The sequence below is a fragment of the Macaca mulatta genome, chromosome 11 (genome assembly GCF_049350105.2).
Source record: "Macaca mulatta isolate MMU2019108-1 chromosome 11, T2T-MMU8v2.0, whole genome shotgun sequence".
NCBI classification, from domain to species: Eukaryota; Metazoa; Chordata; class Mammalia; order Primates; family Cercopithecidae; genus Macaca; species Macaca mulatta.
In genome coordinates, this window is record NC_133416.1 from 96,846,162 (window position 1) to 97,134,519 (window position 288,358).

Here is a 288,358-nt window from a genome sequence, read left to right on the forward strand (position 1 = left end):
TGAAGGCTGCCCAGGCAGAGTTTAGAACTGTAGCATAAGGTTGACCTTAAAAGGTCAAGAATTTAGAAGTCAACAGAGATGAAATCTGTCAATGAAACAACTAAGTGTTTTTGTGGGGATATGTGGGAGGTGGGAACTGCTTTTTTTAAAGATGCTATCAGTGGTGATGCAAAAGAATATGAGCTAATGAGCCCAAGGCTGTTCCTTCTTAAACCTGCTTATTCACCAACCAAGCAAGTCCTGCCCAGAAGTAGGGAGAGAGAGAGGTGATGTTAAGTGAGCCCAGTGCTTACTGTGTGCCATGCCAGTTTTATGTTTGGCCTCCAAAGACAAAGTGAAGGGAAAGAGAAAGGAGAGAAGCTACTCTTCTCATTATTTGTAGAACTACAAACCCAATATTTATCATGTGCTTACCATGTGCCTCTATGCTTTGCACACATTACCTTGTTTAATCCTTCTCACAAACCGTTCCAGGTATTTTTATCCTCATCGTTGAACTCCTCATTGATTTCCTCGTGTTTTCTTATTAAGTACTCACAACTTTGTGAAAGAACCCTGGTGTCAAGAAGAATTCAATAATTTGTAAGCAGACAGGAGAAATGTGACATGGTGTTTGACTGAGTATGGCAGCAAAGAAGAGTATAGAGAATCAACCATAGAAGTTTAAAGGGCAACAGGATGGAAAGATGGCAGGTCGAACAAGGAAAAGGGCTCACCACCTCAATTTTAATGATGTGGGTCTCAATAGTAATCACACATCCATGGGAGGGCCTCTAAATATAAAGACAAAAGTCTTGACAGTGATCTTGTGATTATGAGACTGGAAAAGTTGGATCATTTTCTGTTTCTAATGTTACATTTGGAAAATTGAGCAGTTTTCTAGATCCCCAGAGAATCCTTAGAATAAGGTCAAAAGTTGTAAAATGAAATACCATATGTATACTATTAGTCACCTTCAATTTTATTTTATGTGATTTGATTTTTAAGTTAACACAGTCTCAAGATGCCATCCATATGAGTTTTAATAATTTTCATTTAGTCTTATCTCTTTATAAGAGATGCAAGAGTGATTCATTTTTATACTAGTTAATATCAACCCTTTCTCAGAAGTAGTCAAAATATAAATAAAAGTTCTTCAAAAGTAACCCAGGAGCAACGGCTGAGCAGTGCCAGAGTTGTGAGGTAAACATCAATCATTTCACAAATGTTCTGACTTGTTGAATAGTGTTCATTTCCAGGTTTCAAACTTAAAGTATCTATTAAGCAATCTTAAAAGAAAGAACACTGCCTTAGGAAAAAAGAGATTTGCCAAACTCTTCATACTTCCTTCAACAACTGCTTAGCAAACATTCTTGAGCGTCTTCTATGGGCAATGGTCTGCGTAAGTCTCCATAGGGATGCAGAGATGAGTGAACATGAACTTGGACAAAAATTGTTATACAACACAATTTTTATACAGCACATGGAAAATGGTGCTGCAAGGTGCACGGAGCATAAAGAAATTAGCGGAGGGAGAGTTTGTTTGATGAAAGGTCTTAGGGAGTAGGTAGGATCTGAATTTGGTCTTGGATGGGTAAGTAAGGTAGGGCAGCGGGGTGGGGGGCAAAAAGTGGGAGATTAGAGTAAGTAGAACGGTCAGTAGCCTATTTTGACTGAAGTGGGGATTAAGGTTATTGGAGCCTGACCATAGATGTGATGCTGTAAACTCACCATATGTTTTCAAAACAGAGCCATTTAAACCTGCCTAGAGGAGTTATTTCCTTCGCTGTTACGGAATAATGTGAAAAGATCCACCCCGAATGATGCACTCTGCACCTTTCTCCCTCCGTCTCCTCCCTGGCAGGCAGGCCTGTAGAGGCTACCTCATCAAGGGTCTTTCTCACTTCCTGGTTTGGCCAATGGGTGACTTTCTTGTAGGCGATCCTAGAGCAGGAGGCGGGTGACGTGAGGGAATTTATTTTCTAGGCTCCCTTCCTGGAGAGTTATCTTGGGCAGCTGCAGTTCACATAGGAATTTCACAACTTCTCTGAGCCTTTGGGTTCTGATGACTGTTCCTTCTCCTTTTCTGGTTGGGCCGATGGGTGGTAAAAGCCTGGCTTAGACCCCGCCCTATTTCTGTTCCCTACACTCTTGCACTTCTGTCGTCCTTTTATTAAACCTTCCTATAACTGTCCTAAGGGGAGTGTGCTCTCTCTTTTCCCTGCTGAGACCTCGATCAGACCTGAGAGAGAGAAACATTGGCATCTGCTCACTTCAATCACCAAGGGCAATGTTTATGCTAGGGGACTCCACATTCCAGGCTAAAATTTATAGGAAGAATGTTTGTACACCTGACCCGGATTAGCTAATCAGATATTGTTTTTGGGAGTCTGCATTAAGAAATTCTCCACATGGACTGGAGAGTAGGTGAACTCAGGAATTTCGATGTGCTGTTTGTCCACTGAGTAAACCGAGAAACAGAGGAAGTTGGTCCATAGAGAAATTCACTTACTGAAGTTGTCTGAATTCTGAATGGCTTTTCAGTCTTTGGTTCCATTCCCTCCTGAGGTCCAGGTAAATTCTTTTACTCAAGTGCCATGAGATAACTTTGTTTTCTTACAATAAACACTACGCACACACACACACACGCACACACACACAATTTTTTATTGGCTTAAGCACGTTTCAGTTATTTTCTGTTACTTGCAGCAAATGAGTCTTGACTAATAGAATATCCAACACATATAATCCCAGTTACTACTTATGGAGTACTTACTGTGTGCCAGACTTTACATGACTTATCTTCTTTAATCCTCTCAACTGCACTGAAAAGTAGTTTTTTTTTTATGACTCAGATATTTCTTGACTTGAGAATTTCTTCCAATAAATCTAAGTGTCCCTCAATTTTTTCTGGGTGTCCCCAAAGGGATGTCTCATAGTTTCTCATAAACCAGTGTCAGCCTCAATCACCACACAATCTGTTCTGTTCTTTTTCTTCGTTGATGACTTCACTCACAGATGTCATTGCACACCATGAAAATGATAATATCTACATTCAAGGTACCACCTGGAGATGGTCCAAAATGTTATGGTCCTCAGTGTGGTCAAACATCTCTCACTTTAGTGAAGAGAGAAGGAGCATGACTCCTCCCCCATTCCATGTCAACTCAGTTCTTCAGAAGCTTGTAATGTGGCTAGGGGCTTGCAAAGCCTTTTGATGAGGTCTATGAGCAGAGCTTCCCAACTATGCATCATGGCCTGCTAGTGTACTACAAAGGTTCAGGGGTGCCAGGATATTGATCGCCCTAGTCCTTGGGGCAGCCTGGGAGGGGCTGGGTGACTAGAGCCCTAGCACTGTCATTTGGCTTGAGCAGTTTTATTTTATCAACCCCAGTGTGGACTATAGATACTATCTTTTAAAAAAATTTTTTAATTTTTAAGTTCCGGATACATGTGCGGAACGTGCAGGTTTGTTACATAGGTAAATGTGTGCCATGGTGGTTTGCTGCACCTATTAACCAATCACCTAGATATTACGTCCTGCATGCATTAGCTATTTATCCTGATGTTCTCCCTCCCCCTGCCCTGCTGACAGGCTCTAGTGTGTGTTGTTTCCCTCTCTGTGTCCATGTATTCTCATTGTTCAGGTGCCACTTATAAGTGAGAACATGTGATGTTCGGTTTTCTGTTCCTGTGTTAGTTTGCTGGGGATGATGGCTTTCAGTTTTATCCATGTCCCTGCAAAGGACATGATCTTGTTCCTTTTTATGGCTGCATGATACTATCATTTTCTATAAATACCATGTGATGAAAAAGAGCCCAGGGATCTAACAATCCACACAAGCCTCCAACCTTGGGCCAACCATGGAGGATACAAATCCAATCTGGACCAGATCAACAAGAGACATCATGCTATTATTTACATGCTTGCCTTTCTCTACTTTCTGGTCTTCTTTGTCATTTACTTGTATGTAAATGAATGAAGACAGATTATGATGTGTGTGTATGTGTCTGTGTGTGCACGTATTATTAGGGAATAAGAATGATGTTGTCTAGGTATTGTCTCACTAGCCAGCCAAAAATATCTTATTAAATATGTATTATCCTACTCATTCCTATCAGGATTGAGTCTGAGTTAAGTCAACTACCTGAAGTCACATACCAAACGACAGAGGTGTGATTCCAACAGAGGTTCATCTGGTTTTAGAGCCATGTGCCTGATTCTTCACTGTTGCCACATCCCTTCTTTCCAATGTTTCATTGATTAGATAGGGTAAGACCATCAAATCTGCATTTAGGGTATGTCTGGGCAGTCACAAAGTGCACCTGTCAGAACTTCCTTCAAGAGGAAGCTGCTACAAGGAATGCCGCCGGGTGACAACCTCCCACTGGAGCAACTTTGGGGTCTGGTGCAATGTTTGAGGCAAGGACATGCTCATGTTGGGTAGCTCTAGCCAAAGACTGAGCATGGCAGGAGTACCAGGGTCTGGTCACCCTGGGACTCCTCTGTAGGAAATCTGTGAGCTAGAGCTCTCCATTTGGCTTGCCATGGTCTCAGAACTGCACAGCAGTCTGAGGACTTTTCTACCCAATCTTCCATCCTTCCGCCTCTCACAGGTGTCAGACTTGCACTGTGTCTAAAGGCTCACCCAGCCTACTCCTTCTCTTACCTCTATCATTCATAGGCATTACCTCTAACAGGGCTCTTGCATTCCTAACTCATTGTTTTGGTGTCTGTTTCCTGACATAAGCCCTCTGAGAGAAAGTGCTATGCCACCTCATTGTTTACCCTTCACAGCACCTAGGACAATATTTTGCACGTAAGTCTCTTGATTTTATTCCTATGAACATGCAGTTTTACATGTAGCAAATGGGCCATTGCTGTCTTCCTCTACCAGTTCTGGGGAAGCACTGGGCCCAAAGGCCAAGAATGATACAGGCCAAGGATGGCTTTAGAGCACCAGGCTCACCCACAGATTTTGTTTAAATGAAGATAATTGCATTTCACTCTCACAGATTCTGACTCAGAGGCAGGGGGAGGGCCAGGACACTCCATTTCCAGTGAGCACACCCAGTAGATTCTGAGCCGGGTGGTCTTTAGGTCATACTGGAGAATATACAGAACATACAGCTTTTGAGGATATGTACACAGGTACAAAGTTCTCCCATTTCTCCCACTGCGATCACATTCAGTGGCCTTGGTATTCCTATGAATTTGGGAGAATCTTGGCACATTTCAGAATCAAGATTTTTCTATTTCCTGGCTATGGTCCAGTCTGCATTTTGAAATGAATAGAGCCCCAGGGTAGAGTGTGAAGTCTGCCTTGAAGCTGGAAGAGACATAAGTTGGCAGCATTGCCAGCTGACATCTGGATGTGGTGTGGACTGGGATTATGAAAGTTAAGCATTTAGCCTCATTTTACAATATGGACCACTGACATGTGAGTCATTATGGAATGTAGTCATTCAGTTTAGTCCAACCCTGTCCCTTTGTTATTCTTGCAGAATGTCTTCTGTTCATCTTTTATCTATATTTCTTTTTCTTTCTTTCTTTCTTTCTTTTTTTTTTTTTTTTTTTTTGAGACAGGATCTTGTTCTGTCACCCAGGCCAGAGTGCAGTGTTACGATCTTGGCTCACTGCAGCCTCCGCCTCCCAGGTCCCAGTGATTCTCATGCCTCATCCTCCCAAGTAGCTGGGACTATAGGCACATGCCACCATGCCTGGCTCATTGTTTGTATTTTTAGTAGAGATGTGGTTTCACCATTTTTACCAGGATGGTCTTGATCTCATGACCTCGTGATCCACCCGGCTCAGCCTCCCAAAATGCTGGGATTACAGGTGCGAGCCACATACCTGGTACATCTCTTATCCATCTTTCAAGGGTAATCTTAAAGATCACCTCTGGCTCTTCCCAGTTCACACCTTCTTGCAAGGTCCTGTTGCCTCTTGAACTTCCTTCCATGAGCATTCACTATATTTAAATTGTTTTTAAATTGTTTATATTATGTATCTGTTTTAAATAAATTGAAAATGCATTATGTATATGTTTTAAATAAATTGAAAATGTTTATGAGAACATTTGTAAGAACTAGAGTGTAAAGCTTTTTCTAGCCAAGTGCAAAAAATTTAAACCGTGGGAAGTAGTATAATGCAGTGGGTTTTGGAATCAGTCTGTGGTTCAACTCCTATTTTGTTATTCACTGGTTGTGTAGCATGTTTCTTCATCTGTAAAATGGGATCAATAATATTTACATCATAACATTTATAAAAAGCCTAACCAAGTGCTTGGCACATAGTAAGGCCTCAACAAATATTAATTATCTTCTTCCTCTCTGGCCAAAACTTAATTGAGTCCTATATTTGGAGATCAAACCCATGTTGTCACTTAAAAAATTTCTAAATGCATAGACATAGATTAGATGCTTAGTAAGTACATGTTAGATGAATGAGAAAATTGTTTCATTGCTTCTGGCTTATTCCAAATTCTAATTTTAGTTCCCTTCAGTGTTAGGAAGTGAATTTAAAAGCATGGCAACATGACTCAAAAGATTAAGATCTTCTATCCAGAAATCTTGATTTAAATCTTCAGTGTTTGACTTTTGAGAAGAGTGCAAATGTTGGCATTATCTTTTTTATTAGCAATTTGTAAAGAACTGAGATCTCACACAGCTGTGTGTGGCTCAAAGATGTACCAAGCAAAGAATAAATTTCCTGCCCACGCAAACTCAAGGCAAAAAATCTCAAGCTGTCTTATATTATTCTGACAGCCCAAGCAAAGTTTTATTTTTCTCATAAGGAAACTTGACAAAAATCACAAGAATTATCTACTATGTAAAATGTCTACCTTATCAGATTCTTAAAGCTGATGATATATTTGTTTAAGCAGAGACTAAAGACTTAGAGTTACAAAATATTGCAGATTTAACTCTAGCAATTCAGCAAATAAGAATTCCTCTTTTAAGCGTCAAGCTGACTAGTGGTATGATCTGGGTGAGGTTTGCTCACACCCCTCTCCAAGATGCATTCTGACAGATACAAGTAGCTCATGCTCAACAAATGTGGCATACTCACAATTGAGGCTCCGGTCAAAGTGGACCAAGCCTTCTTGAAACCCTGCTGGAGCTCACCACTTATTTCAAATAAACAGCAATGGGGAAAGGGAAGTCAACAGTAGTTTTGCTCATAGCTCCATGTATTGGAGCCCATCAGTACAGAACACTGAGAGAGGGCTGCAGAAATCTAGCATTCCCTGTAAAACTAAGTACTAGGCAAAGATCAAGGGAATTTCTCTACTGGGCATTAATTTTGTGAGAGGCACTTAAACATTATTATGTATTTGTGTTTTTATTTATACTCTGACTCTTCCCCAAGGAAATATAAAGTTGCTTATAAGAAAACACATGGGCTAAGTGGGGACACTGTGCAGTAGGAAATAAAGGTGAAGTCAGAGGAAGGTGGTATATATTGTACACAAATCCTAGTCTCCTTGCTAGCTGAGGGTTGTAAACCTAGTTTGGAAATTCTGACCAGCCAAGGAGTGATTCCTTTAGATGGTTCACAGTGTTGAAGCGATGAAGCAAACATGCCATTCTGAGACACATAGTAATTCCTAGAACCGAAACCCAAGGGAGATATTTTCCCCCCATGAGTTTGTAGAGGGTAAGAAATTTTAGTGTATTGTAGGTGTGATACACAATAACTCAGATATGCTTGAAAATGCAAGACTGTCTCTGAGCTCATTCTTCAGGACCCTGTATACAAAAAGAAATATAGCAGAATGGGAATCAAATTACTACTTACTTAATGGAATCTCAACCACTTAATATCTCCCCAGTTCAAAGCCACCTGGAAAAAGCCAACTTTGACATGAAGCTAAGGCCTGAAGCAGAAGTGAATTCTTCCATATCTTTTTGGGAATGCACATGTAGGCATGCCTATTAAAGGGGATTGGGTCCCTCAGATTTTCTAAGTCTGCCTGCCTGCCCTATTATGTGGAGTAGGAGAAAGGAACAGGGCATAACTGACCTGGAAAGTAGGGTGATGTTAGCTGTAGAAACCACCCCAAACTTAGCAGCAAAAAACAAAATGAGTTTCTTATCATTATTACCTCTCATGGTTCTGAGAGTTGATGGGGCTCAGCTGGTTGGTTCTCAGTAAGAGGTGCTCATGCAGTTGCAGTCAGACAGTGGCTGAGGCTGGCATCATCTTCAAGGTTTCCTCACACATATACCTGGTGCTTGGCACTGGTCAGCATTTGGGACTGCAACTGAACTATTGATTGGAATACCTGCAGGCCCCTCCATCTACACTGGACTTTCTTACAGCATGACATCTGGGTTCCAAAAGCAAATGTCCCAAGAGATTGCGAGACAGAGAAGGAGAGATGGAGAGAAGGAGGAGGAGAGGAAGGAAGAGGATCAGGAGGAGGAGGGAGAGAAAGATCAAGTAGAAGCTGTATTGCCTTTAAAAAAATTTTTTTTTGAGAGAGGTTTTGTTTCTGAACTTTTTTATTTTTAGATCAACTTTATTTTGGAATAATTTTAGATCTACAGAAAAGTTACAAAGAAAGTAAGGAGTTTCTGTATATCCTTCATCCAATTTCCCCTAATGTTACCATCTTTCCTTACTGTGGTCAAAACTATGAAACCAACAGTGGTTCATAAATACTAAACTACAGACTTCATTAGGATTTCACTAACTTTTCCATTAATGTCCTTTTTTTTTTTTCATGATCCAATCAGCACTCACATTGCATTTATTCTCATGTCTCTGTAATTTCCTCTGGTCTATGACAGCTTCTCAGTCTTGAGGAATACTAGTCACTTATTTTATAGAATGTCTCTCAAATTGGATTTGTATGATGTTTTTCTCATGATTAGATGGAGGGAATAGGTTTTTGGAAAGAAGACTACTGTGGTGAAGTGCCCTTCTCAACACATCGCACCTGGGGGTACATGATATCCATGTGGGTGATGTTAACTTTGATCACCTGGTTAAGGGGTAATGTTTGCCACATTTCTCCCCAGTAAAATTCCTAGTTTTCCCTTTCTGTATTCTATTCATTGGAAGCAAGTCACTAACTCTAACCCACTATCAAGGGAGGAGGTGGCTAAATTCCACCACCTGGAGTGGTTAGTATTTGGAATTTTCCTGTCTGGAAGATTTGACTCTCCTCCCTCATACACACACACACACACACACATACACACACACACACACACATACACACACACACACACACACAAACATATATGTATCACATATATACACACACATTTATATATCACTGTGGACTTGTGTATATTTATTGTATACTTTGGGTTATAATCCAATACTATGTTATTTTATTGCTCCAACTTTTCCAGCTTTGGGAATTGGGGGTTCCTTTAGTTCAGGACTAGTGTCCCTTTGAGAAGACCCCATTCTTTAAGTTTTTGATCATTTCCTTACATTTTGTGTACATTCCTTGCAAGATGCTCCAGGTTCACTTGTATTTTTCCCACCCTAGCCCTGGAATAAGGAGCCCTGGTTTCTTTTAATAGAGAATGGTACTGAATTGTCTTTTATGACCTGGCCTCATCACATAGTGTCACTTCTGGTTGAGAGAGTCACAAAGGTTCACCCAGGTTCAAGAGGGAAGGGACACAGACTCCATCTCTTAATAGGGGAATGGGAAGATGACCTTTTAAGAATAGACACAGAGGCCGGGCGCGGTGGCTCAAGTCTGTAATCCCAGCACTTTGGGAGGCCGAGACGGGCGGATCACGAGGTCAGGAGATCGAGACCATCCTGGCTAACACGGTGAAACCCCGTCTCTATTAAGAAATACAAAAAAAACTAGCCGGGCGAGGTGGCGGGCGCCTGTAGTCCCAGCTACTTGGGAGGCTGAGGCCGGAGAATGGCGTGAACCCGGGAGGCGGAGCTTGCAGTGAGCTGAGATCCGGCCACTGCACTCCAGCCTGGGTGACAGAGCGAGACTCCGTCTCAAAAAAAAAAAAAAAAAAAAAAAGAATAGACACAGATAGGAGATACTGGTGTGGGTATTTTGAAAACACAAGCTGTCACAGGTGGTCTGAGTATCTTAGTGAGAAGGTGGAATTTGAGCAAAGGCTTAGAGGAAGTGAGGAAGCCAGCCATGTGGCTATCTGTAGGAGTGTTTCAGACAGAGGTAACAGTTAACGCTAAGATCTTACAGTGGGACCATACCTGATGTTTTTAGGGAACAGCAAAGGGGCCACTGTAGCTAATGAAGAAGGCCTGAGGTGAAGAGTCATAGATGATGAGGATGGAGAGGTAAAGAGGGCAGATTATATGGATTCCAAAGGACACGGTGAAATTTAACTGGTCATTGCAGGGTATGGAGAGAAAGATTTGTGATCTGATTTATATTTTAATTATATTGCATATTCTGAAATGGTCACTGTGATGGTTAACACTGAGTGTTAACTTGATTGGATTGAAGGACACAAAGCATTGCTCTTGGGTGTGTCTGTGTGGGTGCTGCCAAAGGAGATTTAACGTTTGAGTCAGTGGGCTGGGGAAGGCAGATCTCCCCTCAATCTGGGTGGGCACAACCTAATCAGCTAATCAGCGAGGCTAGAATAAAAGCAGGCAGAAAAATGTGAAAAAAGTGACTGGCCTAGCCCCCGCCTACGTCTTTCTCCCGTGCTGGATGCTTCCTGCTGCCAAACATCAGACTCTAAGTTTTTCAGTTTTGGAACTCGACTGGCTTTCCTTGCCCCTCAGCCTGCAGATGGCCTATTGTGGGACTTTGTGATTGTGTGAGTTAATACTTAATAAACTCACATATATATACTCAATCAGTTCTGTCCCTCTAGAGGGACCTAACACAGTCACTGTTGCTACTCTGCTCAGAATTGACTTCAGGGACAAGGGCAGAAGGAGGGAAACCAGTTAGGATGCCACTGCAGCAATCTACACAGAGGTGATGGCAGCTTAGGACAGGGTGATAGCAGGGGAGGTGGTATGAAAGTAGTTGGATTCTGAACATCTTCTGAAGCTAGAGCTAATTTCCTGCTGGATTAGAGATGGGGTACTAAGAGAAAGAGGGAAATCAAAGATGACTTCAAAGTTTGGCCTAGGAAATAAAAAAATGAAGTTGCCATCAATTGAGTTGAAGGAGTATGGATAGGGGAAAGATCAGGAGCTTATTTGTGGAAATGTTGCTTTCCAGACATCTACTAGACATCCAAGTAGAGATGTCAGTCAAGCCACAGGTACACCTATCTAGAATTCAGGAAAGGTGGCTCGAAATAGATGTGATTGCGTAAAGATTTAAGGTCATGATGAGATCACCAAGGAAGGAAGTAAAGATAGAGACCAGAATCAAGGACTTATCCTTCAAGATTAAGAAAAAGGAACCTTCAAAAGAGACTGAGAGAAAGTAACCAAGAAAATATGATGAGAATCAAGAGGGTGTGGTGTATGGGGAGCAAGTGAAGAAAGAATCTTAGGGAGGAGTCATCCACTGTCTGATGATGTTGCTTGATTTACTAAGAGGAGGACTGGGAATACGAGCATTGGATTAGATAGTGTGGAGGTCACTGATATTCTTAACAAGAGCAATTTAAGAGGAATCATAGGGGCAAAAGGCTGAGTGTAGTGGTTTTAAAGAGAGAATGTGAGGAGAGGAATTGGTGATAGAAATCTCTGAGGAATTCTGCTGCAAAGAGGAGTAAAACAATCGTGTGGTGACTTGCGGGATGGGGGTGAAATGAGTTCAGGAGGTTTACATGCCCATGGGAATAAGCCAGCAAAAAGGAAAAGGCTGATGATTTAGGAGGGAGGTGGCAGATCGTCCTTGCATAGGTGAGGGGTCCTGGGATCTGGTGCTTAAGGGATGGTTGGTTAGGAGCACATGGAAAGTCCTGTGATGCCAGTTGGAAGGCAGAGTGTGTGGGTGCAGATGCTGGTGAGTCGGTGTGGTGGTGGGATTCGCTGAAATTCTCTTCTGATTGACTCAATTTTTCAGTGAAGTAGGAAACAAGGTCAGTAGCTGAGAATGAAAATGTGGGGTGTATTGGAGGTTTGAGGAATGAGAAAAGGCTGTCAAATAGGCACCTTATAGGGTGCGAGAGTGAATGCATGAGGGACACACAGTATGAACTCCTGGCAGCATCATGGGGCTACCTGAGGGTCAAAGTGAGGTTAGTCAGCGTGGCTGTGCTTTTCTCTAACCACCTTCAAGGGCTGGTGCTGGGTAGGCAGAGAGGTAGATTTAACCAGGGTAGATGAAACAAGATGTAGGTGATGGATGTAAGCAAGGGAGAGATTATAATGACTAAGCTGAGTAGGAAGGATACTGAGGATACATTAAGGGAGTGAAAGAATGGTCCAATGAAGTTTGTAGGAACTTTGAATAGAATGTTTTGGTGGCCAAAAAGAAGAGTGTCATACATGAGGGCTAATTTTTACCCCGAGTGACCCGGCCTACTAGTAAAATTCAGCTTATTGAATATACCAATCAGATAACTAGTTCCTACTCCCTTGAGCTGAAAAACTTCATAGGAAAAAGGAGATAAGCTTGGAGTGGGAAGAAAGAAATACCCACCTCACCAACAATATTCACAAAATTTAGACAAGGTAATAAATGTTCTTTGTGCAGTAAATGCAAATCACTTCAAGTCTCTTCTATGCCTTAGTTACCTCTTCTAGAGAAGGGCAAAAAAAAAAAAAAAAAAAAAAGGTGGGGGGGGCGGTTAACTCCTAGGTTGTTATGAGGCTTAATAATGTTGGCAAACTGCTTAGCACAGTTTTGCAATTTAGCAAGCCACATGCTAATTTTTGACAATTCTGGATTGATGTTTTCATTTCAGATATGTGTGATCTTCATGGCTGAACCATGTTGTGTTACCAATGACTCTGAATATTATTTTTCAAATAATTTATTTCCTTTAATTTTGAAAGTATTACATATTCACTGCATAAAATCTAGCTTTTAACTTTATGTTCTGTTCTGTTTAAGCTCTTCTAGTAGTTTATAATTAGAAAACAAAACTTACCCCTAGAAAAATCAGCGATGGAATCTTGAGTGAATCAATTTGTGAGTAAAGGGTACTTTTAATTTAGGTATTATTCATCTATCTTTGAAGTTAAAATTTTCGTAGGCAGAATCTTTTTAATCATAGAATATGCTTAGTTTGTTTTGAGAAAGTAAAAGTGTCACTTTTCAATATTCCTCAAGTGTTTATTGGCATGTCCTATATGCTCAACACCCATTCATTCATTCATTCAGCAAATAATTATTGAGCAATAACTATGTTTGAAGCCATGGAACAGGTCCCGGGGGCTTATGCAATGTGAGCAAGTGGATATAAACTCCACTTTCATGCGGTCTGGTAGTCTAGTGGGGTAGGTGGACAATCAAAGAACCCCACTCTAACAGTACAGGTTTTTAATTGCACAAGACAGAAATCAACTCTGGTTACCTCTGGAGGAAGTAGTTTCGGAATATTGCTGTGTACTCACAGATACTGTGGAAACCACAGAGCAATTGAACCTAGTAAATGGAGCATTACTAAGAGGGTGTGGGCCCCTGAGCCCAGACCTGGTCAGGGCATTCCTGTTGCCCTTGCTGGAATCCTGCCACTGAAATCACTGCCACCATAGGACATTAATGCAGCCACTGTGCTGTCTCCACCACGGCCATATGAACTTTAAGCTGCCCTTGCCCCTTTAAGGCACTTGCTCTATATTCATCAACCAGCAGCAGTGTCCAATTGTCTGGGCTTATGTCTTAAGCCCATAGCCTTACTGCTGTGTTGAGATTAGGGATCTGACTTTTTGGTTTTCTGTGCTGGGATGTAGAAAATGCTGGGCAACTAACTGTGTTAGTACGTTCTCACGCTGCTGTGAAGAAATACCTGAGACTTGGTAATTTATAACAGAAAAAGGTTTAATTGACTCACAGTTCTGCACTGCTGGGGAGGCCTCAGGTAATTTATAATTATGGCTGAAGGGGAAGCAAACATACCCTCTTCACATGGTGGCAGGAGACAGAAGTGCTGAGGCAAAGGGAGAAAAGCCCCTGACAAAACCATCAGATCTCGTGAGAATCCACTCACTATCACAAGAACAGCAACGAGGATAACCACCCCCATGATTCAATTACTTCCCACCAGGTCTCTCCCACGACACGTGGGGATTATGGGAACTACAATTCAAGAAGAGATTTGGGTCAGGACACAGGCAAACCGTATCAGCAACCAGACAAGCAAACAAATACAATTAGCATCCACCACACACACATACACACACACACAATTATAATGATTGTCAATTGCTTTGAAGGGGCACTGTGATGGGGCACTGGCGTTGGGAAAGAAGTTCAGCTGACTCACAACAAAAGTTCACAATACTCTGGGTGCTTCAGTCTTCTCTAGGGCTTGAGTGGCTGGTGACTCTGTCTCTGGGATGAGGCAGCTTCCTTCAGGGCATTGTTTCCCACACCTCAGTCATTCCCAGGCCTCCTTTCATGTGGCCATATCTGTGTGCCATCTGTAGGCACATTTACAACTACTCTTTCTTAAATACATCTACTTTATGTATCAGCCTATAAATGAAAAGCCAGTATCATTTGCCATAAATAGCAGGTAAAAGTAAGAATAATTTCAATGAAAGGAACTAAAGCTAGGAAGACTTAGCCAGATGCTTTGCCAAAGGTTCTGAGGCTGGAGCGCACTTTCAGCAAGTGTTAGGTATTGAAAACATAATGGTGGTATGCAGCGATGTTATCCTTGACTTTACTTTCTAGTTTTCTAAACTAAAAAAGGATGGAAAAGGGACACATTTTTAAACTTTGTATTTTAGTGCTTTAAAAAATGTGCTCTGGGCACAATTTAAAATGAACTTTCATACCATCAGTAGTATCGTGTTCCATGCCGCAGGAGACAACTATTAGAAAGAATGTGGTAAATATTAGAAAGAGTGTAGGCTTAAAAATGGGCAAGGCTTTTGTTTGAATTTCAGCTCCCTTACTTATTAGCTCTGTGATTTTCAGCACATTATGCAACTTTGCTGAGCCTCAATCTACTCATCTGTAAAAAGGATGCGATAATACTAATTTTCCTGATGTGTTAAATAGATCTGTGTTGCCCAACTCCATTTTGCATACAAATCACTTGGTGGTCTTCTTAAAATGTAGATTCCGATTCCGTAGATCTGGAGTGAGGCCCGAGATTCTGCCTTTTTAGTAACATCCTGGGTGATGCTGATGCTGCCATTTTGTGGATCACACGTTAACTCGCAAGTTTATGATTCTCTGCTGTCGATATGGTAGCCACCAGCTACATGTGGCAATTGAGCCCTTTAAATGTGCTATGGACCTAAGAATTTTTTTTTTTTTACTTTTACTTAATTTCAATTTATTTAAAAAAACTGACACTTGGTCAGTTATTAAAAAGCAATTTTTAGTATACTTGGAACAACTTGTGAATCTATCCTTTCAGCTGTTAATTTTATGAAAATTAAATAACCAAACATGTCTTTCCAATGAAAATTTAATGTCTGAATAGAGATGCTGTAAGTGTAAAATAAACACCTTGAGTTTGAAGACTCTGTTAAAAAAAAGAATGCAAAAGTATCTTGTTAAATTTCCTATTGATTGCATGTTGAAATTGCAATGTTTTGGATATGATGGGTTAAAATATATTATTAATTTCATCTGTGTCTTTTTACTTTTTTAATGCAGTTACTACAAAATCAAAAATTACTCATGTGGCTCACATTAGATTCCAACTGGACAGTTCAGGCACGGAACAGTAAGTGCAGAGCCTGGCTCTCCTCTCAGGGCCTTCCTCCTGTCTAAATTTGTGGGTGTCCTCTGGCTGGAAAGAGGAAGTGAGGTGGTGGAAAGAGACAAGGTTTCTTCCTTCCCTGCAGGAGGCTGTGGCAAAAAGCCAACATTCACAGCAAGTTCTTCGGTTTACAGACTATTTCTTCTGTGGTGGGTTATTTCCACTGCATTCCAAAGCAGGCTCTGCTTTTTGGAGAGGTAAAAAAGAAACATGTCAGCAGTCCGAAGTGAACTGCTCAAAGCTGGCTCTCATAAGAAGATGCTCACTTTTCAAGAGTTAAGGGTCACAGCAAAAGGCCCTCTCAGCCCCACCTCCTTGGTGACATTAAGGGGAGATAATTAAAACAGAATGGGCTCCTGCAAATGTGTTGCATTATCTCCTGGTTGACTCAGCAATTCCACAGCAGGCTGAAAGTTTAATGAAGAGCAGTAAGAAAGACATCTGCAAATTTGACAATAACCAAGAAGTTTGCAAAAAGAAGTATGCAGAAATGAAAGTTCATTTTCTCATGTCATAAATTATGGTATCCTTGCTTCACCACTCTTTTTTTTTTTTTTTTACTAACTCACTTAAATATTTACATGTAGAATCAGACCTGGCAGCAAATTCAAAGAAATCTGTTAAGGACAGCAAAAGTTGCTTCTGTATCAGAGGCTTTGAGACTCCAGGTCTCAATTAACCTTTCTAAATAGGAACTGACAGCCTCGAATGGAAAATCAGAGTGGGTGAGGGGAGGGAAGACTAAAATGTTTTTGAAGAATGTTTGACTACAAAGTAAACAGTCTGAATAGAAAATAGTAAATCAGATGCTGCCTCCACATTCCATAAAACTGTATATACAGTAAAATGTACTGTACAGTTAAAAGACACGGATAAAAGAAATCATAAAACAATTTGAGTTTTGTGATGATCCAAACTTCATGGAATTAGTTGTGTTGGCATAAGACAGTTTTTTTTTTTCTGTTAGATCCTGACATGAAGTTTGTACAGATGGCATTGAAGGCGTAACTTTAGAGATATTTATCTTTAAGCTTTCTTTTCCTTTCTGTCATCAAATCGACCCATGAGTACAGATTTACTAGGCATATTATTTATTTCAGGTATATTATTTCATTTTGCTAACCAAAATGTTATCACTATTATTTTGCACAAAATAGCACACTACTTTATTCATTTTCAGGATTTATTTTGCTTTAGATGAAAGCAAAAGGAAAGTTAACTTAGCAAATTTACAGCATAATCAAGATTGTAAGGGGAAAGGTTTAAATGCTAGAAAACAACATGTCAAAAGCACCCATTTATAAGAGAATGTTTCATTGTCAGTTTCCAAAACTCTTAGTATCAAACACAGCTACTCTCTGCATTTAAATGACATTTACATATCTAAAAGCAATACAATCCCTTATCTCCAAGAATCTGGTTAATCAGATAAGGCTTTCTCATTATCTTGTGTTAGAGAGATTTTTACTATATTTTAAACAGCTGTAATTCAATAAATCTGAAAGAGTAGGGAATTCAGCTCTACTGCTTACCTTATGAGTTTGTAGACGATGAAGAAATATCATTCTCTCTCCTGCTTCATCGTACCAGCTGTTTTCGGTCTGAACTGTCACCATTTCTCCCATATGGCAAAACCTCATCCATCTCTGTTCTTGCCCATGGACTTTGTTAGATATTCTTTATCCCTGGGTCCCCATGCTTGTTGAAGTTAACCCTCCATCATACCCTGTTTGGCATCATGATTGCACTTAGTGTGGTATTATAATTGTTCCTGTATCAGTCTCAGATATCGGGGATTCTTTTTCATCTTGGCTTCCCTTCTGCCTAGCATAGTCCCTGCATAGGGGAGACGTGCAATGGTTTCTGAAACAGAATCCAAAGCATCACTTTGAGTTATTAGTGTAACAAGGCTGCTTGTTACTACAACACTGCCTTGCCATTGTCACTCAGCTTGGGTCTTCCGCACTTGCCCCTTGGGTCTATTGTCATTTGATGCGCTTCCTATTTAGCCTACATCATCTCCCTCTCTGATGAAATGGCTTCTCCATTTATGTCCTTCTCTCCACTTATGGGGGTCTCACAGAAGAATGGCTTGGGCCACTGCTTATTATGTTTCATTTTATAGCCCTTTTGGAAAGGAGGCGGACTTTCCACACAGTTGCTGAGGACGTTAATCACACAGCATTTTCACTCTCACTTCTTTCTTTCTCGGGGACAGCCTCATTGTGAACCAAGATCCTTTGCTCTCGTCCTCTCAGCCAGCCTGGTCAGAGATTGATGGCCCATGCCTCATACCTTCATATATGCAAACTTTTTTAAACAAGTGTTTCTTGTCCCACCTTGCAATTTAAATTGCAGTGGGCCATTCCTAAATCCATCAGCTGAATGGTATGTATCTGAAAGCCCAGCTGTCTACAGTTCCAATGGTTTGGCTACACATAAATGATGGTATTCACACACAGAACGCAAGCTTCCAAATATATACAACAAAATTTTAAGTCTGTGTGGTATGCTTAATGGTAATTTTCTTTGTCATTATATACTTGCCAACTTAATAGTGAGCATAGATTATTATTATAATCGGAAATAAAAACTAGATATTTATATTTGGGAATGTTTCATAACAAATATAACACAAAATCTTCCATATAAAGTGGTTTACAATTGAATGCTGAAAGCAGTGTTACAAAAGAGAATGTGTAAAAAGCTAAGATGTTTTTAAAGTAAAGCTATTAGCTATAATTCCTTTTGGGTCTATTTTAAAATGAATTCAATTAGTCTCATGGTAATTCTCAAAAGAGCTTTATCTTATTTTATTTTATTTTTGAGACAGAGTCTCACTCTTTTGCCCAGGCTGGAGTACAGTGGCGTGGTCTCGACTCACTGCAACCTTTGCCTCTCGGATTCAAGCGCTTCTCCTGCCTCAGCCTCCCGAGTAGCTGGGATTACAGGCACATACCACCATACCCAACTAATTTTTGTATTTTTAGTAGAGGCGGGGTTTCTCCATGTTGATCAGGCTGATTTTGAACTCCTGACCTCAGGTGATCTGCCTGCTTCGGCCTCCCAAAGTGTTGGGATTACAGGTCTGAGCCACTGCACCTGGCCTCAAAAGAGCTTTACATTTTTATACATACTAATAATGACTTAATTAGTATAGATCCAATTGTGAATTACCCATGTTATCTGCTTTTCAACTTATTTGGACTGTTTCCCTTTCCAGAAACCAGAGAGGGGAAGAAAAAAAGCACAAAAACAAAATAATTTGTTCATTTGTTATTTGCATTAAGTAATTTTGGAGAAGACTGAAATTATCTATAAAGGTGAATCTATTATTTGTGGGTTTTCCAGTTCCACAGGCAATTGAGAGCCACTGCGAAGTCCTTTCCTGATAGACCAAACCAAATTTATGACTTCCAGAAATCTCCAGATCCAAGGGTCCAGGGTTGTGTGGCTTTCAATAGACAAGATCTGCCCAGGTTCTTCAGTTTTGAGAAAAGGAAAACCAGTAACACAAAATTCAATACTTTTCACATGGTCTCTTTAAATAAATTTGCTACAAACACTGTGGCAAAACTAAAGCTTATTAAGCTAAAAAGTTTCTTGAAATTGTCAGAAAGTGCTAAAAATCTACTTCTGGAAAGCCATGAGTTACATATGTATTTTGTGGAGGGGAGAGTTGTTGGAAGGTTTGTTTACTCTAAAGAGAATTTATACTAATTTTCATTATTTAAAAATAAAGGTAAAAAATAAAAGTTCTAAATACCTAATATAAAGACAACATTCTACATCTAGATTCAGCCCTAACTTTATTTTTAACTAGGATCTTGGGCAAGTCATAATTTCTCAGAAATCTTAACTCACTCATCTATACCAGGAAAGGCATGATAAGTCTTAACTCATTCATCTATACCAGGAAAAGTATGACTCTCTGGTCCAAAGTGCTGGTTCCTTATGGCTCTAAAATTTTACAAGAGGTTACAGTTTCCACATAAATGCCTATGGGGTCAGGCAGGTAAAATATGAGTGAAGATGACCAGAGTGACGAGAATTTCTCTTTAAAGTAAATCCTTATAAATGTTTCCTTATTTCACACTTGATAGCAAAAAAAAAATTCACTTTCCTCTTAGTTCTACCATTACAGAAACAATAATAAATGGCCACCAATACTGATAAATGACAGTGGCACAGAGACCAGGGGGAGTGCTGGGGACAGTGGCAAACTGGAGGGTAGGAAAAGCACTAGGTTATTGTTATCATATGGGAATGAAGGCCTAATGCTGCCAGATGCCAAAAAATGTGGACGTTTTTGGTGAAATCCAATTTTCAATGTAGGCAAACAATGAAAAACATAAAAGAAAACAAACAAACAAAAAAACAACCTTGTGAGTCATTATCATTTCTGGTCAAGCCAAGCACATCTATGGATTAGATAGAGCTCACATGCTACCAGTTTATAATACCTGATTTACTTCACCCCCCTCATTGTACTAGGGCCAGCACATATTAAATAATTTGCTGGTAATACTTCATCAAAGTTCTTTTTTTTCTTTGAGACATTCTCTCACTCTGCTGCCCAGGCTGGAGCGCAGTGGCATGATCTTGGTTGACTGCAACCTCTGCCTCGCAGGTTCAAGCGATTCTCCTGCCTCAGCCTCCCGAGTGGCTGGCATTATAGGCGTGTAACATCATGCCTGGCTAATTTTTGTATTTTTAGTAGAGATGGGGTTTCACCATGTTATCCAGGCTGGTCTTGAACTCCTGACTTCAGGTGATCTGCCCGCCTGTGACCAAAGCCATCTAGCCTATATTTATAGATACAGCTTCAAAATCAGGCAATATGCCTTTTTAAAGTTTATTTCTAATATATTGTACTTTTTGGCACAGTTGAAAGTAAACAGCATGTATCACTTGGCAGGAAAATGTCAGATTTTATGATGAATATTTAAAGTATTTATATTTAAGAGTACACATCTTTAAAATTAGATGTTTATATAAAATCACCTTGTGCCTGGGAAAAATTACTAGTTGATTTTTTTGTTGTTGTCTCTAAGAACAATTTCTAAGTCAAATTGGTCAAAAAATATTGGCTCCAGCCATCCAGTTAACCCCTAAAAGATCCCATAGCATACCCAACTGGCCTGTACCATATCCAATTATAGTTACAGTGCACAAACTGACTTATTAAGCCCCTATTCTGAGTCACTTGCTTTTGTATTTTACCTCAGTAAGTCATTATAATTCTACCCCTCTCTTGTAATAAAGAAGTTAAAGTTGCCTGTGACCACACAGCTAGTTAGTATCATCTGGGATTTGAATCCAAAATTGTTCAACAACCAAACTCATGACCATTTCGCTGAATCTGAAATGGTATACCAGAAATGACTTGGTCCAGTCACTCTTAAGTTTTAAAATCCTGGCCACGTGCAGTTTCTCACGCCTGTAATCCTAGCACTTGGTGAGGCCAAGGCGGATGGATCACCTGAGGTCAGGAGTTTGAGACTATCCTGGCCAACATGGTGAAACCCCGTCTCTACTAAAACTACAAAAATTAGCTGGGCGTGGTGGCAGGCGCCTGTAATCCCAGCTACTTGGGAGGCTGAGGGAGGAGAATCGCTTGAACCCGAGAGGCGGAGGTTGCAGTGACCTGAGATCGTGCCATTGTACTCTGCCTCAGGGACAAGAGCAAGACTTCGTCTCAAAAAAAAAAAAAAAAAAAAAAAAACACTTTAAAATCTTATCAAACCAGTTCTTCGCAGAGATTTTCAGATATATAAAAGCAGCTTGCAAGTCCCTCAGCCCCCAAACTCCATTCCCATCTTCTCTATCTTGCTCAACATCTCCAGTTTCTACAACTATCCTTCAAGAACAGAACATCCTAGTGGGGTGCCCATATGTCCCAGTTTACCAGGGATAGACTTGGTATGCAAGCCTGCCACCCCACTGTAATTAAGAGCTACCTGGGCCGGGTGTAGTGGCTCACACCTGTAATCCTAGCACTTTGGGAGGCTGAGGTGGGCAGATTGTGTGAGCTCAGGAATTCAAGACCAGCCTGGACAACATGGTGGAACATTTTGAAAAATGAGATAAAGACGTTTTCAACCTGGTATAAGTAAACTTCCACCAAGAATTCAGGTTTTTAATAACAGTAAACAAAAACAAAAACAAAAACCAAAAAAATTAAGCTTGGCTGGGCATAGCAACACACTTGTAATCCCAGACTTCAGGAGGCTGAGATGAGAGGATTGTTTGAGGCCAGGAGTTTGACAACAGCCTAGGCAACCTAGTGAGACTCCCTCTCCACAAAAAGTAAAAAAAAAAAAAGTTGGCTGGGTGTGGTGGCATGCCCCTATAGTCCTAGCTACTCAGGAGGCTGAGGCAGGAGGAACACCTGAGCTCAGTTCGAGGCTGCAGTGAGCTAGGACTGTAACCTGTCTAAAAAGAAGAACAAAAACCTAAGTTTAATATACTCACCTATATACTTTCTCTTTTATGCTCATTAACTTCTTGCATTTCATTATTGTGGTTCTCAGTGCTTCCCTCTGTTTTACTCAGTAGTTCCCAAAGTGTGGCTGCATATTAGAATCATTTGGGAATTTTTTAAGTGTCAGTGCTCACTCAGGCCATACCCTAGACTACAATGCTTGAGCTGGGAGCCTGGCACCAGTATGTTTTAAAGTTCTCCCAAGTGACGCCAATGTACAGCAAAGTTTGGGCAGTACTGATCTATCCTATGGTTTATTATGGGAATAAAGATATGACTGGGAACAAAAAGAGCAATTAAACTTGGTAATGGTCTCAAACCATCAGAGCAGCTCTAGTGTTCAGCTAAATGATAAATAATAAAAAACTGTATGACTGGATCACTAGCACCCTCATTTATTTACCACTCAGAGGAAAGCAAGCTGCTTCTTTTTACAAGGGAAAACTGACTAAAAACAGAAAAAAATGGGAATGGATGCAAACACTATTATTCTAATGAGATGAATCTCCAGGGTAACCTTTATAATGCCTGGGTATTTATGACCCAGTCGGGACTTAAGGGTCTTTTTCAACTCTGAAATTTTTTATTTAAGCCAAATTTCTTAGAGGAGGCAGGAACAGTTCTTCACAGGTTTCAGTTGCTCAGTCAATAGGCTTACCTTGTACTGTGCTTTATAATTGTTAAAAGTGCTTTCACATTTTCAAGTTCATCTCAACTTCTAAAGCTGGGCAGAAATTGCAATACTCATACTCCTGTTGAGGAAACTGAGGGCTCAAGATATTAAAAGTTGGTTTAAGAGTTGGAACCATTTAGAACTCAGTTCTGGTGAACTGCTAGGACAAAATACTGCCTCTTCCCACACCTCAGAGATTCACTCTTTGAGCCTTAACACCCTCTCCCAGAGAAGTTATTTTCCTCGGAAAAAAAAAACGCACTTTCTTTTACACGTCTGTTGTGTTGAGGAAGGAGAGGCAGGGTGGTGCAAGCACTGTGAAGAGATACAAGTACAAAAGGGGCCTCGAGGAATTTACAGGGCCAGGGAGAACACATGAGCACATAATGTACTCATAGCAATGGAAAAAGAGAGGCAAGTGACAACTATGTGAGGTTAGAGTTGTTAAGGAGCAAATGAAGAGCCATTCATAGCTTCTTGGAGGTATTTGCTCGAGCTGGCCATCTCGCTCCTGCTGTGACTGACCTAGATGGCTTTGCTATCTTTAGGTTATGTTACCTTGGTACCTAAACCTGAGCCACCTTCAACTTCATACCTGTTCTCAGCTTTAGTGTATCTGTCTTGTTGGCGACCAAAATGTATACTCATGTCCTGGTTTTCCTCACTGATGCTCAAACTAGCCTTTGTCTCTTATTCTTTTCAGGAACATTCCTCATTGCATTTATTCCAAACCTTCATATGTCCCTCAAGGCCAGGATTCTGGACTCTAGAACGAACCTTTTCCTTTCTGTCAACCAAACCTATCGTTTTCCCACGTATGAGGAGGCATCTGCCTTGTCATTTTGTTTCTGACTAGGTCCCAAAGAGCAGGATTTTACATCTATCTATATTAAACTATTGTTTTAGTCATCTCATCACTTATCAGTTTGACTCCTGATTGTGTCATCTAGTTTATTCTCAACCCTTCCCAGCTTAATGCTGCCCAAGACAGTGACGAGCTTTCCTTCTACTTCCTTATTGAAACAACTGTTTCTGAAAGACATGAACAAGACAGATCTGCAAACAATGCTTTGAAACTACCACCAGACTTATAGTTAATCTAATCATTCTGCCAATTAAGGGGTCACCTAATTAAATGTTCTTTCATTCTACACATAAGTAGCTAACAAATCCAAAAGTAGATGATGCCTTGAAATGCCATCAACTAGGTTTCCTGTTTTGCTACAAATATTTCCTCTATGCTTTCAAGTACTTTCTTTTCTGTTCTCTTTAATTTTGCTGTTACTATCCTAGTCTATTCCCTCTGTACCCCAGGCCTGTACAACTCAATGTTTTAACTGTTCTATTTACATCCCTACCCTCAGTCTCATCAATCACCAATCTATCCGACACACCCAAAACCTTCCCAAATCACCACTTTGCCCACCTCCGCTCCAGGAAAATGTTTTAAGATACCTTTTCTTAACAAAGATATCTTTTAAGATTATAAACATCAGCACCTAATTTTTACAGACCAAAGGGAACCATTTATAAAGCAAACAATATTAATATAAAATGGTATCAAGACAGTAGTTTAAAAATGGCTACAACTTTCTTATTTTAAAAACGGATCATTTAAAATCGCATGTGCAACAGGGCTCAATATTACAGCATTAAGAATTTTCATTGGCCGGGTGTGATGGCTCATGCCTGTAATCCCAGCATTTTGGGAGGCCGAGGTGGGCGGAGAGGTCAGGAGATAGAGACCATCCTGGCCAACATGGTGAAACCCTGTTTCTACTAAAATACAAAAAATTAGCCGGGCATGGTAGTGCACACCTGTAGTCCCAGCTACTTGGGAAACTGAGGTAGGGGAATTGCTTGAACCCAGGAGGAGGAGATTGCAGTGAGCTATTATGCCACTGCACTCTAGCCTGGCGGCGGAGTGAGACTCCATCTCAAAAAAAAAAAAAAGACAAAATAATTCTTCACAAAATAAAAAGTTAAATGAAAGTAAAACACCCTATTCTTTAGTCTCACAAGTTCCAAAACCAAAAATGCAGAGATGCAGAGTGTCTCACTAATGTTATATTTATTTTCATTCCAAACTAGGAAACAAAGCAACAGGTTAAATTATTGGGATATCCTGGGCTATCTCTAAGACTTTGTATAAACATACCCATCTTAAAAGCACTAAATAATGAAATTCTCTATTCAAAATGTGCTATTAAAAGCACCATTCTACCGAGTTATCTTTGGCTCTTTGGCTAGAGGAGGTCTGATCATGAGGAAAGCTTGGATTATATATCTTAATAGATGATTTTGCCTCAATCTTTTGAGCTATTCTCCAGGAAGGCTGTGAAGATTCTTAAGATCCTCTCAGAAGCATTTGATACCAGAAAAGTGCAATAATGGAAACGCTTAAGAGTTAAGCAGAAAATTTTAACTGTTCAAAAATTTGGGCCCTGATTCAGGTTAACAAGATGCTAGTCCTGCAGTAAAGACCAGTGGCTACTGGTTTGGCCTCTTGAAATGGTCTGCCTCAAGTGTGAATCCCAGGTCTACTACCTAGCCATGTGACCTACAGCAAGTTACCTGAACTCTTTAAGCCTATTTCCCTGCTGCAAAATGGCAGAATGTTTACCAGGTTGCTTACATAATCCATGTAAAGTGCTTAGTATATACCAAGTGCTCCATAAATACTAATTTACGTTGTGACATGTCCCTTTCAATAATAGCTAACAAAAGTATCAGTGCTTATAACTAATGATCTGAAAATGTATTTGGAAAAAATGAATCCTTAATCCTAGGGATTCCCTGCACTGAACCCAAACCCAGACTATGTTTTACTGATCTGGGAACTTGTTTTCCTAGGATGCAGTGTGGTTAAGCAAGTTGTGCCAGAGACTGATTCTGCGTAAGCACACACGCACATTTTCTTAACTTTGATTCCCTACTTTGGAACAATTATTATGCTGTTCAACAAGGATACCTTAAACTAGCAGAATACAGATTTAACATGCTATTGAAATACTTTAGTAGGAAAAATGTTATCAACAGTTCTTAGATGTAAAGCATAAAAGCAAACTCAATGGCGAGTTTAAGGAGTAAAGCTATCAATTGGTTGAAAAAGAAACTATTTGCATAAAGCTAATTTCCTTTTTTTCTTTGAGACAGGGTCTCACTCTTGTCCAGGCTAGAGTGCAGTGGTGTGATCACAGCTCACTGCAGCCTCAAACTCTTGGGTTCCAGAGATCCTCTCACCTCAGCCACTCTGGTAGCTACGACTACCTGCAGGTACCACCACTAGATAATTTTTTATTTTTATTTTTGTTGGGAGGGGGATCTAGCTTTGTTGCTCAGGATGGTCTCAAATGATTGTCCAGCCTTGGCCTCCCCAAGTGCTAGGATTACAGGCATGAGCCACAGTGCCTGGTCTGGTTATTTCCTTTGTGACACATACTGATGAGAAAAGTACAGAAACACAACTACCAATTTTCTGACCACATGAAACAGTCTTTATGGTATAAAAACACTTATTCTAAAAGAAAGATTATTTTTCAGATTTTTAGTGAGGTGGTATAATTATGCTATTAAGAGTATCTTTTATTTTGGTCTACAAATGAATGTTAACAGACTAATTAAAAAAGATAAAAGTTGATGGGGGTTTGAGTATAAGAGTCTTAAAGTACCACAGGTTAAAGAAAGAAGGCAGCTGCAATAAGACACAATCTTGAAGGCATGGGGAAGGAACAATGTCAACATGCAAAGGCTTAAACTCCCCTTTCTTTCTCAGCTAAATTTTACAAAGAGAACCTAATTCAAAATTCAAGTCTAATACATTATATAAACCCAATTTGACAAAATGGAAAGTATCTTTCGTGTCACAAATATGGTACTTAAGTATACTCGATAATTTACTAATGATTTATACTAACTGAAAAATATGGTATTCATCATCATTTAAAGTTTACTCAGTATTTCAACAACGTTGCTAGTTTATATTAATAATTTATTATAAAAAACAACTCATGGTAATTTTATTAATTTCTCCCATAGAGTTCAGATAACTGGTATTGACAAGTATGGAAAATGAGATAAAAATAAGCTCTTAATAGCTAATGTGAAAAACTAATCTGTACTAAAACCAGCAGATGACATTCCCACAGACTGCAGAAATGATCTATTGTGCTATAAGGGTTGAAGACAGTGGGTAGGAGAGTAGGGACAATGCACCCACTCTCATATTAGAAGAGTGATTCACTGTAACACAACCATAACATTTCAAGTACATTATAGAATTTTCAATTAGATTTCTAAAATTTAAAGTAGAAAAAAATTCCAAAATATTTTCCAATCAATATCCAAAAAGTTCAGTCCCCATTCAGAAACAGATAAACAGTATATTTATTAAATGAGTTAAGACAAATAAACTTTACAAATAGACAAATAATAAAAGGCTCAGTGGCTAAAATAGATGGTAAGCATCATTGAAAGAAATCAACACCATCACGGTATCTCAGTTGGCTTACACGTGTAAAAAGAAATTTTCAAAGAGCAATTTCACAGAAATGAAGCCAGTTTTTTTCTTATAAACAAATCACTAATTCTTGGTTCAAAACTGACATCTGTTATGAAAATTACCATATCACATATTTGTAAGATGACAAGGAGTAACTCATCTTCAAAGTGCAAGTAAGTCTATTTACAACCACAAAAAAGGCAATGATGAGGAGAAAAGGATTTTTAAAAAATATACAAAGATTAAAAACATTTGGGATGCAAAATTAAACAATTTTTTGGTTAGAGGATAAAAGAGAAAAAGTGATTGAATTACAGATTTCAACTATACATACTTTATAATGGGATCCAAGATCTTTAACAGCTTGCTTGCATTTTTTTCTACTTACATAATGCTCTGGAAATTTCTGGTAGAAATTACAGTGTCTCAAAGAGAGAAATACACACTAAGCATGTCTTGCTACTACTTCATGGATGTCATAAGACCCGTTTATGGATTAGAGTTGGTGTAGAAAGCCATTGCCTTGAGTTGAAAAATGAATACTGTAAAAGCTCAATACAAATCCTCCAAAGCACATGCACTTCTAAATCTTTTGGTAATTACATTCATATTTAAGCATAACCAAAATAAAAAAGAAAACTGAAAACATTTCCCTTTTCTCTATTCCCTATGCCTTGTAGGCTCTCCAGTTGATAGGGTCAATTTTTAGAGTTGAAAGGGTTCTTCGAGATAGTCCACCACCCTTATTTAGGGTAAATGATTTTCCCAAGATCATGCAGCACATTAATGGCAAAACCAAGACTAGAAACCAGGTCTTGACTCCTAGTCTAATATGCTTTCCAGCATATCATGCTACCTCTTTTTTACAGTATGATTCATTATAAATATCTGATGAATAAATGTACAATTACAAATGCTGACAGAGCCAATGTGTTTCTAAGACTTGCAGAGGATTACTGCAAAGATTTGATGGTGAGAAAAAGATTTCCCCCACCCACCAAAAATATCAAGCACCATCAACTAAATGTTTCTTTGCTGGGTCAGCACTCTCAGTTATAGTAGTAGTCCTCGTAAACTTTATGTCAGCCTGAGGATTGTGTATCTGGTGAAATCTGGGCCCTAACACATGCCAGTTTCTAAAGGGTAAAGACAGAGGCAAAAAAGGGAAGAAGGTAGACAAAGGAAAGAAAAAGAGAGCTAAAGAATCCAATTGGCTTAGAGGTGGGCATTCTAGCATATGGTTAATTATTGCATCTAAATATATCATTTTAGAACCTTTTCATGTAATCTCATTTTATCTAATCTGTTATTTGGCCACTTAAGAATTAAAATACATGTATCAAAGACAATGGTGGTCATTATTATGTTTTTTACCTGTGAGACTATTTTAGACAAACCAAATTCAATGAAGAGTATGTCAAATGGCAAAATTGTGTTAATTTTCTTAATCTGATTCTATTAGATTACCAGCAAGGAATTAAAGCGGTACTTCATGGGGCTGTTACCATCTTGAAATTTATTCCAATTGTGGTCAAAGAGAATAGAATGATGCACTGTATATGTAGAATTGAGAAAAGAAGCTGAAATGTCTTTTAAAAAAACATTGCCATGAATTTATTTAATAAAAGGGCATATTTATTTATGTTTACAAACAAGTTTCAAAAACAAAAGGAAAACATGTATGCTTCTACTTATTAACCTTTTTCAAAATGCCAACAGCCCTCATGCTGTGTGAAGGTCTCTAAAGATTAGAAAAATCAATACAGTTCACTCACAGTTCACCAAGACATCACTGAACTAACATGTTTAGACAAAAACAAAAAGGACTAAGGTTCTCTTGTAGTTTGATAGTTTGATTTAATTTGATTTGCCTGAAATAACAAAAGCATTTCAAGCATCTTTCATTATGTAGTTGATGTCCTGCATTAAACAATCTACTAAATTCTGAACAAAAGGTTATTAGCAAGTTTTCAAAAATTTTAAAAATTAAACAGTTGCTTCAAAACCATTAAGTAGTAAATGTATTTAAGAAACTAATTAGGACAGATGTCATAACTTCATTTAGAACACCACTGCTCATGTTTTTTTGTTTTGTTTTGTTTTTTCATTTTTTTTAAACAAAGCATTAGTGTTATCTATTTGGCTATTAGTATTAGCAATTTATCTACAATATTTAACAAGGTAAATTGTAGGCAAAAATTTAGTACAGTTTCAATAGAAACACCCCTTTTTTTTTTCCTGAAAATACAGCAGTATTTGAAGGACTAATTTTTCTCTGCATCAGTTATAAGGAAGCTTCCCATCTATGAACAGGAACAAAAAAAGTATCTACAAACCTTGTAAACAGATCTGTATCATTTATAAACATAAATAATCCAAATTATTAACAGCCAACAGCAGAAATTAAAGTATCAATTCAACGATCCAGGGCTCTTTGTCTTGCCCAGTTTTACTCCTCCCTCTCTCCCATCCAGGACTGAGATAAACTAAAGCTCTGCTAATACACTGTTCAGGACCATGCTTGGGTTCTACTGATGATCCACGGGTCACTTACGCTGAGTTACTGTTTATCTGTCAGTTCATTTCTCCCACCCCCCAAAAAGCACCCTCAGTCTGGCAGAAAGCTTTGCTTTTTTTTTTTTAAAAAAATAAATCTACATTCGTACAAGTGTGTCTTCTGTTGAAGTCCAAAGACAAGAATACTAGCTTGTCCATCACAATATGTGAAAAGACCCAGTTTCGATTTGTTTCTTTACAATGCAGCTAGTGTGTTAACATTCAGCTTACAATCAGAGTGATGTTTCCAAACTATGTAGTGGGCTTCCTGGGGATGAAGAGGTAGCAGACTTGTTCATTTCTATTGTAAGGTGAATTCCACTGTCAACAGCATTGTTATTTTTGTTGGGAGAGGGTGGAGGACTGGAGTTACGTTTTGTAGGAGCATCATCTTCAGCATCAGTGTCATCAATAAGGGGGATATGAGGCTCTGAATCTTCTATCCTAAACTCAGGATGTGTCATAAAGTTGTGAATCGAACTTCTTGATTCCGGTTTTTCTAACCCTTCATATAAAGAACTACGAAATGCATTCACCACTCGAATCTGTAAATATCAGAAAACACAGAAAGATGTCAGTACACTATTAACAACTTGAAAATGGTTCATTTATGAGTTTGAATCCACAAACAGCTAGGTATGAGTGAATCATATTTGCATGTAATGCAGTGGAACTTGCAATACACTGTAAAAAAATGAATATTTTAGTAAGACACTACAGAACAACAAAACCACATACTCTTAAGAATTAAGAGGTAAATAATTCAAGTAATATTAAGAAAATCTCATTGTCATTGGCTAAAAATTTAATAGCCATTTTATAGGATTTTTTCCCTAAAAGAACAAAAATCAAACAGAAAACAAAACAAAAACTTAACCATACACAAGCTTAGCTGATTTTTTTAAAATTAAAAATAATGCATTTTGAAAACAACTCAAATAAGTTAAACAAATCAAGCACAAAGGGTTACTATTTATCATGCTAGGAATTAGGGTGTCACCGACCATGAAAAAGCCAAGCAAATATAAGCTGAATGCCACAATGAACTCACATCTACCCCACTACTCCCTTAATTAAAAAGAAAAATAAGAACAAAACCCAAATAAATGTCTATAAAATGCCATTAAACAGCTATAAATATTTGAGTATATGCCATTTGTCTATCATTTGTCTATAAAGTGTTAGTGTTTTTCTCTGTAACAGATTAAAACAAATCAATTACTACAGTTATCTGGAAAGAATAGATCAAAAACAAAAACAAATCCTCTGGGATTCTTCTGTGAAAAATTTCCCAAGAAGACACAAAGTGTTAAAAGGTTTCTAGTATTTTCACCCCTAAATAGATAGCTCAACAATTCATCTTCCTTCTCAGTCTGCTGTATAAATGAAAAAGGTTAATGGGCAATGAAACTTAAAAACATCAGTGCACACACTGACATTCAGTGCTATTAATTCAAGCGTCATTCAGATTTAGAAAAAAAAAAAAGGACAAAATCCAAGTAGTTGAGCATTTACCACATATCAATTCAAATACAGTGTTTGCTTTTGCTTTGATTCTAATAAATCCTGTTTCGTAATAAAGACATCATTTACTCATTGTTAAGAGAAGTAACACTGACATTCTAGAAAAAAGATGCAGTCACCAAATTCATCTCATAGCAATAATGAATAAATCAATACATTTCTTCAAATGAACATGTGAATGCATTTAAAAAATGTGATGTAGAGTTTAGGGCCATGAACCCACATCTCACCTTCAAGTTGTCTTTCCTTATTTACCAAGCCCTATTTGTAAGCTGCGTTAGTCCATATTCACTTAGCCCTTTATATAGAGAGTACAGCATAGTCAACTGAGAAATACAAAAGCAAAATGTCTGGGTGTAAATTCCAGCTCTGCCACTTACTACCTGAGGAACCTCGGTCAAACAGGTTTCTTCAACTATAAAATGGGAAATAGCAATGGTACTTGCCTTACGGGGTTGTTGTGGGAGATTAAATTCGTTAGCACACTACAAACTAAAAACAGTGTTAGGTCACAAGTATTGAGGCCAGGGCTTCTCGAACTTTAATGTGCATATAAATTAGTTGGGAATCTTGTTAAAATGCAGATTCTGATTCAGCAGGGGCCTGAGGTCCTGCATTTCTAACAACCTCCAAGGTGATGCTGAAGCTGCTGGCCCATGATCCACACTTGGAGCAGCAAGCCATCTACTCTATAAAGTCTTGCAACTTTACCATCTTTCATAATTCTATTCTATTCGATTGCTTGTACTTTAGTTCCTTAATTTGATAGATGAATAGCAGCAAATATTTTTCAATTTCTTTTATTGCTCTTGTTCCCCTTCCCCTTCCCCTTTACTAAGATGTAAAGTGTTCTACATATGGAATGTAAACAATGCTTGCTAAATATAACATTATAGTAATTCATTCACTGTTTTATTGTGAAGTCTTAAAATTCACATTTTATACATGTCAACATTCAGCAAGTATCCTGACTGTCCTAATAACAAACTGTAGAGCTTAAAATGCAAAAAGATAACTTCTTAAAAAAAATCTGTTGGTATCAGCAGCCTGTAGGCACGGAGAAGAATACAAACCAGAGAATCAGCTAGCAAACTTGACGGGTGATGAGAACTGTTCAAGACAACCCTGAAGATGTTGCTTGTTTGATAAAGTTGCTGGTGCTACAGATACTGAAGATAGAACAACAGTTAAGCTTTCTGTGTATGTGTGTGTTTTCTGTCTTTCTTTGTAATCAGTCTGGGTATAAAAGTGAGCAGTGAAGAATTGGGGGAAATAAATCTACTTTTTAAACATGTTAAATTTGGAAAATATGTAGAGCTCAGAAGAAAGGTATAAACTTAAGTTAGAGATTTGAGTTAGTGAAGCTCTAAGAGGGGCAGAGTGTAAAGGTGAGGGCAACAAGTGTATGTGCACACAAAATTACACACATACACCAGTGGCAGGCAAAATCAGATTAAATTCCTTCTTAGCAAAACTTCCAATTCTGCGAAGATTTTTCCTATCTGAAAGAATTTACTGAAACAATATTAGAGATTTTTTTTTCTAACCACTTCATAAATAATAAAACTGAGCAACAGAGAGGATGGGTGGCTGACTTGTTAAGGAACTCCTAATTAGTGCTAAAGAGTCTTAAAACCTAGGTTTCTGGGCTCCCAATTCCAGGTTCCTTGGAAGTCAAGAGAAGACAAAAACATGCAAACATTTACTTTATCACCAACTTCACTTGAATAAAACATTCCATAAGATTAAGATTAATGCTTCCTTTGTCTGACACATCTATTTAAGCCACATGACTAGTTAGTTTCAGCACGTTACTAGGCCAGCTCAGCAATGCTCAAAAGCAATTCAATTTTCAAAGAACAGTTCTTGAGATACATACAATAAAGCTCAGATTAACCAGGAATCATCAAACCAGACTTGTTTTACTTTCTACTTATAAAGAACATAAGAAAGCACTCTTGATCCAAGGCATGGCACTGAGCTGGATTACACCTGCTCTGATCTTTATTACTTTCTGTATGTAAAATTCTCACAGTACAATAACTGAGGAAAATAATTTTGTGCACAATACTTTACGTAGGAAGGAAACTATATTAATACCATAAATAATTTGATTTAAGCAGAAATATAAGTAAACTTAAATACAGGCTTTTGTAAATCCAAGCCTATTTATTTTATCCAGTTTTAAAATTCAATTCCTATTTATTATCTATTTAAACCTACTCTGTGGAGCATACTTACACCCCTCGAAATTATCAGAATTAAGAAAAATTCAGTAATTATTATGTCAAAAATATTCTGTAAAAGTAAATTATTCAACGGAGAAAAAAACTCCCAAAAATACTGCATAAGCATATATGGTAAACAAAAAAACTGAAGTGATTATCATAATCATGAAGTAATTTTAAGAAACTGAAAATGATTATCAAAGTAAACAATATATGAAATAATAACAAATCAAGATCATGTACCTACAAAACCAATTTTTGTAAATACCATCCTAACTTTTGATAGCAGAAAATAACATTGTTTACTGCCCAAAATATTGTACAGAAGAGAGAGCTCTAAAATACTAATCATAAGCCAATAAACCTTACCTTCTACAACAAATTGCCCACTTCTGAAATTTGTTTTCAGTAGTACTTTTCTATGTGCACTAACTGCAATGGCACAGTAAAAGATACTCTGCAACTAGAAACAAAATTCTAGATTTTGTTTTCCAAAGTTGGATACTTGCATATTAAACTATCTCAAAAGGAGACCCACCTGTGTAATGTCTTTATCTATCTGGAACAGGGGTTGGTAAACTTTTTCTGTGAAGTGCCAGACAGTAAAATATTTTAGGTTTTGTGAGTCATACAGTCTGTCACAATTATACAACTCTGCCCTTATAGTGAAAAATCTGCCACAGGTAATACTTAAATGAATGGGCAATGTTGCATTCCAATAACAACTTATTTCCAAAAGTAGGCACCAGGCTAGATTTGGCCCATAAGCTGTAGTTTCCTCCTCCTTCATCTAGAAAACCAGATTTTCTCTCAATTTCTTATTTCCAGAAATGTGTAGTTATTTATTCAGGAAAAAAAAAAGTCTACTAATGGTAAAAACTGGTGTTAGAATGATATACTTTATAAATAGAAAAAAACTACAGAATGTTTTCTCTAGAGACCTGTAAGAGTGAAGATCTGACTAATAATGAAGGGGAAAAAGTCTCTTCAGAGATGTTTGAGTCTAGCATTTGACAAAGTTGAAATCGATTCTTTCTTCTATTTTAGCTAAGCGAGGTCACCCAATAAAGGTTAAAGAAATGTGACACCCACAGGTAGTTTTAAAACTATTCCATATTAGGGCAGAAACACAGTGATAAAATGAAACCTTTCATTAAATATATTAACATAATTCTATATATTGGCTGATGTTCTGTACCACCTAACACAATGCTCCACCAACAAGGTTGAAAGACGTTTATGGTAATAGCAACATAATTACTGCAACTCTTGGTGTATAATGACAACTGTATTAACAAGATCTGATTTAGTCCCTGGATAACTCCAAGAACATAGGACATAGAATGAAGAAGTAACCATCTCAAACCTTGATAAAGCAACAACTACAAACCTTCCTTTGCTACTCTCTTAAGTACACCTTTACTTCCCTGAAGTATCTGCTCCCCTAGCCACATGGGCTCAGAAACTCAAGAGGTTTCATATGAACAATGCATCAGAAAAAAAGAGCCTGGGGTGGATGTGCAGAGGTGTGTGTGTATATGTGTCTGCCTGTCTTAAGACAGTTTATGATTGCTTTGATATTTAATATAAAGCTTGGAACACATTCAGACTAAGAAATATAAGTATAGTATACCTAAAGTCATCTGATATCCCTCCAAATGAAAAAAACAATTACTTAAAATATTGGTAAATAAAAATGAATAGGATACGCATCACCCATGAGATAAACTTGCCAAAAAAGTGTAATATGAAGCTAACCAGTAAGACTCAATCAGACAAATCTGGAATGTAGAACCCTTCATAAGACAATTCACCTGGATTTTTCAAAAGTCAAAGTCATAAAAAATAAAGGTAAGGAATGAATCCAAGTTGGGGACCAGACTCATAACACACATACTGTCAATAATTATTTTGGATTAAAAAAGTTATAAAGGAAATTTTGGAGGCAACCAGAGAAATCTGAATACTGTTAGATAATATGGTATCAATGTTAAATTTCTTGCATAATAAAGTATGATTATATATGGGAATTCTTAGGTACATGCTGAAGTATTTAGGGATAAAATGCCGTGGTATCTGCCATTTTCAAATGGCTCAGAAAAAGAGTTATATTAATATACAGATAAAATAGTGTGATAAAATATTAAGTGGTAAATCCAGGTGAAAGATTTTCATGTATTAATTTTTCAACATGTCTGTAGGTTTGAATTTTTCAAATTTAAAATTTTGAGGGAAGGGGGTCTATCAGGATAAAGTCTGAGTTTGGCTCCTTCTTGTGGGGTATAAACAGATGCTTACTTCCATTTCAGCTTTCCTTAGTTTATTACTCTTTCAGTACCAGACTATTATCAATCCCTTAGTTTATTCCTCTTTTAGTACGAGATTATAATCACTGAGGCCTCATTTGGTAAATTCTATCAAGGGTCATCTTGGGAGTCACTTCCTTCAGGTAATTTTTCTTGACTTTCCAGGGTAGACTAAGGACCCTGTTATGACAGTTTGTGTTTTACTACCATGTAGAAATTTCTAACTATTTGTTTTTGTCCTCTACTAGACTGCAGGTTCTAGAGGTTCCAGCATAGTTCTGACATATGGTAGGCCTTCCATAAAGGCTTGTAGAACATTTACCATCTAGGGCTAGGTGGTAAGGAGCTCTAGAGAGAGAGGCATAGTTTGAAATCCATAGATACAGGGAGGAAGAGGCATTTTTACTGTACCAGGTGTAAGGCCAGGCAATTTATGGTTACCATTTTATTCAGGTAGGTAATTTTTAAAAGAAAGAGTTTTAGCTGTCCCTGTATGTAAATTTAATATCTTAATGTTAGAGGGTCACTTGAAACACTTGTGTGCACTTTGCTTTACATCATGTGGCCTCTGCTTATTAGCCATAGACAAGTTATTTAAACTCTAAGGCAGTTTTCATACCTGTAAAACAGGGACAGTTCTTACTGTGCCTGTTTCACCACATTTTTAAAAATATCAAATAAAAATATTCTTAAGTAAATAGGGAACAAACAGGCATTAAGTAGAAAGTCTGCACTGTTTTCTCCCTTATTTCATCCTCTCTGCAGCTTCTCAAGGTTCCTCTAGTCCTTTGCTGGCTGGAGACCAAAGGGAGAAGATAGGTCTCTGTCTACTTCAAGGCTAACCTTAGGTATCGCTGTAAATTTTTGGGATGAGGTTGGGTTTACATCTTTAATGCCTCCATATTCGAGAATGCACCATGAATTCTCAGTAATATTTATAGCTTATAAGGCCTTTACAAAGTTTGCTATTTACTAAAAACCTAAAAGAAAATGTTAGTCAATTATTGAAAATTACAACATTTGTTGGTTCAACAATTAATCAATAGTATACTTTCCTACTTCTACTGAAACTTAACAGAACATTTCTTATCTATGATGCAATTTTTAACTAAATTGACTATACAAATGGAAAAAAAACACCCTAAACCATAAATACCACAGGAAGTTTTAAAATTTACAGTGATTTCCCCCGAAACCACCCCACAGCCAAACAACAACAACAACAAATCAAAGACAAAGTTCAGGTTAAGAAGGCAAGCAACTGGCTATACAGACTGAAAACTTGTCTTCAGGCTACTAACTTACTTTCCAAATTGGACAAAAGTCAAAATGCTAAGTTTATTCTTAGCTTTGAAAATGCAATTTCCTGGTTCTGTTAGATGAGTTTCAAATCACATGCTTTTAGGAACCATGCAGTATAAACATGTTTAAAGGCATATACTCAAAAATTTATAGTAGTTTCACAAGTTCTAAGCTACAATTTTATTCCCCATATTAACTATCAGTTAGCACAGAGACAAGCTCACAGATTGCATCTAATCTTTGGTTGCAATTGTTCCACCTGTTGTCTAGCCCTCTAAGAAATAAAACAACAATGACAACACTTTGAGGTCTCAATCCACTTTACGAAAAGAAAGCTTTATGAAAAAGCCTGAACAATGAATTCAAACATTAAGGAGAAAATGAGAAACGTTAGGTGTGTGAAGTAGGAAATGTTAATTTCATGCACTTAGGAACACACACTCACACCCCACAGTAGTAGAAGCAGTAGAAGAGGAAAACACTACATGTGTAGGGGTAGAAATATTTGTTACATCATGATGCTGGCTGGCGATGGAGGGTTGCCGCCTTAGAGCCCCCTGAATGGAACTTCCACTCTGGAAAGCATTCACTACATCCATCTGCAAGGAATCAGAGATTGTGACAGCTTGCTCAGCAAGAGAGAGAGAGAACAAGAGAAAGGACCATTCCATCTATCAACATATAAAAAGAAAAAGGCACTTTTAACAAAGCTTATAGGCAAGAATAGCATTTTGAGATGAAGTGGGGGGTGGGGGAGCTAGGAAAAAAGGAGCTTAGGGGCATATAGACACATTCTTTCATAATCAGTTAAAAGTCTCACTCATTCCAGGCACCAGGATTACTTTTCAAGAGAATACAATTTGTGGGTTGGGAAGGCTAGAGAGGAAGTTTAAGAAGTACACTCGAATCTCCTCCCCAGGTCAAAAAGCCCTGGCTCCCATCATCTCTCCTACCTCTCTACCAGGCCCATACCTGTGTTTGGATTCTGTTCAGACCTCTAAACCACAAGATTTGGCCACGCCGCAACTCCCTTTCAGCGTGATCAATCTCTTCAACATCCTCCGCTAATTCCTCCTCAGGTATTTCTTCCTTTTGTGTTCCATGACCAGCTTCTTTGAGGAATTTTAAACGGCTAGTTGGAATTGTTGAAATAAGCTACAACACAGGGGAATGAACTTAGAAATAAATCATATCAAGTAAAGGTAAGCTGATCAACTGTAATACTAAAGGTACTAAAAATAGTCAGAGTATTCGACTATCTTTACCAACGAAGTAATGGGATCCTGTTGATTAGTCTTTCTCTCCCAGAGCAAAACACATTCTTCTCTTAGCTACACAAAAGATTTGAGTTTGAAGGGTAAAAAGTTTTCCTAAATGGAAATTAACCTGATTACATTTTTCACATTTTCATCAGGACATTCAAGACAGTACATTTTAAAACCATGGTCTGATATATGTATTTACTTAAAGTTCTATTTATTTTGAATACAATGAAAATGGCAGCTGGTCTTACTAGATGCAAAACATGTTTACATTTCATTAATGCTGTCAGAGTTCAATGAGAAAAAATGTACAAAAATTTTAAAAAATCATCAAGGTTACACTGAAAATAGTTTTGTTGATTAAGTATTTTTTAAAAACGCAACAGTTTAAAATTAGATTAGTATTGATTGATGATACCAAACAAAAACAGATGCCCCAGAAAACACAAAGGATACAAGAAACACCAATACACATGTATTAGCTTATGTGTTAACATCCATTCTTTAAGGCAGCAGTTGAGTTTGTCAGGGAGAAACAAGCATGTAGTCAGCTATAGAATTCTGCTTGGAGAACTTCTAGTACACCCACTTCATTTCACCAAGGTGAAATAGGCTTCAAGGCACATAAAGTGACTTGTTCATGGAGTGACTAGGAACCTAGGTCTCCTGACCACCAAAGGCAGTGCTTGTTCTACCATGGTACACTTAGTATGGGTCCTACTTAAAAGATGATCTCTATTAATGAGGTATTCAAAATGGATAAGAAACCTCCGAACCTAGAAACATAATTAAGAAAAAGAAGAGATAAAAAGATGTAAAGATTGAGCTAAATTTATGGAAACCCTGAAAGTCTGGCTTCACTGATTTGCAGAATGACAATAAATTAGCTTATGCAAATTATATGCCATAAAATATATTAACCTTCATTTATGAAAATGTTAGTATAGATTTTCTATAACTTAGTTTTATAGTAATGGGCTTAAAATGCATAAATCATTATCACTTACATTTAAAAAATAATGACATGCATTTGCAAGTAAGCTGCCTATAGTAAATATGAGGTATATCTCTTATTTCAGGCACTTTATTTTATACATACACTGTTAAAGCTATTCAATTCAAATCTAAAACATCATTTTGTGACCCCTTTTTCCAGGTAACATTATTTTTATAAAAACACTCTCTAAGGTCAGTTTTTCTTATGCTGCATATTAAATTACAGAACAAAATGACGAAGTACGTATACGTATTCCTTACTTTTTTTTTGAGACGAAGTCTCGCTCTTCTCCCCTAGGCTGGAGTGCAATGGCGCGATCTCAGCTCACTGCAACCTCCGCCTCCTGGGTTCAAGCGATTCTCCTGCCTCAGCCTCCCGAGTAGCTGGGATTACAGGCACCTGCCACCATGCCCGGCTAATTTTTGTATTTTTAGTAGAGATGGGGTTTCACCATGCTGGCCAGGCTGTTACTGAACTCCTTACCTCAGGTGATCCGCCCACCTCGGCCTCCCAAAGTGCTGGGATTACAGGCGTGAGCCACCGCGCCCGGCCATGTATTTTCTACATTTTTGTTAAAAATTTTTTTCTGAAATTGTAAAAATAGGTTATAGAGTAAAAGATACAGATATTAGCATCCTAACCAGTTATAAATACATCATTTTTAACAACTGCTACAAAACTTTTCTAAAAAACAAGTAAAAAAAACCACATAAAAAGTTAGGACAGTATTTTATAGTACAGGCATAGTCATAATGAACAAGTGACATACTGGAACTATATACAACATTAAAAAAAATTATCTTTGAATTCCCTCTCTTTACTCACCATGTTAACGATTTAGAATCAAGTAATGAAACTGTTAAAGAAAATACACACTAAAAATTAAAAAAAAAAAAAAAATCACTTTAGGTTTAAGCAAAAACTAATGAGACTTTTACCTGGCCCCAGAGTAACGTTCCCATTCCTAGGAATATTGACCATAGCCACTGTTCTATCGAAAGTTCTGAACAACTGAAAGGTTTTCCACCAAACTGCACAATTATTATCTGGAGGAATAATCAAGAGTAAATTTACTTAAATCTTAAATTTAAAAATTCATATACTTTAAAAAATATCAAATTTATGTCCTCTAAAATAAGGTGAACAACCACTATTCTGATGAAGTGTATTATATTAGTCACAACTGAAAATAAGACAACTGAAACAGACCTTTCCTCTTTCCTCTCCAGGGAAAGGGTTCCCTCTTACAAAAAAAGACAACTGAAATAAAGTAAAATCTTGCCCAATGTTTTTAATGCTTGCGTATTTCATGTTTAAATTATGCTTACTAAAAAGTAAAATTCTTATGACGAAGAAGAATAACTTTATGTTTCCAGTATAACCCTAAGCAACTACTTTCCCCTGTATTTAGTACAATTCTTCAAATAATTTATGTCTTTCTCAAAATATAGTACTCTTTTGTAGAAAAGACTGTATGTTACTGGAAAAATATACAATATTTAAAAAGTTCCACATAGCTGTTTATTTCTAGTTAACATTAACATTTAGACCTATTAAGATAAATACAAACAGACTGTAAGAGAAGAAAGGCAACTTGCAAAGTTCTATGAAATATGGGCTAATTCAGGTGAGGTGATCTCAGATTTGCTCTCCTTTATGAAAAGAGTGAGGCCTGATGATGAACATAAATTCATAATACAGTGCTTATGCTTTGCTTGTTATCTAAAAAGCCTAAAATAGTGTGCATGGAAATATTAAGAATTAACTGGGGTTGGGTGTGACAACTCATACCTGTAATTCTAACACTTTTGGAGGCTGAGGTGAGAGGATCGCTTGAGCCCAGGAGTTCAAGACCAGCCTAGGCAACACAGCAAGACCCCATCTTAATCAAAAAATAAATACTTTTTAAAAACGAATCAAATAACAATATTCATCCTCCTGTGAATCTGAAAGGGCTCTCTCTGATATGGCAGTTAAGTAGTTCTCAAATATTAAAATCAAAAATAATTTTGGAAGTTAATATTTTAAAACTTCAAAGTTACAATTCCTTTCTTTTTAGCTCTACTTCATTCAAATTCAAGTGATTTTTACTTCTCGGTTCCACTATTTTTTAAGTTAATCTGTACAGTTCTACAGATAGATTTCTAACTGCTTTGTTAGTAGCCCAATTAGATAATAACTGATTTGACAATCAGGTCTGGATTTTAGTAGAGATATAAAACTGAAGTAATTTTCTTTTATAAATCAAGAAAATAATGAGCATGAAAAGAGTTCAATATTTATTTGCACAAGTGATCTTAATTATTTTTAAATTTAAACTTGATCTTTTTTTGGTATAATGTGGGATGTAAAAAGAATACTAAAATGCTGGGGAAACAATTAATGTGATTGGCTGACTTTGTTTCCTAAGAAATAGTATCTTTCACTTTATAGTTGGAAGAAATAAAACCGTTTGCCTAGTTGGTTGTGGCATTTACTTCTAAGAACAAGAGATTCAGTTCTCATATTCTTTAACAAAAACCTTAAATCACCAGATCCTATAGATGTCACCAAGGCAATAGTTCCACACATGTTCCACACAAGTGATTGCTAGAACAAGCTGTTTACCTAATGTCTCCCATATAACAGGCAAATTTGAAACTATCTTTTCCAATTACCCACCTGTACCACAAAAGTTCCTAAAACAATTGTGCAGAAGATGGCATTGTTAAAGATTCCTTCAAATACATTTCTTTCACCATGAATTTTCCGGGCATTTATTTCGTTGAAAAGTTGCATCAGCACAAAGGTATTAAAAACAATAGTATAATGTTCTGAAGGAGGTGCATGCAAAGGAGCATTTCTTCCACTATCAATGTCAAAAAACTTTTCTCCTGAAAGAACGAAAAATGACTATTTTGTAATTATCATACTAAGTAAGATTTCAAGGAAGAATACGAAGTAAAACTTAGCTAGACTTTTTATTTTATCTGAAATGGCAGCATGGAAGGAGCTGGAAGAAACCTGGGATTATCTAGTACAACTCTCTTATTTTATAGACAAGGAAACAGAAGCTCCCACAACTATGGTGACGATCTCAGGATCACATATCTAAATCAGTGGAGAGCCAGGATAAGACATCAGGACCTTTATTCTCCCCCTACTATCTATCTTATTGTCTCCCCAAATTTACTCAGCACTCACTGATACAGAAGAAGAAATTAAAGATAAACGGGAAGTCAGGAATAGAACTTAGGCTCTTGAAAATTTATAACATTATAACATCTTGGATGATTAGCTTGGAAAAGAAACAATTAACTGAAGCTTTATTTATTAGACACTGAATTCTTACCAGCAAATAAGAGTGTAAAGACTACTACAAGTTGATAGAATGCATGACCCAAAATATTCTTCATCATTGTACGTGAGATGAGAGGCTTATTTCTACCATAAGGTTTCCGAAGCAAGAGAGACTCAGTGGGTGGTTCCGTTGCCAGAGCCAGGGAAGCGAGCGTATCCATTATGAGGTTTACCCACAGCATCTGCACAGCCTTAAGCGGTGAGTCCTAGAAAAGATATGTTTCCTAATAGACATTCACAACTACTCAGGGACTCAGCAACTCTCAGGAAGCCTTTAGGGTTTAAAAACTTGAGAAACAGAACAGGATTATATTTTTATATTAACTAACCTAAAACATTAAGCTTCAGCTTAATGTATTTTTTAAAAGGCATTTTATGTACTTTTATTTAAAGGAAACAAGTTTTAATAGACAAATCACCTACTTGAGTAATACAGGCGCCCGTAAAAGCAACAATCACTGCTACTACATTAACAGTAAGTTGGAACTGAAGGAATTTTGAGATGCTGTCATACACATTTCGTCCCCACATAACTGCTTTAACAATGCTTGTAAAGTTGTCATCTGTGAGAATAATATCGGACGCTTCTTTAGCTACATCAGTTCCAGCAATACCCTGTTAAAAAAATTTTGTGAATTAGACTAAATGTTTTAACTTTCAAATAGTCAAAAAATACACAATTAATAAACAAAAGTTGACAACTATACCTAATAAATATTGACTTAAATTTACATTAAAAGAAGGTAACAGAGTTATTCTAAGATATTACTAGGAAAGACATTCTGGTTTAGCAGAAATCAAACAAAGAATGAAGTATTAAAAATAAGGTTCAAGTTGGGCTAAAAATGGAGGAATGAACAAAGACATTACCCAAGTTCCTTCCAAAAGCCACACAAAAAGGTATATATTAATAAAAAGCAAACAAACTGTATGAAGACAAAGTTAGAGGAAAAGGAGATTCTACCAAAAAAAAAAAAAAAAAACCCAAAAAACACTGAAAGCAGACAGCCAAATTCTAAGTAACTCAGCAGACACAAGAAAGCTGAATCGTAATCCACGGGTAGAGAAAGTAGAAGTAGCCCCCTTTCCCCCCGATCACAGAACCCTCCTGCACAGCTTCGGACATGGTAGATTTACATGGCACTGGAAGTAGGGGTGAAGGTAGCAATAAAAAAAGGAAGATCTTTTGAAAGTCTACTGAAGACGCATTTAGAACCTTCAAACTAGTAACAATGTTATCAACAAGAGAATGGGGCAATTAATAAATTGTAGATTAATAAAATGAGTGAACAACTATATTAACATAAATGATCTCACAAACATAATGCTGAATAAAGAAGATGAACTCAACACATAATGTATGATTCTTCTGTACGAAGTTCAAAAACAGGCAAAAGGAATAATCTTCAGGATACTGGTTATCTTTGCAGAGAGATAAGGCAGTAATTAGAAGGGAGTAGGATTTGCTAAAAAACTATCAAAAAGCTAAACCTCATGAACCCTGCTACGGGCTGAAAGTATTCCCCAAATTCATGTGTTGGAAATGTAATCTTCAATCAGCAAAGTGCAGACATGGAAACTCAGAGGTGATATCATGATGAAGGCTCTGACTTCATGTATGGATTAATGCCATTATCTTGGGAGTGGTTTCATTATCAAGAGTGAATTCATTATAAAGGTGAGTTTGACCCCCTCTTGCTTTAGTGCTCACCTGCAATGTTCTCTTGCCCTTCTCCCATGACATGATGCAGCATGAAGGCCCTCACCAGATGCTGGCACCCTGGTTCTTGGATTTACTCACCTCCAGAACCTCAAGTCAAAGACACTTTTATTGTTCATGAAATACTAAGTCTTAGATACTCTGTTATCACAATACAAAATGGACTAAGACAAACCTTTTCTCAAGAAGCAGCTGGAGGAGATGACTCCACCAGATAAGGGAGTAAACCAAAGATGATGATGCAACTGAATTCGTGAAGTACATGATCCAACACAAATGAGAGATAAAGAAAATCCTCAGGTATGGAGACCAAGAAGACAGCTGTGCAGCAAGGCCAGCAAACAGCAAGTGTAGATTAAAGCACGTTGAAAGATGTTAAGAGACGTTATCCCTTAGAAACTAAAACTGGTAAGAATGCTAAAGGTCTCCGATATATGGAACAGATAATTTGGGGATGAATTAGAGTTAAGTACATAGAAAAACTAAGCCAAAACAATTCAAACAAACCAAATAAAAATTAAAAGAAAGTAAAAAAGACAACAAATTATAGGGAACATAAAAAGCTGTGTAAGGAAGGAAAAGTAATTACAGTAGACCACATAGATCAGGTTGAAACAGCATTTACAGTCACAGTAAGGACTGAATGTTGATCGAACCTAAATTATGATATAACTCTGCTGGCAGACGATGGGATAGGTAGTAAGCATGAAGGTATACGGGGTGAATGTGGTCTATGTGCCTGTAAAAGCACAAAGTCCTCATCTTCATTAATGAAAGTCAGTAGTTAAAGCCTTATATTAAAACAATCAAAAAGCACCAGAATCATGTGATTTAGAGATATAAAGGTACATAACTAAGGAACAGAAGCAGCTAAAACTGTTTTCCTTCAGGAGCCAAAAATTTGGTATGTGGTAGGGGACTTGGTATTAAGTCTTACAGAACTACCTGACCTTTTAAATGCTATGCATACATTGTTTTGATAAACAAGAAGTTCAGATGAAACCTTTCTCAAAATACTCAATGAAGAAACAATCTTATTTTAGAATCTTAGTCTCCAGCTCCCATTGTGAGTATTTTACTTTTAATGTCCCACTTATTTTTTTTTTTTTGAGACAGAGTCTCACTCTGTTGTCCAGGCTGGAGTGCAGTGGCACCATCTCGGCTCACTGCAAGCTCCGCCTTCCGGGTTCATGCCACTCTCTCGCCTCAGTCTCCCAAGTAGCTGAGATTACAGGCGCACACCACCACACCCACTATTTTGTATTTTTAGTAGAGACAGGGTTTTACCATGTTGGCCAGACTGGTCTCAAACTTCCGACCTCAAGAGATCCACCCGCCTTGGCCTCCCAAAGTGCTGGGATTACAGGCATGAGCCACCACACCTGGCCAATGTCCCACATATTTAACACACTTAAACTCAATGGGATTTCTTGATTCTCATCATACCTATATTATACAAATGCAAATCTCACCATTCCCGTGCTCAAAATCCTTAAAATTTCTAAAAGTAACTCTATGGTGTTAATTAGCATTCAGATAAAATCTAGTTCTATGATGAAACAAGTCTGGAAAACTTTCAATCACAAAAGGTTAAAGTGCTTTTAAAAAATGAGCTTCTAGGAGTTATATGATATCGCATAGTATGTCTCTAAACTTACTTCATCAGAAGTAGGCTTGTCAAATGTTCATCTACAGGATAAGAGAAAAAAATCCTTATCTTGGCATTCAAGGCCTTTTTAATGTGGCACCCTGTGAATTCTTCTAGCTTCGTATCTCATTACAGTACCACAACCTCTTCTAGTTAGACTGAACAACTTGTACATAATTCGCTGATGAATGAGGGCCTCTTGGTTCCTCTCCTTCCCTCAGCTAAACTGGCATCTCTTCCAGAAAACCTTTTCCAGTCTTAACAGGCAGAGTCAAGGACTTCTTCCTGAAAAACTTGTCACTATCCTGTGATTATTTCCATGTGCTGTGAATTTTTAGGAAACAGCAACTCTTTACTTCTAATGTTTCTGGACTGGAATACTGAACAGTCTCTTAATATTTGGAGTCCCGCATTAATCCAAATAAAGTTTAAAATAAAAGTATTTTAATTACTTTAGGTTTTACTACCATAGATGTATTTGATTATCGGTTTACACCATGACATTCAGTCCTTGATGATAGCAATACACGGTTAACTAATTTTTGGCAAGAATAATATGTGACAAGGATTCTCTCCTTTGACCAAAACTTGCTATGCAGGTAATTGTTATACTGTATTATTTAGGGAATATAAGAAAAAGTCTGTACATGTTCACTACAGACGCAACCATCCATATTTTTGTTCTGAATATTTTCTATCTACAGTTGGTTGATTCTGCAGATGCATAATCCATGGATAAAAAGGGCCAAATGGACAAGCAGAACATACACTTTATCTACAGATCAACAAATCAAGAACGTATGCCCCAAAATGCTATACCTGCCTGAAAAATAAGAGATACATTTAGAAAGAAATTATCAACAGCGATTTCTTGTAACTAAAAAAAACTCTAAGACAAGACGTTTATCTTTAAGTTTTAACTGAACAAATGCAAAACCAAAGTAAATTCAAGCTTAAACAAGAGTAGTTTCAAGTCCAAGCTACCAAGCACTTATAGTTTCTCTATGTTTTTGAACTAAATTTATTTATTTGAGACAGAGCTTTGCTCTGTCACCTAGGCTGGAGTGCAGTGGTGTCATCTTGGCTCACAGCAGCCTGTGCCTCCTGGGTTCAAGCGATTCTCATGCCTCAGCCTTTTAAGCATCTGGGATTACAGGCATGACCACCACACCCAGTGAATTTTTTTTTTTTTTTTTTTTAGTAGAGATGGAGTTTTGCCATGTTGGCCAGGCTGTTCTTGAACTCCTGACCGCCTCAGCCTCCCAAAGTGTTGGGATTACAGGCATGAGCCATCATGGCCAGTCTGTTTTTGAACTAAATTCAGACTTTTCACGTTATCATTAAAAAAAAAAAAAAAAAAAAAAGTGGTAAAACTGGGCCTAAAACCGTAAAGAGCTTAAAAAACACTAACCAACCAGCCAGTGTATTGTGTTTTTGTTTGATTACATTTACCTGTATTTACTTAAAGCCCATTGTCCTTACATTCAAGTTTTGGGAAGAAAGCTTTTTTTTATTTTAAAATTCATTTTACATAAATGCCTTTCTGGTCAGCTGTCAGAATGTAAATAGCAATAAAAATCCTGCTAAATGCTCAAGAGCAGCAGTGAGTGATCCTATGTTCCTAAAGGGAACGAGCCTGTTTGCCTAGAGCAAAAGTAAGAGCACTTAATTATTCCATAGACCTCTTCAGCTATGCTTCACATGTCTTCAGAAGCTCCTACCAATGCAGCTGCCAACTATTTAAATTTGGGATGGGGTAGGGTGGGGGATCTTTGGATTCACTGCTTTTGATTGAGGAAAATTTACCCATAATTTCCTTTCCCCATCTCTCTCACTCCTGTTGAAAGGATGCCACCATGATAGATCTTCTAAATTTCTATTTTAGCAGCAAAATATCAGGGGGACAAATTATGCAAATAAACATTTGTACACAAAAACAATCTCTCATCTGAAAACCTTAGGGCCAGATTGTGATTCAGAATTCAGTCTCTCATAGTTTGGAAAGATAATGAGACACATAACCTTGTATCTCAATTTTCCCAAAAGAGCTTAGCACCCCATAAAAACCACATTAAAATCTCTACAATGGCTATGAATATTCACACTAAGTAGGACAAATAACAGCCTCACATCAGTTCAGAACAAATTTTGCAATCAAATGAGTCTGCTGCAAAATTTAGGTTAAAAATTTCAGTTTCCTGATAGTTCTGGATTTGAGAATTGTGATTATGAACCAGTATTTTCCAAAAATAAAATGAAACTCAAAGAAAATAAAATACTTAAATTGAGGACTCTGGGGAAAACAAGTAGGTAGGCTTTTTTCAGTCAAAAAAGATTATATATAAAATGATGGTATTCAATTACTTTTTAAATAACTGAAGAGTAATTGAGTAGATGAATGGAAAAGTCTCAATTATATTTTTAATTTAAATACAACTGTTCTAAACCTGTGTCCTGCGTAAAAGGGTTGTTAAAGGTTCAGGTAAGATGACAGACATTAAAAAATTAACAGAATACAAAGTCAACATATGATATTATTAAATTGTTCAAAAGAAACAATCTAGTCAGATTTCATGACATCAAATAAAGCTAATGCATAAACTAATTAGACTTATAAACCAATTTAGGCTTATTAATTATCCCTCAAACTAATCTTGAGGGACAGTGTTTAAAATCCATAGTAATTCAGTCAACAAACAAACAAACAAACCAGTCCGTAAATTACGTTTGGATATTTAAATGAGTAAATTCTTACCATTGCAAATCCAACATCTGCTTTCTTTAGTGCTGGGCCATCATTTGTACCATCACCAGTTACGGCTACAACCTGGCGTTGGTCTGAGACAGTGCTGTCAATTATACCTTAAATACAAGTAAATATTTGTGTTATAAAAACATTACTCTTTAATAAGATGATTCTGAAGAATATCCTGACTATTCGGTTTTATAGACTCAAGGTTAAAAATAAATAATTAAACAAACATAGAAATGGAAATCGCTTAGATGTTGGGTGAGAACCTACTTCAGAAACTAAGGGCATATTCAGAGCAATATCCTGTCTTAAACACTTCAGATAATCACTTAGGAACACAATTTACCTAAGATATCAAAGGAAATGTATTTAGATTTTATTAAAACATGATATCCATTACTCAATCGAATATTTAGTACCTATTACTATTTTAGGAAGCAGAACACATTTCTGTATTAACAAATTCTGAAATAATTGAAAAATCTACTTACCTTTAACCAGTGTATGCTTATCAGTAGGAGATGATCTTGCAAGTACTCGAAGCTTTGGCCAAATCTTGTCTATCCTCTCTTGCTCAATCTATAAATGTTTTATCAAAGTTAAAATATGCCCAAACATAGTTTCTTAAATCCTAATGAGCTATCTGGCATATTTATCAGTAGCTCTCAAAGTGTGTGGTCCACAGAACAACACCATCAGAAACTCCTGGGAACTTGTTAGAAACATGAATTCTTGGGCATGGACCCAGATCTACCTTAGCGAATACTGTGGGGCAGGCCCAGCAGTCTGTGTTTTAATAATTTTGCTAGGTGACTCTGATGCATACTCAGGTTTAAAAGCCATTGTTTTTTATCATTATAAGACCAAATTTAAACCCCCCCCCGCCTATGAAAATAGAACTTCCTTAATTGAGCATAAGAAGTTCAGAGAGTTTGGGGTCCCCTAAAATATGCTCCATATCAGCCTTTCCAACCCATCTCCCATTACTCCCTTATACATACTGTACTTCTGAAATTGGCCTAGATTCATCGCCACTACTTTCATATAGCATTCATAGCAAGAAACGTTTACTTCCTTTAGGACCAATTTATTACTTCTCTCTTTTATCCCTTAGAACACTAGTATTTTGCTTCCTAAGGTATAGACTGCATTTATTTCATGCATGGTGCCTAACATAGTGCGTATTCAATATGTGTTTGTTGAATTAAATTCCTAATATATTAAACATCTGTCAACCAAAAAAATAAATAAATAAATCTTTACCTCTCCTTTTTCATTTCGTATTCTTCTGTTAAAATCTTTACCTTCTAGGCACAGAAAATCTTCCCCAGGATGTAAAATACCACATTTGGTAGCAATGGCCCGAGCAGTATTAATATTATCACCAGTGACCATTCGCACAGTAATTCCAGCCCTCTGACACTTTTTAATTGCATCTGGCACCTGGTTTACATAAAAAAAAATTACAAAGTTAAATTGGTATTTTTAGAGGGAAAAACATTTCACTGCACACAACTGCATTATTTTATAGTCCCCCAAATGATGACAATGATACAATGACTTCATGATTGATTTCATTTCCAATACTCAATATTTCTTGCACTATTTTCAATAACCTCTTTCCAATTCCACTGCCAGACTTAGCTCAGGCTTCGTTTTCAGTTGTCATCTACTAATTTGTTTGCAGGATTTATTTACAGAAGGCTTTTTAAAGCACGCTTTCCCCCTGGCAACCATTAGGCAATTCTTTTCTGGTTGGTTTTCTACCTTTCTGGTTTTACTACCCAGATTACACCCGAGTAAAATGTTGGTATTCTTTTGTTTAGGGCTAAGGGTGGCTCACAATCTGTATCTTTTAAGTATTACCTTACCTACTCCCATACCTTCAATTTCCATCTAATTCCATCATATTCTAATGACTTTAGAATCCACATCCTGCTCCTACCTCGCTGTAAGAGGAGTCATAGTTCCACCTGAAAAGTGGGTATCGATTCAGGTGTCTAAAAGCAAAACCATGTTTCCTTTACCTATCTAGCAGAAACCTAAGAGTCACCTGTACTTCTTCTTTCAGTTCTCTTATCCTACATCCTTAGAAGCCAGTAAGTCCCGTGGATTCTACCTCAAATTTGCCCTGCATCATGTCTCTGTTGCTTGCTGCCCAACCTACTTCAATGGCTTTTTAATTGGTACCCTGCCAATTAAAGTTTGTTCCCCCTTTAAAACATATGATATACTTGATGGTAGAGTTTATTTTTTTTAAACAGAAATACTCCCTTTCTTAAAACACACGATGATTCCTCAGCTGTTATCACAAATCACAAAGTTCTCAGTGTAACAGAATCACTGTTTGTGCCTGTACTACTACAGTTCCTTTCACCTAGAAAATCTTTTCCTGCTTTTCTATAAGCAGAAAATCCACACGGATCCTACTGGAGCAGGGGTTGCAAATTAAAATGCCTACAGGATCATGGAGGTAACATACATGAAGAAAATATGTTGAAAATGACAAACCCCCAAGACAAATGCCTAATGAAAGAGCTATTTAGCTCCAGCCTATTTCTGCCACGATGGAATGAGAGCCCAATGTTAACAGAACCTGTAATTGCAAAAGGAAGAAACACAGATTTGTGCATCATCTCTTCATACTTAATGTTTCTAACCTCCCCTCCCCCAACAAAGATAACCTGACTGAAGGCTAACTTTGGACTGCAGTCTACCTGTTTGTGAAGTCTATCCTAAATCCAGTGTAAATCTAACTTATCTGGAGCTTTCTTGGTCTACATAGACAAAACTGCACCTTCATCTTATACATACCTCTATTACAGGTCATCAAGTCATACTATAGTTATTGTTTACCTGAATCTTCAATGAGCTTCTTGAAGGCAGGACCTTTACCTTATCTTTGCATCATCAATACCTAGTATGCCTTTTGTTTATTTAACAAATAAGCACCAGGCATGTGACTGGAGTTTAGGATTTACTGAACTGCTGAATTAAATATCTTTGGGATAATAGCAAGGGGACATTTTCTAAGGGGTGCACATTCCAGACAAGGTACCTTTTTTTTTCCCCCCAAGATGGGTCTCACTCCGTCACCCAGGATAAAGTGCAGTGGTACAATGCTGATTCACTGCAACCTCTACCTCCCAGGCTCAAGTGATCCTCCCACCTCAGCCTCCTGAGTAGTTGGGACCACAGGTGCATGCCACCATGCACAGCTAATTTTTTGTATTTTTAGTAGAGATGGGGTTTCACCATGTTGCCCAGGTGAACTCCTGAGCTCAGGCGATCCGTCTGCATCAGTCTCCCAAAGTAATGGGATTATAGGTGTGAGTCACCATGCCTGGCCCAGGGTACCATGTTTTAAAACATGTATGCAATGTAATTAATTGCAATTTAAATACATATTTATCTATAAGTTTTAAGATTTACATCATAAAAGTTATTTTCCTCTACCCAGTCAACTCTTAGTGATTCAAATAATTGGAGGGCGACATCACATGCATTTACTCAAACTAATATTTACTGAATGCCAGGCACTGTGCTTAGGTCCTAGTGCCAGAGTGATGAGCAAAAGGACAGGGCCTGCTGAAATTATTTTTAAAAAAAAAAAAAAATATATATATATATATATATTTGACACTAAAAACACTTGTTTTATACATGTATGTATCTCCTGTTATCTCATTTGAGATAAAATCTATCTTAAATTTTTATATCTAAGCAGTCCTTGATTAGGTAGTATCCCAGGATCATCTGGACAGGGAAACAATGAGTAAAAGGGAGAAATTGGTCTCAGGTTAAAACTATGTGGCAAATAATACATAAGAAAGGCACACTAACATTTATTAACTGCCTACTAATCATCAGATGCTTCCAGCTTAAAACTCACAAACTATCTCTACTTTTACATTTAAGAAACTAAAGCAAGGCCAAGTACTTATACATATGCAATAAAAACTGGATTTGTTCTAGACATCTAATTATTCAAGAATCCCTCCACCAGAACTGCACTGTACAAAATAGAGAAACTCAGAGAAAGCTGTTTCATATGACATCGTCTCAATTTAGTATATAAATACCCATCTCATTTTGTGATACTGAGAAACAAGTGCCATTTACATGCTTTAAAAAGATAAAACTCTCCATCAACTGCAATGCCAAGAGCATGATAATAGACTGATTTGTCTTCCAAAGAATGAAAGTTGCAGATATTCTGATTTAATGTTAAAGTTTAAACCATAAGTCAATGTATAGAACTTTGAAAAGCCAGGCACAGTGGTGCGTGCCTATAATTACAGCTATCCAGGAGGCTGAGGTGGGAGGCTGCTTGAGGCCAGGAGTTTGAGACTGCAGTGCACCATGATCTCCTGCCTGTGAAAAGCCACTGTACTACAGCCTGGGCAACATAGGAAGACCTCTTCCTTAAAAAAAACAAAAACAAGACAAAACAAAAAAACAACCTCTGAATGATTCTCCTGTGACCAAATGGCAAATATTACCCACCTGGCTATTTTATAAGCATTTGAAATTACAAAACCCCAAACCAAATTTATCTTGATCTTTCAACAGGCTGCTGTTTCTGATTCTCTTATTACATTGGTAACCCTCTACCAGCCACCAAGTTATACAAGTTAGAGACTGGTTCCATCTCCTTTATAAGACTTCTAATTGTGGCAACCTCTTAGTCGTAAAAGCCTTCTTCCCTAGCTACACACTTTCTCTAAAAGATCTTTAGTTTCATCAGTGATTTCTTCAGACTAGCCCACTTTCAGACTCTGAGGTCCAAATGCTTGACATACATTTGGATGTCTCAGACACCTCAACAATGTCAAAAATGGAATATCCAAACCCAATATATTACTTCCTACTGGTTCTATCTCCACTCACTTTGAAGTCGTTCCTTTCTTTCCATCTCCTATGCCACAACTGTAGGCCAAGCCATAATCATCTCTTGCCTGGGATCACTGCAATACTCTCATTAACTTCCCTGCTTCTACTCTTCTTCATCTCTAATCCCTGTCTTACACAGTAACCAAAATAGTATTTTAACAACATAAATCATATCACTTCCCAGCCTGAATTTCAGAAAATTCAGAGCCCTCACAGCCCAGTAAGGCCAGAGATCATCTCGTCTCCCCTTTCTTCTTTACACTTACAGCCACACTGGCCTCCTTTCCACCTTTAAAATAGCTAAATACTTTTCTCACTTTCACTTGCATTTCTCATTTTGCTTGGAATGCTCTTCTTGCAGCTATTTACATGGCAGACCCACTGTGAACCATCAGATTGCATCTCAAATGCTATATCCTCAGAAATTCCTAATGCAGTCTCCCTCCATTACTTTATTTCATTACACTGTGCATATCTTATATATATAGCCCTTTTGCACTAGTAATTGTCTTATTTAATATCATCCCCCCGATATGCCATCCTGCCACCCAGAATATAAGGCCTATGAGAACAGGCACCAAGTCTTATTCCTCCCAAAATTCATTTTCACTTCACACGGTGTCCATGTATCTATCATTCTACCTACTTAGCTGTCTTCTTCCTCTAGAATATACATCTCAAGACTATTCTGGTCACTGCAGTATTTCCAGTTCCTAGAAGAGTGCTACATATTAGGTTTTGAATCAATTAGCTGATAAAGTCACTGAACAACAGTGGTTTTCTGCTAGTGCTGTTATTTATGTTGCTTCTTTGCTCAAGACATACTTAACTGCTCACTCTCTTTCTTGGTTTAGATAATACTTCCTCCTTAAGAATCAGATCAGGTAATTAACCTCTAGGAAGTCTTACCTGACCCCTCCAGTGGTTAATACAGCACAGTAGTCTTTTAAGCACCTGTGTTTTAGACAAAGCTGGTATTTTAACACACTAGGTGTACTAACACTCTATACATTCTCGATTTTTAAAAATCTGCCAAATAAGAGTAATAGTATGCATACCTCACAAAGTTAGACATTTAAAAAAATTACATGTAAAGCATGTGGCTTAAGTATATGGCACACAGTGAGAACTCAATAAAAAGATGCTATTAGGGTAAGTTGGGAACTCGTGTTCCCTGCTCATATAACATGCTCTGTATATACCCAGCAAGGTACTAATATACTGGGTTGCAATAATCATGTGTTTGGTTCGTTCCACATAAGACAGTAACTTCTTTGAGGCCAGGGATCAGATCTCAAAACTCTTAAGTCTCAAGTACCTTAGGATAGTGCCTGGCACACAGTAGTTGTTCAACAAACTTAAAAAACATGAAAAACCAAATAGCAAAAAAAAAAAAAAAAAATTAAAGAGTGAAATCAGTCTAGAGCTGCACGCCATCCAATATGACAACTACTAGCAAGATATTTTAATTTGAATTAAATAAAATTTTAAAATCCTGTCTTTCAGTTGCACTACCCACTGAAAACTAGACGTCAGTAGTCACACATGGCGAGTGGCTACTGTATTGAACAATATAAAGAACATTTCTATTATCACAGAAAGCTCTACTAGACAATGCTAGTCTAGAGACTGAAAACAAATAACTTAATGGCACCTATTATTTAAGATAAATAATAACTGAAAATTCTACCCACTTTAAGGCACTGTGCTAGGTTATGGTGCTATGAACACATAGGATCCCAAAGACAGGCTGTCTTTAAAAACCACAAAAGCTAGCATATGGCACCGTAGGTAATATTATTTCACTTAAAAAGCTAGCATATGGCACCGTAGGTACTATTATTTCACTTATCTTGGGTTCACACAGGAAAAAAAAAAATCACAAACACCAAGAATTTTACTAGAAAACTGGTTACAGTTAAGGCCTAGGTCCTCTATAGTTAGGAGATTCTGCACATGCAGAACACAGAATGTTTCACCACCTCAGGTCTCACAGGATCTTCAATCCCCACAACAGCAATGCATGTAAGGCCGGTGACAATATCATTTTCATTATCCCACTCTGGTTCTGGTTCTCCTGCTGGAAAATCTCTGAATGCAAGACATATGGTTCTCAAGCCTTCTGATGCCATCGGTTCAATCACAGTTTTTACAATATCATCACGGTCCCTTGGTCTGAACACTTTTGCCTCACCATTAGCACTCAAGATTTTGAAACACCTAAAAGGAAATGTTGAATCCAAACATCAATAATTTAAAAAAAATAATGGTTAATGCCATTTAAGTGAACTGGCAGGCCTAGAAATCATGGGATCTGATATCTGGAATTTAGAGAATTACATATAATTCATTTTTATAGACTTAAATTCACTTTTCACCCTCCCCTTTACAAAACAGAACTAATATGTATGGTTCTCATTTGATAGTTCTCCATTTAGCAGTTACTCTAGAACTTCTCTAAACCTTCTCTTTTGGAAATGCAGTGCTTTCAAAGAATCCCTGGGTGGCAAAGGAGAATAAACTATATATACTTCACCATTTTGGTACAGAATCAGACATTAGTTTTAAATAACACCAAAATCACAAATGTGTTCTTCTTTTAAGGTAAAAAGCCAAGTGTAGTCAACCCCTTACCTGAGATGTTGTTTCATCACCTATATTGTTTTAACCATGAAAGAAAAAAAATAACTTATTGTTAAAATAAGCATTCTATCAGAATGAGAGTTAATGCTAAAATAATTATTATTTTCAGTGACACTACTACCTTTTCTTTCATTATATAATGAATAAAAATCACACTATATACCTAAAGTCTGTTTTTCATAACGCCTCTCTATACTCCTCTCCCTTGATGATGCCATCTCCTCCTGCTTCTAGGGAGGTAATTCCCAAATCCGCATCTTCCATTTTGTTTTTCAAAGCTTTCCATCACTGCTGAAAAATTCTACCCAAATGTTTTATCACTACCTAAACCTTAAGGGATGAAAGCCTGGAAGCTGCCTCTTCACTGCCCATGTAATGTGCATCAACATTACCCTAATCATTTTGATGTAAGTCTAAAATTTCACTTTAATATTTATTTTTCCTGATCATCTCTCTACTATTAGCTCCTAAGTCCTATACATTTCCCCTCTGAACAGCCTCCTCAATGTGTCCACTCCTTTTTATTTCTCCTGCTACTACTTCCTTCTGGTTCTTACTTCAAGCTACAAAGCTACAGCTACTGTAATAGCAATAGCCTTTAAACTGATATCTGTCTGTAGCTGATTTTTTTTTTCCTCTAACCCACCTTGTTCCCTAATGCAAGAATTATCTTTAATCACAGCTTTGATGATTCTACTACTTAAAGAAAAAAATACTTCATTTGTATTATCTGGCTTATTTAATTTTAATTGCTCAGCCCAATATTTAAAAAGTCTCCACATCAAAATGCAAATATTACTGTGGGAACACTTGCTGTATGTTTACTGTCCATCAGGCTTCATGCTAGACAGCTGGTATGCATTATTTCATTTAAGTGCCACAGAGTTGGTGGTCATCAACCCCTCTCTCAGACGAGGAAAACGGAAGTAAGGGAAGAATGTGCCCCATATCCCAAAGCTAGTTAGTTGCAGAGGAAGAGTCAATGCATGATCAGTTTTGATGAAAAAAAATTCTCTTCTAAACCATCTATCTACTACCCACAAGCCAGGGATGAAACAAATTTCTAACCTTTTACAATGAAATCAGGTAACTGAGTGTACTGGGGCAAGAAGAAAGCTCTATATGGCCTGTGTGCCACAAAAGCCCATCACTATTCACCTGAACTATACAACCAGATATTCCCCTCCCAGATACGACCTGCTGTGGTTTCCCTAACCTCAAAGTTCTCATTTCATACCAAAACCTATCTTAAATGCCCCATCCCTACAGTATGATCTCTCACCCAAAAGCTTTGTACCAATTTATTATATGCTGCCTTCAGTTATTTATTTATATATTTGTCTCTTAAACTAATTGTAAAGTGTTCATTAAGATAATACTGGCTTATAATCCACATGTAAGCAAATTAAAAGTATATTTTAAATATTTACTTTAATATTTTAAATACTGTAATTTCAAATGAGTTCCAATTTTCCCAAATTGCTCTACACCAGTATTTTTTTTTTAAACCAGTTCTCTACTTCTTTAATGGAATTAAAGAAACCAAAATAATTTTACCACCTTTAATATCAAATAAACATCAGGAGAAATATATGTGAGCATGTTACAGCAAAATTAAAGCTACTGGTCTGTAAAAGGACAGCAAGAAAGAAAAATTAGTATTCAAAATGACAGGAGTATTTAAATATGACACTGCAGCCGCATAAATATGATAAATCTCATTTTGATATAAATGGGGAATTTTCAAGATCCAGCTTTTATGCTTTGCTATTCTAAAAATTACTCCATAATTCTTGTATCACATTCAGAATCCAGTAACCACAATGAGCGCTGAAGATCTAAACTTGAGGCCAGGTGCAGTGACTCACGTCTGTAATCCCAGCACTTTGGGAGGCCAACACAAGCAGATTACTTGAGGTCAGGAGTTCAAGACCAGCCTGGCCAACATGGTGAAACCCTGACTCTACTAAAAATACAAAACTTAGCCAGGTGTGGTGGGAGGTGCCTGTAATCCCAGTTACTTGGGAGGCTGAAGCAGGAGAATCCCTTGAACCCAGGGGCAGAGGATGAAGTGAGCTGAAATGGCACCACTGCATTCCAGCCTGGGTGATACAGGGAACCTCCATCTTAAACAAACAAACAAAAAAGAGACATAAACTTAATTTTCTTCCCAGGAGGTTTTTTCAAGATTCTACATATTAAATAACAAGTAAATCAACTTCTAAAAATAAACATCAAACTATACATCATTAAACATACCAGACTGAATGTAATGGGTTTATTTTCCCTATAGTAAAATACTAAGAAATAAGAGAAGCTAGAGTGTGAAAATGGCAGAATAGCAGGGGCAAATATCTGGATACCATAAAATATGCTAAAAAGCTCTGAAGTCCTATCAAATGCCTGATGTTCACAAAAAGAAGACAATAACAACAACAACACAGTAGATATTCCATAAAGCAACTATAGTCAGCAATTTATTCATCTAAGCATTTTACTCTTACTTTTTCAGAATTATCTCAGATGCGCCCTTGCTGAATATTCGGTAACTTCCATCTGAATTTTTCAGAACAGTACTCATGGATTTCCTAACAGAATTGAAGGTGTAGACTTTGTACAGTGCTTCTTCTGGTATTTCATTTCTAACATCCTGATAATCCCGTTTTAAATCCAAAAGAAGTCCCAACAAGGCACATTCAGTTTTATTACCAACGTGACGAGGTAATCCACCCTCTTTCTCTGGGGGCTGTAAGAGAAAAAGGTTTAGTAGCTAGTATCATCTTGTTTCTCTATGAACATTTAATTTATAATGTAAAACAGAATGCGACATTCTAAAATAAAATTACAGAACAATTGTCTAATATCAACATTTTAAAGGAGGACACAGAAAAGTAAGGTAGAAAGGAGCCTGGGGTGAGAATGACATGGATTCTAATCTCAGTCCTGCCAGTTACTAGCTACATGAAATTTGACAATTGCCCAACTGCTGTGGTCCTTGGCTTCAGCGTCTGTAAAACAGGAGCACTTATGACCCCAAAATTAAATGATATAAGATGTATAAAGTTTATAGTTGGTTCCTAATACAGAGTGGAACTTAATTTTAATTCCCTTTTCCTGTTTTCACTTAACTTTAGTACTAAATCATTCAAAATTAAATCTACTTTACCAATTTTTATGGATTAAAAGTACATGCATTAAAATATTGTTCTCTTAAATGCAGTGAGAAGCTTTATTTCCTTCACAGTGCCTTCAGAAATACCACCTTACATAATCATCACAATGGGATTAAGGGCCGACGTGATCATCTTTACTCAGTAATTAAAGAAGGTAGCTCAGACTTTCAGCTAGTAAAAGGCAAAGTCAGATCTAGAACCAAGATCCCATAACTTTCCAATGCAATCATCCAATTCATGTATGTTTTCCCTAATGAACAGCATGCAATATTGTTTTTGTTAATGATTTTCATCCATAAATCACTAGAAGAGATTAAGTCAAACATAACATTGTATGCTTTCTGTTACAAATAAGATTTCTAAAACTTGTAAAGTTGAAAATTTTTTTATATGGTGGCACATGTCTAGAATTACTTTACTGCATTAGTTCTACAAAGGTCTAAGCACCACCTTTTAGGTAGGAACTACTGAGAAACCAAACAGAGCACATGGCAAGCATATATAAAACATGTTATTTTAAGTTGAAATCAGGCTTCAAAATTTTCTCTAAGTTGAGAGCTGACCTACTATGGTAAGATAGCTTGATCTTTCTCAAAAATGAGTTTAACAAGAATTTAAAATTAAATACATGTTCTGCTTATAAGGGTGGAGAGTTTCTGAACACAGGAAATTCAAAATATAGGAGGAGAAAAACGTAAGTAAACAATGTTTATGTTGATCAGCAGACCTCACTCATAACACAAATTTAAAAACCATTATATAAATAAATATATGCCTTTTAAAAACTTAACACAGTTCAGTTTACTTTACATACAGTAATGGTGGGTCTGAAGACTTACATATAGTCCCATCATTATAGATTTAAAAATTAATTTTTATATACATAAATTATTTCAAAAACCTTACCAATATTTTTGATGTATAAGCACAATTCACAGAAATTCCTGTTACAAGATAGGACAAAATATTTGGTGGAATAGCTTCTGGCTCAGGAACCTTTTTATAATGTTTTTCATTTATGTAAGCTTGAACAACTGTCATTCTGTTCATTGTCAAAGTTCCTGTTTTATCTGAACAAATAGCTGTAGCATTTCCCATGGTTTCACAAGCATCCAGATGCCTTACTAAGTTATTATCTTTCATCATTTTCTACATTAAAAAAAAAAAAAAGTTAAGCTGCATATAAAACCAATCACCTCATTACATTAAAATGATTACAAATTGTTTTAAAATTAGAACTAAAACTCCCAGCTTTCTATAAATACAATGTATAAAGTACCAATGTAATACAAAAATTTTTTTTTTTTTAAGCATATTTGACCTATTAAAATAAGCTAAACACAATGCTAGAGCTTTCTGGGGTTTCAATCATTTTATTGCTGCATAACATAACCTAGTAAGTCAGTTCAGGCACCTGCATCCATAAACAAATAACACTGAATATATGTCTCCAACGGTTTTTGCAAAATGTCCTCACATTACAAGAGCAATGACAATCTGTACAGTGGTACTTATAGTAGTGTAAGAGTATATTAAAGGATTAAGCCTCCCTATTAAGTGGAAAACAAAAGATTCTTACATCAGTTCCAAGGAAAAAATGGCTTTTATCAGCTAAAATAAAGAGCTTGTGGGTATGTAATTGCTTGATATTTTTATTATTAATTCTAAAAGAGTTAACATATCAAAACTAGAATGAGTCATTTTTTAGCTATTCTATATGCTGGCAGACTTGGCATTTTCATCCTTAGCAGCAAACTGTGTCTCACTTCTTTCTCTCATTTACAACAGAAAAAATCATTTCTAAAAAACCAACAGTTTTCACAGGGTTTCACAGGGCATTTAAGCCAAAATACCTTATAATTAGTTCTCAGCACTTAATGTGGAATGGGTTAAAAACTATATGAAGTTATTTTACAAAGTGTTTTCTGTGATGACTAATATGCAAGATACTGCAAAAAAATTGGTTCCTTGAAAAAATATGTGAAAAACAGATGCGCACTTCCTAAATTACTTGTGATTTACATATTAAAGATGAGAAGAATGAAGTTTTGCAGTAAAGAAACCATGTTCAGTTTTGTGAAACACTAACAGAGAATCCATAAAGACTATACCTCTGTGAAAAGAACAGTAATTGGTAACATTAGAGCTAGATAAACATCTAATAAAGGCTTAAAAAAGTAGTTAACTTGTTCTTACTAATTTTATATTCAAAAAACATAAATCAATCCTACCAGTATCGTTCTAATCAATTAAAAAATTAGTATCATTAATGACTACTCAAAATGAACTAATGACAGTTTGGTAAAATGACTGTTCTGTGTCCAAAACTTGTATTTACCCCAAATTTTTCAAATTACTTTAAAATATCAAAAAAGGACAAATAGATGACTGATTATACTATATCTTATCACTTTGATACATTTACCAATTTATTTTTTAAATGAAAGTTGTTAAATGCCTGAAAAGAAAATAAACTCAAACAGTAAGCAAAAAACATTCTTATCAAGACAGGTCTAATAATGAAGAGTGGAAAGGCAGAAACGATGACTAATTAATATTGCTCACTGTCAGCAATGTTTCTTAAGGAGAACTAGTAATTAACATTTGAAAATTTACAAAAGCAGCATTCTTCGTTTGGTTATAATTTTTTACCTGCAAGATCATTTTGAAAAAAAAAAGTTCAAAATTGTCCAAGCTACGTTTAAAAAAAAAAAAATGCAATCCACCTTTTCCGTAAGATAGAAAATTGATAAAAATAAATTAATAATCTTCCAAAAGATTATTACTTTAAGGTAAACAGCAGTAAGCAAAGCCATCAAAGCTCATCTCTTAGTATTCTACTTGGAGAACAAGAAGGACTGAGCTACTGTAAATCAAGTGGTCAGAGGAAGGTGACACTTGAAGGGACCTTATGAATAAAGAAAGAGAGCAGGTTACTCAAAGGAAGGAACAAGTGGGCCCTGAAGTAAGAATACAGTTGAGATGTTTGAAAATCATCAGGAAGACTGGTGAGGTTGGGCCAGAGGAGCAGAGAATGAGCAGAGAGGTAAACAAAGGCCAGATTGGCAGGGCCTTGCAGGCCACGGTAAAGAGTTTGCATTTTACTCTAATTGTCATGAGAACTAACTGAAAGGTTTTACACATGGAAATCATAATTTTTAAATTTGTTTTTATTTTTAGAAACATGAGCCTAACTTGCTCACCTTAATTTTACAGATGGAAAAGAGGAGGTGACGTGACTTGACAATATAACTATCACGTAGCGAAAATCACGCTAGAACTGTGCCTAGCAGAGTCGTGCTTAGTATTGTGTCAAGGCTGCCCTTATGTGGAATGCACAGGTCTCTTACAGAGATACTCAACTGGTGGGAGGTACAGGGCATCAATGACAACATTTCTAGAGAAAATAGTGTACGTTTATGAAAGTCCTCACTTTCAGAAGCAGAAAAGGAGTAACTAGATGGGCATTTTCTATACCAGCTAAGGGTTTAAACATAACAACGTCTACTGAACAATTTTCTACTTACTTTGACTGAATAAGCCAGTGAGATCGTGACTGCAAGTGGAAGACCTTCTGGCACTGCGACCACTAAAACCGTAACTCCAATAATGAAGAACTTCACAAAGTACTGTATATAAATTGGTGTGCATTCAGCAAGCCATGGTCTTTTCTGAACCCAGAAGGTGTCAATAACAAAATATAATACTAGAATGATAACTGTGATGGCAGACATCAACAGACCTTTCAGAATAGAAATGAAAGAAAAATGTGATTATTTAAAGTTCCAGACACTAACCACTGCCAGATACATATTAACCACTGTAAAGAGTTATAACTTGCTCGATAGTAATGAATTTCTCTGAGAAATTGTTACTTCTTTCTTGCACCTAACTTGTAACTTGACATTGTCCGATTCAATTTTTTGCTTCCAAGTACAGTCTTGTCCCCAGGAGAACTGGGAGAAAAACACTTAGGATTCTTTCCTTAGACTTAATTATATCTTTGGCCTTGTACTGAAACTGAGACAAAAATAATACGCAATGATAAGGAAGTACCCAAAGCTTAGAATAAACTGGTGCTTTACATGTTCAAGAAGCAAGCTCCCTAATGCTTAAAGAGAAACTGGTAAAAATCTGATCAATGGGGAGACCTGGAATTAAATACTCAACCCATGTTTTTAAAAAATAACATTATAATAAATAAAATTATATAGTACGAATTATTATTTCTTCAATTTTTTTTGCTCTATCCTTACTGTTTCATTAACTTAGTAAACCAAGAGTTAACCATGTATCTTGTGGGATACTCTGCTTTTTGACGTGTATGAAAAAACAGGGCAGCTGGCTGGGTGCAGTGGCTCATGCCTGTAATCCCAGCACTTTGGAAGGTCGAGGTGGGTGGATCACCTGAGATCAGGAATTTGAGACCAGCCAGCCAAACACGGTGAAATCTCATCTCACAAAGATACAAAAATTAGCTGGGCATGGTGGCGCGTGCCTGTAATACCAGCTACTCCAGCTGAGGCAGGAGGATCGCCTGAACCCGGGAGGCAGAGGTTGCAGTGAGCTGAGATCGTGCCACTGCACTCCAGCCTGGGTGACAGAGCGAGACTCCGTCTCCCACCCCCAACCCCCCCCCAAAAGGAGGCAGCTGGGCACAGTAGCTCACGCCTGTAATCCCAAGACTTTGGGAAGCTGAGGTGGCAGGATCACTTGAGCCCAGGCATTTGAGACCAGCCTGGCCAACACGGTGAAACCCCGTCTCTATTAAATATACAAAAATTAGCCAGGTGTAGTGGCGTGCATCTGTAGTCCCAGCTACTTAGGGGGCGAAGGCAGGAGGATAACCTGAGCCTTGGGATGTCGAGGGTTCAGTGAGCTGTGATCATACCACTGTACTCCAGCCTGGGTGACAGAGTGAGACCCTGTCTCCAAAAAAAAAAAAAGAAAAAAGAAAAGAAAAAAGAGAAAAGGTAAGTCCACATATCTGGTTCTAACATTCCAATCTAATGTCTACTAAGTGGATTTACCACCTCAAATTCACTCTTTTCCCCCAACATTACATGAGTCAGTATTACCACTTGGCTACATATTACAAAGAGCAAATATTTGCTATTAGATAATAAGCATACTGAGGACAGAAGCAAAAACATCACTTTTTCCATCACACTCCTAGAGAGTAGTAAAATGATACAATTTAAGCAATTTTAATAATATATGCTTATTTATCCACACAGTGTTCTTCCAAAAACATACTACTGCTGGAGGTCATGCTGTTTTTAACCTTAGAGCTCTGCTTTTTCCCTTAAAGAACAGCTGTATTAACAGGTATTTTCTAGGGATGGCAGTAATGTAGTAACTTCAGCCTCACTACAATAACTCCAGTGCAGAACTTTAACATTAGAGACATAACTAAAAATTCTCATAGATAACCAGTAAAAAGATGAGCAAAATGTGTGATGAAATTTTATTAAAATATAATTAGTTCATCTTAACTGAATAATCTCACAGGTTGCCTTTTCTCCACTTAATGCAGAAATTCAGAGATGAGTGCATAGACTTGTAACTGGACAGACTTAGGCATTAATCCTAACCCGACCGCTTATTAGCAAATTTTAAGTACCTATAGTAACTCAAAGGGCCTGGTGCACTGTAGCTAGAAGTGAAAATATTTCAAACTCCCCTTCTATTCACAAAGTAACAATTTCCAGGCTTAAGTGTGTCAAAAGACAATTTGTAAGCAGAAAGCATATTTAAAAATAAAACACTTAATTTTCTTCTCCATATCATACCTGCTTTGCCAATCTGAACAGCCAGTTTTGTAAGTTTTCCTTGTAAAACAGATTTTTCCTTTTTTGGCAAATTTGCTTTCTTTTTATCTTTTTCATCACCATCTCCACCTTCTTCACTCTTCAGTGGCTGCATTTCCATGGCTGCACCATCCTGGGCTTTTGCTACATTTAAGAGCAAACACAACTTCACTATACTTTAAAGGCACATATCATTATTAATATTTTAAAGAAATTTTAAAAATCAGTTTCTTACAGAAACCAGTAAAGGTATAAGCATTCAGCTTTGTGAGTGTGTGTGTGTGTGTGTGTGTGCACGCGTATGTGTCTACACAGAGAAAATAAGACAATAGTGACATTAGGTTGTGAAACTTTGTACCAGATTTGAAAATGTTGTGCTAGGTAATGAGGATGAGGCATGTACGGTCCTTAAACTAAGAACTAAAGAGTATTAAATTTCTTTTCCTGTGCGTTTTGTTAGGTAACATCTAAACAACATAAATCCCTCCCCTATAATTTATGACCATGATGTAGAGATTATGTATAACCGTATGTATATAGAAATATGCATATATTTATGGACTCTTAAATAAATGCAACATTTATGCTATATATTTTGTGTCTTATGCATTTTTGCTACTAACTATATAATAACCAGTGTTCAAATACTTGAAATACTTGAAAGTTACTCTACATAAACTACTGACCTCGTGTGATGGGGCATAGTTAAAACTCTGTTTCATGCACAAAATTATTAAAAATATTGTACAAAATTACAATCAGACAATGTGTAGAAGGTGTATATGGCAATGTATAGATAAATTTCATGTTTGGAGTTGGGTCTCATCCCCAATATATCTCATTAGGTACATACAAATATTCCAAAATCTGAAAAAAAAAAAATCTGAAATCTGAAACACTTCTGTTCCCAAGCATTTCAGATAAGAGATACTCAACTTGTACCACAAATCATACTTAAAATCTTATTACCATTAACACTGTAGTGATAACATGACTAAGACAACGGCAGGAAGAAAGGTTAATCCAAGCTAACATATATTGTTGATTTTCCCTGCCACATGTATCTTACTTTTGAATAAATATGGTACACAGTAGATCTTTGGATATACTGAAAACAAGCTCACAGTACTTTTGTCTTCCTAAATTTACCTTTGTTGCGATTCTCAATAGCTCCATCTTGTTTCTTATCTGTAGGAACAAAATGGGAATTAAAGCTTTCCAAAAGAAATGAATACAGCCATGCTAAATTATGCAGAAGTAGTTCACATTTCTATAACAGTTGTTACACAATGGTGTGTGTGTCTACAGATTAGAAAACATTTGACTTGTGATGACCTGCTGGGTCAATCACTCCCTAAGTCTCACCTATGGGAGAATACTGCAAAATAATTTAGGGTGTCTATATTTGTTTTATTTTTCCATAAGACTTCACTATTTTATAAGCTATAACAAACCTAAATATGATACAGAAGGTTTTAAAACCAAATACAACCCTAAGAAAGCAGAAAAAGGCAGGGGTGGAGAGGGAGGAGGAAGGGATGTTATAAAAAGACAATGGGCAGCCGGGTGTGGTGGCTCACGCCTGTAATCCCAGCACTTTGGGAGGCCGAGGCAGGTGGATCATCTGAGGTCTGGAGTTTAAGACCAGCCTGGCCAACATGGTGAAACCCTGTCTCTAGTAAAAACAAAAAATTAGCCGGGCATGGTGGCAAGCACCTGTAGTCTCAGCTACTCGGGAGGTTGAGGCGGGAGAGTTGCTTGAACCCAGGAGGCGGAGGTTGCAGTGAGCCAGGATCACGCCATTGCACTCCAGCCTGGGGGACAGAGTGAGACTCCGACTCGAAAAACAAAAAAGACAACTGGCACACAGGAGACTGTTGATGAGACTGAGGACAAAAATTTTATGTACAAAAGATAGGAAAGGCAACTTAGTAAAACTAGAATACGAATGTACAGAATAAACCAGTAAGACTACCAGGTAAGGTAGCTCTCCAAATCAGCTTATATTTGGAAAAAACAGAAAGATGAGCGTTATCTGAAGCCACAAAGTAACAAAGGAAGGGACAGGCCTATTGTCTGGAGTAGGCACTACAATATTAAAAATGACAAAGAGCAGCAGAACCATTCAGTCTATATTCTTCTAGCTTCCTTATCGAGGAGAACTATCTTCAAACGGAAAACATGGAACAAACATGGTCAAGAAGGAATAGAAGCTCAAGATTGATGAGGAGATACTAAGATAATACCTAGCTACTTTTAATGAGCTCAAGTTTGGAGAGACCAGAGGGCCACAGTCCAGGCCACTGAGGGAACTGAGACAGATTACCCTGGACTGCTTCTGAGTAATCGCCAAGGTAGTCAAGGGAATGGGAGAAGGGCTGGAGGTCCACAGATGAAAAAATGTTGCCCTGCTCTTTTAAAAACAAAACAAAACAAAACAAGGGAATCAACAAATTAGATGTTAATTTCTGGGGAATGTTCTGGACTGGATTAATAAAACCAGTGTATAAGACTTAGGGGGAAAAGGAGCTTACTGGAAAAGACACTGTGGAATAAAGTGAGGATGCAAACTTCCCTTCAGCGTCCAGTGACTTTCAACTCCTGTGTATTAGGATGGAGCACAGCATAAAAGAGTAGACTCTTGAGCCACAGAAGAGGGTGCGACCTGCCACTTACTAGCACTTTGATCTAGAGCAAATGACATAATCTCCATAAACCTCAGTTTACTCATCAGTAAAATAAAAAAAAAAAACAGTCTTTATACAGTTGTGAGGATTAATGAGATAGTGCATGTAAAACACTTAGTAAATGGAACCATTATTGTGCTGGTTTTCAAATCGCATTCTACTCAGCCTTAAGAAACCTATGGAAGCACACTGAGAGCTGCTTCAAGGAGGACACAGGAAAAAAACCTAGAATGGGGGGCTTGCTACCTGGATCTGAGTCTAGAACTTTTCACATACATTTTTGTTTCAAATAGAGATTTTATAGCTAATGGCAAAACTCAAAGAACAAAACAAACCACTCAAATATTAAAACCACTGCTGTAGTTATAGCAAACCAGGATTTTAGCCAGGCAGTTATTTTAGAATGTTTCAAAATATTCATGTGAGAAACAACAATATGGGTTTACTATCCTAAATAACATTAAATAAATCTAAGTAGCTAAACCCCAGTAAAATGTCAACCTAAAGGGAAAAGACTCCAGAGGGGTGATCCTGAGTGGGAAGGAAGGGTGGTACAGCAGACACTTCGAAGCAGGGTAGGGAGGGCTTTTGAAAAGTGGCATGCCCCTAACTATGAGATTCTGAGATGTCTCTTGCATGTAACAGTTTCTTGTAAGATCCTTGTGGATAAATGGTATGATTATCAAGTTTGCTGATAACAGAACACTTGGAGGGACAGGAGATACAATAGATCAAAATTTTAAAAAGATTGTGTTATCTAACGATGGGCTGAATATAACAAGAGAAATGTAAGGTGTCAAAGTGAAGTCCTAGTCTTGTGTTAAAAAACCAAGCACATTAAGTATAGAGTAGAAATGTGAATAGCTGAAGAAGATTAGAAGCTCAGTGAAACCAAAATATAACATGGCTGATAAAGAAAGCTACTGCTAAAGTAGCAAAAAAAAAAAAAAATCCGCAAATAGGAAGTGAGAGTTCAATTCATTTTGCTGATCAGATAACAGGAGAGATTCTACACCTAGAGAATAAACGGAAGAATGCCAATGCAAGTATTCAAGTAGATACTGAATTTCTCTGGCCATGTTAAAGAGGACTGATGTATTCTCTAAAGGCCCACGCTATTAAGTCTAAAAGAAAAATCTTCTTTTAACTTTTTGTAGAATTTTTCATACCAGAATCTCTTGAAAGAAGGTATTAGTTCTTAGAAATTATTTGCCATATTTCCAAATACCAATTATAGAAAATTGTTATTCTTACTTTTCTTTTCCTTTTTCTTCTCATCTTTCTTCTCTTCCTCTTCACCTCCAGCTCCAAGTAAGGTAAAGATAATTCCAGTCTGAGAATTTACACCTACAGCTGTAACTACCATTCTTCCAGAGCCTTCCATTACATGAGTACCTATAACCAAAAACATGTTTGTTTTTAAAAATTCTAATAGATTTCCTTGATACACCAAATTTCAAACTTTGGTAATACTGTTTTTAATATCCACAACATTTAGGGAAAAAAAATATACACACATATATAATTTTTTTTTTTTTTTTTGAGATAGGGTCTTGGTCTGTCACCCAGGCTGGAGTGCAACAGTGTGAACATGGCTTACTACAGCCTGGATCTCCTGGGCTGAAGTAACCCTCCCCAGTAGCTGTGACCACAGGTACGTGCCACTACACTCTGCTAATTTTTTAAAAAAAATTTTTGTAGAGACGGGGTCTCACTATGTTGCTCAGGCTGGTCTCAAACTCCTGGGCTCAAGCAATGCTCCCGTCTTGGCCACCCAAAATGTTGGGATTACAGATGTGAGCCACCATGTCTGGATCAATAAAATAAACTTAGTAAGGCTTTAAATAAAACTTATTTCTTATGCTTAAGGTTTTAACTCTAATCAGTCATATCCAAGTTCAAAGCTCAATCTACTACTCACTTACCGTATAATATTAGGTAAATTGTAACAACTCAGTTCCCTGTCTGTACAATTCATAGAAATATAATGAGATTTACATTTCTCATATAAACTTATAAATGTAAAGTGTTTAGCATACTGCCTAGAATTTGTAGGGGTTCAATGAATGCTCATTATTAATTGTAACCTAAGGTATGAGGGACATTTCTCTAAGAAAAACACTGCTTATATGTATCAATGACAACCAATTTCACATTTCCCACACCCAACTTCACAACCTCTACCTAACACAAGCTTTCATTTCTGCCCACCTTCATAATTGCAATAGCCCCCTACTTAGTCTCTGTGTCTTCCCAGTTCATCCTGAAATCCGTTTTAATCTTCCTAAAATGTGATTTCATCATATACTTCTCATGGCTCAAAAATTTCTGATTCTTCACTGCCTACTGGATTGAGTCCAAAGTCCTCACCCTTGAGACCAACCCAGTCTTACAAACTTACTCATCTGCTACTCTAACATAAAATTTCATTACAGAAAACTAGGAATCAGAGATGAGAACATGGACTAAATTTTGACTATGTCCATCAAAACAATTTTGCATGTTGGCAGCCATTACAATTCTAATTTTCTAGAAACTTGCCCAAGGTTATACAACTACTTTTTTTTTTTTGGTAGAGACAGGGTCTGTGTCACCCAGGCTGGTCTCAATAATTGTCTCCTGTCTCAGTCCCCAAAGTGCTGGAATTACAGGTGCGAGTCACCGTGCTCAGCCTGAAGGTTATACAACTATTAAATGTCAAGGCAAATATTCAGTCCAGTTCTGTCAGAGGATAAAGAGTATATTCTTCTTTAGTTATAATGCTGAGAAGTTTGCTTACAGTTCTCCAACTTGTACATCCACATCTCTATATTTTTCCTGATTCACTAAAAGGCTTCTAATCCCTCTAGTCTAATCTTTTTGTTAGTTTTAAGGAGGCTTTAAAGCAACTTTTTTTTTTTTACACTAAAGTCTACTTTACAGTTATCACTGATTTGTATTTTATTTCGTCATTTACAACCTTCTGGAGCATAGTGAACGTAGCATCTACCACAATCTTATGTACCAAGTTGATGCTCAAGGAATATTTGCTAAGTACATTCATAATATATATGTACTTACTCAAGCATTTAAGAATCTATATTTGGCTATTAATTACTGAGTAACTCACCCAAAATTGTTTTTTAGGCTTCTGCTTTCTTGCTTTTAAAAATCTATATTGATTATTTCACTAGTTACTAGCTTCTTTGCCAGTGAAAGTGCAGGGAAAACAAGAAATACAATTCAAGATAGTGAAACAGTAAGTATTATGCATAACAGACAACTTATTTCTTTTAACAATTCTGGTTTTTTCCAGACTCCAATGTTTTAGGTTCTATTTTGCCTTACCACAGGTAATCAGATGTTGGCAATGAATGTGCTCAGGCAAAGTAAACAGTTTTAAGTCTTGGTCATATCCCCACCACTAACTGAATACTGCTTTTAAAAATCTAAACTTAAGAAGCCAAGAACAGCAGTCAGAGATGGCATCATGAGAGTAAATTTAAAAATAAATGCATGTCATGCTTTTTAGTACATTTTTGGAATAGGGAAATAAATGCAGAAAAACTTTCCCACCCATACTGTGATAAGGGACTCTACAAAGTTATTTCAGTCTTTTCTTAAATGTGGGAAATTTATAGAGTTCTCCTGGTATACTTGGTGTGTCAGGAACCTGAGTCTACACAAAGCTTACCAGTCATCTCCGTTAAAACAGAAAGGATCAAAGTTCAGTTAAAGGAAATCAACCTGAAGAGCTAAGCACTATGTAAATAAGTGAGATGTACATAAAAGTCCATGCACTATACATAGCAAACAGGAGACTATCTTAATTTGTTACACATTGTGGTCTGGTTAATCTGTGATGGTAAGGTATGATTAGATAGCTTCCCTCTCCTTTGGAAAGGTTATAGATTTTATTTGGTTAACATTAACTACAATTTCTTAGAAGCACAGCAAGGTAAGTAGAATGAGTTAATACATTATACTTATATATCCAAGTTCTTTCTGGCTATTTGGTATAAATTACAAGCACACGAATACAAAGAAAAATCCAAACAGGGTGTGAATGTTCTAAGTGGCACAGGATACTGAAAGTATACACATCTCAAGATTTTTTTTTTTTTTTTGATGAAACGTAAGTCTGTATTAGAATTGGAACTTTTATCCTATTTATAATGGTGTTTATAAGTGTAATTACTCTGATTTTTTTGCAATAAGACTTTCCAGCCAATATAAATGTGTCTGGTTCTTCGCAATAGGCTTCTTTTGGTATGCATTTATAAATCTTAAAAAGTTATGGTTAAACTTAGGTTTTGCTTCAAAGTTGTGATTCTAACTTAATTGACCCTTGAGGATATCACAGGTTTGACTCTGGTTTCAGCAGCAATCATCTGACAATGTATAAAATGTTGACAATCTATCAACATCTGATAATGACAGAAGACTTCATGTAGAAGGCTACATTTGGCTTTCCCAAAACTGTAGTATAAATTCAATCTAACAAGTACAGTTCTGATCGACAATTTCATAAATTCCATATAGAATACTGAGAAATTAAGAACAGGAACCTTAGAACCTAAAAGTTAAAAGAATTAATATGATTTGGGGGTCAATTTGTGATATTATAGCTTTCTCTCATTCAGTGTTTTGCAAGCGAACTTGTAATTTTTCCCACCACCCTTCCACTTCATATTTACTTAGTTCAACTTAGTTCAAGCTGTAACAATGAGGTTATTACAAGAGCCTGCCATGCTATCACCCTCCATTTCAAACAGTATCCTCACCTACCCTTCCCTTTTCCAATCCTAGAACATATCTCAACCATTTGCAAATTCAATTCTGACTAGATGGAGGTGTGACTGCTAGACCTACTGTTGGTTAGTCATATAATACTAAATAGTTTATATCTCAAACTCATTCTTCAGCAGTTAGATGAAGGAGTTGGATTAGGTAAACTTTAAGGATTTTACTAGTTCTTAAGAAAAAAAATCTGTCCTTTGTAGAGCATCACAGAGAATTCATTAATTTGCTTTAAACATATAATCATTCTTTAATTTTATACTTCAATAGGCATTAAAAATAGTCATGATACAGAATAACACACCAATTCAATAGATATCAATAGGCCTATATTGCAGTTTTATCATTGCACTAGCATGAATACTGAATCTCAAATCTCTTGATTTTTTGGACTCTAGTCCCTCATTTGCAAAATATACCTCTGCATTCAAAGATTTCTAATGTTTTTGTCAGCTTACCAAAAAAAGTCTAAAGGATTACAACAGTAGAAGGTAGCATAAAATACAGATTCCTCTTTATATTATTGACTCTTAGGGAAATGGTGTTTGCTGACAATGGTACATAGTTGCGAAAGAGGAAAGTGTTCAAAGATATAAAAGAAATTTTTACCTGATAGAAGTAAGGGATCCTTATCTAAAGACTTTTTAACATGATCTGATTCACCAGTCAATGAGCTTTCATCAATTTTAAGATCGTTGCCTTGAATAAGTATGCCATCAGCTGGAAGAAGATCACCTAAAATAAAAAGTAATGATATACTAAACTATAAACAAGATTACAGTAATTTTATGTTTAGTGTCAGATGTATTGCTCTTTTTACTTACCATATTTCACTTGAGCAATATCTCCAACAGTAATGTCAGCTACAGGTATTTGAATGACCTGACCACCCCTGATGACAGTGAACTTCTGTTCTTGTTCAATTCGGCTCTGCAAACCTCTAAACTGTTTTTCCTTACTCCAGTCATTGAAAGCTGTTACTAACACCACACACACTACAGACAAGAGGATTGCCGCTCCTTCAATCCAACCAGTTTCACCTTCACCTTCTTCCTCCCCAACAGAAACTTCTCCACAAACTATTTGGAAAGAAAGAAAATGCTTATCAAAAAGATTCTGAATTGATGACAACATACATATAATAACTCTAAATCATATTTTTGTGTTAATTATGTTTACTTTATCAATTTTACTTATAGCAATAAATACTTTATTAAATTCAAAGCATTCCGTAAGAACTCTATGTCACTTTCAAGTTCCCTGCTTCTGAGATTCTCAATCTCAGGAGAGGGAGGCAGTCTAGGTAGGTTACTAGTTAAGAGTAAGGACACTGAAGGAGATGAAATATCAGTCCTAAGGCAAGTTACTTATTTTTGAGACTTGGTTTCTTCATCGTCAAATTATGATACCACCAGCTATTCCAGAGTTATTGTGAGGATTAAATGTGAGGATACCGGTAAAGTAGGTACAGCAGTGGCTAAGGCTTTCTTCACACTCAACCAAGGGCTAGCCATATTAATTATTACATATGACAGACAAGATATACATGAAAAGTTAGTATTATGTGAAACCCAAGAATCATGCTTATTTACTATGTCATTTTTACTGAACTGTGATCAAAGCTTGGCTTTTATAACATGAAAAGTTAAACAAAGTGCTACTTGTTATTCCAACCATTTGAGTACATGCTAGGTGCCAGACACTATTTTAGGAGACAGAAATACAGTAATGAATAAGACACACAAGCTCTCTCTCCTCATGGAATCCATACTCAGACTGGGGACGGTGTATGAAGAATTCAGGTAACAATACACAAATAAATAATTTACACAAATAATTTTACGTATCGACAAGTGCCATGAAGAAAAACATAGTGATGTGCTATTAAATAAGAAAGAGGGATAACTGAGGTTCAGTGAACAGAGAAGACCCCTTTGAGGTATCCATGACATGTGAACTACAAACCAAATGCTCGTAGAGAACCAGCCATATAAATCTAAGAAAGAAAGAAAAAAAAATTCAGAGAGAGATTAAAGTCAGTACAAATGGCAGAAAAGAGATCAGAAAAGGATTGGGGAGGTGGCGGGGGGAGGGGGAGAATGAGCCAAAACTCTATAGTCAATAATGGTGAAGAATAACAGAACAGTGCTTTTTGACTTCAGGCTGTAATCTAGTTGTGAGTCCAAAATCAATTCAGTGGCTCATGACCAGCATTCTGAAAAATGAAACAAATCAAAATAGAAAGGACATGTATGTACTAAGGATAAGTGTTACTTCCTGAAACGCTGATTACTTATAAATTCACATGAAGGAATACAGGCTTCTGGGTTGCTATGTGAAGTTATTTCTTTATGAATTGAACTGAAATGTCTGAAAGCCACTGGTTCTCTTGAAACAGAAAGCAGGAGGATTATTCAGAAGAAAAGAAGGAGTAAATAAACGACACTAGAAATTATTAAAGCGTGTTCTAGCATGGTGAGCACCGATTGAAGAAAACATCTGAGGTGTGAGGGCGCTGACTAAAAAGCAATCTGGGAGGGAAGACAGGGAATGAAGTAAGATCAATTGGGGATGAAATGGAAGACTTGATGTGAACAGTTACAAAAAATATCCTGAGAACCACAAGCAGGATTCAATTGTCGATGTGAGGTACAAGCAGGATAATCCAACAGAACCCCCTCCAACCCAAATACCAGAATTTCTATTTTAATTATTTTCAAGCTCAAGAAATCACCATGTGTCATTATGTAAAATAACCAGTTAAGTGATTTTAAGATTTACATTTGGTTTAACAGTCAAGGCTGTAAGAATGACTCTCCCCGCTCCATTCTTCCCTCTAGCCAGAAGACAGGAGATTAACTCCGAATTAGAGCAACTCTGGACTCAGGATCACATGATAGAACACCATATGCTGACCACTTTCACCAACTTGGAAACAGCTAACATATTATCCAAGTGAAGCATTTTACTGGGTTTTGATGTCATTTATTACACAAAAAATGCAATACTTTACATACAAAAACAACAGATTGACATCAGACAATGCAATTTACCAGTCATATTTTAACAAATACCTTTGCATAACTGGTGGGTATCATGAAAATGAGTATGATTTAGTAACTACACTTTTCCCACTTGGATTTATATAATGTTGTGTTTCTTTTTAGCTATGAGACATTAAAGCCAATTTCTGAAAGTAATCAAACTTAGACCTAAATCAGGTTAACAATAATGTTTTATGGCTACAAGAAAAAACCAAACGTTAAATTTTATTTTATTTTTTTATTTTTTTGGAGACAAAGTCTCACTTTGTTGCTCAGGCTGGAGTGCAGTGGTGTCAATGTGGCTCACTGCAGCCTCAACCGCCTGGGCTCAAGCAATCCTCCTACCTCAGCCTCCCAAGTAGCTTAGACCACAAGGCGCATGCCACCATGCCCAGCTCATTTAAAAAATTTTCTGTAGAGATGGGATCTCGCCACATTGCCCAGGTTGGCCTTGAACTCCTGGCCTCAAGCAATCCTCCCGCCTCAGCCTCCCAAAGTGCTGAGATTACAGGTATGAGTCACTGTGCCCAGCTTTATCTTTTACTTTCAATTTCTATTTTTTCTATATGCTGAAAATATACAAATTATATATAGTTATAAATATAATTAATAAATGCATCATTTGGAGGTATGTGCTCATTTTTTCCCTGATAGAGTAAATAACCAAAAAAGTTTAAAGACCAACGCAACAGAGGTTAAGGAGGGGAAAGAATTACGGACAATTATACAATTTTCAGCTCTAAATGTGACATGGATATCCACCATTAAACTACTGAATATTTCAAAAGAGAAATGGAAACAAATTAATGACATATTTCATTTCATGTATAGTTCTCTATACCACATGGATAAGACCAAAACAATCTTGAAATAGATAGTACAAAATATAAATCCTTTCCTACTGACAATGATTACAAATTTTTAGAGGAGTTATAGGGGAAAAAGGATCAAAGTTACAAACTGACAATAGCTTACAGTTATATATATGTATAAATATATAAAGAATTTTAACAATGTTTTCAGTAAAGTCCAAGCTCAAATATAATAATAAAAATCTGTATTATCAAAGGTGTTCTGTTGTAAATATATTCAACTGAGAGACATGCACAATCTAAATTCAGTCAATACTCTCTACCACAAGGCAAATATTCCATGTTAAAACCTCCTAGTTGAGCTATTCCTTGGGTGATGTATCAAGTTTGTACATTAATAGTATAGAGAAATAGTTCTCAAAGTGCTGTCGTGAAACCTGAAGGGGATTCCTATTTTCATAATTTGAAGACATAATTATTGGCCTCATATTTCATTAATGTATAATTTTCTAAAGATTATGTTGCATGTGATAATGTGACATAATCAATACAGAAACAGATAGGAGAACCGAGCTATCTTCAATTAAGCTGGGCATTAAAGAGATATGACACCACTCTTTACATTATTTCATTTAAAAATTCATTACTGGGGGAACACTTTTCATCAAAATGCTATCTATGTGACTATACAATAGATTATTATCTAAAAATGCATTGATAAATATTTTGTCCAGCTTTACTGCAGTATGATTGATAAAACTGCATATATTTAGGGTATATGACAAAATATTTTGATAGGGGTATATACTGTGAAAAGATTACCACAATCGTTAACATATCCATCACCTCATATAGTTACCTTTTTTTGTGGTGAGAAGACATTGATAAATATTCAAAAATTTTTCCATTTTAATTTAGAATATACGAAATATTTACAGGAATAATTCACATAATCAAAAGCTCTTTGGAGTCCTAAATACTTCAAGAGTTTGAAGAGGTCTTGAGACCAAAAAGTTTGAGAACCCCTGTTAAGTGCAGATACCAGTAACTATAGATTTATTTATGGTTTGGGCTACAGCATATATTTTTACATTAAATAATATTAGTAAGACATTTTGATCATTTAGATTTCTATGACTGCAGATTTACAAATAGATTTCTTTTAAGCAAGTTACTACACCTCAGTGTTGACATGTAACATGACAAAAAGATACACGTAGTGTACTAATAAATGATTTTTTAAAATGCAAGGCTGGGAGCGCTGGCTCACGCGTGTAATCTGAGCACTTTGGGAGGCCGAGGCGGGCAGATCACCTGAGGTCAGGGGTTTGAGACCAGCCTGGCCAACACGGTGAAACCCCGTGTCTACTAAAAATACAAAAATTAGCCAGGCATGGTGGCGCATGCCTATTGTCCCAGCTACTCAGGAGGCTGAGGCAGCAGAATCACTTGAACCTTGGAGGTGGAGGCTGCAGTGAGCCAAGATAGTGCCACCGCACTCCAGTCTGGGCGACAGAGTGAGACTCTGTCTTAATATATATACTGTCTCTCTCTATATATTATATATATATGTCTCAATATACGTATTTTATGTATATGTCTCTATATACATATTTTATTTTATATATATAATAAAAATAAAAAATGCAAATACCAAATAACTTTTCACCATGGAACAAAAAATCTTTATATGCTTCATTAAGAACTTCTAGTGAACTCTGACTCTTCTAAAAGGGCCTTACAACACCGACAGCTCTAGATTATCTTCTCGTTGGATTTTAATACCTGTATCTCCTTTAACAAATTTAGGAAAGGACCTGTCACTACATCTTACAAAGGAAGCAGTCTGAATTCCAAAAAGATTTGTCCTGGACCTTGCTGGTAATAAACTCCACTTCTTGAAAGTATTTTTCTTTTGTTTTCTAAGAAAACTAAATTGTTCAAAGTAAAAAGCTTTTATTAATCTGCTAACTCAATTCTAGAAAACCAATACCCAATATTCGATAGTGAGAGCCAGATAGGAGGAAAACTGAAAAAAATCAGCTGTATGTTGCTTAAGATGATATGACCCCCCTTTTCAGATACACACATATACCTATGAACCATCATACATTTACATATATGAGTGCTCATAGACACATGGACACATATTTAAAATCTTAAAGGATTTGGGTATAGCAAGAATCTCTAAGAAGTGGGATTTCTACTTTGGGAGGCCGAGGCGGGCAGATCACAAGGTTAGGAGTTCGAGACCATCCTGGCTAACACGGTGAAACCCCATCTCTGCTAAAAATAAAAAAAATTAGCCGGGCGTGGTGGCGGGCGCCTGTAGTCCCAGCTACTTGGGAGGCTGAGGCAGGAGAACGGCGTGAACCCGGGAGGCGGAGCTGGCAGCGAGCCACTGCACTCCAACCTAGACGACAGAGCCAGACTCCATCTCAAAAAAAAAAAAAAAAAAAGAAGTGGGATTTCCAGTGAATATTATTTTTATTTGGACTGTCTTCGCCCACCCCCATTATTATTTTTAAACAGTAAAATAGGTACTACTTATTTAGTAAAAACAAATAAAAGTTTAAAAATAATTTAGCTCAACACTGACAAGAATATTGTCTAAATCCCTTCTTATCTATAGTGATTTTCAACCAGAGGCAACTTTGCTCCCTATGGGACACACAGCAAAATCTGGAGATGTTTTTGGTTGCCTCACTTGGGGTGGAGTGCAGGATGAATACGGCGGCAAAGAATTTTGTCGCTCAAAATGTCAGTCGTGCTGCTGCTAAGAAACTTTGAACTATACTAATCTCAGATAAACTGGTTTATGCTGTGTCCAAATTTCTTTAAAGAGAAAGAATACAATTTTACATGAGCCTCGGTACATCTTTTAAATAATTACATAATTATTGATAGAGTTTGGATGTTTGTCCCCTCCAAATCTCATGCTGAAATGATCCCTAGTGTTGAAAGCAGAACTTAGGGGGAGCTGTTTGGATCATGGGGGTGGATCCCTCATGAATGGCTTGGTGCCCTCCCCATGGTGATGAGTTCACACAAGAGTTGATCCTTTAAAAAGCCTGGCCCCTCCAGGACACCTCTTGCTCCCTCTCTCTCCATGTGTTCTGCCTGCTCCTGCTTCGCCTTCTGCCATGACTGTAAGCTTTCTGAGGCCCTCACCAGAAGCAGATGCTGGCACCACGTTTCCTGTACAGCCTGCAGAACCTTTTCTTGTAAGTTAGTCAGTCTCAGGTATTCTTATACAGCAATGCAAACAGATTAACATAATTACCCTACCGAACTTTTAGAGTTAGCAAGTATCTCTTCACAACTTGAAAGGGTATAGGAATGAAGCTTTCACAAACAAAAATATTTTGGTGAATCAGCCTTTTGATACATAAAATACTATCGGTTTATTTTATATTATAGCTACTTAAATATAGTAACCAAAATGCATGCTAGATTTCCTACCAGTTACATAATCTACCAGCAGAACTATTAATTTGAAATAAATTTTTTAAAAGGCAGAAAAAAATTTAAAAGAGAAAGGGACAGAAAGATAGGAGGAAAAAACATTTGTAGGTACACGTTAAAGCAAATCTACCACGCCATAATGGATTTCTCTGTTGGTTACGATACCCTGCACAGGTTGAGTATCCCTTTTCTGAAATGCTTGGGATCAAAAATGTTTTAATTTTTTCAGATTTGGGAATATCTGCATATATATAATCAGATATCTTGGGGATGGAACCCAAGTCTAAACAAGAATTTGTGTTTCATACACAGCTTATACACATAGCCTAAAAGTAATTTTATACAATAATTTAAAAATAATCTTGTATATGAGACAAAATTTGTGGTAAGTACTTATGTGTGGAATTTTTCCACTTGTGGCATCATGTCGGCACTCAAAAATTTTGAATTTCAAAGCAGCTCAGATTTTCATACTAGCAATGTTCAACCTATAGTATAATGGCAAGGAAATTTTCTATAACAGCAAGGAAATTATTCAAATAGTGTATATAGCAAAATACTTTAAGAACTTGACTAGTAATGCATTTGGGAAGAGAATAGAATTTTGCTTTCATAATGACATTTTCCAAAAGAAACCAAAAATTAAAAACTAAAATTGTTTCATAGTATAGTGTTCTAAAAAACTTAAAAACTGTGATAGCAAGGACCATGTCATATACGTGGCACAGGTCTGTGCCAGACACATAGTAAGCATATATGGATAGGTTATTTCACCTCTGTGCCTCACTGTAAAAGGGAGGTAACACAATCTAATTCATAGGTTTACTGTGAAAATTATCTGAGACAATATACTTAAAGTACTTAGAACAGTGCCTAGCACATAGCAAACATCAATAAATGCTGGCCAGCTATTATTATGCATTAACTAAATGAATTAGCTGAGCTAGTATCAGACATGTCCTTTTTTTCCCCCCATTTACTTACGTGCATTATCCCCTTCTGGAGGCTGATAAAAAGAAAGGCCCAATGATACTATGGCTGCAATTTCTAATATAATTAAAGTGACATCTTGTAATGCTTCCCATACTAATTGAAGAAAGGTTTTTGGCTTTTTAGGAGGTATAAAATTCTTTCCAAACACTGCTTCTCTTCTTTCTAAATCTGCAGGGTTTCCACTTAAACCTAATAAAAAGAAACAAATTTCAGTGAATAGTTTTACTTCTTACAAATGAAAATATATATTTTTATTCAAAATACCTTAACTCATCACTCTAGATTGTAATTTCTAAGACCCTACCAAAATGTTTACTTTCATGCTTTAAGTGTACAGAATTTAAATCACTGAAAAACATGTGCAGGTCTTTAAAAGAACACTTTAAGTAGATAAGTCAGGACTGGACTAAGAATTTTCACTTTCCCAACTGCTTATTTTTGTTTGTTATTTTGCTTGTTGGTTTTCTGGGGACAGAGTCTTGCTCTGTCACCCAGGTTGGTGTGCAGTGGCACAATCTCGGCTCACTGCAACCTCTGCCTCCCAGGTTCAAGCAATTCTCCCACCTCAGCTTCTCGAGTAGCTGGGACTATAGGTGCATGCCACCATGCCTGGCTAATTTTTGTATTTTTAGTAGTGACAGGGCTTCCCCATGTTGGCCAGGCTAGTCTCGAACTCTTGACCTAAGGTGATGCACCTGCCTCAGCCTCCCAAAGTGCTGCGATTACAGATGTGAGCCACCATGCCCAGTCAACATTGCTTATTTCTGATCATACTATCTTACACCATCTTGTATATGTTAGCAATCAAAACTGTTATGACAGTTCGATGGTTTTCATATTGGAGTTAAACATTTCCCCGACCTTAGGATATTGCCCTCACAAAACTGGGAAGTTTATATATAAAAATATATATATATACACACACACACACACATATATATAAACACACACATATATATATGTATGTATATTTGGCTTAGTTATATAGATATAGACATAGATTTGGTTTAGTTATTGCACCCTGGACAACAGTGAAAGGCTGATTTTTTTACTCTCATTTGCTGAATAACAGTGAAAAGTTAATCTATCACAAGCTCTAAAGGCTTCTCTAAAATGTCTCTGTTAGATTGATAAAAGATTCGCAAAGTCACATTAACAGGATACTTAGGATGATCTTTCTTAGAAGTGATAGGTGGTGCTATTGAATGTACCTATTGTCACTTAAGGTAAAAGGTATATTGTAGGACATATACTGTATGATGTAACATTTATTGTCTAGACTATGGAATTAGAAAGATATGAGGAGGTTAAGACAGAGCTAGTGGGATGAACATCCATTTTGCCATTCCTACACCCTACCGAGTAAGTCTTTAACCTTGTTGATCCTGTCAAACCCAGATATATCCCGATTAGTTAATGCAAAGTGTGTACATATGTACATTATTGTGGGAGTGTAACAGTACAGGCAGCAGTGACAAATGGTATTTTTCCTTAGTCTGTGTAAGAATGCTAGAGAAGCCAGGCACAGTGGCTCACGCCTATAATCCCAACACTTTGGGAGGCCGAGGCGGGCAGATCACCTGAGGTCGGGAGTTCGAGACCAGCCTGCCCAACATGGCGAAATCCCATCTCTACTAAAAACACAAAAATTAACCAGGTATGGTGGTGGGTGCCTATAATTCCAGCTGCTCAGGAGGCTGAGGCATGAGAATCGCTTGCGCACAGGAGGCCGAGGTTGCAGTGAGCCAAGATCACGCCACTGCACTCCAGCCTGGGGAAAAGAGCAAGACTCTGCTTCCGAAAAAGAAAGAAAGAAAGAAAAAGAATGCTAGAGAAGAAGGCAGAGATAAACAGGTTAATATCATTTTAACTTCTCATATTAAATCTAACTTCAATTTGTGTTTTTGGCAAGAGCCTATTCCAAGAGAATATCAAAGGAGGAAGACAGGAAAACAGCAGATTACTGTAAGACTCTCAGCTTTAAGTGCTTTAACTATTAATCTCACTGCTCAGGCAGGCAAAGAGTAGAAGAGGGAATATAAATACATTATTAGAATAAATAATGAGAAACGAACATATAGCTTTAAAGTAATTATCTACTTCATTGAAAGATTCAACAAGATTCAAAGATTTCAGAAAACTATCTCACTAGCAACTATAACAGGGTCCATACTGGGCAGTACCGAAAGTATTTTAGATTTCTCAGTTGGAAAAAAAAAAAAAAAATAGACTTATCAGTTGAAAGCTTCCAAAGAGCTCTAATCTTTCAGAGTCAATGGAAAGCAAGGCAGCAAAGGACTGCAGTAATAAGGATGAGATTAGTCTATGGGTAGGTTTGTCTTATCTTGTGTTTGAATGCTCTTACTAGCAAAAAGAAAAAAAAATGGAGATAGTGGTTGTATCAGCCTAACTCACAGTGTATAAAGACTACCATTTACTGAATACATATGACATACCTGTAACACCTGATAATTATCACCACTAAAAAATAATTGGCCAAATCTTAACTTATATTGGTTTTAACAGGGACCAATATTTTGTTACCACTGAAAAGAACAGTCACAGAGCTAAAGATAGCTTTAAAACATATCTTGAAGAGAGTATGGGAAGTAAAGGTCTTAAATGCTATTGTAATTCCTCTAAACTACCAACACACACAAAAGCACACACCTAGGACACTACACCAATAAAACTATCTGGTACAGGAAGTAGAAGACCTAGGTTCCAGTTCACCTACTGAAATCTTGTGCAAGTCACTTAACTCTTTGGGGGTCAAGGGAGGGCACTAATATCAGCTGGCCAAACTTACAAGGTTGTTTTGAAGAACCAAAAGAGAAGGTATACACAGTTCATAAGTCATAAACAGGCCAACTCTTAAATAAGTGGAACACCAATTATAAACTGACTGAACACTAAAGTAATGTATTAATTCAATTTGAGGGACAATTAATTTCTATTAATAATAAACTTACACAATCTAAATATAATAAAACGAACAGTTTTGTAACAATAGTCTGTTTCCCAATAGATATTTACTGAATGTTTACTACTTCTAGGGATTGTTCTACATGCTGAGGAATCAGTGTGAACAAGAACATTCAATAAGTTTATACTATCCTGGAGGTAGACAATTAAAATAACTACAGACAAGTACAATGAAGACAATAAAAAAGGGCCACTAGAACTCTCTTACTGGGCTACTTTAGCCTTTCTAAGGAGCTAACATTTGGCTTCAGTCTGAACCTCCAGGGGTCAAGGGTGAGAAGACTTTCGAGCAGAACATTCCCAGCAGCGCAAAAGAAAATACAAAGGCCCAGAGATCAAAACAAGATTAGAAGATTTACTAGCCAGAAGCAAAGCCACTGTAGCTAAAACCCAGTGACCCAGGAGGAAAGAAGAGAGGGTCAAAATGGAAAAAGTGACCAAAGGTAAGAACATAGGGGCTAGGGAGAGGAGACTGGCATTCTCACCTTAAAGTGCAGTGAAAACCATTAAAGCAGAGTGGTGGTAACTACTCTGGATTTTAGAAAAATCACATAAATTGCTATCTGAAGGAAACTGAAGAGAGCAAGAGTGAAGGAAAAAGGCCAGTTGGGAGGCTGCTGCTTATAAAGTATAGATGATGGTGCCTGAATTTCGGTTTTAGAAGTGGAGGCAGAAGGGGATAAGTGGATTTGTCAGGTATTTTGGAAGGAGATCAGACAACGTACTTAAGGATTGGATGTAGGATGAAAGGGAAAGGGTTTTTTTTTTTTTTTTTTTTTTTTTTTTTTTTTTTGCGAGAGGGCGGGGTCTCCAAGCACTTAAGTGAGTGGATGGTAGTCATATTCCAAGACAGGCGATTTTGAGAACTGAAGAATTAGGAGGAAAGGGGAGGGAGGAGTTAATGGTTCTGTTTCACAGATTTAAACAAAACAAGTGGAGGTGTCTAGTAGACAGCTGGCTCTCCATATTCAGAACTCAAGGAGAAGTCTGAGCCAGAGTCATCAATTATATTGATTCTGGAGCCACAAGCCCAATGAGAGCTCTCAGAAAGTTAAAGCAGATAAGAAGGGAACTAGGCTGAGGCTACAGCGCTGGAGCACCCAACACTGATGTTCAAATAGGGCAAGAGGAGTGCAAGGCACCTAAGAAGAAACAGCCAATGAGGGAGGCAAGGAAGGCAGGGGAAGGGGGAACAGAACAAAACAAAACATGTTCAGGTACTACTACAGAAGCCCAGAGACGAAAAGAGGTTTTAAAAAGATGATTTGGCTGACTATGGCAAATGATGTTAAAAGGCTGAGTAACAGACCAGAGAATGGAACACTTTCTTTCACTAGATAGAAGCTGATGACCTTGTAAGGAATATTCCAGTGCACTGGTGTGGAAGAAAGTCTGATTAGAAAAGAGCTGAACAGAGAGTGGGAATGAGCAAGTGGAGACAGTAAGTATAGATAACTTTTTCCAAGAGTGTGATTCAGTGGGCAGAAATAAATCAGTAAAGATGAGTTCAAGTGGGTTTTATTTGCATTTTGTTTTTTAAAAGTAAGTGACAGACATTAAGACAAGTGACTTAATGACAATGATCAAGTGGAGAAGACAACACTGATGATATAGGAGACGAAGGGTAATACCACAGGTATTCCTTCGAAGAGGCCAGAGGCCTTGGAATTCAGGGCTGTAATGTTTGTCTAATACAGATCCAAGAAGAGGCTTCTACTGTAAGGAGGGAGAAAGTAAAGTATGCGATACAGCTGAGCTGGTGGAAATGGCAAAGAAATTACTGGTCCTAGTTTTAAAAAATATAAATGATACCAAACTATTAGGAATAACTTATAAAACATATAATGAGAAATCTTCTGCCTAATTGGCTCAGTTAATTGTAGAGTAGTGGCAATGAGGCCAAGGTCATGCATGGAATTGATCTTCTTATGGCCCAGTTAGCTTCACAAAGAGAAAATACAACCAAAACACATCAAAAGTAGCCTCAGAATTATATGCTTTTAGGGTCTGACTCCATCACTGTTTGGAGTAATAAAAGTCTGTATTTGATCTATGACTAGATAATAGCTCAGAAGTACTGTCTTTATATTTGAAAAGAACATACTATAAAATAAAATATCATTTATATTAAGATCTTAATGTTTTACAAGAAAATGTAGCATCCCAATTGCAGGGACTAATAAAATGATGTCCCAAATTAGGAAATAAAGTGGGGGGAATTTACTGGAATGTTGGATGAAGGTAGATATAACTGACAATCTCAGTTAACACACAGCACATACTACAGTCTTATCAAATTCTGTACTAGAAATTTTGTCAGTATTTGTGCATATATCATATGTATATGTGTGTCTGTATGTGTTTATATTACATGTACATGTATGTATGTCTGTGATATGGTAAGGATGTTTATCCCTTCCAAATCTCATGTTGAAATGTGATTCCAAATGTTAGAGGTGGGGCCTAGTGGCGGTCATTGGATCATGAGGGTGAATCCTTCATGAACGGTTTAGCATCATCCCCTTGGTAATAAGTGAGTTCTTGCCCAGTAGGTTCATGCAAGATCTGGTTAAGAGTCTGGGAACTCCTCCTTCTCTCACTCCTGCTCTCATGTAATGTGTCTGCTCCTGCTTCACCTTCTTCCATGAGTAAAAGCACTCTGAGACGTCCCCAGAAGCCAGGGAGATGCCAGTGCCATGCTTCCTGTATAGCCTGCAGAACTGTGAGCCAATTAAATCTCTTTTCTTTATAAGTTACCTAGTCTCAAGTATTTCTTTATAGCAATACGAAAATGAACACACACAGAAAATTGGCACTGAGGTGTGGGGCACTGCTATAAAGATACCTTAAAAAGTGGAAGCGGCTTTGTAGCTGGGTAACAGGCAGAGGCTGGAAGACTTTGGAGGGCTCAAAAGAAGACAGGGAGATGAGGGAAAGTCTGGAAACTTCTTAAAGACTGGTTAAATGGTTGTGACTAAAATGCTGACAGAGATATAAACACTGAAGTCCAGGCTGACAAGTTCTCAGATGGAAATCAGAAACTTATTGGGAACTGGAACGAGAGTCACCCTTGTTATACCTTCGCAAAGAACTTGGCTGTATTGTGTCCATGCCTGAGGGATCTGTGGAAGTTTGAACTTAAGAGTAATGACCTAGGGTATCTAACAGAAGACTTTTCTCAACAGCAAAACATTCAGGAACTGGCTTGTCTGATTCTAACAGCCTACTATTAGACACAGGAGCAAAGGAATGACCCGAAGTTGGAACTTATAATTAAAAGCGAAGCAGAGGGTAAAAGTTTGGAAAATCTGCAGCCTGGCCCTGTGGTAGAGAAGGAAAACAAGTGGGCTGTGGTACAGTCACTTTCTAGAGAGATTAGCATGACTAAAAGAGAGCTGAGTGTTAATAGATAAGGCAATGAGAAAAAGGCCTCAAAGGCACTTCAGAGATCTTTGGGACAGCCCCTCCTATCACAGGCGCAGCAGTCTAGGTGGAAAGAATGCTTTCAAGGGCTAGGCCCAGGGTACAGCTGTCCTGCTTAGCTTCAGGACACTGCTCCCTGCATCCTGGCTGCTCTGGCTCCAGCCTTCGCTCAAAGGGTCCCAGGAACAGCTTGGGCCACAGCTCTGGAGGGCTCAAGCCATAAGCCTTGGCAATTCCTATGTGGTATTAAGTTTGCAGATACTCAGAATGCAAGTGTGGCGGAGGCTTGGCAGTTTTCCCCTAGATTTCAAAGGAAATATCAGAAAGCCTTGGTGCCACAAGAGGGGCTCTGCCCCTAGGCACAGAGAAACTCCCCCACAGTGAAACTCCACTAGGGCAGTGCCAAGCGGAATTGTAGGGTTGGAGCCCCTAGAATGAGTCCCCACCAGGGCACTGCCTAGTAGAGCTGTGGGAAGGGGACCATTGTTTTCTAGATCCTAGAATGGTAGAGCCACTGGCAGTTTGCATCTTAACCCTAGAAAAGCCTCAATCACTCAACTACAACCTAAGAGAGAGCCACAGGGGCTGCACCTACCTTATAAAGCCAGAGGCTGAGCTGCCCAAGGCCTTGGGACTGCACCCTTTGTATCAGTGTGCCCTAGATGCAGAATATGCAGTCAAAGAAGATTGTTTTGGAACTTTATTGACTGTCCTTCTGGGGTTCAGACTTGTGGAGTCTACTGCTCCTTTCTTTTGGCTGATTTTTCCCTTTTCAAATGGGAAGGTATACCCAATGCCTATCCCATGACTGCATCTTGGAGTAAATAGCTTGTTTCTGATCTCACAGGCTCATAAATGGAAGGAACTCATCTCCAGATGAGATTCTGGACTTTGAACTTTTTAATTAATACTGGAATTAGTTAAAACTCTGGGACACTATTGAGAAAGCATGATTGTATTTTGAAATGTGAGAAAGACATGAGATTTGGGGGGGTGGGAGGCCAGGGGTGGAATAATATGGTTTGGATGTCTGTTCCCTCCAAATGTCATGCTGAAATGTGATTCCAAATGTTGGAGGTGGGGTCTAGTGGGAGGTGATTAGATCATGGGGGCAGATTTCTCATGGACAGTTTAGCACCATCCCCTTGGTGATAACTGAGTTCTTGCTCAGTTAGGTCACATGAGATCTGGTTGTTTAAAAGCGTCTGGGACCTCCCCCTTTTTTCTCTTGATCCCTCTCTCACCATATGATGTGCCTGCTTCCACTTTACCTTCTGCCATGAGTAAAAGCTCCCTGAGGCCTCACCAGAAGCCAAGGAAATGCTGATGCCATGCTTCCTGTACAGCCTTGCAGAACCATGAGGCCAATTAAACCTCTTTTCTTTATAAATTACACTGACTCAGGTATTTCTTTATAGCAGTGCACAAATGGACTAACACAGTCTGCATCATGGTGGACCTACAGCAGCAGCCAACCTGACTTTTCTAAGTGAGGGACACAGGAAAACGTGCAGACCAAGAAAGTACATAAAAATTTATGTTTATGTTTATTCTTCTTGGGAAACAATCTAATATTCTCATGATTTTCTCAATTTCAAAAGAGGAGGCGATCCCTTCCCTAACTGCAAATTTAAGAGACACTATTCTCAAGTCAAACTCACACATTCTTTCCCAAATGCCTACTATGTCACTGTGCACTAGGAATACAAAGGGAAATAACTCAGGATGCCTTTCCCTACCACTTGCCCTCAAAGAGCTCGTAGTTTAGTGGGGGAGACTGACAAGCAACCAGTTCAGCACTCTGGGTTGTGTGTGTTTTGGGCTTTCAAAACTAAAGCTCGGGAGAAAATCCTGGACCTAATTTCAGCAACCACCACTTAAAAGCTTAGTGTCTCATTTGCTTTCTTGCCCTTTACAAGTCCATGAAGCCATGCCTCTTACTGAATACCACTTGGCACCTGCCTTTAATTTTTATGAATTCATTTAAAAACATGAATTCCTTTTTTAATGTAGAACTCTCAATAACAAACATGATAGTAGGGCTGGAGGCCTATATACCAGAAACCCTATTATCAAAAAGTCTACCATCCAACATAAAATATAACATAGATAACACAGGACCACGAAGAGATGAAAGATATACCAAAAGCTAGTGTAAAAATATAAGGATCAAGGAATGTGATTTAGAATATGACTAAGAAAGTCAATGCAAGAAAACAACAAAGATACAGAAGAAAAAAAAAACTGTGAAGGTAATTTTATGTAGTTAGGATGTTAGAAGCAGGTTATTTTGGTATAAAAGTGCATTCTTGGATTTTGAGGACTAGAAGACAGATGCTTTCTCTAAGAGAGCCAAAAATATGAAGTTACAAGCCTCCATTCCAGTTCACCTTGCAATTTATATTTCCAATTTCTTTAGGAGTTAGGATGGTTAATCAGAACCACTGGGAAGTTTTTAATATGAAAATTACATCTGGTCAAAACACTTCCTAATGACCAGTATCACATGCATATGATATTCTTCAAAACATATTGTTAGAAAACAAGTGATAAATGGGCAAGACAAAAAGGAATCACATAAATACAATTTATTGAATAGGGCATTCTTTTTGTTCTTGAGACAGGGTCTCACTCTTTTGTGGGATCACACATGGCTCACTGCAGCCTTGACTCAGGCGATCCTCCCACACTCAAGCGATCCTCCCATCTCAGCCTCCTGAGTAGCTGGAACCACAGGCATGTGTCACCACTCTTGGCTCATTTTTTTTTTTCACCTTATCCTTATTTTTTAAATGTTGCCCAGGCTGGTCTCAAATTCCTGGGTTCAAATGATCCTCCCACCTCAGCCTCCCAAAATGCTAGGATTACAGGTGTGAGCCACCATACTTGGTCAGGGTATGTTTTTTGAATGAAGAACAAATTGATAAGCAGAACCTTAAACCAAATTTTTTTTCACCATGTAATTCCAAAATGTTTTTTCCCTATCAAAAATTACTATTGAGAAGACTGCGCTACCTCTTTCTTCATATTGCAACTCTTTTACAAGCTAAGTGAACTGAACTTTTGTAACAGGCAACACACAACACGGTGGTTAAAGCATGGTCTCTGAAGCCAGAATAAGACTGGAGCCAGAGTAAGACTCTGGGTAAACTGTTTAACTTTTTTGTGCTGAGGGTTCTTTGGCTGTAAAATAAACTTGTTAAAATATTAACTTATTTTAATATTTTCAAGTGCTAATAGCCAATCTAGCACAAAAAAGTGTTATCTATCATAAGGATAAGCTATCATTTTTGTGGTTCTTGCCTAAGAAATGTCTTGGGTTGTTCCTCCATAATTTACAGAAATCCAATATTGACACTCCCAATATTTCTGATTTCCCTTCTCCACTCATTTTTTTAAAAAACGTATCGCCAACACACTACACATTTCATTTAGTTGTCTTGTGAACTGTCTCCCCATGTGAACATGTGAAAATTAGGCAGAGATGTTTGTTTTATTCATGGATGTATACCCAGGGCCTAGAAAAATGCCTACTGCATGGCAGATACTAAAAAATACTACAAAATTTCAGCAATTCTAAGATGCACATATTCTTACATAAAGTCTCTAAAATTGTGATGATTTAATTATACACCGACAACTGCCTTCCAGTAACTGCCAGGCCCCACCACCTTTTTTAGCGGAAGTATATAAAACACAGGACAATCAATATCCTAAGTCTGAAGAAAGTATACATCATCAATAAATGAATGAACTAAAGGGACAGGTAAGACAACTTCGGTTTTACCTAATTGAAATTCACGTACTTTGAAGAATCATTGTAATTCTCACTTTCCCTGATTATAAACAGGTTATTCTAACAAAAGAGTACTTGCTGTCTAGTTCATTTCCTTGGACATACAAACTCCTAATTGCTTATTCCTGGTCATGTTTTATTTATTACCATATGTATGCTTGATCAGTGACAAAATGTTTCTGAGTGAATTATTTCTACTAAGTTAAACTAAAACTATGAAGATTCTTTGGAAATAACATTCTAGTGAAGGCTGCTGCTGTTTTTTTGAGACAGGGTCTCCCTCTGTTACCCAGGCTGGAGTGCAGTGGTGCAATCATAGCTCACTGCAGCCTCAAACTCCTAGGCTCAAGTGATCCTCCTGGCTCAGTCTCCTGAATAGCAGAGATGCATGTGCCACCACAGTGGTTAATCTTTTTATATGCAGAGATGGGGTTTTGCTATATTGCCTAGGCCGGTCCTGAACTTCTAGGTTCAAGCAATCCTCCTGCCTTGGCCTTTCAAAGTGTTGGGATTACAGGTGTGAGCCACCGCACTGCTGTTTTCATTTGTATTTTCAACTGTAAATGTAAGTATAACGCTTAAAATGGCTTCCTTCACATTATTTTTAAAAGATCATTTCAAAAAAACAAATTGTGTATATATAAACAGTGAGGACAATAGTTTATACAAATTTTAGCAAATATTAAATTCACAATACTAGGAAGAACATGAGCAAACACTTTCTACGAATTAAAGAGGGGATAATAATGCATGAATTTATCTAATAGCCCAAAGCAGCAACAATTCACATAGAATTCTGAGTGGTAAGTGGGTATTTCTAGAGATTATCCATAGCTTCTAACATACTGTCAAAAGGGTATATAACTATCCCCTTATCAAATTTTAAAAACCACTGTACTAGATGCAAAATTTTCAGTTAACTTAACTTCACTAATTAAACCAATTTAAAAGGCACCGCTCCAAATAACAGCATGAAAGAAACTGTAGTGCAAACTTATGAGAAATCATGTCTATAAAAATGAGAAGGCATTCTCATTTTCAAGTGGTGGGGTATTCAGTTATCGGAAGACAAGAACTTTGATTAATAGAGAAATGCAAGTTAGGGTTAGGGGAAGTACAGGTTAGGGGAAGTACAGTTCAGTGAAGATTTGAAACTAAAGCTCAATATTGCTTTTATGAAGAAACTATGTTGTTCTATTGAGGGCTCCTTACTGTTAGTGTTGCCTATCAACTTGATGATAAAACCATGAGATTTTAATGGTTAAGCTGAATTAACAGATCTACCAGCTGAGAACAACATACTAATGTACAAATCTCTAAGATGTTATAATAACTCAAAGTCAGTTTGCATAATGAATAAGCTTCAAATTTTGTCAAATTACTGTCTATTAAAGTCCATGGGAACTGTTTCTGATACTCTTAGTTATACCTTAGGTATGCAATCAATTTTGTCAAATTACTGTCTATTCAAGGCCATGGGAACTGTTTCTGATACTCTTAGTTATACTTTAGGTATGCAATCAATTTTGTCAAATTACTATCTATTCAAGTCCATGGGAACTGTTCCTGATACTCTTAGTTATACCTTAGATATGCAATACCATCTTAATGTATTAATAGTTGGGATTGATCTTGTAGTAATCAAACCCAACTACATTAAAATGGTATAACATATCTAAGGTATAACTAAGAAGCTGATGCTTCTAGTGGTTCCAATTTGAAAAGATCCAGAAAACCTTGAAGAGTTAACAGGTCTTGCAGGAAAAGAACATATTCCAAATAGTCTAAAGAAGCCCTGTTGGGACACGTGTGAATACTGACTCTGGCTTCCTCAAGATCATGCTACTTCAGAGAAATCAAAGTTGAATGAATTACATAGGTTACAAAGGTTTTAAATAATTTTAAAATATAATTTAAAGTTACTTAATTTTGTAAAAGCCTTTTTGCTATTACATTAAATATCATCTAAGCAATAGCATGGCATTAAATGTTTCAGGAAATGAAGAAAAATACTTTTGCTTAATTTCTCTAGAACTGGCTTTGGAATATATACTAATATACTTTAAAATTTTACATTAATAATTTCTCATCTTTAATAAAATAAATTGTAATCACCATTCATCCTCATAAGTGTCCCTTCCCAATTCTGCCTTTACAATTTGGAAATGCTTTCCAGAAATGTCCTAACCTTAATTTTATGTTCAATCTGATTAATTTATAAAAGGCAACCTTCTGAAATCATTTCAAAGACCATAATGCCAGAAAGTTATAATGAATTTTCCTTTTTGATTCTCAAAAAGAAAAACCTGCCACAAATACAAATTTATGAAACCAAAGGCTTCTGTGAAAACAGGGATATTCAACATAATTCAAAGACTGAAAACTAGTTTTATTAAAAGAAATGTCTGTTAGGTGAAAAACTAACTTCCGTCTAATCTAGTTCATTTGCTTTAGGAACTCCTGAGCTAATTATTAAAGGTTAGGTTAAGCCTCATAAGCTAAAACCAACTCAATCAGCTACTGACAGTGACAACTATTTTAAGCCACCCAGCAAAATGAAGGATAGTGATCTGAGAGTTTATTTCCACCAAATCCCTGGGAGGCATCCAAGCCTGGTTCCATCCTTTATAGCTCAAAGGGAAGACAATCTTTTTATCATAAACAGGCAGCAGTAGTATGTATAATGGATCAAAATATTTCATCCCGCCAATCTAAAACATATAAATTAATTTGCAACATTTATGTGTTATTATAAAAATACTTTACCTGTACTAATCTGATAACCCATTTTTAATGTCACTATAATTATCTCATAATCATACAATCACCAACATAATATAAGCATGCTTATTTTTAAGCCCAATATATAGAACTCCTTGCACAAAGAACCAAAAACAAGCATAATAAAACTCACCTTCATTGGGAGATGTTTTCAATTTGGTGCAAATTCCATAGACATCTCCATAGCTTTCCTGTATTTTTCGTAATGCATCTGTGGACCTGAGCTCCATGAGAGCCCGCAGCTCTGCGAGCGTAATTCCAAAGTCTCCATCATGATTAGCTTCCTTCAAAGAGTTTTTCACACCACTGTAAGCAACTGAGTTGTTTGCCATGTCGCCCATTACAAGTATAATATATCAGAAGGAAAATGTTTCCCAAAAGAATTTAATTTTCACTTGATGTATTTCCAAGATGAAAATCTTTTAAATATGAAAATCTTTCTTAAACCAAACACTCATTGTATGACTTTGTAAAGCAGCATCAGCAGCAACATTTCCCAGAGAAGTATCTTGACCTTTGGCCCATGACTAGTTTCTCCGTATCAATCATGAGATGTACACATCTGTAAGAAGAAAATATTTAAAAGTTAATAAAATCTATCTTAAGAGTATTATGCACATAAGCATATTTTCTAAATGTCATCAGGTAGCTAAAGTACATTATTTAATAACATAAATAGTTTTGAACTTCAGTCTTGTGCTTTTAAAGTGTTTTGCATAACAGATCAAAGTACAACTTTTAAATAAATTGTGTATCAAAAGACATTAGATTACATCAACATTAAATGAAACTGCACTTCACATGACTGAATTTTATGATCCACTCAGCATTAGTGTTATTGTTCCAGGCATTATGCTAGTTGTTTTAAATTCATTCTCTCACTTAATCATTACAATTTAATCCCATGAAGTATGACTCCTTCTTCTACTGAGAAGAGCAGACTTCAAGAAAGTGAGTTTTCTGCCCAGCTAACAAATGGTTGAAATGTCTGAGGTGGACTGTATCCAAGCCCAAGTTCTTTTTAATATTATACTTGGATTTCTCTCTGCAAATCTTTCATATGGAATAGCGCCTGAAAGGACAAAAAGCATAACAGATCCTTTAATATTATTATTTCCTGTAATTCTCATTGGCCACTCTGTGACTCTACCATCTTCTGGCTGTCAAAAACTATACTCTATATGACTTATCACATGTCACCACCTCAGGTCTTCCTTTGACCCCCTATCTAAAGAAATTCTCTACTCTTTTGTTTTCCTTGCCCAGTCTTATTATTACCTAAATTTACCTTGTTCATTTGTTTATATGTTATTTTTTTCCCTCCATCAACAGTACTAGTTCTGAGGGTACAGTTTGTCCATTTCTACATCTTGAGAACCTAAAACTGTACCAGACACATGGTAGACACTCAGTAAAAGTCTAAGGAATGCATACATGCATTACATTTATTTCTTCATCATACTTTCAACTCCTCCTATTATTCTAATCTGACTAAAGATAAGCTTTCTTCTCCATACAATCACCTCAAAGTTAACATGCCCAATGATGGACTCATCTCATTCACTCATTTAACAGCTCTGCCACCACCATTATACTTATCAGCTCAGCTAGGAATCTTAAATCATCTTTGATTCCATCCTTTCCAGCTTCAGTCTGTTACTAAGTTAATTCTACCTTTGAAAAGTCTCTTCTGTATATAACCCCCTTTCTTCCTGATCTTCAAGTTCTTCTACGCAAATTAGAATCACTAATCCCTTGGTTCTTCCTCATTCTAATATCTCACACATACAATGTCCTGAGCATTCTGCTGCTACATTTAGTTTTTGAAATAGGCATCATGCCACTAAATCTAAACCTACAAGATGAAAATGCAGCCCCACTGCTCATGACTCTCTTGCTCCATTTTACAGACTCAACTTCTTTCCACCTCAAGCAATCTACCTGCACTCAAAAATATTTTTTAAATGTTCGATGATTAGAACTAGAAAAGATTAGAATGGCCAATGCAATAAATCTTCAGCTATGAAATTGTTATGAAGATGTCTGTAATCATGGTATATGGTCCTCATACTTCAGCATACATCAGAATCACCCGGAGAATTGGTTAGATTGCTGGGCCCCACACCTCAACCATTTTTAGATTCAGGTAGATTAAGGTGGGGCTCAATAATCTGCATTTCTAACAATTTTTGGGGTGAAGTTGATGCTATCAGTCTAGGGAGCACACTTGTGAGAACAACTGAACTGGAGAATGGGCTAAAAACTTAGAATCTGTACCAGTGAGTTCAGGATGGCTAGGTGAGAAAAGTTTGCTTGCCTTAGGTTAAATTTGCAAAGACGTGATAGTTATAGATTCTGCAAGACATTTTCTTGCATTGCCTGCTTCCTCCCACTTCACAAATCCTTATGCTTGTCTAATTATTACCAATTTTACTCATCTCCTAGGCAAAGTGGGTTCCCTCCTACGCACACATCAATTATTATAATAATCCAACTTGAAAAACTGGAGAGGGTGGTTATTTGATAATCTCCTTAGGTTTCTATATCCAGAGTCTGTTGGCCTGAACATCACACTAACCTTAAAACAGATTATTATTTAACAAATAAAATAATTTAGATAAGTCTGTGTGTTGAGGGCATGTTTGTTCATCTGTCCTCTGGTTTCCACAAAGAGGAATTTTCCTCAACAACTCCTGGCCTGCTACCTCATCAATCATCATGGATGTGAAATGACCTGCCTGGTAAGAGATTTTGCTAGAGAAACTAGACATATGTAGCTTCTTCACCTCTGCCTTCTGTGGGGAGCCAGATATCTGTAGGACTCACGTATTCTGGTTTGAATTCTTAGGGGCAGACCCCAAGATTTAAAAGCCCACTGGAGTGGAGGTAAATAATTGCTTAGTTCTGGGTTCAATATTAGAGCCTTGTTGTCACACAAAAACCAAGTTATCCATTCCAGCTTTCAGAAGTAATAAAACTGATTTTTTTTATTCCTATGTGCCAATTTGTCTTCTCTTCACAGAATTCAAGCAGGAGAAAAGACTGTTATTCATTGAATGCCTTTGAATTCCTCAACAACAGGGATACGTAACCCAGCTAAGACTGGAACCTATATCTACTATACAGACTCCACTTTACGTCTTCACATTTAATAGGTCAAAATGGAAGTTTTCGTAGGTCACAAAATCATGAAATAACACCAAATGTACCCATTTATACAATAAATCAGAACTGAAGGACCACTGTTGTATTTGCTATTTGCCACCTCAGCATCCCTTTCCCTATCTTTCAGCAATAGCCTCACTTTTCATTTAGGAATCTGTGCTTCCCCAATGCTCAACAGAGTCTGAGCAGAGTTCCATGCCCATTCCCAGATATCCCCAGCAGTCATGCTGATCATCAGTTCTGGAATGTGCATGTGACCTAACAAGAGCCAACGGGTGGTAACAAGACTTCTGCTGTGACTCTGGGGCAGACACTTGTTTATTCTAATTGAACTTAAATCTGAGAGACACATGAAGAGCTACTGTGGTCATCTGATACCACAAGGGGAAAGTCTCTGAAAATGGATCCAATAGACAGCACGTGGAGCAGAGAGAGAGAGAGAGAGTGAGCGAGTGAGCATGTGCTTGTCAATCCTGGACATCAGTTGAGCCCCTGGGTCAATCAGTGACTAAAGTTTGTCCTATCACCGATCTTTTCCATAATTTGTCAATAAATGCCCTTCCAGGGTTGAGTCTTCTACTACTTTGCAAGACACAGAGCTTTGATAAGCACATGATTATTAATCATGCTCAATTCCCTCACTGTTTAAAGAAAAGGAAGTCCAGACAACAGCACCAAATGCAAATGAGCCACTTTCCCAAAGTGGACCTATTTGAATTACCAGTATCCTGCAAATTATACAGCAGGTTGTTGTCTATTTCTAGATCATCTATAGCTCCTTTTACTATTTTCTTTACCTACTCTTCCATTCATCTACTTGGCTGATTGACAAAAATACTAAGGACAATAAAAAAGTTTTGCTTTTCACTTGTTAGCTACAACATGACAATCAAGTGAGACAAACGCTCTTTGGGACTGATATACAACAGCAAGCAGAACATCTATTTTGCTTCTCTTTGTTCTCTAAAAGAATTTTATCTACTATTTGAAAAGTGTAAGAAAAAATGTTAAGTGGAAGCTGAGGCCCAAGAAGAGGGAGATTTTAAAGAAAGCACATGTAGGCCACCTGGCTTACAAAATTTAGCTCAGAATAAATGTTGTCTCTGAACAAACTACTGTTGGTAGTCTTTGAGGTATTACAAAACACACACACACACACACACACACAAAGGTAGCTGAAGACTGGAGTTGGGCAAAAATGGTTACAATATTCAAAAAGAACAACAAGGTGGATTTTTACTGACATATAATCTTTACTGTGAATGGGTCGGGCCTTAGAAAAAGACAAAAGGATGATTATATCCTAGTAGTTAGTAGAGCTCATAAAGAGACAGGTTGGTTAATAATATAATTTCAATCAATTCCTTCCTTCATGAGGTCACTTTACAGATCAAGCAAAAGTTGTGTGAAAGTTATCCAGACTCAGCCGGGCGCGGTGGCTCACGCCTATACTCCCAGCACTTTGGGAGGCCGAGGCGGGCGGATCATGATGTCAGGAGATCGAGACCATCCTGGCTAACATGGTGAAACCCCGTCTCTACTAAAAAACACAAAAAATCAGCCAGGCTTGGTGGCGGGCGCCTGTAGTCGCAGCTACTCGGGGGAGGCTGAGGCAGGAGAATGGCATGAACCTGGGAGGCAGAGCTTGCAGTGAGCTGAGATCGCGCCACTGCACTCCAGCCTGGGTGACAGAGCGAAACTCCGTCTCAAAAAAAAAAAAAAGATTTTTAAACCTAGAGGAAAAGAGAATCAGTATACGATTTGATATACTGGAATAATTTAAATGTTAAGTCAAATTTTGATTAGTTTTACTACATGTCTCAGTAAAGTATTTAAATCCAAAACTAGTATTTACAAAGGGTCTTAATCCATGACTGGTTCTATATGAACACAAATTATTGATTTAGGGTTTTTAAAAAATCTTCTAAAGATAAAGACACTTTATTTTCATTCATTTAATGAGAATATGAAGTTTTAAGTTTCAAATTTTTAGTTCTTTGGTGTTTAGAAGTCAATGTGTACCACCTCATAAATTAATATCAACTTTGACCTAACTGTACACAATTAGAGCTTATTCCCTGGACCCAAATATACTAATATGATACCTTAATCAGAGTAATTACTGATTTTTTGGATTAAGCCAGTATACATTTTTATAAAAGTTACTAAACCAAAATCAAAATAAAACACTATTTTAAAAAGACTTTTCTGTTAAATCATGGTCACAAAGTAAAGAATCCTAGAATTTAACAGCTAAAGGGATGCTGGAGATCAAATCCAATAGTTCATTTTATGGTCATTAAAACCAAACACTCATAATGGTCTACTTCCAAAATGGACAGAGATACTTATAAAATAAAGCAAACATTAAATACTCACAAAATCATTAAACATGAGAGTAAATAGCTGCAATTAAAATCGCAGGATAAACAATATACAAGTTTTAAGGAGGCTACTACTATCAGGGAAATAACTGGCACTGTACTTTAAAATTGGTACTGACACCCTAACCATTAGATGCACCATTTGACTGACAAAGAACTAAAAAATAATTTTTGACTACAGGCTTTCAAAAAAGAACTCAAGAGATCTCCATTTTCATTGTGTGTTTTTTATTTTGTGTGTGTTTCTTTCTTTAACATAAAATGAATTCCACTTCCTTTACACACAGACATAGTTACAGCAAGAGCGATAACTAGCCTACATAGCTGTTTCTCACTGTGGTTGCTATGGCATTTTATTGACAGTGACAGCTACCTCATGAGTTAAAAATCCAGGCCTACCCCACCCAGTCCTCCTAGATAGCCGCAGTGATTCTCGATCAATGTGGACAATCTGAAACTTAGCACTGTAAATGTCCTATAGAAGGTTTGGATAGTATACTATATAACTTAGCCTAAATTTATGGCCCATTACACCGAAAAGTTATTTAAAGGCAAAAAACCGTGCTTTATCCATCTTTGATCTCCATATCTTATCAAGAGAGACTAGGATCTTTTTTTTTTTTTTTTAACACGAGACTGGAGTTTTATTATTACTCAAATCAGTCTTCCAAAAAGACTATGATCTTTCAACCTTCTGATGTTGTCACTTTCTGCAGAAAGACAATAACGTTTTACCTGATTCACACCCTAAAAATTTGAAGTCTTTCAACCATGATAATTTACTGTAAACTTAAATATAAGTGTTTGCATGTAATATCTCACTCTCACGGTGAAAGGAGCAGATGGTCTATTATTATACATATCAAAGAGACACTACAAGATTAAGAATGGTACAGTTTATTCTACAAAGTTTTGGTACATTCAAATTATTTCATTAAAATGTTTTAAAGAAATCAAGGAATGACTCAAATTTAAATTTACTCTTAACTCACATTTTTCACTTTTTAAGGGGCTTAAAGAAAACATACATACTCACATAAAAGATCATTAAGCCTATACTGCTTGTTTAGAAAAGTAATTTATATTAGATGAGTAAAGAATAACATATAAACAAGAGTAAATTCACCAAACAAAATTTTAGTTTTACAGAGCTGATAAAGCAGAAAATAAGCATTATCTAAAATGCCTGATTTATTAGTCTCGAAGGACTCCTAAATACCATTGCTGTGTCTGTGTTGACTAAAATTAGTCCTACTCCCCTAAGTAACTTACTTATCTAGTAGACTCTTCCAGAGGCAGAGACTAAGTACAGTGCTTTAAAGGGCAAGTTACAGCAGTTACAGCTGCTGTCAGTTATAAACTTGGCATGAACACTTTAGCAAATCTCTCAGAGTGGGAAACAACTAGATTAGAATAAGGAAGGCATTAATTTGTTCTTCTATTATAGCCTTGATCACACAGCTGCAATGATTTGTTTACCTCTCTGTCTTTCCCAATGAACTGTAACTCAAGGGAGAATCTGTGCCATGCTTTTTTTTTTTTTTTTTTTTTTTTTTTTTGAGACGCAGTCTCGCTCTGCAAGCTCCGCCTCCCGGGTTCACGCCATTCTCCTGCCTCAGCCTCCCAAGTAGCTGGGACTACAGGCACCTGCCACCTTGCCCGGCTAGTTTTTTGTATTTTTTTAGTAGAGACAGGGTTTCACTGTGTTCGCCAGGATGGTCTCGATCTCCTGACCTCGTGATGCGCCCGTCTTGGCCTCCCAAAGTGCTGGGATTACAGGCTTGAGCCACCGCGCCCAGCCGCCATTCATTTTTAACTCCAGCACTGTCTGGAACATAGAAGGTACTCTTGAACCATAAGCTAAAATAAATTTGGAAAACAGATTTTACAATGGAAGCAACCACAATTTAAATAGCAGAGCTAAACAAAACTTTCTAACACTTTGTTTAAAAGAATACGTTAGGTGTTAGATGAGTTAAGAGAAAGTCACAGCATTCAAGGAGTTTTCAAACCATCTTGGTATGCCAGATATATTATAGCTTTCCTTTAAATCCTTTTAGACAACAGAATAAGTTAAAGGATATTTCAGATTTTAAAATGAATTACACGCCTGCTACATGGCAATGTTTTTTAACCAGGGTCTTGGATTCTTCAGGGTATGCAAAGAAATAATACTGAATTATAATATTTCATACAGCCTGAAAGAAATAATACATTTATTTGAAAAATAATTTGTTAGGGTTATCTATGCTAAATAAAAATCTGCCAAATAAACATGGTAATAAAGTTGGCAAGTAGGTCTAAATAATAATAAAAACAATCTTACCCAGTAAAGACCATTTGGTGAAAAAAACACTTAACTCCATACCTAACTATCATCCCCTCCAAAATTTGCTGTTTCTACACTATCTCCCACTCATAAATCAACCTATTACAATCTAGATTCCTCTTTTATGCTGCGTTGAAACTACTCTTCCAGGTGACCACTGACCCCTTGTGTTCTTAAATCTAATGGACACATTTAGCCCTAATCTAACCTACTAGCAACCTTTGCTACTGCTAATCACTCTCTGACTACTGAAATGTTCTGCTGCCTTCATTTCTCTGATGTTTGACTCTTATTCCCACTACACTGTCATCTCTAGCTGCTTGTTTTCACTTTCCACTGTTTGTCCCTTTTTCGAAGGAGTCAAAAGGAGTCAGCAGGGAGGGGTTGGATGGCACAGCAGCCTTTATAATTGTTTTCATCTGTTTTTAGTAAGAGGAAACGAGATTCGTTTATTGATAATAATTTATTTGCATGTGCATTTACAGGGCCTATTTATTTTGTTTCTCTCATATTTCAGAATTCCATAATTCAATTAAAATGATGAAACCACACTGTAACAGTCTGGCTCAGTGAAAGTGTAAAAAAAAAACCACCCAGTTTTCTTATCCTAAAGGCCCAAGCACAGCTCCTGTTTCCCACAGTCTTTAGTCTATAAAGAAACATGCCAGCCCAAAGCAGAATAGGTGACTCGCCTCCCTCCCTGGGGCTGTTAGATAACTATTTTGGCTTTTGATAGCTGTCATTTTCAGTACAGATTATAAATTCATGCCAACAGAGTACTTAATTAAGCAGAATATATGATAAAATTTTAATGTGAATGATCTCAAACACAGGTATCGTGAACTATAGACATTTTTGGTCTATGGTCAAGTCAACTGGTATCATCTTATCCCAAACATTTATGATACCTGTCTTTTGGGAGGTTGGTCTAATTTTGCAAGGTTGTACTTACAAAACAAAAAACAATCCCTCTGAATTTACCAAAACCAGAACAAATTTAACAGTTAACACACTAGAGATTAGTGGTTCTTAAACTTCAGCATGCACCAGAATCACCTCAATCACCTGTGAAAACACAGATTGCTGAGCCTCATTCAGTAGATCGAACACTTCATGAGACTGTCTAACAACTTCTCAGATAACAGTGATGCTAATGCTACTGGTCTGGAGAGCCACTACTGACAATAAGTGTAGCCTCAACCTTGACTAGGGAACAAACTGCTGAATTGTCATCTTGATCCAAAAGTTTCCTCAAACAAATATAAGCAAATTACTCATGGTTCTTTATTATGCTATTTTTTTTTTTTTTTTTTTTTTTTTTTTGAGACAGTCTCGCTGTGTCGCCAGGCTGGAGTGCAGTGGCACAATCTCAGTTCACAGCAACCTCCGCCTCCTGGGTTCAAGCGATTCTCATGCCTCAGCCTCCTGAGTAGCTGGGATTACAGGCATGCGCCACCATACTCAGCTAATTTTTGTATTTCTAGTAGAGACGGGGTTTCACCATGTTGGTCAGGATGGTCTTGATCTCCTGATCTAGTGATCCCCCGCCTCAGCCTCCCAAAGAGCTGGAAGTAGAGATGTGAGCCACCACACCCAGCCTATTATGGTATTCTTGATGTGCATGGATAACTGAAAGCAGACTACTTTCTAAAAACATTACTTGAGTTGGTACTTTTTTTGTGTTTTGATTTTTAGTACCAAGTATACTAATATTTTTCCATTTAAGCCTTATAATACACAAATATACATAAACACTGCAAATAATTTATTTAAAAAATGTGGAGACTCATATTGATACATTCTGAACATATGTTAAATTACTTTAAACACCTAAAAAGTATTAAATTTTTAAAAGTTTAACAGAGAACTTTAGATACCTACTTTCTCTTGCTATCCCACAAAATAAACTACTTTGTTTTCTCCTATTCTATTGTTCTATTTAGGCATTTTAGAAACCTTTCATCTTTACAGTAAGTTTCCCAGTAAAATAAGCTTTTGAAAAGCTCAAAAAATAAAGTTAATTTTATATAATCCTGTGCAGTTTACCAAATATAAGAACATACTATATCTCCAGTTAAATATGAGAACCAAATGTTCTATCATTTTCCAGTCTCGCTGGTGTTGAAATTTTCAGCTATAGTCAAAGAAGAGATTTCTAAATTAAAACTGTGTTTTTCCTTCTGTTCAGGAGCTAGAAGGCAACATGAACACTTGAATGTCACACCAGCTGCTCTGTCGGCCTACTCAGTTCTTAAGAGCTTCTATCCTGTCAATTCACAAGAACCTACACTTACATGCTTAAGGAAACAGGATGCTCATTATGTCACTGAAAAGAGCTCACAAAAATAAAGTTGGCAATATTGAAAGAGGCATAACTCTTATCTGTAAATTTAACATGAGCTTTCTGTTTTCTTAATTAAAAACTCTAGATTTCAATAAGATTTATTCCAGTTCTTCACCAACTGAATAGAGAATTAAGGGAAGAAGGCACTTTCCCATTTATTTCTTTTTATTTATATAGTTTGATAGTTGATGATCTTTTGCAATTTCCAGCTGTGATTATTAAAGAACAGTTCAGTAAATCAATACTCACTTTTACAAAACATTTAAATAATCTGGCTGGAAATTAAGGTAAATTCTATTTTAAGAAGATACCAGACAAGAATTTATTTGTGGTTAACTCACCAAAGTGCAAAGAACATGGGCAACAGGGAACTGCTGAACTGTAACTCATTCCATCACAACATGATGATCCTTCAAACTCTCTGGTTTCACACATTCCTGACCTTCATTCTAAGACTTTGATCTGTATTCTCCACCTGCTATTTAAGGGGAGGGCCACAAGTTCAAACTTATCATCCCTTGGAATTGTTCTATTTTCAAAATTTCCTCTCCAGTGAACAACTTATCTCACTTTATTTCTCTTCACTTCTACTGAACCTTGTGTATACATTCCGACCTACAAGCTCAAAGGTAGTCAAGATCCTTTCTAATCAACACTTGCCTCCCTAAAAATGCTTACTTCTCAATGGTCAGCGACTCCAGCTTGGCTCTTATGTCTCACTTGCTCTTTATCCTCCTACCACCCATCTGGTTAATTAGCTACCCCTGAATAGACATACCATCTGGCTGAGCAATGTTGGTAAAAGTTTAAAAATTGAGTTCTTAGTTCCATCACAATTTTTTCTAAGTCATACATGATCCACGGACACATCTCTAACTTCCTGTTATGTTCCTCTTTCAATTCCAAGACTTTCTTAAATTACTCTAGCTCTTTCCAGGGTCCTCAAGTCTGCTCTAAGACCTTGCTTCCTTGATTGCTACACTGCAAGCTACCACCACTTCCATCCCCTTTCTCTTGGTTTCCTCACTTAGACTAGCCAGTATTCAGATACATTCTATTACATAAAAGACCATTTTTCTCTGTCCACCTCCCCGCCACAGAAAAAAAAAAAAAGTCTCTCCTGGATTTTGATAACCCATTAGGCTATTCTTTTCTCCCCCCTCCTTTTATCCCACTTCTTAAAAAGGTCTATTCGCAATGCTTCTTCCTAATGGACCACTCTCACCTTGACCCTGACAAACTGGATCCATTCTTTAGTCCACACACTACTAAGATGGCTCTCTATGAAGAGCCATCTTCTATTAATGCTTCTATTAGCCATCATCTATTAATGATCTCAAACTTTTTATCAATCCTCATCCTCCTCTATACTTCTGTGTCATTTGACAGTACTGTTCCCTCCTGTCCATTGTATCATTTACTTATTCTCACAGGTCCCTTAATTCATCCTCCTCTGCTCACATTCACCCCCTTTAAAAATCTTTACCACACCTTAAATGAGGGTATTACCCAGGGATCTCTCCACAGGCCTCTTGGCAACTCATACCATATTATGGCCTACATCTACCACCTTAATCAAGTGCCAGGCGATGTTCTGTTAACAGACATTTCTATTTGAGTATCTTGCCGTACTTCAAATGCAATCACCAATATTAAACTTATCACTGTCCCCCAACACCTGTTGTTCTCCAAAGTTCTTACCAGTCCCAAAGGTATCTGAGTAAACTCTATGTCCAAGGCTCTGTCTTCAAACAGTTTACAGCCTAAATGAGGGAGAAAGACAAGCATACTAGCAAGTACAATTAAGTGTTGTACACTGCTGAAAGAAATCATAGGTGATACAAACACATGGAAAAACATTCCATGCTCATGGACTGGAAGAATCAGTATCGTTAAAACGGCCATACTGCCGAAAGCAATCTACAGATTCAGTGCTATTCCTATCAAACTATCAATGCCATTTTTCACAGAATTAGAAAAAAAATCATTCTAAAATTCATATGGAACCAAAAAAGAACCTGAATAGCCAAAACAAACAATTAAGTGTTGCAGAGAACATCACAAAAGATATGGTGAACACAAAATGTCAGCCAGGTACATGACTTCAAGAAGAGCTTCACTGTCTAGGATGTATCTAAATCAAAGCAGAGTAGTGCAGGGCTGGAGAAGGGGCTAAAAAACTGCAGTGTGAATGACAGTTTAATATAGCTGAACACAGGAAAACAAGAAGGCAACACAGAAAAAAGCTGCTACCATGTAAAAACACGTTACCTATTTGTACCTCTGGAGGTTTTCTTAAAACTTCATCTTCTCAAATACAACTTAAGCTTCCTGAGGGCAGAGCAGTAGTCACAACTCGTGTTCTTTTATAGCCCCTACAGAGGCTAACAGATTGCTTCACTGTTTATTAGAATAAAATTTACACTGCAAAAGATTAATGCTATTAAAATCCTCAAGCTCTCCTAACAGAAAACTAAAATAAGATAACCAGCACACACATAAAAAAGAAATATAACTAAAACTCTGGGTTGTTTTTGGACTGAGGGAGAAAAAACATACAGTTTTTGTCAAAAGCTCCTGACTTCCTAATTCTTTCTGGTAACTTTTTAATACAGGCAATTGAAATTATTTTATAAGCCTAAAGAGAGATTTGCACCATCTTTTGATAAGATGTTTCCATTCTTACCAACTGCAAAAGGTAAAATGAATCAACCAGGGAGATAATAAGGAGGGATTACTTTCAAGATGGTGATGGACGCTGCACAGCATCTAGCCTATAAACATTTCCCCTCTCACGAGGTTTTCAACAGATCATACATGTAGTAGATCAACAGAGGAGGTACTGATACTGACAGCTTCAGTATGAATGTCATGTCCCAAATCAGCATCCTTTCTCTCATCCATTTGTTCCAATATAGCTCTTAGATTTCCCATCTCCCTTTTTCTTTCTTTGGACAAGTTCCAAGTAACAGTCTCCTACTGTCATACTAAAGAGTTTTCCCTAATAAACGCTAGCTGATTCTCTTTGCCTTTCTATTAACTTCTTCAAGGAACAATTAAAATGCTCCTTCTACTCTGACCCCATGGCATGGAATTAAAATATATATCTATGCTTCTATAATCTTTTTAAGCTTCTATAACACATTCAGTATGTACTGCATTTTCTTGTGTACATAGCTTTCTTCCTGATTAAACTGTAAGCTGAGGGCAGGATGGTCTTGTTCATTTCTGTATCTCCTAGTGACCACTCCAGCAACAGTACCTTGCCCACAGAAACTGCTCAACACAGGGTAACTTAACTGACCTGGAGAACATGTGGCAATGATACTGAAGACAAACAGATGTCCTTTAGCAAGGCCCATCTCAAGTGCCAGCAAAAAAGATTGTCAATCCCAAAGCAGCAAAGATTTTTTTCAGCACTCAAGAGGATGCCTGACCTAACACGAAATCATAAATAGGATGATGAGAGGTCTACAGCTTCTTAGATTTCCTCCCAGCACTTTCTCCTACCAGCTGAGTGACCCTGAACAATTTACATAGTGCTTCAGCTTCCTCATTTGTAGAACAGGGATATCACCCCCATCTCATAATTTTTGAGCAGATTAAATGAATTACCACACAAAGTATCTTAGAATCATCCCAATGTCTTAGAGCTAGTGCCTGGCACTTTAAATAATAGTCAATGAACTGTATAGTGTATATTATTAAGTGTAATAACTATGATAATAATTAACAGTAATATTTTGTTTCTAATAAACTCCTATTTTGCATACATTATAAAATGCTTAAGTTAGCTTGGTGATATAGAAGGCACACAATATATATTTGTTAAATAAACAGAAATATTCAGTTCAGTATATGAATGTGATGTCCTTACATATGACATCAAATAGTATTTAAGAATTAAAAAGCAAGAGGGATGTATTACATATCTATAATTTTATAACTGCTGATCTCCAAACCAGAATGGTTGACTTTAAGAAGAAAAGGAGAGTGACACACCAGTGGGAGAAAAAAGTTTTCTTCTCACAATTAAAATCAGATGATTAACTGTTTAAGATTCTTAGAGATTTAAAAATAATGACTAGGAAACTACGAAATTGGAAAACTCCTTGTGACACAATATTCAGGGGGAAAACACAGAAATGTACCTACCTAAAGACAGATATAATCATGTAGAATTGACATACTGTAAATGGACAAGAACCAGAAACAGGAGGGGAAAAGGAGCTAATCTGTCAGAGGAGCAATCCAACAGATTCTTTTCTAAATAATAATAAAAATAATAAATACATTTAAAATAAATAAAAAAGAAATAAATACAGTTTATTTCCTAAATGCAATGGATGTTATGTGCACAAAATAAAACCAAAGTTTTTATTTTTTTCAATTGTTAGGCATTCTGACTTTTTGTAGTTGTTGTTTTGTTTTTTTTTTTTTTTAACTTTTATTTTAGATTCAGTGAGTACATGTGCAGGCTTATTACCTGGGTATACTGCCAGATGCTGAGGTTTGAAGTATGAAAGATCCCATCATGCAAGTATTGAACAAAGTATCCAACAGGCATTCTGACTTTGATCTATCAGCATTACACTGAAATTCTAGTACAACAGAAGAAATCTGCCAATCCTGGTACTAATCCACAATATCCTTACCAAAGCTGTGAAGATTTTAAAATTAATGCTTATGTCCTAGGATATCATAAACAGAATGTATACTGAGCAGCAAACTTTGGCTTAACACTCAAAAAAATTAATAATAAACGCACAACGTAAACTATCAGTTAAGGAAGTACAAGTAATCATTCACCTGGTTAATGCTGATCTGAGCTAAATGTAAAGAGAAAAGGAAAAATGATATACTACACAAAAGACACATGCCCACATACAACAGAAGAACCTTCTTGGAACCTGATCACAGGGAAAGAAGAATAACAGTTCAGGCCTTATACATTAAAAAAAAAAAAGTTGGGGGTGGCGGGGGGCTCAGACCTCATCAAACTGACTTAGAATAGGAACTGCTAGGATCATTTGAAAGGAATTAAAATTTAAAATAATTATACGTTATATTAAGTTAAGCCATATGACACTGTCATTTTTGTGGACGAAAATCGGTAGAATATCAGCAATTTCATAGAGCTCAATCTAATAAAATGGATTGAGCAGAACATTCAAAATGAGCAACCTAAAAAGAGCAAAAGGGAGCCCAGGACTCAAGATCTGACATTAGGTCAACTGAATGAGTCAGTTTAACTCAATGCGAGAAAAAAAGCATTTAACAGTCAGAAAAGGGTTGGTCAACCATGAAACCACAGGCAAAGGATAATCATCCGAAGAGGAAAAGAAAATCTGGCCTTTCTCATTCAAGTAGTATTTAGAAGGAAGAGTTTTCTAAGCTCACAATGAGGTTATAGTATTTGTATCCTAACTGAGGGATTAAAATGTTGACTACTTACCAGAGTTAAGAGTAGGACACCTGTGCCAGACATTGTGTTTAGCAATTTACAGTGTACTCTACGTGGATCCTTTCACCTATTCTTCCCAATGCCCTATGAACAATGTAGTATTTAATATTATTACCCCCAATTGCCAGATGAGGTAACTAACCGGTCTTTGAGAAGTTAAGAAAAGCCTGAGTCCATCACACATTCCAAACATACCACTTGTTCTGCCTACATACTCACTAAGCAACCTCCTAATTATAATGTGGTTTCCCATGTGGTAAATCTACAGGGAAGAGAATGTGCTTAGCCAACACCTGAGAGTCTGTTTCCCAAGGCAGTTTTTTTTTTTTAACTGTAAATTAATAGACATTCTGATTTTTATATCAAGCTCATGAACTCTGTAGATATGAACCTGAGACAAAAATTAGATAACTGTAGAAATACTAGGCTTCAGGGTCTGTAAGTTTCAGACTCTTTACTATGATAAACTACTAAGAGATGCAATCCCTATCCTGAGAGGTCCCTTCAGAGACAGTAAAGTTTCCTTTATCCCAAGAGAGGAGATACCTCAGTATCATCATTAACAATCTCTTCCTTTTTGAAATCTCTAGAGTAGAAAGAAGCAATAACGAAACGACAAAATTCTAATTCTGACTCTGCTCTGCGCACTTAATCCTGAGCAAATTGCTCTATATCCCTTGGTTTCATTTTTCTCATGTATAAAATAGAGAAACTGGCTGGTGCGGTGGCTCACGCCTGTAAACCCAGCACTTTGGTAGGCTGAGGCAGGCAGATCACCTGAGGCCAGGAGTTCAAGAGCAGCCTGGCCAACATGGTGAAACCCTGTCTCTATTAAAATACCAAAATTAGCTGGGCATGGTGGCGGGTGCCTGCAATCCCAGCTATACCAGAGGCTGAGGTGAAAGGATCGCTTGAACCTGGGAGGGAGAGGCTGCAGTGAGCTCAGATCACACCACTGAACTCCAGCATGGGTGACAGAACAAGACTCCCCTAAAAAAAATTTAAAAAATAAAAAAATTTTAAAAAGGAAGAAAAAGAAACTGAGCTCTCTGATGTATGTATATTCCTTTCTAATCTAGCACATATGGCTGCCTATCACATGAAATCCTCGTCTCTTACCTTCGGTGTCCAATTCTAATTTTATATCTATTTCTCTGACCCTTCCTTGTGTCTCTGACTGGCTCCCCTATGTACTGTCTGCCTCTCTCCCACCCAACCACTACCTCCACACCCACCACAGGAGAGTCTGGGGTCTTCTATTTTCATCTCACTGGCACTCAAAGGTATGACCCTAGATTTCTAATTATAAACACTACCTGTCCCCTTCATTACCCAACGACTGTAAATCATACTAAGTCTAGTGCAGTATCTGCATACATCTGAGGTACTGAAATAGTGTGCCTTACCTGAAAGTCCCACATGCAATTCAATAATGGGTTCAGGATTACAACTGGATATCTGTATTTTCCTTTCCAAGTTTTGCCTCTTGTTTCCACTTAGCTGAATTTACAAAACTATAATTCTAAGCCTCATTTATCTTTCATCTCCAAAATCCTGACAGTAATCTTAGTCCTATCCTCAAACTCAAACACAAAAACTCTATTCCTATTAAGAACTTCCAAATTCCTCTAGACTAGACTTCCAAACTGGTGAGCTGGAGAAGCTGTCTCATAGTATGTTAATAGTTGTGCTGTGAAAAAAGGTGTTTTGTGTTCAGTACAGTTAAATAGGTTTCCTTCAGCCAGATACTTTTCATAGCCTTGCATATTTGTGAATCCACAAGAGGGAAATATTATATGCAACGTTTTCTGAACTTATTTTTACCTACCTTTTTGTCCCATAGAGCACCTATTAATATCACTTCAAACTACTGTTTCACAGAATAATATATGCTGCTCTCGTCTTATTTCAAAGTATCCACTACTTAAATACAAAAGCACTTCTGATTTTTCACTGTCTCCCAATGTCCAATAAGTAGCTAAGTTCCTTCCTCCCAACTTATCGCATTCATCTTTTCTCTCTATTCCCTCTAAAACCACAAAATTTCAGATGTGGTCATACATAACAGTTACAAATCCTGTCCATAAAATATTAGATACGTTGCTATTAACACCGTGAGGCTGCCATGAGGACTAAAAGACAACAAATACGACATCTTGCATACTATCTCTTTCATAAGGACCCAACATTTCTACCTGATAGCTGCAAATTGTTTTTTATTATGCCAAATTTTAATTTGAAGTGTATGGATTTTCATCTCTAAGGTTAGGGCAGCAGTGGTCTTACACATATCAGCTATGATTGAGGGCTGATGAGGTAATTAGGAAATGTTACGAATATGACATGAGTAAAACTAGTGGTACAGGAGGTATCACAGCCAGCACTGGCTCATCATTCCTTCTAAAATACAATCAGGAGATAAACAACAAGTAATAGTTCACAGCTAGTTTTTTATTCGAGCATTTCAAGTTGGGTTTTTCTAGTTCTTTATAGCTGTATACTGCATACCTCAATTAACTTATATGTTTCTGAAGAGATGAAGACTGCCTTTCATGTCGTTTAACCTCTTACTGACATGGGCAAGGAAAGACCTGGTATTCATATAGCATTTCCTTATTCAAGACTTATCTGCATGGTAGGTGTTAGGGACATAGTGGTGAGCAAGACACAATAATCCCTGTCTCCATGGACTTATATTCCTTTGAAGGTGGTATCTATCAATCAATCAATTAATCAAACTACTAATTACACAATTTAATTACAATTGTGGTAAGTATATATTGGTTGATTCTTTTTTTAACCTTTAATTATTCATAGTTCAGTAAAAGAGGAAAAAAGTAGGCATGAAGTTCACACAGGGTTCAAAGCAGTGTGTCTGATTAGAGCCTTTCAGAATTGGCAAAAAAAAAAAAAAAAAAAAAGGGAAAGGAATCTGGAGAAAGATAAGGATGGGTAAATGGGAAACGTCTGGTCACAAGGCAGAAATAGAAATAAATTCTTTGAACTTGTGCCTATACTAGCAAACACATCTCCAAGTACTACCTCTGGCTTGCTGCCAAATCTAAATGAAAAACCACCCAATTCTGAATGCTCACTATATAGAGAGCACTATGCTGCCAGTTTTACATAAAGTGAATGATTATTAATGATGATGGTAACAACAGCTAACATTTCAACAGTGTTTTGGGTTTATTGTGCTCCTATGAGGAGACTGGTATTAATCAATTTTCCATTTTATAATAGAGGAAACTGAAGTGAGGTAGGTTAAGAAATTTGTCCAAGTTCACACAACTATTAAGGGACAGAGCTGGGATTCAAACCCAGTCAGTGTGGTTTGCTCCTCAGCACTCTGCCTTTGCATGTATGTTATGGGGACACGGAACCACACCTCTCCGAGAAAATCATCTATTTGGAAAAGCAACGCATAGAATTAAAAACAAAAAACAGACTACCAAGTAAATGTAAAATATTGTTCACATATTGAAAACACTAGCCTTTACATAAAGTGTACTTGCTTGAATCAGATATTTGAACACTTAAAATTGTCACATGCTAAGATTAACCAAAATCTGAAAAGCTCTTACAGGTATTCCAGAAACTCGAGATATTATGTATTAAGAAGCTGCCACCAAAATCCTTGGGAATTTTAATCCTGAAGTGTCCTGTGTTTTAGGGATCAACAATTTTCATTATCATCAATATTTAATAAAGCCCATTATGTGAAACGCATCATATTACACTAAGGAAACACAAAGAGACCGAAAAAGGGAAAAGATCCTGTCTAGCTTACAATCCAAGAATTGTTCATTAAAAATGAACTAGAAAACCTCAATTTGTTCTAGCAATAGGCTTATACTTTTCACACGTAATAAGTAAATTTAACAGTACAGAGAGAATCACGTTATATAAATGTCAACTTACGTCTTTCAGAATCAAAATATTCAAGACAAGTTAATTAATCTATTCTGATGGATGACCACTTGTATTCTGAAAGCAGCATTACTGTAGTTCCTAAGTCTTTTAAAATTATTATTTTGAATTTTGAGAATATGTCTTATTGCTGTATTAGCAATAAGCCTAAGTATGTGGTCGAACACAAGTTAGGCACTTACATATTTGTTAAATGAATAAATGGCACTGCTAGAAAAACACACAAATATAAAATCTGCACCCTCTCCATATATACTGCTGTCTTGTAACTTACAATTGAAGCAATGACGTGCTTTTATTACATTCCAAAAAAAAGTGACCACCACAACTCAAGTTCAGGACCACCAAAATATTTCACCTGATTCTGATAAAACAGGTAAGAAAGGAGTCCTTTCTGGATTGCCCCAGACACATTTATAATTCCAGTTATAGGTGTTCTGTTAACTTTCTGGGGAAAGATATTACTTTTACTGTAAAGTTTCCTGACAAGCCAGGAGTTATTTTTAGTATTATTATTTCAAAAACAAAACATTCCCAGAAAATAACATTACTTGAAGAATATTTAACAAATCGATTTAGACTGGAAGAATTTTTTTTAAACAACTTCAGAAATTTGTCATCAAATATTTCCTCATTGGGGGAGGGGGTTAATTATGTCTGATATGTAAAACACAAAATCCAAGCTAGGGGTTTGGGTGAGGTAGAGGTTAGGGAAAGAAGTGCAGTGATGGAGAACCTCCCAATCTTAGAGAATCTCCCAATCTCCTCTCTCCCATTACAGGTGCTCCTGGGAGGCTCTGGGAAGTACAGATTAAAAGGTTAAAACTGAAGGTTTCCAATTTACCCTCAACAATAAATAGTTCCTGAATTTACCTTGGATGTACAGAATCATGTAAGGCATTGCAAAAGAAATTACAGACAAGGTTTACACAATTGATGGTTGCTAGAATTATTGGTGATGTATTCTGTCAGACTTTGTGCAGCATCAGATACAACTGCATATGCCTTAGAACACTAATCTTAAAGTCATAATTGTCTAGAAAAATATTTTCTCCCTCTCTCTCTCTATATATATATGTAATATGTATATTAGGTAGAGACAGGGTCTCACTACCTTGCCCAGGCTGATTTCCACCTCCTGGTAGCTGGGATTCCCAAGAAGCTGGGATTACAGGCATAAGCTACCACAACCAGCTATATTTCCATTTTTAAATGAGAAAAATATTTCTACTATTGATGTTTATGTAGGTATATCTGCTTTAACAGGATAATAAAGTAGTATGCAAAGTGTGGGGAATGCAGTCTTCCCTAAGTGAAGACACCACTTTTACTTAACTGAGTACAAAAATTGCAAACAGATACAGCTTATTCATTTTATAGCTGTGCCACACACATAAAACGTTCTGGCTCCACAGTCTAACAAGATAATTATCCTTCTAAATTCTCATTGTTGAAAGAATTATAATTCCCAAATTTATAAAGCAGACTTTTTAATTATTATAGAACACAAACAAAAAAAGTGAGCCTTTTCTATACGGTGGCAAATCACATTCTCTCCCCAGAAGAAAACTCTGTAGGAACTAGAATGCATTATGGACCAAAAAATTCAGAAGTCACTCTCTCTCAAAAATAAACACCACCACCACCACCACCAAACAAACAAAAACAATCATAGTGCTACTTTGAAAAGCATTTCGCATTTTAAAAGATTAACCAATACTCTGTACATGTGCAGAGATACAAAAGGATCAGCAGATAGAAGCTTCCTTTATCACTGCCAAGTGATACTGAATACAGACCCTGTAGGATATTAAACACATTGTATTTTACATGGATCTAGGGCCCAGCTTTTGAGGTACTCCTAGGCAGAGCCCAGCTGTTTTGAGTGATTTATCCACAGGAGTTTAATTTCAATTGTATGCTGGCAAGTGGGAGGTAGTGATTATACCTTCTCCCAAATCTTTCTAGCACACTAATGAAAATTTTAAGGAATAATCTCCAACTGAGATTAATTTGTCCTTCAAATATTCTCCTCTTAATTCACTAATGGCAATATCTGATTCACCACACTTTAAATGGACGAACAGAAGACCAAGCTTATAATGAAACTTATGATTTACTCATTTTACAATTGAAAATGTGACAGAACAAATGTACCCTCTCTGCATCCTCCTCTACTACCTTCAAAGGAAAACTGTACTGGAAGTAACATTATACTACTACTTACTTCCATAAAAATACATGAACTGGTTCTTTCAACTCTTTTCATTTGCTTATTTCTCCTGATACCAAACCTCATACCAATGTTCATTTCTTCTTCTTAACAGTGTCATAAAATCGGGTGTGACTATTCAGAATTCCACCAGTAGTAGAATACCAATTAAATTATATGTTCATCCTTTTCACTCTTTAACCAAAAACCTAAAGGAAAGCATAAAAGACAAGTTTCAAGTACCATAACTAGATGTTCACAGAATGGGACAAAGAAAGGAACAAATGACATTTTACAAATACTAAATCCTGCCTTTAGATTTCAGGGGGTTGGGGGTATGCAGGAATTATATATACATACAGAACAGAGAAATCATTAAAAAAACAAAAAACAAAAAACGAAAAAAAAACAGGGGTTTCAGTTCACTACAAACTAACCTAACTGGCCCCTACTTACAAAAGATTTTTACACACTGACTACACATCCATGAATAATGAAAATGACCGGTGACCAAAAAACTAAAGATGCATAACATACTGCCTTTCTTGTCCCTAAAAAAACCAACAACCCACACTTCAAACCATAGTGATTCCATAACAGAAATCAGTCCCCTCGTGGAATACAGAAGGATTAAATGATATTTTTTGAAGTGGCCATTTGGCCTCCCTTTCATGTTTTCTTCTTGTGGGTGTGGAGAGAACCTATCAGTGAGTGACATTCAGAAGTGCTCAATGACTAATGAGCCTGCAAACTAAGCTTTACCTGTTCTCAACTCTATTCTGTTATTCATCTTATCTACCCTTCTGAAATGATCTCTCTGACTCCTTAAGTGAGTTTTATGACTGTTTACTACTGCTGCTAGAGAAAATCAGAAGTAGTAAAGATGGTCACACACACAGTAAGATTTCACACACTTTCTCCAATATAGTTAGACAATGGGATACAGCTTCAACACTAAGGATATGCCTCTGGCCGTGGCAAACAGGAAGCTATTTTGCCTGCGTCTTACTAACAAAAATCAAGACTTGCCTTAAGAAGCAATTGAACCTGTATACTGCCAGAAAGGCTCAATTTCAGCCATGCAAAAGTCAAAATCATTTTGACATAAATTTTTAAACAAATAACTCTGGAGGGCCATTTGCAACTTATTCTCCAAGAACTTCTCAGTCTCATATTTACATGCATACTAGCTGCTAATCATTGTGGTGGTCAATATGTTAGGTATCCACAGAGTTCGTAAAGTTAGGTGTTTTACAGGAATAATATAAAGTTCTTCTGTTGCTGAAGCAGCTAACTGGTAACAACTACATTTACATTTCCCATTTCATATTGTTACTTCCATGTTTTCTAGTTTGTACCTCTTGGTTTATACTCCAGAGTAGAACCAAAGCTGCTTAAGGCATTAAAAAAAAAAAAAAAAAAAAAAAAAAAAATTCACTATTTCAGGCTCTCAGAAAAAGGTAAACATTACAATAACTTTTAAGCTAATCTTCTGGGGGAAAAAAAGGACTTCTGAAGGTGGTCTAATGCAGAGGTTGGCCAAAATCACCCACAGCCTGAGTTTGCACAGCCAAAGACTAAGAATTTTTATTATTTCACATTGTAAAGGATTAAAAATGAAGAATACACAATAAAGACAGTCCTCAAAGCCTAAATATTTAATATCTGACCCTTTATAAAAATATTGGCCCCTCCCTGGTCTAAGGCAACCAGTTGCTAAAACTAGCTCTATATCCACATAATGGAACCAGTCTTTTAAAAATATAGTCCTATGCCTCACTTCATACCACTGGAATCAGTCTCCAGGACAAAGACTTAAGAATCTTGATTTTAAAAAGCTCCTGTGGAACATTTGAGCCAGGAGGATAATGGCAGCTGCCTGATCCCAACGTCTCTTCTCCCCAAAAAGCACGACATCATAAGTACAAATAAAACCACAGGTAACCTACCACAAACTTCAGATTACCTAAAAGTAGAGAAATAAGTGCCAAAATCCCACAAAGCTCCCTTGGCCAATGCAAGTCTGAGGGTGCGTAGTAGGAGAGGGGAGTCTTAAGATTCTATGACAAAAGAGAAAAGGGAACCAAAGGACATAGAGGAAGTAAGGACAGAATCAGCCACAGAAAAGAAAGTCCAACACACAGTGACAAAATACTAAATACTAGAATCTGATAGTTCACAATATCAGCTATACAGGAGATTGAAAGGGAATAGCAGTGGAAATGGCAGGCACAATTAGGGCTTCTGGGGGAGAAGAAAAACAGAAGGGAGGTGTCCCTTGGAGATATGGCAGTGAAGGAAAAGAAGAGAAAATTAAGGATCTTATAGAAACCAAAGAGAAAGACATATAAATTCTTGCCTCCTCCTCTTCACTACCACCATTATCCATTAAAAATATGTACTTCACTATTTTGACAATAGGCATTCTTAAACTAAGAAACTAGTTCACAAACTACCAAGGAATAAAAGAAAATAAAAATCAAGCCAACTCCATACAAAGGGACTGGAGGAAGAAAACAGAAAATGCAAATCACATTTCAGCTGATGAACATTCTCTCCACAAAACAATTACCCCTGCCCCATACACACTCCATGAAACGGAAGAAAACTGTAAAGCAAGGCTTCAAATTGAATTAAATACTCAAGCAAGTATTTGCAGATATTAACAACAGAAACTAAAATCACCTGGAACAAAAATTCAAAAACTAAAAAGAGAGATGAACAAAAATCCAGGAAGAAATACAATGACACCTGATCATTCTCAGGGAAGAAACTGAAAGAAAAGACAAAATTATTTTGGAAATTAAGAATTACAAAATGCTCACTGGAGAATGGATTTTGAGTAGAAAATCTAGCAAGGGTCACTGAAGAAATTGAGAAAAATAAAAGAATGAAAATTAGATTTTTTTAAAAAGGAGTAAGGGTTAAGAGGTAGTAGCTGAAACAGAAAACGTGCAAGAGATCCAACACTGTATAGCTGGAGTCTTTTCAGAAACAATGGAACAGAACTAGTATTTAAAAGCTATAATTCAAGAAATCTTTCCAGGTAGAAGAGGCAATCTAACCCAGCATAATGAAAGGGTCCACTGTATATCTGGAAAATTGGACCTAGAACAATCTACTTCAAGACATGTACTAAACTAGTTTACTTTAAAGACAAAAAAAAAAAAAAAAAAAAATCCTCAGAGCATCAGAACAACAACAACAAAAAAAACATTACTTTAAAAAGTAAGAAAATTAGACTTCAAAACAACATACAAAGAAAGATAACAGTGGAACAGCATTTTCAAGAAACTTCAGAATGTGGGAGCCGAGCTTTCCTTCAAGCATTAAGTATACAAAAAGGAAAAAAAAAAAGAACAGTTTTGAATGTACAAGAACTCAGCAATACACTGGAGCATTCCCGAGGAATTTATTAGAGAGTGAAATTCATCCAACCAAGAGCTAATCTGGGAAGCTTTAGCAAAATGACTAATGGCAAGCATTTAATATATTTAATTGTAGGCCTAAAGCAAAAATGGAACACAGTAAAAAGAAAAGAATGCATATGTTACACACACACTGATAACATAGGAAAAATGCAGATATACTGAATAAAATGACAGAAGAGGAAATCCCCCAAAATAAGAGACTAAAGACCTCTATGAAAATAAATCTTAAAACCTAAATAAAATAATTTCTGAAGAAAATACAGCTTACCAAAACTGACCATAACACAGAGAGATGAAACAGAAAATGGTGCAAAGAAAAACCCCTATAATTTTTTTTTTTTTTTTAAGACAGAGTCTCACTCTGTAATCCAGGCTGGAGTGCAGTGGCATGATCTCAGCTCACTGCAGCCTCCGCTTCCCAGATTCAAGCAATTCTTGTGCCTCAGCCTCCTGAGTAGCTGGGATTACAGACGTGTACCACCACGCCCAGCTAATTCAAATTTCTTGTGAAGCAAATAAAACACTGACATCTAAACCTAATAAAGTAAGAGAAAATTACAGACCACATTACTTACAAAAATTGATGCTAATATTTTAGTTAGGATTTCTGCAAATAGTCTCCAAACGGCATGAAGAAAAAATACAGCATGATCAAGTGGAATTTATACCAGGAATATATAGTCGAATATTAGAAAATCTGGTAAACAGAAATAAATGAGTACTTTACATTATAAATTATATTCACCTCAGTCCTAAAGTCAATTATCTTAATGGGGAAAACTAGAGGCATTTAATATACAAGGCAAAGGATGCCTGCTAGCTCCACTATTATTTTAACATCATTCTAAAGGTATCAGTCAAGAATTAGACAAAATAAAACAACTAGAAACATAAGAATTAGGAAGGAAAAAATGATCTCTACAGATGACATAATAGAGACCTTGAATATCACGGACTGAGAGCCAATGAAAACTAATTCAATGAAACAACTGAATAAAGTATAAAAATTAAAGCATATATAGAACAGCCTTTATATACACAACTAATGACCAATTACAAAATAGAACACAAAACTTCACCACAGCAGCAACCAAGAAACGTTAAAGATACTTAAGAATAAATGGAACAAGAAATGTTCAAAATCTATATAAAGAAAACTGTAAAAACATCTGAAATATAACAGGGTAAACTTAAAGAGAGACATTCTTTGTCATTATTAGGGCTTTTCTAAGTCAATTTGTAAATTTAATGCAAGCCTAATAAAAACAACAAGCTTTTTTCCCGAAAGTAAACAAGCTGGTGCTAAAGTTTATAGGGAAAATGAAACATGCAAAAATAACCAAGAAACCACAGTGAAGAATAAAGATGATGGAAATATTAGCTCTACCAGATACTAAAACACACTGTAAAGTCCCTATGAATAAAACAGTATGGCACTGATAGATAAAGACCAATGGACTGAAACAGAAAGTCCAGGAACAGATCTAACTACATACAGAAATAAATATATGACAATGGTAGTAGCTCAAATCATTTGTGAGGGAGAGGAAGCAAGATGGACTTTTCCATAAACTGTGTTGGGACTACTGAACAGTCATTCAAAGATAAAATTAGATCAATTTCTTACAACACATAAGAATAAATTCCAAATGGAACAAAGCAATGAAACTGCGTAATAATGAGAAGAAAACATAGGTGAACCACTCTGTAATCGGAGTATAGGGTAAGGTTTTACTATGACTTAAAAATCAGAGACATTATAAGCATGATAAATTTGACCACGAAATTAAACTTCTGCATGGCAAAACACAACATAAGCAAAGATGAGACAGAAGTAATAAATTTGGAGAAAATATTAGCAGTATCACAGAAAAAGGGCTACTTTCCCTTATGTATTAAATAAATTTTTTAAGTTGAGGGAAAAAATAATCGAAAATCCTAAAGAATGATCAAAAGCCACAGACAATTCACCAAAATATAAAAATAGCCCTTAAAAAATAAGAAAAGATGTTCAACGTCACTCAAAAGAGAAATGCAAATTAAAACTATGCTGAAAATATCATCTCTCATCATTCACATTAATGAAAGTTCAAAAGCTGGAAAATACTGTTTGGCAAGGTTTGAGGGAAACAATCAATTCACCAGCAATGCATGTAAAATGTCACATGGCAATTTTAAAACTTAGTCACAAGTTTTCTTTTACACAGCCATGTGGAGAGGTGTAGTCTATGTCCCTACACTTGAATCTGGGCAGACTTAGTACTGCTTTGGCCAAAAGAATATCACAGAAGCAACATTATGGGACTTTTTATCTCCAGGTATGGAATGAAAACACTGCCATTGTTAAAGAAAGAAAATTTTCTAAAATTCCCTTCAGCATGTGTTCTTCAAGGCAATCTTCCACCATTTTTAGATGATGGATTATTTTATACCCTAATCCCTTGAGAAGATAAGCCAAAAGTATATCCAGCTTAAGCTGTTAGTATTTCCAAATACTAAATAATGCTGTTCCAATATCTACAATCCATTGTAATTTGACTTACTCTTTACCCTAAGCAAAGAACAGACCACCTTCTCAAATTCCTTTCCTCTCTTCTCCCCTACTACAAGAATGCCAGATACTGACATGCTTTTGAGTACACTCACTTTTATTTTACTCTGTAGTTAGAATTTTTAAAACCGTAACTGTATTTTGCCTTTTATCCAATGTAACGGAACATATCATTAAACCTTCCAAACAGTTTCCCAAGGAAATGTTAGCGAAATTTGTTTTACAATGAGTATACTCTTCATTAAGAAATACTACTGTAATAAATGAAGAATGTTATGGCCAACCAATCATACTGATAACCTAACTGGTCTAAGAGCACTCTCTGGACAAAGGCCATTTCCATATTTCACTATGGCTACATCGGTGCACGGCATTATTTATGTTCATTCTCAACATGAAATTACATGATTCATGTATATGGTGTATATACATGCATAGATGCACATATTTATATTAAAGTGACAATAAGTGTTATTACAGTGGCCACATACATATTAAGAGAAAACTGAGTATTAGTCCAGATAAAAATATACAGATCCTGTCTCTACCATATATGTATAATTCATTTAATATAATACTCCTTCTGGGGTTACTAATACAGTTGACCTCTCCATCGTGGTCCATCCAACCAACCACGAATAGAAAATATTTGGGGGGAAAATAATGTCTGAACATTTACAGACATGTTTTTCTTGTCATTCCCTGAACAATACAGCGTAACAACTATTTACATAGCATTTAATTATGTTAGGTATTATAAGCAATCTAGAGATGATTTAAAGTACAGTCATGCACTGCATAACGTTTCAGTCAACAATGACAAACCACAGATTTGATAATGGTCCCATAAGATTATAATACCAATTTTTACTGTACCTTATTTATGTTTAGATACACAAACGTTTACTGTTGTGTTACACTGCCTACAATATTTAGTACAGTAACATGCCATATGGGTTTGCAGCCTAGAAGCAACAGGCTATGCCACATAGTTTAGGGGCTGCAGTAAGCTATACCATCCAGGTTTGTGTAGTACACTGTATGACATTTGCACAATAACAAAATTGCAACGCATTTCTATATACGGGAAGATGTGCGTAGGTTACATGCAAATATGTTCTACGTGAGGTACTCGAACATCTGTGGATTTTGCTATCTAGGTGGGTGGTGGTGGGGTGGTCCTGGAATCAACCCCCCATGGAGACTGAGGGACAACTGTACTTTCAACTTATTAGGCAGAAAGGCCAAGAAAGTGGTCAAATCACCTAGTGTCTTTCTCACTACAAGAAACATTAAGTTTTATTCCATACACTCTATTTACTAAGAGAGAAAGATACTAATATTTTGGGATTAAATTCAACATGGGATTAAAATAAATGCTGCTTAAACAGCAATGTTAGTATTTTACAACTTACAATATTTACTTTTTAAACGTTTAAATCAAACAAAATATATTTCATATATTTATTTAGGAACCATTAAAACATATCCAAGAATTCACTGACTGTGAATTAGGAGGCAAAACTTATACAGTATGTACAATATCACCTTTTCCATCAATTTAGTTATATGTAGAATGCTAAATCAGATAGTTATTTAAAAACAAAAACAAAAGTAAATTAAAAGCAAGAACATGTAAGAACACTCTCCTCCAAGTGAGGAGAGAAAAATCAAGACCACAGTGCTGACAAATCCAGAGCTCCTATATAAGCACCCAAAGGCACTCACTTTCTTATAAATTAGATATACCAAGGCTCTTGGCAGGAATCTAATCCAAGGAGAAGATATGGCCTTCAGCGAAGGTCAGATTATTGTCTGCTCACTGTGCCAGGTGATAAATTTATAGCACTTTATTTCATGTAACTGTTGAGGTCTCATCAACGTTACTCTTCATTACTGAGGGTAACTGAGTGAACCATAAATAAAGCAGCAGTTAGAACTACTAACTGCACAAATGTTTTAGGTGATAAAATATCTAGAGACCCATATAAATTTCTTCACAACTATTACAAACTGCTGAACAGGGGAGTGAGCTCCAGGGATCAGAAGTCAGACTTCTAGCTCCGGACTGTACATTTTAATGAAACTATTTTATCCTAAGTCTTGCTCATCTAGCACTAACTATGATAAATAAATGGACAGACAATAAATTTCAATTTATATAGGACAGAGACTACCTGCTTTGGCCAATATTATCCCCAAAATCCAGCCTAGTATCTGAAACTATAGGTGGCACTACATACAGCTGGCACTCAAATTCTTTGTTGAATGAATACTACTTTTGTCACGGTTTAGGAAAGCTAAACATTAACAGTGGAACAGGCACTAAGGTGGGAGTCAGATCTGGGCTTTCATCCTTACTGTAGGATCTTGGGGCAGGTTGCTGTGTACCTGGGACTCAGTTTTCTCATCTGTAAAAGAAAGAGTTGGACCAGGTTTTCAAAGCACTTTTCTAGCTCCAAAATTCTTTGTCTGCCCCACAAATCCTCATTATGTCTCCCAGTCCAAGTATAAAATATTGGTTTTGCCATCCATAAGCTTAGGGCTAATCATATCTTTTGCTTATAGGTTCCTTTACCAAAAAATACACAGGAAGAAGCCTCAACCTTAGTTGTTATTTAAATTCATCATAAAATTCTCTTTGATGGTTCAGAACCTTAGTTCATCACATTCACTAACTTCAGTGAATCTAAAAATCACCTACTCTGATTGGCAATAGACAGATGCTCTTTAGATGTTGTTTTCAATGCTAGCATTCTTTAAAACTTAAGCACAGTCTATACTTCAGCTTCTCTTGTCAGGTCCTAATAGGGCTATAAAATAAAATACAAGCCACCCAGTTAAATTTAAATTTCAGATAATCAACAAATAATTTTTTAATCCCATGTATGTCCTATACAATACTTAGGACACTCATACTAAAAAAAATTATTCATTGGCAACCTGGTCCTGATTTCCTAGTGTCATAAATTAACAGTTTCCAAAGAAATGTAATTTTACAATGCAGGTAAACATGAAATAAAATTTATACTTTCTTTGATTCAGAAGGAAATTGGGTCTTCCAGCAGCTGAGTATAAACTCACTCTGGTCTCCCAAACTACTACACTTACAAAACATTGGAAATGAACTGTAAAATGGCATTTCCATCTGGTCTGCCTTTCTGGCCCCAGACAAACGCATTAACAACCATCATGCCTCTGAGAGTGAACTTAAAAACATTAAATTCCCAATTTGCAGCTCTGAGGCTGCCTTATTTCACATCTGGCCCATATTTAATATGGCTTCTTACTCCTTACCTATTTGTTAATTTGCTATATATCTGTAGACTTCTATTTGTCTATTTTAAACAAACGTATTATAAACTAGTTAGGGAGATAACCTTTTGTATCCTAACCTTCATCTCCTATCCTTCCTCATACACACAGTACACACAAAGTCATGTATACAGACGGTTAGCAAATATTTTCTGAATATCAAAAGTTTAGCAAATGTTTTCTAAATATTACATGTCATTGTAGAATACTGTAAATACAGAAATCGTAATGGTCTGAATTGAATTCCTACTAATCCTAACACAAACCTAGAATTCAGCTTATTAATAAACTCCTATCAATTGCTTTATTTTTCTATAGTTTAGGCATAAAATGTACAGAAACCTCAGTTAGGAACTTTCTCTATGCTAAGATTCTTTGTGGTAAGCATTTACTGAATAGTTAAGATAGTCTAAATCTGTCCTATATGCTGCTTACTATGCAGTATGACTGACTATAAAGCAGTAACAGATATTTCCAAATAAATCATCAGAACACATATAGCCCAATAAATGTTTATTTTTCTACCAAGAATTAATTAACTTAAATCATTCTAATAATGCTGCCATTGCTTAAAACATTTGCTCTCCTTTTTTGACATTTCCTTTATACTCTGGGATACTTTTTAAAGAAAATATCCTCAATGACAGCAAATCTTAACTTTTTTGGAAGATTTATCATTAAGAGTAATTCTGTAAACAAGTCTTATTAATAAAGTGGGTAGTTCACACATTGTAAGTACAGGGATGTTGGTAAAAATTATATCACAAATATTGTTGTTTATCAGAGGCAAGGCAATACAGTGTCTTGCAATACAGGATCTCCTGAATCAACTCAGAATGTCAACAACTTAAGCCCAAAGAACTTGCTCATTCTTGTGAGTTGAATTAAACAGTTTTGCTTAAAAAAAAAAAACCCACTAATAAACACGTATTTTACCATTTATTACTTACCACTTACTAATTTTGACATGAATGCTTTCTAAGATCTTATTATGGTTTTCTACTACAGACCTTAACTATTTTTTCCTGGTATCACTGGAAATAGCATATTTAATCAACAATTACTATTTTATCCTAAAACTTCTGGTAGTATAAATTCTCCCTTTAAAATCAGGATAATATCAAATCTTCACTGCTTGTTTCTTTAAGTATGTGGCACAATTTTCCCACAACCTCAGGAGAACTGGATTTAAATCTGGCTTTTTTGCAGTCAATATTTAGAATCAATAAGAATAAACCAAATCCCTAGCCTCTTGTACATTTTCCATCAATCTTTGGGTGAATTAGGCAAGCACTTTAAGAATCATCCAAGAACATTTTAGTTCCAAAAAGGAAAAACAATCTAGCTCTTGACATTATTTCAAACTTCTAATAACATGTGAGAGGCTCAACTGTGTATAGCAGAAAGAGCAGTGGACTAGAGTTAGACAGCTGGGCCCACATGCCTTTCTGCCATTCAGCATTTAGGCATGTAAACTGACTCATTTCTCTGTCTATAGGGAAAGAAATCATTATCCTATTTACAGGGTTATTATACGGATTAAATGATACCAACTGTTACATGCAACATGCTTCTGATACAATCAGTCCTCTTTTAACTAAAAAAGAAAATCAGATTCTTTATCCTTATGACCTCAAATATTAAAGCCTATAAGCCAACTCCATTTTCTTTAAGTAAAGCAATGGTCTGAAGTCGGTGACCGTTATTAGTATAATACTCAAACTCTTCTCCATGTCAAAAACACTTATTTATTCACCAGAATTGGGTTATAAGATATTTGCCATAAGCTAAAACTTACCATTATAAAGACAAAACTTTATTTTAAATATTTTACATAAAAATCTTCTGACAATGTACCACAAAATTTATCCTACACAATCTGTAAAAGTCAAACATAATTAACCAGAAAGTGATCACTCAGGATTATTATTCAGTTTGTTACGACTTAATGATACATGTCACATACTATGCTAGGTCTCAACAAAGAACTCAGTCTATCTAGGCAGACAGATTTGCAAACAGATAAACTTAAGAGCCATATTTCCCTAACTCAAATAACCATTCTTTCCACTTCCCAGCATTCTTAGCCCACAAAACAGGAAATTCCACCCCTTTTCCCATGTTGAGTCTACGGGAATTTGAATCCCTAATTTTTGTTTAAAATATCTTTTAGAAGCCTATAATTAAGAAGTAACACTGAAACCAAAAGCTAGCTTATACACAGATTGCCTGTCACAAGTCAGGCAAAGCAATTAAAGAATCTGCCAACTCAGAAAATCACGGAATTTTCAAACTAAGAAAGCACGGTGTTTCCTTTTCATGCATTAGTACTCAGGGTCACTATCACATTAAGGACAAAAATAAAAATTAAAAACATAAAGACAATTAAAAAGCTGGGATTAACCAGTAGGAAATTCTAATGAAACCTATACACTTTAAGTTTCAAAGTTATAGGTCAATGACAAAGCTGCTAAAGAGGTTAAGATAATAGAACATAGGTTAAAAAAAAAAAAAAAAGGGCAACATGCTACCATGATGTTATTCTTAATCAATGGCCAAAATGATTTAGTTGACTTAAAACTCAGGCTAAGACTCAAATTTTTCTATACTGAAGACGGTGGACTACGCCTAGACGACAGCAGATCCTTGAATATGTTTCGTTTAACATGGTTTCATTATGACACTGATGAGAAAAAACAAAATCGATTCCAGGCTGGGACGACTGTGTGGAATCTTCACTTTCTCCCTACATCTGCATGGGTTTTCTCCAGGTATTCTGGTTTTCTACCACATACTAAAGATGTGCTTCAGGGAGAGGCTCTGGCCACTCATGACCCTGAACTGTAATCAGCAGATCAGAGAAATGAATTAATAATTACAAATTATTGTTGAATAAAAATTACTAAAGTATACAATAATCATACAAATGCTCTACAATAAATGATGTGGTATGAGAGCAATCTGCAAGCTTGCTGTGTTTATGATTGTTTCCAACTTCATGTGGTAGGAGGTGCTCCTTACAATTTTCACTTAGCAAACATTTATTCTTTGATTTAACCCACTAACTACCATGACCACTGTTACTCACTGATTCACCAAAAATTGGGTTATCTTGTTGTATCAATCTTCCTTAAATGTATGTACGGAATTACATTTATTTCAATGTTTAATATCAGATATTTGGTAATGTTTCTGTGATCAGAAATATGCCATAAGACTTAACTCTTGTTTATATCGACTAGTCTACGGTAAAACTGGTTTTGTTACATGTCATTTCACTTAATGTCACAGTGTCCAAGAACCTATCAACCACACCGAGGATGTACTGTATGCTTCTGTCAGTAAAGTATTTCTGAATGTATACTTAATTTTTCATTTTATTCCCTACAACTATTATTAAGCCAATAATTTATTTTCTAACTGTTATTTCAGAATTAAGTAAATATTAACTTACTATGAAGTGATGGCAACACATGGACAAGGAAATGACCACGCCTAGGGAAGCTGCGGCAATGCTTTATCAAAGAACTGACCTTTAAAGTGAGTCTTGAATGAAGAGTTCTATTTTGTAATATTTAGGTAAGGGGAGTACGATTTACAAAGGCATAAACAATGAACAGGTTGAGCATGTCTTTAATACAGGAAGAAATGCTATGATAAGAAGTAACCATTGTGACAGCAGGAATGGGACAGTATAGAGGGCTCAGACTTCAACTGGACACATTAATTTATTAAGTACTAACTTAATGAATAATCTAAATGATAAGCACTTAACTTTCTGGAGAGGACAGAAGAACTTCATGAAGGAACTTCATGAGTCCTAAAAAAAATGACTAGTTTGGATGAGGATATTCCAGATAGGAAGAGCAGCACACAGCTATTGCTTTTTAACCAAATTGTCCATGTCTATTAAGTTTTATGAATTATTTTTTACTCTAAAAACCTTCTATCACTAAAATGTAAATTTTCAATTAGTTCCTATGATACTTGTGCTTGATTCTAGTCTTTCTAGTTTCTGAAATTTGCTCTCTTTCATCTGCAGTGTGCTGGCAAACCAATTATCGAAATGTATTTAAAATATGAGTAAATACAGCAAGTAAACACCTAAAGTGGAGTAAGGCGCTGAGAGTCTTGATTCATGAACTTCTGGCGGCTTAGAAGACTTTTCTGCCAATTTCCTGGTTCTCTACTTTGTTTTACATGGTTCAGGAAACTGGATAAATAATAGCCTTAGGCTGGGAGAAAAATTATCCTACACCTCTCTCCATTCTTCTTCTATTTCTGCTTTCTCTTTGATTCCTCCCCATTTCAGTAGCATTCCAGATAGCAATTAGTCCACTAAGTTACATTCCAGGACAAGAAGACTGGTTTCCACTGACCTCAAAATTAGAGGAATGTCATGGTACAATTAATTTGATACATTTCGTCCTTCTACACCCATAGCTATTCTAAGTAATTAAGAATTACTTGAGTAGCCAAAAGAAACAATGGCACTGAATGTTCAAATACATATATAAAGAGAGATGTGTATCTACTAACTAGATATAAAAAAAAGTTATATTCAACTACATAATCCGTCCTAGTCTCTGTCCCTCTCATATCCCACTTACAGCTGTCATCTTAATTTTAAAAAATCCCCAACGCCACTATAATCTATGACTTTTAATGACAACCTCAAACTTCTTCTGTACATGTGCAGATCTAGATTAAACTATAATCTCTCCACATTCCCCAAACCACTCAAAGTTTCCTCCTTTCAACTCCCTAAGGTAGCTGCTAATGGGAGGGGGGTTACCTGGAATCAAACACACATCGAAGGGGCATGGCCAAAGAATCTGCTTAAAGGAGCTTTCCCTCCACTCAGGAATAAGGCCTTCAACCAATACAGTTCCCACTTGTGGAAACATTTAATTTAAATCTAGGGACACAGGTATACTTTAGGAAGGGAGACAGGAGGAGCAAGTCCGACATCATAAAAAACTGATAGCCTGGCTTGCCACCTAGGCTGTGTGCGGAAGTACAAGCAGAGCTCAGCACAACTTAGAAAACCCTCCAAATGTAATTGTGACAGAAGGTCAGAGATCACCATCAAGAATTCTAAGAACTGGACAGGTGCACGCCTGTAATCCCAACACTTTTGGAGGCCGAGGAGGAGGGACTGCTTGAGCCCAGGAGTTTGAGACCAGCCTGGGCAACATGGTGAAACCCTATCTCTACAAAAAGTACAAAAATTAGCTGGGCATGGTGGCACACGCCTATAGTCACAGCTACCCGGGAGGCTAAGGTGGGAGGATCACCTAAGCCCAGAGAGGTCGAGGCTGCAGTGAGCCACGATCGTGCCATTGCACTCCAGCCTGGGTGACAACAAAGAGATGCTGTTTCCAAAAAAAAGGAAGAAAAGAAAAGAATTTTAAGAATAGGATACAATGGTAGCAAAACTACTGAAGTTTGAAAGTTTGACAGCAGATTCTAGAATGCTTTCCTTCTTTACTTGTATAAGAATAGCTGGAAACAATATACCCCTATTCATTATAGAAGAGATCACAGACCAGGAATGGGACATGTGCACACACTTACACTGGTTCTGGAAGCATACAGCACCTGATGAATCACTGCACAAAAAAGGAAACCAAGAAGGAACACCAGACACACTGAGCAAGGCTAACTTAAAGCTCTGCATGACAAGTCTCTCTCCTCTTAGCAGGTCACAGTTGTTACTGTCTACCATAGCAATCATATAAATATTGTTTACAAGAAAATATTTATCTCAAATCTGAAATTTTCTACTTGAAATGAGAATTTAAAAAAAGAAAAGAAAGTCATATGTGATGTCACAGAAAGAGCCTGCCACGACACCTTTAAATTTCCCTAAAGTTTTACCTTGTTTACAATACTGAAACTTAAATTTTTTGGATTAACGCTTTAGCTATAGTTGTATTTAAGTTTAGATGTCAAACTTTTGAAGTTTCCTCCTCTATTAAAAAAAAACAAGATAGATACATTAATCTGTTAAGGAACATTTTACAAAAACATCTACTCACTGGCATTTTTAAATAATACCCATTTCCACTGGCCGCATCTTAGTATTCTATTCTATTTAGTAAAGTCTATCCTGCTCTTTAGAAGCAGGGATAGTAAAATTCTTGTTTCACAAAAAATTAAATTTATATAACACAGTTATACAAAAATATTTCCGATCTTTGTGTCATTTACCTGACATATCATTCAGCTCAAAGTTAAAAGAAACAGTATCTGTGATAAATTCTCACCCCAAGCACACTACAGTTTCTAAGAGACAAAACAAGCATCTTACAGAAGTCCAGTGTCAGTGGATTCAAGCTCAAGACCAGACACAAGAGGCCCATTCAAGAATCATTAACAACCTCACAGGTATAACAGGGCATTGTGCCAAGGGTGAGTGATAGAAAAGATGAACAATCCCTGCTCCCAAACTGGACATCTCACGGAGGTGTCAAACATGTAAACAATAAAATATGAATTCTTAAAAGTGCTATGGAAATTAGGAAAAGTAAAGCAGAGACCTAGAAATGAGTGGGACATACTACAGGCATAGCAAGAAAAGACAGACTCCCCAAAATCTGACCAGCCACAGAGAAAGGAGACTGGAAGAAAATTTTAGTCATAAGATCACAAACTACCAAAATCCTTTAAATACAGTAATTACAGGGAAACAATCATAAACGAAGACAAACATCTGCAAATAAAGATGCTCACTGGAATATTATTTAACAGAAAAGAATTCAAAATCAAAACATCCAATAACAAGGCACTAGCCACAGGATAGAACATTATTAAAATGATGTTAATGAAAAAATTTAATGACATGAGAAAATAATACAAAGTTTCCAAAAAGCACACAATTATACCTACATCATCTGAAGGATGTTAATAGGAAAGTTTTTCAAAAGATAAAAACTATTAAAGTGTTAAAACTAGCTATTTCTCAGATGTAGGATTATGAGTGATTTGTTTCACTTTACTATTTTCCAAACATTAGATAGTGTTATATTTCTAATTGGTAAAAAGATTATGTAAGTCACTGTATTTTAGGGTATCCCTTTAAAACTATGCATAGCCCTTTTCATCTTTTTCTATAGAGAATACCTCATCCATATATTACACAGAACCCACTCATTTAAATGGGTTAATATGTGTAAATTGCTTTGAACAGTACCAGCAGGTAGAAGGCAGCTACACAGGTGTTCATTTTATTCAATAATCTTAAATTCCCTTTAGTCAAAGTAAGTAGTGTGTTTTGGAGCTAGTCTATTTTTCATGGCATGTTAACAAAAGAACATTAGTTTTTTTTCTTTTTTTCCCACCCTCTAAATTCTAACATCTCTTAAGAAATGACTGCTGTTTTCCTAAGATTCTACTTCCTTCAAAAAAAAAAAAAAAAAAAAAAAAAAAGCAAGAAGAAATTCAAGTATCAAGTTCCTTAATAGGAAGACAAAAATTTAATGAGCGGAATGGAATTTGGCTTTATCCAGATGAAGAAACAGAAATCATACACCAGACTCTTATCAGGGAGTGGGCTATATGTAATTATTTGGGGAAAAAAAAGTCTTTATGTGTCTTTATGAGCTTGGGGTATGGCGCGTCAGAATCCCAGGGGAAGACTCAAGAAACGAAATAGGGCAACCGATTGTTCTATATAACAAAGGAATGAGGAATCTGGATTTGCAAAGTAGAGGATGACTGGAGGGAGAAATTAAGGAAGGGGACTCCTGAGTTATCCATAGACTGTCTTCACTAAAGAAATGTTCCTTCATGTCCACATTGCTCACTTCTGCTTTTGTAAAACTGGATTATTTTACCCAAAGTAAAACTGAGTTGTGTATCTAGATTGCACACGACTGTACAAAGACACAGAAGATGAATGACAGATGACATATCTGAGTTATCCACACATTTAAACTTATTTCATACATGTATTCATTTTCAGTTTTGACAAACTTATACATGCATAATGTCTATTTAGGAAAACAGATCCAAAAGGCTTGTTTAAATATTAGTGTTCCTCTCAGTGCTCCCCCGACCCTTTTTTTTTAAATATCAGCAGTCCTTTTAGTCCCCCATCCCATTTTCTACTCTGAAGCGCCTAGGAACAGTACCCTCAAATCCTTCATCTCTACAAATAATGCTTACAAAGCTACTGCTTGCTTTTTTAGTTTTAGGCTTCATATATATCTTTCCCCCACTCCCCAAGACAGAGTCTCGCTCTGCTGCCCAGGTTGGAGTGCAGTGGCACTATCTCGGCCCACTACCTCGCCTCCTGGGCTCAAGCAATTCTGCTTCAGCCTCTAGTAGCAGGGATTACAGGCCCACGCCACCACGTCCGGCTAATTTTTGTATTTTTAGTAAAGATAGGGTTTCACCATTTTGGCCAGGCTGGTCTTCAACTCCTGACCTCAAGTGATCCACTCATATCTTTTATCACCATTCTTCTTCCCATGCCCAGCACAAACACAAATGCTTCCTAAAGTACTTTTATCAAGAATATATAAAGAAATTACAACTCGATAATAGGAAGAGACTGTACGTTACTGGAACCAAAATGTCCATCAACAGGTGAATGGACAAATTGTGGTGTATCTATACAGTGAATCCTCATCAGCAATAACAAGAACTATTAATATACACAACATGGATGAACCTCAATGACGGTGAGTGAATGTCAGACCAGAAAAGAACACATACTGTATGATTCCATGTACATAAAACTCCAGAAAAGTCAAATTACTCTATAGTGACAGAAAGCAGATCAGGGGCTGCTTGAGGAAAGAAGGAGCTGAGGGAGCGGAAGGGAAGGTAGATAAGGAGGCACAAAAAATTTAGGGGAATGATTACCTGACTGTGGTGGCGACTGTAGAATATATACATGCCTCGGAACTCAAGTTTTTCACTTTAAGTGTAAAGTTTCTTCTATGCCAATTACATCTCAATAAGACTATAACAAATTTGTTCAATTATGAGAAAAAAGGACACAAATAAGCTAAATAGAAGTTCTGGATTCAATATGGGTTTCACAGCAGGGTGATCTGACTGGGACATTTTCTTTGGAGACAGACACAGACAATGTCCGATTCTTGAGGTCTTTTACCTTGAGCTGGTCAGGTTAGATAAGATAAGACACTTCGATTGTGGCCAGAATTCTGAAAGCTGGGTGAGGGAAGAAGACTGGTGATCTTGACATAAATATGTAAACACTCGGTTTTGAATGTGGTACCCTGGTTTTCAACTGTGTTCCCAGTGTGAATAGCCTTCTCGAGAAAGTAAGCTTCCAGCCTTCTGCAAGGGTGAAGGAAAAGAGATCACAGAGCTAGAGAGAGGGAAAGACATCTGGATATCAAATTCCTAAAATTTCAACCAGTCCTCCTATTTTGCCCCCCTGTCCCCTCTTCACCAGAGGTACCATGTTTTTCCAGCTCTGAGCTCTCAGGGAATTCTATAAACTGACTTGTTTCTGGGCTTTTCTATTACTTAGAGTTCGGCTTTATGAGTCTACTAAGTTGACTGCTTCTAAAATTTTGGTGTGGATTTCTCCTCTCCCTTGTGGATTTACGGCTTTTTAAAAAAAGATTTCTCTTATTCTCATTTTAGTATATGTTTGGCAAGAAGCAGAGTTAAATGCCAGTAATATGCCACTTGTTTAACTGAAATCTTAGATAATTTAGCTTTTCAATAAATGTATTTATCTTCATAAATCAAACACAGCATACCACAGATGAAATGTCAAAATGGTGACAGTAGTAAAAAGACAAAATTGGAAGGCAAACCTAACAGAATAAAAAAACAAATGGTTGAAAGTTTGGGGGCAGGGGGTAACCTGTTTTTGCTATACAAATTTTGTTAAAAGCCAAATTTCCAAGAGAGAAAAATCAAAACTTTGTACTTTTTGAGGAGTTAACAAAGAAACCAAGTGATTTATCCAAGACAAGTAGGTTTTTTAGTGGTGAAGATAAATTTCACATTTAAATCTGGTGAGTCCTTAACATATCACAGCGTAAAAACCAAAACCAAAGGAGACACAAGCTCTGAGAAAGGTGGGTATTTCCAGCAAAAGGAATGCTGTCAGCAGGAGGGCCAGAGGTGATCAAGTTCCACCATTAAATGATGTACATAAAAACAACAGTGCTTAAGCTCAAAGGCAGGGTCACCTATTTTTTGAGACAGGGTCTTCCCTCTGTCGCCCAGGCTGCAGTGCTGTGGCACAACCTCAGTTCACTGCAACCTCTACTGCCTGGAATCAAGCGATCCTACTACCTCAGCCTCTCAAGCAGCTAGGACGCGACGCCATGCCTAGCCAATTATTATTATTTTTTTTTTAGTAGAGATGAGGTTTCGTCACGTTGCCCTGGCTGGTCTCAAACTCCTGTGGTCAAGCAGGAGCCTCCTGCCTCAGTCTCCCAAAGGGCTGGGATTACAGGCATGCGCCACTGCGCTTGGCCAAAGACAGGGTAACATAAACTTTACCCTAAATCCACTGTACAAGTAGAAAAGGGTTGACTGGTGAACCCTTGTTTTTCTGAGACTCAACATGCAGACGGTTTGATGTTAGAGGAGCTCCGTTTCCCAGGCTTTGTCAGATTTCTTTCCCATTCACTGACTGACCTTCCTTGTTTTCAGCCCCCTATTTGCACTGGTACCCTTTAACTCAGTAGTTCTCCACTACAGTATTAGTTGTCAGGAGTGTCCACACTTAAATACCTTAAGTTCATGAGTCACTTTTTCAGCAAACAAAAAAGAGTAGTTGTAGCACTTACTCGCTTTTAAGCATGAATAGAGAAGAAAAGGACAGAAGTATAGCAAAAAATTAAAAATCTTAGTATTAGAGGTATTTAAAAGATCTAGACATTAGCAAGGGAGCATGGAGTATATGCCAGGATCATCCACGAGTGTCCCAGTAGAAAAACAACTTAACTAATCTAGCCCATTTGACTTTTGCTGATTCCATTCAACTCTACCTTCAGATTTCTTTTTATTTTCTTCACTACCAAAACCACTCCTGTGCTACTCTTTGACCAACAATTTTATTATGATTGTTATTGCAACGTCAATTAAAGCAGGAACAAGTCTTAGAACTCCTTTCACAATACCTTACCAACAATTAGACCTATAAAATTTAAAAGATTGGGGGAATACTCAATAGCAGTGCACTTGTAGGGTCTCAGCTGTGCTAATCATAGGAAAATGTTATTTCCAGAGAACAACTCTTATTTTTTCAAGCATTTTTTAATATAACAGCTTACATACTAAAGCTATATAAACCTTTAGTTACTTAAATATCTAAAATTACTACTCTGTGTATCACTCAGGCATTCAATAGAAATGACAAAGTCAAATACAGGCTTTCTTTCTTGACCTCCGGAAGGCAGCTGGAAGAATAACCCATTGCTACACTTCAGCAGAAAGCGTATACCTACTCTTCTTCCTGATGCCCAGTGATTGTATAGCAGGTCATGAGCTAACAGCTCTCAGTTCATGAAACGGCAGCAATGATACGATGCTCAGTCTTCTGGTCTGTCTAAATGTGCCCATTCTTCAAAACTCAGCATTACTCCACCCTTTCCCATCGTCTCTCATTAATTTTCTTGTCTGAAGTCCTCTGGGTTGTACACTTCCCATTTATTATCCCTTTGTCTTAGTAATTCATTTGGAGATAACATAAAAGAACTGAGATAAGACATGGGTTCTATATGAGGATATATAGAACTTTATCCAGCAAATGTTCAGGTACTGTTTTTTTGGCATATTGGTTTAGGATTTAGACATTGTGTAGCTGCTGTTAAGGTAAAGCAGAGAAGGTTAAGGAAATTTTTCCAGGAGATTTTTAAAACCTTTTTACCTTTGAAATTTTAATCTTACTCAGATGGGTTCATAAGACAATGTTTTACTTCTGGAAGATAGCTACATACATTTCACAGAATGTTACTAGGACAGTAGAATTTAGCTTCTCTACAGGCAGGACTTTTCTACTTCTGAATTTCAACGTGGCAGTTAATTTGGTTTTTTTGTTTGGTAAACAGGTTCTTGCTGTGTCACCCAGGCAGCCTCGAACTCCTGGCCTCAAGCGAACCTCCTGCCCCAGCCTCCCAAAGTGCTGGGACTTATAGGCATCAAGCACAGCATCTGGCCCCTAAGGGTCCTATCAGGTGAGAGGAAAAACACATATACATTCACAACAAAAGGATGAGGGACCGCCAAACTCTAAGACAGTCAGTCACAGAGTGGATACTCAGCGATACTACAGTATGCAACGCAGCTCTCAACTCCAGAAAACACAACTCATTTTGTGTTCTATGTGAACAGCACCCCCTGGAATTGTGCAAAACAGTGATCCTGGTACACAAAGTTAACAAGGTGAGATGTTCCACTAAGGGGAGGTTTGTGAAATGAGAGGACAAAACACTAAACACATTTGGATTCAGCCCTTATTAGCACATTAAAGTACCAGAGAAGTTCCAAACTGCATAAACCAGCATATCCTGGAGTGTGGTTTTGCCTCTCTCCCCCAGGAAATCCCTATTAGTAGTTTTTGGAACCAGCATTCTAAAACACACTTTAGAAAACACTGAGCTACTTTATAAAAGGCTTTCAGAGTCAAGTTGTGTTTTGATAAACAGAAAAATAAAAAACCAATGAAAGTTTTAGTGAAGAAACTGTGGTTTAAAATAGGTTATCGAAAAACAAAAGAAAATTCTGGCACAAATATGAAAGGTAGATTAAAGCAGCAGATCTGAGAGTTTTGAGAGTATAAGATTATTTATTTAAAATCCTCCTGAGAGAGAACTCACTCGCAGGGTTAATATAATGAATAACAGATCCACATTTCTAATAAAAAATTATTTAAAAAGCATCTTTTAAGTTAAATAGTCAAATCTTTAAGACCTATTTTTTCAGAAAACATAAATTTGACTCCTAAATTTATCAGGTCTGTACAGTAGTCATGCCAGTTTACAGTTAGGCAGTGTAATCTCAGATTTCACAGTGTAAGCAAGCATTGGTCCATTCAAAACTACCTTTATTTGTTCCCTCAGAGGCCCAGGTGACAGTAATATTTATACAAAAGCAGGTATCCCATATTTTAAGAAACCATATTGTTGGAAGTTACTGTACTTAGAAATACCAAATATTCTTACCAAAAAGGTAACTAAAAACACCACATATTACTTGGAATAGCTAACACTGTCCTAGGAAAAATTTAATAGAAAATAGCTTTCAAAAATGTGGCCAAAAAAAAAAAAAAATTGTGCCCATAGTTTATTTGGACCTCTCTACCAAAAATATTTATTAATTTAGATTACATAAGCTTTAGTAAATTACAACCTATGATTCCTAAATATACCTTAAGGTTTAACCAACAAGACTACATTTTGGAACAAACAAAATCAGGTTCACAACAGTCTTGAGATGAACCTGCTTTGAAATTAATTTTATTATAAAATATATTTTAAATGCAGATACAGGCTATTTACTATATTGTTATAAATGAAGTAAAAAACAACTGCATTTCAAAACTGGTCTTAAAGAGGAAAATTATTAAAGGCAAGTAATTCACGTGGTATATAGTATTAGATAAAACAGTTCCAAAAGTCAGAGTAGACTGGTGAACTACACAAACTGTTATTTAACATTTAAGTGAGACAGCAGTAACTTCTGTTTTAATGCATAAAATAGGGAATTATCAATTAGTATGCTATCACTAATATTCTTGGAAGATCTACCTGCTCTTTTTGAAAGATCAACTGCTTGTTAACTAAAATTAAAGAGAGCTATCTATCCACTAACTTACATCCTTTTAGTCTGAAGGAATATCGAATCTTTTCTTCTAACAAAGAGCTAGACTAAAGGATAAATACACATTACTGTAAGGATACAGCATGCATTCTTTTTGAATATAAACCCTGGTGTCCAAGTCATTTGAAAATGGCAGACATTGGCCGGGCGCGGTGGCTCAAGCCTGTAATCCCAGCACTTTGGGAGGCCGAGACGGGCGGATCACAAGGTCAGGAGATCGAGACCATCCTGGCTAACACGGTGAAACCCCGTCTCTACTAAAAAATACAAAAAACTAGCCGGGCGAGGTGGCGGGCGCCTGTAGTCCCAGCTACTCGGGAGGCTGAGGCAGGAGAATGGTCTAAACCCGGGAGGCGGAGCTTGCAGTGAGCTGAGATCCGGCCACTGCACCCCAGCCTGGGCGACAGAGCAAGACTCTGTCTCAAAAAAAAAAAAAAAAAAAAAAAAAAAAAAAGAAAATGGCAGACATTAAGATGTGAAAATAAAAGAACATTCTCTAAGAGTTTACAGTGCTTAATAAGTAACTTAACCACAGATGGATCTTCTGAAAGACTGTGCATACAAAGATAACAGAAATATTTTCAATTTATCAGTTCTAGGATTGTCACAAAAACCACCTGCATCAACAAATCAAACTTTGCTACTGATTTAGATATCTCTACCATGTAACTTTAACTTAGTTATAAATGCAATGTCAATGTTTCTCAAAATGCAGACTACTCCAGCATTTGGCCCCACCCCAAATCTGCTGAATCAAAATTCCAGGGGCAACCCCAAGGAATCTGCACTTTCAGTAACTCCCTCAGGTGATTCTTCATGCACACTAATGTTGGAGAACCACATCTTTCTTGCGAGATTTATAACCAGAATTTGGATTTCAGGAACTAAAATCTCCTCATTTGGAACTTTTTAAACTAAATTTCATTACAGAACAAATCAGTATTTCAAAGAGATTTAGGTAATAAACATGTTATAGCATAAATACAAGTGCATAAAAAGTTACAGCAGAAATTTAAAGAAGAAGCCTTTAGTATAGCACATTTTATTTTTATCCAAGATTTAAGACACCCCTAGACCAACAGTTCTTTGAACTTAAAAAAAAATCTACAATATTAAAAGTACAGTATTTCAGATATGTTCACATTCACCCAGTTGTTAAGTAAATCAAAATACAAACTATGTGCATTACACCAAATATAAGTAATGATTAAATTAATAAAGCTCAACCCAAACAAACCTATTCATATTTCTCTACTGAATTTACTCTGATCAAAACTGATTTTCCATACATAAATTTCATAAACTTACATAAGCATGTATAATGAGAAGAGCAATGAGCAAAATCTAGAAGCCACCTAAAGTCCAGTTTGGGCTAAAAAAGCTGCTAGCTATATGACCTTAGGGCCTAGACAAATCACTTTATCTACCAGAAGAAAAAAAAAAAAAGTACAACTGTCTACCTTACTCACCACACAAGATTATTGTGAGAATCAAATGAGGTCATATGTAAATACATTCTGAAAACTGTAAAGTAGTTAATAATAATGCCTGTGATTTCTGAAGACAGCAAAATTTGAGAGACACTATCTTTGGGTACCTGCTGTAAAATACACAAACTATCACCAGAAAAAGTAAAATGTATATGCCACTAAAGAATCAATGAACAACATAAAAACTGACCGTTCAGATTTAATTAGATACTGGATGCTACTGAGTATACAGTATTCTCAAAATTACAAATATAAAAATTCTATTTGATTACCTGTCCTATGTCCCCATTTATAACAGATCCATTTCTTGTGTTAAGATATAAATGAAATTTGATGGACCACGAGAGTTGGTAATTGTCAAAACTGGCCAGTAAGTATATCATTCTCTCTACTTTCTCATGTTTGATAATTTCTATAATAAAAAATTTTAACAAGACAATAATATATGTGGTATGTATAGATAACATTTCTAAAAGCTAAAAAGTGAATTTTTTAAAGTTATTTATCTTTATGAAAATTATTCCCATAACTATTGTATGTTATTTTCCCTGCAATGTCACCGCAGATTCTACATAGTCCCCAATAAGCTACTATTAGTACCTTTATTACATATCATGACAGCTAATAGAAAATAATTATTCCCTTCCAACTAGTCGATACTATTGCCCGAGATGCAAAAACTTAAACCTTTGTTTCTGCTTTCTGATCCTCAATCCTTTTACTGTTCTTTGCTCATTCATTACAAAATTCCAGAATAAAAAAGTGAAAACATCAATTTTGCTGTATTCATGTGTAAAATGTAAGAGGAAAAAAAGCAAATTTTATTTTGTTCAGTATTACAAAAGACCAATAGTTGTAAGTGGCCGTTCCTTTTAAAACTCATTTCCCATGGTAAGAGACTGTTTCATCTGAAATGAAGTTAACATGTCTGTCAGACAAAGGAAATGAGTAAATCTCACTCTAAAATGAAGGATTCTATCAAAGTATATATAACAACATATAATTACTCTGCATGCATTAATCTAATAGCTCAAATAATATCCTTTATCCTGGGGCCATATTCCGTAGTCTGACAGAGAACACACAGCAGTAAGGGCATAAAACACCCTTCATCTCAAACAGATTTTTCGGCTAATTTTAGTTTAATAAAGACTTATCTACAGCTCAATGGCCAATGCTTTACATTGTCTATAGCGAAATTACAAGTGTTGAATGAAAACTTAAATGCAGATAGAAAGGCAATAACATTTTGTGGTTTGTAAGTAAGACTATATGTAATAATATCCATATCTTAATTAATTACATGGGAGCTAAATTCCCTTTCTCATGTTACATCAAAAAAGGAGCCTGTGCCTAAAGGGACAGCGTTCCTCATATTTATGATCTGGGAAGGAAGGGGAAGGGAAAGAAATCTCAGCTGTCACTACAGTATTTGTTTTCAAAGTATTAAAATCTCCATTTATTTTTATATGAGATGCACCTGAGAGCAGCAAGGTACACAAACCACTTTTTCTAACACGGTCTTTATTAAACTTTGAATATAAGTACACCTGCTCGAAGTGTTCATTTGCATTATTTAAGAACAAGCAACTGTAAAACAGTAAAATCACAAAAGGCAAGCAGTTGGAAGACAACAAAAAAGAATTACTATAACTGATCCTGCGTGTTTATTTCAGAATCTGTTAATAGGCCTACAACCAAAAAAAAAAAAAAATTGTAAAGCCACTGTCATGCTGGTAGGTACCTTTATTTGGTGGCAATGGCTAGTTTAAACCACCTATTAAAAGCAGCTTTTACTTTCCTTCTTTTACCAAGAAGATCCAGATGATCAATATTATTATAAACACAAATCAAAACTAGTTTCTCATCTCATCTCAGAATGCTAAAATCCCAAGCTTCAATTAAAAAAATATGATTTCCCATACAATTGCAGAAATTTCTCTCAAGAGTGAGAAATGAGAGAGAATACAGAAAAATGAAGACAATGCCCCCTTATACATCAAAATGGGGATGCCAATAATAGCTGCGATAAAAATCAAGAAGGTGTACCTCGAATTTTCACCATTTTAATAAAAGAAAATCACGAAATTTTAAATTAAAGGTGGCGCTCTGTCCTCAACTCACCCGAATGTGACTCACTTTTGCAGACTATATGGTAGGAAATAAGTTACTTTTCAAAGATCTTTGCAGTTACACCCAAGCCAAAATCAGGACAGAGATCCACCCTTAATTACAGCAATTTAACTGTCTTATCTTAAAGCAAGGTAAAAACTAAAACGTCCTCCTGAAATCACAGCTAAATAAGCCCATTTTATATACTAGTTATCAAAGGTTCCCAATTTTAAAAAAAATGTTTCTATTTACCTCAAATGTGAACTCACCAGGAGAATAAAGAAAAAGAGAGGGGGAGGAGGAGGACCCAAATGAAACGCACAAGTACAAAAAGCAGATTCTCCTCCAATCCCTCTTAATTCCCCCAATCCGCCCCTGCCACACACAAGGACAGGGAGTCTCGGGAAGGCTGGCATCGGGGCAAGTGGTGAAGGCCCTCCATTCACTCACGTGGGCCACCATCCAAAGGGTTACACACCCTCTGCCAGATGAGAACCTCATACAAACCAGGCCCTTACAAGTACTTATTATAAAATACACCCACGCTGAACAAGAGCTTTATTTTAAAATAAGACTGTCCTCAGGTGGGGGAGGTTAAACACAACAAAGGCTTCCATGTTGAAAGGCAGACAAGTTCAGATATATGCATATACCTACACACGTATGAAAAAAATCTATGTAGCTAATTTATCACTAACAGCAATCGATACCAACAGAAGCCATTAGATTATTAATAAACCAAGAAAAGTAGCGGGCACAGAAGCGAAAGGTGGCTGTCTGCAGCGCTCTAACCCAAGGAAAAGGTAAATACCAGCCTGTCGAGGAGGGTCGAGCCCTCCAAGTATGGGCAGACCCCCTTAGCCCACCCGGACGCCCTGCCCTCCCCTCCGCGCCAAGCACCGCACAGGGTGCGAGCACTCCCAGCGCTGCGAGTCCCGCAGAAAACTGGTGAATGAAATGCGCACAGAGACCAACCTGGCTGGTGACCGCGGCGCAGAACCAGGGGTCGCTAACCAGCGTAGCCACAGGATTCTCCCGCAGGATGGGATAGAGAGAGCACACCACCCACCCCACACACCCCTGCCACTGGAACGCAGTCCTCCCCCAGACTCCTTCCCCAAAAAGGGAGGTGAGGGCGCAGGCTTTTTTCTCTTAAACTAAGTGAATAAACACGAATCGGAAGCAAATGTGAACATCCTGGGGGTCCAGACGGAAGGCGTGAGGAGAAAAACCAGGCGGCTCTCCAACTCCCGGGGAATCACCGTCCTGACACGCCAACAATCAACTACCCGGGCCAGGGGCCGACTGGGGCCCCCGCTCCCCTCCCGCAGTGCGTCTGGGGGGCCGAGGCCAAGGATTAGAGGGGTGACCCTCCCGAGGCGCGGGGAAAGGGAGTGCCGGGCACGGTGCCCTCAAGGTCACCACGCGCCGTGGCGGGGGCGACCGGTGGCGGGATGGGCCGTGGCGCGGCCGAGACGGCTCCGTGAAGCCGAAGACCTGCGGGTATAGACCAGAAGCCCCAACGAGCCCCATCCCTCGAGCCCGGAGCAGCGACTCCGGGACTGACCCGGCGCTGAGGTGCACGGCTGGGGTGCACGGCGAGAAACCCGCTCACCTTTACAATCACCCGACAAGAGGCAACCTGCGAGGGGCCCCGGCCGCCCCCGCCAGCTTCTCCCGAATCCGGCGCAACCCGCCGGGCACCCAGCTATCAGGACCCCCGCCGCGACGCCAGACCTCCGTGCTCCGCCCGGCCTCCCCCGCAGGTGACCTGCCCCGCCGCCCCCGCCGCTGGCGGGCGGCGGCCGCCACTCACCTCGCCCGGCAATGGGAACCATTTTCCGAGGGGGAAGGAAAGGGAGGCTGCAGGAGGGTCGCGGAGCGGTGAGGGGCAGTGGGAAACGCAGAGGATGGGGGCTCTGTCCTCAGCGCGGTCAGCAGTCGGCTCGCACGGCTCGGGGCGCCACGCGGAGGTGCAGCTGCACCTCGGGGATCGGGCGGCCAAGGAGCCGAGAGGCTCGGCGTCCACCAGCCGGGGCTCCCTACTCACGCTGCACTGCGAGGAGGCGGCGGCGGCGGCGGCAGCGAAGGAGGAGGAGGCGGCGCCCGGCCGTCCCCGCCCAGAGCCCGGCAGCCACCGAGTGGCCGCCCGCGTCCCCCCAGGACCCGCCTCCTCGGCTCCGCAGAGCCGCACACAGGGCGCGCCGCGCTCGCTGGGCACGGGCAGCTCAGCCGGCCTCACGCCGCCGTCCGCAACAGCAGCCGCGGGCGGGGTGCAGCCCCCTCCGTGAGCGCCGCAGCCCGCCCCGCTCTGGGCGGGGCCCGCGGGCACCGGAGAGCGGACGGCCGAGCACGAGGGGGCTGCGCGCAGCTCCGGGCAGGGACCCCGTCTGCACCGGGTGGCCAGCAAGATTGCCGGGGTAGGCAGGGGGAGGAGAACGCTCACCCGTTCCGGTCTGGCGCTCCCTTCTCTCCACACCCACACGCCTCCCGCTCCACGCTGGCGGCACAGCTGCTCCCGCTGCCACAGCCGCCACCGCCGCCGAAGCTCGCGCCGCCGCCGCTGCCGCCTTGGCTGGGCGCGGTCACGTGATGCGGTCCGCGGGGACCCTGGGGGCGGGCGGGTGCGCGCGCGCGCGCGCGGAGGAAGCGCGGCTCGCACCGGGACTGGGAGCGGAGCAGCACTAGGAGGGCGTTTAAGGGGAGGACCCGGCGAGCGCGCCCCCGGCTGGCGAGCGCGCGCCCGGCTATTAGAACTTGCCGCGCGGTCGGGAAAGGGTGGCCGGACTGAGGGGCGGGGGTGGGGACTTGCGCCTCCGCACGCCCCTCCCTCTCTTCCTTCCCCTGAGCGCCTCGGCTAGCTGCTGCCCCCGCCCCCTCCAGCGCGCCCCTTCCCTCCTGCCGCAGCCTGCGATTGGCTGAGAGGCTCTGACGTCCGTGTTTCCATGACGTGTTGGTGCGGGAGGGAGCGGCGGGGGAGGAGGGGGTGGCTCAGGCGCGCGGGGAGGTGACTCCGTCAGTCACAGCTGCTGTTTCGGCGCGGGGCCGGGCCGCTGCCGCGACATGTGGAGGCAGGAGAGCAATGATTGCGGCAGGAGAAGTGCGGGCGCCCTTCACCTGGGCCCCCTCCCGAACTGCCCCCGGGCCCGTGCCCCTCCAGGGCCCAGGAGTGAGCCAGCGGGAGGGCTAGGGCGAGCGCTCCTGGCGAGGACAGATTAAGGCGAACCCCCAGTCAGCGGACGTTTGAGCGGCTCCTTGCCGCGTCTCTGCCCCCACTCCAAAACGGACTCGACGCGTGTCCCGGGCCGTGACGCACGCACCGGACGACAAAAGTGCTGCCCGGCTCGCTCCCTCTTTGGGGAAGAGAGCTCACTCCCCATGCGGGCGCGGGGCACCCCACCTCTGTTCCTGCCGGTCGGGTCCGCAAACACCGGGGATCCCGGCTGCAGCGCCCAAAGGGTTAACGCAGGCGTTCGGCCAGTGCAAACCGGCCTCACAGGATCCGCGCTTAAAATCCGGGTGTTTTCATTTTGGGTTTGCTTTTTCTACTATGCCAAGCTGATGGCTCTCTCTTAATGCTCTTGTAACATCTCAACCCTGCACCCATCTTTCCTGAGGGGAAAAGGAAACGGGATAACTTGCGGTATTTCGATGCTCAAAGGTAACCGGCGGCTCTGCTCCAACCTTCAAGAGATTTTGCAAGTTGAAAAACAAAGAAAATCATCCTTCGTAACATCTACTTAAAACAAAAAAAAAAGCAGGTTTTCCTTCTTGTACACACATATACACAGTAAAGATGTGTATCTTACCTTAGATACCGCGCTTCATCTTCGTCTAATCTTTATTTGAACTCACCGTCGCCACTGGCCCAGAGACCTTGTCAGTGTTATTTTCAGTATCACTTAATCAGAACAAAAAGATAAGTTCTGCAATATTCTTTCTCTTAATTCCAGAATTGGAAAATTAATATTTGTATAGCCTCCTCAAAAGCATACAGGCAATAGGAAGTATGGTATTATGTTCACGATCTGATGATAGCATTTAAAATATTTTAAAAGCTTAAGACACAAAATGTGTGAAAGAAGTTTAAAAGTGAATAAATCTAAATCAATGCTGTTGTAAATAATTTTTTTTATCAGTTTATGTATCTCACTAGGCTAGACGTTACCAGCCTTCTGAGCTGTGCCCTTGATGTGCAAAATGAACGAACATTTGACAGGATAGCATTTTTCCTCTCTTCAATCACTGATAGAGGATTGGTTAATGTGGTACAATAAATAGCCCTTCCTGACACTATTTCAAATCTTTTTAACAGAAGAATAACCTAAATTTCATCTAAGTAAGTTTCAGTATTATTTCCCCCTAAAATATCTTTCAAAACGATTCAGACATTTAAGAATCACTGGCTTTTTTCCAACTTTTCCTCCAAGGAAGTCACAATAGAAGTTGAATTATGTTTCTACTTTAATCAAGAATTTGACATTAAAGTAATATATGAATCATTTCTATAGTACACTAGCAAAATGGGTAATAGATTAAACTAGAATTTGGTCACTTTGTGGGTTTGTTCCATTTCCGGATTATAAAATGAGTGCTCGTAAAGTGTTGTGGTCATGAAACAATTATTGAGCATCTTTATTTAAGAACATGATTCAATTAAGTTTTCATTTATATCGATAAATCTATAAATTGAAACATACGGAATATATATTCATGTATATCCATAAATGAAAACGTGTGTGTGTGTGTATCCCAGGACATATTTGTATGCATTTTAATGAAATGTGAGTCATATGCAATGACAAACTTTTACTGTCATAGTCAAGAAAATTGTACTGTAGTTTGGTTTTTATATTTTTCTTCTTCAAATAGAAAATAAAGGGTGAAAGGAATATAGAAATAACTGTTCACATTACATTAAGGAATTCAATTTCTTTCTCTACAGACTTAGTACTAAAGCCTCTTTCATACATATTTTTCAATGTAAAAATCAAGAAAATATTGCATTGCTTACTGTTTCCTTGAAAAAAAATTGAAATATCTGAAATCAAAGATGCCACTGTATATAACAGTATCCTCTTAATCTTAGACCTAATTTATCCCATGGATTTAACTGATCTAGAGATATATCTATGCATAAGGAACAATATAATAATACAGTTTACTTAGGAAATAATATTTTAAAGTTCTTTTAATATGCATTTTAGCTACAATGCAAAACTTATAAAAGTATTTATATCCAGTCAGGCGCAGTGGCTCACGCCTGTAAGCCCAGCACTTTGGGAGACCGAGGAAAGCAGATCACGAGGTCCGGATATCGAGACCATCCTGGCCAACATGGTGAAACCCCGTCTCTACTAAAAATACAAAAATTAGCTGGGCGTGCTGGTGCATGCCTGTAATCCCAGCTACTCAGGAGGCTGAGGCAGGAGAATCACTTGAACCAGGGAGTCCAAGGTTACAGTGAGCCGAGATCACACCACTACACTCCAGCCGGGCGACAGAGTGAGTCTCAGTCTCAAAAACAAAACAAAACAAGTATTTAAACCCTATGACAAGTTACTATTTGGGATGTTAACATTAAAGAGAGGCTGCAGATTCAAAATAATATATTTGGTATTTTTAAGGTATGTTCTTTTTCATGGAGTAAATCTAAACAACTGAGATATTTGCTGAAAAGTTGATCGATTCAAGATATATAACACATGAAGACAGTTTTCTAAAATCCTCAGTGTAATTAAGTTTAAAGAGAAACAACTTTATTCTGTCACATACATCTAGCAATAGGACAAAATAAATACATATCAACTGCAGTGTATTTTATAAAACATATTCTTTCCCCATAAACACATTTTACATATGTGAATGTGTCAGTCCTGATCATTACAGAATCCTAAAGAGGACTGATGCGTACAGGGAGGCAGGGGAGGAGGATATTAAATTTTTCATTTAAAATAGTTGTATATGTTCTCAAATTTCTATTAACCTGAATCACCAGAGAGAGGTGTCAAGAGAAAGATTACTTAGCTGAAACCCACAGAGAACTGTTATCTATTAGTAACAAATTAATTACATTTGCTGAATTAAATGGAGTATAATTATATGTAAGCCTAAAATAAGAATTTCAACTCACATGATGGGAAAATTTTTATAGGTGAAAAATGCAAAATGGTTAGATGTTATCATTTGACAGGAATTATTAGTGCCTACATACAATGTACTCAAATGTTCTAACCCACATAGTATGGTCCTAAATCTAAATTTCAAAGAAGTGAAAAAGACATAGCTCATACCTAAATGTTGAGAAAGTTTTTCTAAGGAGTATTTGGACTTGATTTGTGCCATGAAAGAGATACAGGATTTAAATTAATGCCAAAGATCCGCAATAGTAAAGCCAGGAAGCACACCTGGGAACTAACAAGTTTATCACATTTATTTTTCTATCCTTTTATTATTCAAGAAACGTGTTTACTACCTTTGATATCCCTCACCTCCCTAAGTGGCACTCGTGAATTTTCTCACTAATAGTGGTGAGTTATGATATATCATAATCATCAATAATAGTGAGTTATGATATAGGGTTATGAGGTTTGGGTGAGATATTTATATAAAGTTCTTAACATAGTGCTTGATGTATAGTATATGCTCAATAAATGTCATAATTATTATTCATAAGCATTCTCTACTCTTTATTACCAAGAAGATATAACAACAACAGCAAATTTTACTCATTTTTACTTGTTGATGTATTAGGCCATTCTTGTGTTGCTATAAGGAAGTTTCTGAGGCAGGATAATTTAAAAAGAAAAGAGATTTAATGGCTGACAGTTCTGTAGCCTGTAAAAGCATGGCACTGGAATATGCTCAGTTTCTGGGGAGGCCTCAGGGAGCTTTTACTCATGGTAGAAGGTGAGGCAGGAGCAAGCACATCACATGGCCAGAGCAGGAGGAAGGAGAGGTGCTACATGCCTTTAAACAACCAGATCTCTTGAGTACACACTATTGGGAGGACAGCACCAACCTATGAGGGATCTGCCCTCATGACCCATTCATGTCCCACAGGCCCCACCCCCAACAACTGGAGATTACAATTCAACATGAGATTTAGAGGGGACAGTATTCAAACTATATCATTCCACCCTGACCCTTCAAATCTCATGGTCTTCTGACACTGCAAAATATATTCATCTATTGCCAATAGTCGACCAAAGTCTTAACTCATTCCAGCATGAGCTCAATTAAAAGTCCCAAGCCAAAAGCTCATCTAGAGATGAGTTCCTTCCACCTATGAGCATGTAAAATCAAAACAAGTTATTTTCTTTCAAGATACAGTGGGGGTATAGGCATTGGGTAAACACTCCCATTTGTAAAGGGAGAAACCAGCCATAAGAATGGGGTTACAGGATCCACACAATGAAATCTAACAGGGCAGTCATTAAATCTTAAAGCTTCAAAATAATTCCTTTGATTCCATGTCCTGCATTTAGGGCATACTGGCACAAGGGTTGGACTCTCAAAGCATTGGGCAAATCCACCCCTGTGGCTTTGCAGGGTTCAGCCACCATGGCTGTTCTCACGAGTTGGAATTGAGTGCTTGTGACTTTTCCAGGTGCAGGGTGCAAGCTGCCAGTGGATCTACCATTCTGGGGTCTGGAGGATGATGGCCACCTTCCCACAGCTATACTAGGTAGTTCCCCAGTGGGGACTCTGTATAGGGAGTCAGATCCCACATTTCCCCTTGGCACTGCCCTAGTAGAAGTTCTCCTTGAGGGCTCTGCCCCTGTGTCAGGCTTCTTCCTGCGCATGCAAGCTTTCTCATACATCCTCTAAAATCTAGGTGGAGGCTGCCAAGCCTCCTTCACTCTTTCACTCTGTGTACCAACAGGCTTAACACCACATGGAAGCTGCCAAGGCTTATGGTGGAAGGCTTATACCCTTTGAAGCAGTGGTCTGAGCTCTATCTGGGTCCCTTTGAGCCAAGGCTGGAGCTGCAGCAGCTAGGATGCAGGGGGCAGTGTTCCAGGGCTGCACAGTGCAGCAAAACCCTGGCTCTGGCCCGTAAAACCATTCTTTCTTCCTAGACCTCTGGGCCTGTGATGGGAGGGGTTCCCTCGAAGATCTCTGAAATGCCTTTGAGGCCTTTTTCCAATTGTCTTGGCTATTAGCATTTGGCTCCCTTTTAGTCATGCTAATAACTCTAGCAAGTGGTTGCTCCCTTGAATTCCTTGAATTCCTCTCCTCTTTTACTTTGCCACATAGCTAGGCTGCAAGTTTTCTAAACTTTTATGCTCTGCTTCCCCTTTCAATATAACTTCCAACTTTAAGTCATTTATTTGTTCCTGCACCCAAGGATAGGCTGTTAGAAGCAACCAAATAATTTCTTGAATGCTTTGCTGCTTAGAAATTTCTTCCACCAGGTACCCTAAGTCATTACTTTTTAGTTCAAACTTCCACATACTAGGACATGAACAGAATTCAGCCAAGTTCTTTGCTAAGGCATAATATGGATGACTTTTGCTCCAGTTCCCAATACTTTCTCATTTGCATCCGAGACCTAGTTAGCCTGTACTTCACTGTTCATATGACTATCAGAATCATAACCATTTAACCAGTCTCTAGAGCTAAAGTTCCAAACTTTCCCTCATCTTCCTGTCTTCTTCTGAGCTCTCCAAACTCTTCCAACCTCTGCCCATTACCCTATTCCAAAGCTACTTCCACATTTTCAGGTACCTCTGTAACAATGCTCTACTTCTCAGTACCAATTTTCTGGGTTAGCTTGTTCTTGCTTTGTTTTGAAGGCATATCAAAGACTGGGTAATTTATAAAGAAAAGAAGTTTAATTGGCTCACAAGTCTGCAGGCTGTACAGGAAGTATAGCACCAGTATCCACTCAGTTTCTGCAGAGGCCTCAGGGAACTTTTATTCATGGCAGAAGGTGAGGCAGGAGCAGATATGTCATATGACAAGAGCAGGAGTGAGAAGCAGAGGAGGTGTCACACACATTTAAACAACCAGATCTCATGAGTATTTTCTACTGTGAGGACAGCACCAAGCCATGGAGATGTGCCCCCATGACCCAATTACTTCCCACCAGGCCACAACTCCAATGTCAGGAATTACAATTCAACATGAGATTTGGAGGGGACAACATGCAAACTGTGTCATTTGGTCAAGTACATTATTATCTTAGAATTATTATTATTTTTTTGCATCCTGTGAGACAGACACTGTGATACTTTTAAAGTGCACCAAATTTAGTCTGTAATCATCACTTAATTTGACTGATAAAGTCTAAGCCTTTTCCTGGCAAATAAAATCTTAATCTGAATCAGTAAGACATGCTTTTGGCTGCAAGTAACCAAAAGCTAAACTAGTAGTGGCTTTACTGAATACCAGTTTATTATTCTTTAAATTATGGTATGGTTGATTCAGCTATTAAACATAGCCATCAAGGATCCAAGCTCAACCATCCCTGGTATATGATATCAATAAGAACATCAACAGGATTTTCTCACATCTGTGGTTCTCTAATTGCTTATACTTTTATATAATTTTTCATTGTTGCCCATTTTTCTTCAAAACTCCACTTTTGAGGGTACACAGAAGAATCACCTTTATGAGTTTACCAATGCAGATTCCTGGGTCCCACTCCCAGAGCTTCTGATGGAGTCTGGACTAGAGCCAGCGGATCTGCATTTTTGACAGTCCCTTTAGCTGATTCTGTCGCAACACATTTTCTGTATCCCTCCTCTGTTATAAGGTAGGAAAACAAAATGTCTTTTTAGGAGTCATTGGCAATAAAGGGATGGTTCATCTATTTATTTATACAAAGAAAGTTATTAATCACTTATTACATGCTGATATAAGTGTCCCCACCCAAATCTCATCTTGAATTGTAGTTTCCATAATCCCCACATGTTGTGGGAGGGACCCAGTGGGAGATAATTGAATTATGGGGGCAGTTCCCTCTATGCCATTCTCTTGATAGTGAGTAAGTTTTCATGAGATCTGATGGTTTTATAAGGGGCTTCCCACTTTGCTCAGTTCTCATTTTTCTCTACCTGCCACCATGTAAAGAAGGACATGTTTGCTTCCTTTTCTGCCATGATCATAAGTATCCTGAAGCCTTCCCAGCCATGTTGAACTGTGAGTCAATTAGATCTGTTTTCTTTATAAATTACCCAGTCTCGTGTATGTCTTTATTAGCAGGGTGACAATGGACCAATACACATGCCATGCCTAACTGAAACTGGCATATAATGGGCACTTGAAATAAAGATTTGTCCCAAATGAATGAATAAAAAAATGAACTATCGTCTCCCTGATGATGAATTCTAAATTTATACCCACAGCCTTGGTCCTTTATTCTGATGACCTGACGAACTTCTTCCAGGGTCAATTCTTTTTGTCTTTCAGATAGAAACAATGGAATGAAGCCAATTCACCAATCATCAAAAGAGAGTCACTGAAAGCCAGTTTATTGACCTATGCATTGTTGGTGTCAGAGGAAAAGGGGTCAAGGGAGGAAAGCTGAAAAGTGCTGGGGAGTGAGTGGAGAGTTAAGAGGAAGGTAAGATCTAGAACATATAGAGAGAATTCACCATGAATGGAAAAGGGAACATCTCTTTCTCTGAGGCAGAAAAAAGGTAAAAAAAAAAAAAAAAAAAAAAAAGGTGAAGAAAGAGTAAAATTTGAAGTTTCAGGGGTGGATGACACAGGCACATAAATGTCAGTCTTAATATTCCTTATATAATTGTTGCTTATGATCATTAGCCGGAATTGAGTGAGGCTAAGGACTGAAATGGGCAGATTAAAGAAACTGAAGGATGAGCAAAGGATAAAGAAAATGTTATCCAAGGCTCAGGTAAATAAATAGAGTACAGTTTTATAGCAATATAGGTTTACATGATATTCTCTGGTGGCTCAAACTTGGGGCTCCCATTATAGTTACAGCTATTAAGAGTTCAGGATATTCTGGTGCAGAGGGATGGAGTTGGGCACTGATTACCAGGCTGTATTACCAGACTGCTTATGAAGTCTTCTCAGGCTTCCGTAATAAAATACCGTAGACTTGGTGGCTAAAACAACAGGCATTTATTTTCTCACAGTCCTGGAGGCCGGATGTCCAAGATTATGGTGTCATCAGCATTGCTTTCTGGTGAGGTCTCTCTATCTGGCTTGCAAATGGCCACCTTCTGCCCTGTCCTCACATGGCCTTTCCTTGGTGCAAGTGCATGGAGAGAGAGAGAGGTATCTCTTCCTCTTCTTATAAAGACGCCAGTTCTTTCAGATTAAAGACCCACTCTTGTGATGTCATTTAACCTTACTAACTGCCCTATAGGCCCTATCTCCAAACAGTCACTTTGGAGATTAGGGCTTCAACATATACATTTTTGGAGGACAAAATTCAGTTCATAATGCAGACTCATTTGGTTAGCATTTTTCAAAATTCACATGACAAGGTCCTTCAGATCCACTGGATTAGATTTCCTGTATTATGCAACCCCACTCCTCAAATGTCTGTTTATGTGTGTATGTGTGTGGTTTTGTGTGTATGAATGCTTGGACAAATACATGAAACAGTGTTAATATACAACTGAGTACAAAAACAGAAGAAATATGCAGTGCTAGAAATAGAGAACTCAAAGGTAGGGTGAGTACACAATACACAGATATTAAGCCCAGGGGATTACTATACCCAGAAATGAGTCAGAAATGTGTAAGCGTGGAGTTTTAAAGACAGGAGATGTGGCTGGATCTGAGTGAGGCAAGCAGCTGAAATTGAACCCTCATGTGCTATGGTCTGAATATTTGTGTTGTCTCAAAATTCATATGTTGAAATCCTGACCACTAAGGTAATAGGATGAGGAGGTGAAAACTTTTAGGAGATAAGGCAGAGTCCGCATAAATGGAGTTAGTACCCTTTTAAAATATAGTAGACTCAAGGAAATTATTCTGCCCCTTGTATCATGTGAGGACACAGCTATAAGGCACCATCTATGATACCTGGAAGTGAGCCCTCACCAGACATCAAAACTGCCTCCACCTAGATCTTTCACTTCCCAGCCTCCAGAACTGTGAGAAGTAAGTTTCTATTGTTTATGAGCTACCCAGTCTATGGTACTTTGTTGTAGCAGCCCAAATGGACCATGACACCACATAAAGCCAGAATCCTGCTTTATTGCCAGTGGTATGCTGGTACTACTTCCTACCAACTCACCTAGCTCAGAAAGTGTCACAAAAGCATCAAGGAATCCCGTCTTCTTCCCAAGACTTTGGGAAAGAGGTACCAAAAACAAAAGACATAAAATAAATCTACCCTAGTCATGTCCCTGAGAAACTTCATGACACCAAAAGACAAAGAGAAGTCTCAGCAGCAATCAGGATAAAACAAACAAACAAAAACAATTTCACCTGACAGCCACCTTTGTATTGGCAACTGTAGATGGGCCAAGAGAAAAAGGAATAACATCTTTAAAGTTCTTAGGGAAATAACTGATATGGTTTGACTGTGTCCCCACCCAAATCTCATCTTGCATTATAACTCCCACAATTCCCACATGTCCTGGGAGGAACCCCATAGGAGGTAATTGAATCATGGGGGCGGGTCTGTCCTGTACTGTTCTTGCGATAGGAACCCCGTAGGAGGTAATTGAATCGTGGGGGCGGGTCTTTCCTGTACTGTTCTTGTGATAATGAATGGGTCTCATGAGATCTGATGGTTTTAAAAAACAGGAGTTTCTCTACAAAAGCCCTCTCTTTGAGTGCCGCCATCCACAGATTAACTCGCTCCTCCTTGCCTTCCACCATGATTGTGAGGCCTCCCCAGCCATGTGGAACTGTAAGTCCAATAAATCTCTTTGTTTTGTAAATTGCTCAGGCTTGGGTATGTCTTTATCAGCAACATGAAAATGGACTAATACAATAACTCTCCCAGAATGTATATTGAGGTAAAATATCATATAGGAGTGAAGGTTAATTTAACATTTTCAGAAGAACATTAAGAACAAACTTCTCACAAACCGGAAGAGCAGAGTTCCCATCCCAGCACTTTGGGAAGCCGAGGTGGGTGGATCACCTCAGGGCAGGAGTTCGAGACCAGCCTGCCCAACATGGGGAAACCCTGTCTCTACTAAAAATACAAAAAATCAGCCGGGCGTGCTGGCGCATGCCTATAATCCCAGCTACCTGGGAGACTGAGGCAGGAGAACCCAGGAGGCGGAGGTTGCAGTGAGCCAAGATTGCGCCACTGCACTCCAGCCTGGGTGACAAGAGCGAAACTCCGTATCAAAAAAAAAAAGAGTAGAGTTCCCAAGAGAGTCACTCCTTTTCATAAACATTTGAAGTTTCTGCGTACCCTGTTGGATGTCTATATAGGCAGCAGATGTGCTGACCAATACCTATTTTTAATTTAGGAGAGTAAAGAGAAATGGAGAGGGAAGCCAGAGTGAGAAGAAGAGTGGAAGGAGAGTAATCTTTTCATCCCCCCCATGTGGCTTGGCGTAGATGCTTAAGTTTTCTTGTAAGACAGCTGGGAAGTTAGCTGCCAGCCAGGTGAGAGCACCTCAGGAGACTACAGGGTGCAGCTCCAGAGAAGAGAGTTAGAATGAGGAACAAGAGGTTGTTAAGAAGCCTATCTCATATGATAGGAGATAGCAGTAGAAGGCCTTGCTGGGCTCTTCCAAAAGCTCCCACATAGACCTAGAAAAAAGTCAGTGTTTGGTTGCCTGCCACATTAAAAGCATTGACAGCCAGAGGGGATTTCGATAGAGTCTAGTCAAGCAAAGGGACTCCCCTTTTCTTCTCCACCCTCCCTCCCCTCGACACTGGAAGAGCCACAGCTTGCAGATGGGAAAGGGGAGGGGAGTAAAAGTGCAGATACTGAATGAGCACTCTCCACCCCTCAATACACACAGACCGTGATGGGGGAGAGAACCTTTTACTCAGATAGAGATTTAAGATTTTAACAGTAGCAGACTAAAATTTCATTGATAGGCAGTTGAAGGCTTTGCTGGGCTCTTCTAAAAACTCTCAGAAGAGTTCAAAGGTCCCAGAAAGTTAAAGACTCTTGCTTCAGATGTTGTTGAGGAACAGGTGTGGAGTATTCATTGCATTATGGTTGAAATCAGTTGTTCAAGAAAAATATCTCATTGAACTGAGCTTGAGGACCTAACCAAATAGGCAGGCAAATGAAATCAGAGTAGGAATAAGCACATGAGCAAATTTGAAGACATGAAGCAATTGCAGATCACAGACACACGAAACACAGCTTAGGTAGTTTTCCAGGAAGAGGGCTGATGTGACAGGTAAGGACATACTTGAGGTAGAGACAGGGATGGAGAACCAATTTTAAAATTTTATACTTAAAACTGCTGAATGATTAACACGATGAAAACCTGGCAATGAGCTATGTCTGGTCAGATGTATCTTCCTATTTCTACTCTCAAGACCTACAAATGCTGATTTCTTCATGACATTTCTTTATTTTAATAATGGAGAAACTTCTGGAGACAGCTTGTCACAGAATTAAGTTGTCCAACTTACTCTACCCATTGTGAATTTCCTGGTTCCCAACCACCTGCCAGGTTCTGACCATTTACTTCCTTTCCTCTTTTGGAGACTGTGTGCCCCAGGTCCACATTATTTGCCCTGAACTCCAATAACTGCCCTCTTATTCTTCTCCTTGCTTGCCCAATTTCTGGCCCAATGATTAGACTTACTTCTCACATCTATTTATACTCACTTCTGCTTGCTTGTTGCTTAGTTTCTGACCTCACTGGATCATCTTGAACTTTATTTTTTGCCTGTTTCTGAAAAAAGAAAAAGTCCTGATGACTGATTCCCTTACCTTGTCAAAATTCTCAACTCTGCTAAATTTCTGGCTTTTCCAGTTCCAAGTTCTAGCTGATTTGTAATGCTTTGCTATCCTTAATCACAATCACAGCATTAAGAGTTAAATGTATTTTTCTATTATCAGTTTCATTTCTTATTTTATTCAACTAATTTGTTTTTTAAAAAGTACACATTTCTCAAATGCCTTGCTTGAATGTAAGCTATAGAAAGTCACTGTACTATCAAACACAAAGTTTACCAAGCACAATTGCTTTTCCCAATAGAGCCTTGTTTATAGGACTTCAAGAACACTTCTACCTAAATAATCTATCAAAAAGAATGAAGACTTAATCATTTCGATTTGGTCATAATAAGTTCTCTTTGGGCTGTTACTGATACAAATACATACCTTCTGTATTTGTGTTAACATTTTGGAGGGTGGCCCTAATCTTAACTAAAAATTATGTTTTTAGTTCTTTGATTTTCTCACTATACTATTTTTTTTTTAGACGCAATCAGGGCTCACTGCAACCTCTGCCTCCCAGGTTCAAGTGAATCTCCTGCCTCAGCCTCTCGACTAGGTGCACACCACCTTGCCCAGTTAATGTCTGTATTTTTAGTGGAGACAGGGTTTTACCGTGTTGGCCAGGAGGGTCTCCATATCTTGACCTCATGATCCACCTGCCTCGGCCTCCCAAAGTGCTGGGATTACAGGTGTGAGCCACCATGCCCGGCCTATATTATTGTTTTAATGCTTGTTTTGCATACATGTTTACATGTACATTTTGCATCCCTTTCCAACAGTGATCTAAATTCTCATTCTCCTTAATCATTCCTTTTTGTGTCTCTAAAAATGAAGTGTTGGGCACTTAATATCCTCATATTTTTCTTAGTTCTGTGTCTTAGACATTTCTCCCAGATTTTTAGAACCTTTTCCATTACTATTATAAATAGAAAAATACTAAGATGCCTCCCTCATTTGACTCTTTTGTTTTTAATCTGCAAGAATTCAAATGGTAAAACTAGGTATATTATATAAATGTGTATATATTCCTTGTGTTTGTTTTCTTTTGCATTGGACATTTATCATTAAATTTTTAAATATTAGGTATCGATAATTATCTGTACGTATGTATGTACGTGTGTTTTTTTTCTAATTCAAACAATATAGATATATATAGTGTAAAAAGTGAATGACCCCTGTAATCATATCCCAACATAACCGTGGTAAAAAGTTGTTATTTTTTCAGAGTGGTTCTTGCTGTGGGGACATAAAAGGAAGTAGAGGATATAGCATATAGTGTCTGGACTTAGGGAACATATACATCTAGTAGTGCTGACAAGTCATGAAACAGCAAGAGAAAGAAGTCCAAAGAAAAACATAAATATGTGACAGTGTAATAATACATGCTGTATCAATTCATGCTGAAGGAATTCAAGTTAATTGGAAAGAATATTATGAGAAAGATGAATCTGAAACTTATCTTTGAGAAGGAGGCAACATGAATGTTAGAAAGATTCTGAAATTTGATGTAAGGATTCCAACTCCAGTTCTGAAATTTATCAGCTGTGTGATCTTGGGCAAGTTCCTTAACTGCTCTGATTTTTTAGTTCCTGTCTGTATAAAATGAGGATAATCTTCTAAGGTTCTTGTGAGGATGAAATTAATGTAGTTTTTCACGATAGATACTCAGTAAATAGGTGTTTAAATTCATTATTTACCCACATAATCTGCCTCATTTGATATTGTCTTAATATTCTCTAGTATATATAAAAATAATATACTGAAAAATGTAGAAAACATACTTATAATTTATACAGCCTCAAAGGGAATTTTTAAATTTTATCCATATTCATAATTTAAAGGAGATTTTAAAAATTTAAAGAATTTTGAAATAGTAAAGAAATTGAGATTTAGACTCTATCGATGTGACATATATTAGTCAAACTAATAAGTCAGATAACTTTTTTTCTTATAGGATCCTTCAGTGTCTAGAAGATTGCCACAATTTGTTATGTTAGGGTCAAATCAATGACTATACAGGCACAGCAAGAAAACTAACAAGTGTTTCTAAGTAATGATTATGGTCTTCCCTGAAAACAAAGACAAGCAATTCTTTAAGAAAGCTTAAAACGACCATTGAACTCTGAACCAGAGCCCAAATAATGAATATCAAGCTACCTCTTCAACAAGAAATGTTATCCCAGCAGTGCAGCTGTGAGCTAATTAAACAGCCCAGATCGTTGTGCTAAACTTTAGTACTGCATTTACAGAATTAATTCAGAGGACATGTTATTAAAGTCTGGGGTTTATCAGAAGAAGGCAGCCTCTTTTTTTTTTTTTTTTTTTAGCAGCATTTAAAAAATTAACATACTGGATAAGCTGCTTATTATAGATGGAGCCTATGACATCCTTCATATAGATGCAAAAACTAAGCAATGAATTTCTAAGCAAAATAATGAAGCTATTGCATTCTGAGACCAAAATGTAAAAATAGTACTTTAGATATCCTGAGAGCACTTTAAAAAATTATATTCTATATGGTTATTTCTAAAGTCCTGAAAGACATACTTATGATGACTAATATGCTAGAATCTAGCATGTGTGTGTGTGTGTGTGTGTGTGTGTGTGTGTGTGAGAGAGAGAGAGAGAGAGAAATATGTATCAATTCTATATTTAATTAACTTGGAAATCAGTAATAATTGGCATGTGTAAGACAAGAATATTTTAAATTATTGTGAAGTATAATACTTTCCCTCTTAACTAGTCTTAATAAAACTTGGGCTTTAAAATTTATATCTAGAAATCTAAATCATAAACAAAATTCCTACTTTATTGTAAATGCTGATGGCTGTTATTATTTAAGTTATTATGCATGGGCAATACTGGTAGGAATAAGAGGAATATGGAGACATTTATGACTGGAAACTTGGTGGAGGGCATGAAATATGTTACATTATTTTAAGTTTGTTGATGTAGTGGACGCAAGAAAATAAAACAAATCAGTGAATTCTTTACAATCCTAGTCACTCATCTTCAATACAGGGAGAGCACCACTTATCTTACATTATTTTCAGTACTGCAATAAAATAAGATAGCGGTTTCTGAATAGTTCAATAATTCTAATACTTATAAAGTAATGGATAAAAATAAGAGAGTCCTGAAATAAAGCAGCATACCTACAACCATCTGATCTTTGACAAAGTAGACAAAAACAAGCAACAGGGAAAAAATTCCCTATTCAACAAATGATGCTGGGAACACAAAAAGAAAACTTACGACCAATGTCCTTGATGAACATCAATGCAAAAATCCTCACCAAAATACTGGCAAACTAAATCCAGCAGCACATCAAAAAGTATATCCACCACAATCAAGTAGGCCTTATTTCTTGGATGCAAGTTTCGTTCAACATATGCAAATCAATAAACGTGATTCATCACATAAACATAACTAAAGACAAAAGCCACATGATCACCTCAATAGATGCCGAAAAGCTTTCGATAAAATTTAGCACCCGTTTATGTTAAAAACTCTCAATAAAGTAGGTATTGAAGGAACATAGCTGAAAATAAAAACCATCTATGACAAACCCACATCTAACATCATGCTGGATGGGCAAAAGCTGGAAGTGTTCCCTTAAAAACTGGCACAAGACAAGGATGCCCTCTCTCACCACTCCTATTCAACATAGTACTGAAAGTCCTGGCCAGAGCAGTCAGTCAAGAGAAAGAAATAAATGGCATCCAAATAGGAAAAGAAGTCAAACTATCTTTATTTCCAGGTGACATAATTCTGTATCTAGAAAACTCCATAGTCTCAACTCAAAAGCTACTTAAGCTGATAAACAACTTTGGTGAAATCTCAGGATATAAAATCAATGTGCAAAAATCACTAGAGTTCCTACACACTAACAACAGTCAAGCTGAAGGCCAAATCAGGAACACAATCTCATTCACAATTGTCACAAAAAGAAAAAAATACCTAGGAATACAGCTTACAGGGAGGTGAAAGATCTCTGCAAGGAGAACTAGAAAACATTGCCAAAGATATCAGAGATGACACAGACAAATGGAAAAATATTCCATACTCATGGATAGGAAGAATGCATATCATTAAAATGGCCATACTGCCCAAAGCAATTTATAGATTCAGTGCTATTACTATCAACTACGAATGATAGTCTTCACAGAACTAGAAAAAAACTATTTTAAAATTCACGTGGAATCAAAATAGAGCCCAAAAAGCCAAGGCAATTATAAGCAAAAAGAAGAAAACTGGAGGCGTTATGCTACCCAACTTCAAACTATACCACAGAGCTTCAGGAACCAAAACAGCATGGTACAGGTAAAAAAACAGGCCCACAGACAAATGAAACAGAATAGAGACCCCGGACAGAAGCCTGCACACTTACCACCATCTAATCTTTGACAACACTGACAAAAACAGGCAACGGGGAAAAGACTTAGGACTCCTTATTCAATAAAGGGTACTGGGAGAACTGACTAGCTATATGCAGAAAATTGAAACTGGACCCCTTCCTTACATCATATACAAAGACCAACTCAAGATGGATTAAAGACTTAAATGTAAAACCCAAACTACAAAATCCCTGGAGGACAACCTGAGCAATACCATTCTGGACGTAAGAAATGGCAAAGATTTCATGATGAAGACTTCTAAAGCAGTTGTGAAAATTGATAAACGGGATCCAATTGAACTAAAGAGCTTCTGCACAGCAAAAGAAACTATCAACAAAGTAGTCAACTTATAGCATGGGAGAAAATATTTGCAAACTACTCATCTGACAAAGGTCTAATATCTAGCATCTATAAAGAACTTAAGTTTACAAGAAAAAAACAAACATCTCCATAAAAAAGTGGGCAAAGGACTAAAACAGACACTTTCCAAAAGACATACATATTTTAAAAAGTTCAACATCATGGATCATTAGAGAAATGCAAATCAATCTACGGCCATACCACCCTGAACCCAACCAATCTTGTCTGATCTCGGAAGCTAAGCAGGGTCAGGCCTGGTTGGTACTTGGATGGGAGAAATGTCAATCAAAACCACAATGAGATACCATCTCATACCAGTCAGAATGGCTACATCAAAAAGTCAAAATATAACATGCTAGCTAGATTATGGAGAAAAAGGAACCCTTATACACTATTGGTAAGAGTGTAAGTTGGTTCAATTATTGTGGAAAACAATGTGATGATTCCTCAAAGACCTAAAAGCAGAACTACCATTCAACCTAGCAATCCCATTACTGGATATATACCCAAAGGAATGCAAATTATTCTACCATAAGGACACATTCTCATGTATGTTCATTGCAGCATGATTCACAATAGCAAAGACATGGAATCAACTTAAATGCCATCAATAGTTGACTGGATAAAGACAATGTGGTATATATAGACTATGGAATACTATCAAACCACAAAAAAAGAATGAGATCATATCATTTGAGAGAACATGGATGGAGCTGGAGGCCATTACTCTTAGCAAACTAATGCAGAAACAGAAAACCAAATATTGCATGTTCTTACTTATAAATAGGAGCTCAATGATGAGAACACATGGGCACATAGAGGTAAACAGACACTGGGGCCTACTGGAGGGTGGAGGGTGGGAGAAGGGAAAGGATCAGAAAAAATAACTAATGGGTACTAGGCTTAATACTTGGGTGACAAAATAATCTATACAACAAACCCCTGTGACATGAGTTTACCTATGTAACAAACATGCACTTGTACCCCTGAACTTAAAATAAAAGTTAAAAAATAAAAACAACAAACCAACAAAACAAATATTATACTAAAAACATTTTTAAATGGTGCTGGGATAACTGGCTAGCCACATGGCAGAAGATTGAAACTGGATCCCTTCCTTACACCATCTACAAAAGTCAACTCAAGATGGATTAAAGACTTAAATGTAAAAACCTAAAACTGTAAAATCTCTAAAAGATAACCTGTGAAATACCTTTCTGGAGATAGGCCCTGGCAAAGATTTCATGATAAAGGTGCCGAAAGCAATTGCAACAAAAACAAAAACAAAAATTGACAAATGGGACCTAATTAAACTAAAGAGCTTCTGCACAGCAAAAGAAACTATCAATAGAGTAAACAGATAACCTATAGAATGGGAGAGAATATTTGCAAACTATGAATCTAACAATGGTCTAATGTCCAGCATCTATAAGGAACTTAAACAAATTAACAAGCAAAAAATGAAAAACCAAATTAAAAAGTTGGCAAAGTACTTCAGCAGACATTTTTCGTAAGACGTACATGCGACCAACAAACATATGAAAAAAAGCTCATCATTAATCAATAGAGAAATGCAAATAAAAACCATAATGAGATACCTCTCTCATCAGTTAGAATGGTATTGCTAAAAAGTAAATAAATAAATAAATACATACATACATAAATAACAGATGCTAGCAAAGTTGAGGAGAAAGCGGGACATTTGTACACTGTTGGTGGGAGTGCAAATTAGTTCAGCCATTGTGGAAAGCAGTTCGGTGATTTCTCAAAGAACATAAATCAGAACTACCATGCAACCCAACAGTCCCATTATTGGGTATATACCCACAGGAATGTAAATCATTCTGCTATAAAGGCAGGTGCACTCACGTTCATAACAGCACTGTCCGCAATAGCAAAGACATAGCATCAACCTAAATGCCCATCAACGGTAGACTGGATAAAGAAAATGTGGTATGTATGCACAATAGACTATTACACAACCGTAAGAAAGACTGAGATCATGTCCTTTGTAGCAATGTGGACGGAGCTGGAAGCAATTATCCTAAGCAAACTGATGCAGGAAGAGAAAAGCAAATATCGTATGTTCTCACTTATAAATGGGAGCTGAACACTGAGTACACATGGACACAAAGAAAGGAATAACAGACACCAGCACCTACTTGAGGGTGGAGAGCGGGAGGAGGGAGAGGATCAGGAAAAATAATGAATGGGTACTATGCTTATTACCTGGGTGATTAAATAGTCTGTACACCAAACCCCCATGCCACACAATTTACCTATGCAACAAACCTGCACATGTACCCCTGAAACTAAAATAAAAGTTAAAAAAGGTAACAAGTAAAAATATTTCTGAAAAGTCAATAGAAGCCTAGACACACAAACCTCATATACAACACATATACAACACATGCTCCTACTGATAAATTTCATAGGTAAAAGAAATTAAGTAAGCAGTGGGGTAATGTGAGAGAAATTTTCAACATATCTTTTTAAAAGTAATTTTTAGTTTTCATTTTGATTCATTAAAATTTTAAACTTACAGATAAGTATAGAAAATAATATCCCATCCACCATACCTACTTTTGAACTAGAGTGGCAAAGAAAATCTGATGGCAACCTTTTTAGCAGGGTTAACTCAGCTGACTTTAAACCAAAAAAAAAAAAAAAAAGCAAGTAGAGTATACATATCTGCTCTTACTGTTTCACATGGTTTTGTCTGAAGATCAGTTTCTAGTTGGGCCATCAAGTCTATCTTTGAAATAGGAGTGCATACTTTGGTCAAGGAGGTGATTTCCTCTCTTAGAGCCTCCAAACTCCTTTCTAAATAATTATAAGTAGCAAGGAAAGACTTTCTTAAGGACTGGTCTTTTAAAGCTAATTAAAAGACAACAAAGAGAAAGTAAATTAGCTTAGTAGATTTTTGTAGCAGTCTTAACATTTTGAGCCAAGACACAGAATTTTATAAATATTCACCCTAGCTCACACTCCCTTGATAAGATGCAATGGTACACTCCTGCCTTTGTCCCCAAACCACTGCTGCAGCTGGTTTATGAGTGGTTGTCTTACTCAAGACACTGAGTACACACAGATACGAAGATGAGTACTCGTCTTTGTGATGAAGACATAAACGAGGGAAGTGGGGTGGTGGTGAAGATAAAGGGAAATATTAAGGAGTTTGTTGAAGGGGTGGCCTGCCCCTCCACACCTGTGGGCGTTTCTCGTTAGATGGAAGGAGAGACTTGAAAAAAGAAATGAGACACAGAGACAAAGTATAGAGAAAGAAAAAGTGGGCCCAGAGGACCGGCGCTCAGCATACAGAGGACCCACACCGGCACCGGTCTCTGAGTTCCCTCAGTATTTATTGATCATTATCTTTACCATCTTAGAAAAAGGGAAGTGGCAGGATAATAGGGTCATCGTAGGGAGAAGGTCAGCAGTAAGACATGAATAAAGATCTCTGTGACATAAGTTTAAGGAAAATGCTGTGCCTTGATATGCATATGTAAACATCTCCATAAACCTTTTTAGTGCATAAAGAGCAGCATTGCGCTAGCAAGTCCCACCTTTCGCCCTAAGGCAGTTTTCTCCTTTCTCAGTAAACAGAACATACAATCGGGTTTTACACCGAGATGTTCCATTGCCCAGGGATGGGCAGGAGACAGATGCTTTTCTCTATCTCAACTGCCAAGAGGCCTTCTTTCCTCTTACACTAGTCCTCCTCAGCACAGACCCTTCACGGGTGTCAGGCTGAGGGACGATCAGGTCTTTCCCTTCCCACGAGGCCATATTTCAGACTACCACATGAGGAGAAACCTTGGACAATACCTAGCTTTCCTAGGCAGAGGTCTCTGCAACCTTTGGCAGTGTACGTGTCCTTGGGTACTTGAGATTAAGAGAATCGTGATGACTTTTAACAAGCATGCTGCCTTCAGGCACTTGTTTAACAAAGCACACCCTGCACAGCCCCAAATCCGTTAAACCTTGAGTCACCCCAGCACATGTCTCTTGCAAGGACAAGGTTGGGGGTAGGGTCACAGATTAACAGCATCTCAAATACAGAACAAAATGGAGTCTCTTATGTCTATAGACACAGTAACAGTCTTATATCTCTTTCTTTTCCCCACAGTTTGTCTCTATAGGATTCGGATATCAATTGCCACATTTAGGGTATTTCCTGAAAGAAGGTTTTGAGGCAAAGATTAGACAACTTGATAAAAACATGATGTTAGCAAATTTTTTTTTTTCATTAAGAAGGTAGCTTTGGGAGTAAGTGATGATAGTGGAAATGAAGTATTCAGAAGTCTACTGTTACTTTTAGGAAATGAATTGGATAAAACTTAGATAGTATGTTAGGAATTTTTGGAAGTGAAGGATTAAAAAGATGAGATTAGATTTAAAAAATGTATTCAAAAGGCATTTGTGGTCACCAAGGAAAAGATGATCAGGATGATGAATTACTGGAGATGTGGAGCATAAGAAGATAAATTTAGACATAATAGCTGTCTTCAAATATTAGGGCTATTATTTGGAAATGGTAGTAGAAATATGCATAGATAATTGTTTGCTTAATAGAAGCAACCTCTCATGTTTATTCAACATTGAATATATAGTGATATTTCAGATACCGTTATAATACTGTGGATACTGGAGATTTAAGGTTCACAGTCTAGCAGGAGAAACAAAGGAGAGAACAGTCTAATTCAGTGTGACAAGTGTCAGGTATGCATGTGTGCTGTGGGAGCATTGCAGGAGAAATGATACCCAAGTTGAATTTTAAAAAATTAGCTTGGCCATGGGAGGCAAGAAGACAGGGCTTTTCATGAAGAAGGAACAACATGTACAAAAAGACAGCTGTGAGGAAATACTGGTCCTTCGCAATTTACAAGCTCACAATACTGGAGCATAGAATGTAACTGAAATTTAGATATGGGAATGAGATTGGAGGGATTGGCTAGGAACAGTGTCTTGAATATGATGGCAAGAAGTCTGAACTTTATCCTCAAGGCAGTGTGAAGCCATCATGGAGTCTTAAGCAGCAGGTGCCTGGATCAGGTTTGTTTTAAAAAATTACTCTGACAGCATTATGAATTAATGGTAGCAGGGGGCAGGAGTGACCCTCCAGCAAGGCTAGGCTATCTCAGTAATGCGAGTGGAACTGATGAAAACATAAATTAGGCAAGCGGTGGTGGGGGTGAAGGTGAGGAGAAATAAGAAGTTCATCTTGATAGGGTTCTGATATCAATTGAATCATCTAGACATGAGTAACCATCTAGACAGATTAAATGTCTTAAGACGTTACAGTTTAAAATGTGCATATACTTTTTTCATAAAAATTATAAGTACAATATATAGAGAAGGATAACAAATATTTGAGTATGTTATATATAACATTGGTAACAAGCAAGAAAATAATTGAGGCCAAAAATGGCCAACTTAATAAGTAAGACAGAAAAATAGAATTTCCCTTTAGGTGAAATTCTTGGAATATATATATACACACACACATACACACAAACACAACATATATATAACATATATATAAAACAAGGATATATATATGTAGTGCATTTAAAAGTTATATAGATACAAAAATGTTTATCGTATATGCCTATGATTTCTATAATCACTCTGTCCGAACCAAACCCTAAAGATTTAAGTAAAAATAGATCTTGCATATAAATCTCTCTCTATTAAGGCATTTAGTCCATCTGAGGCTAAAATTGTCACATTCAATCAATACCCATTAATGGTGATTGGAAAGAAACTGATCTGGAAAGGAGCCAAATGGCAAAATCACTTTCCAAAAAGAAACAAAGTGTTTATAATAAATACACAAAACACAACTCAGTAAGCATAAAAAATATTCGAGGCCAAAAATGACCAATTCAGTGAGTAATATCTTACTCACTGATAGAAAATATCGAACTCTCATTTCCTTTGGGCCAAATTCTTAAAGCTATTTTTGGTGCCTTTCCATTTGCCCCTTGCTGACCTTTCTGTGTCATCTTTTGAATGCTAAACACTCTCTCACTGCCCAGGCTCCCTCTTCCTGGTTTACCATAGCCTCATTTTCCAACAGACCTAGAGTCTTCCTTTCCGTGCTGCAAGCCTAAAGTGATGGGTGATAATGTGAATTTCAGATGCCTCAATCAGTGGCACACATATTTTTTAGTTAGAACGCAGGCACCCCTTTGGGTGTGTCTCAAATCATAGAACATACAGGGAACTACCTACCTTTGTATGTGTAACACTTTCCTTCTAAAAAGACCAAATGGGACATTATATCTGAATTGCCATTCAATTCTTTTTCTTTACACAAACATTTATCTCTCTACTTGGTCCATAAAAATAAAAAATAAAAAGTAAGAGGATGTGTAGCAATCGGCCCCTTCACATTCTTGCCAGGATGATGATTCAGGGCCCTGATGGGCACATGACTTTCCGGCTTTCCCCTGTGTCACTTTTCCACTGCATCTCATTTAGTGTGTGTGCTAATCCCCGAAAATCCTAAGGGCAATAATTTGTGAAATTTTCTATGACTGTAAAGATGCATAGAGTTTTAATACCCTCAGTGGAAAAAAGTTCATTTTCTTTTTTATTTGTTTGTTTTTTTGTTTCCTTGTTTAGATGCCAAACTTGCTGATAGTAACTTAATGAGCAAAGAGTAAACTGTTATCCCTTTAATTGTTCTCCACTGGTTCATTCATAGGAGGCTTTTAGAAATGCACTTATTATATAATTAACAGAGATTTGTGACTCCTTTGTAAGTCATTGGCCATAAAAGGCTTTGTTTAATAATCACAGTCATGTCTTCTGTTACTCTGTGTCAACAGCATAGTGTCACATTCAGAGACTGCTTTCTTACAGTCTCAGCAGTCTCTTTGGTCTTCCAGGCCTCTCCTCAAGTTCTCTCAAGATCTGTTCTCTTCAAGATCCAGGTGCTTCTGCTGTTCTACGTAATTGTTTAAAAAAAAAAAAAGCATCATAATTTTTAAGAAGATTGGGATCACCAGGACTTGTGTCCTTACCCATTTCTCTCTTACTTCTGTAATTCTCATATTCTATGACTTTAGAGAAGTCCTCCTACTCTGAGATTAAAAACTGTAATTTGTAACTTAGGCCATTATCAAATGTATGCTAGAGGACAACTTTGGTTTTTAAATGAGGTACTTATAAATACAGCATTATTAGAAGTCAAGAATGTTTCCAACTTCTGTGTTTGTCATGTATTTGTCTAGGTCTCTATATTAAACTGCTTTGCCCTTGACCTCCAGCTACGTTTTCTCCTCTTCCTTCTAATTGCTCCAAGCTTTCTTCTTAGGTCATTGCAAGCTGTCCTACTTCTTCCCTCGTACACTTATGTTCTGTATACTTGGACTGCCTGCCTGTTCTCAAGTTTATTTCTCATCGTTATTTGGAAAGTACAGAACTTGAGAATGGTAAACAAAATTGACATTCTTTGTTATTTGGTAGGCAAGTAACTAATTTAAGACTTAAAATAGAGTGAAATTATTATAACAGTTGTAAGTGGTTGAGTGCCAATTTTGTGCTTTTAGCTACAGAAAAGAAAATCATTTTCTCACAAAACTGTGACTATACACTATTGGTAATAAAATATTCATGCTAATCATGTTCATAAGATTGTGACAGAAATGCTGATATTCTAATATCACCATTTCTTTCCCTATGGTGCTTAGTAAACCATGGAACTAGATACTAGTCTAGAGCACTTTTTTCTTTCTCGTATTATATTATAGGTCATTCTAATACTAATTGTAACTAAAAAGTAAGCATTTTCTAAAACTATTTCTATTACCAATGAAAAATTGTGTTGAGTGCTAATCCTAATTATTTGTCAATGGTAACCTTTTGTTGAAAGAATTAATTCTTTTGTTCATACTAGGCAGGACAGAAACTGAACTGGCAAGAGAGATAGATAAATCTAAATTTCTGTAGCACTTTTTTCTCTCGATATAAATATTTAATTATGTAATGAGAAATTCTTATGAAAAATTGTGACATACAATGGGATTGATTCTCTGTAAGTAGGACACTAGTTTTGTATCTGAGAAAGAAATTAAAACTTTTAAAGTATTTTTAAGTGATGGATCTATTCTAGGCACTTTAAAATATTCCTTTAATTGTCACTGTACCCTACAAACTAGATATTATCATCCCTGGTTCACAGATGAGTAATTAAGGTGAAATAACTTACCCACAGCTGCACAGTTAATACTAGGAAGAGCCAGAGGTATGACACAGGGCTGATCCTAAAGCTCATGTCCTTTCCATCTTCTTAAAATAGGTCCCTCTGCTCATTCTTCAGGAGAAAATCAGCCTTGCGATATAATACCTACCACGAGAGCCTTGTGATTTGGTGGATAAGGATGTGGGATCTGGGGTTAAACTGAATTTGGAGCTCAATCCTATCACTCACTAACGCAAATTGTGTAATCTTGAACATTACTTGATGTCTCTGCATTTCAATTTCATCATCTGTAAAAAAGGGGTGATAAAAATAATATCCACTCAATAGTGTGGTTTGTCAGGACTAAATGAGGGAATACCCATAAAGCTCTCAATAAAGCGGTCAATACACAGTGTTCAATGGACATTTTCCAGAAGTTTGTTCTCCCTATAAAAGTTGGTCTTTTTGTGGGTAGAGAAAAGATGTATATGTTGTAAATTCCTTTCTTCTTAGCCACTTATGTCTGGCTGATTTGGAAATCAGTGCTTGTTTTAGATCCCTGCCAGATTTTACATGTTCATTTTTTTTCCTTTCATGGATCGTAGAAGATTAAAAATGCCCATAAATTCTTTGCTAATCCACCTTTTGAGAAGATTTTCCTTCTCTTGAATATATGCTAGACTTGGTGACTTTCCTGATAAATAGAATATTGCAGAGTGGGGCTTTTGAGGCTAAATAACAGGAAGTCTTACATCTTTGGTCCACATCTCTTTGAATGCTTCTCTGGGAGTCCTGAACCATCAAGTGAGAAGTCTGACTGCCTTGAAATCTCCATGTTGGAGACGTCATGTGTAGGCACTCTGGTCATCAGACCCAGCTAAGTCCAGTTTTCCCATCATCCCTGCCAAGGTGTCAGACATCTAAGGAAAGCTGTCTTGGACTCTCCAGACCAATCTGGATATTACTGAAGATGCTTAGTTGACAGAAGAATCTCCCAGCTGAGCCCTGCTTTAATTCCTGACCCCCAAAATTATGAGATATAATGAAATGGTTGTTGTTTTAAGCCACTACATTTTGGAGTAATTTGTTATACAGCACTGGATAACTGAAACATGCATTTATTTATTTTAAAAGAAACTTTTGTGCCCAAAACTGTTCTAGGTAGTGGGGAATGATGCATCTATGAACAACTTTAGCATGATCACTGGTCTCATGAAGGTTACTGTCTTAGCCAGGGTTTTCCAGAGAAACAGAACCAACAAGATAAGTATATAGAGATATGTGTTTATAAAAGGAGATTTATTATAGGAATTGGCTCACACAGTTACGGAGGTTGAGAAGTCCAACAATCTGCTGTTTGAAAGCTGAGGAACAAAGAAAGCCAGTGGTGGAATTTAGTCAGAGGCCAAAGACCTGAGAATTGGGGTATGTGTGAGGGAATGAGCAGGTAGTGTAAATCCCAGTCTGAGTCAGAAATCTCAAGAACCAGGAACACCAATGTCCAAGTGTAAGAGAAAATGGATGCCTTAGCTTAAGCAGAGGAAGAAAATTCTCCCTTCCTTTGCCTTTTTATTCTATTCAGACCCTCAATAGATTGTATAATGCCCATTCACATTGGGGAGGGTCATCTGCTGTACTAAGATCACCAGTTCAAATGCAAATATTGCTAATACCTATTATTTGAATTAAAATTCCTTTAAGATTCAGTTAATATGTCTGATAAGAAAATATTTCTGGCTACTTGTATTCCTTTCCTTTGAGCCAAAATGATCCTATAGAATATGATCATTCATTCCCCTTATTCATCAGACTTAGCCCTAATTTTTTCTGTTCCCCCAATCAAATTCATCCTGAAACAATGAGGATTTCCAATATTGAGGATATTCAAAAAGATATATTGTCACTTTAATGAAAAGACCAAAAAAATAATGTTAAAAATATTTTTAACAGTAGTAGTGGCAAAGCCAGCATGGGTGCAGAGCCTCCCGAGGTGAGTCGTTTGAAAGAAACATCATTCATTTGGATGTTCAAGTAATGTGATATTTTTTAAAGAAACAATTACACTATGTTATCAACATGCCATGTTTTGTGGGTGTTCATGCATGTGAGCTTGATTTCATTTGTGTTCATCTTTTCAACTATTTTCCATGCTTCAGTGATTTCTTCAAATGTGTCTTCTACTTCAAATTTCTGATTGATCTCTTATCATTGATACCTCTGAATTTCCCCAAGCCATGAAATTCTGTTTATTCTATCTAGGCTTAGCTAATTTTCTCCTCTCCCCAAACATTTACTTCTCCTTTAATTTCTACTGAATGAATGGTATGGTGACCAGCTTGGCTGCCTAATGTAAAACTGTGGATGTCATCTTGGATACCTTCTGCTTTCTCAACACTCACAATGAATTTCTCATCAAATCTGGTTGATTCTACTTTAAAAATATATCTTGAATTTCCAGTAACCCTCCTCAATTACAATTGCCTTGATTCATAATTTTATGTCTCTTGCTAGACTACTGTCCCTTCTGCCTAGAATGCTGTTACTCACTTTGACTCCATGGTGAACATGTTTTTCAAAACTCGGTTTAACTCATCCCTTCTGTATTCCATAGCATCACGTTCATGCCCCTGAAGCAACCTTAAGCACATTGTAGTATTATTCATTTATATTGAGGTCTATCTTCAACTTTTTTTTATAGTTTAGTATAGACATGGCATTTTATTTATTCATTCAACAAGTATATATTAAACATGGGGCAGGCAGTCTGCTTGATCCTGCTGTACAAAACAGATAAGATCTCAGACCTTGTTGGTCATACAACACAGTGAAGGAGATAGATAATAAAATAAATAATTACAGTAAAGGGTAATGAAGATAATCATAGGTGGATGACAGGAGGCCATGACAGTATGTATTATAATTATATGGGATAAGAAAAATTTTTACCTGAGGCAGTAACATTTAATCTGAGACCTGAAAGATATGTTAGAGTCAGCCAGATTTAAGGATGAGAAGATAGGACTAGGAGGGAGCATAATTTCTTTCAGAGGAGATAACATATGCAAAGACCCAGAGGTCACAGAGTACTGATCAAAACCATTGAAGGTTTGCTTGATATTCTGTCTTATAGGAAAAAAAATTTTTTTAATGAAATCAAAGCCATTGAAGGGATTGGAAAAATACTGTAAAGCTATCAATAAATATTTATTGAATGAATAAAGTGTGGGGACATGAGTCCATCTATAATACTGAGTTTACTAAAGAACATTAAACTTTTTTGAGTTAAATTGTACAAAAAACTTTTAAATTTGTTTGTGAACTTCCCTATACTCTTAAACAGAAATCACCTAATTATACTTTTATTTGAAAATTTAAGCAAACCAGTAATAATTCCAGTTTGCATTGATGCAACAGCCATTTTTAGTTGTCTATTTCATATCCACTCTAATCTCTGCTCTCCCTTATTAAGAAAACCTCCTTTTCTTGGGGTTGCAAAATGCCCTATCTCAGGCAATTGACTGTGATTGCTCTAGAGTTGTAATATCTAATATACTAACCACTAGCCACATGTGGTTGCAGAGCATGTGAAATAAGGCTAGTCTGTGGCTGACTTCACCACCTGCTGATTGAAGAGCACCAAAGTCTTGAGCAAACATATTCGGTAGCCAGGTACTGGTTGTAGTAAGCCTTGGGCAAGACCCAGTGCTGTGTTGGCAGCTCTGACCCAGTGCAGTCCCAATGGTGGTGGCCATAGAAGTGCTGTGTCATCTCTCCCCCAGCCCCAGGCAGCTCAGTAGAGAGAGAGAAACTCTGGGAGAAAGTAAGGGAAGAAAACAAGAGTTTCTGTCTGGCAATCCAGATAATTCTTCCTGATCTTATCCAAGACCACCAAGGCAGTACCTCTGTAAGTCTGCAAGAACTACAGTGTTACTGGGCTTGGGGTGCCCCCTAATGCAGATAACAGCTGCAGTAACCAAAAACTTAGATAACAACAATTAAGTCCCTTTGAATACCTGGAAAGCCTTCCTTCCCAAGAAGGACAGGTACAAACAAGCCTAGACTGTGAAGATTACAATAAATATCTAACTCTTCAATGCCTGAACACTGACAAACATCCACAAGCATCAAGGCCATCCAGGCAAACATGACCGTACCAAACAAATGAAATATGTCACCAGGGGCCAGTCCTAGAGAGACAGATATGTAACCTTTCAGACAGAGAATTCAAAATAGCTGTTTTAAAGAAACTCAAAGAAATTCAAGATAACCCAGAGAAGGAATTTAGGATAAAAAGAATCAAGTAGAAATTCTGGAGTTGAAAAATGCAAACGACATACTGAAGAATGCATCAGAGTCTTTTGTATCAGGAATGATCAAGCAGAAGAAAGAACTAGTGAGCTTGGAGACAGGCTATTGGAAAATACACAGTCAGAGGAGACAAAAGAAAAATGAACAAGAAGGATGAATCACGTATACGATATCTAGAAAATAGCCTCAAAAGGGCAAATCTAAGAGTTATTGGTTTTAAACAGGAGGTAGAGAGAAAGAAAGATTATTCAAAGGGATGGGTCAGGTATGGCGGCTCATCCCCCCTGTAAGCCTAGCACTTTGGGAGGCCAAGGTGGGTGGATCTCTTTAGGTCAGGAGTTCAAGACCAGCCTGGCCAACATAGTCAAACGCTGTCTCTACTAAAAATAAAAAATCGGCAGGGCATAGTGCCATGCACCTGTAATCCCAGCTACTCGGGAGGCTGAGGCAGGAGAATCCTTTGAAACTTGGAGGCGGAGGTTGCAGTGAGCCGAGATTGCACCACTGCACTCCAGCCTGGGTAACAGTTGAGCGAGACTCCATAAAAATAAATAAATAAATAAATAAATAAATAAATAATTTAAAAATAAATAAATAAATAAAATAAATATATAAATAAAATGAAACATAAAGCATAAAACAAAGGGATAATAACTGAGGACTTCCCAAACCTAGAGAAATCAATATTCAAGTACAAGCAGTTTATAGAACACCAAGCAGATTTAACCCAAAGAAGACTACCTCAAGGCATTTAATAAACAAAGTTCCAAAGGTCAAAGTAAAGTCAGGATCCTAAAAGCAGCAAGAGAAAAGAAACAAATAACATAAAATGGAGCTCTAATAGGTCTGGCAGCAGACTTTTCAGTGGAAACTTTACAGGACAAAAGAGAATGACATGGTATATTTAAAGTGTTGAAGAAAAAACCTTTTACCTCACAATGTTATGCTGGTGAAAGTATCCTTCAAACATGAAGGAGAAATTATTTCCCAGACAAACAAAAACTGAGGGATTTGATCAACAACAGACCTGTCCTACAAGAGACGCCAAAAGGAATACTTCAATCAGAAAGAAGAAGGTGTTAATGAGCAATCAAAATCATTTGAAGGTACAAAACTCACTGGTAACAGTAAGTTCACAGAAAAACAGAGAATATTATAGCACTGTAATTGTAGTGTGTGAACTACTCATATTCTAGGTTGAAAGACAGAAAGATACCAATTAAGAATAATAACTTCAACAACTTTTCAAGACATAAACAGTACAGTAAGATATGAATAGAAACAACAAAGTAAAAAAAAAGAAGGGAGACCAAATTACAGTTTTTTATTAGTTTTCTTTTTACTTGTTTGTTTGTATGTTTATTCAATCAGTGTTAAGTTTGTCATCAGTTTTAAATAATGGGTTATGTAATTTGCAAGCCTTGTAGTAACCTCAAATCTAAAAACATACAATTGATACACAAAAATTAAAAAGCAAGAAACTAAAACATATCACCAGAGAAAATCACCTTCACCATAAAGCAGTCAGAATGAAAGAGAAGACCACAAAACAAACAGATAACAAATAATAAAATGGCAGAAGTAAGTCCTTACTTATCACTATATTATTGATAATGTTGAACACAAATGGACTAAACTCTTAAACCAAAAGACATAGAGTGGCTGAACATATTTTTAAAATGACCCAGTGATCTGTTGCCTACAAGAAACACACTTCACTTACAAAGACACAGACTGAAAATAACGAGATGGAAAAAAAATTCTACACCAATGAAAACCAAAAAAGAAAAAAAGAGCAGGAGTAGCTATATGTATGTCAGACAAAATTGATTTCAAGACAAGAAATATTAAAAGAGGCAAAGAAGGTAATTATATAATGATAAAGGGGTCAATTCAGCAAGAGTATATAGCAATTATAAATATATATGTACTCAAACACTGGAGTACCAGATATATAAAGCAAATATTATTAGAGCTAATGGTAAAGAGACAGACCCTCAATACAATAATAGCTAGAGACTTTAACACTCCACTTTTGGCATTGAACAGATCATCCAGATAGAAAATCAATGAAGAAACACTGAACTTAATCTGCACTGTAGACCAAATGGACCTGATAGATATTTACAGAACATTTCATCCAAGAGCTGCAGAATATACATTCTTCTTAGCATATGGATCATTCTCAATAATAAACCATATGTTAGGCCTCAAAACAATTCTTAAAACATTAAAAAATTGAAATAATATCAGGTATTTTCTATGACCACAATGGAATAAAACTAGAAATCAATAACAGGAGGAATTTTGGAAACTATACAAACATACGGAAATTAAACAATAGGTTCCTGAATGACCAGTGGGTTAATGAAAAGATTAAGAAGGAGATTAAAACATTTCTTGAAGCAAATTATAATGGTAGCACAACATTCCAAAACCTATGGGAAACAGCAAAAGCAGTACTAAGAGGGTAGTTTATGGCTATAAGTGCCTACATCAGAAAATAAGAAGAAAAACTTCAAATAAGCAACCTAACAATACATCTTAAAGAATTATAAAAGCAAGAGCAAACCAAACCCAAAGTTAGTAGTAGAAAATAAATACAGATCAGAGCAGCAATACATAAAATTGAAGTGAAGAAAACAATACAAAAGATCAAAGAAACAAAAACTTTTTTGAAAAGATAAACAAAATGGACAAACTTTTAGCCAGAATAAGAAAAAAGAAAGACCCAAATAAATCAGAAATTAAGAAAGAAAACATTGCTATCAGTACCACAGACATTCAAAGGATCATTAGAGGTTACTATGAACAACTATATGTCAACAAATTGGAAAACGTAGAAGTGGATAAATTCCTAGACACACACAACCTACACAGATTGAACCATGAAGAAATCCAAAAGCAATAACGTGTAACAAGATCAAAGTCATAATAAAAAGTCTACCAGCCAAAAGTCTGGAGACAATGCCTTTACTGCTGAATTTTACCGAACACTTAAAGAGGAACTAATGCCATTCCTAATAAGAGTATTCCAAAAAAAGAGGCAGAGGGAATACTTCCACATTCACTCTATGAGGACAGTATTACCCTGATACCAAAACCAGACAAAGACACATTGAAAAAAAGAAAATAATAATAAAGGCCAATATTTCTGATGGGCATTGATGCAAAAATCTTCAACAAAATACTAGGAAACTGAATTCAATAACACATTAAAACAATCATTTATCATGAGCAAGTGGGATTTATCCCAGGGATGCAAGAATGGTTCAATGTCTGCAAATCAATGAATGTGATAAATCATATTAACAGAATGAAGAACAAAAACCATATGATCATTTCAATTGATTCCAAAAAAGCATTTACTAAAAATCAACATCTCTTCATGAAAAAACTGGGTACAGAAGGAACATACTTCAATATAATAAAATCCATATTTGACAGACCTACAGCTAGTATCACAATGAATCGGAAAAAATGAAAACCTTTCCCCTAAGATCTGGAATATGACAAGAATGCCCATTTTCACCACTATTATTCAACATATACTGGAAGTTCTAGCTAGAGCAATCAGAAGAGATAAAGAAATAAGTGGCATTCAAATTGGAAAGGAATAAGTCAAATTATCCTTGTTTGCAGATGATATGATTTTGCATCTATGGAAAAACCTAAAGACTCCATTAAAAAGTATTAGATCTGATAAACAAATTCAGTCAAATGGCAGGATACAAAATCAACATACAAAAATCAGTAGCACTTCTATATGCCTACAGCAAACTGAAAAAGAAATAAAAAAGCAATCCCATTTACAATACCTACAAATAAAGTTGAATACCCAGGAATTCAACTTAACCAATGAAGTGAAAGTTCACTACAATGAAAACTATAAAATATCGATGCAAGAAATTGAAGAAGACGGAAAAAAATGGAAAGATATTCCATGTTCATGGATTGGAAGAATATTGTTAAAATGTTCATACTACCTAAAGCAATCTAGAGATTCAATGCAATCCCTATCAAAATACCAACGGCACTTTTCACAGAAATACGAAAAATAATCCTAAAATTTATATGGAATCACAAAAGAACTAGAATAGCCAAAGCTATCCTGAGCAAACAGAACAAAACTGGAGGAATCATGTTACCTGACTTCAAGTTAAACTACAGAACTATTATAACCAAAACAGCATGGTGCTGCCTTAAAAATGGACACATAAACCAATGGAACAGATTAAAGAACCCAGAAATAGATCCTTACATATATGGTGAACTCATTTTTTACAAAGATGTCAGGAACCTACATTGGGGAGAGGACAGTCTCTTCAATAAATGGTGCTGGGAAAACTAGATATCCATATACAGATGTAAAAACCAGATCTCTCTCTCTCACTATATACAAAAAATCAAATCAAAATGGATTACAGACTTAAATCTAAGGCCTCAAACTATGAAACTACTGCAAGAAAATATTTGAGAAACTTTCCAGAGCATTGGATAGGGCATAGATTTCTTGAGTAATATCCCACAAGCATAGGCAATCAAAGCACAAATGGGATCACATCAAGTTAAAAAGCTTCTGCATGGCAAAGGAAACAATCAACAAAGTGAAGATACAACTCACAGAATGGGAGAACATGTCTGCAAACTATCTGTCTGACAAGAGATTCATAACCAGAATATATAAGAAACTGAAACAACTTAGTGGAAAAAAAATAATAATCCAATTAAAAAATGGCAAAAGATCTGAATACACATTTCTCAAAAGAAGAGAGAGAAATGGCAAACAGTTATATGAAAAAGTGCTCAACATCATTGATCATCAGAGAAATGCAAATCAAAACTACAATGAGATATTACGTCACCCCAGTTAAAATGGCTTTTACCCAAGGCAATAACAAATCCTGGTGAGGATAAAGAGAAAGGGGAACTTTTGTACATTGTTAGTGGGAATGCAAATTACTACAGCCACCATGGAAAACAACATAGAAGTTCTTCTAAAAACTAAAAATAGCGCTATCATATGATCTAGCAATCCCACTGCTAGATATATCCCTCAAATAAAGGAAATAAGTATATTGAAAAGATATTTGCACTCTCATGGTTATTCCAGCACTATTCACAATAGCCAAGATTTGGAAGCAACCTAACCAACAGGTGAACAGATAATAAAAATATGGTACATATATATAATACAGTACTATTCAGCTATTAAAAATGAGATCCTGTCATTTGCAACAACATGGACAGAACTGGAGGTCATCATGTTAAGTGAAATAAGTCAGTCACAGAAAGACAAACTTTGCATGTTCTGACTTATTTGTGGGACCTAAAAATTAAAACAATTGAACTTGTGGAAATAGCAGAATGATGGTTACCAGAGGCTACGAAAAGTAGTGGGGTTTGGGTGGGGGCAAAGAAGTATGGTTAATAGGTACAAAAAGTAGTTGGAAAGAATGAATAAGGTCTAGTATCACGATAGGGTGACTATAGTCAATAATAATTTAATTGTACAATTTAAAATAAAGAGCATAAGTAGATTGTTTGTAACACAAAGGATGAATGCTGGAGGTGATGAATACCTCATTTACTCTGATGTGATTATTACACATTGTATGCCTGTATCAAATTATCCCATATACCCCATAAATATAATACACCCTACTATGTACCCATAAAAATTAAAAATTAAAAAAAGAAAGCAAAAGAAAGAAATAAGGCTAGTCTGAAATGATATGTTGTAAGTATAAAATCTACACTGGAGTGCAAAAACTATAAAAAGTAAAATATGTTATTAATAACTTTTATATTATTTGCTTGTTGAAATAATATTATAAATGTTAGATTAAAATATATTATGAAAATTAATTCACCTGTTTCATTTTACTTAAAAAATACCTACTACTAAATTACATATGTGGTTTACATAACACATGTATTAGGAAGCACTGAATTAGGCCATTCAAAACAATCCTGCTTTTCTTTTCCCTTTCTCAGCTTCCCTCAAAGGTAAGGATGACCATGGAATCTGATTCTGGTCAATGAGACCTGAACAAAATTCTGCTATGTGTGTTCTGGGAAAGTTTTGTTTTGTTTTGTTTTGTTTTTAACCCCTGGTAAGGAGTGAAACTGCATTACGCTTTTGCTTTCCAGCTTCTTTCCCCCATTGAATTGTGGAGATAATAGCAAGTGGACACATGGGTTATTAAAAATATTTTTAAAACATTTTTAATGATTTAATATTTTTGGGATCAAGGCTAATAGAATCACATAGATTTTTGTCTTTGACAATATTTATTCATTGCTACTATATAAGAAAAATGGCATCCTATTTATGTAAACTACTATTGGTTCTGCATTCTATTTCTTATAGCCAGACAAGTTATTAACTAATACAATTGTATCTAATAATAATAATCCACCTCCGGGTGGATTAGATTGTGTGGAACCGTTATGCCTGTTCTCAGCACCCTCTGACTGCTATGTATTTACATTTGCTTTTTAAACAATAATTTTTTAAAATTATCTTTTGTTGGGTACAGTATTCTATAAATGCCAATTAGATCAAGTTGGTTTATAGTGTTGTTCAAGTCTTCCCTATTTGCACTGCTTTTATCCATTAATTTGATGAATGATTGAAAGGGAGATGTCAAAATCTCCAGCTGTAATTGTGATTTGACTACTCTCCTTGGAGCTCTATCAGTTTTTTGTTTCATGTATTTTGAAGTTTTGTTATCAGGTACATAAAAGTTTGGTGTGGTTATATCCTCCTGATTAATCAATGCCTTTTCTTATTATGAAATGAACTTCTTTATCTCTGATAATATTTTTGTTCTAAAAAATCTACTTTGTCTAATATTAATATAGCCACTTCAGCCTTTTTTTTTTTAAAAAGTGTTATCATGGTGTATCTTTTCCTATTGTTTTACTTTTACTTTTAACCTATTTATGTTTTTTATATTTAAAGTGGGTTTCCGTAAACAAGTGGTTGGATTCTGCTGTTGTACTCAAACTGACCGTCTTGGCTGCTAACTTAGGATGTTTAGGACATTTACATTTAATGTGATTATTGGTATGGTTGGGTTTAAATCTGCCTTGTAACTATTTCAATTTTCTTCATCTGTTTTCCACTTCTCTTTTTCCTTTTTTGGTTTGTTTTTATTTTATGTTGAATATTATTTTATGCTTTCATTTTATCTCGTTTGTTGTTTATATTACCTTAACTCAGGAAGACCACAAATCTCTACTTGTTTCTCTCCCACTGGGTCATGACCTAGAAACTTTTTTAGCTGGTAAGCTGGGCAATAACAGGGCTCAACTCATTTGTCTCTTGTCTCTCAGAAATCACTGCCTTTCATTGCCTGGTGTTTAATGTCTTATAAACCATTCTCATATATTTTGTCTGATTTTTGAATGGTTTCAGGTGGGAGGGTAAATCTGGTCTGTGTTACTCCATTTTCACTGGAAGTAGAAGTCTCCTTCATTATCTTTTTGATATAAGATTGATTACATACAAAAAATTGATATGTAAATAATGAAATGTAATGTAATTATCTGCTTATTTTACTTTTTCTGCTACCTCTCTTCTTTTCAAGCGGTGTGTGAGCTTTCACTTGTAACGATTCAATTGTTTCTTCTCTTTCTTTCATATACCACCACCAAACAAGTCAGATGTTCTGCAATTCCCACTTTAAAAATATACCCCAAATTTATCACATCTACCGTCAATGCTTCCCAGGTTAAGCCACCATCATCTCTGGAAACTACTGCAATAGTCACTTGTTTCCTGCATCTATCCCTCAGCTCTCCCAGTCTGTACCCAAATATCAACTAATTTTTTTCTTATTTTTAAAATTATACTATAATTTATAGTGATAAACACATATATTTAATATATCGTTCTGAGAGTTTTAACAAGGGCAGATATAAATATTTCTATCATTTCAGAAATTTCTCTCATGGCCCTTTTTAGTCAGTTCTCACTCCACCCAAAGAGACAATGACTGTTCTGATTTCTATTAGATTAGTTTTACTTTTTCTAGAATCACTAATTATGTATTATTTTGTGTCTGGTTTCTTTAACTCAGTATAATTTTTTTAGATTCATTCATATGGTTGTGTGTATTGATTGTGTTTCTTCATATTTTTGAGTACTAATCCATTGTACAACTACACAATAATTTTTTTATCATTCTTTTATTAGTGAATACCTAGGCTGTTCTCAGTCTTTGGCCATTATAAAGTTGCTATTAATGTTTGTATAAAAGTGTTTCTGTGAACATATGCTTTTATTTCTCCTGAGTAAATATCTAGAAGTAGAAATTCTAGGTCATTGGGTAGGTATATGTTTAACTTCATAAGAAACCACCAAGCCAATTTAGAAAGTGATTGTACCATTTTACTCTTCCATTGATGATTTATGAGGGTACAGACCATTTCATATTCTTTGCAACATTGGATATTGTCAGTCTTTTTCAGTTTAGCCATTCTAATAGGTATGTAGTGCAATCTAATTTTAAGTTTCATTGCTTGATTAACGATGTTGAATCCTTTTTTATGTGCTTATTGGCTATTCATAATAGCCAATAAAGTCTTAATAAAGTCTCTTTTCAAATCTTTTGCTCATTTAAAAAAAGGATGTGTGGTGTCTTTTTATTATTGAGTTGTAGAAGTTTCTTACAGAGTCTAAATACAAGTATTTTCTTAGATATATTTTGCAAATATTTTCTCCCAATCTGTAGCTTGCTTATTCTTGGTTGGTGTCCTTTGACAAGCACAGGTTTTTGATTTTGTTGAAGACCAATTTATCCAATTTTTATTTTATGATTGTATTTTCTGTGTTGTGCTACAAAATTCTTGCCTATCCCATGTCATACAAATATTCTGCTATGTTTTCTTCCAGAAACTTTATAGCATTAGTTTACATATGGGTATTTGATCCATCTTGAATACAGTTTTGCATATGATATGAGGTAGGTTTAAGATTTATTTATTTCCATAGAGATATGCAATTGTTCCAGCAACATTTTTTAAAAAGAATTTTGTTCCTTCACTGAATTGTTTTTGATGCCTTGGTCAAAAATCAGTTGACCAGGTAATTGTGGCTTTATTTGACTCTCTATTCTGTTCCGCTGGTATATTTGTATATCCCTACATTGATGCTACACTCTTTTGACCACTGTTGCTTCATAGTAAGTCTTGAAATCAATTAATGTAACTTCCTCAATTTTTTATCTCATTTTTCAAGATCGTTTTAGCTAGTTTAGGTTGTTTGCATTTCTATACACATTTTTGAATCAGCTTGTCAATTATTTTTCTTTTTTTGAGACAAGGTCTTGCTCTGCAACCCAGGCTGGAGTGCAGTGGTACAGTCACAGCTCACTGTAGCCTTGACTTCCCAGGTTCAAGGGATCCTCCCACCTCAGCCTCCCTAGTAGTTGAGACCACAGGCACATACCATCACACCTGGCTAATTTTTATATTTTTTGTAGAGACAGGGTTTCACAATGTTGCCCAGGCTGGTCTTGAACTCCTAGACTCAAGTGATCCACCCACCTCAGCCTCCCAAAGTGTTGGGATTACAGGCATGAGCCATGGCACCTGGCAGCTTGTCAATCTTTATTTTAAAAAAAATTCCCTGGAATTTTGATTCAGATTACATTTAGTCTATTGATTAAATTTGGGGAAAATTGCCAGTTTAACAATATTGAGTTGTCCAATTCATGAAGATAGCTTATTTCTTTACTTATTTAGGTTTAATTTCTCTCAAAAATGAGTTTTAGTTTTCCATGGGGAGGTCTTATACAACAACTATTAAATTTCTCTGTATTTTATATATTTTTGTTACTATTATAAATGGTATATTTAAATATTCTTATTTTTAATGTTTATTACTAATATATAGAAATGCTATTAGTTTTTTGAACACTGATATATCACGTGAACTTGCTTAATTCATTTCTGGCTCTAGTAGCTTTATTTATTTATTTATTTTTCAGATTCCATAGGATTGTCTATATACACAATAATGCTGTGGCAAATGAAGACCGTTTTACTTTTTCCTTTTCAAAATGTATGCTTTTTTTTTTTCCTTGACTTACCACAGTGGCTAGAATCTATAGTACCTTGCTGAATAGAAGTAGCAAAAACGAACATCCTTGCTTTTCTCTCAATCTTAGGGCAAAAGCTTTTAGCCTTTTATCATTAAGTATGATGGTAGCTTATATTGCTGGACTTATTTATAATTACATATTGCAGGATTTGATTTGTCAATATTTCCACAGAATCATTTTTATCTTCATTCATGAAGGCTATTACCTGTACTTTTATTTTCTTGTGAAGGTCTTGTCTGATTTTGAAATCAGGGTTATTCTGGCTTCATAAAATGGTCTCTGAATTATTCTTTCTTCCTTTGTTTTCTGGAAGAGTCTATGTAACATCAGTGCTATCATTTTTTTAATGTTTGATGGAATTTACCAGTGAAGAATCACAAGTCTTAATTGCCTCAGTAGCCCTCAAATTCATTCTCTTTTTCCTCTATCTAGCAAAAGACTCTGTTCAATGTTTGGGTTCCACTTTCCTGTGCTGGGTTGAGAAAGTGCCCTCAGACAGAAAGCTAGGGAGAATGGAGGGTTTACTTTGTGTTTTCCTGCACTCAAAGATTATAGCCATGCAGGCCTGATTGTCCAATGCCTGGAAACCTTTGCTTCATATTTTGTCCAGTTTTATGGTTATGTATGGCTGAAGCATAAAGCCAGTGGCCGCTTTTTCTATAATGGTCAGAACTGAAGGTTTAGAGTGATGTTTTGTAATGAAAAACACATTGTGTTAGTCTTTGGCTCCAAACTCACCATCCAAGTGGAGTGCCATCTTATTGCAAGCAAAATTCAAATTTTTTTTCTGTGGTCAACAAGACCACACATGAGCTGGCCCCCTACTACCTATCTCATCTACTACCATCCTTCCCCTCACTTTGCTCTAGCCATGCTGGCCTTCCTGCTATTCTTTAACACACCAAGCTTTTCCACTTGTTTGTTCTGCCTGTAAAGCTATTCCCCAAGATGCTCCCATGATTTACTCACTCACTTTATTCGTGTTTCAGTTCAAATGTTACCTCCACAGTGAGGCCTTCCCTGAACACTATGACAGAGAACTTGTGCACAATTTTCATACTCTATCATCTGATCATGCTTTACATACGTTCATAAGTCGTAGCGCTTTTTGAACGTATAGTAGACATTTTCCATTTACAACTTTCTGTTGCAACTTTTCAACTGTATTTTTGTAGCTCAAAACAGCCATAGACAATATTTAAATAAATGGATGTGGCTAAGTTCTAATACAATTTTATTTTCAAATAAAAGCGAGCTGTAGTTTGCCAACTCTTGGTCCAGACAGTCAATACATTGTCTTTGACTTACACATATATGACCTAAAGTTATCTCATATGTAAAAATGATCTTTTTTTTTTTTTTTTTTTTTTTTTTTTTTTTTTTTACCTGAGAGTCTTGCTCTGTCACCCAGGCTGGAGTGCAGTGGCGTAATCTCGGCTCACTGCAAGCTCTGCCTCCCAGGTTCGCACCATTCTCCTGCCTCAGCTTCCCAAGTAGCTGGGACTACAGGCAGGCACCACCACGCCCAGCTAATTTCTTTGTATTTTTAGTGGAGATGGGGTTTCACTGTGTTAGCCAGGATGGTCTCCATCTCCTGACCTCGTGATTCACCTGCCTTGGCCTCCCAAAATGCTGGGATTATAGGTGTGAGCCACCATGCCCGGTCAAAAATGATCTTTTTTATAAGCACAGTAGCTTATCCACCATGGTTACTGACATCCCTGGTACAATCTCCAGACCTCCTGTAGTTTCTACTGCAGAAATTCTGTACTTTAAAAAAAAAACATATATATCTATATATAGTTTTTCTTTTATTCATGCCTCAGTCCTATGGTAGAAAAATACTTCAAGCTTTTCAAAAGACTTTAAAGGTAAGGTTAGAAATACATCACTCACATTTTGAAATTCTATGGATATATCAATTAGCAATGCTTTCAGCTGCAAGTAACAGAAAACCAGACCAACAATGACTTAATCATCAGTACACTTTTTGTTTTCTTAAAGAAATGCTGGAGGTAGGTGGCAGTTCAGTGACTTAATGAGGATCTCGGACTTTTTCATTCTTCTATTCCACCAATCTCAGCTTGTTGGCTTTTGTTTTCAAACTTAAAGCCTCAGGAGGACAAGATGGCTGCCACAGCTTCAAGCATTGTTTCCTTACACAGTGTGCAAAGCAGAAGGGGAGGGAAAGGATCAGAAGACCTTCTCCTTACATCCCCTCTCTTTTATCGTTAAAGAAAATCTTTATCAGAAACCTCCTGGCAGACTTGTTGCTTCTTACTGAGATAAACTAGGTCACTTACCTCTGCTTAGGTCAATCACATGGACAAGGAAATGGAGGTTCTATGACTACTTTAGCTGAGGGGATGACAAACTAAGGTCTGTGAAACAAACCCAGCCTTGGGCCTGTTTCTATAAATAAAGTTTTATTGGAACACAGCCATAACCATTCATATTTATATTGTCTATGGCTGTTTTCGTGCTGCAAAAGTAAAGTTGATTAGTTGTGACAGAGGCATATTTACTACCTGGCTCTTTACAGAAAAACTTCACTGTCCTCTGACTTTGACTATAATTCATGCCCTAAGTCTAGCCACAAAATTAGGACTCTTTAAACAACAACAACAAAAAATTAGGAGTGGCTCTTAGGAAGGCAACTAATAGTGACCTCTATTATTGTTTATAGTCATTTATATGGTACACTAATGCAATTTTTAACAAATGGCTAACAGATGTACTTTTTGAAAACTCTTTTTCAAATTCTCAGTTTGGGCCCTTCACCCCTTGTTCCTGTTGTCATTCTCCCCAAATCTTAATAACATCCCTAATGTCTGATCTCGTCTCTCAAAACTTCCTTTCAGCCTTTAGGAATTTAAGAGGAATTCATCAGTGTTGAAGGCTCTGGAGGGAGTATAGTGTAGGATTCAATTATTGAGTAAAACTGAATTTCAAACTTTTTCATTCTGCAACATATGATAAGGGTGCCTCCCTGCTTTGCACAACTCTCTGTAGATTTCCTTCCCTGGCAGGGCACTGTGGGCTTGGCTAGTGTTTTCCATGGGTCTGAGTTGATCTCCTCAGAGCTGAGGGAGAACACTGGAAAAAAGTGTCCTTTAGAGATTTAGAGATATTGATAAGCAATTAGAAGATATGACACCAAATGCTGGTTAAGAAGATATGTCAATCTTTTAGAAAGTTTGAAGCAGATGAAAGGAGTTGCTGGAGGAATTTTCTGAGCTCCATCAAGTTCAGAACTTTGTGCGCTGCTTGGGTTGTAGCCAGTTATAGGAGCCTATGAGAGTACACAGTTTTTTCTTTTTTAAAAATATATATATCACCACACAATTTCCTACTCCCTTACCCTCCCCGATCCTACAGCTTTTCATCTAGATATAACAACAGACGTGTTTAAAAATAGAGGCACTGGGAGAGGAACAAGGGTCTGGGATGTGAAGGAGACAGTTTTACTTTTGTTCAACAGCCACTAGAAATTAGTTTCAACTTTTCAGATCTAAACTTATTGAGAGGTTTAACCTGCAGCTTGATGAAAAATTCAACCAGTGTGCAATTTTGGAATACAGAATATCTGTGAGTGAGGACACACAGAACTTCTGTGATCCATTTTGTGGCTGAAACTTTGATTCAAAGAAGAGATAGTCCAGGCCGGGTGCAGTGGCTCATGCCTGTAATCCTAGCACTTTGGGAGGCCGAGGCGGTTGGATCACCTGAGGTCAGGAGTTCGAGACCAGCCTAGCCAACATGATGAAACCCCATCTCTACTAAAAAAAAACAACAGAAAAAATTAGCCAGGCATGATGGTGGGCGCCTGTAATCCCAGCTACTAGGGAGGCTGAGGCAGGAGAATCGCTTGAACCTGGGAGGCGGAGTTTGCAGTGAGCTGAGATCGCCCCATTGCACTCCAGCCTGGGCAACAAGAGTGAAACTCCATCAAAAAAAAAAAAAAAAGAGAGACACTGAGTTTGTGTCTCTAATTGTGCCTCCCCTTTCTTGGGAATAATAGCCCTGTAGGGCAGGGGAGGATAAATAAGAGCTTCTAGGGTTTAACTTAAAAATCAGACTATTTAAGCCCCTGGACCTCTAAGCCCTCCCATGTCCCCTTGCTCATGCTCTCTCTACTTGGCTGTCAAAGATCTGCTCCTGCTGCACTGTCACTCTCCACTCTCCTCCCCCTGCTCAATTGGCTTCCGTCTATCCACCCTCCTCTCACTGCAGCTGCTACCACTGCTGCTCTCAGAGAGGTGTGGAGGGGTTTCCCCCCACCAGTGCTCACAGCTCTGTTTTAGGATCCCACTGTTAGTCTGCCTCTTAGCTTACAGGCATCCTGCCAAAGAATCTGAAGCATTTCCTAAAGGACGGGTAGAAGCGAATTTGAGTGACACAATCATATGTCTCCCTAAACGTTTTCTTCTTCCTTATTAATTCTAGGTATAAATAGGATTCTATGCATCTTGACCTTATCCTACTTCAAGTGGGATCTAAAGAAAAGGGCATCTTCCCTTTTCTTTTGGTGGAAGGGTATTCACTGTGGTTTCATAGGTTTTCTATTTCAATATTTTCTCTCAAGAGGACTAGCAGGAGTGTGTTGAGACCCGGCTACCCTGATGATCCTGTGGGCACTGACCTGTACTCTGCATTCTCTGAGCCTGGCACCCCCGACCATTGCCACTCCTGTCCCAAGTCTGTTCCCTGCCTCCCAGGTGATGAACAATGCCCTCTTCCAATGGCCCTCTGCCTTGATGTTGCTCCCCTGCCACCAAATCCTTACTTCTATGGCCCTTAGTGCCAACTTTGTGTCTTGAAAGAGTCATACCAAGTACACCATTAAACCAGTGAAGATGAAGAAGTCTGGGGGTGAAGATCACACAGGCCAGATCCGGGTGCATGGTATTGGCAGGGGCCACAAGCAACATTATTGCATGATTGACTTTTGTGTTTCTGGCCTGAGGAAGAGACCAAATCAGGACCCTTTGAGGAGAAGGTTATCCAAGTCCACTGTGATCCCTGTAGGTCAACAGACATAGCTCTGGCTGCTGGGGCAGCCAGAAACACTGGATCATCGCCATAGAAAACAAGCAGGCTGGAGATACCATCCTGAACTCTAACCACATAGGCCGAATGGCAGTTGCTGCTCAGGAAGGGGATGCGCATCCACTTGGGACTCTGCCTTTGGCGACCCTCATCAACAGCATGGAAAGTGAGTGAGGCCAGGGCGCCCAGTATATCCGAGCTGCAGGGACATGCGGTGTGCTACTGTGGAAGGTGAATGGCACAGCCATTATCCAGCTGCCCTCTAAGAGGCAGATGCAGGTGCTGGAAACATGCATAGCAACAGTAGGCTAAGTATCCAACACTGATCATAACAAACAGGTCACTGGCAGGGCAGGTCACAACCACTGACTGGGCAAGAAGCCTTCCAGTGGGCTATGGCACCGCAAGGGGTGCTGGGCTGGCCGAAAGATTTGGCCACTACCATTCATGAAGAGTTATGTGAAACTGCCTTCTGCTGCTGCCCAAAGCTGATATACCTGTACTGTAATATTATGCCCCCCTCCCCTGAAAAAGAAAAAAAAAGAGCACTAGCAGGTTCCTGAGCAGCTGGAAATCTTAGAAACTTGTTGTTTTACCCCAAGTTTCCAATAGGAGTATAGTGATTAGATTCTCCTTCTTCCCATCTTTTCTCTTTCACTGGCCCTCAAGGCACTTAAAATAAAGCCATTAATATTTCATGTTAAACCTTGGTTTTTGTCATGCTCACTTCAGCAGCACATATACTAAAATTGGAATGGTACAGAGAAGATTAGTATGGATGACATGCAAATTCGTGAAGTGTTATATTTTTAAAAGAATGAAATGCTGTCATTTACAGCAACATGGAGAAGCCTGGAGGGCAATATGTTAAGTGAAATAAGCCAGGCACAGAAAGACAAACATTACATACTTTCATTCATTTTTGAAATCTAAAAAAGTTGTTCTCGTTGAAGTAGAGAAGAGAATAGTGGTTACCAGAGGATGGGGAGGGTAGGAAGGAGATGATCAGAGTGGTGGTCAAGTGTACACATTTACAGTTAGATAGGAGGAATAAGTTCTCAAGTTCTTTTGCATACTAGATGAGATGACAATAAAGTAGCTAAAAGAGAGGTTTTTGAATGTTCTTATCACAAAGAAGTGATAAACGTTAACAGTGATGGCCATGTTAATTACCCTGATTTGGTCATTACACAATGTATACACGTGCAATCAAAACATTACATTGTATCTCATAAATATATGCAATTAATATGCATCAATTAAATTTTATGCATAATTAGTATGCATTATTTAAAACTTAAAAAAAAACTTGTTGTTTATGCTATTGAAAACATAGTTCTATGCATTTCCTAAAATGCCACCTATGTCCTTCCTATTCAGAGCCTCTTGGCTTTAACACATATTGGCCAACTTGGGACCACAGAGGAGGAGCTAAAACATGAGGGATTGGTTTAGGAGGTGGGGGAGACCCAATGTTCATGGCTCTGGGATTCATTCATTTGTTCTGTTATTGGACTTTTAAAAAATAATTTCAACTTTTATTTTAAATTCAGGGTGTATATGCTCAGGTTTATTACATGGGTATATTTATGCTGAGGTTTGAGGTATGATTGATCCCATCATCTAGGTACTGAGCATAGTACCCAATAGTTAGTTTTTCAACATTTGTCCCCCTCCCTCTGTCCCTACCCTCTCTAGTGGTCCTCAGTGTCTAACAGTAAACATTTGCTATGTCTAAGATTACATGTTAATGATACTGGAGATTACACATGTGCAATAAGCATAGCTAATGCTTCAAACAGTAGAGAGAAGGGAATAATTTATATAAAACAGAGGATCTGAAATAAAATCTATGCACTTAAGTTATAAATTTGGAAATTTTCCCTAAGGAGATGATATTTGAAGTTTTACAAGAGGCATTCATTCATTTAATCATCAAAAATTTGTTAAGTACCAATGTAGTAAACACTTCTAGGTGCTACAATAATAAAATACGAGTGAATGGGAATGGGGAGTTATTTGTTAATGACTCTAGCATTTCAGTTTTATAAGATAAAGAGTTCGGGAGATGGATGGTGATGGTGATTGCACAACAATATAACTGTTTGCTTTGCTTTGTTTTGTTTTGTTTTGTTTTGTTTTTGAGATGTAATCTCGCTCTGTTGCCCAGGCTGGAGTGCAGTGGCATGATCTCGGCTCATTGCAACCTCTGCCTCCTGGGTTCAAGTGATTCTCGTACCCCAGCCTCCTGAGTAGCTGTGATTACAGGCAACGGCCACCATACCCGGCTATTTTTTTTTTTTTTTAGTATTTTTAGTAGAGAGGAGGTTTCACCATGTTAGCAGGCTGGTTTTGAACTGACCTCAAGTGATCCTCTCACCTCAGCCTCCCAAAGTGCTAGGATTACAGGCATGAGCCACTGCACCCAGCCACAACTGTTCTTAATATCACTGAACTGTACATTAAAAATGGTTAAGATAGTATATCTTATATTTAAGCACAATAAAAATTGAAAACAAAACAATAACAAAATAGATACATGAATAAATAATGTAAAAACATGAGTAAACAAAAAAAGACCTTTGCCCTCTTTGGAGCTCATAACCTAGCAGGGGGCAATAGACATTATATATTATATTATTTATACATTAGAAAGTCATGAATGCTAGAGGAAATGTAGGGGGATTAGGCATCCAGAGGTCAGTTGCTATTTTAAATAGAATTATCAGAGTAGGCCTCTTACTCTCTGACCAAAGACTTGGAGATGATGCAATTAGTGACATAAATATCTGGGTTCCAAAGCAGTGAAAACATCCAGTGCCAAAATCCTTAGGTAGGAGCATGACTGACATGTTCTAGGGATGTCAAGGAGGCCAGTGTGGGTGGGACATGGTGGGGGTAGGGAGAGAGAGGTAGGAGTTAAGATTACAGTGGTAAAGGGAAGGCAGATCATATGGGTTCTGGAGATCATTGGAAGGACTTTGGTTTCTACTCTGAGAGAAATGGGAACCATTGCAAAGTTTTAAAAAGCAGAATGGACGATGTGACATATTTTAAAAGGATAATTATTTACAGAGAATAGACTCAAGGGAAGAAGCAGGGTACCTGCTTAGGAGGCTGTTGTATCAGTCTTTGGGTGAAAGATGGTGGTGGCTTGGACTAGAGCAGTAGCAGTATCCGTGGTGGGAAATGGTTAGATTTTTACATATTTTAAAGGTAGAGCCAACAGAGTTTCCTAAAGAATTAGAGGTAAGGTGGAAAAAAGAAAAGTCAAAGATGACTCTGAAGTTTTTGACTTGAGCACCTGGACTGTTGGAGTGCCATGATGGGAGAGGCTTTGAGTGAGCGGTTTTTTTAGGGGGAAGATCAGGAGTTCATTTTTGAACACATTGAGTTAGCTCTGTTATTGCAATTTGGTTTTTTAAGTTGCACAATTGAGGGCCATGGAAAACATGAGTCAATGGTATAGTATCTTTCACATAGTATTGGCTCAGAGTAGGCGTGTCCTTCAGATGTGGAAGAAAAAAGAGGATGTAAGATTGTAAGAGCTCTTCGCTGACTCATGTTTTTCATGACTGTCACTTGTGCAACTTAAGAAAATTAACTGTAATCATAACAGAGCTAACAATACTGAGCTGTTACTGTGAACAAATAGATGACATGTTAACTTACGCTAATGTGTGTAATTGAAGGAAATGTTAAATTGCAGTTAGAGGGTAGTGCAGTTAGAGAGATAGTTAGAGTGAGGTTCCCATCCAAGTTCATGGAATCTGTCTTCTGTCCTTGGACTCCGGGTTGAGAACCCTGGAGTGTTTTTTAGTTTACAAATACCCCTGGGCCTAGATTGTTATCCTCACAGCAGTCTTATGGAATAGGTTAGTGAGGTTATCCCTTTCATACTCAGAAGTCGGGAGTGGCTTGCCCAAGATAAAAACATGAATTCAACTTCCAGGCTCTCTGACTTCAAGGCCAACAATTTCTCACTATTTCCTGCCACCCAACTTTTCACTTTGATCATTAAAAACTTACAAAAAATGTTAGAATAGTATAGTACAATGAACACTGCATACTTTTAACCTATTTCACCAACTATTTACTTTGCCACATTTGATTTATGTCCTTACAAATACACACAAACACACATAGGAGTTTTTTAGTGACTTTTTAAAAAGTAAATTGCAGGAATTCTGTCACATTCAAGTATGTTTAACCTGCATCTCTTAAGAATAAGAGCGTTCTAGAGAACCCATAAATAAAGTCGCACACCCACAACCATCTGATCTCGGACAAAACTGTCCAAAATAAGCAATGAGGAAAGGACTTCCTATTCAATAAATGGTGCTGGGATAGCTAGCTAGCAATATGCAAAGGAATAAAACTGGATAACTACCTTTCACCATATACAAAAATTAACTCAAGGTTGATTAAAGCTTTAAATGTAAGACCTCAAACTATAAGAATCCTAGAAGAAAACATAGGAAACACTATTCTGGCCATTGACCTTGGGAAAAAATTTATGATTAAGCAATTGCAGCATAAACAAAAATGGACAAATGAGACCTAATTAAACTAAAGAGCTTCTATACACCAAAACAAAAACAAAAACTATAAACAGAGTAAACAGACAACTCACAGAATGAGAGCAAATATTTGCAAACTATGCATCCGACAAAGGTCTAATATCTAGTGTCTATAAGAAATTTAAATAACTCAGTAAGCCAAAAACAAATAACCACATTAAAAAGAGGTGAAAAGACAGAATGGACACTTCCCAAAAGAAGACACACAATTGGTCAACAAACATGAAAATGTGCTCCACATAATTAATCAAAAGAAATGTAAACCAAAACCACAATGAGATACTATCTGACACTAGTCAGAATGGCCATTACTAAAAAGTCAAAAAATAATAGGTGCCAGTGGAGCTGCAGAGAAAAGAGAACACTTATACACTGTTGGTGGGAATGTAAATTAGCTCAGCCACTGTAGAAAGGAGTTTGGAGATTTCTCAAAGAACTTAAAAAAAACTTCCACTTGACCCAGCAATCCCATTACTGGGTATATATCCAAAAGAAAATAAATCGTTCTGCCAAAAATACACATGAAGTCGTATGTTTATCATAGCACTATTTATAATAGCAAAGTCATAGAATCAACCTAGGTGCCCAACAATGGTGGATTGGATAAAACACCGTGTGTGTGTGTGTGTGTGTGTATATATATATATATGAATATACTTTTTTTTTCAGACGAAGTCTTGTACTGTCGCCTGGACTGGAGTGCAGTGGCACAATCTCGGCTCACTGCAACCTCTGCCTCCTGGGTTCAAGAGGTTCTCCTGCCTCAGCCTGCCAAGTAACTGGGGTTACAGATGCCCATCACCACACCCAGCTAATTTTTTGTATTCTTAGTAGAGATGGGATTTCACCATTGTTGGCCAGGCTGGTCTCAAACTCCTTACCTTGTGATTTGCCCACCTTAGCTCCCAAAGTGCTGGGATTACAGGCATGAGCCACCGTGCCCAGTCAGAAAATATTTTTTTTATATATATATATATGTATATATACACACACACGTATGTACACCATATATATATAGATAGATCCACACACCCCATAGAATACTATGCAAACATAAAAATAACTAAATCATGTCCTTTGTAGCAATATGGATGCAGCCAGAGGCCATTATCCTAAACAAATTAATGCAGAAACAGAAAACCAAATACTGCCTATTTTCATTTATAAGAGCGAGCTAAACATTGGGTCCACATGGACATAAAAATGGCAACAATGGACACTGGAGACTACCATTGTGGGGAAAGGTTGAAAAACTATTGGGTACTGTACTTATTACCTGGATGATGGGATCAAGATATTACAACATATTCTCAAACTTTGATGAGCTTAGTTGTCTCAGTACTACTCTGGCTATTTTGAAGTACGTTATTTTGTTAACCACACCCTTTCACCTTTTATAAAGCTGATAAATAGGAAGTGTTTTTTTCTTTTCATTTTTTGTCTTGGTAGTTTGTAACCACATTTTTCGCACTGTGGTTTCATGTAAGCAGTTGTTGATAATCAACTGATGAGTGTTATGTACAAACGTTATGATTATGAGGCATTGAAGTGAGTGCAAGAACGTTTGAGACAATGTATATTTAACTCTACAAATAACGTGTTCCTATGGTATGAAAGACAAATTATTTTCTCTAACTTTATCACGTGTCCAACAAACAGTCCTTTGGTTGTTCAAAGATTATTGTCACGATCCACTTTGTAGTTTAAAAAAAGATTAGACTTTTTTTTTTTTTGTCTCAGTGCAATTTAATTACTTATTTAAAAAATCCCAGGAGGCTTTGGCAATTCTCTCCTGAATAATTTACTGCTTAAAATGATAATAGTAATACTATAGTATATGACATTGGTTTAAATTAAAAGATGTAAGTTTATCAATTGATACGATTTTAAATTCAATTCTCTGAACTAAAGTTAGGAATTAATCTCACACATAAGGATTGGAGAAGGCCTTCTGTGGTGGCAGTTGTTAATGTCTTTCAGTACTTTGGAAGAAAATTGCTGAAGGAGATTTTGGCTCTGCCTCAGGGATGTCCTTGATCCTGCACCTGGCACGTGATTTTTCCAAACAAGGAAGGCTGTTTTCTTACAAATGTGAATTTAATCCCTATGTAAACCTTCTGAGGCTAGAAATCCAGGCACATTATATAGTATACATGATATTTTAGAAGATATGTTTTTTGAAGAAGATCAGTTTTGAGCCTGTTTAATATTAACAAAGAATTTCCTAAACTTAGTTGCCCCTAGAAATTATACTTCGTACTGAACAAACCCCAAAAAACATAAAACATGTCAAAACAAAACAAAACAAAACAAAACAAAACAAAACAAAACAGTGGCACTTGTGTTCTATATAATTCACTTTGGAAATTGAAATTCAGTGACTTTATTTTGGAAGTTAAAGTCTATACCAGATAGTTTTTGAAAGTACCTTCAATCCTATAACAATAAATTTCCAGCATAACATGTTAGCAAGATCTTGTGTTCAACATTGTGTTATAATATACTGTAGATACAGTTTTGCTGTAAGTAAAAAAAAAGTTGTTTGCTAATGTAAATGCAGTTTTAAGGGGAATTAAAATGAGTTTTCATTACGTGATATTTTATTGGATGACTGAAAATGAGCTCATTTTAAGTGGAAAGACTGGTTTTATGACTCAGATATTTTTATTATAATTTTAAAAAGCATTTTCTTGTAGTTTCTTTGAAATTAAAAAACAAGAAAAAGTCAAAACCTGCATTGAAGATTTTCTGATGTCCTGGTGGCACTTTTCAGATGAAATTTTGAGAAACATTATTGTGATTTTTTAAAATAGTAAAATGCTAATATGGTGCTATCTTATAGTCAAAATGTATAAGCAATTGGTAAGGCCACAAATACTACAGAATGGTTGAAAATATGTAAGACATTTATTTCATTGTTCCACAAAAAATTTTTTGTTCCATCAACCCTTGTTTCCTGGGCTAAACCAACCCAGGAACAAAAACAAGATTATAATGACAGAACATAGGAATTGTCTTTTTTCCTGTGTCTTCTTCTTAAGAAGTACAGTCCTCATATATTCCTCTCAAATAGTTCTGGACATCCCTAGAACGTGGTCTCACAAAGATCAGGAACTAGTCCTTTTCACTTCTATGTGAGTCGCTTCATTTTCTTCGTTTTCGGGTCATTGTAGTGATGACACCAAAAGTGGCAAATATGTCACCCCTACTCACAAAGTCACCGGTGTTAAAGTTACTAATGTCATCCTCTTTAGGTTGCTCGATGTTGTTGCTGTTGGTCAATGTGGATAAGTAACAGCTGCATCATCCTGCTATTGCTAAAGTTCCCTACAGTGATAATGAAGTTGACCAGCACTCTCAATGACCCATTGAGATTTTGGTGGATAAAGTTGCCTCTTCTTTTTAGATTTTACCCATCACAGTATACAGGACTCCATGGGGCTTAGCTGGAGGAAAATTATTAGTGACCGCTGTTATCTGATTGGCTTTTGATTTTCTCTGCCCTTAGGATGAATTCTTTTCCTGTAGAAAATTCCTGCTTAAGAATTGGGTGAATAATTAAAAATAACCTAAAAATTAATTTGCAGATATCATTTTCTGATTGGCATTATCTGTCTCAGCACACAAGTTGCCATAATGGTGGGTAAAGTAACAAGTAACAAGTCTGCTTTGCTCTAGAGCAGATTGATAAATGTAGGTAAGTGGCATATGTGAAAGAACCAATAACGTTTAAGAGCCTGCTGATAAAAGATGATGTCGAGTAAAATGATAGATTCCTGTCTTAAAGGGTAACTTTTCTTATTATTTTCTTAGGCTCTATTGTAGTTGTTATTTATGATACGCTCCAGTTGAGGCATAATCTTGTAATTACTGCTCCCTCTACTCTTTCTCAACTTATTCTTCACTTTGAGTGTTAGTATTCACCGGGTTAGACTTCATCAATAAGTAATTTGCATCAGAATGAGGAAAGACTGTGTCCTTCTCTGTGTCCAAATTGTCCTTTTTTACAAACCCATAGTCTTATTGGATTAGGGACCACTCTGTTTGTTTTCTAATCTTGGAAAGAGGTAACTTAGACTAAATCAGGGATTGGGTAAATTATAACCCTCAGGCCAAATTTAATCTACCACCTGGTTTTACAAAGGCAGTTTTATTATAACACAGCCACACTCATTCATCTACTTACTTTCTATGGTGGACTTCTTGCTACAATGGCAGAGTTGAGCAGTCGTAACAGAGACTCCATGGCCCAAAAGCCTAAAATATTAACTATCTGGACTTTTACAAAAACAGTTTTCCGACCTCTGACCTAGGTAGCTATGTAAAGGGAGAAAAAGAGGTTCTGTTTTTGTTTCTGTGTTTTTAATTAAGTCTACCAGGGACAGACTTATTAGCCTTTAGAGTAAAACGTAATCCCCACGTTACTAATAACATGAACTCCACATTTAAAAAATGGACTACGTGGTTTAAAATGCTTCATTTAAACTCATTTTTTCCTTATGTATAGTTGTTTGTAATTAGTAATTATTCAGCTATTCTAGTTTACTCTTGCTTTTGCAAATAACTGGTTACAGAAGTAAAAAATGGAAGGGTTGTCTGAAGGCATCATGTGTTTTTGAGGGTTGTTGATCTAATGTTTCTTGAAGCCAGGAAGATATTTGTGCTTTTTGTCTGTGGCTTCATTTCCCTAGAGGAAATCACCTGGGGCAGATAACAGCGAGCTCAGTGTATTCTTGTCACTCAATTGATTAGTTGATTGTTTTGAAATAACAGAAATAATGAAGAAAGATATTTCTTTTTGGGAATTTTTTTTTTTTTAAAGTTTATAGTAATGTGACCCTAATAAGTTACTTAATCTCTCTGAACTTTAGTGATCTTCTCTGTAAAGGTACTACCTATTACATAGGGTTATGAGGATTAAATGAAATGGTCCATTTAAAGTGTTTGATAGAGTATCTTGTGTACAATTAGAGAATAATACATTTAATTCTTCTTTTTATTATTATTGCTATATTTTTAGCTACTGTTTTAGGCTGAATATTTGTCCTTTCCAAAATTCATGTGGAAATTTAATCCCCAATGTGGCAGTGCTGACAGGGGGCTTTTAAGAGTGAATTGGGTCATGAGGGCTTTGCCCTCATGAGTGGATTAGTCCATTAACAGATTAATGAATTAATGGGTTAATAGATCAATGAGCTATCACAGGAATGAGAATGGTGGCTTTATAAAAAAAAAAAAAAAGGAAGAGAGATATGAGCTACCATGCTCAGTTCCCTACCAATTTGATTACCTGCACAGCCCTGGGATGCTTCAGAGAGTCCCTACCAGCAGGAAGGTTCTCACTAGATGTAGCTCCTTGATCTTGAATTTCCCAGCTTCCAAAACTTTAAGAAACTGTAAAAATTACCCAGTTTCAGATATTCTGTTATAAGTAACAGAAAATGGACTCAGACACTTACCATATCCTAATTCCTGTGTTACATTTTAGCTACATGGAATGTTAATAATTCATTTATTTATTGTATTTCTTACTGTATTCTTTTGGATTCTCCAGAGAAATAGAACGGGTCAGGTTCTTATATATTGATTATAAGAAATTCTGTGGAGGCTGAGAAATCCCAAGATCTATAGTCAGCAAGCTGGACACCCAGGAGAACAGATGGCATAGTTCCAGTCCAAGTCTGAAGGTCTGAGAATCAGGAGAGCTGATGGCCTAAGTTCCAGTCTGAGTCCAAGTTCTAAGGCAGAAGAAGTCTGATGTCCCAGCTCAGTGATAGTCAGGAAGAGAGAGTGAAGTCTCCTTCACACTACCTTATTGTTCTATTCAAACCATTAAAACTTTCGATGAGGCCCACCCACATCGGGAAGGTCAAACTGTTTTACTCAGTCTACTGATTCAAATGCTAATCCCACCCAGAAAGTTGCTCATGAACACACCCAGAATAATGTTTAATGAAATATCTGGGCACCCTGTGACCCAGTCAAGGTAACACATAAAATTAACTATCCGAAGTTCACCCCTTGTCAATTTGGCACCCATATGCATCTCCTTAAAGCATACTTAATATCCAAATAAAGACAATAACAAGGCAACAGTTACACCTAACATGATAAAATATCTTCCATACAATTGGCAATGCGCTAACCCCTTCCCCAGTAGAGGAGGTAAAGTCCTTGAGTGATGTTTGCTTTTCTCCTTTATAGCCCATAGCCTAAATACTATGATGTAAAATTAACAATACTTAAATACTATGATATAAAGTCAATATATTTTATGTTACATGATAAATGAATAAGAGAGGGAAGAAAACAAAATATATTTGCTTAATATATATTAATAAATAAATATGCTTATACATGTATGTATAGTTGTACATACAAACATGCTAATAACAAATGAGGGTGAAATATTTATGACAATTACAGTCCTTATTTCTGTTACTGGTCACATGGTTATAGCTGGTAGTTAGACCTCCATCCACTACCCATTCTGTATTCCCTTTGCCTTTAGCAAGCACTCAGCTGACTGTGGTTCTTTCAAATGACCCAAACCTGCATTCCTGAAGGGTCTGGGCCTTAGTGGTCCTGCCTGGATTGGGTTTTTCACTGACGGTAATTATAGGGTATGGTAATACTAAGAAAAGTCCTAAGGGATCTCCTATATTTCAGATGTACTCTTTCTTATCTCCATTGTAGAATAGCAACTTAATTTCTTCTTGGTAGTCAGGATCAATCACTCCAGCCAGCACAGTAACTCCCTTCTTTGGCCTGTTTTATCAGAGGCATGTAGAGTTCAAAGTGGCCAGGTGGCTGTCTTAACTTCCAGTTCAATGGAATCATTGTTATGTCTCCTGGTGGACGCATTCTTCCTGTTGGAGCTGAGACCTCTAGACCTGCAGAACATAAGGTTGTGGGAATAGGAAGCAAATATTTCGCTAGTAGGTCACTAGAGATAATAGTGAGTGGTGCCACTCTAATTTTCACCCCTTGATTACTAGACCTGTGAATTCTAGCTGTGGGTGTAGCAGCACTATAGATTGAATGCTGACTCAGAGCATATACAGCCTTCTGGAGAACACTGCCCCAGCACTGTAAGGTATTGTCACTTAGCTGGAACTGTAATTGAATCTTCAAAACGTCATTATATTAACCTAGCTTATTCAGGATAATGGGGAATATATTGTACAGAACCATCTGCAAACTAGGCCTGAGTCTTCTTTTCCTCTGATTATAATCTGATTATAATATTATAACTGGTCAGCTGATTATAGGGAACTTCTCATGAGGCCATAGGTGCAGACTGGGAGAGAGAAAGCAATGTAGCAAGAGTGAGGACTGAGGGTATTTGAGTCACTTTTTCTTGTAACTCATTTGTGGCTTCAGGGCCTGCTTTGGCCCAATCACATATTTACCATTGACATTTGATGATGAAGCCTTACTGTGCACAACTAACTTTATGGCTTGGTGGGTCATATAACAACCAGTTCAGATGGGCAGCTCAGATCAAATGGCAACTTAGTGACTCATGGTTAAGTGTTCATCCTCTGTTAAGGCGCAGTAGTAGGCCAAGAGCTATTTCTCAAAAGGAGAGTAGTTATCTGAAGAGAATGGCAGGGCTTACTCCAAAATCTTAAGGTCCTGTGCTGCAATTCACCTATAGGGGACTATTAATGGCTCCAAACAGCATCCCTATCTGCCACTGACACTTCAGGTACCATTGGATCTGCTGAATCATATGGTCCAGGTGGCAAAGCAGCTTACACAGCAGTGTGGACTTATTGCAAAGCCTTCTTTTGCTCTGGGCCCCACTCAGAACAAGCAGCTTTTTGGATCACTCGGTCAATGGGCTGGAGAATACACACAAATGAGGAATATATTTCTTCTGAAATCCAAACAGGCCCTCTAGGCATTGTCTCTTTCTTGGTTGTAAGAGGGGTCAGATGGAAAAACTTACCCTTTACCTTAGAAGAGGTATCTTGACACGAGCCATACCACTGGAGTCCTACAAATTTCACTGAGGTAGAAGACCTCTATTTTTTTTTAAAATTTATTTCCCACTCTCTGATCTATAGTTTTTGTTTGTTTGTTTGTTTGTTTGTTTGTTTTTAACCAATATGTCTAGAGTAGCTGCAACTTCTTATTCACTAAGTCCAGTTGGAATAATGCCATCAATGTAATGGACCAATGTGATATCTTGTGGAAGGGAAAGGCAATCAGGGTCCCTGTGGACTAAACTATGGCATGGTGCTGGAGAGTTGGTATACTCCTGGGGTAGGACAGTGAAGGTGGACTGTCGGACTTGCCAGCTGAAAGCAAATGGCCTCTGGTGGTTTTTACTAACAGGTATTGAGAACAAAGTATTTGCCAGATCAATAGCTGCACAGCAGTTACCAGGAAATGTGTTAATTTGCTCAAGCAATGGAACCACATCTGAGACAGCAGCTGCAATTGGAGTCACCATCTGGCTAAGTTTACAATACTACACTGTCATTCTCTAAGATCCATATGTCTTCTGCACAGACCAGAAAGGAGGGTTGAATGGGGATGTGGTGGGAATCAGCACACCTGCATCTTTCAATGATGGTGCAACCTTGATAGTGGCCCTAATCTCTGCAATCCCTCCAGGAATGTGGTATTGCTTTGGGCTTACTATTTTCCTAGGTAGAGGCAGTTATAGTGGCTTCCACTTGGTCTTTCATACCATAATAGACCTCACTCCACAGCTCAGTGAACCAATGTGGGGATTCTACCAGCAGCTAAAGATATCTATTTCAATTATGCATTCTAGAACTGGGCAAATAACCACAGGATGGTTTTGGGAACCTGTTAGACTCACTGTAACATGGACCTTGGTTAAAACTCTGTTGATCACCTGACTTCCCTAAGCCCCTACTCTGACTATTGTTGGACCACAGTGATGTTTTGGATCTTCTGGAATTAATACTAGTGTCAATTTGGAGTTAATATCCAGTAATCCCTGAAAAGTTGGATTATTTCCTTTTCCTCAGTACACAGTTACTCTGAAAAAAAGGCCATATGTCTCTTTATGGAAAGTTAGGAGAAAGATTACAGAATAAACTTTTGGCAGTCCTTCTTCAGGGAGACCTGGCTTCTCCTTCATTTAAGTGGTTCTGGGACTATAAATTGGCTCAAGTATTGGAATTGATTGAAGGGTTGTGACTCTCTGATTTATGATTCAAAGTTTTGTCCACTTGACCTTGAACTTTTCTCTTTCTACAGATTGAGTAAGAATTTAGTAGGCTTTCTATCTATTTCACTTCGAGGTACAGCATGATAAACCAGTCAATTGCATAGGTCTGCATGAGTCAGACTATTCTGATTGCTGCTTTGAATCTGAGCTCCACTGCGATAACCACACCCACTTTGCCTTTGGTAGTTGAGTGCTGCCACTTGACTCCTGCCATCCTTGGGATTCAGTTTCTCTCATTACACTTACATTTTCCAGTTCAGTGACTGTAGTTCCCACTGTAAGGTCTGGCCTATGGAAAAGAATAATCACAGAGCTCTTCATGGATGCCAGGGCTCCCCTCATGGATTTACTTTTCGTAGTTTTGGTGAAAGGTATGTCTTCTGGATCCATTCAGTGTGGAAAAGTAGCTGTTATATGAAACACCTACTCACATCTCTCACATTCCAGTCTCCCTAAACTTATTTTATTTTTTGAGATGGGGGTCTCGCTATGTTGACCAGGTTCGTCTTCTCCCAAAGTGCTGGATTACAGGCATGAACCACCACACCCAGCCTTCCCTAAGCCTTTGAATCTCCTCCTCTGCATTAAACCAAGGCAGATTTGGCATTTCCAGTTCACTTTCTGTGGGCTGCCTTTTGGTCTGTGTTTTAGCCAACTTACTAACCAAACCATTAGAGCCATCCCTAACTCACTAAGCTGCAATGTTAAATACAGAATTTCTTTTAGTGAGACTGTATTAGTAAATTCAGCCTGATTCAGCTTCATGTTTTTTCCACCATTATCCTACACTCTTAATATCCATTCTCACACATGTTCCCAGATTTCTGTCTGTATAAATTAACAAAACTCAAGTCATTCTTTTAGAATGTAGTACATCTCATTATGGGTAACACTTTGAACCTCACCTTTAGGGTCCTGCTAGGCCTTGAGTCTCGTTATAGGTCTAAAAGCAAAGGGGGTGGTGGGGTGGGTCCTAAGGAGAACCAGCAGTTGTCTTATATGACTATTTCCTCAGGGGAGGCAATTCTAATTTCCCTAGGCAATACAGACCTCTTTACCCCACTTCAGATTGGGGTGGAGAGGCCTCTTCTACCAACAAAGACTCTTCAGAATTTAGAGGCTCAATATCCCCAGCTTCATCAGGGTCTTCCCAGATGTACCCATTCCAACATACAGGATACTATTTTTTTTCCCCAGTCAATGCCCTCATTTTAACAGTAGACACCCCACAAGTCTGGAAGTTTAACTTGTGCTATAATTCAGCTAGTTTCAAGTTGAGATTCTGTGTTTGATTTTCAAAAGTCTTATCCCTACAACTACTGAAATAAGAGACTCCTTCAGGGTTCACAGAAGTTTTCAGATTATTTATGCAGTACTTGAACTGTGGAATCCAAATCCTTGGGTTCATCCTTTTCTTTCACCACTTTGTCTAGTGATGTCAGGAGCAATCAGCCAACCTCATATTTGTTAGTTTTCCAACAAATATTTGAAAGTATCATACATACAGTCCCCTATTCTTTGCTTCTTATAAGTGGTTGATTAGGAGGATCCAGTGGAGATATCTTGTACATATCCATTGCCAGATCACACCATGGGCTATCAGTGCTCTATTTTATTGCTAGAAACAGAGTCCTTAGCATTTTTAAAGCTAATCAGATTAGAGAACCAATTCCAGAATCCCCAGAAGCAATTCGGAAAACTTATCCTTAAAATTCTATTCCTTTAGAACCACTCTTGTTACCAAAATATCATATATATTATGTATTCTATTGGTTCTGTTTCCCTGGAGAACCCAGGCATATAGAAAGATTAGATAGATAGATAGATAGATAGAGCAAAGAACAGGTAACTGTATGTATGATACTTTCAAATATTTTCGGAAGATTAACAAAGATAATGAGATTGGCTATTTGCTACTGATGTCACTGGACAAAGTGGTGAAAGAAAAGGATGAGCTCAAGGATTTGGACTCCCAGATCAAGCACTGCATAAATAATCTGAAAACTTATGTGCATCCTGAAAGAGACTCTTATCTCCAGTACAGTAGACATAGATTTTACATATATACTTAAATCTATTCTATTTGTCACTGTCTATTTATCTAGATTTACTATAAGTAATTTTCTCATATAGTTATAGTGGCTGACAAGTCCTAGGATCTACAGTGAGTAAGCTGGAGATTTGGGAGACCTGGTGATGAAAGTTTTAGTCTGTGCCTAAGCCCAAGGGCAGGAGAGTATGATGTCTCAGCTTGAAGACGGTAGGACGCAGAGAGCAATTCTCCCTCACTTTGCCTGTTTGTTCATACAGCAGACTGTATGAGCCCCATCTACATATAGGATGGCAATCTGCTTTACTCAATCTGATTAAAATGCTAACCCCATCCAGAAAGCCTTCACAGACATGCCCAGAATAATGTTTAATGAAATATCTGGACACCACATGATCCAGTCAAGTTGATATATAAAATTAACCATCTCCCTTACTAGATGCCAGCCACATGGACATATAGTAGTAAACATGACAAACACCGTTGTTGCCCTCAGGGAGCTTACATTCTAGTGGAGGTGACAAAGATAAACAAAGTTTCACGGTAAGTTGTATAAAGAAAAGTAAAGCAGAGTTAATGGGTAGAGAGAGACAGGCTAGGGTAGATGGGGCTCAGTTAGACAGGATGGTCCTGGGAAGTCCTCTTTAAAAAGGACACGTTGACCTGGCACTGTGGCTCACGCCCATAATCCCAGCACTTTGGGAGGCCAAGGTGGGCAGATCACGAGGTCAGGAGATCGAGACCATCCTGACTAACACAGTGAAACCCCCTTTCTACTAAAAATACAAAAAAATTAGCCGGGCAAGGTGGTGGGCGCCTGTAGTCCCAGCTACTTGGGAGGCTGAGGCGGGAAAATGGCGTGAACCCGGGAGGCGGAGCTTGCAGTGAGCCCAGATCGCCCCACTGCACTCCAGCCTGGGCGACAGAACGAGACTCCATCTTTCAAAAAAAGAAAAAAAGGGACACGTTAGCAAAGACTTGAATAAGTCAAGGTAGCAAGCCATGTGAATATCTAAGGGGAAACCAGTCTAAGCAAAATGAAGAGCAATAGCCAAGACTCTGGGAAGAGAATGATTTCTTCTGACATCAGTGGTCATAAAAGTAAAGTAGGATTAGTTGGCATGTTTTGGAGTTTTTCTCCAGTTATGTTCAATTGACAGTATTTGAGCATGGAATAGGTAGAGAGTTGAGTTTAGTCAGGGCTTTGATCAAATGAGGAGTAGCGTGAGGGAGTTGAGGGTATTTGTAAGTGGGTAATGAGTGTAAGGAGGGAAGTGAGGTGACACAAGTAAGGAGACAATGAAGAAGTGCTAGGAATTGTTAATTGCTAGGAGATCTCAACAGGAATGAAGAAGTTGTAGAGGGAGGGTTCCTAAGGCAAGTGTACAGGAATGGTAGGAGGTGGTATTCAGGAAACAATGCTTGAAAACGTAAACTTGAGATTTCAAAGGTGTACACAGTTATTGTAATGGCAAAGATAGAATGGTACGAGTGGGAGCTTGGAATAATTAAGGAAATGGTTGTTGAAAATGGAAAGCCTAGAGGCCCAGGCAATTAGACAGATATCTACTGGTCTGTTGAAGCTATTAAGAATGATGACAAGAGCAGCGACAGAGAGAGTCAGTGAGCCTTGTGCTAAATATTCCACATAGTTCTCACTCTTCCCTGAATGTGTTATGATTTGCTTGTTTATGAGATTTGCATATTTCTGTTTGGAATATTCTTTCCATTCATTCTTCCAGTTTAGATGCCACTTTCTCTATAAGGCCTGCACTGGCTTTCCTCATATAGATTTATTTTCCTTTGTATTTATTTCTTTAATGACTATAGTTTTTCATGACACCAAATTGTAAAGGAAATTTTTGTTCAAAAATCTGCCTCTTCACATAGACAGTAATGTCTCAGAATGCAGAGATTACATCTTATGCATCTTTGCATCCATTCAATAAACAGTTCTCAAGTAAATGCTTTTCTATTAGAATATTAGCAAATTAAGGGTGTGGTTGTGTCCCAAAACGTAGCACAGTGTCTAGTAATCATTTTCTAAAGAAAAAAAAAGCCAAGATTCACTGGCAGTAATTATTGTCAAATGTCTACAGTATTCAAATACTAGGTAGCATGCACAATCCAGTTAACGTTTGATTACAATAAAACTTGGACCATATCTGAGCTTTTCTATCTATAAATGTTTAAACCATACCAGCTGACTAATATAAGGCAAATGGAAAGTTGAACCAAAGTGAACATTTATAGTTAAACTTTAGGAGAGAGTTGAAGACATTTAGATTCAAAGGCTGGGTCAGTTTGCATTGGAAATATGCTTGGAATTTATTGCAGCTGCTGAAAGTGGGATAGCCTGGAGGTGTACAGATTGTGGAATGACAGCTGTTTTGTGGAGCAATAAAATCGAGGTAGCTCTTCTTAGTGTCAAGTTCTCCTTATCAAGAACACTGAATTTTTTTTTTTAAGTCTGTATGGCAATATTCTAACTCATTCTCCTCAGGGAAATCTCATTGAAGAACTATTTATGGATTGCTTACATCTGAATTCTCAGTCTTGCTTGTGCATTACAATTATTTGCAGAGTGTTTTTTCAGATAAATAAGCCCAGGCTGCACCTTCAGAGGTTCTGATTCAGCAAGTGTTTTTATAAAGCTTTACAAGTGATTCTGATGCCTGGTCAAGAAGGAGGACCACTGAAATAGAGTCACATTCCAGTGAAAAACTGTATTGTGAATTATTTATTCTCCAAAATCCAAATTGACTGAAATCTTTAGTGCTTATTAAATTATTAGAGAACTGCACATTAAAAAGGAGTCAAGCTCCTTTGTGAGAAGGTCCACATTATGTTATGATTCATCCATTAGAAAGAAGCACTTTGTTTTCTGTAGTGCTGTACGGGTTAATATTCATTTATGTGGACGATTCCCTGGGTTTCAGTTGCTGAACTTCAGACTAAGCTGTGAGATAATTATGGTTGTACCCTGAGGTAAGCACCAAGAAACAACCTGTTTACGGAGGTAGAGAGGGAAAACACAGCATTTGGCACTGCTAGAAGAAAACACAATAACATTCAATTTCTAAATATATGGAAAATATTAAATTTCCAGATTTAAAACATTTTATCATTTATTTTAATTTTTTTAACCTCAGGAAATACTCCTAATGGTATTGCAGAAAATGAGATTTTTTTTGGATTTCGTGTTAACATATAATAGATTAAAAACAATCTTATGTCACTCTGAGTACCTCTTGCCTTTATATCTTTTTAGCATTTATTTATCTAGCTTATACTGTATTATTTTACCTTAAAATTATTTTTATTTTCTCTATATATTTACTCTTTAAAGATAGTGGTATCCTTTCCTAGCTTGTTCCTTTTCCTTCTTTTATTTCTTACAAGGACACTTTATAGTAGGACCTTTCCTTTTTCTACCTGCATATTTGGAGAATGCCTAGGCCCTTTTATAAACATCAAATTTGTACCAGAAGACCTAGGTTTGAATCCATATGCTGCCATCCATGTGTGACCTACTCAGTTTCTTTGAGGCTCAATTTTCACAATGTTAAAACTTCTTTCGATGGTGATTATAATAAGGGCTTCCCAGAAATGTAGGATGATAAATGCAGAGGCCCCATATCCATAGTGCCTCAGCATATTAATTCTTGAAGCCAGTGATCAGATGAGGAGGAGCAGGGCAAGGGAGTTGAGGATATATTTAAACAAGTAATTTTTGTAAGGAGAGAAGTGTAGTAATATAGGTAAGGAGACAATAAAAAAGTGATAGAGACTGTCAATTGCTTGGAGATCCCAACAGGAATAAAGAAGTTTTAGAGTGAGGGTTTCTGAGACAAGTGTAAGAGAAAGGCAGGAGATGATGTCCCATCTTTCCTTTGTAAGGAATCCTTGGAAATACAGTCTTTCCAGGGTGCCTGGATCCTTGGTCTTGTTTCTACAGTGTTCAAACAATTGCAATTTTCAAATTTTAAAACTCTGGACATGTGCCCCAGGATTGTATCTTAAAAATATAGTGGGAAGTAAGACATTTATAAAGGATTCAAATGAATCCTTTATAAATCATTCTTTTGTCTCCAACTTAAACTATCCTGAATTAGGACACAGCCTGCTTTCTGTAAAGAATTTTACAATTATTATCAAAGTCATTTTACAAATATTTTACCAAAGCTATTTTGCAAGACCATTTTACAAATATTATAAATTGCACCCCTGTTGACTCTCAAATACAAGCTCAACAGTCTGACAAATTAGCTTTCTTATTTAGTCAATAGTACTATCAACATACAGGTCGCTCTAATCTCCAGGATCACCTTTGTCTTTTGCATTGAACGCATATCATTCTTTGATTTCTTTCTTAGTGTCCTAGTGCCATCCCTAATACAGAGCTTCACCATGCTTACCTCGTTTGCATGGCCTCTACCCTTCTAGTCCCTCTGTATGGGGTTGGATTATCTTTTCCTTTACTCCAACTCTGTGTGGTTTCTGAATGCTTGCTGCATCTAGGTCAAATTTCTTGCCTGACATAAAGCTCTCTATTATTTAATCTCTTCTGTTTTGTCTATCACTGATATGATTTGTCTTTGTATTGCTACCAATATGTCATCTTGAATTGTAATCCCCATATGTCAAGGGAGGGAGGTGATTGGCCCATAGGGGGTGGTTCCCCCATGCTGTTCTCATGATAGTGAGTGAGTGCTCATGAAATCTGATGGTTTTGTAAGCTTCTGGCATTTCCCCTGCTTGCACTTCTCTCTCTCGCCTGCCACCATGTAAGATGTGCCTACTTCCCCTTCCACCATGATTGTAAGTTTCCTGAGGTCTCCCCTGCCATGCAGAACTGAGTCAATTAAACCTCTTTTCTTCATAAATTACACAGTCTCAAGCAGTTCTTTATAGCAGTGAGAGAATGGACTAAGGCAACCACTATCACCTACTACTTTCCAATGAGAGAGAAATTCCCACCCCCATCACACGCCAGGCTTATCACTATGTCATTACACCCAGGCAGATGTCTGACACTACTATTTTACATGTGAAAATGTTTACTATGGTCACATGTGGAGTCCAGGTTTTTTCTCATCTGCCTCTGCACATTTTAGAAACACATGAAGGTTCAGGTTAAGTTCTAATTCTCACGGTAAGGTTTTCCTTTCCCACCAAAAAAGGCCACAAAGGACCTTTCTTGCTTTCTAACTTGATAAGTGTCTGTTATCTTTTCTCTTCATTTAGGCAACTACCTCTTACTTATTATCTGTCTTATATCAAGAGGTTTTAAGGTAACATTTCTGTAAACCTCTTCCTGCATCAATGAACCTGTAGGCTACCTTAGAGCAGAAATTGTTTGAGTCTTAGATCTGCAATTTGCTACCTAGGACCCTAAAGCAAGTACTTAAATTTTTTGTTTTTTTGCTTTGTTGTGATGTTTAATCTCTAAAATGAGGACAATAATAAATAATACTACTCTGTACCCAAACTACAACACAGGATTGCTACATATGACTCATGAAACTTCGTCACTGAAAACGCTTTGTAAATATTGATATACGTACTTAAAGTATGTTAGTTTTTATTGTTTTCTGTCTGCCAAAGTGCTAGTGCAATGGTAACTGAAGAGGAATTACTGTAAAGTCATATATTAAGTTGGTATTTAAATTAATTAATTAATTAATTATTTAAATTAATTAAATTAAATTAAAGTAATTGCGATTTTTGCCATCAAAAGTTACTTAATAATTGAATTAAAGTAATTCTACTTGGTGTCTCTGATATACTAACAGAAACCCATGAAATTATAGCTCTCATTAGCAATAGGATTTATTTTATTAAAAGGATGAAAGGAGTGAGTATTAGCCATTATTAAAAATTCACTGAAGCATTCATAATAATATGGTACACTTCCACTGGTTTTATGTTGTAGTGTAGGCATTCAGGTTTCTATTACTCTAATACAGTAGTCGCTTATTTGAACTGATAGTTGGAAATTTGAATTTGTCTGACTGACTACCTTAGCAACAATGGCAGGAGTGAAGGTATAAATGGACTCATCTTTACTCTGATGATTCAGTAACTTTCCTGACCCTCACCTCTTTCCTCTGCATGATGTAGTTCTTTACATAATGAATCACCACAGACTAATAAACTTTATTATATGTTCCCAACTAGCATCTGCAGGAAGTCAGATTAAATCCTAGGTGAAGTTCTCAGTGGAATCTCAGTCTTTGATCACACCACCAATGTTATAATTTTTGAAGTGTGACAAGATGATTAGAGCATTTTAAAATCTTGGTACTAGGCACAATACAAAGTTAAAAGCTGCCATGAATTTTGCTGCTTAGGCAGAATACCATCCTTTGAGGCACTAATTGACAAAGAAGTAGAATGTTAAATAAAGAAGTTGAAATTCAAATGAAGAATACAAGGTATTTGGAATGCTGTCAAACATACTGTGAACTTTATCAGGCATTAGATATTGACCCAAGTTAGGAAAAAGTGAAAAATGTAAGGCCTAGATTTAATAGTGGTCTCATACACAACTCCAAGTAGTTTTATAATTATTTTGCCATCTGCCATATTTAATGTTAAATTAAAAATGAATAATGATATTTCATAATTTCATTAATATACTTGAGTTAAAGATGTACATATATTTTACTGAACAAACATCCTGGGAGAATTGTGGGTAAACATGAAGAGAGTTGTCTAAAATAGGGTGGACCAAAATAATGTCATAAAGCCACCACCACCGTCATCACCAGTATGGCATAAAATACCATTAAGGATGACATGCAACAAAATTTTAAAGTGGAAGGAAGGAAGCACACAGCTTTGTTGACTCCAACCGTTTCTAGGCTTCTAGGCTTCGGTGTCCCTTGCTATTCATTGTTTGCCACTGTAGCCCCTTTCCATCTTCTTTTTTTTTTTTTTTTTTTTTTTTTTTTTGAGATGGAGTCTCGCTCTGTCGCTGGGGCTGGAGCGCAGTGGCCGGATCTCAGCTCACTGCAAGCTCCGCCTCCCGGGTTTACGCCATTCTCCTGCCTCAGTATCCTGTGTAGCTGGGACTACAGGCGCCCGCCACCTCGCCCGGCTAGTTTTTTGTATTTTTTTAGTAGAGACGGGGTTTCACCGTGTTCGCCAGGATGGTCTCGATCTCCTGACCTCGTGATCCGCCCGTCTCGGCCTCCCAAAGTGCTGGGATTACAGGCTTGAGCCACCGCGCCCGGCCTCCATCTTCTTTATCCAGCAGTTAGACTTGCTCAGTGTCTCCATTTCCCTGAGACTTAGTTATCAATTTTAAATTGATACTTAGTTATCAATTTTAGAGTGGGTTATTGATGTATGTTATGTTACCATCCCTCTTCCTTCCTTTATATCATTTGCTTTTCAGTAGGATCTTTTCATTGTATAATAAGGATATAGTAACAGTAGCGAATTTAATGGCATTTACTATGTGGCAGGCTTTATTCTAAGCACTTTATATATAAACACATTTTTTGTTTGTTTTTTATACAAGGTCTCACTCTTTTGCCCAGGCTAGAGTGCAATGGTGCAATCATGGCTCACTGCAACCTTGAACTCCTGGGATCAAGCAATTCTACTGCTTCATTCTCCCAAGAAGTTAGGACTACCGGCTTGTGCCACCACACCTGGCCAATTTTTTAGTTTTATTTATTTTTATAGTGATGGAGTAGGCTGGTCTCAAACTCCTGGCCTTAAGCAGTTCTTCCATAGCCTCCAACAGTGCTGGGATTACAGGTGTGCGCCACCACGCCTGGCCTATGTTAACACATTTAATACTTACACCAACTTTAAGAGTTACATACTAATATTATATCCATTTTACAGATCATGGAACCGAAGCACAAAGATGCTAAGTAGGCCATAAAGTAAGAAGTGGCAGAGTCAGGGTTTGGAAACCAGACAGTTTCACTCTAGAGTTCCTACCCTGAACCACTAAGCTATCCTGCATGAACATGGTGGTGGGGGGTACACAGGATAATGAGAAATGCCAATGCCCTGAAGTCATAAATACCTATTCAGATCTTGTCTCTGCCCATTACTGGTTGTGTGGCTTCAGCAATATATTTAATTTCTCTGAAATTAATTTTCTAAGATGTAGAATAATGAGAACAGTACTTACATTCAAAAGCTTATTGTACATAAATAATGCATATAAAGCATCTACCACCAGGGTAAAGCATGCTTCATGTGTTTGAATGTATGACTTGGCGGAAATGAGGAAGATATTTTTGTGCAATGGGATTTTGCACAACCATTTAGCTGCCCTTCTTGGTCTGTGTATAGAGTAGGCCAATGTGTAACACTTGTAGCAGCAGCATCAGACCGGTCAGCCCAGTGTTGTCAGTCAGAATTGGGAGAACGTTCAGAGCAATATGAACTCAAGAAGTAGAGGTGACAAGCAGCATACCTACAGACTAGAGGATACCTAGGTTATAGTGTGCATGAGATCCCCATATTGACAGGCATTTGTTGGTAGCCAGCTTTTAGAAGGAGATGATGAAGTTATTAAGCAGAGGTTTCTGAAGGAGGTTGTGTCCTGAAATGCAAGTATATATGATATACTTACTTTCCATGTAAGGATAAAATTTACTCATACATAGAGTATAGAAATCCCTGCAAAAGTTTAAAACTGTCTTTATATTTGATGTATCAGGTTAAAAGTGACATACTTTTGTATACTTCTTCCATGTGGTCCCCAAATATAAAATTGGAGCTTTATTTATTTTGTCTTTGTGTGGGTCATACTTTTTAATTTTACTTGCTTAAAGATAAATCTGTGAAGCAGCTCCATTCATTTTTCCTTCTAATTTTGTAAACATCAGGAAAGATGTTACATGTAACAGATTGTTGCATTTAAGGAACAATGTCAAGAAATTCACATCTGCCACATGATGTCATGGAGGCTGCACTCAGAAAAAATAACTACTTTCCAAGTATTGATATTGAACCAACAATACTTAAAATGTTTATCTTTCAAAACCAAACTCTAGGGGACAAAATGAGTCTGTTATTTTAAACATTATTTGGAAACAGCATTAAGAACGTTTTGCAACTGATACATGTCATTAATAGTTTACATTAGCTTCCCACATAAGGGAAGATACTATCATACTTTATAAATAGGTCTTGTGGGAAAATCATTCTTCCTTGAGGTTAAACAATCTGATATACATTTTTAATGTAGGAATAGTTTAATGCAGTTTGAAAGGTAAACCATGTGAGGCTGTAACATGCCAAAACCCCGAAATCATTCATGGTATGTTAAAAACTCATTAAATGTGGTCTCCATAGTTTCTGGGATAAACACAGAAGCTAGAGAATGTATTTACGAGACTAAAAAGTACTGCTCAAGAGTGAAAAAACAGACAATGGCTAAGGGAGATAAATTGTCAGGTGGGAGAGAATGTTTAGGTATAAATAAATTCTAATAAAGTTAAACATATGAAAGATTATAAGAGGTGACAGTGATTACCAGCTCCTTTCCTAATTCATTAAGGATGGAAAAGGAAGTGGTTTGAAATTGCAGTAGGAGAGATTTAGGTTAGATATCAGAAAGAACTTCCTAACGGTCAGGCTGATCATTTTTTAAAGAGCTCCTGAGAGACATTTAAGAATGGGATACAAAGCTTTTCTCCAGGGATTTGTTTTTCTCATTGTTTTTGAGACAGGGTTTCCCTGTGTTTCCCAGGCTGGACTTGAACTCCTTTCTGAGCTCAAGCAATCCTCCTGCCTCAGCCTCCCAAGTAGCCAGGATTACGGGTATGTACCACCACACCTGCCAGCCCAGGGCTTAATTAAAAGCAGTCCTACAATTACAGTGACATTATTAAGATTGTATTCTGAAATCTTATTCATCACTGAAAGTTGCTGTGTGTGTGTCTGTGTGTTTAAAGTGAATAGATGTGACTCATGATTACAAAATAAAGCAATTGATTCCACAGCACAGTGATGAAGCTAGGCGGCATAGTAAAACTCAGATACCTTGTGAAGATGCAGAGTGATGAGAGACAGTCAGAAATCCTTAGTTTATGGAAACTAAGTCCTGACTTTGAGGTTAGTTTAAGTGAAGCAGTACATTGGTAGAACCATCTGTTTTTATGAAAATCAGAAAAAATCCCCTTTGCCCTACAAACTATCCTTTCAAAAACTATAAGTAAAATAGGAAATTAGAATATTTCTTAAAACAAACAGAGTGCAAAGCATATTGGTAAGAACTTAGCTCTCTCATTGCCCTTGCATCCAAATAAGGAAACAAAAGCTTTAAAAGGCTGAGAGGATTGTTCAGGTTTCTGTAACTTCCTACTGGCAAAACCAAGGATAGAACCTGTAGTGGCTGCTGTGGCGCTCTGCTCAGATGCCTCCTCCACACCCCTCCTCCCCACCACAGTTTTATGTCTGAGACACTCATTCCATCTGTCGACAGCTGGGAGTGTTAGTTGCTGAGACAAACAGCCAATTTCCTCTCCAGGAATTATCTTCTTTCTCTGGGCAATGCACCGTCCTCTGCCAAAGGGAGTTGCCTTGCCTAAGTTTATACCTCCTCCCTAGGCTAGGGGCAGCCTCTGGGGAAGGGGAAATTAGAAAGATCAGCCTCTTTACCTCAATTCAGGACAGCCCTGAAGGGCCATTCCAGCTCCAGAACTCCCTCAGAGAGCAGCTGAGGTCTTCATTTCAATTACATCACAGTTCAATTTCTCCTGTTCACTCACTTCTGGTTTCATTACTGTGTCACAGATTGGTCCTGTTGGTACTTCCCAAAAACTTCCTGCATGCAATCTACATCTGAGTCTGTTTTCTAAGGAGCTGGACCTCAGTTAGTCAATGCCAGGAGTGCCCTGAGGTTTTGGAGTTGGATCATTCATTGACCAGCTGGTAATGAGGATGTCAACACTGTAGTAAGTGGAGGACTGAATGCCTCTAGCATGATTGATTGGTCTAGTTAATACATTCACTGTTGGTGACTAGAAAGGGATACTACTGAAAGATAATGCACAGAGGACTTTGGAGTAGTAATTATCCTAAGTCAATGAAATCAGATGATTCTTAGTGAGTGTTATCAGTGCATTGGGAAAAGACAAAGACTGAGGGTTGTTAAATTACCAAGTTAAGGTCACTGTGGAAGTTAGAGTGTTTCTTAGGCAGGATATAAGGACTCTCTCCTTTTTTACGGCCATAGGAGAGGCATTGTTGAGGATCACATACACAATTTAATTATAAGGCTAGTGAAATTTCAGAAAAAGTGGAATTCCAAACTCTGGCATGTCTATTCTACCCTGATATGACTATGGGACTCTGAGTGAACAGGAGCAAAATGCTGAGGCTTGAGAAGGACACCTGGATGGAAACCTCTTAAGATCCAGATTGCCCTGAATCCACAAGGGCCTGCAAAAGTGGGCCACTCCTTGTTATTAAAGGCTGGAAGACCACTTTCTCCCACCCTTTGCTTGAAGATAACACAGAAGGTTTTCTCTTACAAAGCTTTTACATCAGAGTCTACTGCCACCTTGCTTGCAAAGATAGATGATCAAGAGAGTGAAGGAAGCCACCCCAGTAACAAATCATGTCTTGTTTCTGGTTCTACGTCAGAGTTGGAACCTGCTGACTAAAGGAGTGTCTGGGTCCCCATGAGGAAGAAGCCTACAACACCATGGTGAGTATACGTAGCCATACTCCAATTACTCAGGATTGCATTATGGCCAGTAGCTACCCTATTGGATACAGCTGATATATAACATTTCTATCATCAGAGAAAGTTTCTGGACAGTACTGCTCTGGAATATGGGAAGACCCCAGGAAGATTTAGAATATTTCTATGCTGGTGAATTTTCAGAGGTTCAGTAACCTGGGGAATACAGGGACATTTTCTCCAAAGTAAAAGGAAAATTATTATATCTTGCATCTCCCACCACAAAGAAGAATGCAATGCTTTGCAGACCTCTTTGGGCTTTAAATGCAGCACATTTCACACTAGAGAATCCTGCTCTGCCCAGTGGCAAACTGATATATACAGTAATGACCTGAGAAGGTCTTGGTCACAGAGGCTTAGGCCTCTCAGAGACTGGGGTGTAGGTTTACCCAAAAGGTAAGTCATGTAGATCAACAGAAGTGTTAGCTGTTGATGAGGAAAATCTAAAATGAGTAAATGACCAACGAGAATCTGGAGTGGCTATTCTCTGAAGGATGAACTCACTGTACAAAGTAAGTAGATGCAAACAGTAGAATTAATGCTATGGCACCCTATCCTGATCCCTCCTTCAGGAGCAAGACCCTCATTCTCTCAGCTGTTGAGAGTTGATATGGTTAGGTTTTGTGTCCCCAACCAAATCTCATCTTGAATTGTAATCCCCAGGTGTTGAGGGAGAGACCTGGTGGGAGGTGATTGAATCATGAGGGTAGTTTCTCCCATGCTCTTCTCATCATGGCGAGTGAGTTCTCATGAGACCTGATGATTTTATAAGGGGCTCTTCCCCTTCACTTCTCTCTTTCTTTCCAGTTGCCTTGTGAAGAACGTGCCTGCTTCCCCTTCTGCCATGATTGCAAGTTTCCTGAGGCCTCCCAGCCATGTGGAACTATGAGTCGATTAAACCTCTTTCCTTTATAATATAAATTAACTAGTGTTGTATTTATAGTAGTGTGAAAATCGACTAGTACAGTAAATTGGTACTGCAGAGAGTGGGATACTGCTATAAAAATACCTGAAAATGTGTAAGTGACTTTGGAACTGGGAAACAGGCAGAGATTGGAACAGTTTGGAGGGCTGTTCCAAAGACAGGAAGATGTGGGAAAGTTTGGAACTTCTGAGAAACTTGTTGAATGGTATTGACCGAAACGCTGATAATGATGTGGATGATGAAATCCAGGCTGAGGTGGTCTCAGATGGACATGAGGAACTTCTTGGGAAGTGGAGCAAAGGTCACTTTTACTATGCTTTAGCAAAGGGACTGGAGACATTTTGCCCCTGCCCTAGAGATCTGTGGAATTTTGAACTTGAGAGAGATGATCTGAAATTGGAACTTACATTTAAAAGGGAAACAGAGCATAAAAGTTTAAAAAATTTGCAGCCTGACTATGTGATGGAAAAGAAAAACCCATTTTTCTGTGAAGAAATTTAAGCTGGGTGCAGAAATTTTCATAAGCAAAGAGGAGCCCAATGTTAATTGCCAAGACAATGGGGAAAACGTCTCCAGGGCATGCAAGAGATCTTGGTAGCAGCTCCTCCCATCACAGGCCCAGAGACTTAGGAGGAAAAAACGGTTTTGTGGGCCAGGCCCAAGACCTCCCTGCTCTGTGCAGCCTCAGGACTTGGTGCCCTGTGTCCCAGCTGCTTCACCTCCAGCCATGCCTAGAAGGGGCCAAGGTACAACTTGGGCTATTGCTTCAGAGGCTGCCCAAGACCTCCCTGCTCTGTGCAGGCTCAGGACTTGGTGCCCTGTGTCCCAGCTGCTTCACCTCCAGCCATACCTAGAAGGGGCCGAGGTACAACTTGGGCTGTTGCTTCAGAGGCTGCAAACCCCAAGCCTTGGCAGCTTCCATGTGGTGTTGGACCTGCAGGTGCACAGAAGTTAATAATTGAGGTTTGGGAGCCTCCACATAGATTTCAGAGAATGTATGGAAATGCTTGGATGTTTCCAAGCAGACGTCTGCTGCAGGGCTGGAGCCCTCATGGAGAACCCCTACTAGGGCAATGCAGAAGGGAAATGTGGGGTTGGAGCCCCCATACAGAGTCCTCACTGGGGTACTGCCTAGTGGATCTGTGAGAGGAGGGCCATTGTCCTCCAGACTGATCCCAGAATGGTCATTGTCCTCCAGACCCCAGAATGGTAGATCCATTGACAGCTTGCACCATGCACCTGGAAAAGCGGCAGATACTTAATGGTAGCCTGTGAAAGCAGCCAAGAGGGGAACTGTACCCTGCAAAGCCACAGGGGCAGAGCTGCCCAAGCTCACCTCTTGTATCAGCATGACCTGTATGTGACACATGGAGTCAAAGGAGATCATTTTGGAGCTTTAAGTTAATAATTGCCCTATTGGATTTTGGACTTGCACGGAGCTTGTAGCCCCTTTGTTTTGGCCAATTTCTCCCTTTTGGAATGGGAGAATTTACCCAATGCCTGTACCCCCATCCTATCTTGGAAGTAACTAACTTGCTTTTGATTTTATCAGCTCCTACGTGGAAGGGACATGCCCTGTCTCAGATGAGACTTTGAACTTGGACTTTTGGGTTAATGCTGGAATGAATTAAGACTTTGGGGGACTGTTAGGAAGGCACGATTGGTTTAGAAATGTGAAAGATACATGAGATTTGGGAGGGGTTGGGGCAGAATTATTTGGTTAGGCTTTGTGTCCTCACTGAAATCTCATCTGGAATTGTAATCCCCAGGTGTTGAGGAAAAACCCTGATGGGAGGTGATTGAATCATAGGGGTGGTTTCCCCCATGCTGTTCTTGGATAGTGAGTGAGTTCTTACAAGATCTCATGGTTTCATAAGGGGCTCTACCTCCTTTGCTCACTCTATCTCCTGCCACTTTGTGAAGAAGTTGCCTGTTTCCCCTTCTGCCATGATTATAAGTGTGAGACCTCCCCAGCCATGTGAAACTGGGTCAATTAAACCTCTTTCCTTTATAAATTACCCAGTCTTGAGTATTTCTTTATAGCAGTGTGAAAATGGACTACTACAGGAGTATCGGCTGCTGTTTGTTCCTATATGATAATTCTCCTTGACCAAAGAAATCTGTCTGTATGAGTTCATTTTCTGTTGTTTATAACAGAATACCTGAAACTGGGCAATTTATATAGAAAAGGAACTTATTTCCTATGGAAGTTGAGAAGTCCAAGGTCAGGGGGCTGCATCTAATGAGGGCCTTCTTGCTGGAGGGGACTCTCTGTAGAGTCCCAAAGTGGCACAGGACATCACATAGTGAGAGGGCTGAGCATGATACTCATGTTTCTCTTCCTCTTTGTATAAAGCCACCAGGCCCAGTCCCATGATAACCCATTAATCCATGAGTAGATTAATCTGTTTATAAGGGCAGAGCCATTATGACTCAATCACCTCTTAAAGTCTGCACCTCTTAACACTGCCACATCATGGATTACATTTCAACATAAGTTTTAGAGGGGATAAATATTCAGACCATAGCACTTTGTCATCCAAGAGTGCACCTCTTCCCTTGATGTAGCTCACATCCAGTGGCTGGCAGACGTAGGTGAAAAGGTGCAGCCCCCTTGCCTTCATGGACATAACTCTGAAGGGCCAGCCCAGCCCCAGAGCTTCCCATGAGATCCGCTGAAGCCTTTGTTGTAACTACATAAAACATCAACTTCTCACTTTGACTGATGTCGTTTCCCTCTCTCCCTCATATGTATTGTTCTTATGTGTAGTCATCATCAAGAAATATCACACTCCCAGCATTTTTCCTGCACACAAATCTTCATCTCAGCATCTCTTTCCCCAGGGCAACTGACTTAAGACAGAACCGAAAGCAAATGACCTGCAGTCTTGGGCTTAATTCTAGCACATCGAGATACATATATATTTACATGTCAACTATGTGTTTATTACAAGATCTTTATGCATGGACTGAATTATTTAATTTTTTAAAAACATAACTGTATTTGCTAATAAGTGAGTAAAAGTAATAGTATATTCAATGTTAACAGTAAGAGCCATTTTAATTTCTTTTACTTCTAGGCGAAACCCCCTGATCCCAGGTCTTGTTTTCATATTGTTTCTCTCTAGGGTGTGTTATAGGATACTTAATTGTTATGTTGATCGTCATTGCAGCCTACCTCTTTTGAAAGCTTTGAAGGAAGTAACCTATGAACATAGATCTTTTTTTGTTGTTGTTGTTATTTTGGCAGCAGCAAATATGATAGGTGAATTTACAACAAATACAGAGGATCAAAATATACTATTAGACACTTTTATATTAAAAGATGGAATTGCTCTCAAGACTTTCCCCATCTGGCCTCTCAGAGGAGGATTTTAGCATAGAGATATTTGGGTGTTTCTACCCTGAAAATATCAGCCTGATTCGGGTGAGAGCAGCTTCCTAATAAGGAAGGCATTGCATAAGTAATAGCTACCTTGGAATACTATGATTCTAAGCTCTCTAGTCATTTGAAAAAGAAAGAAATGTGACTCAGTAGAAACAGCATTGGATGGAAGCTGCCACTGATTTCTTTTATGACCCTGATTCGGCAACTTAATTTTTTTGTGCTTTTCTTTCTTTGTCTGTGAAAAAGGTAACTGGGGCCAAACATGGTGGCTCACACCTGTAATCCTGGTACTTTGGGAGGCCAAGGCAGGAGGGCTGCTTAAGCCTAAGAGTTAAAGATCAGTCTGGACAACATCAGGAGACTGTTTCTAAAAATAATTATAAAAATTAGACAGGGATGGTGGCACATACCTTGTGGTCCCAGTTACTTGGGAGGCTGAGGCGGGAGGATCACCTGAGCTTGGGAGATCGAGGCTGCAGTGAGCCATGATCACACCACTGCACTCCAGCCTGGGTGATAGAGTAAGACCCTGTCTCAAAACAAAACAAAACAAAACAAAACAAAACAAAACAAAACAAAAAAACAAAACAAAACAAAAAAAGTAACTGGGAGAAATCTCAAAAAAACCTTTGTTTTTCCTAGTTCCATAATTATATGTTCAGTTTATTTTCCAATCTGCAAATTATCTCTTGGTTTTAGAGAATTATCTTTTGCATGCCACAGAGTAGCAAATGATTACTCTTAATTTTTATTTTCATTATTTAGTAACCTAAAATCATTAATGTTATGAAAAACATGCACAATATTCTTTAGTTTATTAGATTTAAAAAATTGTGCCATAAATATTTTATGTAAAGAAAAATTCCAGAGGTCATTTAACATTTTGGTTTTAACCACATATATGTAGATGAAACTAGGTATAGAACATTCCTAGTTACAACAATAGCATATTTAAAAAAATTTGAGTTCCTGGGGGAATAATGAATGTTTTGTATGACTAGAGCTTAGGGAAGTTTTAGAAATCTGGTAAGAAGTATGACTAGAATGTAGCCACAGGCCAGATTATGAAAGACAAAAAGACGTTTCCAGGGTGCCCATGTCACTTTCTCTGCTGTCAGTGGAAGAACATAGGGGAGGGAAGCAGTTAGTCAAAGGGGTAAAACTGCAAGTGAAGTAGAATAGATGAAGAAGGCAAAAGGAGGAAGTGAAATCAAACTACTTCCTTTTTCCTTCGTCTTAAGCTCCACTTGTATACAGAAACTGAAAAAAGGGACCTGAATTTCTTCCCTGATCAGAAGATCATCTTTGTATAATTTATTTAAAAATGCAGAAACTGATAACTTTTATTTTTCAGGATTTTTAAAGTGGAAACGTTTATTTTACTGTTATTCTTGAATATGCTTGACCATGGCCAGGGTTTTAGAGTCTTCCATGATTTCTGTACACGAACAATCTGAACTCATTGTCCACCTTCCTTTGATGAGTACCTTCTCCTTTTAATCTGAGCAGTCCCCTTAAATTTCAGGAATATTATTATTTTCGGAGTACAACCTGTGTGCCATAATTTGCCATTTAATAACATTCCCTTGAATAGCTGAATGACATTTTGTATTTGTTAAAGGACTTACTAAACACTTCCTGGTTGCCTGAAATCACACCAAAATAAATTTATATTGTGCTTTTAAATTCCACTGGCAAGAAAGGAGGCTAAAAATACTATATTTTCTAGAAAATATAAAGTGATGGGTCTTGTCTTAAGTATTAATCATATTAGTATCAAATTGCTAAGTACATCTTTAGAAAAAAATTGTTTAGTGAGATAACTGATGTTTACCATGGTATAAATTTCCATTAGCACTCAACCCACCAGGTAATACATTTTCTCTTACAGCCTTAACTGAAAATGTCTAATTGCAGGCAAATAATATTCTCAACATGGTAAGCTTCAGAAGAAATCCAAAAAAAAAAAAAAAAAACAGCAGAAATGCAACTAAACTTTGGCTTTTCCAAGGAAGCTTTGGAAATAATTATTCAAGTATGTCAGCCTTAAATGTTTCTAATGGAAGTGTGGGTGGGAAAGAGGGGAAAAGATGCAAGAGAGTAAATGCTGGGTTATCCTTCAGAAAAAAGATAATTATGAGGAGAACATTGACTTGAGCTTATAGCAAAACAATTTTGGGATTTCAGTCCATTCTTTATATGTCCTTTACAAATATCTTACCCTCTTTGATCTTCATTTTTCTCCTCTGTAAATGTGAATAATGGTAACTGTGGAAGACAAAATAATACTGTCCACCAAAAGATGCCAATATTCTAATCACTGGAACCAGTGAATGTTACTTTACACAATAAAGGGGCTTCTGCAGATGTGATTAAGAATATGCATCTTGAGTTGGAAAGATTATGCTGGATTAAGTGAGCCCAATCTGAGTATATGAGCCTTTAAAGGTGGAGAATTTTTCCTAGCTGGAATCAGAAATACACTATGACAAACGAAGTAGGAGAGATTTGAAGCATGAGAGAGATTCATCCTAATGTTCTGGCTTTGATGGGGGGATGAAGCCATGAGCCAAAGAATGTTGCAGCCACTAGATGCTGAAAGAGCTCTCAGCTGACAGCCAGCAGGAAAATGAGGACCTTTGTCTTACAACTGCAAGGAACTGAATTCTACCAATGACCTGAATGAGCTGGGGAACAGATTCTCCCCTAGAGCCTCTGGATAGAAAAAATATCCCTGTTGACACTATAGCTTTAGCCTGGTGAAACTCTTGAATTTCTGATTTAGAGAAATAACAATTAAATAAATTTGTTATTTAATCCACTGTTTGTGGTCATTTGTTTAGTAACAGCAGAAAACTAATAGAACAACTGTATCTCACAGAGTTGTGTGATATGTGTGATAATGTGTATAAAAACGTGCAGTCCATTGTAAATACTATATACAGGCTAATTGTTATCATTGATGCTCTCAGTATCATCATGCTCTATTCTGCTTGTAAACTGCCAACCTTTAAAATGCCACTCTTAGAAAATAATAACTACTATTTACTGAGCATCTACTATGTGCAAGATATTCAACATTTGCCATATCATTTCATCTGTATGAAATGAGATAGAAAGCATTATGTAATTTTACATATATGGTATATGACAAAAAATGTGACCTTGTTGGATTTTATAAGATTTATATTTCTATCTGTCTTAAGGACAACAGGGTGAGAAAAGTTTAGAAATGTAGTTCCAGTCAATGACAAAGTGCTAGGAGAAAGTTAGAAGTTTGTGTTCTTTCCTCTTTTTTGATTACTGCAGATGAAAATTAAAATAGAAATTATCAGAGAAAGAAATGCAGCATCTGAAGTGGTTAAATGCTAGCTATTATCCAGTGGTGTTCATGAAAATATGCACAGTTTACCTTTAGATATTGGCTTTAGAAGATCCCTCCTGCTGAACTGTGGACTGTGATCAGACACAGGCCCCAGTGAGCTGTCTACTGTGTGAGCATTTTGTTTGATGAGAGAAATTGAAGAAGAATGCTCGGTTTGAAAATGAGTCTTAAGGCACAATGCTTTGAGTCCTGGCGTCTCAAACATGTCTCCATGGACAAAAATATTCTTTGAAAATTAATTGAAGACGCTCAGCTCCATGCTTGGATATATGCTTCCAAAACAGCTCCAGACTTCAGCGATGTTCTTTCATGTAGTGAGAATAAAACTGTTTTTGACAGGGAGAGGATGCTAGAAATGGCAGGTCACAGGAAGGTAAGCAAATAAGGAAGGTAAACAAATATTCTGGATTACTTAATGATTTTGATGCTATTTCGCACATTTAAAGGATGATGTCAGTGGAACATATGCTTTAAGATTTCTTGTAACAATTTTGAGTATCTGCATCCTTGTTCATCAACTCTCTTTCTGATACAATATGTTTGTCTGAGTTTGTGGATAGAGGCTGTGACTTTGGAAGAAAATTTCTTGACTGGACAAAGTTAAAGAAAACACATGCAAACACTCATGACCTTAGTTCCAGGGCTGGCCCTAGCCAAAGCTGTTAAGTAGGCAGATTTTCATTTTTCCAGGACTCTTTACTTCTCTATTCTCTGCCCTTTCCTCCATTTCAAAATCTTCCATTGCCAGACACCAAAGTCTTCGTGTCATCCTTCATGATGTTTACTGATCTAATTTACCCTGGTCTGTTATAGACATAGCTGAGGATGTTTGCATTTTAATGGAGCATTTAGTAGGTGTAGTTATTTCAAAGGAAGAGATCTCTAATGGTAGCATTACCACATTTCCAGGTAAAGGTGTCTTCTTGGAGCCTCTCAAAAAGACCTCAACTAGCAACCAGTTGCTATTTCATTTCACTATCCTTTTACCCTCAGCCCAGGTGGTGGGTGCAGCTAAGTTCCCTGGGCACTAGTTGTTAGTTGTTCAACAGGAAGCACCCATATTTAGGTTTTCTAGTTATAATCAACATCTCACCGGGGCTGTGAGTGAAAGAAACAGATTTAACTCATATGTGTTAAACATTTAAATCCGTGTTTACAATTAGTCCCACAAAACTTACACTATTATAAGAAATATGGCAAAAATGCTATCTCAAGGCCCTTGAGCCACTGTTTTCTGTAGAGAAGTGTGGATTATACCTACCCATCAATATGACACTGATTATCAGACTGATACTAATGGTTCATGTTTAGTCCACGTTTGTTGAACAGACCAAGGATTTGGACCCTGGGACAAGACACATAGGAGGATCAGGAAAATGGTGCTAATTTCTTTTGTAAGAACTATTAGTGATTGATGGATGCCTATGAGACATGATTTTTCAAGTCTGTGCTGGAAAAAAGAGTGTTTTACATGAGGACAGAAGAATTTGGAATGTTGTCTCTTCCCCTGTCTGTTCCAGATCATCACTATCTCATAGATTTGAGTTATTTTTGTATCTTAAATGTCCTTATGCTGCTTTGAAAGATCCTAACTAACTCTACACCTCAGAGAAGACTGGAAAAGAGATACTGATTTGTCAGGGGCATTCTTTCTTCTCAGGTTGGGTAAATCCATGATTGCCTGCTTTTCCTGGGGGAAAGAATTAAATTCTCATCACTATTGATAAGGTACAAATTTAGCATTCTGTTTTGGATCCACTAGTATTTAATTGACTGTGTCACTCCAATGTCAATGCTAGAGAAAGCCTTATAGGTATTTGGATTCTTTAGCCAGGACGCATTTAAAATATCACTCAGACAATTTAGCAATTCATGCTAAGTGTGACCACAACGACAGCTGCATTGCATGGTATAAGTCTTACAGTCATTGTAGACCCTTCACATATCATTCATCACTTAAATATTAACGATTTTACCTCTCACATATTTCTTATATACAGCCCTTTCTAGATAGTCCTGTTGTTAGTTGCTCCAGTTCAAGCACTTATCATTCTAATTTTTACTTTTTTTGATGTAATTTCAGACATGAAGAAAAGTTACAAAAATAGTAAAATAACTCCAAGATGCCCTTCATCTAAATACCCCAAATATTAACATTGCATCATATATATTTTTCTTTTTTATGTATATTTTCCTGAATTATTTGAGAGGCAGTCATAATGTCTTTGTACCCCCAAATACCTCATTATTTTTTAAAACGGCTTTTTAATTCTGTAACAATAGCACAATAATCAAAATCCATTGTGAATTTAACATTGACATAATACTATCATCTAATTTATAGATGTTATTGAGGTGCTCAGTTTGTCATGTAATGTCCTTGAGGCAGAAGAAAATCCCATGCCATGCCTCGCATTCTCTGGTCGTATCTCTTTAGCCTACTTTCACCAGTCTTTCTTTGTCTTTCATGATATTGACATTTTTGAAGTGGACAGGCCAATTGTTTTGTAGACTGTCCTTCAATTTGGGTTTGTCCAATGATTATTCTTCATTAGAGTCAGGTATGTATTATTGGCAAGACTATTGGGGATGTGATGTTGTGTCCTTCTTAGTGCTTCATATGGGGAGGCACATGATGGCCATTTGCCCTATTACTGAGATGTCAACCTTGATCAGCTAGTCAAGGTCGTGTCTGCTAGTTTTGTTTTGGTTTGTTTTTGAGATGGAGTCTTGCTGTCACCCAGGCTAGAGTGCAGTGGCGTGATCTCAGCTCACTGCAGCCTCCACCTCCCAGGTTCAAGCAATTCTCCTGCCTCAGCCTCCCAAGTAGCTGGGACTACAGGATCGTGTCACCACACCTGGCTAATTTTTGTAGTTTTAGTGGTAGAGATGGGGTTTCACCATGTTGTCCAGGCTGGTCTCCAATTCCCGAGCTCAAGTGATCTGCCTGCCTTGGCCTCCCAGTGTGCTGGGATTATAGACATGAGCCACCACGTCAGGCCAGTGTCTGCTAGTTTCTATATTGTAAAATTACTACTTTCTCTTTTGTAATTAATAAGTGTCTAGAGAGGAGACCCTCCTCATTTTTCACAAAATTATGTGATCCCTCTGTGCTGTATATTGATGGTTAGTCCCACTACATTTCCTTCCTACCCTTCTCCATTCTGCTTTGGGTTTACTAGGTTCACTTGGGAGGACCATGTCAGTCTGGTCCTCTGGTGTCTGGTTGGGTTAGTCAAGGGGGAGTCAGTCCTGCAGGAGATCTGAGAAGGGTGAAGGATGAGGTCCAGGGCTATTTCTCCTTAGTTTCCTCCCCATCGTTTCCCTCCTCAAGGACATGCTGTGTTCCTTAATGGAAGGTCAGACAGACCATCTCTAAGGCTGAAGCTCTGGTTTTGTAACTGCCTTCCCCCCTTGTTTGCTTCAAGATTAAGGATGGAAAAAGCATCCCTTGTAGTTTCCCTATGCTCTTTACATTCTTCCCAAACCTTTGTAAACTCTCTTCACGTTTCCCAATTTGAATGTTGTATTGGGCTGTTCTTGTGTTGCTATGAGACTGGGTAATTTATAAGACAAGAGGTTTAGTTGGCTTATGGTTCTGCAGGCTGTACAGGAAGCATAGCATTCATCTGCTTCTGGAAAAGTCTCAGGGGACTTACAATCACGGTAGAAGCCCAAAGGGGAGCAGGCACATCACATGGCGAAAGCAGGAGCAAGAAAGAGAGAGAGGGAGAGAGAGAGAGAGAGAGAGCATGAGGTGCCACACACTTTTAAACAGCCAGATCTTTTGAGAACTCACTCTCATGAAGACAGCATCAAGCTATGAGTGATCTGCTCCCATGATCCAAACACCTTCTACCAGGCCCCATCTCCATCATTAGGGATTAAGATTCAACATGAAATTTGGGCAGGGACAAATATTCAGACTTCCCACTAAGAGCCTTACAACACAGTCTTCTACTGCACTGTTTGCAATTTCTTTCCTATTTTCTCTCAGTTGCAGATACTGCTCATTGGACTTCAATACAGTCTCAACATGACTTGTTCTTCTGTCAGACCTGACCCAGGCAGAAAGTACACTGGATGCCAAAGGCATCAGGGAACCAGATCTAAGATGAGCTGTTCTGCTCTGCAGCCAGTCCTCCAGCATGCCTGGGGATTTTCCTTTACTCCCACATCACTGGCATAGCTTGTGCCAGCCGGCTTCTGCCTTGGTTTTCTGCTTAGCATTCTCATCTCCATTTGGGATGGAGTCTTTCTCTGACCCAGTATTTTTTTTTTTTTTTTTTCAGTAGGGCTGTAACGCTGTAAAATATTGCTTCACTCTGCTGGTACCCTTCTCCAGAATGCTGGACCCTCACCCTCAGATCCCCATTTATTTTCTGAAATCATGTTTGGGATAGAATGGTTTTCCTAGGTGGGCCATCTTTCTTCAGTTTGCCCTTCCACACCCCTCTCCACCCAGTTCTTCTTTGTTTTCCCTTCCCCTCTCCATACTGACCCATGAAAACTTATCAACCCTTGCCTTCTGACTTCTAGCTGGGTTTGGCTAATGGGGAATGCTGGCAGGAGATTCAAGGGAGTGACTCAGTGAGATAGGAATATTTATACCGCTAGCTTTCTCCTTGTGGGGTTACCTTGAGCTGCTCACTTCTTTCCACTGAAGGTCAGAGCTCCACACCAGGTGGTCCTCCGCTTCCACATTCTTGGAACTGTTCCCACTCTTCACCCTTTCTGGCCTACGGTAGATTACAGCCTAGCTGAGCACTGGGGTATTGCATTTTTTGTTGTGGTCTAGCGTTACATTGTTAAAAATATCCTTTTATCAAACCTTCTTTAATTATCCTAACCTGACTGTGATGAATGCTTCCTTCTGTGACCTTGACTGAAACAGCTTCTATGGACAGCCCTTTCTGCCTTGGTGGATCATCTAGTATCTGAAACATTTGCCAGACTCAGTGGATCTGAGACTGATGACAGCTGCAACCAAGCGTGAGGATCATTGTGCTCTTCTGGAGTGGTCATTTGATTGTAGACTACTTCTTTGGGCACCAGCCCTATACCTGGGTCAGTTTTTCCCGGCTTTGTCCCTGCCCGGTCCTAGACTCATTCCCCTCATTACTTACCCTGTTAAAGTATCAGCATGCCTTGTAGCAGAAGCAACAGTTATTCAAATGAAAACATGAGTCTGCCTATCTATAAGCTACATGAGACAGACTTTTGGTTTAGACCTGTCCTTTGTGATATCAGGACAGACCCCAGTCTTCTAATCCTATGCTACTGTGGAGGTAAGGATGTGTCTAAAATATTCATACATAAACCACCAAAGACATGCTTTTTAATATGAAAGCACAATTTAGTTTGCTAATTTAAATTGCAGTTGGTTTAGATATTGAAACATTAGTATAATAAGCTTCATTCTGCTAGCATTTACTGTCAAGAATATCCTGTACCTACTTGATTACCCTGTAAATCTCTCCATCTATGGAGATATTTGAAAGTGTTTTAAAAATTGAGCTAATAGATTGCTAGTCACGTTTTAATATTTTCAGCTTCTCATTGTTTTTAGAATAATAAAATTTTCACATAATTCAGAAATGTTTCTTTGTGAATATCTTAAGTTGTGTCAGATTCAAAGGATAATTCATAGTGAATTGCTCTAAATTGCAATATGTTACTTTGAAGGCTTTTTTTTAATTAAGCTTGCGTTATGGGATCATTACGTTTGGAGTTTTCTAGTATGTTATTTTTGTAGCATATTAACTCTACTTGTTGGTAATGTTTGAACTCTAAGTGTTGGTGGGATATTACCTACCATGATGTTTTAGAGTGACTATTTCTCCTTAGTTTTGAGTTGGTATATGCATGATTGGACAGGCTTTGCTATTTGGCTTCTGTTAAATGACTGATTGTCTTGGCCATTTCCTAATGAGCTTGTGTTTATTTCTGTTGAGGTTGGCATTAATAAATCTTCTCAGAAAATATGCCAGGGACTGACCTGGAATAGACTCTCAGTGAATTTTTAGCTTTGAGGATATTTCTTCTATGTCAGGATTGAGGCCAACTAGCATCACCGTGTACTAGGACAGTATTGTCAATGACCACCTTTTTCCTATTCTGTGAACTAAAGGGACCATCGAAACTACTTAGTCAAAGATATTAAATAAATTTATTAGTTAGAAGATAAGCAATATCTAGGATCTTATTTAGAATATTCTAAGGCCCAATTCACTTATAGTAAAGACAGATAGAAGAGGAATTTTCAGTAGAGATCATAAACAATTGTGTGAATTCCTGCTTATAGCCAGTGTTTTAATATTGAGGGCTAGCTGTTTATTTGCTTATTTGTTGTTCTTTTGTCATCATCTATTTGACCCTTATTTGCCATATATGCAGTTATTAAAGATTAAGAGAAGAGAAAACATTTAGAAGAGCTGAAAATAAGTTGATAAAGTTAAGTTTTAATTTTGTCCCAGTTAATTTGAGCTGTCTGTATCCTTTTGCCATTTGAAGTACCTAGAATATTAATGCTTGGAGAGACCCTAGAAATGATTGATTCAGCTCTGATTTATTGATTAGGAAAGTGCTTGAACAGTTTACAAATTTACTAGGGCTTAATTTGCTAATAATTTTATCCTGTTTTGTAAAAATAGCTGTGATAAAATAATGTAATAATTCTTCTTACAGATACGTTTTTAAAAATTGCTGGGAGAGGCAGTATAACATTTTTTTAGCTGTTGTTTTACGTGAGCAAACTCATAATAATAAAATAGAGGATAACTGCACAGATATCAGGAGCCTGAAAGAGGTCTAACTAATTAAATACTAGGATTTCCTGCCGCTGCTCCCTGAATTTTATTAAAATTTCTGCTTCTCTACTGCTAGATTTCTTGTTGACTTGGTCTCGTTTATGTCTAGGCCTTGACCTGGGAATCTATGCTATTTAACTTTGTTGTGTTATACAATATAGAAGGCAAGTGGAAAAATGCAAAGGAGCCTCATGGTAAATGAGATTTGGACTTCCCCAGACATCTTTATCTAGCCGTGCAAACCAACCTGTTAATGGAAACACCCTAAGTCCTATGCCCGTATCTTAGCTTCCAGATATAATGTGGCTGTAAAGTAGCAGGGACAGCGAAAAGTAATCAGGTCATTTGTAGAAACTTTTCTTCTCACTTTGTTGCCTGAAAATTGAAAGCTGACAGTTTAACCACTGACAATGAGAATGCTGTCAAGATGCTAATGTTCAGGCAGTTTCCTTTCTAATAGTCATGCTTTATTAGAGCAGTACCCCTTTATTCCCCAAAGATGGGGAAAACATATAGTGATGCTATGGACTTCTGAGAAATACCTTCTGCTCAGATTGGATACCTAGGTGACAAAGTAAGAATGTATTAATTCATGGACTAGGTACATAGTTGGCCCTTTTGATAACTGAGTCAAGAGACTACCTTGATACTCTACCTTGTCTCCCTTAAAGTAGGTTTATAGTTTACCTTAAGGCTAAAGTCAATTTAAATAAAGATAATGAGAACCCTGGCTGAAAATCTCTCCCAACTCCTAATATTGAGTTAACCTGCCTAAAGTAGCTGAGCACCAGATGTTTTCACCCTGCCTCATTTTTCTTATCAGTCGGCCTCCCAGGCTGTTACCTCATGACAGTTGAGACACTTCAATATTGAAGTCAGAGGAAAACTGGTCCAGGACTGAAGCTAAATACTATTAGCATGCTGCTGATACCATCCTGAGGTACCAACTCACTGACCCTAGCTTTAGAAAACATTAAATGGTTTTCAGGCCTAAGGACAGGACACATGGTTTGGGTCTTTGAAGTTGATACTTTTATGTCAAATTTAGCTTTGGTGTATAAGTGAACTGACATAACTAAGCTGAAAATGTGACTGTAAAGCAGGAAAATATCAATGACTATTTAAGTCAAATTACACTATGAAAGCTTTGCATTTACAAAATGCTTTCACATGCATTGTCTCCACTGATTCTCCCAGTAATCCAGCAGGGCAGGCCAGGAGATAGTTTCATTCTGTTTTACAGATGACAAATCGGAGAGCTATAAAGGCTGAGAGATTTCCCCATGGATACTGTGGAGTTGATATCTGATCTTCTGGCTCCTAGTCCAGCACTCTTTCCACTGTGCTACACTGTCTGAGAGAGAGAGAGAGACCTTCAATCAGCCAGCCAGCCAGCCTATCAGCTAAGTGGACTGTGCACACAGGGGATCCAGAGCTATGTACTAGTCATTGTACACCAGGCACATATTGTTTTTCTCTTTGTAAATCCAAAATGACTAGGTAAAGAATTTCATCTGTTTGGTAATCATGTTGGTTTAAAGGTACACAATGCAACAAATTTACAAATTAGTTATCCTGAAAACTTTAGATGAAAATTATATTCCACATTGTGCCTGTTCAGTATAATTTAAAAATATATTTGTTGTAATTTTTCTATGGGTTATTCTTTCCATTTCTTTTAGATGAATGAAACAACTCAATTACTTTGAACTGCTTTAAAGACTGTGAGTATATACACACACACTAAATGTCCTATGGCCTGTGTTTCCACATAAAAAAAAAAATCCATTTAGTGATGAGAAAGTCAGTGCATTTCGGTATCCATAATGCAAAGAAGGAAAACATGAATAGACCTAGAATGATTAAAGTCAATACATTATTTTCTAATCCTATATTATTAAAAGAAGGAAGAATGAAAAGAATAAAGAGAGAAGGAAAGGAAGGAAGGGAGGAAGAAAAAAATGGAAACTGGACAAATAGAAGCCTGAAATAAAGAGATGTGTCAACTATTTATTTTGTAATTTCATGTGCCTGCTAATGTAAAGATACTAACTTTGCTATTGTAGAGATCTAAGGCATAGATTGGCTCTGTTTTCCTGTATTCTTGTTCATTTTTCCTCTCTGAAAGCTTCCCCTTTTTTCTTCCACAAATGTGGTTTCATATCTGGTGTAGCATATGTATTACCTATGCTCCACTTAGCCTACCAGACATTCCACAGTATTTAAAATAGTTTAAACTTTTAGTTTTTATTTTGTCCTATTGCTTTCTCTAATAACAGCCCTGACTTCAAAGATCACAGAGATGAGTTTTAGAGTTGAAAAAATAAACTTAGGCATCCCCTAACTAAGGTGGCTCCTAGTACTAAATACATAAATTTTATGCTCAAGACATAGATATTGAAGAATAAATACCCTAAGGATGGCAAGTATTATGGTGACTGGCCCTTCTGCCCACTTTTTTTTAGTGGTTATGGCTCTTTGGGGGTTCTTAGGAAACAAAGAAACACAGAGACTATTCAGCAGGAAAAATCTTAGGAAATTTTACTTACCATACGGTGCTTATTATATAGTAGAGTCAGACATTAAGCTGGATTAAACCTGAATCTAAGGCAAAGTTTCATAGAGATTTTGAATTTATGCTTCCAGTACAGAAGCAAAAGATATATGATTGGCACCTCCAGCAAGAACTCTGCATGTTGAGACATGGTGGTATTAATACAACAGTTCAGGGGTATTATCAGTTAAGCAGATTTTTGTAGGATGCCACAAGGACTTAACTGTCAGGTAAAACATTGATCGATCATGAAAGGGAAAGTTTGGCAGTTTCTCATGGACTGTATGCTGTTATGTATGTAAAAGCACGATGACTGAACACTGAGGGAATGAAAAATTATGGTTGTAGTGCTCTGGAATTTAAATGAAAGACAGCACTGATCAGAGGGGAGGAAGTAGAGGTGAACATTAGGCCTGAATTCCGAATTTCATGGTAGGATATGGGCTGGGGAAACTCATTTGGATTCTAGGCTCTGCTGCAAACCATTCAAGAAAAGTATGTCTTTTGGCCATCATTACAGAAATAGCACACATCAGAAGTTCCAATCAATTGGGTGGGGCACACTGGCAGATACTATGGTGGTCAAAACTCTTCTTTCATTTATTTGCTTGTTTGTTTATTTAATTTTTATAGCAGCAGATCTTGGGCGTCTTGGGTTACTTAAAAGGACATGGAAACTGTCAGAACGAAATTTTTTCAACCATATGACATTCATCATGTCGTGGAACTCAGGTAAAGGCCTAGTTCAAGCTAACATACAATTTTTACAAAGAATTTTAAAGTTCTAATATTGAAACATTTTTCTGAATATATAATTCCATCTCTCTCCTGGTTATCTGGGCAGCCCATTTAACAAAGAGAGCAGTGTTTCTTGTCCAGGGACTTTGAACACTTCTTTGTTACTTACAGACTTTCAACATTATGAAATCTTATCAGAAGCTTACATATCACTTCCATCAAAGACAGCTGGAGATAGCAGAAATGTTCAAAAGTGACTAATTAGGGCAACGGAAACAACCAAAGGAACACAAAAATCAGTATCTGGCCATTCTTTGCCCTCTGCTTTAGGGTGAGAGCAAAATTCTGGTAGAAAAGTGGAGAAAAGTTGGTTTGCTATTTTTTTGTGACTGTTAGAAATTCAATCTTTGGGGCAGACACGGTGGCTCATGCCTGTAATCCCAGGACTTTGAGAGGCTCAGGGGGGTGGATCACTTGAGCTTAGGAGTTTAAGACTAGCCTGGACAACATGGTGAAACCCTGTCTCTACAAAAAAATACAAAAATTAGCAGGGCATAGTGATGCATGCTTGTAGTCCCATCTACTTGGGAGGTCAAAGAGGGAGAATTACTTGAACCCAGGGGGAGGAGGTTGCAGTGAACCAAGATAATGCCACTGCACTCCAGCCTGGGCAACAGGGTGAGATCCTGTCTTAAACAAAAATAATAATTCAATCTCTGTAAACGTAGATCTATGCAACCTTAATTTAGCAATATCATTCAACATCAAGAATGTCCAGAATCAATCTGTAGTGATAGATCCCAAGTGACTGCTCTGGGTTTAATCTCAAAATACTTAGGTTTGATGCAACATTCATTTGAAGGCACAATGAGCAATAGGCATGTAATTATACAGAAATGTATGCTTTTGGGATTGCTATTTTAACTAACACTGCAAAGACTGCAGCACATTTGTGGTACCAGGGAGCAAGAATGTCTGATGGATGTTGAAAGTTCTAAGGAACCCTGCTTGTATTTCACTGTGTTCTGTGTAACCTCCCCGGCTTCTGTCAAACAAGTAAACAGATCAGTGTTTTCCATCTTTTTTTTTTTTTAAACTTAAACACATGTCAATGAAGTATGTAATCTATCTAGGTCCCTTAGAAATTAAAAAAATATTATTTGTGTGATATATGATAAAGAAGTGATTTTAAAGGCAAGGAAACTTTTCAGATCAGTATGTCTTTAAAGATTATGGTATAAATTTACAATCCTCTTCTTCATATTGTTTTTATATGCGTTGTGCAGTAGTCACTGTATATTTAAATGTAGCTTTAGGCTTTAGAAAATGTTTAATTTTCCTGAATTTTATTGTAAGAGAAAAGGTTATAGAGATAGCCCTCAGAGGTGAAATATAAGCAGAGAAAAATCATGATTTACTGATAAATCAGTTAAAAATAATAGTACATCATGTTTCATTTGGGATTAAATAGATATTACAGTATACACTAAAATGCAACTTCATTTCATGCATCAAACCTTGACAAAAAACTGCTTTTGTACCTATACTTAGAATTCTTACATTTTGCTTTATAAAAAGCTAGCTTATTTTTGTAATTTTTGTCTTTTGTTTCTAAATGGTAGGGTAAGAGAGAAGTTTTCAAGCTGCTATTTTCAAGCACTTATCCACAAATAACATATTGAGGGTTTAGAAAGTCTTTATTCATAACAAATTATGAGTCAAATTGAATAAAATGTTATCGTATTTTCTTTTTCAACAATGGTTTTTAAAATGCTAGAAGTACATTGATGTGCCAACTAAAAGTTTTGATCAGATGCATGCAATTTATAAATTCAGTGTTGATTATCTTGAAGAAAATTTTCAGAATTATCATTTTGATGCTTCTTATCAAAATTATACATTGCAAACTGCTATGATTTGAATGCTCCCTTCAAAACTCATGATGAAATTTAGTTGCCAGTGTAACAGTATTAGGTGACGAGGCCTTTTAAAGGTAGTTAGGTTGTGAGGACAGAGTCCTGCATTAATCCATTAATGGATTAAAGCCGTTGTTGAGGGAGTGGACTATGGATAAAACGGTGAAGTTTGGCCCTCATTTCTCTTTCTGTCTTGTGCGTTCGCTTGCCCTTTTGCCACAGGATAACACAACAAAACAAGATGCCAGAGCCATGCTGTTGGACTTTCTGGCCTCCGGAACTGTGAGAAATACATTTCTTTTCTTCATAAATTACTCAGTCTTTAGTGTTCTGTTACAGTGGCAGAAAATGGGCTAAGACAGAAATAATAGAATTCTATTCGTAAAAAAGAGGTGAAAAGAGAATTGACTAGACGATTCTGGGGTGACTGACAACATCAAAGAAATCTCAAGGACCAGGTTTGAAAAGGAGTAAAAACCTGGGAACTCTTAAGATCTTGTGGGCAGTGGCTAATTAATAGTTCTATCAGAGTGAATCACAGAGATGAATCAGCATCTGTGATTTTTCTTCCTATCCTTGGCCAATTCACTTTCCTTTGCAAGAAAAGCGATTGGCCAAGGGCAACTGTAACCCAGAATAGGCCAATCCAATCCCCTTCCCTTCCTCAGCAGGAAAGGGGATTGGATTGGCCTATTCTGGGTTACATGCTCACTGCTTGGCTATGGGAGAGAGGAGTGCCTTGGTTGACAATCTCACTTTTATTGTACACATTATGGACGAGATATTGGTATTTTCCTAAAAGAAAATTATAGCGCTATCATCAGAAGGTGCTGTGTGAACATGAATAACACATGCTAACATGTATGCCTTTCTGTCTCCAGTCATTCATTACAAGTGTTAAGTTATATAATATATGACTAAGAATAAAAATTAAAATAAGTAATTGAAGAATACATATAAGACTTGATTAGTAGTATTAACCTGGGTACTAAATTGACTGAAGAATATCTATCTCATTGCCATTGGGTGCCATAAATGTTCCATTGATAAACTTCTTGGAGACTATAAGAAGTTTCTTATTTAAGGAAAAACTATTTTAAAGAAAACTATTATTTTACTTATTAGTTTAACATGCCCCCTCCCACTGCTGTAGTATACCCTTTTTAGGCTTCTTGGCATTCATTGCACTTTCCCATGGCAGCATTACCCCAGTTTTCCCTTTGTTTCAGGGGAAAACAGCTTCATCTCCAGCACCATGATTGGGCCCTGATGAACTGAAGCCAAGATCATTCACCTGACCTCAAGGATTAGGTCCTACTGGACCAACCTGGGCCAAAGACGAACCAGTCTATTTTCTGGGGACTTCTGGGGAACATGAATTCTTGTTTTTTCCTCAGAATTGATGTGAAAAGACACACATTTTTTTCCTCTAGGTGGTATGCATGCAATGGTTTGAATGTGTTCCTTATAAAGCATGTGCTGGAAGCTTAATCCCCAGTGCAATAGTGTTGAGAGGCAGAGCCTAATGGGAGATATCTAGGTCATGAGGGCTCTATCCTCATGAATGGATTGAGGCCAATGATAAAAGGCTCAAGACTGTGAGTTTTACCTCTTGTTGTCTGTTGCACTCCCTGTCTCTCACCTTCTGCCACAAGATGATGCAGCAGTAAGGCCCTCATCAGATGCTGGCCCTTTTATCGTGAACTTCCCGGCCTCCAGAACCATGAAAAATAAATTTGTTTGTTATACATTGTTCAGTCTCAGGTATTCTGTTATAGCAACACTAAACGGACGAAGACAGTAGGTTACAGATATGAGCTGAATACTGCTGCAGCGTTTTGTTAAAATGAGAGGTGTCAAGTCTAAAGTCAAAGTTGAAACAAGAAGGAGAGTAAATACAATAGAAGTACAGAGAAATGGAGTTGGGGCCCATAGAATCAAACTGCACCTGAAGCTGTCATTACTTGTAGGCCTTAAATGAGCCCCAAATATAGTTTATTTATGTTTATTTATTTATTTATTTATTGAGACAGATTCTCACTCTGTTGGCCAGGCTAGAGTACGGTGGCATGATCTTGGTTCACTGCAACCTCTGCCTCCCAGGCTCAAGCAATTCTCCTGCCTCAGCCTCCCAAGTAGCTGGGATTACAGGCGTGTGCCACCACGCCTGGCTAATTTTTGTATTTTAATAGAGACGGAGTTTCACCATGTTGGCCAGGCTGGTCTCGAACTCCTGACCTCAGGTAATCTTCCCTCCTTGGCCTCCCAAAGCGCTGGGATTACAGGCGAGTGCCACCGTGCCTGGCCTTGATTTTTTAAGCTAGCTTGAGTTGGGGTTATTGTTATTTGCATCTGAAACCATCATAACTGCTACATTGTCAGAAAAACTTTGTGAAACCAAGAGTCCATAAATTATTGGCTGCAAAATACTGGATTACGTGATATCAAAGGTCATCTCTCACAATATATACTTTGTGATATTAATCTGGTAATAGAAGATACAATTGAAGACAAGTTCAATGTTAGACATGCATTCTGCAGTGAATCTCAGCCTTATTGTCGAAGTATGTTTATTACCTAGTTAGCTACTTTTAATTCAGAAAGAGGAAATTTCCTGATTTAATTTTTCTTTTTGTGTTTTGTGTAACTATATTTTTCCGGCGTCTTCAAGTTTTTTCTTTTAATACATCATCTTTATGCATAGTTTCAAATTTTATTAATGGTCTCAATTTTTAATTTTTGTTGGGCAACAGGAAATTACAAAACATAATACATAGTTAATAAATGTATATTGAATTAAGGTTATTATTTTATAAGCAATCTATTTCTAAACCAGTAGTTTTCAAATTTGGCTGCCTATTAGAATCACCCGGGTAGTTTTAAAATAGTGGTTCTCAAAGTTTAGTGCACATATCACATCACCTGGTGGGCTTGTTAAAAAATATTTAGGCCAGTCACAATTTTCTGATTCAGTAATTCCAGAGTGGGGGAATTTTTGCATTTCTAACTAGTTCTAGGTACTATTGATGCTACTGGTCTAGATTGTTCCTAATTATTTGAAACAAAATCTTCCAGGTTGGGGTGGTTTTTAAGGCTCCCCAGATAATTACAACGGAGGGCCAGGCTGAGAACCAGCAATCTGAACAGAGAAGGATGACTGGCTTTTATTTTCTGTGTAAGCCCTTATACAGGCCCTTTTATTATTCCAATAAAAAATTCCCTTTCACATCTCAGTGAATTATTCGATCCACTCTATCTCATTAGAATAGGTCAATAAACATTTTTTTTTTTCAAAAAAAGAAAATACTGCAGTTGATTACTCAGGAGAATCATAAGCCAAGTATCAACTATCTCCTGCCCCAAAAAGAACTATAGACTAACTTAAAATAATTTATGTAGTAATTTTTATCATTCAGGGTCCAACCTGGAAAACAGAAATAATATACTTTAATATGGAGAATTGCTTACATAGGTCATGTAAAAGATTAGCAACTGCTGGAGGGACCAAGGAAGAAGGAGATGTTATCAGAGCCCAGGAGCCTGATATACCTGAAGAAAGCTGCAGCTGGGGTGGGCTTTTCCAGGGGTAGTTGGAGCCAAGGAGGAGGAGATGTAGCTGTTGTCAGAGAAGCTCCCCAAAGTAGAGAGGGAGAATTCTATCCTCTGTCTTCCTTTTGTGTCTTCCATCAGCACTTCTCATTGGCTAAATTCACCAGAATAGCAGCTGACATGGGAGTTTGGGTGAGTCCCTTGGGCATACAGAACAGAGTAGATGAGAAGAAAGGGGAGGAATGAATGGATCTGAGGGCAAATATGCCAAGGACCAATACATTGTTCTTATTTCTGGGACAATTCAGTTTCTTATTGACGAAATTGAGAGAATGAACATCTGTGGGTGTCACTTCACTCCTAAGAACACTTGGACTTTTTAGCTACTTCACTGGAATTTTAATTTAACTTAAAAATGTGTGTTTATGTGTGGGATATATGAGTGTGCTATATATATGTGTAGCTTCCTTTGGCCAATTGACAACCTACTTCAAACACTATACAATTAACCCTTAAACAACATGGGTTTGAACTCTGAGGATCCACTTATATGCAAATTTTCTTCTTCTTCTGCCACCTACTCAGACTGCAAGACCAACCCCTCCTCTTTCTCCTCCTCCTCAGCCTACTCAATGTGAAGACAATGAAAATGAAGACCGTCATGATGACCCGCTTCCACTTAGTGAATAATAAATATGTTTTCTCTTCCTTATGATTTTCTTAGTAATATTTTTACAGTAAGAATACAGTATGTGTACTTCTTTTACAGTAAGAATATGGTAATATTCTTTACAGTAAGAATACAGTATGTGAAACATGTAACATACAAAAAATGTCTTAACTGGCTGTTTATGTTATCAATAAGGCTTCCAGTCAGCAGTAGCTATTAATAGTTAACTTTCTGGAGACTCAAAAGTTATACATAAATTTTCTACTGTATGGAGGGGTTTGCATCCCTAACCCCCACATTTTTCAAGGGTCAACTATAGCCACCTTTTAAAGTAAAACCTAAGTCTCCAGAATAACAGTCATAATTTTATAATGTGATATACAATTATATTAAATATATAATATTAACTATTACTAATCATTGACTTCTTGTCAAATTCTACCTCTTCTGAGAGGATTAGTTTTAGGAGTTCTTTCAACAGTTCCACATTAAGAAATTAATAACCGTGCTAGCCTTAGTCCAGACCTGAATGTTTGGATGACATCTTCTGGGTCCTGTTGGTGAATTAGAAACTATAACATTATTCAGACATATCTTGAGATATTGTAAATTGGTTCTAGACTAGCACCATAAAGCATATATTGCAATCAAGTGAGTCACATGAAAGTTTTGGTTTTCCAGTGCATATAAAAATTATGTTTATACTGTACTATATTAACTGTGCAATAGAAGTATGTCTAAAAAAGTACATACCTTAGTTAAAAATATTGTATTGTTAAAACATGCTAATGATCATCTGAGCCTTCAATGAATTGTAATCTGTTTGATGATGAAGGGTCTTGCCTCAATGTTGATGGCTGCTGACTGATCAGTGTAGTGGTTACTAAACGTTGGAGTAGCTGTGGCAATTTCTTAACATAAGATAGCAATGAAGTTTGCTGCATCGATTAACTCTTCTTTTGACAAAAGATTTCTCTGTATTGTGGAATTCTTTTAGATAGCATTTTACCCACAGTAGAATTTCTTTCAAAATTAGAATCAATCCTCTCCAAACCTGCCACTGCTGTATTAATAAGTTTATGAAATATTTAAATTCTTTGCTGTCATTTCTACAGTGTTCACAGCATCTTCCCCAGGAGTAGATTCCATCTGAAGAAACCAGTTTCCTTGCTTATCTGTAAGAAGCAACTCCTCATTCATTCAAATTTTTGTCATGAAATTGCGGAAACTCAATACCACCTTAGGCTCCACGTCTAATTCTAGTCCTCTTCCTATTTTCACTACATCGCAGCAACTTCTGCCACTGAAGTCTTAAACCCCTCAAAGACATTCATGAGGGTTAAAATCAACTTCTTCCAAGCTCCTGTTAATGTTGATATTTTTTACCTCCTCCTGTGAATCACAAATGTTCTCAATGGTATCTAGAAAGGCAAATCCTTTTTACAAGGTTTTCAATTTACTTCGCTCAGATCCATCAGAAGAATCACTTTCTATGAAATTACTTCTTGATCCATGGGCTGCAGAATGGATGTTCTGTTAACAGTGAAGGAAACAATATTAATCTCCTTGTACATCTCCATGAGAGCTCTCATGTAACCAGGTATATTGCCAATGAGGATTAATATTTTTATTTTTTATTTTTGAGACAGAGTCTTACTCTGCTGCCCAGGCTGGAGTACAATGGCCCAATTGTAGCTCACCACAACCTCCACCTCCTGGGTTCAAGCAATTTTCCTGCCTTAGCCTCCAGAGTAGCTGGGATTACAGGTGCGCACCATCACGCTCGGCTAATTTTTTTGTGTTTTCAGTAGAGACAGGATTTCGCCATGTTGGCCAGGCTGGTCTCAAACTCCTGGCCTCAAGTGATCCACCCGCCTCGGTGTCCATAAATGTTGGGATTACAGGCATGAGCCACCATGCCCGACAGAATGTAAAATTTAAATCACCATAACAAAGGCTAAGAATATGAAATAGTGGAAGGAAGGCATGTGATGGGCTTGTTCCCTTACAGCCAGGATACACTGAGGTACTCATGTGCAAGATTTGGAAGTCAGTAGTGATGGGGAAGCTGTGCTTCTGTTTTTGCTAAGGGTAAACTTGATCTTGGAACAGTTGGTTTTCTGCAGTAAGGGAGGCTGTAGTAAATTCTTGAGTGTTGAGAGATGAGACATGGAGCTTGCATTTTGCTGGTGTGGATTGTGGATAGAGGGGTGTGTTCCTGGGATGAGCATTTGCATTTTCCCTGTTCTCCAGGTTTCCCTTATATTTGAGGATCATTTCTGGAAGCTATGGCTAAATCTTTCTCCTCCAGCCCATCCATTGCTAGGTAAGTTTCTCTTTCTCTATATAAATGACTTTTCTGATTAGATAAACCGGAGGGATTCTATATCATCAACTAAATCTTAATATACTAATAAATGCTAAAAAGTACAAATGGTAATATTTCCCCTGATTTCCAGAAATATACTTCACATTTGTTAAACATCTTACCCTAGAAGGTGGCAGAAAATGAACTAGATACGAAGATTTTGACTGAATAAATTTGCTTATGGGTGTTGGTTTATGTTATTTTGAAATGTAATTTTAATTATTTATTTTTATCACTGTACACATATATATTGCTTAAAAAGTCAAATTTTTACTAGGATTACAACACAAAAACAGACACTATGTTAGTCTACCTTTCTATACCTCAGATTCCTACTCCTTAAAGATATTTAGCAATTTCTTCTGGAATTTACCTTTTCTTTCTAAATAGCATGCCTATGTTATTTCTTGAGTTATTCCACTTTTATTTATTATCTTTTTACTTCCTTTTGTGGAAGATGAAAGGTTATCTTTTCTCCACTCTTCCATGACCAATATAAACATCTTTGCACATTCCTTTTCTCACCATTTTCTTACCCAGATACCAAATTTGTATGTCTTTGGTGTTTACATTGTCATGAGTATACAGACATTACAGCTGAATCATGTAGTATATAAGAATCACCTTTCCTTTCTCAGACATTAAATTTTTTTTCCCCTGTGGCAATAATTATCTTACTTTTGCTTGGCTTTCTATGTACTTCTGTGCTAATTCAGCCAAAAATTTCCTGCAGAGGTATAAGTCTCCCGCAAGATATTAAAACACATCAGGTCACTTTGTAATTTTTTTTCATTCTTCTTTCCTTCTTGGAAATACTCATTTGAGAGCCCACAGTCTTTCGGCTCCTAGAAGAAGCAGACTAGGCCTATTGTACAACTGTCAATTAAAACCTTCTCTTACGTTAAATCCCCGATTTCCTGAATCTTGGGTTTTCAGGTTTCTTGGTTTATTACCCCATTTTGGCAGTACATTTCCTCTAGCAGCTTTCTGTGGTAAATGTTTTTTTGGAGGGAACTTATATTTCTTTGTACCATATTCATTTGAATGATGAGTTAACTGGGTGTTAATGTAATGTAATATTATTAAATGCCCATGTGATATCCCAGCCCTGAGATGTGCCTGGTGCATCCTGAACTAGAATTCTTCTAGTTAATCTTTCTTGAGAGTAAAAACCCTAGTTCTTTCCTGAGGTCAGTAAGGGCAGTTCTGTGAATGCTTGGAATTGCAGAGAAGATAAATTTCTTGTGTAGATGATCAATTTGTTCTATTTTCAGCCCCACCTACACCCCCCTCTCTTTCAGAAATACCAGGCGTCTCCAGTTTCCTGGGGTCCTGCATTGTGAGTTGCAAGATATTTCTAGTCTGCTGGGTTAATAACTACTCATCCTCTGCTTTTTAGCTTTTAAAATTCTGTTGTTGCCATCATGCTCTCTTTGTTCTTAGAGGTTTATACTTTTTTATTCCCTTCACTATTAATTTAGAGGGATTTGAGGAGTGGGGAGAAGAAGTTGATATATATATACAATTTGTCATATTTCATTGGAATTTCTTTGGTCATTGGTTTTATTATTTACTTATTTATTTTTTTGAGACAGAGTCTTGCTCTGCCACCCGGGGTGACATGCAGTGGTGTGATCTTGGTTCACTGAAACCTCCAGCTCCCGGGTTCAAGCAATTCTCCTGCCTCAGCCTCCTGAGTAGCTGGGACTACAGGCACATACCACCATGTCCAGCTACTTTTTGTATTTTTTGGTAGAGATGTGGTTTCACCATGTTGGCTAGGCTGGTCTCAAACTCCTGACCTCAAGAGATCCACCCACTTTGGCCTCCCAAAGTGCTAGGATTACAGGCGTAAGCCACCCAACGTGGTCAAGGATTTTGGACCTTTTAACAAATTCAGAAACTTAATAACATAATTTTGTTAGATGTAAAAACAGACCAGTTTCACAAAATTCAGTAACTTCAGGAGAATTTTTTTTTTTAGTTACCTGAAATGTCCCATAATTGTTCCTTTTAATTTTAACTTAGCTAACTAGTAATAATTACCCATGTCAAAATTTGGCTGTTTGCCCTTTCCTCTCTTTAACATGGTTCATGCATAGTCTTTTGTTGACTGGTTCTGTTTTCTCGTTCTCTTGATATTTGTATTTCAGGTTTCTATTATATTAATTCACAAAGGCATTGCAGGGCATTTCTCTGCTAATATTAGCTATACTTTGGGTTAAATTCTCATCTAGGAAACATCTGAACTTAGAAGATGGTTTTCCTTTGGGTCACTGCTTCAGGAATGCCAACTGAGTCTAAGAAGAAATACATAAATCCTCATAATATAGTATTATTAAATGCCAGACAATAGGATGCCTGGGTGAGTAGGAGGGTCTTAGGTGACATCTCCAAATACGAGGCTGATATTGACTTTAAAGTGCCTGCTTTTTGTGCTTATAGAGGTAGCATATAAAATTTGTAGAAAATTAACCTGAAGAAAAGCATAAAAATGAAATTTATCTTGAATTCCACAATTCAGAGACATCATCTGTTAATCATTATTGATATGTTTAGGTTTTTTTAATCCAGCCTTATTTCATGTATAAATGTGCATTAAAAATATTTTATTATAGAAAATCTCAAATGTGCATAAAAGTAGATAGAAGAGTATAATGATCTCTATGTACTTGTTGTCTGTCTTCCACAGTTAGCATTTTGCCAATCACGTTTCATTTATTCCTCACTTTATTATCTACTCATTGCTCACCTCCACTTTTTTGGCTATAGTATTTTAAAACAAATCCCACAAGTCATTTAATTTCACCCATATATACTTCAGTATATATCTTAACAGGTAAAGTTTTTCTTTTGGTTTTAACATCAGTGCATGCTATTATCAGTCTCATAATAATTAAAATAGCAATTCTTGGTCGGGCATGGTGGCTCACTCCTGTAATCCCAGCACTTTGAGAGGCCGAGGGGGGCAGATCAGTTGAAGTTAGGAGTTCGAGATCAGCCTGTTCAACATGGTGAAAACTGTCTTTACTAAAAATACAAAAATTAGCCATAATCCCAGCTTCTTGGGAGGCTGAGTCAGGAGAATCGCTTCAACCTGGGAGGCAGAGCTTACAGTGAGCCGAGATCATGCCATTGCATGCCATCCTGGGTGACAAGAGTGAGACTCTGTCTCAAAAAAAAACAAACAAAAACTAAACAATTCTTTAATATTATCTAGTGTCAATGCATATTTAAATTTTTCTAATTATCTCAAAGATTACATTTAAAAAAAAGTGAAGTCTGTTAATAAGGATCCAAATAAAGTTCACATATTTTAATACATTTAGTTCATATATTTTTAAAGTTTCTTTTAGTCCAGTTTCTTCTCCTTTTTTAAAAATGCCATTCCTTTGTGAAATAGCCCATTTGTTTTATAGATTATTTTATACCTGCATTTGACTAATTGCTTCCTCATGGTGTCATTTAACCTGTTTCCTGATTTCCAATATTTTCTGATGGATTGGTGGTCGGATTTAGAAACTTGATTTAATTCCGGTTCACTTTTATGTGTTATTATTTTTTGACAGCCATATTTCATGTACTCTATTATGTCACATCCAGAAGAACATGTCTGATTGTCCCATCTTTCATGATGCTGAGCTTGATCAATTGGTTTTCATAGTATCAGACTGATCCACCTATTGCAAAGTTCACTAATGGTTTCATCATCCATTATAAACTGTTTTTGTACTTACAAAATAGTGACCCTCTGATTCTATTATTCTTTTTGCACTTGTTAGCAAGAATTCTTCTGTGAAGAAAGAACTTCCCAGGCCAGGGACGGTGGCTCAGGCCTGTAATTCCAGCACTTTGGGAGGCTGAGGTGGGCGGATCACGAGGTCAGGAGGGCGGATCACGAGGTCAGGAAGGAGGATCAGGAGGTCAGAAGATTGAGACCATCCTGGCCAACATGGGGAAACCCGGTCTTTACTAAAATACAGAAAATTAGCCAGGTGTGGTGGTGTATGCTTGCAGTCCCGGCTACTCAGGAGGCTGAGGTAGGGGAATTGCTTGAACCCGAGAGGCGGAGATTGCGGTGAGCTGAGATGGCGCTACTGCACTCTAGCCTGGAGACAGATCGAGACTCTGTCTCAAAAAAAAAAAAAAAAAAAAAAAGAAAGAAAGAAAAAGAAATAACTTTCTTCATCTAGTTATTTGTTTATCCTGAAATACAGCTAGTATAGGAAATACAGGAAAATGCATTTTCCTTTACTAGTTCTCAGATTCATAAATTGCTTAACCAACAATCTCCATACATACCTTTTTTTTTTTACACTGTTCGATGAGCACCTTCCCATCTCATGTAAAGTTTTCAGACATCCATCAATTATAAATGTAAATGTAAATGTAAATGTAAAACTGGTGGAATACTTGATAACGGGAGAGGCTGTGCCTGTGTGGGGGTAGGGGATATAAGGGAAATCTCTATACCTTCTCAATTATGCTGTGAACCAAAAACTGCTTTAAAAAGATAAAGTCTATTTTTTAAAAAAGGAAATATTAGAAATAATCCCAAGAAATGTATTTAGACACCCAAATGAATGCTTGGCTCACCATGGCTCTCAATAAGGCAAATTACAGAGCGCAAACAAAAAACTCAAGCAACGTCTCAGCCAAGTGTAGTGGCTCACATCTGTAATCTCAGCACTTTGAGAGGCTGAGGTGGGAGGATTGTTTGAGGCCACGAGTTTGAGACCAGTGTGGGCAACATAGTAAGACTTCATCTGTAAGAAAATTTAAAAAATTAGCCAGGCATGGTGGTGCATGCCTATAGTTCCAGCTACTCAGGAGGGCGAGATGGAGGATTGTTTGAACTTGGGAGGTCGAGGCTGCATTGAGACGTAATGGCACCACTGTACTGTAGACTGGGTGATGGAGAAAGAACCTGTCTCAAGAAAAAAAATTTAAAAACCCTAAAGCGATCATTAAATTTAATGTCTATGTTATATTTAATAATAGGAATATATAATAATTTATGTTATCATTATTTTCTTTCAGTTGCTGATAGCCTTAGTTCCTTTGTTGTTATTAATATATATAAAGCCAACATAGACAACTTTGTACAAATTCATCTGACCAAATGTCTGATAAATTCTGAAAAGCAGAATTATAAAGTCAAAGAATGTGAAAGTTCTTATTATATATTGTCTGGGTCAATATTATTATTTAATGTGTAGCCGTTCTTTAATTATCTTCATTCTTGAGATAGAAAATTTATCTAAAGTTGATGGTCATTTAACTGTTCTTTCTTTAGAATAACTTTTATTGAATATAACCCTACGCATAATTAGCATGATAATACCTGGGGGATTGAGAAAGCTGAGCTGGCAGGAGAGATTCTTGATGACTAACTTTCTGTAAAAAGAAGCAATATGCTTCTCATAGTGACTTTTGGGTAGAATATTGTCTGCTAAGTAGGTGCTGTGAAATCATAGCCAGGAGTCCTACCAGCCTCCTGGTTTACTGGGACTGCTCATCATATCTTAGTTTGGTGGAGACCGCTGGAAAGACAGAAAAGGCTGCTATGCGAAACAGTACTTGAAGTGAAACTCAGAGGGAATTACAAAGGCACTTGAAAACTTTTGCTCAAATAGAAGCAGTTTTTTTTTTTTTGCTTGATTCTCTTAGAAAGAGTATATATTGAGATAGAATTTATATACTGTAAAACTCATCCATTTCCATTGTAGCGTTCAATGAGTTTTAGTGAATTTATATAGCTGTGAAATCATCACCAAAATAATGTTTTTGGAACACTTCCATTATTTATGTAGTTTAAAAAATAAGATGATCATAAATCTCAATGAAGGCTTTGCTTTTGATATAGTTATTTTATGTTCACAATGTTGTATAACCATCATTTCTTATTTAATTCCAGAATATTTTAATCGATCCCCCAGAAACCCTCATATTCATTAAGGAGTCACTCACTGATGGACTGGTTAAAGAAAATGTGGTACATATACACCATGGAATACTATGCAGCTATAAAAAAAGAATGAAGTCATGTCCTTTGCAGCAACACGGATACAGCTGGGAGGCCATTATCCTAAGCAAATTAACACAAGGACAGAAAATCAAATACTGCATGTTCTCACTTATAATTGGGAGCTAAACATTGAGTACACATGGACATAAAGATGGGAACAATAGACGCTGGGGCCTACTAGAACGAGGAGGGACAGAGTGGGGAGTGGGCTAAAAAACTTCCTATCTGGTACTATGCTCACTACCTGGGTGATGGAATCATCCATACCCCAAACCTCAGCATCAGGCAATATATACATGTAGCAAATCTGTACTTGTACTCACTGAATCTAAAGTAACAGTTAAAATTAAAAAATGAAACTTAAAAATAAAGCAATGGAACAGCATCTGCAAAGTGACAGTGAGGAAAAGAAAATGGACCCAAGAACATTTATACACAGTGAAGTTGCTATTTGTTGCCTTTTTAAGACGATAGGCATACATGAAATAATCAACAGATATACAATCTGTCTCTACATCATGCGTGTTCTTCATCTGCAGGTTCCAGAGATTAAATTTTATTTGTATATGTATGTATGTATGTATTTATTTGGAGATGGAGTCTTGCTCTGTCGCCCACGCTGGAATGCAGTGGCACGATCTTGGCTCGCTGCAACCTCTACCTCCTGGGTTCAAGCAATTCTCCTGCCTCACCCTCCCTAGTAGCTGGGACTACAGGCGAATGCCCAGCTAATTTTTTTTGTATTTTAGTAGAGAAGGGGTTTCACCGTGTTGCCCAGACTGGTCTGAAGCTCCTGAGCTCAGGCAATCCGCCTGCCTTAGCCGCCCAAAGTGCTAGGATTACAGGCATGAACCATCCAGCCTAAATTGTTTTAAAAAATAAAGATAACACTACAATCATAAAAATAATATAAAATAAAACAAGTTAATGTAGTTATTAATGAAAGTCAATTTTGGATTATAAGAGACCAGATGATCCAAATGTATATAAATATGACATAAAAATTTTGAAGGCACATATGTTTATTGATAACTCGCAATAAATGCTCACAAACTGACAGCTCTACGATGAAAGTTATCCTAGCTTCATACAATGAAGGAGGTGCAGAAATTTCTATGCTTTGAAGTTTCATATATGCCACGGGGATAGCCCGCTCTTTCTTTCTTTCTTTCTTTCTTTCTTTCTTTCTTTCTTTCTTTCTTTCTTTCTTTCTTTCTTTCTTTCTTTCTTTCTTTCTTTCTTTTTCTTTCTCTTTCTCTCTTTCTCTTTCTCTCTTTCTCTCTTTCTCTCTTTCTTTCTTTCTCTCTCCCTCTCTCTCTTTCTTTCTTTCTCGGGGGGGCGCTGGGGGATAGCTTTTTCTTAACAAAAACATTCTCCTTCCCCAGAAACAAAACTCATTGACAGTATCAACCATTCCACAACATTTTTTTTCTTTGCAGCCTGAGATTTCCACATTCACTTGGATTGATCCTGAAACTTCTATTTTTCTAGAAAATAATTTACTTTTTCAAGATTTTACAAGCAACTAGTACAGAGTTTTGCAGAGTATACTGCAGTTAAAAATATTCTCTGCAATTATATCTCCTTTGCATTCCTTATTTTGTACGTTTGTGTACCTTTTATTATATCCATAAGAAATTAGTCTATTACTATTTTTTGAATAATTTTGAATTTATTATTAATTTACTTTTTCTTATTTCTATATTCTACTTCTTTAATTTGGAGTTTAGTTTTCATTCTTTTATTAAATAAGTTACAGTAATAAATTTGCCTCGTGGTATCTTCAGAAATGTAACTTTTGATATGATAGGTTCTCATTTTCATTATTTACAAAGTGTTTATTGTTAAAGTTTTGGGTTGCTAATCTTAATTTTTAAAAATAGAAGATATTTAAAACTTAATCTAAATGCTGATAGCTTGGAAAAAAGTAGGTTTTATGATATATATAATGTGTTAAATAAAGTCCTGAAAAAATTCTATGAGAGTTTTCTGGATCCTCTTAAAAATTTTATGTAAATTTGTTGTACATTATCATACATTTTTAATAAGGTATAAAATGACTATGCAGAAGACAGAATATCTGTATTCTGCAAAAATACTGTTAATGCTTGACATTAACATGGAATGTTCTTTTAACATTCCAATGCATGGCTATATTATAATTTATTTAACTGTATCTTTATTGATAGATATTTTGGTTGGGTATTTTAGTTTTATAAACAATAAAACTTTGAATATCTTTGGATGTATATTTGTGACTTGTCTAGTTTTTTTTTTTAAGAGTTAAAACGTGGTTTATTAGATGTCAGTAGAGTTGTTTTCTATTAATAATTAGTTCTGGTATTTGCTTTTACTTTAGTGCAAAATAATTATAGTAATTATTTAAATAATTTCATATCTAACTGGATTTAATGCTCATTGTCAGTCCCATCTCTCTTTTTTTTTTTTTAACAAGGCTTGTAGTTTCTATATTTTCTGATTTGCTTCTGTGTTGCCTCTGCATACGAATGAGTCCTTGACTGATATGCTTTACCTCACAAAACTTTATAAATATCACAGTGTTGTCTTAAGATATTTAATATTACAGAGAACTCTGAGGCCAGAATGATTTTATTTCATAGTTATAAACCTGTTTCTTTCTATATGAATACTTACAGATTTTATTTATCTTTGTAATATAAACCTGCTACGATGTGTCTTGCTATGACTTTTTATTATTTTTGTAAGACAAGTAAATCCTTTATATCGGAAGACTTAGGACTTCATTTCAGTCAGTAAAATTTTCTTTGATTGTATTTTCATTGTTTTTGCTCTATTGTTTATTCATTTACTGAATTTCTGTTTTCTGCAATTTATATTTATTATCTTCACTTTTATTTTCATCCTTTAAACTTTTTCTCTGTGTTTTTGGAAAAAGCTTGTAAATTTTGACCTTCAGGTTGCATATTCAATCTTTTTGAATCAGCTTTATTAGTGATTAAATTTTATTATAGCCTTCTACTTTAATTCTGCTCTTTCATTTTAGTCTCTTAAAATATATTAAAATGTAGTTTAAATCTTACCTTATTATAACTGCTTTCACTCTTATTTTGTTTCCCCTTTTGAAATCTACTCCTGTTTCAAAGTTTTCTTATTTTTTGCTATCTTATTGAAAAGTACCTAGATGTTTTCTTATCTTTTATTGTGGTAAAAACTCCCCTTGTGCCAAAGAATTTGTTATAAGCCGCATGTTTACTTGTTTGGTTACTTCCTGCTTACTCATCCCATTGCAAGATGTTTGCCAGTAGATGGGGTCTAAGGCTGGCTTCTTATCTGATTTATGGTTTATTTGCTGTCAGTAGATTTCCAGTGGGGGAACAGATTAATGTTCACAAGTCCTAGACTATTTAATTGGTGCAGGCTTGCTGGATTGAGATGGATTTTGTGCCACCCAGGATTTCTGTTGTCTGATGCTTTGAACCAAGGGAGTAAATGCGAAACTGGTTCTCTATGATTGGCAGAATAGTCCTCATTTTTATTTCTGCCGCAGGTACTTTACTTGTTGAAGATGTGTCTCCAAGCATATGGTACATTTACTGTTATCACCACCACCTCCTCCTCCTCCTCCTCCTTCTCCTCCTGCATACATACATGCACGTGCACGTTTACTTTTTGTGTTTTGAAAGTTTCATTCTCCGAAGAAAGAAAGGTAAAGATGAAGGCCAGGTTGGGGTAATAACACTCTCTCTGCCTCCAAGGTAATTTGTGTCCTGGATGGGATAAATTGCCTGGTCTTCTAGTTAGTACTGATCCTGAGTCTTTGATCTGTGTGATGTAGAGTGAAGGATGAAAGACAACTCTTCCTGTATTCTTTCATGTTGTCAGCTTTCTCTATTTCAAGTAGCTGCTGATTATGACTTACAATTCATCTCCCTAGATCCTGCAGTTAATGGAATTTTCTCTGTTTCTGGTGGATGGATGACTGTCAGTTACAGTTTTTGGTGTCATTAATTTTTGTTTTTCCTCTGCCTTTAGAGGTATTTCAGTGGGCAATTGGGACAGTCTGCAGCATGGACTGCTAGTTAGGTGCCAATTTTTGAAATATTCCCTTGTATTCCAATTTTAAGCATTGCTATACAGGTCATGTCCTAGCATCTCTTAATCGTATATCTAAATATCACTCTGACAAAGTGGTTCCATATCTTCCTGTCTTTGCAAACGAGAGACTAGTAGCATCCTACTCTATTCTAATGACATGGTTTTATTCTTATCCAGGGCTAAGAATAAGAACCAACTGCAATTAATGACTAATTACTGTCAGAAAGTGCATTTTCATATAAACTGTGCCAAAATTAGAATCATGATTTTTTGACAGCCATTCTTCAGGATTCAGATTGACCAGACTAACTCTATTCAACAGGTAGGTTCTTATAGTTTTCAGAAGTATGTTTTAAAACTAATTTATCCTTCTCAGGCAAAAGGATGTAATGTCACCCAAATTTGTATTTGGTTTTTTTATTCTAAGTGAGTTACTTCACTTAGAATAATGGTCTCCAATTCTATCCAGGTTGCTGTGAATGCCATTATTTCAATTCTTTTTATGGCTCAATAGTATTCCATGGTATAACCAATCATTGTATATTGTCAGTCATAAGTGGGAGCTAAGCTATGAGGATGCAAAGGCATAAGAACGATGCAATGGACTTTGGGGACTTGGGGGAAATGGTGGGAGGGGGATGAGGGAGAAAAGACTACAAATTGGGTACAGTGAATACTGCTCAGGTGATGGGTGCACCAAAATCTCAGAAATCACCACTGAAGAACTTATTCATGTAACCAAACACCTCCTATTCCCCAAAAGCCTATGGAAATTAAAAAAAAAAATTGTATTTAGCTCTGTAGAGGTTCCAGTAGGAAATGGAGTAGTTGGCACTGTCCAAGTGAGACTCCAAACAGTTGTCTTTTTTTTTTTTTTGAGGCTCTTCTGATACTGTATAGGAGAATAAAACATATGTAGAAGGAGTGTGCCCGATGGGACTGTATCAGTTATCTATTGCTGCATAACAAGTTACTCCAACTTTTAGTAGAAAGACAAACAAACACACAAAAAAACCCATCATTTACTGAGCTCACAATTCTAGAGGTTAGCAGTTTGGGCTAGGCCAGGCTGGGCAGTTCTTTTTGTCTCCTGGAGATTGCTCCTTTGTGTTCAGTCAGCTGTCAGGTCACTTGGGGGTTGATTGGTCTGAGATGATCTCATTCATGTGGGCAACGGATGGTTCACTGCCAGATAAAGCAGTGGAGGAGCACTTGGGTCACTTGTCTCTTATCATTCAGCAGGCTAGACCAGGCTTATCTATATGTAATCTCAGATAATCACAGGTTAGAAGAAAAAGGCATGCAAGGCCTCCTGAGGTCTGGCAGAACGCTGCTTCTGTTAAAGCCGTGAATGAGATAATTGATATTGGAGAGAAGAAAATGTAAGGGGGATTTTCCTAATGTAGCTGTGTGAACTTGGCAAGTTATTAACTTTTTTTGCATTAGTTTTCTCATTTGTGAAATGGAATAGTAGTAATCATATGGTTATTATGAAGATTAAATAAGTTAATGCATGTACATACATTCTAAGTGATATGTGCTGGCTATTACTAGCCTTAATTCCATATCAGTTTAGAGCACCAGAGAGATGGGTACATACTAATTGAATTACTTATAGAAATGCCTTCATGGGAAAATAATTAAATATGCTCTCAGTTTCATCAGTGGTTGCTCTAAGAATGGATTGTGTGATGATATAGCTGCTTTTTCTATTAAGCTGTTTTGTTCTACTAGATTATTACACATTCCTTGTATCAGATATCATGTAAATTCCTTTTCTGAGAGTTTAGTACAAAGAAAATATATATCTCATAATTATTATATTCATTTTGTTAGACAATGTGAAGTTATAAAAAGTAAAAGAAGTAAAAATAAATAAAGGAAAAGAAACCTCATCATTTTCTCCCTTTTATATTGTGTTGGCTGACAGGATTCTCAGAGTTGAATTACTTCTTAGTTTTAGTTTAGTGTGTAGCTTTGTCAGATTCATGATATAATTACTTTCCATAGCACAGATATATTGTTATAGGCCTTCCTTTCACTATTTAAAAGCTTATGACATATGTGTTTTATTACATACTATTTTAACTCATTTTAAAAATAGTTTAAGTCTAAATTAAATTTAAAAAGTTGTTTCTATGAGAAAATGCATTCCAAGTTTCACAGAATCAAATTATAAGAGAAATTTTGGAACATAGCCCATTTATAAATTCAGGAATTCCTCATATGTTTTTCCAGGGGGCATTTTTCAGTGTCTTATTAGATGTTCTCCTTAGAGGACATATTTCCTAAAAAGAGGAGCAAAATTTGAGACCCTATTTTTTGATAACACATGTTGAGCTTCACAATAAAAGTGCTATGTGAATTTATCTTTGTATAGAAATCATTATTTGGTGAAGATAAATAGGAGCTATATAACATTTTTTTAAAATATGAGGACTTCTTTCTTAGAATTCCTTCATCCATTTATTCATGTATTCATTTATTCGATGCCTGTCGAAGACTCATTTCATACTAGAATTGTAAATATAGAGATTAACTAACATGTCTGTGAGATGAACCAGAAGTGTTCTGGAGCCACATAATTAAGAGCCTTGTAAAACAAACATGTTGTGAAGTTAGAATTTTATCCTGAAGACAACGGGGATCTACAGAAGCATTTTAGACACCTAAATAACATGATCAGATTTGCTTTGTAGGGTGACCTTGGACAGTTGTTTGGGAGATGAATTTATGGTGGTGATGGAGAAATAGAAGCAAGTGAGTCGGTAGGAATGCACATCGGAATATGAAGTAAGGAGTTTTTTCATAACAACCAGAAGAAATACTTTGAGAGTGGCAGTGAGCATGGGAAAAATGGGCCAAATCCAAGAAACATTTAGAAGACTGACTTGATATAATTTTGCAGAATTGAGTGGGATGACTTAAGTTTCCAACTTGGGCAATGGAGTAGATAATATTGGTCTTCATGGGGACAGGGAGTAAAAGACGTGAAGGTTGGTGAGATTTAACACAATGCAGTTGGTTTTGGGCATGTTGAAATTGAGATGCCTGTGGGACAGCTGAATTGTTTGTGGATTTATTGGTCTAAAACTCAGGAATGAAGGCAGAGATTCCAGAGAGATTAAATCACTGATAACCATTGAAGGCACAGGTATAGATAAAAATACCTAGAAGAGTGTGTAGATAGAAAACATTGTTGACAATGGCTGGGGGAATAGTAGCATTTAAGAAGGAGAATGGTATGGAGGAAGATGATCTAAGTGAGAATCAGTAAATAAGGGAAAATCCAGAGATCATGGCTTTGAGAGGCAAGAATTGAAGGAAGGAGTAGATTATAATGTCAAATGTCAAAGAGAGGTCATGTAAGATATGGAATAAAAAAAAGTTGGAATTTCAAATTGGTGTATGGTATCAGAAACTGGCAGGAACAAGTTTAGCAGAATTGAGGGTGAAAACCGAGTCACAGTATGAAAAATGAATGAGGAATAAAGCATTGGAGAGAATGAGTTTAGACTTTGGGCTCTAAAGGGAAGGAAAGAGAGCAGTAGTTATAGGGGAGGGCGATGCAGGGAGAAGCAAGATTGCTTTAATATTTGGCAGATGACTATTTACACTGAATAAACCATTAACTGAAGAGTGGATATTTGATGGCAGAAAGTCTCTGCTGTGGGAGGGGGTGGGAATCAGGGTGGTGAGTCCCGTGGCGGCATGAGCAGCACTGTTCCATTTTAATTCTGTTGAAACTTTATACAGCTCCACAACAATAGGGTAACTTATATGTGTCCTTCATCAATTAGTAATCTTCATTTATAACCAATGGGAGCCTTAAGAAGTGATTAATTTTCACTGCACTCTCAAAAAAAGTAATATCTATAGTCATGGCCCTCATAAAGTCCCTAGAGTTCCATTTTTTTTGCTACTCATTCTTCAGATTTTATGACTCATTAAGACTTATTCTTCATTAATTCAACAAAAATTATGCTCAGTGTCAGGAATATGATGATGGACAAAACACAGTGCCTGCCCTTGAGACACTCTAGTTGCACACAGGGCCTAGCTAGAAATTAATCTCAAGGTACTTAATGTTGATGATAACAACATGACTGTAATGTACTGGTGATAATGATATAATCCTTGATCCAATCGCCCATTTAGTATGATTGTGACAAAACACAATAAGTGTCAACCCCTCCTCTGCAGAAGTTTTTAGTGGAGTTCCATGAAATAGTGCTATGGAATTCCTCTCATGAAAATAAAATAAATTAGTACTGTTAAAGAACTAACAAATTTTTCACAAAAACATGCTTTCAAAGTTGTCACTTTCTTTTTGTATTTTATTTCTTTTTTTCACTATGAACTGAGTATCTTGAGAATAAGGAGCTTGTCTAACACTTTGTCTTCAAGGTACATTATGCTGGGAAAAGCATGGTGTTCAGGATTCAGAATGCCTCAGGTCAATCAGTAATGAGCCATGTAACTTAGTAGCTGAGAGAGCTACTAAGCAAACCATTTAACAGCATCCAGAAAATGAAGATAACACCTGTTTCGTTTTCCTCATTTTGTTTCTTTTTAAAGAAATGATTCAATAAGTGAATCATTTTTGTAACTTAAAAGTGCTGTGCAGATTATTTGGGAGGATCCTAAGAATTCTAATGTACTTTCGTGCTCTTCGTGCCTAAAAATTTTCATTTAGGTAAGATAATAACTTCTCGGTTTTGCTTAAACACATTTAAGATGAGTTTTTATATTTTGCAACAGAAGCAATCCCAACTTAGGCAGTGGTTTTCTTCGGAATTCCAACGCCTGCATCATCTGAGACTTGGTCTCAATCAGGTGAAGTGCAGCAACGTAGCACAATAAAATGGGTAGAATGCCTTCTGGGGTCCAGAGCTAGGTGCCTCCTCAAGGACTACCTCTCAGAGCACTGATGTGGTACTGACTGTGGAAGCTGAGAGCAAAACTGTAACTCTGCCCTGAATGCACATTGCTCAAACTGAGCCTCTGGTTGGATAAGTGCCAGATCTTTTGGCCCCTATGGGAACACTATTGTGTTCTTATCATAGACAGAAAGAAATGTTCCTCACATTATTAAGGTTTGAGAGTATTATTTAAGGAAGTAAATACAGTATATGTATCAAATAGTAGAAGTTTAAGAATTTTGGTTGGTTTTGAGGGAGCAGAGTAGAAGCCTGAGGGAAATGAAGCCAGACTTCCTAGTAGTAAATTACAAGTTACAATCTTGTCCAAGGTCAGCTGAGAAGGAATCATCCAACAGTGATGGATTTCTTGAGAAACTAAATACCTTTGCTACCCAGGTTACTCTTTCAGTGGGCATTAATGATTGACAGTACATGCAGAGTGATCTGAGTTATATATCACCCCATAATTAAAGTTTTCTTTTGCCCTCTCTTGACTTCTGTAACTTGATACATATTACTCAACCTTTTCTTGTCTACATTTTTGGTCCAGAAATTGGGAATAATATTAGCAACTTTAGTATTTTGAAAAAACATAGATCCTAGATACTAAGTAATTTGGCATTAGCTTTTTGTGAAGCACTTGGCAAAATATATGCATACAGATACTTCATGGAAAATAGTATCAACTTATTGTCATCAATTTTACTTTTTACTGTTTGCTTTTGGACAGGTTTATCTCTTTTCATATCACTGAATTCAGAAAATACAAATCTTTACAAAGAAAATGTAATCTCCCCACAAAACCGGGTTTCTATGGAATTAAATGATGATTTTGTATTAATATGTTAGGAATTGCCGGCTGTCTTCTTTCAGACATGACTGATTTTCTTTTTATGCCTTGGCTGGTTCCACAGCTCATGTAAATAATGTTTATCAAGTAGCTCCATCCCTTGAATAGCTGTGTGCTTTATCCTTCTGAGGTCTAAAGTTCAGTTCATCTCGACAAGTGTTGTCTTATGTTCATCTGAGGGGCTATTTTGATCATCTTATGTCATGTAAGGAAGCAGGAGTGGTTAAGAGCAAAGGTTCTGGAATCCTACAGAGGAGGATCCAGACAAAAGCTTTGCTTTATCCTAGCTTTGAGAAAGTCACTTCAACTCTTTAAGCTTCAATTTCTTCATTTTTAAAGTGAGGATCAGTTGAACCTCCTTCTTCTTGTAGGATTAAATGAGTTCATCCATGTAAATAGATGAGCACAGTGCCTTCTGCAGGATATCACAAATAAAATCACAATTTATTTTATAATCACAAATAAAATTGGCTCTCATTTGTGGTTCAGGGATAGAAAAAACAACACTCATATGAGTTTTTCAGACTATACTAGTAAGATTTTGTCTCTAAGTTAAACCAGTGCTTCTCAATCGAAGGACAATTTTGCCCCTGTCCCCACCTTCATGGGGACATCAGGCAATGTCTGGGGATATTTTTGCTTGTCCCAATTCATGGGAGTAGGGTGGGGCGCCTGCTACTGGCATCTAGTAGGTAGAAGTAGTAGGAAGTTCAGTTTTTGGACATTCTGCAATGCACTGGCGATCCCCACCCTACTTCCCGGCAAGGAATCATCTGGTTGAAAATGTCAGCAGTGCTGAGGTTCAAAAACTGGGAAGTAAATGGAAAGGTAGAGGAGGCATGAATAAATCCCTATCAAGAAACCAGTCTATCAACAGGTATTTGTCACCTTACTACTCCAGGTGTAATATCATTACCTTCCAACTGTGGAGCCTTTTACAGTTTCCATCCTGTAGTCACATATATTAACTTATTAAATGTCAACAACAACAACAAAAAACTAAAAATACAGGCTGCCTTGGCATTATCCCTTGACACTGCCCCTCTTTTGTTTTGCAGATGAGGAGCTGGGCTAAGGGGGTGACTTTCTCACAGAAACACAAATGGTAATTAAGCCCAGATGTTCGGAGTCCCAGCACAGTGCTCTGCCACTCTCACATGCCCAGCATTGCATTTCTGTGGAGAGTGCATGAGACATTTTAGATATGGATCCTCCCCTAAGATTCTTACTCAGTTGTTAGAGATTTACACCCATGAACAGTTATTTTTACCTTTTGGGCCATAATAGATGCACATTCCTGCCCCTCCTCAGTGTTACAGAATATTGAAATGTAGCTAACCTGAAACAAGCATTTTCTTTCCCAGTAATATCAGAGGGCTCTTTTGCAACATAAATGTAGTAGCTAGTCTGCAAAACAAGGGTGCTACCCTTTCTTTACAATCTGTACTTTCCTAGCATATGCCATCATGTTCCTTTTCCCCCACCAGTCCTCCTACATAGTCCAGATGGTGCCTGGCCTGCTCTTGCAAACTTCTGATTGCCTCTGTTTCTTTTTCATGCTCATCCTCTTCTGAGTACTGAGTGTGAGGAGCTGAGGTTTACCAGTATGATGATATGACATCCGACTCAAGGCCCAGATGTTAAGATATTCCGAAACGCAACCAGTTTCAACATGTTAACTTTGTTCTTCTCTGCTTAGCAGCTCTCAGCATGTTGGTACCTGCAGATTATTTCATGAAGTTTTGGAAAGCGCTGATTGTTAATTTAGGCTTTATGAAAATTGCAGGAATTTATTTTAGAGCATAAATTGACAGGCAATACCTAGTCATTGCATAGGTGCTTGATAGCTCCAAAGAACAATGTAGATCTTTCTTTTTGCACATGCTGTGTTTATGCTGTCAAATTAGCTTGATATTATTTTGACAAATGAATAAAACTGATTCAAGCTGATACTTAGTCATAAAGGAGTTTTAATACCTAAGCTATTAAAAAGCAACCCAAAAACCAAGTAATAATCTTTTCCACAGAGGAAATAAACAGATTCACGATGAATTTAATGCATATTTATTAATCAAATGTTATCAAAAGATTTTTAGAAAACTTTCTTTAAGAGGAGTTCTTTGGCCGGGCGCGGTGGCTCACGCCTGTAATCCCTGCTCTCAGGGAGGCAGAGGCGGGAGGATAGCTTGAGCCCAGGAGTTTGAGACCTGCCTGGGTAATATAGCGAGACCCCGTTCTCCACAAAAAGGAAAAAAAAAAAAAAAGACAAAGAGGAGTTCTTTGAAGATGTTGATAGAAATTTCCCTGGTGTTTCTTATTCAAATACGTGTAACCATTACAACACAAAATTAGCAAATATTATGTTAGTATACAATGTTTCCACAAATAATATAGAGGTCAGAACTACTTGTACTCAAACACAGGGGCTTTTGTTTGTTTGTTGCTATATTAATGGAAATCATTGAACGTTCAACGATACTCCACAGATAAGTGACTTGGAAAGATATATACCCAAGCTGGCTTTGTTCCTGCCTAAGGACACGGGGGAAGTGGAGTGTCAAACAGAATCCTTCTTGATTTATTTTTACTTGGGTGGCTTTGGAAGTTACTCAAAACTTATGTGCTCTATAAAAGACAGAACTGAAAGATGCAACTTAAGCAGAAACTACCAACTAGAAATGTTTTTTAGAGTACACTCCCACCCCTCATGGTGGGCTAAGTCATCAACCCCCAAGCTTAAAGCTCTTCCACAGATTCCCATTATTTGGCCCAGCGTGGTGGCTCACACCTGTAATCCTAGCACTTTGGGAGGCTGAGGCAGGTGGATTGCCTGAGCTCAGGAGTTCGAGACCAGTATGGACAACATGGTGAAACCCTGTCTTTACTAAAAATACAAAAAAAAAAAAAAAAAAAAAAAAATTAGCCAGTGTGGTGGCACACACCTGTAGTCCCAGCTACTCAGGAGGCTGAGGCATGATAATTGCTTGAACCCAGGAGGCGGAGGTTGCAGTGAGCTGACGTTGCATCACTGCACTCCAGCCTGAGTAACAGAGCAATACTCTGCCTCATAAATAAATAAACAAAATAAAATGAAAAAAATTAAAAAAAAAAAAAAGATTCCCATTACTTTAAATATCTTAATTCCTAACATGCCCTATAGAGATGCTCATATTGTACATCTGGTCTCTTGATTAGCTCTCCAGCCTCATTTGACACCACCAAAACAGGCAGGTGTATGCAAGGAACTGCCAGCAGATGATTCATGAAATATCGGTGGAGTTCCTGCTCTGTGCCAGGCACAAGGCTGAGCACCACTTACCATTGTGAGAGCTTGAAGAGGGAGGCAGGGGATGGAGGGAAATGGCACTGAGCAGGGCTGTGGAGACTAATTTTGAAGGCCTGATGTGCTGCTTGTCTAAGAAACTCTTTTCATTGGTGACAGGGAGTCCCTAAAACATTTTAAACTAATTTTTATAGAATGAACTGCTTCAAAAGGCCTCAGTTTTATGGTGGTAAAGGAGGCCAGTGTCTAGCATTTAGTATTTATTTGAGTTAAAAAAAAAAAAAAAAGGCATGCCAGCATAAAGAAATAGAATACTTTTCCTTTATGACCTCTTTTTGGGCATCAATTCATTCACTGAGCAAATGTTCACTGAGAATTTGCCCAGGGCCAGGTCCAGTGATAAGCACTCATGAAACGAGATAAAATAGGACGTTTTTATTCTTTTCCCATAGCGTGTGTAATCCTATGGAGGATTAGTAGGCAAATAAATAGAAAGTTGCAAATTATATGTTAAGAAATACACAAACAAGAGGCTGAAATAGAGACTAACAAGAAGGGCTCCCACTTTTGATAAATTGCTGGGAAAGGGCTAACTAGGAAGTTGATAATATTTAAGGCTAATCCTGAGAGCTGAGAAGTAGCCAACCACGAAAGAGGAAAGCTGAGCATATCAGGAAGAGGGAATGGCTAGGGGAGGGTTAGATACGGTTGCTCAGCTGAAAGATCAGTGTGGCAGGACTGTATGGGGTAAGGAAGAGTAACACAGGAAATTAGATTGCAAAGACAAAAGCCAGAATTTGCAGGGGGTTGTAAATTCTGCTAAGAAGTTTGGATTTTGTCCTCATTTCTTTGGGAACAGGATTTGGTGTATTTTCAATGTGATTACAATTTTTTTTAACATGAATTACCTGACATATATTTCTTTGGGTACTAAATCTTAAAAAGTATTTAAAATAGGTTGACGATACTTACAATGAATTTTTCTGTGAAAAAGAGCCTAAAATGCCTGTACTGTTAAAATGAGCCAATTATCTTTTAATGTATTGTATACAAATGGAAAAAATAAACACCATTTTGAGTGGTTTTATAGGACAACTTATTCACATCTTATTCTTCCAGTGATTATTGAAATGGCTGTTCCAGTGGCAATTCAATGGTTGCTGAGACTATACAATGGGGATTTTGACATTCAGAAGAGAATTTCTGAGAAGATTTCAGTTAAACAATCTGAAAGTTATATCTCCTTCCTTTAAACTACCTATCAGTTATATCCCTCAGTGTATGTCATGCTCAACAGAGAAAACAATTCAGTTGCACTGTATCCTAAGTCAAGGAGGTTGATATCAGTTACAGGTCAACCTCTTAGGTAAGGTTTCATTCCCTTTGGTGCAGGAAGATGTTGGGTCTCATGCTGCAGCCTGGACCATTGTGATTTTGACTACGGCAGGGTTCTAAAAACAAGTTGTAAGTAGAGTATAGATTCCCATTGGAAATATGTAAAATAGAAGTGTTACTTTCTTAACTATCACTCCCCCATTTAAAAACGTTGGTTATTTTTTCTATTAACTGAGTTAACACTATGCAATGGTTCAAAAATTAAAGAGTAACTAGGGTAATACTAAAGGTTGTTCAAAAATGAAAAACCTGTTTGTACAAAATGAAAACTCATTTACTTAAGTCTTGAATATCAAATATAGAGTGAAAAGGAGCAATGACTCCAGTTTATCACTAAGAGCTGAAAAAAATTTACCTGATATCAGTTTTAAAGCTGTGTTAGTGTCTAGCTAAATTTATAACTAAGCCATTAAATAAAATGATAACATGTTTGACACTCTTTTGTTCTAAACTTCCAACTACAATTATTTTCTCTTTCTTCCAAAAATGGCCAATCATATACTGAGAAAACCTTATTCCGTTATTATTTCCCTATTAATGGATTTTCTGCTGAACTATGGAGTAAAATTATAATAAATAGTAGAGTTATTACAAGCTGTCCTGTGAGTTATGTAATATGCTGACTAGATCCCTATAAAGCCATACTTATCTAATTATAATGAGACCAACTCCTTGAAGAACACATGTTTGTGTCTCTTATAACTAATTAATGAAGACCGAAATAATTGATGGTGAATGTAACAGAAGTATGCCAGCAGATACTGAAGTTTATCTCCTGTGTCACCATTGGTTCTTTATCTGTAGTCCTAATATTAATTGATTAATTTGACAAAACAGTGGCTTTGTTTGCTTTCTATCCTAACGGTCCAACATTCTTGTGGAAGACATAATGTAAGTTTAAAAATCTTAAAATAAATTATGAATGGTGGATTATGGTAGAAAACAAAAATTGATATCAAAACTTCTTATATATTAATTTTCTTAAATTTTTAGATCATAATGGTCTGTTTTCATGACTAAGAAAGTGGTGTATGAGTTTATTCACTCATAAATGATTGAAGCTTTAATTTTCATTAAATATGACAAATAAGAACTGCACTGATTCATTCTTCTAGAAGTGAAACAATACCTATTTGCATGATTTGAAATCTAAATAAATCTTTACACCTACCTTCTGCAGCAATACAATAGCATCAGTTGCTTAGCCAGGCATTTGGGCATCTGTACAACTAAAATATTAATGAATTAATTTTTAGTAAACTTGAGTATAGAAGATAAAAATAAGAAAAATACTGTATTAAATTGTTTTTCATGAATTACGAGCCCTTTCATAGTAAATAATAAAGCTGAGTTAGCTGACAGGCAAAGCAGGAAGGTGACCCCATAGCCATAAAGACGCTTTGCAAGAATGACATTATAGTTTATGCTTTGAAAGCAGTGAGATATCAATGATGACTTGTATCAGTCCTGGGTCCCACAAGGAACCCTATAAAGGCCAAGTGTTTTTGGATGAAATTAGCTTTTACCCCTACATTTTAAATCTTTCTTTTCTAAGCTTATTTTATTAATTTTAAAACCACACCCTGCCCACCCACACAGAACAACTGGAGTTTACAAATTCTTAGCTAATTCACGTCACAAAACTTCTAGGCAAAGACATCACCCTGTTACTAGAAAATCCAAGTGTCTGTCAACACTCAGATAGTTACTCGTTATGTCAAGATATTATATTTTTAAATTATTCCATTCATTTGGGTTTTCCAGATTTTCCCAGTTCTTTAGAAAAACCTCATTGGATTTACGCAGATAAATTTTCCAAAAAGGTCTTCCACAGTCCCTTTGTACTATGCTGCTTTGTTGAAAAGTAATAGGAATTCAGCTTTTTCTCATTTCGAGCTACTGTGTATTTTTCACTTTGAGGAAAATGGGACAGGCTGTAGATGACATCAATCTTCTTGGTCTTTCGTCTCTTTTTTGATGAGTGAAGAGAGAGCTATGTGAGTTTCCATATCTGTCTTTTACTTATAGTACAAAGATAATAGATGATCTTTTCTGAAGGATCTGACTTCCACTTTTCAAAAGTGGCTGAGAATAAGGAGTCAAGGAGGTTTTACATCTGTTATTCATTGAGATATATGGGGCTGCATTGACACCTGCTTTGTTGAAAGGGAGAGCTAAATTCATCTACTAACCTCTTATTAGAGCAACTGTGACTATGGGGAAGACAATTGAGGCCAAATGCTCAATGTTCAAACAGAACTACTTGAACAGTAAAATTAAGTAGAAATGAAAAGCTTGAACAGTGTATAATTCTTACAGGGAAACTAATTTGAAAGCAATGCAGAGTTTTAACTTAAAGTTTCAGATTTTACTAGAAAAATTTAAGGGAAAATTGCAAAGCCACAAGATATTTAAAGTATTTTTCTTTATTGACAGAGTTAAGAAAAAAAAGCAGCACTGAAAATTTGACATTTCTCCTTACTTCACAATCTGAGACTTAGGTAACAAGCATCATGAACTTTTGATTCCGTGTTGCTCTTAAGCCCCAATTTAATTACAAGGGCTATTTAAAAATTCACACATTTATGCTGAGTATGAATTACATATGGTTACTAGACCCGAGAAAAATGAACACAAGGACTATGTACAATGTCATGGTAGGTAAACGGCCTGTTAATTTTTTTTTTCCAGATCAGTTTACATAGTGTAACTATAGCTTTATTTTATCTACCTTTAAACTCAATTCACCCAACAGTAAAGGATCTGAACTGGTAACACAGTCTAGATGGCTGATAAGATAGAATCACGTGGTACAAATGGAGACTTCATTCTCTCTCTCTCTCTCTTTTTTTTTTTTTTAAAGAAATCTCTTTAGACAGGCATTTGACTCAAAGATACTTTTGCACACCAGAAGCCTAAGGCACATAACCCAAAAATAAATTATTTCAAGCTGACAAACATTTTCTCCCAGAGGATAAAGACAATTTTTTTCATGGACAAAATGTCTTATGGAGGGGATCTTATAATCACATCACCCATTATCATTATCATCAAAATATACAACATCTAGGTCCAATTAATGGAAGATGGGACCATATGGATGTCAGTTACAGTGACGTGGTGAGAAGATCATGATTCATGCCTTCAGTCCAAGTGCTTTACAACCATTAAGCTTCTCAGTACCTTTGTGAACTAGGTAAGCAATTTTCTATACTCTGCTTTCCTTTCGTGCCTCAATCTAAGACAGCTGCTAATGATTATCCTTAAATATATAACGATAACTATGAATTTAAAATATCTAAGTATCCTCAGGAGGGACTATATAGCTAAATCTTCTGTGTTTTATGGAATGTCTTAATGAGGAAAAGGAGCACGTCTCTTCATCATGTCACTTCTGTTGTGTCTTGTTAAAGTGACCTCATTCTCAAAGCAAATGCTGAGGCAAAGACAGTTGTTAGTATGAACATACATGAGACGGCTTCAGTGTTCTCTCACCACCTGCTGCTGAAAGTGGGAGAGAGGAAGTAATTTCAACACAATAGGTCAACTCTGGTGGCTTTGCCCTTGCACTTTCTTTGTAGTACTTGTCTTTGGAGTTATAGCCTAGAGAGGAGCTGGCAAGGACCGCTAGATGTGACATAACATTAGTTTTGTATTTGTATTTATAGGGATGTCAGGTGTGTAAGGGAAGGTGTTGCAAGATGACAAAATAATGCTTTGTTTGGATGTATAAATAGCTGGTGGGGTTTTTGAGCTCAAAGAGAAGATGGAATACACAGTTTTTGTGTAATTTTGTACGGTATTGTGCAACTCAAAGAAGTATTGAGACAATTTGGACAGTAGGCATCTAGATGACTACATATTTTGTGGCTTGAGTTGATCTAAAATTTCTACATCTTATACACATAGTACCCTGTTAGCTAAATTAAATTTGATTCCTGTAATGTTTATAGCTTTTAATTGTGAGACCTTTGCAAAAATTACTTCTGCCAAATTATACTTTACTGTTGCTGAATTATACTTTACTTTTGCCTTGTTTTCTTTCAGAGGGGCATAATACAATAAAAAGGCAGATAATATCACTTCTCTTTTCTTTATAAGACTGATATTTAAGACATTATTAATTACATTTCTTCGTATATCCAATACAATTTTAATATGTTCATTTTATAATTTGGTACCAGAAAAATGTGTTTTTTCTAAGTTTCGATACAAGAATCATGCAGCCTATCATATTTGATTTGTTGCCCTGGTTCTCAGGAAGCTTAAAGATAAATAATGATAGTGATGCTATGCTCTTTACATAATGAAACAATTTGTTTTATCATTTTTATACACCAGTCAAATCAGGCAGAACCTGATATTCGGGTCATGCGAGATATTATGATCACTTACATAGACCTATTGACTGTATAACCCATATGCTAGTAAGACTTAAAATGTCTCTTGGTTCTGGAAAATAGGTTAGGAAATCTTTTGGCACCAGGATGATTAAACCCTACCTGAAGAAAAATGTAAGACAAAAAGAATGAAATTATGGTCCCCTTGCTCATTGATAGGATGCAGCACAGTGTACCCTGGTGGAAAAACCCCTGGATTTAGACACAGAATGACTTGAATTTGAATAACAGCTCTTCCACTGTTTTATCTGTATGATTCAGGGCATATTGTTAGCATTCTTGAATTTCAGTATTCTATTTGTGGATTATGTAAAGCTCTTAAAGAGGTGCCTAGCACAAAGTAGGTATTCAATGACTTTAATTGAAGCATTGACTATTATTATTTTTGATATCCTTTTTAAAGATAACTGTTGCCTTAAACTAGATAATACTAGTTAAAACTTGTAAACAGATACATCTAAATAATTCCATAAGATGCAAAAAAAATTAATGAACTATTGAACATTTTCTATTTGAACGTAGAGGTTTTACAAACATTCCACTATGTATATTAAAACATTATAAAGGAGGACTTAATAATTTTTTATTTTTTAACCTGGATGACATGGAAGTCTAAGATATGTGTAAAATTTCACTTAGCGTTTAATACTGTCTTTTTTTAAGAATGCAAAGACTATGATCACAGTTTTAATAGGACAAAATTTTAACATTTATAATTGATAAAAATCAAACAATGAGTTATGATTAAGGAATATCCTAAGGTTTAATAGTTCTACAAATCCAGAAACTACAGTACTAATTTTTATTGTTTACATGTCTATAAGTAGTTAGAACCACCAATTTACAAATATGTTATCCTCTAAAACTTTGCTTGTAACATGCTTGTTTGAAACTCAGAGTGAAATTTCTTATAGAAAATATATGGTAAATGCTGGCTTGTTTTCAGTTTATCCCTCTTTCCAAAGCTGATTTAATCTATAATAAGAAAGCTGAAGTTTTATGTTTTCAATAGAAGTCAGAAAACAATACTCTGCAACATCTTTTAGTTTTAAAACTAACAAAATACATTTAAGCATACAGAATCTTCATTAAGCTTTTTAATTGAGTATTTTTCCATTAGGTAACCTATAATTAAAAAAGATGGAAAGAGAAATACTTATAAAATTTGTCTTGAACATGTTTAATTAGATGTGGGTAAGAAGACTTGAGGGAAGTTCAGGGCATATTCTGGAGAATTCCGGGCCATTTAATGGCTTTGGAGGTTCAATTCAATGAAAATGCTTTTCAGTGGAACATGCCTCCAGTGAGACTTTGTGTTGCATATTTTAGTGAAGTCAAAGCTGAGTAAAACACCATCTCTGTACTTACACAACAGTGAAGATGAAGTCTAGCTGCATAGCACAGGAAAATTAAAAAGAACATCAGGTTAAACAGAAGTCTATTTCCCTCCTATGAAAGGAGGCTGGAGTGAAGTGGTCCGCTGCCAGCTAAGGACTTCAGCTACATCTCCCTTACTCTTCTGCTGCCTATGGCTCGGCTTCTGTTCCCAAGGCCACCGCATGGTTCAGGATGTGTTCTGGAACTTTAGCTGTCTCATTTGTATCTCAGACAGCAAGAAGACGGAAGGAGGAAGAGATGGGCACACTCCTCCTTATAAAGGAAATTTTCTGGAAGTCTTAGAAGTACTTTGATTTGTTTTTCATTTGACCAGAACTCAACTGCCTGGGTCACTTATATATGCGAGAAACCCTGGGAAGTATGGTAGTTCAGCTGCCTGGCAATGTCTCCAGCTAAAAATTCAGGTTTCTATCTATTGCAGAAGAAGGGGAGAATGGATTTTGAGGGTAACCAGCAGTCTATACTGATTCTATACTGAATTTCCAGGCTGATTCAGTATAGAAATGGGTTGGTGAATGTAACGAGTATTACAACACTGCTCACTGTGAGTGAAGGTTCACAAGAGAGCTACACTCAAAGGATAGTGTGAAATGACAAGAAATTCACTTTGCCTAAATTTCAGTTTTGATCTTTGCATAAGTTCAAAACTTCTCTTTGAAAGATAATAGCAACCAAAGGTTTTTGTTTTGTTTATGTTAAAAGTATACCATTTACAAGACAAAACCTTAGCCAGGAATTCACCTCCCAGTCATCAGAAATTCTCCCTCTCGCCTCCTCACCTCTTCAGCTATAGTGACTTCTCTTTCATCCCAGCTCCCGCTTATTCCTGTATGCTTGCAGTTGACATGACAGGTCATCATCTGACTGACTTTGGGGCTCATGCACAACACCTGGACAATGACATCTTTAATTATAATAATAGCCACAGATGTAATTTGTTGAACACATTCAGAGAGTGAATATGGTTGGGAGTACTAAAGATGTTTTCATGAAAGGACCAACATCTGAAGGAAACCTGGAGGGGCGGGTGGTGGATCGTATATTGTGGCCCACCCCAGTGCACCGTGCTCTTTCCTTCTGGCTGGCACACCCCAAATTTGATGTCCTTCTTAACAACCAACCTTTACAAAGATGGAAAACTCTTTATGTCAGTTATAGCTTAAGCTTCCCTTAGACTGAGGACTAAACATAACATTAAAGAGTTCTTGAAGAGAATCTGAGAGCCTCTTTGAAAGGGTTTGAGGGTCCCAGGGGATCTTGGACCTTTGATTGGGAAACACTAGTTTAAGCTCACAAAAGGAATATGCTATTTTCCTGTCAGGGGCAGTATCTTATAGTGGTTAAGGGTTTGGTCTAGAGCCATGTGGACCAGGTTTGAACCTTAGTTTTGTCCCTTACCAGCAGCATGGGGAAGTAACCAATCAACCTTTTTCTACTTCAGTTTCCAAGTAAGGATAATTGTAATAACTATTTTGCAGGTTATTAAAAGGATTAAATGAGTTAATATTTCTGAAGTGCTTAAGCAGTGACTGACATATAGTTTGTGCTATTAAGTAAAAAAAAATCAAATAGTTTCTCCTTCCAAGTAATCAGCAATTCTCAACATTTTGTGAAGTCTAGTCCCTTTACTTGATTTCCCATCCTCTTTTCGCTTTGTGCTTGCTGAGAATAAAAGCAAGTTTCCTTTGCTAGCTTGTGTTTCCTTAAGGTCTTACCTCATTAGTCACACAAAGAGGATTTGGGGACCCATCATTTAGCAAGGACTCAACTCCATTCTTAGCAAATGTCCCTTGTTCTCAGATTCTACTGTGAGGAAGGAATAGAGTGGTTCATTCTTCCTCTTACAATAATGAACAAGTCTGGGATTTAATTCAGGTTCTACCACTTCTACCTGCATGTTCCCTTAACCTTTCTAAACCTTTGCTCATATGTTAAAGGGAATAGCAATATTTCATAGGATTGTGATGAGAATGAAATGAAATGATGACTATAAAGCACCTATCACAGTGCTGAACGCATGGTAAGTGCTCAATAATTTACATCCATGGTTATCATTAGAATTAAAAACATCATGGTCTAGGTGCTGTGCGTGAGCCCCGAAGTGAATCAGATGATGACCTGTCATGTCAGCTGCCAAGCATATAGAAATAAGTGGGAGCTGGGATCAAAGAGAAATCACTGTAGCTGAGGAGGTGAGGAGGTGAGAAGGTAAGGGGAAGTTCTGATGATTAGGAGGTGAATTCTTGGCTGAGGCTTTGCCTTATAAATGGTATAGTTTTCACTTGAGTATGAAACATAAAACAAAAGCCATCCATTTTTTATCATTTATCATTTTTCCTTTTAAACTATTATCTGTTTTTTTAAATTTTTGTTTCAGGTTTGGGGGGTACATGTGAAAGTTTGTTACATAGATAAACATGTACCCTGAGGGTTTCGTTTATAGATTTTTTCATCACCCAGGTATTAAGCCCAATACCCAATAGTTATCTTTTCTGCTCCTCTCCCTCCTCCCACCCTCCACCCTCAAGTAGATCCCAGTGTCTATTGTTTCTTTCTTTGTGTTCATAAGTTCTTATCACTTAGCTTCCACTTATAAGCAATAACGTGATATTTGTTTTTTTGTTCCTGTGTTAGTGCTAAGGACAATAACCTCCAGCTCCATCCATCTACCATTTTTCAAAAAGAAATTTTGCCGTTATGCAAATATCAAAACTGAAATTTGGGCAAAGTGACTTTCTGATCATTTCACTAAGTGGAAGCAACAATTGCCATGAAGCATAATATGAAACCTCAATGCAGAAATGGTGGAATGTAATAGCATGTGAAAGTCATGTTTCAACTTATTTCTTGGAATTTCTGGGCAGAAGTGAGAATCCTCTCAATAATCGTACGTGTAAACATAGTCATAAGCAATTATTTTTTAAAATCGAAAAGTTCCCTTGAGATCTATTTATTCAAACTGCATTGATTATAGCTAGGGAATTCTCAGAACTGGAGTGATTAACATCGTAATATTGTTCAGCTTTCTTTATTGTTTGGGGCCCAGAGATTCTTGTGCCACATAAACAGGCATCATTCTCCTTAGCTGAAACAAAATGATTGGTCTGATGCTGGATATAAGTTTTTCAAGATGATGTAGGATAATTAGAAGTGATTCCTTCAGATCATATTGTCTAATTATTATTTCTGTCCTAAGTGCAGTTGAACCTTTATGAAAATGTCTCTCCAGAAAGATTCATCTTCATGATGAAAGGCTGTCACCATGGAATTTCCATTACCCAGGGAACCTGCATACATAATAGCCAGAGGTAGAGGCTCATTATGTTCTTTTCTGCTCTTTGATCCACTGTAGAAATTTTGGAAAGTTTGAATAATATGGAATGATCTGAATCTTATTTAAATTTAAATGTTTTCATTTCTGGGAAGTTTAAGTAATATTCATTTGCGTTCATTTTGTTAGCAAAGCCAAGATTTTGTTGGTACAGACATGTATTATATAATCTTAAAGTTTTTTCTCACAAAGTCTCGAGTTATTTTTTGACAAAATTAAACTGATAAAAAGTTTATTATCTTATTATTGTGTAAAGAGATAGCTTCGAAAATGCAACATATATTTGGTGCAAAAACTCATGCTAATTTGTTTTGAGTAGTACATCTGAACTTATGATGATCTTTGGCCTATAGAAAACAGAATGTCTGACCTATTCTTGGATTTTATTATGCAGTAGACAGGACAATGTTAGTATAAAACACATTGTTAAAACTGGACAGAAACAGTCTGAATAAGCTGTTGTAAACCTTCAATGAAGTGAAGAGGTAACAATTTCTACAAAGGGATTGTTCCATTTTGGGCCAAAATTATAGCTCTGCAAGGGTATAAGAAGTTCACCAGATGGAAGGCCGTTTGAATTTGCAACCATATATATCTTTTTCTGCTGAAAGAGAGAGGCATTTGTTCCCTGACATGTTATCAGGGAAATTGTTCATTTTTATTCTTTATCTGTCACTCAAAGTTGTCAATACATTTAGTGGCTATTTATTCTGCACATGATTCCTACCTCTAATAATGCTGTCAGCCTATCTGGTATTTGTGTGCCAGCAACACATTTCTTTCTACTTCAAACACAACTTCTGGAAAGTAACTTCCTCCTTCTGTTATAAATCTGAAGAAAGTCATTGCAAGAAGCTCTAGTCTGCCCAAACTCCTTTCTGTTCCTTATTTTTAATCAAAATAGGAACTAGTGACATTTTTCTTGATCAGTGGAGCATTGTTTTGAATTATTCCTTGAGTTGAAGGGTTCCATTCAAGCAGATAGCTCCATGCATTTCCACCGAAAGTTCTTTAGGGTAAATGGCACAAATTCAAAGTTGAATGGTGAGAGGTAAAAGTGCAAATTGATCTGTAACCCTCACATTATAAATATTTCAACAAACTGAGCTCAATATATTAAGAAATAATGAAATCAGTTTTTATTACTCTTTTTTTCCACATTTGTTACAGAGCTCAGAAGTGACTCTCCCTCACATGTGATGTAGCCTGAACAACAAACTGGGAATTTCAACTAATTCATGATTTTGAGGAAATTTTTTTTTTTTTTGTAAAATAAAACAAAAATCAAACCAAAACAAACAAACAAAAAACCTGAGTAGTCTATAATCTTTTCTTTACCACAAATGTGCTGCATGATTACAAATAAGTTAGTTAGCTTCCCCAGTCAAGTAATTCCCTTGTCAATGAAGTGAAAACCAAAGTTATTGCACAGGACAAAAATACTAAGATTGTTCTTCAAAGATTTTCAGTGTGATTCCTCATTTAAATGTTTGTAGTAACAATCTACCAAAAAAGTTAACTAATATCTAACAAAGATAAAGACTAAAACATGATTCTTTGAAGCAATCATGAAAGTATTCTGAAATGTATTACCTAAATGAGCTTAGAAGCAAAAAATGCCAGATGGCTTTAGAATTTTCACTTCCAAAAGGAATTTTTGTACTGGATCTTGTCTCCCCAGGGGACAAATATTTCATCATATATGACTGTAGCAATTATTTTCTAATGTATGATTAGTGAACCTAGTTACGGAGCACAGTTAATCCAGAAAGGCTAAAATATGTCAATAGAAAGAAATAATCTCTCAAAGAAGAATCTATCCCCTTCACTTAAGTAGTGGTTGCATCATGTGATACTGGATAAGCCCTAGGATGTGGATCAGGACACTTAGGATCCAGTCCTGCCTCTTCTACTAAGAAGTCTCCTGACCGTGTTGGGCCTCAGTTTCTTCACATGTAAAATAAGAGGGTTAGGCCAAATAATCCCTAAGATCTCTTCCAATTCAAAGATTTCACTTAACAATTTGGAAACTAATTTATATTGCACACACACATGGAAAAGTTAAAAAATCATTTTAAAAGTTGATAGCCATTTTGAAAGTGGAGAAGAAACAGGTTGTAGCACACTGTATTTAGTTAAAATGACTGAAAGACTGTGATTGAAAATGGTGGCATTCTCAATCTTAAAAAAAAAAAAATCTATATTCTGCACATGGGACAATGAACAACCCCTGAAAACATCGGGAAATGTTAGCTAGCAATTTGACTTTAGAATAGCTTTGTTTTTTCTAAACCAGGGTTTCTTAACGTTGTCACTATTGACAATTTGGGATGGATCGTTATCTGTTGTTGGTGGGGAGGTGCTCTGGTGCTCATTTTAGGATGTATAGTAGCTTCCCCAACCTTTATCCACTAGATGCCAATAATATCTTCATTTCCTACATTGTAACAACCAGAAAAGTTTCTGGACATTTGTCCCCATTGGGAATCACTGCTCTAAAGTGAACGAGCCTTCTCTGGCCTCTTGTCTTAACCTTGCACATGGTACCAGAGTTGTGAGACTCCAATACCTTTAAAACAAGTATCCAAGGCCCACTGTGCCTTGAACATAGTTCTATGAAGAAACACACTAAAAAGAAGACCTGTTAATATTAGTATGAAAACTATAATATATGGACACTTACTTGTGCCAGGCACTGCACAATCTATGTTTCCTGAATTCATTGTTCATGAAGTTAACTCCCTCATTATCTGAAAAATTGAAACTCAACCTCACAGTCCGTGCTTTCTGGCTGGGGACACACACCATCCATAAATCTAAAATGGACTTTAGAACGGTTACAAAGTAGTCTGCTGATGAAGTGAGTGCGAGTGAAGAGAGTGCTGAGTGAATGACTGATAAGGGAGGCACGGGGAGAGGAGTGATCAGTCTGAGTCCTTGCAGCCAGAGGTAGGGCACAGGCGGGAGACAAGCTGCGGGTAGGGGACAGCAGGCACCCCAGCAGCTGTAAGAACTCAGAACTAGAGCAGATGGCTATGAAGACTGGGAGCAAAGGTTCAGTTAGGCAGGAGGAATAAATTCTGAAAATCTATTGTAGAGCACGGTGACTGTAGTTAAAAGTGTACTGTATACTTGAACATTGCTAAGAGAGCAGATTTTAAATGTTCTCACTGCAAGACAAAAGGTAAGGATGTGAGGTGATAGATATGTGAATAGCTTGTTGTAATCATTACACAACGTATGCATATATCAAAACACCACACTACATCCCATAAGTTTATACAATTTTTGTCAATTAAATATCAATGAATCAATCATCAATCAATCAATAAGATAATTAAAATAAAAAGATTGTGGAAGGAGCTTGCAGAGTCCTGAGGTCCAGTCAAAGTGCTTAGCTTTAATTTTGTTGATAAGCAGTGGGATGTCCCATCTTGAGAGAGGGCAGTGAAATGAAAGGGACTCTTTGATAGAAACAATACCTTCAATTCCTCTGATAAGGGCTTTGGAAGCTGTTGAATGACCACTCAAAACACCATTTTACTTCCCAGAATGGCAGTCGAGGGATGATTTTACAGTTTTTCTTTTCTATTCCTACCTAAAAAGGTGTCCAGGATGAAAACTTAGCCTAGCTAGCCTTACACGCAACCATTTTACACCAGCTAAATTGTTTTGTGACTGAACTCTCATGTTGTATGGTGGCTGTATGTCCTCGTTGCAGGATGTTGACAAGTGCCACCCTCCCTGTCAAACGAATGCTAAAATTATCCAGGGCAAGAAACATACAGAATGATGGCAAGAGCATGGATGTTGGAGTCGTTGGTTTGGATTTGAGTCCTGACTCCATCATGTACTATTTGTATTGTCCTCAGTTTTCTCATCTGTAAAATGGGCATAAGTGCTGTATTGGAAGGAATCAATGCTATGTTGAATATATTGGAAACAATGAGTTATATAATATTTGTAGAGCACTTAGCAAAGCATCTGGCATCTAGCAAGGGCTCAATAAATATACATTACATTATTATTCATGATGAATTGTGAATACTTACCCTTAAGAGCCTTAAATATACACTGGAATTGCCTTGAGGTTGCCTTTCACATGCAAACATCTATTGTCAATGCACAAAATGATAAATTTTTAAATAAAAATATGGTATGAAGAGGAAAGCTTTAGCTATATATGCCTGGAGAACAAGAAGAGAGCAAAAGTGCTTTTTGTTATAAATAAAACACTAGATAAAAAATAAATAGGTACTGAGTATCTGGGAAGGGTTATGGAGGGAGGTGAAGCTCAGCAAAGCTGACACCTTGCATGTGGGCCTGCAGACTAGTACGGAATTGTGTATTCCTACCCAGGGAAAGGAGCATTTCTTGGAGCATTTCTGTGCTTTTGGATGTCCGTTGGAGTATGTGTTTCTCCTTATTTTTTCCGGTATTCCCCTCTCCATCAATTCCAAGAGAAATAGGAGGAAGAGTCCTGAGCGGCTCAAACTCATCCCATAGCTTCCAACTCTGAGAATGAAAGAAAAGGGACATCTGTCTTCATTTACAATGAGCTGAGGACATATAGATCTTTTCCCAGTCCTGCACACAATTCCTTCCTAACAAAAAGGAGCAAGGTGTCTCCTGCATGGGTGAAGGAGGTAGCTACAACAGACAGTAATTTTAACCAGAAATCAAAGGATTCTGTGGAGCAATGTAGCTTAAGCTGAAGCTAGTAATCAAAAAGGAGTCTGACTTGCTATGAGGCTGGAAAACAGAAAGTAGAGAAGCTAAGAGAAAAGGACCCTAATTGCAAAGCTAGACAACTTGCTGAGTTTCAGGGGGATTGAATGGGGTGCTAGTTTACTAAACCCAATGCAGTCATCTTAACCTCTTGGTTCTGTGTCCAGGATGCCAATCTGTGGATTTTGATTTATTACAAGCAGCAAATAATGTCCTCCCATTTGAGGCAGTCCTAACTTCAGTTTTAAGGCACTGTTTGTCTTTGAAACTCTGCAATGGTTCCTGGTCTTCCAGTGTTGACTGAGTGTTCACTTCTTTCTACCCTGATGCCTTATTCTGATCTGATCTCTCTGGTTTCTGATTTTTTGGCTTTTTCTTCCCATTTTCTTCTTTCTGTTGGCTTTTGTTTATCTCTGTCTCCAGGCTTTCTGTTCAACATATTCCTACAATCTGGTTCCTTCTCCCTTAGTTCATTTTCTGCCAGAGTTCTCCTGGTGCTGGTTAACAATCCTTCATTTCATAACTACACAGACAGTAATTTTAACCTTTAGCTGCTCAAGGTTTGCTACAACAAAGGAAGAGGGTCTGACATCAGAATGACATGGGACATAAGAAAGGACTAAGTGTTTTGCAAAAGAGGGGTAGAGGGATGACAATCAAGAACATTGAATTTTTTCTTTGACATGTCCTTATGCTGTTGTAACAGCTAAATCCAAGAACTGACAGTGTATACCAGCCTACAGTGTGTCGAGTTTGTGCTCAGGGGGGCTGCTGGAGAAGGAGGCCACTAGAAAATGCTTGGTTAGATCGGATTATATGGCTTTGAATGTAAGAATCTTCCCTTCAGGCCTTCTCCCTTCTGCCTACCCTCCTTCCGCTCTTTGAAGGCTATGCCAGAGATTGCTTGAGATCAACCTGCTCATGAGATGGGCTCTATATCTGCTTTATTACCCAGATGTCATCCTGCTACCTGATGTTGATTAAATATGGCATCTTGTTATCACAAAGGATACTTTCCAGAGACCAGGTGTGACAGCAAAAGCCAATTCATGTCACAGATTGACCAGTTTTGGGAAGAACATAGCCTTCTTCACTGTTTAATTCCCACCTATTCCTTGGTGTAAGTAAATTCTCTCTTACTTTTTAAAGATGGTTTTGACTTACTTAGAAATACAGTTGCATTGTTATACTATCTGACAGTATATTAAAGATAACATAATTCCATGTTGGCTTTCTATGCTGAGCTGTTCCCTTCCATCTCTTTCTCATCATTGTCTAGTATGCAAGGTTTATATCATGTTGGTTAAAATGTTATTTTTAACTAAAATACATTTTTCCCATCATCTAAAATTCTGCTCAAAGTAAAAATGTTGGGATGACATAAAAGACTCATAATAGATCGGTGGTTAAATTCAGAGTGTATCTTATGGATAAAAGGCAACCATTAAACATCATGGTTCCAGAAAATGTTTAATAGTGTGGAAAATCCTTACTATACAACTGAAAAGCAAAATGCAAACCATATATATAGTATAATTCTAAGTAGGTAAAAAAAATAGATAATATATACAAACAAAAATATCACAAAGAAAACACCAAATGTTAACAGAGTTTATATCTGGTACAAGTTTATGAATTGTATTACATATTTTTTTTCATGTTTCTATGCTTTCCAAATTTTCTAAAGTGTACATTACATCATAATGAAAAACATAAATATTGTGAAATTTTTGCTTAATGACCCCTTATTTATAATACCTTTTCAAGTTACATCTTCTAATTCTGTGATCCTCCCAGAAACCTCCTCTCCTTTCTATTTGTTGCCCTTTGTATCTTTAAATACTAAGCATTTATATGTACATATGGACAGCTCTCATTAGTGTTATGTATTTAAGCTACTTTCTTATTACTTGTGTGTATGGTTTCATGTTTTTATAAACAATATATAGAGCTGCTTGGTATATAGTAATCAGAAATATGTTTTGGTTTTGTTAAATCTTGGTGTCTCAGAAGCAGAACTACTAAGGAAGTATAGATTGACAGTCAGAAATCAAAGTAAAATGCAATATAGAAAGAGGATGAGTAATGAAACGCTCTGTGCTAGGCACATTTCTGTTACCTCATTTACTCTTTATAACCTACCTGAGACGAAGATGGACTCCTTTCCGCAGAAGAAATAATGGCTCAGTTGAGGGCATACGATTTGTCATAGGTCACACAGCCCAGTAAGCGCTACCTATTCCAGCTTTGTCTTCTCGCCTTGATTCTTCTACTTGGTCACAAATAAGTCTATCTGGTAACGTGTGCACATGTAGAGAGCAACCACACAATTTACAATGTAAGTTTGGGAATGTGTGACAGAAATACTTGTGTACATGCATTCTTTAACGTTTGTTATTTCATGTCACAGTGACATTTTATGCATATTGTATGTAAGTTCCCTGTTGTCAGAGTGAAATGCTCTTATCCCTTTTTTGTTGTTTTTGTTTTTGAGACAGTCGTGCTCTGTCGCCCAGGTTGGAGTGCAGTGGCATGATCTGGGCTCACTGCAACCTCTGCCTCCCGGGTTCCAGCGATTCTCCTGCCTCAGCCTCCCAAGTAGCTGGGATTATAGGCATATGCCACCATGCCTGGCTATTTTTTTTTTTTTTTGTATTTTTAGTAGAAACGGGGTTTCACTATGTTGTCCAGGCTGGTCTCAAACTCCTGGCCTCAAGTGACCCACCCTCCTCAGCCTCTCAAAGTGCTAGGATTACAGGTGTGAGCCACTGCGCTGGGCCTCTGATTCCTTTTTAACTCCCTACAGTTACTAGTACACAGTGCCTTCCATCCAGATTCTCAATAGGTGCTCCTACCAAGCCATTAAATCTTAGTGTTATATACCACACACAGCACATTGCTATTTTGGGTTCAGAGATGGCTTGGTGTGTTTCATTATGTTAGTATTAGATGTAGATGGATAAGAGATAATGAGACAACAAGGATTTCCAGACAGTTGAAACAATGAGTGTGAAAGCTGTAGCTATGATCTCATGTGTATCTTTATAAAATAGAGAGAATTAAAATTGGCCTATTTGATAGTTAATTTTTAGACAAGAAGATTGGAAAATGCATGCATTATTAATGCTACTTATATAACTGCTACTAGCAAAAGAGTGTCTTAAATTAGTGATATTTTCTGAAGTGTGAAAGTATAGTAATAGTCATTGAGTTGTAAATATATTGCCGCAATGAAGACATTTTGGTAAGATAAACAAGAAAAGTTGTAGTTCTTAGATTCTAAGTATATTGTTGAACCAGGATATTTGATCAGATCAATAATGAAATGATAATTATGGGAATGCCAGCAACAAAAACAAATCTACTGGGCTTTCTCTCATTGAATTTTTATTTTATTTTTAAAATTTTTTTAATTTTAATTTTAATTTTTTTTGAGTCTTGCTATGTCACCCAAGCTGGAGTGCAGTGGTGGTGTCTCAGCTCATTGCAACCTCTGCCTCCTGGGTTCAAGCAATTCTCCTGCCTCAGCCTCCTGAGTAGCTAGGATTACAGGCATGAGCCACCATGCCTGGCTAATTTTTGTATCTTTAGTAAAAGTGGGGTTTCACCATATTGGCCAGGCTGATCTTGAACTCCTGACCTCAAGTGATCCGCCTGCCTTGGCCTCTGAAAATGGACCCCTTATTGCATTTTGACTTGCTTTATTTAGCACAACTTTATGTTTATCCTACAATGGGTTGATTTTTCAATTAATTGAATATCTAACCATGTGCCTGGTGTTCTGCTGGATATAACATGGAATACAATGATAAAAAAGACCACAGTTATTGGCATCAAGAACCTTAGTCTAGTAAGTTGTTTGTATACCAACAAGGATACAACAGTAAATGAAAATGGGAAAAGGAGGAGGAACAATGCGCTCTGAGTATAGAATGAGTTAATGTAAAGACTCCAAGGACTTCTACCAAGTCCTCCAGAGGCCTAAAATCCTACTAGGATATGGTGAAGATGGTTTTCCTAATATTTCACTGTCTTCCCTTTCCAAAAGATGTGTAATATTAATAAAGGGATGAGCCATGTAGTTCTGATCCAAGGTAGTGTCACATTCAAAGGAACTCAGCCGCCTATAATAATTTCAGCAAATCTCAAATACTTTACTTGTATTTCTCACATATCATGAAGGGGATTGTATTAGTGCATTTTTTTTGCATTGCTGTAAAGAAATACCTGAAGCTGGGTAATTTATAAAAAAGAGGTTTAGTTGGCTCTTGGTCCTGCAGGCTGTACAAACATGGCCCTAGCATCTGCTTCTGGCTAGAACCTCAGAAAGCTCACAGTTGTGGTGAAAGGGAAGGGGAGTCAGCACACATATGATGAGAGCAGGAGCAAGAGAGAGGTGGGTAGGTGGTACACTCTTGTAAGCAAACATGTCTCACCTGAACTACCAGATCAAGAACACACTCATCACCAAGGGGATAGTGCTAAACCATTCATGAGAGATCTGCTCCCATGATCCAAACACCTCCCACCAGGCCCCACCTTCAATATTGGGGATCACATTTTGAAATGAGAAGACAAACATCTAAACCATATCAGGGACACATAGCTCTCAGAAATTTTCCTCAAAAATTTTCTTTTCTTTTTCCTACAAGCTGCCTTCACACCCCACAGCTATTCTCACTCCCAGCTTCTCCCCTGAGCCATTTCCTCTGCCTCCAGCTTGGGCTGTTTTTACTTTCCTCTGCCCACCCTCTCCTGTGAAGTCTTTTTCTTCTTCCTACCACCTTGCAGGCATTGCTTCTTTCTGTTGGTTCTCTGACAATTCTCCATCACCGATGCCAAAAGCATTGCTTTCTTTTAACATGTCTTCTCTTCTCCGAAGACAGAGGAGAGGAAGAAGCTGCACAAAGCCAGAATCTTGTTTTGCAGACTTGGAAAAACTCTTGCAGGAGTAGTTTTTCTGTCCTTAAGAGGTAAAAGTCTTTTTTAAAGTCTACCAAATCTGAGGTTCTGCACTTTATTCCGTTCATCTCTTGCCCATTTAATTCTTCAATTTGAGTTCTGTTGCCTATTCCTTTCTGTATGTCTGTTACTGCACATTTCATTGTAGCTGATTTCACTCAGGAAATAGCCTTCAACTGTAGAAATGTAGGTCAGCATCATATATATTTAGGATGTCATTCATATGGGAGATAAAAGACAAGAATCCCTTTTGCAAATTTCTTCTTTCCTTAATCCATTCTAGTACATTTCAGCATTGTAGGTTTTGGTACTTTGATTTTTCTTATCTCATAGGAAAAAAAGTGGGTTCTTTCATATTAACATTCAAGACCACATATACACGTGACACAATAAACCACCATTAAAGAGATTATTTACCCAAATATAATATTTTCTAAAATTGATCTAATAAGTAAATAGCTATGACCATCAGCATGTGTATTGTAGGAATGAATTTGATGAAGTATTCATAAGTTATGGGTTGAGGGAGGAATTTTTGAGTAGGTAAGGGGCTCTGCAACTATGCTGTTTGACTACTTACACACACATGTACACGCATACAGTTTAATAATTACATGGGGTATAGAAAAAGAGTTGGACAAATAAGTCTCATCCAAGTCTGTTCCCACCAAATATGTCTCCAAACTAGGAATGCTAAACAGCTCAAAACTGGTGGACGTGAGCTTTATCCAGTTCTCTGCTTCTTCCCACTCTAGTTGGAAGTGCTAACGGACTGACGGCTGGAACAAAAGCCAGCACACAGTAGTCAGTCACATTTTTATTGCATAAAACATGAAACCCTCCAAATCCGAGCACAAAATGATACAAGATAGAAGGGACTTCAGTGTATCCTGTTCATTTCTATACTGTGTATCTGATCCCTGCGTAATCACAGAGTGGTTAAAGATGATTCATCTGAAAGACCTATTTAAGGAAGGAAGTGAAAGTCATAGCCTAAAAAATGGCCCATAATCAGGTGCTGACAGTTGTGTGTTGAAAGGTTCTATGTAAAGCCAAACTTTCCAACCACAAAAAGGGACCTGTTTTGTTCAACATTCTGGAGCAAAGAAATTAAGGGGAAAGCCGAGCTAAGATGAAAGGTCTAGGAATAGTTTTAACTTTCATGCTTGACACAGAAAAATAAAAGAAACCTACTGAGTAGATTAAACAAATAAATGTCCAATCATGCATTTAATCTGAATTCCCATGAAAATCTGTCAAATTTGTAGAAAGACTCCAAAGTTTATTTTTGGTACAAGATAGGCCATCTCCTATGCCAAAAATTGAAATGCCTCATAAAATTGTATACAGGTGACTTGGCGATTCAGTGGCAGACTGTTCAGATTGTTTGTTATTGATGTCCCTTGCTGCTTGCTTGTAAATTCATGTACACATTCATTCACTCATGCATTTATTCATTCTTTAAAAAAAATTCAACACATACTTAGTTACTTATTCATGCTGGGCATTGGGCTAGGCTTTGGAGACACAAAAAATGTCTTTCCCTCTGTTAAGAGACTTAGTTTAGCCCGGGTGCCGTGGCTCGTGCCTATAATCCCAGCACTTTGGGAGGCCGAGGCGGGTGGATCACCTGAGGTCAGGAGTTCAAGACAGACCAGCCTGGCCAACATGGTGAAACCCCATCTCTACTAAAAATACAAAAATTAGCTGTGCATGGTGGTGGGCACCTGTAATCCTAGCTACTCAGGAGGCTGAGGCCGGAGAATTGCTTGAACCCAGGAGGTGGAGGTTGCAGTGAGCTGAGATCTCACCATTGCACACCAGCCTGGGTGACAAGAGTGAAACTCTATCTCGAAAAAATAAAAAATAAAAAATAAAGAAATGTAGTCTAGTTTGTCAGGGAAGAAAATGAACTTTTTTTTTTTTTTTTACTGTACAGTACTGTAAGTGCCATGATAAAAATAAGCCCATTCAAAATGCCAATTCAGACTGGGAAATCGAAGAAGGCTTCTGGGAAGTATTAATTCATGAGCTGAGATATGAAAAAGAATGGGTTTAGCCAGATGAAGGAGAGGCATGAGAACATGGTTGCTAAATGCATGGATTCTACAGCCCGTCTGTCTGGGCTCAAGTCTTGTTTTTTCCAGTAACTATGCATGACTCCAGGCAAGGTTCCTAAACGCAGTTTCTCAGTTCTTCAATTTCAATGTCAATTTCTCAATTCTTCAACCTCAGATTCCTCAATTTCTCCATGAGTGGGGATAACGATAGTACCTACCACTTACCTATCCCAGGTTTGTAAGGATGAATAAATGAGTTGATATTTCCAAAGTACTTGAAACAGACTGTCTTGCTTAAGTGTTACATAAGTGTGTGATGAATAAATACAGGGGGAGGATGGCGAGTGTCTTGGGTAGCAGGTACGGCTGGTGCAATAGCTTGAAACGACATGCGTGCTGCATTTAGAAGACAGTAAAGAATAGAACGCAGGGTCCATGACTGAGGAGCATCAAAAGATAAGGCCTGAGAGACTTGAAGGCTTTGGTAAGGTATGTGGTTATTTTCCTAGACACCATGAAGAACTCTGGAAATATTTTAAGCAAAGAAGTGAAAAGATTAGATTTGCATTTTAAGCAGGTCAGTCTGGCAACAGTGTGGAGAGTGGAGTGCATGATGGCAGGCAACTCCTGGAGGCAGGGAGGCAAATAAGGACAGTGTTTCCAAAAATTGCCTGATAACAAGACTCATCTGGGGTGCTTTTAAAATATGCAGATCCCCAGACCCCTTTACAGTTGATGCTGACTCAGAAGATTTGGAGCAGGTTGGGTAATCTATGTTTTGAACAAGCAACTCTGATGATTCCTGCCTTTTCAGATTTTGCACTGAGTTAGGTGGAGGTTGTAGGCATCTAGGTGAGGAATAATGAGGATTTAAACAAGAGGAGTAGAAACAGTGTGGTTGGAGAGAAGGCAGCAAATTAAAAAAAAAAAAAAAAAATTAAAGCCTAGCACCTTGGGAGGCCAAGGCAGAAGGAGTTTGAGACCAGCCTGGGCAAAATAGTGAGATCTCGTCCTTCCAAGATAAAAATTTAAAAATTAGCTGGTTGTGGTGGCTCATGCCTGTAGTCTCAGCTACTCAGGAGCCTGAGGTAGGAGAATTGCTTGAGCCCACAAGGTAGAGGCTGCAGTGGGCTACGACCATACCACTGTACTCCAATCTAGATGACAGTGTGAAACCCTGTCTCAAAATGAAACAAAACAAAATGATAAAGCAGTAAAACTTGGTGACACATAGAAAGGAGCCTAGGATGACACTGAAATTTTTGGCTTTGATGACTGTGCAGATTGTGAAAGAATTTGAAAGAAAAGCAGGTCTGGAAGTGAGATTAATGAGATCAGATTCAGATACATTGAGTTTGAAGTGTCAGTGAGAAGAGTCTATTCAGAGGTTGCATACACATGCCTGAGTGCAGAAGAGAGATTTGAGCTGGAGACATGTAATTGGAAGTTGTTAGCACATAGGTAGTAACTGAAGCTTTACAAACTCCAACGTTTAATCAGTGGGTAGAACGTAATCCCATTTAATTTGTTCACTAATTTATTCACTTAATCATTTATTCAACAAATCAATTTTAAATGCATATTTTGTGCTAGGCACCCTGCTACCCACTTTTTCTATGCAGGAGACTGTGAACAAATAGCTAGCTAAGAGGAAAAGAAGGAAAAGAGTAGTACTATCAAAGTCAGTGGAGAAGATAGTGTCAAGTGATACTGAGACTCCAAATGAGACGATGAGAGAAACGGTCCCCTGGACTTAGCCAGAAACAAGGAGGTCATTAGTAATTTAGGAGAGAATAGAATAGATTCTGTTGAGTGATGGGTAAAGAAATTGGATCAGAGGTGTGGCTTGAGGCATGAATAGGTAGGGAAAAAGTGAAGCTAATGAAGGAAGAAGAGAGAAAAATGTGCCAGACTGCAGACATGGTTACAAAATCTTCTACCTGTTTGCCTGTCCCTTTGCAACATTTCTTTGCAGCTACTCCCATCAAGAGGTGGAGTCTATTTCCTCACCCTTTGAACTGGGCTTGGTGATGTGACTTTATTGTGATCAATGGGCCATTAGCAAATGCGATACAAACAGAAACTTGAAATGTGATTGTGTATTGGGGCTTGCCCACTCTTGCTGCTTTTGGGAGCCTTGTGACTGCAACCAGGTAAATATAAACCTGGAGTAATTTGCTGGAGACCTGTGACCAGTCATCTCTGTCACTCTGCTGGCAGCCAACAACAACTGACAGTACCAGCCACCAAACATTGAGTGAGATGTTGAATCACTCCCTAGCTGATCTGCTCACTGACTGCAGCTGCATGGGTGAGCCTTGCCAATTCTAGCAGAACTGCCCAGCAAAGTCCAGCCCAAATTATTGATTCACAGAACAATGACTATTATTTTAAGACACTCAGTTATGGGTGTAGTTTCTTACACAGCAAAACCCAACTGATGTAATAAGACATTGTCTGAGTGTAACCCAAATGTCCATCAATGATAGACTGGATTAAGAAAATGTGGCACATATATGCCATGGAATACTATGCAGCCATAAAAAAGGATGAGTTCATATCCTTTGTAGGGACATGGATGAAGCTGGAAATCATCATTCTGAGCAAACTATTGCAAGGACAGAAAACCAAACACTACATGTTCTCACTCATAGGTGGCAATTGAACAATGAGAATACTTGGACACAGGGTGGGGAACACCACACACCAGGGCCTGTCATGCGGTCGGGGGAGGGAGGAGGGATAGCATTAGGAGATATACCTAATGTAAATGGCGAGTTAATGGGTGCAGCACAGCAACATGGCACATGTATACATATGTAACAAACCTGCACGTTGTGCATGTGTACCCTAGAACTTAAAGTAT

At 37.4% G+C, this 288,358-nt stretch overlaps 2 protein-coding genes, 1 long non-coding RNA gene and 2 pseudogenes across 6 annotated transcripts; 3 read left to right on the top strand and 2 right to left on the bottom strand.

Annotated features, from left to right (window-relative positions):
• The first annotated feature begins 26,104 nt into the window (after positions 1-26,104).
• On the top strand, positions 26,105-34,143 carry LOC107000964 (uncharacterized). Its single transcript, XR_001448139.3, has 2 exons — positions 26,105-26,228; positions 32,577-34,143. It is a non-coding gene; the product is annotated as an uncharacterized LOC107000964 (long non-coding RNA).
• On the bottom strand, positions 27,315-94,933 carry ATP2B1 (ATPase plasma membrane Ca2+ transporting 1). Of its 4 annotated transcripts, none has more exons than XM_015152438.3 (21): positions 94,505-94,933; positions 81,378-81,575; positions 73,897-74,151; positions 73,682-73,807; positions 69,548-69,688; positions 66,756-66,794; positions 65,589-65,750; positions 63,324-63,538; positions 60,703-60,945; positions 59,128-59,369; positions 55,963-56,200; positions 50,351-50,530; positions 49,579-49,666; positions 49,091-49,197; positions 43,391-43,582; positions 42,960-43,173; positions 42,290-42,501; positions 40,567-40,674; positions 38,342-38,524; positions 37,882-37,968; positions 27,315-30,554 (listed from the first exon to the last, which is right to left on the bottom strand). In XM_015152438.3, the coding sequence occupies exons 1-21, from the start codon at positions 94,710-94,712 to the stop codon at positions 30,243-30,245; spliced, it is 3,750 nt and encodes a 1,249-aa protein (XP_015007924.1). In that variant the 5' UTR covers positions 94,713-94,933; the 3' UTR covers positions 27,315-30,242. The 4 variants fall into 4 exon arrangements, with proteins under 4 accessions (XP_015007924.1, XP_077810877.1, XP_077810876.1 ...); XM_077954751.1 differs by having other exon boundaries at positions 37,815-37,968; XM_077954752.1 differs by having other exon boundaries at positions 27,318-30,554; positions 37,855-37,968.
• On the bottom strand, positions 94,568-171,573 carry LOC144332665 (uncharacterized). Its single transcript, XM_077953103.1, has 5 exons — positions 171,477-171,573; positions 170,894-171,032; positions 146,240-146,426; positions 144,736-145,776; positions 94,568-94,933 (listed from the first exon to the last, which is right to left on the bottom strand). Exons 1-5 carry the CDS (start codon positions 171,571-171,573, stop codon positions 94,913-94,915), a joined length of 1,485 nt encoding a protein of 494 aa, XP_077809229.1. The 3' UTR covers positions 94,568-94,912.
• An 18,193-nt stretch (positions 171,574-189,766) lies between these two features.
• LOC714008 (large ribosomal subunit protein uL2m pseudogene) lies at positions 189,767-190,589 on the top strand (annotated as a pseudogene).
• Positions 190,590-190,912: 323 nt separating this feature from the next.
• On the top strand, positions 190,913-191,006 carry LOC114671155 (U6 spliceosomal RNA; annotated as a pseudogene).
• The last annotated feature ends 97,352 nt before the right edge of the window (positions 191,007-288,358 follow it).

Bases quoted from the DNA above. Each gene is read 5' to 3' on its own strand.
- ATP2B1 (XM_077954752.1), bottom strand. From the start codon at position 94,712: ATGGGCGACATGGCAAACAACTCAGTTGCTTACAGTGGTGTGAAAAAC. The intron at 81,576-94,504 runs GTGAGTTTTATT...TCTTTTTATTAG, and splicing joins GAAAACATCTCCCAATGAAG to GTTTAAGTGGAAACCCTGCA. The intron at 59,370-60,702 runs GTAAGGTTTTTG...TTTCTCTTACAG, and splicing joins CTTATACATCAAAAATATTG to CCCCCAGAGAAAGAGGGTGG.
- LOC144332665 (XM_077953103.1), bottom strand. From the start codon at position 171,573: ATGACGTCTCCAACATGGAGATTTCAAGGCAGTCAGACTTCTCACTTG. The intron at 146,427-170,893 runs GTAGGTATTATA...CCGGATTTTAAG, and splicing joins CAAATCACAAGGCTCTCGTG to CGCGGATCCTGTGAGGCCGG. The intron at 145,777-146,239 runs GTGCGTGCGTCA...GGCAGCAGCTAG, and splicing joins GGCAGCACTTTTGTCGTCCG to CCGAGGCGCTCAGGGGAAGG.